Raw genomic sequence first — 280,315 nt, forward strand, 5'->3', positions numbered from 1 at the left:
GTGAGGGCGCCCCTGAGGCAGCGCCCACCGCGATGCAGACGGCGCCAGGGCCCCGCACCATCGCCCTCCGTGCCCCTCAGCGCCTGCACGGAACACCTCCACACCCGTGCCCTGAGATGGGAGACGTGAGGGGGGAAACTGCTGTGTCACCTCTGTGTCCCCTCGTCACCTCTGCGGTGAGGTGGGCTCAGCCCTTCAGACAGAAAGCGGGCAAAGAATCCGCCGAGCGCGGCCGCTGACTTCGATTTCCATTATTTCAATACCCACTTTGTTCGCTATGGGCATCGCTTTCTAAAAGCCGGGACAAAAACATCTCTCCAAGAGGTTGGCGGGTGCTTTTGGCACATCTAGGCAGTGCCAGGGCTCCATTCCAGCCTCTGTACTTCCTACAGACTTCAGTGCACTTAAAATCACCTCAGACCACTTAACTTCACACAGATAAAATCTCCGCGCCACAGTGGCACTATGTGCCGCATTAGACCTTACTGCCGCGAAAGGGAACTTTAACATGAAAACAAACCCCTTCAAGTTATCCTTAAAAAAAAAAAAAAAATTAAAATCTTAAAAGAGCCGAAAGCGCAATTCAAGCATCCAGAGATCACCGCTTGATGGTCACACATGTGCCGCAGCCTGTGATGCTGGGTTGTGTCCTCAGTGACTCGCAGCATCATTTCAAACCCATCCGAATGCCAGGAGCTGCTTTAGAGGAGATGCCAACGATTTTCACCATCGTTCTTTCCTCTTTTCCCTTCCCCACCCTGCCCCAAAGAGCCAGCTTTCACACAAACCCCATTTTTCTTCAGGTCATTCTGAAGAAGACACTGTTTTGACAGCATCGTGCATTTTCCCTCTTGCGAGTCCATGGAAGCCCTGCCAAAGAAAGTGATATATGGCCAGAAAGAGACCCTCAACCTCACCCTAATTAGAAGCCTTCACTATTCAGCAGGGTTTCAAGAGGACAGAAGCCTGAGGCAGCTGGATGGGAATACGAACCATACCATGCTCCAGCAGCTTTCTCATATTCATCCAGTGACCGAGATCCATCTGTTTATCATCAGCTGCAATACAGTCGGAGACAAAGTGCATTGTTAATAGGGTGTGTTTGAGAGAAAAGTCACAAGGAAGTGCCCTAAACTAAGTGATTTCTGAAAGTAATGGCTACGGAGCACATACCACACAGTAGCACTGTGCTAATGGATATTTTTCTTCAGTCATGGCCATTAACTGTGTGGTTTTGCCAGAAAGATCCAAAAATAAAATACAAGGTGTGAATATGTTATCTACATAAGATATTTCAGTTTCTAACTAGTTCTAACTTTGATTCCTTTTTCTTGTAAGGATTTGCCATACATTATCAGTGCAACAGCTCCTTCTGGCCACAAGCTTGTTCCTGACAGTAACCCTGGACAATGCTTCAGAGCATACTGAATGTTCTCCAAGTAACAGTGATTACATTAACCAACTCCAAAGCATTAATTAGCTTGCTTCATCACCCTCACCCAAGTGCCTGTCTCTAAAATAACAAGTCATATATTATCACATATGACTGTTATATGAGCAACTATTATCACACATTGCATGTTGTTGAGAAGCTGAAGATTTTACTTTTAAGGCCATAATCCTGTTCTGTTCAGCACTGTAATGGAAAGGACAAGCAACCAGGAGACACCACCACATTTTCACAAAGGCAGTGTGAAAATGCAGCTGACCTGATGCCACTGAGGGACATCCCACTCAGAGTTTGGATATTGGATCAGTGGAGAGCAAGATTCTCTGCTGCTGAAAAAGCACTCAATGGCCACCAAAAGTAAGTAATTTTATTTTTTTTTTTTTTTTTTTTTATTAATGACAATGTAAGGGGATGTCAGAGCTCTTCCCAGTCCAGGCCTTCATAGAGCTACTTGGACTTGTATTGATTAAGTGTGGACACTATGGAGCAAACAAAATGCAATCAGATCAGCAGAAGCTTTCAGTCCTTGAAGCCTCTAAAATTCGGAAATAGAGATACCTTGCAAGCAACACACCCAGGGTTATTTTAAAATCAAAGGTTAGAGGGTGGATCTCTTTTTTTTTTTTTCCTGTTGCCCTTGCTTCTGCTTTCAGAAATTTAACGACGTTCCGTGCTATCAAAGCATTCATTCATCATCTTGATTTCTTGCCCCTCCCATTGTAAACTTTATTCTACCACCTTTTGCTCGCTCCCATGCAGTCACTGTTCTTAGCAGGCTCACAGGGAAGATTGTCTGGAGGCAAGCAGACACACTGGGGTAACTCGAGCAGATTAGTTCACCTGGTACCAGAGGTTTTATAAGGATGCTTGTTTTATGAATGTTTGTGTGCTTATTTCATGAAAGGTAACTATAGTATAAATCAGCAGTTTTCTAATAAAAAAAAATAAATATGGTTTTGTTTGCTAATAGAAGTTTGAGTGCCTTAGTTTGAGGTCAGGGTAGAAGTAAAAGCTTGAGCTGGATCTTTTCCAACAGGACCTAAAACCGGAAGAACTACAGAAGCCTCATGATCCAGCCAGGAATTATGTAACCCTTGCCAGTGCCATGTGGAGTTATTTCTAAGGATGATTTTTGCTCTTGGCCCTGTCCTGTGAGGTGATTTTCACAGCAGGTCCAGGCTGCCATCTACTAATGGATGGACTGCACTCACAATCCTGTACAAGAGGTCATTTAATCACGGCTGTCTCTCTGCTCATCCCAGCAGCTCATGTTTGGTTTAAGCACTGCTTCCAAGCAGGGCTGCAGCCCTGACCTGAATAAATCAGGAGCTGGGGAATTTATCACTTTCCTCAGTGGTTTATTATAGTGGTTATTAAACATCCCTGCTAAAGATACATGCCTGTGCTCTGAGTTTTCTGGTTTCAAGTTCAGTCTTGTGACTTAGCCAGCTAAATTGCAGAGCCCTTTAGTACATATTTCCTCTCCACAAAGGTGTTTAAAAGTGCTGTAATCAACTTACTCCTCAGCCTTTCTTTGTGATAAGCTAAATACATGGAATTCTTGATCTCTTTCTTGCCATGCAAAACACAAGCCTTTAAACCAGCTCACAAGCTTTCTGCCATCTCCCATCTTTCAGCATCCTCTTAAAAGCACAGGCAGCTAGAGGGAATGCTGTACTCCAGTGCAATAAGTGCACTTGTGTCCCCTCTGAGCTCCAAATCCGTTCCCAGATGTTTTATGGGGTCCCCTTCAGGAGGCATGAATCTGGCTCCAGACTGTCCACCCCTTAAATTTGTGTCTTGTTTTCTAACAACCAAGGAGTCTCCTCCACATCCCTTCCAACAGCACAGCACTGCACATGTGTGGCGTGGCCCAAAAAGGACCTTTGAGCTCTCTGCCATTGCGACAGTCTCGACACTTTTCCCTTCAGCTTCCACCAGAATTGCCACCAAAACCAGCATGTAATGGACACGCACTGCAGATTAAAGGAAATAATCTCCCATTTAGTTTGTGTTGCAGATGACTTGGGGAGGAAAAGCCCATTCTGACAGCTGCTTCCATTTCATTGTGCTTTTTTGTTTTTGAAAGAGAGAAGACCATTTGTTTTCAATTTGTCTATAAATAATAGAGGAAAACACAGCTGAGGGGCCCAGTGTGATTTTTATAGAACATTCATTTTTAGAAATCTGATAAGCTTAACCACATATGTTTGAAATCACAGTCATATAAAATAGAGAAATCTAAAAAAAACCCACCCTACTTGTCATGCAATCTATTATTTATTTTATCTAGTACTTAGCAGCATTTGTCAAATATTTGTGTGTTGGGGGCAACTTTGGACCTAAATTCTGAACACATGGAGAAATATATATCTGACGGAATTAACAGATTAGGACTTAAACTTTTATGAGGTCAAAACTGGGGAGGTTTTCCCTAGATTGAGAGTGACCTCACAAGCCAGCATGACAATTAATGAGCTCCTGTTTTTCCAAGTGAGCCAGGAAGGCAATGGACTACACCTGAATTCCACTCACACTGTGTTGGTGCAGGTCAGATCTCAGAGATTACCGGTGACATTGGTGATATCTGTTCCTCAGCCAGGGCACAACAACAAACCCCTTATTTCTAGTCCCCTTATTTCCTCAGAATGACCATATTTAAAAATAAATAAACAAATAAAATAAATAAATAAAGGAAGTAAATTATGCCACTTGTGTACCAAGAGAAATGCTGACCTGTGGTACAGCAATCTCAGGAGATCGGAGTAAAGGGGAGGGGGACATATCCATAGCTCAAATGTACTATTATGCCTTAGAATGTTAAATTCTCTCTTCCCACTCCCAGCACTATAAAAATTGTTTATGACCCTATTTGTCTTCTGCTTTCCTGAAGTACAATCATGTCATGTCACACCCATGCCATTTAACTGATATATCATGAAGTGTTTGTTATTAATGAGGCATTAAAGAATATTTCTGATCTGACTTGAATTTTTAATGGCAGTGGGTAAAGCCACTGGAAACGGGGTTGTTGGGGAAGGGCTGTTTTCTGCTGGATTGTAGCATGTGAAAGCTGCAGGAAGCCAATAATAAGCAGAAGGGTTTTATTACAGAGGCTCTGGCCACTACCTTGTAAGGTCTCCACAGCATCAGAACCCCAGCCTGTTTGTATCAGCACAGGGCCTGGAAGAGATACAGCAGCCTGGAGAGGCTCCTAAATCTTCACAGGAGATTGCACTTCTAAGTGCAACTTCCTATTTAAGGAAGCAGGCTCTGTGTTAAAGGAAAAAGCGAGGCTTACGGGAAGATTTGAGGATGTGAGAACCCTTCCCATGAGACCAGCTGGCTGGAGCCATCTGTCCCAATGTGAGGCATACTCATAAGAGCCCATAGGAATGACCAGGCAGCAAACAGAAGTTTGCCAAGGGGCTCAGGGCACTACAGCAATCATCCCTGTCCTTTCATCCATGTCAGATCCCTCCTGAAGGAGCGGGGTGGGGTACCAGAGGTGGCTATGAGGGAGTCTGAGGGGAAGAGAAGGTGACTGCATCCATTCCCACTGCTGGCTGTGAAAGGTAACCTCAGCTTTCCAGCCTTTAACAATTCCTTTCTCCTCTTCCACAGAAAGGCCTAAAAAACTAACAGTGATATACAAAGATTCCTGCTTTTTAAAAAAGTGTATTTCCTACAGTTTTAATGAGCTGGTGTTTGCCCAGTACACTCAGCTATGGTGTGTGCTGGCCTGTCTAGCTGATGGCACAAACTGCAGATACATCACATCCAGACTTCCAGAGACAGAAGGGGAATTGCTGTGTCCACAGCCTTCTCAGACTTCCCTCCAGGTGCTGTGCTGGCAGCAGGCCCTGCTGCTCCCTGGAGAGGCAAGCAGCACTCTTGACTCAGAAACTGTTAGTAGACAATAACTAGTCATTTCAAGAATATGTTCTGTTTTCAGATAAACACACACAGAGAACATGATGAAACAAGACTTTTTTCGCAAAGGAAGCTGCCCTGCTCTCACTGGACTCAGTCCTGACTGTGCTTGCTCAGACATCCAGCCATTACTGGAACCTACAGGGAGTGTTCAGCCAAGTGCATTCGGGCTGGAGGTCGCTAAAAGACCTCGGCTTTAGCCCCCAGTGTTTTCAGAGCACTGAGTTTAAAACCACCCACCACAATGTCCGTGTTTGTAATATATTGATTCACATTGCCCACGTACACACCCTGGGAGGACATGACAGATTTGTTCCTGTCATCTTTTACCACTCCTTAAGGAAAATATGTAACCAGCATCCCACCTGTCACATACTGAGTCACCTCCCGGTTAAATACATTTCTTACTTTGTATTTTTTTCTATTCAGCAGATAAACATGCTTCATTTGTCAGTACAGTCACTTCCTCAGGAAAAGCACTGAGATGTATCAGAATGCAGATCAGCCACCAAAACACTTGCTGTAAGACAAATGCTCAGACTTGGGGAATAGTAAAGGTGCTGGGACCGATTTCAACCAGGTGCTGCAGGAAAGGGATGCTCTCAGGCTGGAAGGGGAATAGCTGAGTTGGCGTGGTGGCCGCTTTGGTCACCCAGAGTGACCATCCTGCAGTCACACGGTGACTGCAGCGTGGTGGTTTTACAGTGCACTGTGAGCCTGCATGGAAAGCTGTCTGTGAGTCATGGGAACAGGCAGGCTCCCTGTGGACCTCTCAGCAACCCACCCAGCTCTCCCCCCAGGCCTGGAGGTCCAAACCAGGAGCAGGAGTGAGCTGCATAAGTTCCCAACAGCATTACACAAGCTACTGTTGAATTTTATTTGCAAAGTTAATTTTTTCCCCCTAAGAATCTCCATTCACCAAGCCTCTTCCACACATTACAGGGAATTATTGTCAATTTATAGAGGGCCATAAAGCTTAGGGATTATAAATGGGTTGTTTGCTACAGCTCGTGGGGCAGTCTGGCAGCAGACCTGGGAGCAACTTTGGCATTCCCACTATCTTGGCTTTGTGCCTTAATCAAACTTTATATAAGGTGCAGGAGGCCCAGGAACTCACCATACTATCTCTAATGTCAGGAACTGATTAAGGCACCAGTGCTTCTTGTTTTGCCGGTACAGCTGCAGTCTGATAGAAAATTATTTGACTGAGGGCTGGTTCAGAAAGGAGCCATAAACAGATAATACCCACATGACTACAGGAACCAAGAGCTTAATCTCTGATGGTTATTTCCCAAAGTAAATATTTAAATAAACTAACATCTAAAAAATAATAAAATGTAACTGGAGATAAGCAAGGTTATAAAAGTTATTTTCCTGTAGGCTGCAGGAAATTTTACTTCCAATCCCCTCAGCATACAATGGGATTAAAAAGTCACTGCGATAGAAATAGACATTACAACCCAAGAGGAGATTTCCTCTGAATATCAAAAAGCACTTCCTGTAATGGGAAATTGTCAACAGACCCACGTAGTGGCAAAGCAAGGGTTAGTTTATTGCATGTGGATATCCTGCCAATATATTTGCACCTGCTTACAGCCTCTAGATTGATTTACAACCACAAGGGAAGGCTTCAACTCCCTCATCATGAAAGGTGCATCTCTTATCCACATTATGAACTTCCATACACCTTTATTCTTGCCTTTTTTTTCTTAATGTGAAAAAAAAAAATCTTATTTTTCTGCCCTAAAATTTCCAAATCCCCGTTCCTGTATTTCAAAAGTCATCATTAATCTGTCTGCCGCGTCTTTCCTTTATGGTCTTTAAACCCTTCAAAAACAACATGCCGACAAAGGGAAGAAAAATTAAAAAAAAAAAAAAAAGAAAAAAGAAAAAAACAAATTAAGAAATTGGTAGCGAGGTATTTTGTCCCCATAAGCGGGGAGCAGAGATCGCAGCCAGGCCGAGCATCAGGCGGGCTCTGCGGGCTGCCACCTCCGTCATCGGGGCTCGGGGAGGAAGAGGAGGAGCCGGGGCTGCGGCAGGTGCTGGGCTTGAATTCACAAGCGCAGTGACCCTCCCTAGGAGCATGGCAGGAATTTCAAATGGGATTAGCCGCTCGGACAAGGGAAAGGTCATACTTGACATTTCCACTGGAAATTCTAATGCAAATAGAGCTCTGATACTCGTGACATTTTTTCACACACGCTCTAACAGCCATACATATGTAAAAGGAAAATGATAAAATGTGATGACTAATTTATGTAAATCTCATAAAGGCAATAAGACCGAGGCCTGAGCACATAGAAACATTAGTCAGGCGAAGGAGCACATGATTGTATTCCCCTTTTATTTGCTACCATTTTAAATTGGTTTATTTTGATAGGGTTATTATTTGTTTAGCTTTCAAAAAGTCTTCAGTGCCTGTGCAAGGAGTACAGGACATAGAGCCCTTGCTCATAGTGATCCCTCGGCTTCATTTGGAATGGTTTTGGTTATTGCCATGAGGACGGGAGCTGAGCAAGGCAGAGAGGCTCTCTAGGAAGCCAGGGATTTTTACAGCCTAACTCAGGCTTGAATATTTACACACTGAGAAATCCTGGCTGAAAAACCAATTTTTGGAATTAGATCCCAGTGCAATTCAAGTAGGATACTTACAACATAAAGATGACATGGAAAATAGTTCTACAGAGAAGCTTTTCTCACCTCAAGGAGCCTTAACAACAGCATTGCAACATATTCTCACACTTACAGCTGTTTCCACCGTATATCTTGATAAGCAAATTTCCTTATCTGTTGTGTTCTGAGGTCACCAAATTAGACAAAAATAGAGTGCTTTGGTTAATCTACTCAAAGAAGAAAATTAAAGCTATCAGGCTGAACGACAGCAGAGTGGCTGGAAATGTTGGTTGTCGAGCTTTTGTTGTTTTACACACTCAGCAAACCTGTGGTCAGCAGAGCTCTGAGGTATCTGCAGGTCTCCCAGTACAGGCAGGAAAATAAGTCAAAGCTAAATATAAACTAAGTAGAGAAGACCCAATTCTCTCAGCATCTTATTCAAAGTTTTGCTTTCAACACAACCAGGAGTGGTTTTTACCCCACTTCCCATCGTCGCCCATTTTATTTCAGTATGTCTATTTCTGCATTCTGTATTATTCCAAAGGACAGTGCCTCATTTTCTTCAGCTGGGGGGTTGAGGAAAACATTTATTAAACCCCTCAAAGCTTGTTTATTTTTCTTAAGCCTAATTACCTGCCCGCAATGACTTAATTTTGTTTATTACGGGTTTTAAAATGACAAGTTCATCTGCCACCGGAAAGCAGCGCTGCTTTAGCGACAATGAAAGGCCGCAGTCCTGCAAGCACTTATGCATATGCTTCACGTTTTGCATGTAAATAGTCCCATTGACTAAATCCCCGTTCTTTGAAAGGGAAGAAAAGGCTGAAAGGCAATCATTGTTTTCCCAGGCAAACAGCGCTGGAGAAGAAAGGAACAAGTTAGGAATATAGAAAATTAACTCATTTCCCATCGCCCACCACATGCACGCATATCCTGAAACTCCTGAATTTACTTCAAGTATCTAAAGTCTCTTCTGTATGCAGCCCAGTTTTTCGGTGTCTTAATGCTTTGTTAGTTTTCCAAGGCAATTTCTTTAGGCAAATCTAACACAAGAAAACTTTTAAAAGATAATTCAAGAGAAAACATTATGAGCAAGCAAAGACGAGCTCTGGTATTCAACCTCCTCTCTAAGTATAAAAAAAAAAGAGGGGAGGAATTCAAACAACAGTCTAGGAAGGAAAAATGTATTCAGGCACTGTAGAAATTGAATAATTAAATGCACTCTTCCCCTGAGCTTCCCAGTTAGCTCCATCCCCCTTTCATGCGAGTTGGATAATAGCAGGTGTATTGCTTCAAGTTAAAGTCACCCTAGGCTAGACATGGCAGGACTGATCACAGAATCACAGAATGGCTTGGTTTGGAAAGAATCATGTAATTTCAACCCTCTGCCATGGGCAGGGACACCTTCCACTGTCCCAGGTTGCTCAGAGCCCCATCCAACCCTGCCTTGAACGCTTCCAGGGCTGGGGCATCCACAGCTTCTCTGGGCATCCTGTGCCAGGGCCTCACCACCCTCACAGGGGGGAATTTCTTCCTTGTGTCCAATCTAAACCCACCCTCTTTCAGCTTGCAGCCATTCCCCCTTGTCCTATCATGTGCTGGGAATGGTCTCAGACCTGGTGCCATCTTAGAGGATAAAAAATCTCCTGGGTTCCCTCTCTGACCAAGGAAGAGGAGCAGCTCACAGCCCTGACCCAAAGCCCCCCCAAAAAAACCCACCAGACCCACACAAAAAAAAGAATGGAAAAGATCAAGCATTTGTTTTTTTCCTGTCTGTGCCCTACAGCAGTGCTGAGGTGCATTTGAGACCCTGATGCTGGGGCACAGCCCAGCACAGCGTTCCACCAGGGGCAGTCTGCGGGCAAAGCGGTGTGGGAATCTGAAATCAACATTTCTGAGGGACCGTGGGCAGCTCATTAACAGCAGCACTGACATCAGCAAGTGGAAATAGTCCCGTTACAAACACTCACACACAGAGACACACACACACACAGACACTTGGGTTCCTACGCCAAAAACCAGATCTGCTGCTTTGCCTCAAAATGGCTCATGTTTTTGCCACTTGATAAAGAGTCATGAGTTACTCCGAAGTTTCTTCTGTCACAGACTTCTTTCAAACCTGACTGAGTAGCTATCATACCACCATCACTGAACCTACATGAGAGATTGGGCAAGTGGAAAGAATTAAAATAAATTCGCTAATATAAATTTTCCTATAGCTGTTCTTCATCAATTCTCATTAAGAAGAAAAAAAAAAAAGTATCCTTTCCTGCACAAATTAAAACCTATATAAAAACAAATTAGGCTGGAACTACTGCTTTGAGGTTCCTTCCAACCTAAAATATTCTAAGATGTAAATTCCTTATCACAGCAATAACTTTGGCACAGGGAAGAAGACAGAGCAGCAGTCATTGCTGTGTTTACAACCAACAGATATGGGGACAGATATGGGTTCAATTAACACAGCCTGTGTTAATTGAAGAGTTCTTGTAGCCTGGAGAGCGACAGCTGATACAACCTGTGCCTCTCAGGTGCCCTCAAGCTACCACCTGACAAATGTTCCAAGCAGTGCAACTGAATCTATACAAATATTTCAGTGTTTCTTGCTGCCCAAAGATAACACTTCTTCAGTGGCTAAAATAGGGGCATGAAGGAAAAAAAAGCATGGAATTAATTAGGAATCACAAGCAAACTCTTCCTCACAGAGAAGTCCTGTGACATCTAACAGTGGTGAAACCAACAGGCTTGTGGAACACATTGCTCTGAGAGCCAGGAGAAGCCAGGTGAAGGTACCTGCTGTGGTGGTGGCCACTTGGCTGGACACCATTCCTCACTGGGCCCAGGATTCCAGCAGCTGGAGCCCAGGCAGGCAGGGAACAGAGCTCCCCAGCTGCCTTCCTGACACAGAACGTGTCCCATTCACACCACAGACATTCCTGTGATTTGCCAGATGAAGGGGTGGCCTTGACAGAATTAAAAGCTGCTGATGAATCTGTGAGGCCAAGAGAGCTGATGCATATTTTTTCTTAAAGGTTACTATTCAAGGAAGCAGTGTAGTGCACAGCAGTAACAAAAGGATTGTGGCAACCAGCAAATTATTCCCTGGAGAAACTTCCTCCAAAATTGGGTAGTGACAGAATCCAATCAGGGTAAAAAAAAAAAAAAAACCCAGACAAAAAAACCCACCAGACCCAAACACAAAGAATAAAATCCATGCAGAACAAGGATTTTTCTCCTTTCCTGGACTGGAAACCAGATGTACTTACTTTTTAAAAATTTTTTTTTTTTTTTTATTTTGCCAGACTGCCTAAGACTAAGCTGTCTTGAGCACTGAAAACCTGACTCCAAAAATACCCCAAAAAACACCTTTCTTGATTTTAGCTTACAGATTATTGAATAACCCACAGGCCACCAGCTTCTGTCCTGCTATTTCTAAGTCAGTCCAGATCAAGCTGGATGGGGAGGGGAAAGGCAGGTTTGGGCTTTGTTTGACTTGGTTTTAGGCTAAAGCTCAAGGCCCGTTTATTTAAGAAAGAGACTGCCACTCCCAATGCAATGCATTTTATGTTCAATAGAAAATAATGATAGAAAATAATATAAGAGCATATTATGCCTATGCCAAGTATAATGCACACTCAGTTCTAGGTTTTGGTGTTAAAATTTCTCAAGAGAGAATTTTCTTCTTCTGTTTTACTACATTTTACAGAATTTCCTTTACTGTCCATAAATACCAACTTTTTTGTCTACAGGTAACTAAGATTCCCCTTTCTAAAGGGGAAATATTAGTTACCTGTAGACAAAACCTGAAACTTAGTTACCTGCAGAGCTGCTTTTTGGAAAAGGATCAGTTATTTCCTCCAGGGGGTGAGAGCCTCTCCCTGAAATAACTCCTCCATCCACCCCATGAGTAAAACACTGAGCTCAACGCCAGCTGGAAGCTTTGAGGGCAGGTTTCAGCTCACCTGCCTGAGCAGCCAGGCACAAAAACCCCGTAGGAGAGGGACAAGGAGCAGTTTTGCCCCTTTGCCTCCGCCGGGGATCCAAGGGCTTGGAAAGGAGCGCGCGGCGGTTCGCATCAGTGCGCGAGCTGAATATAAAACCCAAAGCAAAACACGATTTGTTTTTCAGTTTATTAAAGGAAATGTTTTCATATAATTAATCATGGTCCGCAAGGCCGCTTTATCCAACGCCGTCCCTCCCTACCCCCGCCATCCCACATGGAGCCTTAGCCGGACTAAAATTTTGCAAAGCCTTGCATTGTTCTCCCTGACACCGGATCAGCGGACACAAAAAAGCAACTGCCAGCTCAAAAGCAATCCGGCGATAGAGCCTGGTGCTATCTAATCAAGGGCAAAAGGTCACTTCCGAACAACTGGGCAATAAAAGATTATTTCCAGCCGCAGAACAGAAAGGCCCAGTGGTGGATGCTTGAAAGAGGGGGGTGGAAGGAGGGCAAAAGGGCTCCCGTCTGTGGGAGGAAGTGCATTGAATAAAGCCAGCAGACGGGAACCATCTGGCTTTGTGCGTGGTCTGTTCTTCAGAGGAGAGAGAAAGCCCCCTCAGCGGGGCCAGTGACTCCATGCAATGATTCAAACTTTTCTTCTTTTTTTTTTTTCCCCCCTCTTTCTCTCCCCCATCAATTTTAAAGCAGCTTTCCCAGGCACCAAAAAATTGGAAACGGAAACTTTCCTAACGGGTGGATGGACGCGTCTTATCAAGGGCGAGCTGCAGGATGGAGCCCATGTTTTAATTTGGCCATGAGAGATGGCTCTTATCAGGGAGCGAGGACTGTGGATGACCAGACAGGGCTTTTTTGGTTTGTTTTGTTTGTTTTTAAGGATGGCTTAAAGAAGAAGCCTCCCAGGGACCCAGCAGACTCAAATTCCCAACCCATCCAGTACACTGGGTTTTGGTGGCATTTTTGAGCCACAAATGACATTTCCAGCAGCATCACCTTTATTATGTATACTTCATGCATTTCCCCCTTTCCTCTCTCTCGCCACTTGTTATATGGCCTCACTTGAATGAAAGCAAGAAAATAAAAGGGCCAGATTACATTCAGTCCAGTTGCCATGGCCTGTGGGAGGGCAGAACTGCAAACACTTCAGTACAAATGGTACAATCCCTCCTCCCTCCCCTCGGCCCTGCAGTTGTCCTCCATGTCCTCACTTTCCCTCGCTCCGCGGTTCGCACCGGAGGCCTTTGGCACTCGGCGGCGAGGAGCTGAATCTATTCAAGCGCCCAGACACCTCCTCCGCTCACCAGTGAATTAACTTTAAGCATGCAAATCACACTAATCCAGAATTCACAGGAGAGGAAGTCAGGAGGGTTCCCAGTGGTCTGGGAAATATTTTTCCTTTCGGGAAGGGAAGGGGAGGGGGGGGTCATTGCACTCTTGTTTAGAGCTCGCTGCAGGTCACTCTGGCTCATCTCAAAGAAAGTTTAGTTCAGAGGCTCAGCTTGACATTCATTGGTTTCTAAATCGGAACCTCTTGAGCGATTGTCCCAGCAATGGGGCCTGAGCAAATAGCCCCCGACTAATTCTGCTGTAGTAGGGGGAAACGAAGCAGTTAAATGTCCAGTTTATCAACAGAAAACAACAACTGAGCCTTTGTCCTAACAGGGTGCAGGAGGAAACCGTTTTGCAAGGCTCATCTGCATGAGAAACCCGGGCAGCTGGGAAACACCGACAAACGGCCTGGGGGGAGATCCACGCACACACTGGAGGAGAAAAATATTCCATACATCGGCTTTCTGTACTGCCACCTTCAAAAAGGAAGCACAACTCGGGAATTCTGAGTAAGTCAGACACAGCTTCACAATTGAGGGGCTTTGTTTTAAATGGGGGGAAAGAAAACCAACAGCAAAAAAAAAAAAAAACAACCACAAAGCAAAAGTTTAAATTGAGAACCTACACAACAGGTCCTCTGCCACAGCCTATTTGTTAGAGAATGAAAAAAACCCACTACCAACAGCAAGGTGACCAAATGGCCGAGGCAACAGCTCTGGTATTTATTCTCTACAGCTCTGCAAGCTCAGGCAGTGCAAAGATACCAGTGTTTCTACTATAGTCTCACCAGACACAGAAATGCAGGATGCAGTTTGGGAATGCAAAGCCAAAAACTAAAACCACAGAGTTGAAATGGACCTACTATAAAGTGTGTTAAAAAACCCCAATGTCATTCCTCCTGCTCCTCATTTTTTTTTTTTTTTTTTTTTTTTGCCACTCAGTACTGATCTATTCTGTTTTCTTAGCTAAGGGTTTCTTGGCAGACACAGGCATTTTTCTCTAAGGATTTTTAGACACCCTGAAGTGGTTGGAAAAGCACAAGCAAAGGACTTACCCACCACATTCCCTGTCTCTCTGAGAGCTGAGCAAAAAGCCTTGCCCTGTTACTGCCCAGGGTGAGGTCTAGAACCCATACAGCAGACATGGAAACTGCATTCCACTTGCTCATCAAACCCAGTGGGAAAACAGCTTGAAGGTGCAGGGGAAAAAATCCCAAATGTAAAGCAGGTGAGCCCCAGGTTAAGGCAGCTGCTGCTTTAACAGCCACTTTCAACACTTGAGAAAGTGAAACCACTTAGTGGAACAACAAAGCTATGTGCAAGGAGGAGGGGATGGCTGAGAAAATGTGGCCCTGGAACAGACCCTTTAGGGACAGGCCAAGGCAAGATGATGAGGTTATCACCAGGAAGATCACAGCCCCAAACTGCAAGGTCACAACCTGCAGGAACTTTGACAAAGCTTTTAAAGAGAAGCAAATCCAGCCTTTCCTGGAGTGCCCCAAAAGAGAAACCCATCCAAAGGGACACTTCCATGGCCCAGCAGTACAATATTCGCATTCCAGCCACAATGGAGCCAAACAGATTCACTGCAGTGGGGGCAGCTCCTACTCCCACATAGCATTATTAAAAACCTGGAGACTCACAGTTGTTTCAGAGCTCCAGTGGCATTCTTTGAGGCCAGAGCATGCCCTATGCTGAGCAGCCACCCTGCTTTCCACTCCACTTAGCATTAATTACAAGCCTCTTTCTTGGATAGCTTGGCAGCTTTGTGGTTCAAGGGGGAAAGGGGGGGAAAAAATAAATCTCATCCTATTAAATGTAGCCCAGTGACCAAAAGACTCTGAAAGATAGGAAACCCTTCTCAGCATGAACAAGCAGCAGAACTGCACTTTTAGATACAGGTTTTAATTGCAAGTGGCATTTCCAAGCTACCCTGCTCCTGGGGCCACCTCAATGAGGGCCAGGAGTGCTACCAGACAGTTAATACCCTCAAACAGCTTCCCACTCCCAGCCACAAACAGGGCTTTAAACCTAGCCCATTTGTATCACAAAAGGCAGCCAAAGCCCCTGTCCTTGCAGGAGGCTTAGCTCTAGTTAGGCACCCAACAAAGACTAAGTTGGTAAGAACCTCCATTTGGTCTCTCTGGCTGACTCAAACCCAGCATTTTGCTGGGAGCAGATTCTGTAATGCTCATATCAAGCCCTTGTAGCTTGATCACAGATCACAGGCCAATTTTAGTCAATATCCTTAGCACAAACTCACCAAATCCACTGGAGCTCCAGAAGGGATGCAGAAGAACAGCACAGCTCTCCTGTCATAAACCCTTATGGGCTTAAGGCTGCAGGTCTTGGGGCAAGGCTGAAGGAGATCAAGACCAGACTGTGACCTGCCTCAGGAAGAGCAGGCCTGCTTAATACCCCTCTGTATAACCAAAGGCTCTTGTCCTGGGTGTCCCATCAGCTGTGGGGAGTTTGGGCCTTCCAACTCTGTGGAGCATCCCAGGTGCTCTCAAGGGGCAGAAAGGAGTTTGTCACCAGCTGAGTAGCTCAGAGCTTTCCAGGCAGGTTTTTCCATTTAACCCTGAATTTACAAACCCTGGAGCATTGGTCTGCCACGTTCTCAGCATCCTAACTGGCTTAGCCAACAACTCACACTGCCAGTGTCTTGCTGGTGTGGGATCCTTTAGGCTTGTAACCTAAGGGGAATACATGCCAGCAATCTGCTGTGCAGATGAGGCAAGCAATTGCTATTCCTTACATCCAGTTGTAAATCAAAGGGTTTCCTGCCGAAGTCTAGATAAGAATATAACCCCCAGGCTATGGACCACCTGACAGCACCGAATCCTTTTGTTAGGAAAATAATTGCAGATGAGTCAGTACTTTCTCCTGCTCTCCTTTGCCAGGTAGCATCTCCTCTGGATGGCTGGACTGAGCTGAGGCTTTAGCAGAAACTTGAAGCTGAGACTCCTTAAACAAGAAATTTCTTCTGGGGTCTGACTTTACAGGCCATCCCTGCATTTCCAGCACAGGAGGGCAACAGAGACAGAGCCACCTCCATCACATCCTGGTGAGATCTGGCTCCTTCACTTGGGAAAGTGCTTAACTCCAGGTTTTGCTGAACCTGACAGCCTTTAGCCTCCAGCCCTTGCCAAGGCCCATGGCAGTCCTGTTGTGCTTGAACAACTTGACTGCTTTGAACTCAAGCTGACGGCAAAAGAAGGATGTAGGGAATTTTAAAAAGCATTTTCCATTCTGACTCCGACGTATTACTGTACAACCTTTTCCAACTCCTCCATTGCTTTGTGGCTGGTGTCACTCACACTTTTCCTGCCTCGCTGCTGCCCTTTCTGCCCAGCCAGTGGGCTCGCTCTGTGGGACGCTTCCCACCGGCGCCACAGGCACAAATCCGAGAACTCTGATGTCACGTCTCGTAACCCATCAAAAAGTGCCTTGTTTGAAACAGGGAGATGGGATGAGGTCATCAGGAGCTGTAACCATTCTGTTTCTTTGGCACACCACCTCCTTATCTGGGAGGCATTGCAGGGAGTGCATTGTAAAGGTTACATAAAATCAAAACAGAATTGTCAGGCGTTCCTCTCCCCAACATTTGTTTTGGCAAATTTACATCCCCTGAGAAACATGAGGGAGACATCGTTTTCCCCAGCAGAACATCACGTAGGAGCAGGGCTGACACAAAGAACATTCTGCCCAAGGGTGCTGGGGAGGCCTTAGAGGCAGGAGGGGAAAACCTTTGCTGTACACTGAGTGCATGTGCAAATACCCCCACGTGTCCCTCTGCCCACAGAATGCAGGACGAGGAGGAAAGGATTATCCATCATACAGCTCCTGTCATGGGAGACATTCCCATTACTGTTTTACAAGATTATATAACTGCATTGTCCATAAGCACAGGAGAGCCAGAAAAACTCTTTGTGTTGGCATCTCATGGAAGCACTGCTGCAGACTCACAGGTGGCAAGGATAGTGGGCACATACCTTGTTCATTCAGATCTCCTCCATCTTCCTAAATTATCTGCAAGGAACTGGAGAAAGGGGGGAATAACACAATCTCCCAACAAACCTACCAGCGAGGCAGTTTTACAGCTTGGCTCCAAGCCTCTGCTCAGAATCTCTTCCTCCTGTTTTTCAGAGTTCAGTGAGGATGAGCAACAGAGGGCATGGGCATCCTTCCATCTGCTCCTGCTCTGGAGCAGAGATACATCCAGAATGTTGCAACTCTGCAATCTCTCTCTCCTTCTGGGATGGTTTCAATGGTAAGATTTACAGCCTAAAAGATATCACTGAAGTCATGGCAGTAAGAGGGGCAGCTACAACAGGAAGGAGGAGGAACAGGAGTATTTTACTGAGTCCAAGCCTTGCAGATGGTGAAAACAAGAAGCAAAAGCCATGCTCACAGTTAAAGCTAATGAAAATCTGCAATCCCCACAGGAAACTCAGAAACACAGGTATGAAATGCAGAACTGCTTTTTGTGTTCATTTGTTTTTTAATACTTTGGTTACACGTTCAAATGCAATACACGGACAGAGTGCAGGGACTGAATTTCCTGTGCTGCTGGATACAGCCCATTTTTGGTTCACAGCCCTGCATCCACATCTGCAGTTCCAGTAGCCACCTACAGTGATGTGCCTTCAGGCAGGGAGGTAAGGAAGGAGAGCACCTCTAGCACAGAGAGGCACAAGCATCCCAATTCAGACACTGTCCATCTGCCCTAAACCATCTTTTGATAACATTGCAAGAGCATCTCTTTGCATCTTCTTGGTAGGCATCCACAGCCCTCCGTTAGCAAGATAAGATTAAACAACAGCCACTTCTATCTTTATGTGGTAAAACAAGCTTCTGTATTTAAGATAAACTTTACAGGACAGGTGGTATCCTAGAATGGAATATCCCCAAGAAAACATTTAACTATCCTACATAAACGTCAACAAGGTATGAGTAGAGCGCACCCAATAAAGGAGATAGAGGCTACAATAAAAAGGGGCCCTAAATCAAAGGGCAGGTTCACACCAGCAAACACTCACACACACCGGGCCGACTGGAACAGGGCCCTCAGCACTGCTGGCAGCCCAGCAGCTCTTCTGGTGTGGCTTCCCCTGCCTTTGCTTGGAGGTTTGACCCACACCATCACCTTGATGGGGTTGTGGCCGGGACCGCATCCACAAAACTGCCCCCGCGGGTTCTGTATTGGGAGCTCGGTGTGGATTTCTACCTTTATCAGCTCTTAAAAAAAAAAAAAAAAAAAAAAAAAAAAAAAGAAAAAAAAAGGGGGGGGGGGGACGGGGGGACGCAGAGCAAACATTATCTATTGTTAATTACCTGTAAAGTAGGGCTTTTGCCACTTCCCCAGTTTCTAAGAGCTCTGAAGTGAAACCTGAAAGAAGCCACCCATTGTTTCCAATTGTGCAAGAGCCAGGAGCAAATAGGGCTCAAATTGCAGCTCTGAAAGGCAGCAGGAAATTGGCAGCCCGGTAATCTGCTCCCCACCATTCAGGGGAACAAAGGCGACATTCCTCCTCAAGTAGTCACCATTAGAAACCCAAGGCTGATCTATTTAGTAAGGCCCACAGAATAAATCTGTGGAAATAAAGAGTTTTAATTAGAAGGCCATAGGATATGGCTCTAGTTTCCAGCCCCTCAAGTAACATGTATTATTTAGGCCCTTACCTCGTTTCCCACATAACCAAACGCTGACACCCAGACATCAGCACCGCTGCCACTAAAAAAAACACCCCAAGAACTAATAAAGGTGGAAACTTTCATTACAGGTGGATCATACCATACAGTGTGCTGTACCAAGCACATTTCAAATTGGTCCCTGGTTTGGGATTGCATATTTCCCCCCCAGAGTATTAACAATCCTTCTAAGCCGCCGCATCCATGGCATGTTTTAAATGTTCTCCAGAAAGTGCTACAGTTTCCAGCAGGATGGGTTTTTTCCCCTCTCTCCCATCCATCCATCTGCACAGAATGACTCAGTAATTAAACGCTGCTGGTCAAAGGCTCCTGGCTGTGCCAGCGCCTCACAGCGTGGCTCCACACAGCCCTCCAGCCCCAGTTTTCCCAGGAGCCAAAGAACAGTTTCCTTCAGAGCTGTTTTATCGGGCACAGTTAATTTGAAAGAATTTAAGTCCAAGTGCAAAATGCTCTGAGATACTTTGCAATTTTTGCCACCTGAACAGATAAAGTTGTCCCAGCCCCAGTGAGTTAGAACTGTCAGGAGGGAGAGCAGATGAGGTTAAATTTTCTAGGGATGTTATCTGCACCTGGCAGCAGTGATGGATGACTCGGGAACTTCCATGGCAAGTGCTCCTGCTCCAGTAGAAGGCAAGGGATGGAAAGTGGGGATACAAGAGCACAGGCCCTAGAACTCCAGGTTTGAGAGCCCATACAAAAATCTCTGTGGAGACTCCAGAATGGCACCTTCTATCTCTACCACTTGCTCCAGAGAGACCTTTGGCTATTTAACACAGCAGAACTGGTGCATTTTCAACTCCAACAATATTTCCTCACACACTCTTGGCAGATCAGTAAATTCGAGCCCAGGTACAGCCAAAGTTTGGCAAAGTCCATACCTGGAGCTGAATTTCAGAACAAAAACTCATGACATCCAACTATCCTGTATTTCCCACTCTGACTAACCAGGTTTATCCTCACCTTGAATTGGATGAGATACGGGACATGTAAAAGTGTATGAAATCAAAAAGTTTCTCAGTGACAGCACAGGTGCTCCTGTAGTCATAGCACATTCCATCCAGAAGAACTTTGCATGCCATGTACAAAAATGAACAAGTGGACAATTATTCCCTAAAAAGAAGGGGTCAGGTAAATGAGACTGGATTTAGATAAGACTTGGGTATAAAAAGAAGGTACTGTGCAATCTCCAAATATCCGGGTTAGAGGAAAGGTCCAGCACTTGCCCCTTCCTTTCAGGCAATAGTTTATTCATTTTCATCTGGAAGTGTGCTACTCAAAGTGTACAGGTCCAAAAACAACTGATCAGACATCACAGAAGAAATGAAGCTTTGGAGAGAACATTCATCAGGCCAGGTAAATTATCCCTTCCTCCTGACTGGAGTGTGGAAGAGGAATCTTCCTGCAAGAACTCTCAGGTGGTTTGGAAATTGAAGCTTGTGCCAGAAAACAGGAGGTTTCCCTTAAAATAGTCATTAAGAAGTTAATCAGTTATGTAATTTCAGCCTATTTAGGGAGCTCCAGCTACTTCTCACAGTCACTGTATCCCACAAACTAAGAACATCCTAACATTTATGAGCACTGGGCATTCTTAAGGCAGTGCAGGCACTGTCACCCGGCCAGCTCATTCGCTGGTGTAAATCCATCAGCTCCATTGAGAAGAAATATTCCCCGGAATAAACCCGCTCATACTCTGGCAGCGACCCTGCGGGGTCAGGCAGGATGTCCCATTGTGCTCCTTCTTGCACAAACACAATGGGGTTCAGCCCCTGGGGGCAGAGCCTCTGTCAGGCTGTTTGTGCCTCCTGACATCGTGTTCTGCAGGATGTTTGTTTTCAGGTCGGGGCACCCAACCAACGTGGAGACAAAGGTTGACAAAACAGGGCGTGCTTACAAGGCCAGAGCCATGGCCATCAGGCACACCTTTCTCCAAGGACTGACCAAATGGATGCTTCTCTGCTCCAAATTAAAGAGCTACCACACTTACGAGCTAATTTTGGAATATGTACTTGTTCTAGAAGCACACTGTTTCTCTTATAATACTGCCCCATTCCTCTACCAGGAATATTGAAAAATCCAGGTGAATTTCTGGCTCTTTTTTGGTTATTCAGTAAGACTAATGTCTCACCCATACACACTTAAACTAAAAAGCCGAGCCATGTGTGGTTTGCAGGAAGACTTTCCCAAATTTGTATTTATTGGTAAGTAAATGAGGCAGTATCTCAAGACAGCTTCACCAGGAGGAGCAGGACTGGCAGCTCCTGGGAAAACCAACTGTGCTGCACCCCTTTATCACAAATATAAACCAAGCTGTAAATATCACTCTGGAGGTCACAAGGTTTTTGAGCAGATCCTTCCAGTGATCTTTTTGAGCAGCTCCTTACCACAGGCTCCTCATGGCTGGAAGTCATGCCAAGGGAAGAAGCCATGCCTTGGCTGCTCCCACCGACCACAGGAAGGTGAAAGACAACCACAGGGAAAAACTACAAATGATAAGAGCTGCCCCAAAAGCAAACTGCCCTGCAAATGAAGGGTCATCAGAACAAGACCTGTGCAGCCCCATGTGCTGTGTAAGGCTGCTAAATCCAGCTTTATGACAGCAGAACAGAATTTTATTCCAGGGTGGTTTTTTTAAGCACCGCCATGACTGACACAAATGCTCCAGCTGGAAGAAGGCCAACAATTAATCAGGATTCCTTAGAATTTGGAGGCAATTTTAGCAGAACAAGAAATGCAGAAGTATCAGTGAGTCCTGAACATTCCTCCAGGACAAAAATCTATTACTTCATATAAGTCCATTAAAACACTTCATCTAGCCACTTTAATCCCTCTTAACAGATTTGCTTTATCACAGACAGAGGAGCTAATCCTCTCCCACCTGTCTTTATGATATGGAGCCATAAATAAGAGCAAGTACTTTTCATTTGCTAGGCATTATCCCCCCTTGGATAGTGCCCTCACCCACCCCAGCATTGGTGTACTGGAGCCATCTTTATAGAAACACCCCAACTCTGAGGGCAAATTCCCACCCCAGTCATGGATTCCTCCAGCATGGAACACGGAAACTTTATCTACCCATTGTTTTTATTGCTGAATTACTGTTTCCTAAACTCATCTCTCTTATCATGAGTTTTGAGACACTAAGCAAAGCAAGAATTCCAGCTTGCTGGACTTTCCTTTTTCCTTTAGCCCAGACCTTACACGTCCGAGGAGGCCTTTGCTGTCGGAAGCAGATGGCAGCCTGAGCCAAATCCATCACCCATGCAATTAGGTCAGTAGGTCAGCTGAACTTACTGCCTAATTACACCATCATTTTACACAGAGTTCTCTTGGCTTCTCAAAACAGGATCTCAGAAATATCAGGAAAAAAAAAGTAATTGTTATGAGCTACATTGCAATAGGCTCTGACAGTCTGGTGCTCTGCAAACATGGAGGAGTCACCTCAAACAGGCTGCAAGTCACCTCAAACAGGCTGCTGATAAACGTGGAGTTGAAGGACTGAAATGTGCACTTCAGTGCCCTAATTGCTGGAAACCCCCTCAGCAACCCCCCTTCCAACAGGACACAGCATCCTTGGATGGCCATTCCACTGTGGAAAGTGGAACAGACACACCGGCTGTCCACTTGGGGCGTATTTAAAGTAACCTGTGCTGCTTCAGGCTGTGGAGGCTTCACAGCTTCACTTCCTCCAGCCACCAGCTTGCTCCCTTCTCTTTCAGCTGGAAAGACATTCATGTACTCTCACCCAACCCTGCATGGTTCTACACCACAAAACTGCCTGAAGGAATCCCCAGTCACCTCCATGGCACAGTGGCAATGACCTTACATTCCAGAGTAGGCAGGAGCGAGCTCAGATATATTTGTGTCACAGCTGAGACAGCCACACACACGGAGTATCACCACACAATTTCAGAAGCCTTTAAGCATTCACCCATACATTGTAACACCTTACCTCATCAGAAGGCCTCTGGTGTCTGCCCATGCACAGTAAGACCCTGTCTCTTCAGAAGGCTGCAAGGATCTGCTCATCTTGTCCCTCAGCCCAGCCTTTTATCCCCTCCTGCTGATGCCCTGCACCTGTGTGCCCTCTGCTCCCTTTGGTGGTTGGGCAGTGCCCTGGGCTCTCATTACCTTCAATAGCATTCACCTGCTGCTCACAGCAGTGGCCAATTAGGGGTGAGGCTCAGCTGCAGCCCCACTCCCAATCACCACAAACTGTGTGCCCACATATTTATATGTTAAATACAAAGCATACAGCATCTAATCGAAGAGAAAAACACATTATTCTCATTTTTCTAACACTGTCTGCTCTACCTGGCAATGAGTAGACCATGTAAGACCTGCAAGGAACTGTTTTCTTCTCTTTGCTGTGTAGGTCCCAGTAAATTTTTTTTCCAGAGGCACTGCAAACTCAAGTTATTCCCAAAATCTGGTTAGTAAAGGCAGCATTAGCATGACTAACTAGAGCATAGCTGTTGTCTTAAAAAAGAGATCTGAAACAGTGTCACAACCTAGCTCCTGATGGAAGACAAACATTAAAGGATGGAGAACATGTGCATCCTTTGGGATTTCTTCTCTTCTGCTAGGAACCAACCCAAGCCCCCAGATAAATCAGTCACCTGGCTGAAAAAAGAGACAGAGGTGCAGAGGGCAATGTTTTCCTTGAGGAGGCAGGAGCAGCACCCTCGGAGCCCACAGGGGTGCTGGGGAGCTGGCTGTGGTGCAGCAGAGCAGGCAGCTGGCTCCGTGTTCCCGGGTGCCACACACAGTTACCAGTGGGCGCCGCACAAGGCCCCCATTGTGTCCGTGGGGCGTCTGCAGCTGTCGCTCCTCGAGACGCGTGGGGACAGCGAAGGAGAGCGAGTCCCTGCTCCTCAGGAACATTCCTGCCTTCGCTTCCTCCCGGGAAATCTTGGAAAGCAGAATCCACGTGCATCCAGTGCTGCCCCCCAGGCTGTCACTTCTGTCACACAGAGGAGCAGCACCACCGGCACCTTGCAAAGCATTGCTGGGTGTACTCAGGTGATGATGTCTCTTTGTAACTCTCAGGGCTCATCTGTGCTGCTTAATAAAAAATCAGCTTCTCAGTCAGCTCTGTTCCATGACACTGCATCAGCTGGGATGGAATTAACTACAAAAAGCCGAGCTTATTCAAATCATCACCGTGCTGGGAGTCAGAGCAGCTTGAATATGGTAATTCAAAGCAGCAGGACTTCAAAAAAGAGCAAGATATGACACATTTGTCAAGTCACTGCTCTGTTCTGAAGTGGAGTTTCTCTAGAACCACTTACTCTGAACGCCATGTGAAATTGCATCCATTTAAAACTTTTAAAGTTCAGGAGAATAGTGATGTAGCCTTGACCCCCATGAGGAAAAGAATGAGGTCTCCCCATTCACTCTTAATGAAAAGCTTTCTCTGTTGAATGTGTGTTAAATGGCCACAAGTAGCTGTGACACTTAGGTCAACCTTAAGAGCCTTTAATTTAAAGACAGAAGACTCAGTTGACATTGGAAAACGTATGGGAAAAGAACCAAATAAGTCATAGACATAGGCCCAAACACACACACATTCCCAGATGTCAAAGCTACCAAACTACAGCAACACAATCACTATTTTTCATCCTGGCTCCAAGCTTTTTATTTAGAATTGAGGTGGGGAGATTAATTTCTTCCGCTGCTGCACAATTTAACCAGTCAGGAAGTTCTATATAGGAAAATTTAAAATGGCTTTGCATGTTAATGTGGTATTCCTTAAAAAAAACAAAAAAACAAAAAAAACAAAACAAACCAAGCACCAAAAAAGAAACCAACTTGGAAGTTGTGGTTTCCTCCTCCACAAATGTATTTCCAAATGCTTTGGTAAATAAATAGAGCCTCTATTTCTTGGCACTGTTAAGCACAACACAGATTCAATTGTATTAAACATCCCTTATTTGATACATAGTTGGCTTAAACTTAAAATTAGGTAAACTAAACTAGAGCACAGACTAGTGGCTTTGAAGTATCAATAGGAGGTTATTTGTCACCTGACAGACCTGAAGGAGAAGGAAGAGCCCAGCAATACACACAGGTAGCTCACAACCTATCATTGTAACAAAAGAACTCCAGAGGCATTTTCATTAATTAATATATTTTCTGCATTATAGTTAACATATGTACTTTCTTCGTATCATCCTTATTTCGTTAAGTATTGATATTTTGTTATATTCAGACATGAGTACATTTTCGAAGTCTTTTGCAATAAATATCATAAAATAATAGAGATTCACATAATAAATATTCTTTACAATAAAAAAAGTTTTAACAGACTTTTGTCTTAAAAATAGTTGGGATTCAACTTTGTGTTTTATACATAAAATATACAAAAAAGGACCACAATTTGTGGCTAAGGCAATAAAACAGGGACAGAATAAAATTATAAAGTACAGAGCAGAGCTAAACTCACTAAGCCAAAGGATCACAAGAGACTTGAAGGATTCAAGAACATTTAGGTGACTCAATGACACCTGAAGGCTGTTTGGATATATGAACACCACCAACTTTAATATCAACTGATACTGACAGACTATAAAAACTGGATTAGGAGGGTGGAGCAAGCAATATCCTTCAAAGACTGGACAGCAGAAGAAACAAATGAGTATGTTGCAGCCACAATGTCTCCAATGTGAAGATCTACATAGTGTAGCAAAAACTGAAGTTACACTGAAAATGTAAAAAAAAAAAGAAAAAAAAAAAGAAAAAAAAGGCTGGACAATTCTCAGGTCTGAGAATGTTCCAAAAGTTAAGAGAAAAAGAGAGAGGGGGAAAAAAAAGATGCAAAAAGAAGCAGGCTGCTTATAGAAGAGTCAGGCCTTTCATTTGGTGAAGCCTTTATTTTACATCCCTCTCCAGAAAGAACACACACAAAAAGTTATTTCACAATCCAGCTCACTCAGGAAAGTTATTCTTCCTTGGCACCCAGGAGGTTAAGGAGAAAAAAAACCATAACTTGCTGAGAACAAAAAAAAAAAACCATCTTTGGGAAGATATTCACAGAGCAAGAAGCTTCAAGAGCCCAGTGAGCCCTCACTGTCTCTTTCAGGAGTGGTTCAGTTACAAACTCAAAGACCCTGCCCGAAGGAGCGGCAGGTGCAGATCCCAGGTCCACACTTACCAAAGAGCAGCAGTGACTGCGTGAAATGCTCCACACTCAGCCAAGTCAGCAAGAGGAGGAGAGCAAAGATGCAAGGGGAAGAGCTCATATGCCTGGAGTTGGGCAGACAGAAAGGAAAGGAAAGCAACAGTCCTCCCAAAATGGGAGAGGAGGGGGGAAGAAGAAAAGATGGGGAGAGGGAAAAAAATCAGCTACAACCTGAAAAACTGAAGTTGGAGGAAGTAAACCTCCCTCCCAAAATCATGAGGGCTTGCCCTGACCCCGGGAGGGGCAGCTCTCCAGTTTACAATAGACCGTGTTGGAGTTCTTGCACCGGCAGCCCGGACGATTGACGCGGTCGTAGCAGCCCCGGCAGAGTTTTAGGCATCCTTTGGCCGGAGGGTAGCAGAGCAAGCAAGGCAGGAACAAGGACATGGCTCCCATGCACAGGTACCTAGAACAGCAGTGCGCCTGGGAGCAGGAGCAGGGATTATCCGCGTACGAGTCCCCTTCATCGTCGTTGGAACAGTGGTAGAAGATGCCTTTGACCAGGCACATGCAGGTGCCGTACTCCACCATGCTCTCGGCCGAGCACAGGCACTGCCGGTTGCAGGCCAGGCAGGAGGGCAGGGCCCGCGGCGCCGTGCACTCCCCACACTTGCACTTCCCGCACCGCTCGCAGATGAACTTGTGCTGCGTCAAGTCCTCTTTCAGAGGCCCCTTCAGATCGTCCGCGATCAGCGCCGCCTGCTTGGGCTGCGCCCGGATCGTCCGCTCGGGTCTGTGGCCGGAGCCCGGCCGGGAGGGCGGCGAGCGCCCCAGCAGCCCCTGCTCCGAGGAGGCGCTGCTGTTGCTGCCGGAGCTGGCCGCGCTGCCCGTGCTGGTGGAGCGGCTCAGCACGGGAGCCCTGGCGTTCTGCGGGTGGGCCACGTGCCCCGCCTGGCCGGGCCTGTGCTCGTAGTTGTTATTCACATTTATCGGTATAATCTCGTGAGTCCTCTCGTGCTTCTCCTGCCTCGGCGCCGTCCGCGGAGCCGGCTTCTTCGCCACCGACGGCCCCTCGGTGTATTCGTTGCTGCCCCTGATGGCCTTGATCTGGTCCAGTGACAAGATGGTGGCGGGCTGGCCGTCCCTGTCATAGTCCAAGCGCTGCCGGCTGTCCAGGGAGGGCTGCTGAATCACCACCAGGGAGCCGCCGCTGCCGTGCTGACTTTGGGGCTCCATCTGTAGTGATCTCTGCTGCTGGCATTCAGCGGGAACCTGGCATGCATCTGAAATCCTGAAATAAGGAAGGAGACAGAAGGTGTAAATAAACGCTGCGTGTGTACATATACACACTCGAGATCAAGGGCAGCGGAGGGATAAAGCACCGGATACTTTCAGAAAACAGAAATGATCTGGCAAAGCCCAAACTGCCCCAGCCACCTGGTACTGATCACTTTCAGCAGGGGATTACAGCAGTGCTGAGCATCTGGCCAAAGTCCAGCAATGGGGAGAGTCTGGGTATGGCATCATGGATCAGGAATGCAAAGGAGACCCCATGCCTTTAAAAAAAAAAAATTAAAAAATAAAAATCCAGTATTAACTTGTATGCTTTCTTGGCAAGCCATGGGAAGCGCCTCTCCCTTGCTACTGAACTCAGCATCTGTCTCTAGCAACAGCAATTCCGAATGCCCCTGACACTGAGCTGGAAACAGCCAAGAACACCACTACGGTCATGTTCCTGTTCCGTATGGCAGAGTGAGGAACAAGCCCAGTTCTCACTCTTCTCCCTGAATGTGCAGCATCAGAAGGCTCCACAGATTTGCTTCCTAGTGCATTTGGAAAGTCTCCCTCTTAAAGTGACGTATGTGCATTACAGAGTCCTGAACTAAGTGCTGTCAAGTGGCCAAGACATTTTCTGTGAGAAAGTAACTCAGCCTACATATCTAATATGCTCCTTTATAAAATTAAAGCAAGGGTGCAAACAGCCTGTTTTCAAATATTTCCTGACCTCAGGCCAGAGTGTGAAAGAAGAATGGGCTAGAAAAGTCTTAGATGAACTATGTGTCAAACAAAAAGTACCTGAGCGTTCATGAGAACGTTAAGAACAGATAAAAACCCCTCAACAAGAACCTCAAAACACAAACAAAGAACAAACCCATTTTCAAAAGAAAGATTAAAAGCTTCTCAAATAAACAGAACATCTGCTCGTCTATCTTTTAAATAGTAGGAAAATTGTTGAGATGTTACATGTTTCCATCCCTTTCCATCCTGCCTAGTGAGAGACTCGAAGGTTGCAACAACTGCAGTGACAGTTCTGCACCTACACAAAAATGTAGCTGAGTATTTAAGTGCCACATTTATGCAGGGAACCAAGACAACAAACTGCTTTTCTTTACTGCCAGCCAGAGGAAAAGTCCCTTTTGACACGCCCCCCCCCCCGGAAAGTGTTTACCTGAAAGCAGAGAAAGGTGAGTGCTATCACGCATTTCAAAACCTCATCCAATAATGCCACGAGAGTGTCCTGTGTACCCAGACCACAGCCAGCATGGAGCTGTTCCCCACTCCAGACAGTAAAAGGCACCGTGGTGTGGAAGCACAGGAAGAACAAGAGGAAATGTTTCTTCTAGCAGGCAGTCACCATGGGCAGAAAGTGACAGCGTCTGCCGTGACACAACATCTTTGTCCTAATGCAGTAGTCAAAGATTTCATTTTACATCTAACATCACCTGTGTGGGCTTTGTGGTCACCAGATTAAACAGAAAACCAAACACTCTCGCTTCTAATTCACAGAACAGAATCACAGGATGGCTTGGTTGGAAGGGACCTAAAAGACTCTGCAGTCCCAAAGCCCCTGCCACGGGCAGGGACACCTTCCACTAGACCAGGTGGCTCAGAGCTCCATCCGACCTGACCTTGGACACTTCCAGGGATGGGCGCATTCACAGTTTTTTCCTGGGCCAGTGCCTCGCCACTCTCCAGCAAAGAATTTCCTCCTACCCCACACAAGAAGCAGCCTTCCTCACGAGCACTGAATACAAATCCACAACAGACCAAGGGTGAATGAATGCGAAAAGGGAAAGATTTACAGCTGTACCAGCCAGGAGCTGGGCTCCCTAGGGGATGAAAAACAATATCCCAAGAAAATGCGAAAGACATCCAGTGCCATCTTTGGGGGGAAAGCGCAACATCAACGCGGCGCAGACTGACAAACCCAGCTGCAGACCGGGGCGAGAGTTGAACCAGCCACCTCCACCCCCGCGCAGATCGCTCGTAAACTGCTTCCCCCCCCGGACAATGAAATAAAAACGAGTACAACAAAATAATAAAATAACGTACGGCGCAGGCGGCGAGAGCCCTCACGGTTCTGCACCCGGGGCTGCACTCCCTCCCCGCACCTCGGGGGTGGGATCCCGCTTCCCTCCCCTTCTCCACACCCGCTCGGACACGCCGCCAGCCCCCCCGGCCCGCCCTGCTCCCCGCAGCCCCGGGCGGGCGGCGGCGGCGCGGCGCCCTCTGCGCCCCGAGCGGAGCGGAGCGGATCACGGCGCTGACGGAGAGGAAGGAAGAGGAGGGGAAAAGGGGAAGAAAAAAAAGTTATGAATGAAAACATAGGCTTTTTTTTTTTCCCCTTCCTTTCCCTCCTTCTCTCTCTCTTCCTCAGGGGAAGGCAGATCTTAGCCCGTCCCTGCCTCGGGAGGGCAGATTACCTGGCGCTCAAAGCGGCAGCCGAGCGGCCGCTCAGCCCCGGGGTTTCCCCGCGGTGCCGCTCGGCACCCCCGCCTCGGCCCCTCCAGCCCCCACCTGCGAGGAGCGTTTGGGGGTGTTTTTGACGTTCTGAGCGTTCGCAGCCGGCCACGGTCCCTAGCAAGCCTTCCCGCAGCAGCACGGTGCCTCCATTCCGGGAGGGGGACGGCGGGAGGGTGGTCGGGGCCGCCCCTCACCGGGCGGGCGCCGCAGCGCCCCGCGGCACCTGCTGGCTGCGGCAGCGCCGGCCCCGCTGCGAGCGCACGGCGGGTCCCAACTTACTGATGTGCGGGGAGCCGCCGGGAACGGCAAATCCAGCGGGCGGGGGGCGGCGGGGCCTCGGCTCCTCGCTCTCCCGGCCCCCGGGGCGGGGAAGGCCGGCGGGCTGCGCTCCTCGTCCCCGCACAGCCCTCGCTCACCGATCTCCAGGTCCTACTGGGCCAGCGGAGAAAAGCCCCGCTCTCCTGCCCACCGCAGCTCCCCTCTCTCGGGGCTCAGCATGCAGCGGCCCCGGCCGCCCGTGGAAGCGGCGCTCTCCTTCGGCCGCAGCTCTCTCGGTCCGGAGGCGACGGGGAGCAAATCCAGCCCTTCCTGCAAAGCGGAGCGTGTGGAACGAGCCTCAGGCGGCTGCAGGCTGCGGCAGGCAGCGGGGCTTGTTGCGATGCAGGTCTCCGGGAAGAGGCGGCGGGTGCGCGGCTCCCGCTCCGGCTGTTTGTTATTTCCCTTTGCGATCGCAGAGTGCAGCGCTGCGGTCCCGCTCCGGCGCTCGGCTTCACCGCATGGTCCTTGCCGCAAGTCCCGTCTGGCAAAGTGCAACCACAACCTCTGGTGCGAAAGACTGGGTTGGGTTTTTTCTTTTTCGTTTTGATTTTTAATTTTTTTTTAAAGCGATCAAGAAGCGGCTCTGGCTTTCCAGGCAGAGCTCAGCGAACTGCGAACGAAGCCAGAGGCAGCGCAATGCAATGGCCCTGCGAGCTTCCCGCACACAGCCATGTGCTGGCTGTCCCTGCCGGGGGCCGAGTGACAGGCTCGGGGCAGGACGCGGCGGGGAGAGGCGACCCCGCACGCCGCAGTCTGGCACCGAGGTCTCCGCAGGCTCGAGAGGGTCGCGCAAAGCTCCGACGCGCCGGAGACCCCGCGCCGGGCGGGACGGGCGAGTACCGAGCCGGAGCTTCTCTGCGAGCAGCGAATCGCGCCCAGCTCAGCGCTGCCGGCCCGGGGAGCCGAGCCCCGGCTCTCCCGCCCGGTGCCCCGCGGAGCGGCGAGCGCGGCTCGCCCGCACCTCCCGCACGCCTCGCAGCGCGGCCGCCCCCAGCGCGGCGCGGGGAGCCCCGGCCGCCCGCCCGCACCTGACCCGGCGGGAGGTGGGTGCGCGGCGCGGCGAGCGCCGCCCGGGCTTACCTAGGGCCGGGGTGAGCGCCCGCCTCCCGCGGCACATTGGCGGCGCGGATCCAGCCCGGGCAGTGCCGGCAGCCGCTCCGCGCTGCCCCGCCGCCGTTCCGGAGTGACTCGGGCCGCGCCTCGCCGCCTTTCAGCGCGCAGCCCCCGCCCGCCGCCGGCCGCGCCCCCCTGATGTCAGTGCGCCTCCGAAATCCCGGCGTGGATTCCCCGCCCTCCCGCCGGGAGCCGCTCCCGCGCGGGCACCGCCGCTCCCGCGGGCCGCCGGGGAAGGAAGGAAGGCGGGAGGGAATGAAGGAGGGAAGGAGGGAGGACCTGCCTCTCTGCGGCCCCGGGCCCGCGCTGTCCCGCAGCCGCGGCTCCTCCCGGCCCCGAGGCCCCGCCGGCAGAGGGAGCGCCCCGGGGGCTCGGCCGGGCGCAGCTCGGAGCTGCCCGCTCCGCACGCGCTGCCCCCGCCTGCGCTCATGGAGCTGCCGCGGCTCCGCCGGGCACTGGGCTCTGCTCAAGGGCTGAAGTTCTGCCACGCTCCTCTGACAGCGTTACAGAGAGATTCCTGACTGTGTTTTACCGTCAGCGCCCTTCAAGCCAGGTGGAACAGCCCTCCGTTTATATTCACAAGATATTTTCTGCTTCTGACTATTGCAGAGGCAGCTGAGGACCCGAGAAGAGCATTCCCTCTTGTCCTCCTACCATGAGATAGGAAGCGGCTCTTGCCATCGTTCCCAAAGCTCACCACTGCATCTCTGCCATGGTGCCAAACAGATACAGGGATGCTTTCCAAGCCAGTAGTTTTATGGCTAGATATTACCTTTGGCATATGATTTTTGGGGGTTTGGTTTGGTTTTTCTCATTGAGTGGAGTATTTAAACAGGCCACCAAAAGAACATGGGAAAATAATGTAAAGCACATCCAAATTCTGAGAATTATTTCATAACAACATGTAAAGTATTGGAATAGTTGAGGCTTCCAGTACTTGGCTAAACACCACTCAGCCTTAAGTTTATCTGAAACACACCAGCAATCTCTTTCAGAAAAAACCCATTCTCCCACCTTTTGCCCCAAAGAAAAGAAGTATGTGCTAAGGATATGTGGAGCTGCTTAGCAGGAACATACATCCAAAGGCAAACAATCCCTGCAAACAGGATTGTACCACAAAGGGGGCACCCAGCTCACACTTGTGGATGTAGCACAGTTGTTTTCTATTAAACTTTACTAAGTTTGGAAAGAAATCACCTAAACTGCATTTTTAAAATTTCCATCATTATGCACAACCTTTACCTGAATCACCTATCTCTCTATGAAATAAAATTTGCATGCATTAGAGATTCTATACTGAATACTAGAATATAGTACTAGTGACAGTATGACTCTAATACTTCTGAGTTTGTAATTAACAGATTGCTGATACAGACAAACCATAAATACCATTCTCCAATGAGAGAGGCTCAAAGGACAAACAATGGCATAAAAATCCTTGGTGTGGAATGAAAGTACACCAAATCAGTATTAATATTGCTGTGGGATTTAGAAAGCGTGGTTGTTCACCAAAAGCATTCTCAGGCACACCTTGAGCACAAAGTACAAAATCATTTTCAGTGAAATCCATCTGAAAATTTTGGAACCTATAAGAGTTACAAAAACCTATGAAGAGAAAAACAATCCAACTGAAGAACCAAAATGACTAAGAAAATTTAAAAAAAAACACTACTCCTGCAGAGTAGTCTTAGTGGTGTGAGTTCATCTTGGAGCCTTTGGAAGTAGCAGGGCTCTGTTCTCACAAAAGTTCATATACATTTTTCCTAGGATACAACCCTAAAAACAACTCAACACCTCTCCTTTCACATCTCTAAGCCAGGACCACCTTAAAAAAATCTATGCCAAGTGTGAGAGCTTGATTTTAGAAACATAATACCAGGCTTAAATGGGTCAGTCAAATAACCAAGAGTACTGGCAGGTGTTCACTATCACCTGGCACCTGAATTAATACTTCACTGAAAGAAGGAAAAACCCTCCAGCGATATCCAAAGGCTCTCCACAGGCTCAAGCAAACATTCCTGCACCTCACAGAAGTCCATCTCACTAGATTAATCCTGGAAATTATGGCAATGAGAAGTTCTGATTAGAAAAAGGAGAGCTACATTCTGGAGAATGAACTGGCACCTATGGCTACATCCTGGCATGGCCTTAATTTGAGGATTGGTGCTGAGGCAGGAATCTGATACAACCAAGTTATTTTCTATCTCCAAACCATCATCTACAGGTGGCTCAGCTGACACCAAGTCAATAGAGACCAGCCCTGTGTGCCTGAAGCAAATCCTTCAGAAAAACCTGTCTGGAATGGGGTTCAAGAGACTGAATGATGGCCCAGAGCAGTCGTCCAACCCCTGTTTCCACTTTCACTTTGAGGATCAGGTACTGGAGATAATCCCCACCTTCTGCAGTCACATGCTACTTCTCCCTCATGGCAGCCCGAGTGCCAGAAGGTGCACTGGACAGATCAAAACCACAATCCTTGCTTAGCTTTTTGTTTGGTTTTCTTCCTAATCCACACCTAGAAGCAACTTTTATCTCTAGGTGACTTAAGTCACCTAGAATCATCTTTGTAAAGATGCACTGGATAAACTGTGATCCTCCCACCATCAGTAGCGACTATTTCCATGGATCCCGCCTGGAAATATTATTCTTTTGCTCCCTAAGCAGCATCACTTAGCCTTGCTAAGGCACAAATCCCAGAAGGAAGGAAGACACACACTCAGGCCCAGTCACAAAGCCAACATGGCTTTGAGGAGACTCAGCAGGGGAAGTGCTTCCCTTTATGCATGTTACTTGTCACTTCATAACCAATCTTCACAGCTGCAACAACATTTCTAAGGTTACAGAGGAATTCAAAGGCAACTAAACACCCCCCTCCATTAGCATTTATAACAAAATTATGAACCAAATTGTTGTGCCAGTCTTACCTGTAGCACGTGTAGGTCAGTTACTTCCCTCACCAGTGATGATCTTGCAGAGATGGCATCAGGAGAACCAACTGGAACCTGCAGCTCCCCAAAGCTTTGTGTGTCAGCAACTTTGAGTTTGGGTCAGGTGGAACTTTGTAGCAGTCAGTGCTTGAACAGTCTCAGAAACCCTGAATGCTTGTTGGGACAAGAGCAGCATAACTAATTTTTTAACACACCACTAGGCCTATATATATACTACAAGGCAAGAGGAAATGGCCTCAAGTTGCACCAGTGGAGATTTAGATTGGGGAGCAGGAAAAAACTCTTCACTGAAGGCACTGGAACAGGCTGCTCAGGGAGCTGGCTGAGTCACCAGCCCTGGAATGATTTAAAAGTTGTGTAGATGTGGCACTTAGGGACTGGTCTACTGGTGACACTGGGTTGATGGCTGGACTCAATGACCTAAAAGATTTTTTTCCAACCTAAATGATTTCATGATTTAAAAACTCTCCAACAAACCAACAACAGGCTATGGAACACTGCTGTAATAACAAGTGCTGTGGGCAGTTTCTCAGCAGCTGTCATGAAATCTTGCTGGCCCTGGCTTAAGCTGGTGCATGAGATAAACAGAGGTGCTCCCAGGAGCCAAACACCATGAGTGCTGTGGTGAAGGCATACCCTAACACGTCCAGTGAATCACTTCAGCGTAAGGAAGAGAAAGCGAAGGCTGATGTGGCAGCGTTTCCCATCACACTTTCTAGCAGACAGGTTGACCTTTATCTGAGATCAAAGGCGCAGGTGGCTGGGGATTTCTTCAGCTCCTGTGCAGGGGCTGTTCTCAAAGCTCTCTGAAGATGCACAGCCCGTGTGCGCCGCTGCCTCTTGCCGTCACTGCTGGGGCTGGGGAAAGGCACACAGGAAATCCTCAGTTACAAATAGAACCTGTAGTTTTCACTTCGGGAGATAACATCAGTTTTTCTTAGAGGCAGAGGAGACAGTGAAAGGCAGCAGCCAGGCAAACCTCCAAGAACAAAGGGACGAACCTCGACGTGAACCTGCCTCATGAACATTTGAATGTGGAATCAAAGCACCGGGGAAATGCTGCAGAGAGAGGGGTTTAGTCTGTGCCCAAATTAAACAGGAGGAAAATGCCAAAGTCTGTAAAATAGGCTGAGAGTCTGAGAACACATTTGCCCTTCCCCATCTCCTGCACTGTATCAAAGAAACCAGTAATTTTCCTTGGGTAACCACAGGCAAAACTTCACTCTCCTAAGGGTAGGCCACAGCAAGTCTCTTCATTTTCCACCACTCCTTTGACCTACAGGCAACTTGGTACCTCTACACCTCTCCTTCAGGTACCCATAGTTACTGTTTTCTGATCAAGTTTAATCTTCCTTGGAGAACTGCCTCTCTAGCCTTCATGTGTAGCTGCTACACGGGTTGCCTGCATGCGCACAAGATATTCTAAGCTACTGACCATATCTTCCTTACTTTGTATTAATTGTTAACTATTTTAGCTAATATGACTCCATCTTCATCTGTATAAACAGTTTTGTGAAAAAGTAAAATTGTCATTATTACTGAATATCAATAATAATTTACTCTCATCTACCATAAATTATCTACAAGTCTTTATCTCCTGTCCTAGCACTGAGCAAACTGCCTTTTCCTTTGCACTGGGACACAATTCCTTGCACAGACACAAACCTTTCCCATTTCTGCTGGAGAAGTGGCCTCTCCCCAGGAGTGGGCTGCTTTACTGGGGGAAGAGGAGAAGCTCTCTGCTAATTTAAATACATGGCTCTGTGCATGTTTTCATAATCTCAGCACTTGTGGCGACTGGGGTGTTAGCACAGCTCCAGGAATGCCTCCTGTTTATCAGGTTGTGCAATCCGTCACTGTCAGCTGAAGGAGGTCTCGGGAGCAGCGTTTCTAATTTGATTTGAAAATCTACATGGAAACCTGAGCCTGCTTTTAGCAAGAATGATGGGGTTGGCCTAATGAACACAATCTCTCTTGTCGCTCTCGAGAACAGTGTGTCAACAACCAAAGTTTAGGTTCCCTCCGTGGCTGCAGCAGCTTCTGTGGGGAAGCAGTAGCCTCACGTCTGTGTCATGTTCTTGGTTCTGCTTTACCACTAAAAGGCATTTCAGAGAGATTTTAACAGGCAAATGCAAACAGCAAGGAAGTTCTTCCATAGATCTCTTGAAGGGAAGTTTGCAACAGGCAATTTTTTTCATAGCAACTTCTTCCTCTGAGCCTTCATACACTTGTGTGGTACCAAATGGTGCTAAAGAAAATGTGTTTCTAGAGAGCCAGTTCTCAGATAGCTCAGTAGCTGTCACTGCTTTCTCACCAGAAACCGGCTACAAGAAAAGGAACATGTCACAGGATTCACATAGGATTCTGGCCACAGCATCATTCACTTCAATATTTACAGATTTTAACTTCTCAGGGAAAAAAAAACCAAATAAACAGCCCCCCACCTTTCTTTTACTCTTCTATTGCTGAAATCTCTTGCCACAAATCTACAAGACTACAGTGATGTCACTTTCCCACATCCCAACGAGAGAGTGATAAAAATATAATATGCTATTAACCTCTATTTTTTCATCCTTTTCCCATTTTCTGGGTCTTACTTCTCTGACAGGTTCTGCATTTGGCAATTCAAGTATAAAGTGCCAAGACACCCCCTGCATGCTTGATGGGGTTTGTTGTACCCTAGAAGAGCTTGCCAGTCACATCTTGGAATTTTGCTCCGTAGTAACAACGACCTGCCAAAGAATATTCAGTGTCAAGGGCCAGATTCTGTTCCTGGGAAATCAAAGTTAACCTTGGTTCCCTTTGAGATTGAGGAAGTCAGGAGACTTTGGTATTTTGGAGACAGTGTAAAAAATAATATCCATCAAGAGCCTATGGGTTGAAAAGGTCAGATTTCTCCCACCAAAAAGGACTGGGAAAGCCCTTGACAGTGAAGAACAGAAAACACACATGCCCCTGCACATACTGTCACATTGGTGATGAAAACCCCCTCATTTCCGTTGGGGTGGGAGACAGGCTGCTCTAGTTCCACACAAGCCATGGAGAAAGCTTGCACTGCCTCTCCTGCTGGCTCCCACCCAGGAAGACATGTTCAGGCACACACTTAACACAGGGAGGTTGTGACACCAGAAACTCTGTGTTTGTGTGTGTTGGGGGGGGTGGTCCCTCTTTTAGATTCCCTCCATAATTCTCTACTTTGAAACCACTCCTGTGATTCTTGTTTCTTTCCCTGATCAATTAAACACGCTGTCTTTGAGAAGCCAGAGAATTTCCATCTGCCAAGACCACATCTATTACTGACACATACCCTGTTTAAACCATCTCAAAGCCTATCCAGGATCTGTCTCTATTGTCTCCCAAGTTCAGTAGTTTTGAAATTTACACAGAAAATAGAATTTCTTCTGAAATTAGCTTACCCATTAGCCTTCTAAAACACTGCAGTGATGCTGCTGCAAGGTGACATTTCTTGGAGCAGCACTGTAATACCATAGCATTCCCAGGGACTGCACTGTTGCCTACAACAATCTTTCCATAGGTTTTCAGCAGTATAATCTAACCTAAAAGAAGCATCTGAATAAAGATAAGAATGACAAGTGTGTCCAGCTGAAAAACAGAAAACACACATTTTATATTAGCTTAGAACTGTGGACATCACTGCCTGTCTGAACTCAATGTTTGAAGTAATTCCCTGATTATTAAACAAACAAACAAAAAAAAATCCCTGACAATTCCCTAGTGGGTTCTAGTATTTTCTCCATGGAAGGCCAGACAGAGACCTCAGAGTATTCAAGAAAGGTCATCTTCAGCACCAGCAGCTATTGAGGTCAACTGCTCAGCTATTATTTATGTCCATACCTCTCAGAGTAGTGAAATAGCTGTCACCACCTGGCTGGATTGCAGCTCTGCAGAGGGCAGTTATCAAACCCTAAACATCAATCTGTTAGAACTTACACACCACTCTGTTCTCATAGCAAACCAACATGACTTTTCTAATTCTCCTCCAAATGTCCCACTTACAAAAAATTTAAACTTTTATGCACCTAAGATCAGTATTCAATATATTTTACCATATTTTTTGAGTCTTTGCTGCAGGTCTTGTACAGGGGAGAAAACAAACAAACCAACACCACACCTTGCTTTTACTCTTTTATGGTTGAAAAGACATGGAAAAGATCTCTCACCACAAGGCTACAAGAGCACAGCAGCTCAGCAGTAGCACTACTCGAATTTCATCACACGCCAACAGTGTGAAACATGGGAAGAAAATGGAAAACAACATTTTTGGAGCTGGACTGATGTCAAGAATTACCTTTCAAAACCATCTGCTGGTTTTTTTAAAACTTGCCACATGAAAAAACAACAACTTTGAGTCAATTACAAACACTCCTGTAGGTTCATTAGCTTCTGCAGACTTAAATTTTCCAGGGTGCCAATTGCTATAAAGTAAAAGTGCTCAGCACTTCTTAGGAAGACACAGAAAGAATAATTTGCTCAAGAGTTCTTTCTAAGGCAGGAAGGGACAATTCCTACTGTCAGACCTCTGTGGGAAAAGAAAAAAGGGGTTGAAAGGAGGCATCATGTCAGGAAAACCAAGCTGAGATGCTGAGAACGTCCAAGGCATGCATTTTCTAAATCACATCCCTCTTTCCACATGCTGTTAGGTACTAGGATACCCATATATATCCTAGTTTGTGTTTATAAAGACTCAAAGGTAATGTGAGAGATGCAGTAAATGTGGAATTATTCCCTGTCTGCTCCTTGAGGAACAGCTAAACCAGCCCTACTGTTCCTGTTAAAGATAGCTTAGACAGCAGTTGGTCCATCAGCTCTGTTTTAAACTTAGGTTTCAGACTAAAATTTAAAAAGCCTGAAAAAAAAATTTTCTCAGTGTATTTCATGACAGGATAGCTCAGCCAAATGTAACTGAATGTAACTGCATTACTTGTTTGTTTGAGGAAACTTGCAATGTTCCAAATCACCTCCACATCATCAATATTTTCAGTGCCAGCAGCTGCTCTGCTGAATTGTGTAGAGGAAAACAATCCTTCCTGGCAGGGAATGGGAATGAGACAGCACAACAACACCTCTGTTAAGAGAGATGGCTTCCAAAAGTGTCACAAGAAGAGCTGACTAGGACAGGAGTTCCAGGGAAGGAGGAAGGTGGAAAGGACAGAAGCTGGCAAGAGCTCAGCAGTAGATCGATACAGTCGGGCTGATGTTTTGTCAGCAGAGTGTAAAAAGCTTCTTTCACATTTCACAAGGGGATTTATCACTGTAATTCCTCTGTTTTCAGCAGCTTTCCCCCTGTATCCAAACACCCTGCCTGAATGCACTCTGTTCCAAGTTACTCTGCTGGGAGGGAAGTGAACACCATCTATGCTGAGACAGGCAGTGCCCGAGCTCCTGGAGAACAAACAGCCCTGTGGCATAGCCCCTGTCTTATTCTATCCATTACTTATTAGCAGTGATTTCATTAAATGCTGCATCTGTAAGCAACTAAGAGAGGCTGACAGCACCTGTGCTGGGGGGGTGGCTTGGTGGGAAAGGCCCAGGAAGGAGCAAACCCCCCTGTGTCCCCGCTCTTACTGCACCATTGCAGAAAGGCTTTGGCCAGGCTACATTCTGTTCTCACTTTGTATTTCTCTGTTTCCCCACCCAACTTCACACAAATTCTTACAAAGGTTATGTACAGACTTGTACAAAATGGAGACTGACACTGGCTCTTGGAGGGTTTCCCAGAGCAAGTTTAACAGAGATTATATAATACATTACATCTGTGTTGGTTGGTTGGGGTTTTTTTATTTTTAATATAGATGTTATTACACTACCAGTTTGTCCTTCCTAGCTTAACCCTCCAACCACCCTTTCAAAACAGTTCATTATGATCTGCAGAGATTAAAAACCTGAGGTTATGATGTGAGTTTTGTTTCCAGCCCTCACTTAGGACAAGTGTGTTACAACTGGAGGGGCTCAGCAAGTCACAACCACAATTATTTTCCTTCCACCCAGACTCTACTGTCAAAGTCATTGCAGGTAGGGGTCCCTTAATTGATGATACAGTGGAATTTTAGAGCTAACACACAACTTTACTTCTATATCCTATTTTTAAATCAGAAGTCTCAAAGTAGTCTGCACAGCTTGGGCTCAACTTCTGTAGCTGTGACCCTTCCTCCCAAGACAATCCAGCAGGATAAATCCAGCTTAAAATCATAGGGCACTTATTAAGGATATTGAGTATTCTCAAAAAATCAGGCTAAGTCACATCCTAATAGAACTGACTGCAAGATATAAAGCCCACCTTTGTGCAAAGCTGTTTGCAAAGATGCTCTTCCTGTTATTGCTGCTGTGGGTTTTCCTTCTTTTCCATCTCATTGTTTTTCTTGTGGAGTTTAGAAATCCCCACTTCTCCTCAAATTTTTATTCCTTCAACTTTTCCTCTTCTCTTTGAAAAAAGGGGCAGAATTCCCCTCATTTCTCTTGATACCATTACTGGACCCTAAATTTCTGAAAAAAATCACAAGAGGAAGATCTGTGTCTTACCTTTTTTGGTTCTGAAGTAACCTCTGCCCCTTTCTATGCACCTCAAGGGTCTGAAAGAGTCAAGCTCCAGAAACACACCTGCTACTCCAGTGCTGATGGGGTTAATGAGATCAAAGCCAGACTCCACTTTGTGCTTAGCAGTGAGACACTTCCTACCACCGGCTAGGGTGACTGCAGCCCTCCTTCAGCTTACCTAAATCAGCATCAAAATAACACAAATCAGCCCCTACTCTGATTAGAATCAGTATTCCCACTTTCTGTCTCCTTCCAACTCCATCAACCCCCACACATTTCCACAAAAATCAGTCAGTGATGAATTCCAGGGTAACTTTGCTAATTCACATGTTTATTTTCAAGCATTTTCTCCATCCATCCCCTCTCCCACCCTCCCCTTGCTGTCCTTAATCAGTAAGGGCTTCATGTGCTCCAAAGCCAGCTCTTACCTCCTCACCCAGCAGACAAAGTGATCCCAAAATTCAGCTCCCCAACAGCCCAGTAGGTAAAGAACAGCTCTCCCAACATCTTCTCTTAAAGTCTCCCAGCCAGGCAGTGCAGGAAGGGGCCTAACAAAGCTGTATGCAGCCAATTGTGTTATCAGGGCACTTGGCACTACCAGCTGATCCTTGATTACTATTCATCCCTCGGGAAAATAAAACACCCCTTTGTAGTAAAAGTGTAACCGGTTACTATGAGGCATTACACATTAACAAAAGCAGCTTTTTACCAAAATCCCAGATGATGAAAGCCTGGAAGTGGAATCAGACCAAGGTAACTGGTTGTTTCTGAATGTTTCAGATAGAAAGCTGACAGTTTAACCAAGATTTTCACAGTGCTAGGAAGAAAGTGGTGGGCGAGTTGTGTCATGTATTTGTACATAGAGTTGTAGTGGGCTGTGTAAAACAAATTTTAAGGATAAAATTGTAGCAACTTCTGTGGTGCAGCATCCTACATATGCTACTGCCTGCACTGCAGCAACCTCAGTTTTCACAGGGTCTTGAATATTTTTAAGAGCTCTTTTTATCATTTTTGTGCTTTTCCTGAAATCCACACAGACACTTTTGATACACTTTCAGATTTTCCTTTTCTTTTTTTTTAACTGAAGAGTACAAATCATTAAAGAGCACAGCTATCTGAAAGGCAGACTTTTCACTAGGCAGAAGGAATAATCCCTACTTAGGTGGTGAGGAAGCATTCCAGAATATTAAAGGATTTGTTTGTTTGCTAATCTACTTAAGCACCCATAGGCTTTAACACCCACAACTTGTGTGCTTTAGGGATCTCTCATGTCCATGGCCACACTCTCACTGCCACAGCTCTGCAATAAAGCTGCAGATTCAGACTGCAAGCAGCTCATGGGACACCTGGAAACAGCTGCATGGCTTTGGTCCACCCACCCCCAAATCCGGCTCCACATTCCTGTATTTTACGTGCAGTAGCCATGCACAGGTCACTCTGCTTCTCACATCCTGCGCTCCTGCATCCCAGCCACCCAACTCTGGGACAGCACAGCAATCCAAGCACCAGGAGCCCCTCACAGGCCCTGCAAAGGAGGCTGTGTGAGCAAGTTTCACACCCTCAGCTTGGGCAGAACTCGCTGACAGGGAGGCAGGGTAGCTTTAAAGGTATTAAGTAGAGCAGGCTTGGTGTAAGCAGCTGCCCCTGTGTGAAATCCGAAGCTCCTGCCAGCGGTGTGGAGGAAAGACATGACCTCATTATTCCACAGCCCAGATAATCCGTTCCTGGATAAAGTGAGAGCTGACAAGTGTTTCACCTTGAATGTTATCAAAGCCCTTTCCACACTTGGCTGACGGCAGAGCCATTTTACCAAACAGGGATGTGAAAACTCCTCAGTGTTAGCAAAAGAGATTAAAAAATCCCTGGGGTGCATGGTTAATGCCACACACACACAGGTGTGAGAGGAAGAGACCAGCAGCATTTCCATAACCATTTAGGCAAACAGGATATATTTGCACAAGTTGATAAAATATTTTTCTCCATGTATCAAGGGTTGCTGCTTTCAATTTCTTCCATCTACCTCAAGGTAAGTGTTCTCTAGGTAAGTGTTGAGGGCTTCTTCTGACATCAGCTGCCCCATCAGCACCTCCAGAAAGGTACTTCACTTCTCAGCTGGGATAAATCACTGTCTGGATTACCTTCTTGTATCTTCCCAGTGGTTGCCAAGTGTGATTCCACCCCCCTAATCTTTTAGTCAGAGGAACCCAAGCTTTAATGTCATGGATTTTACACAGGCACGCGCAGACAACACTTTTGTTGGAAGGGTATCACAGAATCATTTAGGTTGGAAATGAACCATTAAGATCATCCAGTCCAACTGCTGGACCCACAATCAGTTTGAGCAATGGCTAGTCCAAGGGGAAGGAATGTCATCTGGTTGCCATTGCCTTCTCTCCCAACACCTGCGCTCTCACTGGAGTCCTGCCACGCAAACACAGGGGCTCTCCCCCCTCATCCCTCCTGTCCTTGGCAGGCCAGTTAACAGAGAAAACACACATCTCCTTCTCTGTCAGGGCTCTGGAGCTGTTGGATTTGTCTGTGCAGAAGAATGACGCCATTTAAAATGTTTAACACAGAACGCATAAAGCCCCGGTGAAAACGCTCCGTGAAGTTTCCAGCAGAGGAGATTAATAAATGAACAGGTAGCACTTGCAGAAGGAGCAGACACAAACCCCGAGATCAGGAGGACGTTTCAGCTGCAATGTTTGTCTTCCTGATGCTGGCCTGCCAAATGGGCAAAGCATGCCCAGCCACAGCAGCAATTTTGCACCTACTACATTGGAAAAGCTGCCTATCGAACTGCACACATTAATGTCACCTCTGGTATTGTCTTCCATGTCAAGGGAAAAAAAAACATCAGCGAAAGATTTTGGGGTTCCTAGGAGATAAAAATTATTCCAATTCACTACAACTGTAGCAACAATATTAAATACAAATACAAAGGGGTCCCAATGTAAAAGTGATTTTCCAAATGTAACTCTGCCCCCACTGCAAACCACTTGCCATGCCCCAGGAGTAATCCCATAGCTCAGGAGTGTGAATGGAAGCACAGCTGGTTTCATCCCAACTCTGGGATCACAGCAAGCAAGGCAAGTTCTCTGTGCCTGCTTTTTACTAATTCTTTCAGGGCCTTTTACCAAGGTTGTACCTTCTAGTGGGTGACTCTTCATCTTTGAGGTCCAATTCCTCCCCAGTTCCAGCACTACATACTAGGATACCACAGTCCCTGGACACCAGCATTTCTAGTGCTGGCAATTCTGTTTCATCAGCTGCTTTCTCTGGCAGAGCCAGAAAGAACCAAAACCCTTCAGGGTCAGGCTCCTCACAGCCCTGACTGCAATAAGCAGAGACAGTTCTCCTGCCCACCAACCTGTGCCCATCACTGAACTTCATCTTCCTGGGCACTACAGGACAAAACACCAGATTTGACTTCCACTTTTCCCCTCTTCACACTCTTATCAGCAGAGTCAGACTCCTGCTTCACTAGGAAACATCACTCCCAGCCTTCCATGGATACTCAGTTCCTGGAGCATTGTTTGGCATGTGTCCAGCTTCCAGAGGGGAATCACCACACTTTGACATTCAAAATGAGTAAAGAAGCTGAAAAGAAAGAGCCAGGATACAGAATCCACAAAAATCAGCTTTAAGGATATAATATTTGAAAGGGCTGATTTCAAATCTAAAGTCTAAATTCAATGATTTTGAATAACCACCTTTGAAATAAATGATCTTGATTTTGTCTCTGATGTTGGCCCTTGCACCTGAGCTTGGTAAAAGTTATACTCTGCTCTCATCTAGAGGCTGCAGGAAAATTATCCACAATAAACCTAATTCCTTCTTCTAGGATTAAGAATTGTATATCATGCTTGCAGTGAAAATCTGTTTTATGCAGTAGGTAGAACACAGGACTGAAGTTTTTTTCAAGTTAAGACAATTTTGCATTTTGATCATAAATATTCTCCGGTAATTTCTGGCAAAACTGTCAAAAGACATTTTATACCATTTTGCAAGAGGTTGTTATTGCAGGAAAAAAGGTAGATTTAGATTTTGCATTTAAACAAAGTGTGCCTGAAACGTTGAGAAGTTGATTTAATGTTAACAATTCTGCGACTCAAGCAGTATCTGGGCCAAAATCCAGCTCCAAAAGATAACAGCAGGCAGGAAAAAGACTATTTCTCAAAAACTTAAAGAAGTAAGCCTAGGAATCTAAGCAGTAAAAGAGAGGATGGGACAGACATATTCTTCTCAGATGCCTTCTCTGTTGAAATTCACCAAGCCTCAATCCTTTTATTAAAATTAAATCTCATGGAAACACAACAACAAAATCCAGCAGAAGAGAGAGTGCCTCTATCTTTGAGCTGCTCTGCAGCACAGAGGTGTTCAGGCTTTTATGGGCTCACTCTGGAACAGAACTGAGAGGGTGCCAAGGCACGAGGCGTTCAGCAAAACACGTTGTGAGGAGTCAGCCCTGAATCAAAACTTGCTCCTGTAAATGACAGGAGATGCTCCTGGAGTGCTCTGTCCTACAGTGCCCTCATCAGTAAGTTCCAACGGGAGGCTCAGGGTGCAAGAGCTCTCAGCAAGCTGCATTACCAAAGGGCTACACCGCCCCTGTGTTTTGATCAAAACCAAATTTTTGGTCATTTTCCAGAATTCTCATACCCATGTTTCAATTTGCTCATCCACAGTAGCAGTGATCTTTCTTTAGGAAAGAGACAGGGAATCATCATACCGGCAAAGTTTTCCAAACAGAATTTTCTGGAAGCAACAGACACCTCCTGGGGACTTCACAAATTGGTCATTGCTTATTTTTTTATAATTTCTTACTTTTAAAAAAAAATCAAATGCCACAAACCCAAGAATAAAAAGAGGAGCTTCCTACACTTAAAATCACTTCAAGCATATTGGTGTGTATCCAGAGATTTGGTGCCCTGTGGATAAATATGGCACCATACAGGTACAAGGATAAATGTTTGCAGGGATGGGATTTTTCCCGAGGCACAAACAGCAGACATAGGTCAGCATTCTCTCCTAGTGTGCAAAATTTCCCTCTGATGGCAGCAGGGTTCCACAAAGGGACAGGGCAGCCAGCTCCCACCTGCCTCTCTTGTAGTTTCTCAGTTCACATTCACTCCTTGGTGCATGTTCCCAATAAACTGAGCACTTCCCAAGGAATGGCCAGCTAGTTTTAACACTCATCTGGAGCAGCACGTAGTGTTATTTTTAGGCTACAAAATCACAAACAGAATTCATTATTGGCAGTGAAAACTGCAATCTCTCGTTCCTCCTTTCAAGAGCACACACTGGAGTGAAGTGCCAGGGGATAAAGGTATGGCATTTAATTTCTGGAAACCTCAAAAATTTAATGGTTATGATGAATGGTTCACATCCTGAGCTCCGAGTTGGAGTATGTTGAATTTAGAAAAGAAGGATAAAGTAGTTTCAGATGCAGTCTTGATCCCCAAGGCAACTCTTCCAGTTTATAATTTTCTTAATTCCCTTTGTCTGTTGGAATACTAAAGAGTCAAACAATGAAGAAAAGAAAAAAACCTCATACACATCAGCTGAACTAAGTAAAGGAGCCCCTTTTCCTCATCCTCTAATCCTTTACAGCAATAATAAAATTAAATGCAAATTACAGCAACAATAGGTTAGAATGAGAGTAATAAAAAAAGCTATCATTTAAAAATAGTAGATTTCTGTTTAAAAGCTACAAAATGTGTACAGTGTGGAAGTAAGTAAAGAGAGAAAAACCATAATCAAGGTGAAGAAATTACCTTTCTGTTGAAGTTTGTGTTGGTTTTGGTTTATCTTTCCCTCAACTGTTTATGTCTGGACTAGAAAAGCTCAGCCTTTCTGTTGTGGGGAAAAAACCTGAATATTAGTTTGCTTAACTGCATTTCATCCTGAGAGCAAGAACAGAGAGCCCACAAGGACCTGTCATCGTTTCAACAGACGATATAACAAAGAAACAACCTGAGGAGATTTTATCTGTCCCTGAAGTATTTTGTGGTCATTTATAACAGTTCTTGCAAGGAGGTTTTCTCATCCATTAATTAGGGTTCATTATGGATTTTAAGCAGCCAGCTTTAAATAATCTACTTTATCAACATTCCTATTTATTTTGATGGAAGCAAACATGAACAACAAGAATCTTTTGCTGACACCTGGCAGTGAGTTCAGGCCAGTGAAGGGCTGGACAGTTTTCCAAGGTGCCTACCTGCCAGCATGTCTAAAAAGGAGCTGCTGAAGACTAAAGATAAATGTTTGGCTGTAATCAATCAGGATGCCTTGGCTTTATCTCAGAAAGCCTGTTTGGCAGCTTTGCTGGAGATCATAAGTCAAAAAATTCACAATAATTATAAGCATTTTTTGTAATGAGGCCTCTCACTGGGATCAACTGTGGTTGAGGTAGGAACAAATCAAGACAATAACAGCATTTGTTGCTTCTCTCTTTAGGGCCACAAATCCACCACATTTCAGAATTTGATCTTTGGGGGTTTTTTTGATACATGGATAAACTGACTTAAACCAGAAATCTGACTACCCCTAAAAGGCAGGTTATGGTAACATCTAAAGTTTAGGACAATGCCTATGACACGCAAAACTTCCACAGGAACTTTTATTACAGCAATTCCACACTCAGTTAACTCCAGACACTCCACTCGCTCACAGTACAAAACTCTTTGGCTTCTGACAGCTTCACAAAGGAAATGTGCCATTCACACAGTGAATGGGGAATGTATTAATTTGCCTTTCAGAGCGCGTGCAGTCCACTTTGCTGCTGGTAATCTGCATAAAACTGGATTAACGAGTCGGGAATCCTCGGGCTCACGACCGTCAGTGCGCTCCGGAAGTGCCGGCCAGCGACAGATTTGGCATGGATGTCTTCCTGAAGAGCTAGGAGGGCTGCTTCCCTGCACACTGCTGTTATCTGCAAAGAAACAACAAAAAACCAACCACACAGCATCATCATTATTATTATTATTATTGTTATTATTATTATCATCATCATCATCATTATCATTATCAACATTATTTGAAGAAAGCGAACCCAAGAACATCAAATCACTCCAAATGCCAAATAATCACAAGTAGAGTTTTCCCAACTTTTTAATTTTTTTTTAAATAAATGAAGTTGTGGGCGATTAGGACATCCAAAAAACAGGATGTAGCTCGAACTTTAAAGCACAGTACATTAAATTTCACATTACAGCATGCTGCAAATTAACTTGCTAATCATATTACCTTGTGTTGAACTTCCCACAACACCCGATAAATTCAAATCCCAACCACCGACGATACATTTTTCCATCCCCAAAGTGCAAGAGCAGATATTCCCAGGCTCTGCGGGCACTTTTCTTTCCCAGCCTTGCACTGGGAAAGAAATAAAAACAATTAATTCCAAAAGGAGGCTCGGAGGAGAGGGGTGTGTGGAAGGGGAGGAAGGTTAAGGTCTCATACCCTGCAATGTGTTTTTAAGCTCTCTGGACTTCAGACAGCGGAAACAGACTGATGCCAGTGTCACTCTAAAGACACATTACTGTGGTGAAAGGAGCTTGTGGAATGAAAAGAGATATTGTGATTTCCAGTGCAACAGGGAAAACAGTGATTGATATTGACTGTTCCCTTATATCTGTAAATGAAAGAGCCAACTGAAACACATTTGTCCGGCTATTCAGCATATTTTCTCTGTTTGTTCACTTACTGAAAGGAGTTCCCTCGCTTATGCTCTGCTAATGGTTGCCAAAGCCGTTTAGTAGCTTTTTAGGGGATTTAGCAGCATGTTTAGGAAGCTTTCACAAGAAAACATGCATGGATTTAGATGGCTTTGTCAAGTTACAACAATATTACTATTAGTTCTGTGCTGCTCTAATGAGCACCAAAGCTAAACACTGCTGTTCCGCATTTTAATGCTTTTCAGGACTTCAGAGACAGCTGAAGGTGGAAATGCAGCTGAGATTTAGTGCACCAGCTTCTTGTGGAGATCAGTAATACATCGCCCAGAAAGTTAACAGAGAGGCCCTGGTCTTTCTGTACAAGTTTTTCTCTAAGCAGACATTGTGACTGCGTCCCCATCTCGAACAGGAATATTAAGCTATTTAAAGAAAAAAACCTGCACCAGATCAAACACCCCTTGCACTCCCTGCCTACCACTGACCCCAGAATTCTTTCACAAGGGAGAAGACTGGTGATGGAAAAACAGATCCCAAGCATTCTGGACTCAGAACCCGTGTTGAAAGAGGGGTCCATTTCCCCTTGATGAATACTCCAGTAAGGCCACAAAATGAAGACACTCTCTGGAAGTTTTCACGGGCATTATTAAAAAAATCCCCCAATGCAGTCCAGCAGGATTTGACTGCCCTGTTCTTCTCACAGACACCATCACCTATCCACAGCATGAAATGCTGAAGCAGGGTGACACTGTCAAGGTGTTCACTTGTCAGCAGCTGGTTTAGTGAAGGAGAAGCTAAAGGAGACACTGTCAAGCTGTCACATCCAAAACTGAAGGAACAGCACTGCCCATCCTATTTCTTCCTGTTTCATTTGTACACCGATACACTCAGGAGGAATTCACCCACAGGCTGATAGCTCTGATGAAGCTTTCACCTGTTCTCTGTGCTCTGCCAACACCATCCTCCTTTGGAGGTGAGTGATGGCAACTCACCTCCAAACGATTTTTTTTGTTTTAATTTCATTCTTAAATACTGAACCATAAGTTCTGTGATAACTGAAAATCACTAGACATGAGGAAGCACCAGAAAACTCCTTATTTTTGGCTTCTTAAAAGCATTTCAGCTGCTTTTAAGGGACAAGGGAAGGCATACATTTAAGGCATAAATTATTGTTCTCCCTTTTCCTGGCTGCACTCAGAATTTTTGTGGACTAAATCTTTTCTATATTATTGAATAATAAACAGCAGGTGTTAGAGCACAGTGTTGAAAATGCAGGCCCTCGTGTCTGGTCACAGAGTCACATGGACTTGTTTCCATTCCTTGGCTAACCCAGGGGATCAGGTTTCTGAGGTAAGAGATTCAACACGGCAAGTTTGATTATTTTGCTTTGTTCAGTATGCAAACTTTAAAAAAAAAAAGTCCTCACAAGCATTCTCACTAGCTGATAAAACTCAATCATTCATGGAAAGCAAACACAAGTAGTGGTGTAACCACAGTGAGAGGAGGGTGAATTCATCTGGTGAATTCAGACCTTATTGGCCTAAGGTCACTGGTCTGTCATGGAGACTCCTTGTCACAGCCACATTAGGACATTTCTTACCAGATGGAGCAACAGAAGGGCTTTTAAATGTCATTTCTGTGGATTGAGGAAAAAAGGGAAGGCCACAGAAGAGGCTGTAACTGACAGCAGAGGAAGGAGACCCTTTGCAGCAAGACATGGATTTTTTTCCAGGCTTAGCAGCACTCCAAACCCAGAAGCTGCATCCACACCACCAGCTTTAAAACCCTGCAACAGGTCCATTCCCAATGAACTTCCCCTGTGACTTTCTTAAATCACTTCTTCTTTTGGCCTCTACAAGATCACCCTGTATCAAGTGCCACAGTCCAATCATCCTTATATAATAAAGCACTTTTGTTTGTATTAAACCTGGCAATTTCAGCAAGTCCTCCTATTCCCTGTGTTATGAGAATGGTGATTCATCTGCTCTTCCCTGCACCATCGATGATTTTACAGAGCTTTATCTCCTTCCCTCCCAGTCAAGTTTTTGCAAGCTGAAGAGTCCTCAGTGACTCAGACCTTGCTCCTGCCCAACCTGTCCATTCTTCCTCCCACCTGCCATTGCTGCCTTGGCCAGTTCTGCCCTGAGCTCTCACTGTTGAGTGCCTGAAGCTGCGCAGGGCACAGAGGGGGCTGTACCAGGCCACAGCTCTGTCCCTGGGCTGCTTGCAGTTCCTTTCTCATCATTGTATTTGTGCTGAGAGCATTTTTCTCAGAACATTATCCACGCTGCCTCCAGCATCTCTTCCCAAGTGACAGTACCTAATTTAGGCCAAATTATTTGTGAATTTGAAGCTTGGGTGATATTATTTTTTCTCCATTGCATTTAGTAGGATGAACAGCATCTGCCTACCTCGATAAATGAATGCTAAGAACCAGCATTACCTACCGGCAAGGCAATTCTTAATGAGTTTCAAATAAAAATACTGAGGGATCTTAATTTTTACCTTTTCAGTACACAAAAAAAGGATAAATAAAAGTTCAGTCTTTTGGATCTCTGTGTGCTGTGAGGAACAGGAATAACATCCTAGTCCTGTTCCAAAGGCAAAAATGCATCTCACTGTGTGGAGGGACAAAATAGATATTTTGTAACTGCATCTGAATCCAGAGTGGCTTTCAGCACCCACTGTAGGCAGTAATGAAGGCATCAAGCAATTGTCAAAGACAGCAGTGATTAAATAGCAACACACCAGGTAATCAGGCTGTACCTACCGTAACTGCATGGGTGCTACTGCAGCAGTAAAGAGGCAGCCAGGTGGGGTAAAAAGCTGCTGAATCTAAGAGTACCAGAGTATCCCCTACTTTGGTTATTATTAGTATCATTATCAAAGGAAGTTTATAAAACAGAATTCTCATTTCAAATGGAGTCAAAGCAATTTACTGACCAATGTGTTCATCTGCTGTCTACAGTCATCTCTTACCATGAGAATACTTTTAAATTCATGTATAAAAACCCAGTGCAGTGCTTTCTTGGAGGACTGATTTATTATCTCAGGAATGATCTTTAAGATCAGAAAATAAATTCATTTAGAATCTGCCTCAAAGTGAAAAAGGCACCAGAATCAAGCTTTCCTGGGAGGAAAGGAGAATTAAAATTTGCTGTCTGAGCCACACACACAGAGATCAGTAAGAATCAAAGCCACATACCAGCCCAGAGCTATGCTACAAACAACGATGAGCCCCGCAGCAGAAAAGGATTTACACCTAGTCGTTCTCTCCTGCCCTGTTCCACTCCCAGCAACAATAAAATGCCCGGTGCCAGTTACTGTTCCCTGCATAACCAGCATTGAGCCCGACCCATCCTTCCCCAGAAACCAATGGTTACACTGGCTGCTTCAGCTGGGCCAATTCTCCCCCATTCTGGCATCAAGCACCAACTCTTTCCAGCCGACTCGAAGTCCTTTTCAGCTTCTTTGTATTTAAAGTGCTCTAAATAGCTTTAAAGAACCTTAAAAAAAAAAAAAAAAAAAAAAAAAAAAGCTCTTCTGTGTTAAAGCCGTAGGTATTTTCAAGAAAGTGGTTTTGTTAGGGCCGAGTGTGCTGGGAACACCTGTGAATGTCGGGTTTAATTGGGCTGCAGCTGGTGTCGATTGTGTGCGCCGTAACTGGCAGCCACTGCCTGGCTCTACATTGTGTTTCATTTTCCTTTTTCCTTCCTTTTTAACTCGCTCCTCCACCCCGCCAGTTAAAGTTGTAAGGGATTGTGTGTGAGAGAGGGATTAGGAGCCTGGAAACAAGAATAGTGCCCCGCGGGTTGTGAATAGCACAAATTGGGGCTCTTCCTGGCGGAGCAGTACCTGCGAGGCTGAGCGCCCGCCGGGCACCTCAAAGGGAGCCGGGACCAGGTCTGGGGATTCGCCTTTCCCGCTCAGCCAGGGAGGGATAAAAGCTTCACACACGGCATTTGAAAAAGACATGAATAACCCCCGGGTCCCGACATCTGTGTCTCACTCGGGTGAATTCCTGCCCTACCCCTGTGCCAGGAGCTGCCTTGTGACAGGAAAAGACTTATCCCCACTAAACAGGGATAGCTGGAAAGCTCTCAGGACCCACCTGGGGCTAAGGGAAAAGGTGGGCATGGATGCCTTTCCAAAGCGAGAAGCTGCTCTGTAGGCAGAGAGGAGACGGGAGAGGTTGCTGACTGTACTCTTAAAATCCACATAAATAATTCAACGCGGCTCCAGCAGCGCACAACTTCCCACAAGGGATTTGTGGGGGGCTCAGAGCAGTGCTGGGCAGAGATGTAAAAATACCTCGAGGTTTGTGCCACCCCCAGCAGGTCACCCCTGCTCGGTGTGGGACGCCACGGCCCCGCTTTCCCCCTCTCTTTGTGCAGGCACCACCCGCTGCCGGCTGCGGGCTCCCGCCCCGCTCTTGTGCTGGCTCCGGTGCTAAGCTGGCCCTTTCATTCACCGATTCAATGCAGCAGACCATCAGAAAACTAATCCAGAAATAAAATAAAAAGAGCCTTAGCTTGCTGCTGGGGTATTGAGATGGGCTCAGGGGGGATTCGACAAGTCGGCATGGGAGGAGTGGGGAGCACAGCAAGTGGGATGAGTTATGCTCCAGGAGCTGCCACAGAGATGTGCCCTAGATGAAAATGCTATTTTAAGATGTCACAAGTATAATTTTTTCTTTAAAATGGAATAAACTGAGAGGGTCTTAGCTGCTGAGAGGTGAAGTTTTTGATGTGCTTCAAAAAGGCCTAAATGTAGTACTTCTCTTGTGTTTCACCTTCCCCTGTTTTATGTATAAACCAAGGCAAGACAAGAAAACAGCTTTTTTCTCTTGACTGCTCAGAGAAATTGTTACAGATTGCTAAAAATCTTGTTCTGTATAGAGGAAAAAGTTTCCAATACTATGGAACTAACACCTTGTGATAAATTTTGACCAATGTTTGAAAGACAAAGAATCACCCTGTATGTGCACCTCCTCATTCTGCTCAGTTCTATGATCTGTGTAGATTTAAATGGGATGGATCACAGAATCAAATAATGGTTTGGGTTGAAGGGACCTTAAAGATTTCCTAGTTCTGACCCCTCTGCCATGGGCAGGGAACCTTCCACTAAACCAGGCTGCTCAGAACTTGGCTTTGAACACTTCCATGGATGGGTATTCACAAAATTATACAGTTATACATCTGGGCATTTTGCAAAGGTGAATAATCTGTTCTAACCAGAAAACGATGAAGTGTATTAGCATCATGCTTTTCAGACAGTATCCATTCACTCCTCAGACTCAGGTGCTGAACTATGGGACCTATGGAGTGGATGTGCTTAGGATATATACATGTTGCTCCCTAAAATTTTCCCAGCTGAAGAGTGAAAGGCCCTCCCAGGCTGCACAAGAGCCTCAGTGAGACAGAGGCATCTTTGATCTCTAAGCATCTATGTTGTAAACTGTTATTATCTTTCCTCAACTTAAAGCACTTACATCTCTACAGTTTTGTATTTAGGAACACTGCATTGGAGTGGATGAGTTCCTACCCTCAGCAATGACAGTCTACAATTAGATATTATTTTCCATAAAAATATAGACTTCTTTTTCCCTTGTTTATTAAAGAGACATTCATTATAAGCAGACATTAGACTGCCTACTTTAAAACAGGTCTGTACTGATGAGGCAGCATCTTTGCAATTTTTAAATGTAAAGGACAGCTATTACTTTTTGAGCAACCTGGTCTAGTGGAAAGTGTCCCTGGCCATGGCAAGGGGGTGGAATGAGATTATCTTTAAAGTCCCTTCCATCCCAAACCATAAACCCAGGATTATGTGTATCCTGTGTCTCTGAGAGCAAATGATCTCTGCTATTCCTGATTCCTTTAATGAGAAATTGTTAAGCACATGTAATTGAATAAAACCAGCTCCTTTAATGATGTCTGTAAGTGACCTTAGCTCAGAGCAGTCTGCACAACTTGATGTACCATTTGCTTATTTGTGTAATTTTGTGGCTTAATGTACAGGTGACCACGTGTGTGGGTGTCCACAGCTTACCTGAGGTTGCTGCATGGGGACACAAAGCTGTCCTGCTGCCTGAATACATCTGATTTGACCAGGAGGGGGGTTCCCATGAAAGGTTCACCCTTTCCATGGTGGCCACAGCAAAGACCAAGTCCTCCTGCTCTCTCCTCCTCTCAGCCAGGCTTCAGAATCAGCTGATGGTGAACCAAGAGCTGAGCCAGACAACTGGCCAGCTGCACATGTGAGACAATCATAGCAACAATTAATGAGGCAGAGTGACCCCAAAATGCTGCCTTTAATTGCTCTTCCAGTACCAGAAACTGAGCAGGGGCTGTGCCCGGGCAGCAGACAGCATCACATGTATCAGTAGCTCCTGCTATTCTATAAAGCTCACACACGCCCAGGGAAGGGAAAGATGAGGTATGTAGCCAAAATTAGGTGTATGTATCATAACTCCAGCACATGATGACAGCTAAGGGGAATAAAGCAGAGCTCTCAATGGTACATGCTAAGTGTCATCACACATACCTCTGCTCATCCCAACATGTTCTAACAGAGCAAAGCCTCGGCTCCATCTGCAAGCTTTCTTTTTTTCTTCCTTCCACTCTCTTAAAAAATATTACTAGATGTGGTATCCTTCCAAGCAATGTATAAAACATGTAAATTCCGATTTCAATTTTGTAACTACAAGCCCAAAACGCAGCTATTTTCCAAGAGGCGCTCCGCCGATATGGCTCCCATCACTTTGGCAGAGACATGGCATAGCTACACCTCTCACAAAGGAATTCCGTAACAAAACGAGTTTTTACATGCTGGGACTAAATATTTTTAAACAGCACTCTCTGCCAACTTCAAGTTTCAGCTATATTTGTGCAACTAAAAAAAAAAAAAAACCCAAAAAACCAAGCCCTCCCCCCCAAAAAAAATCACATGTGTGTTTCTATACAAGATTAAGCTGCATTTCTGGTTAACCTCAGAATTATTTCATTTTTATATAAACATTTAATGGCAAAGTTTAACTTCTTCCCTTCAATGAGGAAAAGGAAGCCAAGCCACTAGAAAAACAGAGTCTTTCTCTGTGTGTGTGTGTGTGTGCATGCACTCATTTTAATTAAAAGTAATTAAGAGAATCCTGTGTTCTCACTCACAGTCTGCTGGTGCTGCAGAGGGCCTGGACACAGAGCCAAGGGTATTCTGCCGAACGCCGCCAGCAAGAGAGATTGGATTATGCAACTAAAAATTTAAAACTGGAAGACTTCATCATTAGCTGTGGCTGTCATGAGTTTCTCCCTAGGAAAAAAAAACTGTATAAAACAGATTTGGCAGCTCCCACCTTATGAAACCTATCAGGGTGGAGGTGTTAAGCGGTTGCTGCGTTTGCTTGCTTGCTTTTCAGATTTCGAGGCACTTACAAGGTTGGGTGAAATACTCAGCCTATTCCCTATTTCTTGCACTGGAAGATAATTCTTTCCTTTCTCAAGTTTAACCTGAGCAGAGGCCTCAGACTCCTATCAAAACAAAGCAAACAAAAGCAACTCTGCAAAAAGAACTGGAAGAAGTGCTCTCCCTTCCCTAAAAATATTATTCTTTGGTCAATAGAACACAGCCAGTCTAAAACTGTCTTTCATCTCCTTTCAGCTCCAGCCACATTTCTATTACATTATATCACCATTTAAAGGTTGCTACAACCCCAAACTTTTGAATCCAACTAGCAAAGAAGGAAAGCAAAAAAAATACTTTTTTCATGGTTCATTTAAACTCTGCCTTTCACCCTGTCTTTGGAGCCATGGCAAATATTGTCCTGATTTGGACCTTACACAGCAGGTTAAAAATAGCAATTGTAGTTACCTACATATGAGCTATCATAATACAATACAGTAAAAGCAAACTCACTCATTTAAAAATAATGACAAGTCTCCTAGAAACTTAGTTTTTCTGTCAATTTGGACAGAAAGCACACAAATGCTGCAATAGTAAGGGTTATACTTTCTTGGTGACACGTGCATTCACATCCTGGGTTGAGGTGAGAAAAGACATTCGGGGAGAACACACATAATGCCTTCAATGGAAGCTCTCTAGCCTTTATTTATTGGGTTCTCAGTTCCTGGAAGGTGTGAGATGTTTCCTGTGGAGTATCTATTTCCCCAGCAGAAAGCTAAAGGAATTTCAAGCTGTTTCTAAGTTTACTTCTTGGAGCTTCCCATGGCACCAGCTGCTCATGTTTCCCAGGAAAATAAGGGAGGAGGACTACTGCATGCCTGTATTCCAGGGAGGCAGAGTGTGGCTGGGAGGACAGGCAGACCTAGAAAGCAATACCATTAAGCCCCAGCAAAATGCCTTTGTGTATGGTTATTACTCCTAAAGGAGGAAGCAAAAAATGCTGGAAAAGAACTTACTCAAGTTCTAATGCAGGGTTTGCTTGTGCAAGAAAAGAAATGAAGCAATTGCAGCAAGAAAAGAAACCATGAATGATGCAAATATATGGAACAAGAAAAGTGAGGTACCAACAATTACCTTGAGTTAAGGACTGATGAAGGGTTATATTTTAATGGAACAGAAAGTCAATTAAGGTGTCTGCTTTTGCATTGTTAATGTTACAATTTGAAATTTGGGTTCCCTCCTCCAGTTGAGGAAACTGAATCCACATAATGTCTGAAAGTCATCCAGATCTGCTTACTCCATGGATAACAGATCTAATTTAACAAATTCTTCTCTTTCATAACTGTAAACTCCTTCTACACTTGTGCCATGTTATTGCAAAAACCTCCATTGGTCTCTTGGGTTTTTTCCCCCTTCCTTCCTTGTCTAGGCAAGACAACGTAATGCAAATTTCCAACACTATGAAGATTTAGAAAACAGGTCACTTGAATTTCTCTTCACAAAGATGCTTCACATTCAAAATTTACCCTCAGCATCTCTGCAAATATGCACGGGGGAAGCAGAGGAGTGTCCCTTCCCCTTCCTCCATGTTGTATGCAGCTTTGCTTTTTAATATTAACAGCATTTTAACTTAGAAGTTGCAGTCTAGCATGATACTCAAACAATTTAAGGCCAGAAAAGTAGGAAATTTATGCTTAGTAGTGTTTAAGGAAGTAGAGGATGAAGCCCAAAGGAGGATGTCACAAGAGTGAGCTCAGAAACTGTAACACAACTAAGGACCACAGCAGAAAGATCACAAAAAGGCACTAAGAAACATGCAAGCAGTGGCAGGACAGTCCTGAAATGATCCTGAGGCACACTTTGAGGGACACTCACAAACTGAAGTCACCATCAGGTTTTTTGCCTCCTGCTGTAGGGCTGCTTTGCCTACCAGAGCCCGAGTGAATACACAGGAAAAGACCATCAGCTCCTCTTACCTGCAGTTGTAGGTGCACTCCTCTTGCTAGCTAGAGCCTGCAGCACACATATGCCTTCTCCTGAACTTCCATAAATATTTTACCGTGCTGATTTGTGTGGCCAAGTTATACAATGACACAATAAAGCACAACTGCTCTCCCTGAAGCCATTCCAGCCTATCTAACAGGCTCAGGAATCACCCAGCAGCCCACTTTGCATGGCACAGAGGACCCCAAGGATGACAGCATCCAACAGCTTCTGCCAAATAGACAGGAGTCTGTGAGAGAGAGAAAAAGGACACCTCAATTGTATCATTGACTTTGTCCTTAGGAGATGCTGCTCTTTCTGCCTTGAGTGGGTTTCTACAACTGGTATTGTTTCCAGATCCTTATCAAGAGTGAGCTCTGATTTGCTCAGGAATTGTCTGTGTGCATGAGAAAGTGTGAACTTTCCACTTCCCTGTGTACTGCATTTACTCATTTCACACTAGATGTACAGATAGCAGGACAGACAGAAAGTCTTAATGCCTCTGCAAAAACAATAAAAGGTGACCAAAAGAATGAGGACGCCACATCCAGGATGCTGCCACAGAAGCACAGTTTTCCATACTGAACCAAAAACCAGATGCTATTTTCTCTCAGCTTTGTAATTATTCAGTACTGCAAAGAGCAGATGTTCTTAACATTTCCCACTTGGTATCATATTTATTACTTTTCATGCTATCTGGAAGATTCTTTGATATCAATCATTTGTTTTTTATGGGGTGAGCAAGTTTTAAATGCATGAAATGTCACGGGGAAGCTGGACTTCATTCCTTCCTTTTATTTTGCATCACACCACACAACTGGTACTTCTCAGCAGCCCAGAGTCGTGAAGGTGGTTGTTTTAGCTCAAAGGGCTGTGATTGAGAAAGCCTCTCTTGTGCTGCAATGTGCCCTTCCCATTTATGAAGTGACTTCCAGATCAAATGGATGACTCTGAGACTTGGAAGGGCATAGCACCACAGCAGCACCGAAGCCCTTTCTCCCCTCACATATCCATGTTGGGAACAGCAGCTGTAGCACCAGGGAGCCTGAAACAATGTGGGACTCTCACTCTGCTTCATTAAATGCTATTTTGCTAAATTAAAGGCCACAAGTAAGTCATATTGTATCCATAAGCACATGCATGCCACAGGCCTTTCCCCTTCCCATATTTCCCTCAGCTGTGGATCATGCAAAATCCCATGGAAGGCATATTTCAACTTTTCAGTTGGGGTTGTTTTTTTTTTTTTGGTGAGAGCAGGACTTTCTACCCCTCAGTGGACACAGCACTCAAACCACACTGACAAATATTATATGATGTCCTTTCCAGAGTTAATTTTTAATTTCCTGACTCCACTGCATGAGAAATTTTCAAATTGTCTTGGCGGTCACTTAGAGCCATGCGCAGACCTAATTGCAGGAGTGAATGCAGTGTCAGCCCAAATGCAAACCTCTGGACTCAGTGAGGAATTTCTGCAGAATTAGTTCCTTGGTTGAATTAAGTTCCAGAGAGACCCACACTCCAAGGATCGACTGCAAACGTATCGCAAAGGGCGAGAGCCTTTCTTGCCCCAGCCTGCAGCCAGGGGAGGCAGGTGTTTTCAATGTGTCACTCAAAAACCTGGTGATTTTCTGTTTTCATTTTTTAATGCCCCAATTCATAACCCACAGATGTTGTGCATGGCTATAAATCTTGGCACCCTCTCCTCTGCGAAAGAGTTTCTCCTGGTATTCAATTTTCTTTGCTTTACCTTAAGTCACCCTAATCATGCTGACATCTACTATCGATGATTATATTAGCCCTAAAAGATCCTTAAACAAATGAAAAGGACTGACTTCCACTCCTAAAGTTCTGCTTCCAATTTTCTAAAGGAAATTAAATAATGTATAAATCAAATGCTGGGTGCAGGCCCAGGCAGCTGAACATCGCTTTGTCCTTTCAAAGTGAAGACAAAGTGTCTGCTACGGAAGGGACGAGCCAAGAGAAATAAAGCTTAACCTCAGCTCCATGTGAAAGTGATTTGGGATAATCGGGGGAATCTGCAAAGAGGTTAAAAAGGGGACCACATACTAACAGGGGAACTTCACACAACGATCAAAAATATATCAAGAGCTGACCCTCACCTGGAGGAGCTGCACAGCCCTGACAGCTTTGTTACACCGGAGCAGAGTGCGAAGGGCAGGAGAAAGAAGAGATGAGCAGGAAGTCAAAAATCTATTTATGGCTGCCATTTGTCATGTTTTGGTAATCTTATCAGGGTGAGTTTTTTTCAGTTTTGCAAGATTTATAACTAAGTACTGCCTGACAACCTTGCAGTGAGTGTGCATACTACTTCCCAGTTCTCCTTTAGCTAGTACACACTACTTGGATTATTAAATCAACCACCAAGGGACTTCTGAATTTATGTACTATTGATGGACTGCTGATCCTTCTCTTTAACACAGTGTATGTATCTAGGAGGGGAAAAAAGCAGTAAAATGTGCTAGATTTCTTCCTGGTATTATTTACCAAGCAAGCAATTGCTTTAATTGCCACAAGGCATTTCTTAGAACTATTGGGGAAGATGTACTTTGTAATATGATTTCTCGATTAAAAGGAGATCCTAATCAAGTCTATACTGCTTCAACATGAGTTCACACTGACATTTTTGCACACAGCAGGGTGTGTTTGAAATCTCTGATCAGCAGTAGAGTTCATGGTTAGGGTCAGCTTAACCCTATTCACATAAAGCAAACTTTGGTGGGGAGAAAAAGATGTGACATGCAGCTGTCAGTGCCCCAGGTGAGTACACTCATAGTTACAAAATATTCCTGTTCTCATCTTTACAAAGTCTAGAATATTTCAGATGTGATGCACATGGCCCTTAAGCTTAGATGGTGGAGAAGTCTCATCTTTACACTTTCTTGAGAAACCTGCAAAATTGTTTTCAGCACTGTCACTTAGCAATTGTTTGGTCTGTCACCACATGAAGTGAGCAGCTGGCAAAGCAGGGACAGCCACAGAACACTTACATGTGAATGTGAATTCAACACACATCTTGCTTAGCTGCTGCAAACCTGTCAGGGAATGTTTCGCTGTTTAAAAAAACCCCAAAACATAAACCCACAAACAAAATCCCTATAAATTTATTTCCCTTTTAAAAAGATGAGCCTGTACACACAATCTTTTATTGTAGAGTTGAAGTACATGATGATTGCAACTGCCATTTAATGGGATACAAATTCATCTGAACATCAAGCACCCCTGATTCAGAACCAACAGGTTTACTGGGCTCACAGCCTTGTAATTTAGTGACAAGTACCCAGGTCTTTCACAAAAGCTATAAAATATTAGAACAAGCTTCAGGAATGTTATTACCTTAAAAGAGGCAATTCAACCAACCTGTGAGCTGGGAGATTCTCCCATCCATCTCCCTGTCTTCTGACAGACCCCCTGCAAATGAAGCACCAGCCCAGCTATGGCTGTGTTTGAAAAAGCAAAGCAAGCAGTGGAACTGAGGGGGATTTCATGGCACCACAGGGCTTCACACAGCCACTGCCAGAATAAATTCCTCTGTCAGACCTCCAAGTTTCACATCACTTTGTCTCCACAGGTTCCCAAATATCAATGGCAAGAAGAAAAAAAAAACAAACCATAAAGAAGGATGGGAAGAACTAGGAAGTTTTCGCAGAGTGTGGTTGTTTGCCATCCTTGGATTTAAACAAAACCAGGCGCACAGTGTGTTACTCACACATGAAAAGAGGAGAGCCAAGAAGGGAAGGAGAGGCTCCTCTCTTTTCCTCTCCCCTTGTTTCAAGAAAGCATCCCTGAAAGCACACAGGCATCTGGATTGGGTTCCTCTGATGTCAGCAAACACCACTGAAGTAAAGCACATGCTTAAATATGTTCCAAACCCCTTTTCTGCTTTTAATAATTGGAAGCTACATGGAAACTATAAGTCATTGAGCAGGACAAGTACCATGAACAAACAAGACCTTTTTTGCCTTTAAGGTGATGGTACTTGGTGGCTCTGCAAAACTTTGGATTCAGTAACATCCACTATCAGAAGGAAAGACAGATTTTAATGCAGGATTCAATCAAATTACAAATGCTACAATTGATGCTCTGGTCAGAGAAAGAAGTTGAGATTAATGACAGTGTGTCACATTCCTTTGGGGCTTTATATTTCTACCTATTTTTTATATATTGGTGTCTCCAGTAAAAGGAAAATAGGAAGAAACTCTGGTCTCTGGTACAAGGCTACTCATCCCTGCCAGGTCATTTTGCTGTGGTCAGCTGCTCAGGCAGTGTGTGGCTGGTGCTCTTGGAGAGTTTGGGAAAGGGATGAGAAATGTGGGAGAGGTCTTTTCCACCAGACTATGTGAAACATTACCTGCCAAGGTAGAGTTAGGCAAAAGTCACTCCTAACAGGAGTCAGCCATCTGACAATCCCTGAGATGGACTGAATGTAGGATTACAGTCTTGGCTCTGCCATGAATTTCCTTTGTCACCACCTAGCAAGCTCTGCTGACACCTGGGATGAGCTGCCTTCCTCAGGTCAGCGCTCATTCATGTCCCAAACCTCATGGACCATCAGCAGTGGAGGGGTTACAGCAGCCACTGCAGTGCCTGGCATGGCAGGGACTGATTCCAGGGACTGCCATGGGAGTTACTGCAGTGGGATTCAATTCCTCAGTAACAGGCAGGATCAAGTCCTAAAGTAGTGATTCCCAGATTTCATTAAGTTTATTCATCCTTAAGCCAATTTACCTGCTGGCACAACTCCCCTGGGGATTGTGCCAGCAAAGACTTTGGCCTAGTAATTTCAGATTAATTTCTGTATCATCATCTTCATGTGGCTTTGGGAAGACTATTTGTATATCCTGCTATAGACCTTGTGGAAGCAAACACTAATTATGAAGGAAAATTTTTGACTCCACAACTACTCTTCCAAAATTAAAAAAAAAAGAAAAAAAGAGTAGTCTAGACCATGGACAGGAATTCCAGATGGAAAAATGTTTAACAAATATGGAAAGCTAATGCTTCCTGTACATTGCTTTGTGAGTTATTAGCACCTAAATAGTCTCCATGGTCAAAGGTGTATTAATGAGCTGGAAGACAAAATGATGTAATCAGGAGAGATCAGCAGTAATTTCTCCTGCAGGAGATTTACATGCAGCAGCCATGTGTGTTTGTTTATGATCTCTACATCTGGTAATGAGCTCTCAATGCCATGGAAAGCTGCGGTGGAATAATACACCCTGTTCCTCTCACGCACTAATTAATGCTCTATTTAATCTGGGAAAAGGCATTTTAAAAATAAACACTCATTTCCAGCAGACCATAAAGAATAGGTAACAACTGAAACACACCACACAGGCCTAAAAACTGGTGTGTAGCAACCTCTCAAGCATTAAAAAAGGTGAGTTTTAACTCCCAGAGTACCACAGGAAGAATGTGTGCACACACCGATCTCTCCAGCACTACAAACACACGCTAAGAGACCCTAGATACCCACAGAGACAATCAAAGCCAGAGTGATAATCTGTAGGAATGACAAAAAACAGTAAGAGAAGGCAGAGATAAAATATTCCCCATGACAGCAAGTGTTAAACTATGTTTTGTGCTCACCTATGGTAACACTGCTGGCCATCACCTCATCCACCTCATTCTGACAGTTGATAATATGAGCAATAAATCTGATTTCCACAATGACAGGAAAAGCAGCCATTGCAAAGATGGTTAGATCATGTATTCCTACTGGAAAAGAAAAGGCCTGGGAGATGGTGTCCAGCCCATCCTCTGCCTGCAGGGCTGGCTGCTGAGGGGGGAATGCAGAGGGGGCTCAGCACCCTCAGCTGCCACTGGAGTCATTCCACTGCTTTTAGCCACTTCACCAAGGCCTTGTCTCCACAGGATGTTAGGCTGGAGCAGCTACTGAATTTACATTCACAGCCTATTTCATTCCAGGATAACTTCCTCACACTGACATGCCCTCAGAAGTACAAGAGCATTCGTCTGTGGCTGCATTTAGCCCTAGGCTGGAGTCTCACAAGGTAACAGAGAATAGAGATTTGGCTTTATCTTACAAACTGTGCTAATATATCTCACCACCCTTTGGATAGGAGCCAACTTCTTCTCTCTAATCTCCCAATCATTTCCCACTGAAAACTTGTACTTTCTTTAGTCTGTGAAAGAAGACAAAAATCAGGAAAATCACAGGGATGGCAGGGCATGGAAAGCCTGTGTGAGCTGTATCCAAGAGAAAATTTCCCTGCCTGAGATACCAGAGCTATGAAATGGCCTCTTTCAGTGACAGAGGAATTGCCATGGTGGCTAAAAGATCGCCTGCTTAGGCTACAAGTATGGAGAAACAACAATTCAGAGACTTGGGATGGCTTTAAAGGTAAATCAGGTAAAACAGATAAACACAGAGCAAATATATGAGTAGAGATTGAAACTTCTCATATATATTGAAATGGCAGTGTGAAAACAGTTTTTCTCCTGCCAGGTACAACTCCTACCCTCCCACTCACACATCCAGGGTACAGAGTTTGCAACTCAGGACTTCTTGTGTGCTCTTCAGCTGCAATAAAAAAAAGCATTTTTGCAGTGCTTTCAGACCCTCATCCACCCTCACTGAGACCATCTGACACATCCCTGCCTCCCCTGTTCGGATTTCCCAAAGCAAGCAGAGGGGACCAAGGGGGAATCACATGTCTGACAGGGACAGTCTGACATGAATGGTGAGTTGTCAAAATGGAACCAGCAATCCTCTAAAACTAGTTTTTGGTTTCAGGAAAAGAATTTGCAGGCTGCAGTCTGCAGATGCATGCCAGGCTCTGCCACAGCTGTAAGTGTAGGTGGGCAAATAGCAACTCATTTCTAGAGGTGGCCACTCGACTCTGCACTTCTACCAAGGCTTTTCTGATAAAAAAATTAGGGTTTTTTGTCAAGTGCCTGAATCTCCATGGGTTCCTAGGTCTTCAGAGCATCTTTGTTCTGTTTAGACTTGCTCTTTTTTTTTTTTTTTTTTTTGTTCAGAGACAAAACAAGCTAGGGCTTCAAACCATGCAGGGTTTTAATGCTGCAGAATCCCCACGTACCCACTTCCTCTCTTTCCTCAGCTCTTCTCTGTCGGATTTACTGTTTACTTACAGACCATATGGGAAACATGTTGGGAAAGCACACATCCGGGTTCACATCCACAGTAAATACTTTTTATGACTATTCCCATGACCTGCAGCAACAGACTAGATCAGTCGCCCACAACTATGTATAATCACACAATCATTTAAATACATTTTCCAAACAGAATACGTTCTGAGATACAGATCAACTAAATATTCCTTTTTCTGAAACCTATTTCCTACAACTTCACCATTTCCACCTGAGACAGAAAGTCTTATCTTTCAACTGTGGAGTCAATATAAACAGAAGAACATGAACACCTGGGTCCATGTACAAGTGCAGCCAGCAAATTATCAGTCCAGGCTGCTCAGTTTTCTTAGCAAAAGAATTATAAATTTGCTTTCAGCAAAAGAGGCTGAAAATAGATGTTGATGCTGGAGTATATCTATCAAAATGTGAAAAACCACTCTTTTTTATTCTCTGTTTCATAAAACCAACTCCCTCTAATTTTAAGTGCATCCAAAAGCAGAATTGCAGAAGCATTCTATTCTGCTGAATAGAGTATAGAATATTTCCCAAGCAGAATATATTATTTAATGCAAAGCCAAATAAACAAAGGGTCAAATTCAACCTCACCCATTCCATTTAGCAACAAAATTGAAAGGAAATCTTGAAAAAGTCATTTTGAATTGAAATTTTTAAAATCTTTCCAAGGTGAAACATTCTGAATTCTGTTTCTAATGTAAAAAGTTAAGTCACTGATACAGAACTAAAGAAATAATTGAATTTAGTGTTTCTGAATAATTTTTTATCAGAAGGAATATTTTCCTTCTGAAAATAAATTTATTTTATTTTCAGAAGGAAAATAAAGCAAAGCAAAATTTATAAAAGTAAAATTAATATCTACATTTTTCCCATGTAAGTAATGAGACCATTTAATCTTATTCAGGATTACCACTTAATCTTATTCAGGATTTGAATTTTTTTTTTCATTTCCAATCAACCTGTGGGTTGAAGAAAAATTTGCTGCGTCCCTGTTGCTTTGGGAAATGGTTCTGATAGTGTTTTAACTCACAGCTGGCAGGAGTGAAGAATGCTTGTAGCTCTCCCCCACCTCCTCTCCCTGCGGAAGCTGGCAAGCTCATCTGCTGCAGGATACTTGGAGAACATCTCCTCAGACAAACTGACTTACTGCATCATGTTCCAACACTTAACTAGAACACATGGAAATATTCCTTTTGTTAAATGCATAAAGATTAAAAAAAATAGAGATTTCACAAGGTAACTTGGCTTTTTAAAGCTCTATGATTTTACGAAATGGAGGTTGGGTGTTGTTTCTACAGGCAGATGTTGGGATACTGTTGTAGCTCTCTAAAAATGAAAAGGGGGTTTCCCTGCTTTTTAAGGAAGGCTTTACCCACAGGTTTTTGAGATGAAGTGCAGAGCACGGTACAGTGCTGGCATTCAGCAAGGCACTGAGCAAGGGCTCAGCTGAAGCATCTGAGTGAGCCTCTGCTGTCAGAGAAGGGTCCTGCAGGAGGGCCCTGCTGAAGCACCTGGGAGCACTCTCTGTCAGGCACAGCCAGCCCCGGGCCTGACCCTGCTCTGCAGTCAGGCTGTTCCTGGAACAGCCCGAGATCCATCTCTGCCGGCCTCCTCCGCCAGCTCCGCTCCAGCTCGGAAAACATCGGATCTGGAAAATGCTTTAAAACTGCACATTTCCGTTCAAAGGGCCCTCTTGTTGTTCTGCTTGTTTGGGGGCAGGAGCAGGAAGGGTCATTACATGGTGGAAAAGCAAAAAAACGCATTTTCATGGGCAATTGCTATATTAATATGTATCACTTTACATACACAGTACATCTACATATGGAACCTATTATTATTGAGGAAATGTTTTTTTAATGGTGAAGACTTAACAATACTTAAGAGAGAAAATGTTCAAACCGATGTTAATTTGCAGCAGAAGTAACAAAATATTTTAATAAAAAACAGTAACAAGAACTGGCCTTCCTATCCAGGATCAGCCTGCTCCTATGTTCACACCTTGAGAACAGAATTCTACTTCCACAGCTTTTCCAGCCATTGCAAACCTCCTAAAATTGAAGTCTAACCTCTGACTCAAGGACTTTCAAGAGCAGGACCTGCTTCAGCTCTACACAGAGACAGCTCATTATATTTCTCTTTTCTGGATGCCTGGAAGCATTTTTTCCCCCTCCACCTCCTTTACCGAGCCCGTGCCTGCTTTCCCTTCCTAGCCCCCAAACTCATCCAAAAATAAAGAAAAAGGGATTTTTAGGTAATACAATCACTTCTGTATAAATGTAGCTAAATATATGCTCAATTGCTGAGCACTGTTTCCTTCCCCTCTCCCTGCATGCTGGGATTAATTAAGCTTTCCTTAAATATTGCATATGAATTAAGAAGAAACAAACAGCAAAAAGCCCCCTCACTATTTTCAAAGGAAAAAAATCTGGTGCTAAAAAGTCCTGGCAGGCTAAATATTAGTACAATAAAACTGCTGGATTTCAATTGGTAAAAATAAAGTGACTAAAAGCTCTCTGTTTGAAAAATGAGAGACATACAAGAAAGACTGTTCCTGTAGGAAACAGACGCTTTCTTTCAAGAATGATCTCAAAGCCAAGGATGAATTATTAGTACCAACTATAAACCTCAAAATAGACTCTTCCTGTTATCACAATGCAAATATTAATGTGCATTTGCTATTTCTGCTAAATGTTATCAGCGTTGTTCCAGCTCACAGGGAACAACCTGTTCTGTGCAGATCCTGACTGGGCTAGGACTGGACTTGGTTTATCATTTTAACACCAGGATCATTGTTTTGTTCACCTTGGGAAACCACAGCAGGAGCAATGACCACAAGGGAATCCTGCACGGGTCTCTGCACTGGCTCTGCTGGGAAAGCCTGGAGAGCTCTGGGGATGTCAGATGAGCAGAGCAGCTCCTGGGCTGCAGGGAGTGGTCACTGGTCATGGCTCCCACCACCACATTAACTGATCCCTTTATTTACATTATTTATTTAGCTATAAGCCCTTTTTTAATAGGCAGAATGACTTCTGCTGTACAGTAGAGGTTTGGAATGGCACCGAAACCAGCAGCAGCCATTCCCAAGGGGCTGGATACAAGCTCCAGGGAACAGCCCTCAGGAAACAGGTCCCAGAATAAATGGGTAGCCACAAAACACACCATTTGTAATAAAGGCCTACAGGTATTTTGAGTAGAGCTCCTCATTTTGAATCTGCACAGGGCAAAACCAGTCCTACCCTGTATATGGCAAGCAATAAGATGAATTGTCATTTGTTCTGCCCCTCAGGTTGCACACAGACACCACTGAACACAACACTGAATGTCAAGTCATATGTAACAAGAGGTTTCAAATTATAAATGTCACCCAGGCATCATTTCAGACTTTGAAATACAGTTTACTTATTACCAAATGCTATGTGTCAATTGATTTATCAAATCCATAAGAAAGAAGAAACCAACAAGACAATCCAACAATCCATCCTATCTCCCAGCAAGCCCAGGACTGTCTCCAATGAAATGTATACTGGAATAAGAGATTTATTACCACGGTTTCTCAATGCTATGTTTTATATTTAGCAAGTGTTGCTATCATGCTCCACATGGTACTTTCACCCAGCACCAGAAGCCCACCTGGATTTCCACACCTGCCCAATTCAGTGCGTCACTCACTGCCTGCACATCTTTGATGCTGTGTGTCTGTGGCAAACTTCTAGAGATGAAGCTGCTATTGAAAAAAATTTGACAAAAATCTCTTTTCCTGCTCCAAAAACACATAAGATTGGCAGAGTTGTTCTTAAAGGTGAGGCTGTTCTTTCATGTGCTGACATTAGCATTGAAGATACACTGAGTTTTTCAAAGTGCTGATTAAAAGCAGAGGGATTCCTCTGGCCAGTGCTCCTCACACATGCCTCCCATCAGCAATCTGTAAAAAGCAACACTGAAAAGACCTGGAAATATTTGGAATGGCTTAGTTTGGGACTAAGTGACACTGAAAACACACCTTCACTTTGACACCATTAAAAGGCAAGGGGTTTTCCTGGTCATGGAAAAATCATTTATACTAAAAAAAAAAAAATAAAAAATGTCTGGAATGGTTTGAGTTGGAAGAGATCTTAAAGATTGTCTTGTCCTAATGCCCCTGTCATGGGCAGGGATGCTTTTTACCAGACCAGGTTGCTCAGAGCCCAATCCATTCTTGCCTTGAACACTTCCAGGGACGGGGCATCCACAACTTCTCTGGGCATCCTGTGCCAGGGCCTCACCACCCTCTTCTTCTATATGGCTATTCTAAACCTTACAAGTTATTTATGAAATCCTTTGCACATGCAGAACTGAAGGAAGCTGACTGCTTTAATTAATATCTAGTACCCAGGTAATGAAAATACTTTTGTTTGAAATGCCTACAAAAAGTGGCACATCTCCAGGATGAATTTCTGAAAATACTTACTATTTGAGAAATATTAAATGTATGATGATGTATGATACAAGCTCCTCCCTGCCTGCATAAGTAAGAAAGGAGACACACACACACAGAGATATACACACACATTTGTAAAGAAAGGCTAAAACAAGTAGGACACAAATCATAGATGAGCAGCACCTGAGTGATAATACTACCAATAATTTTTAAGAAGTCTCTAACACCAGTTGAAATCTTTTTCCATCACATGAGAGAGATGTTTTGGCTGTATTTATACATCACCCTGAGTAAACTGGCTGAACTGCAAAACCAGAACACTATGTAAGAATAATGAAAGGAATGAAAAATACTTCTGCCTAGGCCTGACATTTATCAATATAAAATAGCCACTTTTGCCATTGTTTGAAGTAAGGGAAGCAATTAAAAGTGCACAATCCCATTTTGATAACAGCACCCTATTTCCTGCACATGTTGGTAACCCAGGGCTCCCCCTCCCTCCTTTGGTGCTGTTCATTAACTCTCCACAATAAACACCATCCTCCCATAGCACACGTTTGAGAGCACTCCGAAACTGGGAGATTGGGCAACAGCACGGCTCTATGCAAAACCAGCCAAGTCCAGTCAGGAAACAGATTAATTTGAAAGCCTTAATTAATGACTGAACGTTTATACAGCCAAGATTTATGAGTTACAAGGAAGTAAGTCCAAAACATAACACTCCCTCCCGCATGCAAGCTCTCTCTTTAATGGTAAACAACTAGCCTAGGGTAAGATACTGTCTCAGTGCTCCAGTTCCCTTTCTTATTCCAACTTCCAAGCACTGACAGAAGACAAATTAATTTCAAACTTCTTTTTTCCTTTTTCCTGCTCCTCTATAAATATTGTTACTAATAAACATGGTTTAATGATGACAAACTATAGATTATTTTAATAAATAAACCAATTTTTTTTTTAGCTCAGGAGTGCAAAGATAGTACATAACAAAGAAGAGGAAAAAACAGAATCTGTTTTATAAGGGTAAGTTCATGATATTTATGAACATTTTCTTGTGAAGAAAATCATAAACAAGAAGAGAAAGGTCTTTATACAGATAACTATATGCATAAAAATCTCCTAAAATCCCCCAAAACCCCAGGTTTGTCAGCTTACTTCACAAATACTTTTATAAATTTAGTAGTGACAAATGTTAGAAATGAAGAGCAAGTTTTCAGTGTTTAACATTTCAACTATATTCCATAGTCCACTTCTGAGAGCTGACATCTCATTATGATGAGCTCTTGCTATTTGAATATTAAAACAAGACTGCCAGCAACACTTCTTTGGAAGTCCTCAGGCCTTAAACTAGAAAAGTCAAAATCAAGAAAAGTTTTGCTCTCCCTTTTTTACAGAAAACTACTGCGCTCATTTTCTTGCCTTGCAAATTCTGTTACGCTAACAAAGGAGCGCAGTTTGGTTCCCATGGTTCATATAACACAGAAATACCCAGAAATGACCACAGAAATGGCAAGATCCCATGAAATGAGGAGCCTGTGATGAGCCCTTCAGCTCTCCCTGGCAAGAGGACTCCCCAAAGCCCCTCTCCTCAGGTACACAGCCACGACCAGCACTTGGCACAGGTAACCAGAAATACAAGTGGCACGTGGCTTTTGGGTTTGGGGTGGGTGTTTTCTGCTTCCCTGTGGCAATGATGAACACTCAAGCCCCTGTCCTTGCCTGTCATGGGAAAAATCCCCAATAACCCATCCTGCTGCCTCCTGCTCTTTGGTCCCTCATCCCCAGCTGAACAACAAAACCCAGCTGCTGAAGAGACTGAGCAGAAAAAGTTCTCCTTATACAGACTCACAAATACAAACACACAGAGTCTGAGCTATGAGCTGGGTAAAATTTTTTTTACCCCCTCTTCATTGGTTTATCATTGAATGAGAGCTCACTGGGAGCAGTTCTGAAAAAGGCAAAGTTGGTTTATCCCAGTGAAAAGCGGGCAAGAGGACAAAACAGAGGACAAATTGCTGCTCTCCCCTTCCTTTCCCTCCAACAGTGTGTGTCACTGTGCAGTGTTAATGTAATAGTCGTTTTCTGGTTTTATCACAAATTCACTTTGTTTGCTAGGAAATGAAGTAACAAACGCTACGTCTGTAAGACGCCAATTACTTTGAGAAAATAACTCCCATCCCCAACTTCCCAAAATAAGAAAATAAACCATCAAACAAAACCCAAAGCAGCTCTTTTAAACTGGACAAAACACTCTTGGTTCTCCTTTCCTAACAATGGGGATGTCAAGACCAATTAGCACTTGCAGTCATCTTGGGGTTTGCTCTGTTTTCTCCCACTGCAAGTGGTCAGGCCAGATCCGATGGCTCCCTTCTATACATGCAATGCCATGGACAAATTACACAAGACTGGACCTGAAAGGCTTTTTTCCTACCCAGCTATCCTTGACATTTTCATTACTCAAAGACAGGAAACAAAAAGCCTAAGCTGAGAACTAGGTGATAGTCTGAAAAAAGTTTAATTAAAAAGTAAAACAGACCATGGAATTGCTTCTAACATAGCTAATAATTTGCTGCAGAGTTGTTATTGTGCTGCTTCCATCTGCCAATAACCTTTTAAACCTTTTGCCAAAGGCAATCCAAAGCTTTTCCATATGTATGTAAGGGTAACCATAAAAGATAACTTGGAAATAACAACTTGCAACTTCTGCTATGCAAAAATCTGAGCTACAGCAGTGCTTGTGCCCATCAGCTTCCAGCAGGGCTCTGGAAAACAGAAGTTACATGGCAAGAATGAAAACTGCCCCGTTTGACAATGGAGGTTTGGCTGCAAGATTCCCTGTTCCCACATTCAGCATCAGTGACAATTACCAACAACTTCTCAAATGGTTTCAGAATTAACACTGAGAAGCTTAATCTCACCAAAAAGCCACTAGCTCCAACAATGCCATTGCTAGAGTTTGTGGATAAAAAAAGCAAGTGGAACAAAAGCAGACATTTCAACTATTCTACCCCCAAAAAATCTCACTTAGAAAAAAAAAATTACACATAATCAAAACCTCTTTGAAAGGAATATAGAAGAGTGCATTTTTGAACTCAAATAACTAATGCCTATGCCTTACACACATTGTTAGGGACAGGAAGTATCAAAGCAAATCACCTAAGTCAAAAACTTACAGAAGAAACCAAAAAACTCTCCCACTCCAAATGTTTTATCAATAATGATCACCCCTCAGAAAACAAACTCAAAATTCACTTTACACAAGTGAAATATCATTGCTATCATGGGAGAAAGCAATGGAAACTGAATAGTTGGTGCACGTACTACACAATGGTAGTTTGACTAGTGAGAGCATTTAAGCTTGAGATTAGGTACATTTATTGTTCAAGAAATTCACAGCCTATTGTGATTTGATTTTATTAGTTATTATTATTCATTATTAGGTTCCAAATTTTTGCAACAGAAACAATTACTTTTTGCAGATGACTGCCAAAAGCAAACATCCTATTTTCCCCGCACACAAAGATACCAATATATGGTCAAACATTTTAATTCACACACACAGCCCCAGCTCGCCAATCTTTGCAGTTCAGTGAAGTGTAAACAGTCAGTGTTGCCATTAAAATAACATGTTCTTCATTCACAGCAACAATAGCCAGGTAGATTAACAGCCTTTTACACCTGGGCCCTATTATTCCTCTGCCATTCATTAACATTTCTTCTACCATGACAGCAATTGAACTGGCACAGTCCCAGAAACACAAGTAGGTCAGCACAAGGTGTTCCTCTGGATGCTTTCATCTGGTATAAACATCCTGAATTAGCCTTCAGGTACTACATCTAAATATCCCTAGTGCTAATTAAGATCACAATCAGAACCATTTCAGATGTCACTGACCAAGTACAACCTGTGGTTTTGGAGGGCTGATTCTATTAAGGATGGAAAGTAATTTCACTGCAGAAGTGGGGAACTTCCTGCAGCTCTCCTGGCCAAGCAGATGCTGGACATCATGCCTTGAAATGTGCTACCTCCTTGAAATCACAGAATCATGTAACAGCCTGGGCTGGAAGAGATCTTAAAGATCACCTCTTTCCAACCCCCTGCCATGGACACTATCGGAGCAACCTTCCACTATCCCAGATTGCTCAGAGCTCCACCAGGGATGGGGCAGCCACAGCTTCCCTGGGCAAAGCTGTGCCAGGGCCTCACCATCCTCAGAGGGAACAATTTCTTCATAATAATCTAACCCAAACTTGTTTTCATTCAGTTTGAAGCCATTCCCCCTTGTCCTGTCACTACAAGCCCTGCAAACACTCCTCCCTTCTTGCATGGTCCCTCCAAGTACTGGAAGGCCACAATTAAGTAACCCCAAAGCTTTCTCTTCTCCAGGCAGAACAATCCTGATTCCCTCAGCTTTTCCTCACAGGAAAGGTGCTCCATCCCTCCAATCAACTTGGCCCTCCTCTTAATGCAGCATATCCAGGGGGAAAATGAATATACATGTAAAGGAAGAGAAATTGAACAACGAGGATGGACAGTCAGACATTGAATACTACTAAAATTAATCATAACAGGCACTTAAGCAAGTCAGACACTTGCTAATCTTAAGGCCATGAGAAATAGCAATGAATATGTAAGAATATTTACTTTCCCCACCCACCCCACTTTAAGAAAAAAGTGGATACAAATCAATGAAACAAGAAAACCTCAGACATACCTTTTACTACTATACTAAACACTCAGTATTTACAGCAACTTGTGTATGTTGAGTGGATGTGGCCCTGAAGTTGTCATATAAGAGTAGAGGACCAGGAATAAGTTTTCTCTGAACTGCAATAACTTTTTGGTGACTTTCTCCAATTTGTACACCTTGTCTTATACTTTAGGACTAGAGTTGAGACAAACTCCAAGCAGCAAGTTCACTCCTAACCACATACCCCGTGACACATCATAACTTATGAGATCAAGTGCCAGCACTACAGGTTTAAATCAGAAAAACAGGTCAGTGTGAGGAAAAACACACTTTTTCTCTTTTATTTTCCTTTTTTTTTTTAACATAAAAGCCTATTTGTCAACTCTGAGCTGATATAAGCATTTGTATTACACCAATGAAAAGTGCTTCAAAAGGCAGAAATAAGCCAACACTTTCAATTCCTTCCTGATTACTGCAAATGCAATTTGCACTCTGAACTTTCCATACCCCCACTTGTGATCACTGCTATACTAAGAGCATGTGCTTTAAGACAGTGAAGAATAATCCCCACTGTCTGATTAAAAAAAATTAAATTAAAAGTTGCTAGAAATAACTCACAGGCAAAAAATAAAACTCAAAGAAAACAATAGCAGTAGGCTAAAGAGACACATATTTTCCTTCAAGAATGAATTCCCATCTGCTTTTAAAGAGCAACATGTTTTTCCATTGCTGGGAATTGCAGCCAAGCCCAGGACAATAAAGCAGCAAAGCCAGAGGCAAGAGCAGAGGGCAAGTAAAGCTGGCTGACAGAGGCTGGGCCTAGGTCCCTCTTTTATAAGCCTGTGTGACAGTGGCAGCTCAGCAGTGCCCTGCTGTGCTGGCAGCATGCACCCCTCTGCCACCCCGAGCAACTGGGAGCTCCTGCTTACTCTGCCATGGGTGAGGTTGTGGGAAAATGGGAAGGAGAACACAGGGAGAGGAGGCAAACAGCACAGTTGGTGCTGCTGGCAAAGCCAGGCATCTCCCCTGGCCTCAGCTGGTTTAGTGAAAGTACAGCTGGTTTGTGCAAGCTCAAGGGAAGGGAGCTTGCTCCTGACACAGGTGATGCTCCTACTCATGGTCATTCTCCAGACACTGGACACAACACAAAACAACCCTGCAAAAGCAAACACAAGAGTGCTCACTTACCTGGGTGACAATACTTTTAAAGTAGTTAATGAAGAAAAACATGTTGAAATCAGCTGTAAAGTTCCTGCATCCGAACTGTTTTGGCATTTAAAGAATCAAAATATCAGCTTTTTGGGCTTTATGGGGAATAAAAGAAGTCAGGTTTGAGAAGCAAGCAAAATTTCATACCTCAGCACTGGCTGGTGCTCATTCAAATTCCTCCTGGCTTTTTTGCCCAAGTTCCTCTGAGGATCACTGTTCTTTGAGTTCCTTAGGAAGCAGTTTCGACTGTGTCCTCCTGAGCTGTTAATGTGTCTGACCTTTTCAGAAACACTAATGTCCCTTCAGCCAGATGCATTCAATCTCCCCTGCTTGATTCAACTATTAGCAAATCATTATCTCACTGAAGGAGAAAATGTTCTTTCCCAGATGAGCTCGCCACGCATAAATTTCAGCGCCAATACTCCCCTCTACACCAAACCTTATGGTTGGAATAAATGTGCTGATTGCCAGCCATGCTCTACACCCTCACTAGGTCAGAGCACACAGCACTTTATCAGGCCTCAGCTGAGACACAACATGATGAAAATCCGCCCGCTCCGGGCAACACCTCTGACAAACGGGTGACAGGAACCAGATCTTTCTGAAGTGACTGAAAAGAGCAGGGAGAGGCAGAGTAATGCCCCCAAGTCCTGCTTTGAGCACTGCCACGCCAGTGCCATTCCCAGGCATCCCCAGGTGCTCACAGTGCCCTCACTCCCAGTGTGCCCGAGCACATTCCACACGTAGGAGCCTCCTGTGACACCAGCAGCAGGCAAAATCCCATGGGAAGTCCTGGGTAGTGAGTGACTTCCTTTCCGGTGATTCATCTCGTTTATCCCAAACACTAACACTTGGAAAACATTCCCAATGCCAGGTATTTCCTCACCTTCCAGCCACCTGTGCCAAACACATCCTTAGCGCTGATAAATGTGTGGAGGAAGGAGGTGATCCCATGCTACCCATATTGGATAAAGGCTGAGACTTTTCCTCATCCGCCCACACAAAAATGTTCACTTCTCAATGAGTGACATAAATTAACAGATCCTCTGCACCAGTCCAAGAGAAACATCAGAGGTTCATCTGAGGCCTTAATCTTGCTACATTTCAATTTGATGACATTCCTCACCTTGAAAAGTCACATTTCACTATAATACTTCAGGTACTATACAGGATTGAATCCACTGCCCTTTAATACTGTTAAGCAGAAAGCCTTTTCCTTAAGTCTGAAAGATCTTTCCTTCATGTACAGCTAAATGTAAAGAAGGTAACACATCCATATCTTTTGAATGTCCATTTTTTTCCCTACATCTAAACCCTCTCTTCTCCTTTACTGTAGATGTTCTTTACTAAACAGACAAATCCTCCCCAGTCTCTTAAAAGAGAGAGGTTTACCTTCCTGTGAACCTATGGTGGAACACATCCTCATTCCTTTTGAACTTCTATCTTCCTCTGCATGAAACAGAGGACTTTGGAGAAGTCTGGTCGTTTGGGGGTGTTTTTAATTAAAGTTACTAGTTTAAATATGTCAATATCTGGTAAACAAGAACAAGAATGTTTTGGAATACATATTTTAAGAGTCAAATACTTGAGTTGATTTCAGCTAGTTTGCTGCTGCACAAATCTTTTTGGCATCACATCTGCTCTTATTTGAGTCAGAGCAAATCTTCATCAGCTTGCTTTTCTTCCCTTTCATTTTCTGGGCTCCCATTGAGAGTTATTGCAAAGTGAGAAAGATATTTTTTACATTAACTGCTCCACTTCGATTCAGAACCAGTGAAAGATTTACAGGTTCCAAGATTCCTGCTCTACTCTTGTGTCCTGTAAGCATGGAAACTGATAATACTATAGAAACCATGCCAGCCTTGGCTTTCACCATGACCTGCTTTCCACCAATTTAAAAGCAGTCAGTCCCCATTATCTTACTTTTATAAGCACACTCATCTGAAGAATATTGTCATCATACCCAGATTATTTAATTTTTTATTACTTCCAACCAACTTGAAACTGAAAACAACTCAACACTTGATTTCAGTTTCTGCCTAAAACCTCCCTCTCTGCCTTTTAAACTGCAACAAAAACTTAATCTGACTGCAGCTCAGACAATAAAAGAACATCTCTCACTCTGCTGGGTTTATTTTCCTTTTTATCACCTACTTTCTGGAACAAAATATTTCTCCAGTGGGGAAGCACTGTCTTCTTTATCCCTTGCTTGTCTAACCCCAAACTGAAAAATGGAGCACCTAAGTTTGTGGAAAGCCCATCTTTCCTAAGGACAGCTGGCTGTGGCAGCACCATAAAAACAAGCAAATGAAACCCAAAAAACTCACACTGCTCGTACTTTAAAACATTGCTTTTAAATACTTCTGTGGTCAGATCTCTAATTATCCCTACTTCAGTGGGAAATGAAACAGATAAAACTTCTCAGCATGAAGTACAACAGTGAAAATGCTCTAGGAAAAGCTGTGATCAAACTGTGAACAAGCTCAGAGCACAGACATTCTAATTATGTAAAACCATTAAAAAATTATCAGTTTTATAAAAGTTGGACCTCCTGCAATTTGGCCCAAAATAAAATGCAGTATCCCTGAAGAGGAGCCCAAGTACTGCTGCTGAGCACGACTTCAGAAAGGTCTGGAAATGAAGATTGCACTCAAATTCAATTATTTCCAGAAAGCTGAGGATTTCTTCAACCTAAAAGTTAACTGTACAGACATTGCTCATCTAATGCCTTTTTTCTTATTAAACTTCACTGACACACAAGAGAAGGAAACTGTAATTCACCCTCATAAATTATCTTCCACCTTCCCTCACATGAAACAGTGGGAAGTAATCACCCCATTTTGCTATCTTGATGGAGCTTTAAAGGTAGTCATTAAGAGAAACGTACATCCAGCAGGTGAACAGAGATAACTGGTCATAAGCGATGACAGGCAGAAACACACGAGTATCTGATCTGAAAAGGGGCCAAGTTGGAAGCCAGATGCACACTGAACTCTCCACTTTCCTGGCTGTTTCAGCTCATGTCAGGATGATTCAACGCATCTTTACACGCAGCTCCCTATTCATGCAGCATCTTCCAGTCACAAAACCAGGCATTTTCCATTTCTTCCTCTGAACAAAGGCTAGAACAGTGCACTGGGAACTTGCCATTCAGCAGCGGAAACTATTTGTAAAGCTGGGAAGCTGGAGACACTGGGAAGAAAAGGCTTTAATGAAACTGGCCACTGTGTGTGCCAACTATCCACACTTAATATATTCTTCCAAGGAACCCTGACTGAGGCTTTTTCTGTATTTACTCTTTACATCCCAGTTATTATAATACTTTGCACGATGCAAAAGAACAAAATTCGTGAGAAATGCCATATTAGAAACAGGCAGGGTTTTTTTTTTTTCCCCTGAAACCAGTCTGTAGCTGCACTCAACGACCCATTAACTTATTTCTGATTCTGCACAAAGCCAGCACCAAGACATTTGTGACTCATTATCAACCAGGAACTGGAATTCACCACTAGCTTTTCAGCTGATCCAGATCCAAAGGAAATCCCCATATGCTTGGAATTTCTAAAATACAAGCACTGCAGTTGTTGCCTGGTAAGGCAACAGTTGCCATATGCGACAGAGGAGATGTTTATATTTATGTTTTTGGAGGCTTGTAACTCAGCCAGAGGCAGATAGATTTTCCCAAGTTGTGTCACTGTCCCCCAAATATAAACATGACACTGTTACTTCCAAAACATGGAAGCAGTAGAGCTGTGACAGTCTTCCAGACCAACATTTAAGCATGAAATCCTTTTCATTGTTGCCTTTTTTTTTTCATTGTGAGAGCCCACATTCTGGGCAGAGAGATGTGCTGCACAAACCAGCTCTGCTCACTACACAGCTTCCAATCATTCATTCATCCCCAGAGTGCAGTCTGCCCTGTGCTGTGGAGGAGGAAATCTCTCATGGGTTTGGCTTTGGTGTCTGCAGTGACACAGCTTCCCAGAATGACCCCACAGCACACACAGCAGTGCCCACACCAGCCAGAAGTTATGAGTAGGCAGCACAGCATTTTCCAGCCCACCAGCATCTAAGTGACAGCTAAATGAGGGGAAGCCTGGCCTGGGAGCACCACCAGTCCTTTGAGAAGGGCCTCAAAGCAATCACACAAATTCTCCACAATGACCCAAGACAAAAGTTTAGCTTATTTCCCTGCCCTTGTAAACAGCACACAGAGACATGGAGAGCCAAGGCAAGCACAGCACATTTTCCACTCTGCTATGGAAAAAGCAGAAGGTGGCTATGTAATTAGATGGTGTGATAATGCAGACACCAGGGCTGGCTACAGCAAGGTGGAAATTCTGGTATTTCATACCTTTCAAGAGCTCAATTTGGCAACCTTATTAGCATTCTTTGAATTTTTGAATTAATATAATTACTCTCAATTAATTAAAATGAGGAAAGAACGAAATATCCTTTCATGAGACACTGACATGAATAACATTCAGGGAGCAGAATGGTGACCACTAATGTACTGATACTTATTATAACTGCCAGGCAGCAGCATCTGAAAAAGTTTCTCCTTCTACCCAGGACAGGAAATAATTGTCTGACATTCACTGTCAGAAGCTAAATAATAGCAATGAGCTATAACAATAAATGCTGCTGTGAAGTCTTGATTATACAGAATAGGAAAATACAAGCTTCAAAGCAACTCATTTGCAATTCCCCTACATTGTTTCTTACCTCCATCTCTCCTCTCTCCTCCTGAGGCTCTCAGTCATAATCCTGCACTCAAAAGATTCCTTGAGATGTGGGGGAACTGTCTGGGAAGTCTGGGAGAGCTTGCCTCCACCTCCCTCCAGTCCTGGCAGCACATCCTTAATGAGGCTGCCTGCAACTATATGAAGGCTCACCCTGAAAGAGACCCTTCCCCTGGCACCATTCCTCTGATAGGGACCTTGAAGTAAAAAAGCCCCAGATTGCAGAAACACAGGAATATCTGAAATATTCCCTTCCATAATTCCCACCAGCACTCCGAGAAGGCTTCAGGGACGCTTGAGTTCAACTTTAAGCACCCTCTGTGCACCGACTTCAGAAGTTTTACCTCAGCTCCTGAGTATTTCTGCGTGTGCTCCACGAGCTGGGCCAAGCAGACGTCGTCGCCGACTGGCATGGACTGGAAATGGAGCCTGAAGATTTCCCTGCGAGTGGCTGCGTCTGGCAGTGGCACGTAGATAATTCTGTCTATTCGCCCCGGCCTCAGCAGGGCCTGCAATCAAAGTGTCACAGCAAGAGTTACAGCACGCCAAGGGAGTAAAAAACCACAGCCCAAAAACAACGCCACCACCAAATAACCAACAGTTTAAACAAAAGCATGAACCTGCACAAGAAAAGACAGTAAGGCTACTCAGCTTGTGAAATACCAGTTTGTCGCAGACATTTTTTCACAGAAATCTTTTCTTTCAGATTTGTCTATCTTCTGGGGAGCTAGAGCCCCAGAGAGAGAATGTAAACAATGATTATCAGCTGCTGTAGAATGCAATAGGATGCACCTGTGATTAGTTCATGTTCCGTGTGTACAGTTGAGAGCCAATCACAAAGCAAGCTCTCTAGAACACAGGACAGAGAACTCTCTTGTTTTTAAATTCTATTCTATTCTTAGCTTAGCAAGCCTCTGCAACTTTTCTCTTTATTCTTTTTAGTATAGTTATAATGTATTATATATCATATATCAATAAATCCAGCCTTCTGATCATCAAACAAGATTCTCGTCCTTCTCTCTCACTCCCAGCGACCTCCACAAGTTGCTGTAATACCAGTTTATGGAAAAAAGGAATCATAGAGGAACCACAGTCATTTTCCTAAAACAATACTTCTAGACTTGTTGCAAGGTGTGCTGGAATGTTAGGACTTGGCAGAAGAACAGGTGGCAATGGACACATCCCAAGTTCAGATCTTCCAACAAGACAACAATGAGAGAAAAGAAGGGTTTTATTGGAGTGAATCTCACATTGTGGATCCACGTTGCTTTATCCCACGTTATTAGAGCTGCACATGCTTACACACAAGCAGATCACTCTGATAAGGTTTTTTTATGCAAAATAAGGTAACAACAGAGAGAGGCTAGTGATGCACTTGGGCGCTCAGTTTATACTGAGGGTGGGAGGGTGGCAGAGCAAACAGAGACGGAAAATGTAAGATAGGACAATGCCCACAACAGGCAGCATGGAGGCTTCAGACTGGATGGGAGGAAAATATTTCTAGAAGAGAAGCACAGCCTCAGGGCAGGTTACTGGGGAGGCTGTGGAAATTCTGCCTTTGGGGGTTTTATGGCTCAGCAGAAGAAGTCAAGCTCTCTCTGATCTGGTCTGGTGAAAGTCCTGAGCAGGAGAGGGACCACGGGGCCTCTGGAAGCTCCCTTCAAACATCTTTGTGGACAGGGTCAAAAAGTAAACTTTATCTATATATAAAGCAATTATATCCAATATAGAGGAGAAGCCAAACTCTTAAATTTATAGGAAGGGAGGAAGCTTATTTCCCTATGTTTATAAAAAAATCTCCAAGGTTTTTGAAAACCATCTACAGTAAAAAAAGTAAAAATCCTCCGTCCTTTCTTAACATTTGGAAAAAAAGAAAAGCAAAATACAATAATCCCATGCACAGCAAATGCACATAAATAGTATTTAAACTATTTTTTTAGAAACTGAACAATGTTTATAAGATTCAGTGTGTAACCTAAATTGTTTTTATGTTATGGCTCTCCCTTGGGTAGACTAGTTTGAGTTCCAGATGACTAGAGATATTGCATGGCTGTCCCGGGCTGTCAGCCAATAAGTCTTTTCCCAGCCTGATCATGTCAGTGAAAGTCATGCTGAAAAAATAGTAGGAAAGAGCTTTCCTTCCTGCACAGCATTGATCAAGTTAACACCCTTCCTAGAGTTTCTTTAAAAAGACTGTTGTGGTGCTTCAGAGTGGAAAAATGTATCCTGAATGTTAAGAGACACCTCGTTATTTTTAAAACAAACCATGAAAATGCTCAGCAGCAAGCGCAGGGTCCTGTGGTGCTGCATGGAGCTGTGCAAGGACAGAGCACGGCTGGGAAGCCCACAGGTCAATACCAGCCCAGCATCCTGTGTCTGCAGTGGCCAATGCGGCATCCCTACAGAAGAGAGCAAGAAACACGCTGTCCACTGATACCTGCTCAGCAGACTGTGCTGTTTTCCACTCCTGATGAACCCACCCAAGAACTCAGCTCACTGACAATGTCCTGACCAGTGTACAATTCAGCGTCTAAATTGTGTGTGTTCATCAGGAAGTTGCCATTTTTTGCCAACACACTTGAAAGAGAAATTTGCATTTTTCAAGACTAGGCTTGGAGGGAGTGGAATTAAACTGCAATTGTGTTCTGCATGCTCTTAAGAAAATGCCCATAGCTAATTCTATTATTTAGAAGAAACAAGAAATGTTCACAAGAGTATGGTGGTGCCTCTTTCAAACCAAGGCAGGTTTCATCAGGACACCCAGATAATTAGAACATCTACAGCCAGCTTAACTTCCCACTGATGAATGACCAGGGCTGTGGTGCAGGTGGGACAGGGACAATGCTCAGTGCCAATCAGCTGGAAGCAAGCTCTCCAGTGCCTGGCTCTCAGTTCCAAGGCACAAAACACAACTGCAGATCCAACACAGTGAACACACTTTTTTCTGGTCAGTGACTAAAATCTATGTTTCCTCCCGTTTGTCCCCAGTGCTTTGTGTTTTACCTATGGTGGTAGTTGAAGGCCCAAGTTTTAAGCATGCTATCATTACTTTTTTGCTGGAGTCAGGCCCAGGGACCTTATCCAAGGTGACCACATGTGCTGGGAACTGCACAAAAAAAGCACAAGTCAGTTGCAGCAGTCTGGGTCTGCAGCAGTTGCAGCAGTCTGCAGCAGTTGCACGCTGGCTATATCAACACAGACAAAAAGGAGAGAAAATATTCTATAGCCTCAGCATGAGATGAGAGTCAGGCTCCCTCCAGCCCCTGCAGACAAAAGCAGACTGAACTGAGAGCTGGTTTCCACCAGCCCTCCCTATGTGGTGACCCTGGGAGACCCTGGGCACAGCCCGGCTGCTCCTGGCTCTGCTGCCACCACCTTGGCAAGCCACCAGGCTCCCCTTCTCCATGTTCCTGAGGAGCTAAAATCAGCAGGAGAAAGTGAGGAATGGGCCTGCTTTGACCTATCTGGTGTTCCTGGAGGAAAAAGGCCTGGTGAGGGGCTGGGCTGCAGAGCTGTTCTGCTGCTGGATGCTCAGAACACAACAGCAAGTTGAGGCCTCTCTTGTTTGCAGGACATCACGCTGCCCTCCCAGGCTTTTCAACTCTGCACACTTCTCACAGAGATGCTTTTCCTTTCAGGCCAAAATAATTCAGACTTCAGAACCAAACTGCACACAGAGGCTGGCAGTGAGGGAACAAGACAAGCCTCATGATGTCTTTGCTCACTGGAGAGAAGTGAACTCTTCTGGGCTGCTTAGGGACGCCTGCTGGGGCACACGATGTGGGCACCTGCACATCATGCTAACCAGCAGGGCTGATTTGGATGGGTGCTGACACCACCCTTCTCCTCAACACCATTTTCTGTACAGACCTAGAAGCTTCTGCTTTTCTCAGTGGGATGTTGCGTGATCCAGCCCTCACCACAGGTACAGATTTGGAGATGGCTGCTCCAAGCACGCCATGACTTTCACAGGCCATTCCAGAAGATGGAGCTTCAATCTTGCAACGTGCGCTTGGAAAATGGGGAAGAGAGCGATAAGGACAGCCAGGTCACCTCTGGGCCAGCCCCACTGCCCTGGGCGGGGTGCAACGGGATCAGGTGGGGACCACCTGGCAAGGCACGAGGATGGAGCAGGAGGAGGAGGGACTCAGCAGGAGGATGGATCCAAGCTGTGGAGCAGGAGGAGGAGGAGGGACTCAGCAGGAGCAGAGGCAGGAGGGGGAGGGTGAAGAGTTGAAGCAGGGCTGCAGGCCTGGGCAGGTGCAGCTGCCGGGAGCACGAGATGAACTGCTGGCGACTGGGAGATGCAAACCCGACTCGGGGCAAGCAGCACACAGGAGGTGGGAACTTGATGGGGCCAAAATTAATTGATGTGTGCACAGAGCTACATAACTCACTGATGTCGAGATGTGAGGGCTGCATAATTTACTCCAACCAGGAAGGGCACAAAACTAAGTAATTGGGGTTTTGGTAGAAACCAGAATAGCTTGAACCCAGAATACTTCGTACCACTCAGCAATTCTTCTGCAGGTTTATGTGATTTTTTTTTGTTGCTGTTACCACAACAGTTATACAAGTGCCCATGCATTGAAAGGTTATGAGTGGTACACAGATACAATGCTCCTAGAGGGAAGACTAGGAAAGTGGGATAATTCTCATGTAATATAGAGTATCATCGACAGCAAAACCACAGTTTTCTAAGGAGAAAAGCCTGCCCTTTCAAAAAGGAACCTATCATTTTCTTGTAATTAAAATGGAGTATTTCCTCAAAATGTATCATTGGAAAAGATAGATAAGTCAAAAACATGTATTTTGTGTGCAATTATGAAGACAATTATTTCAGGAAAGAAAACATTAATAGGTGAAGCCTGGAAAATATTTGTGGTTCCTGTTAAGAACAGACCAGATTTAACCTTAGGGCTTTGCTAATTTTCCTCCTCCTCTTTCCCTTTTTTTTTTTTTTTGAGCATCTACCTTTAGTTAGCTTTGTCAAAGGTTACTTGGCCATTTTAAAAATCACATTGTCAGAGAATGCAGAACTACAACAATGGCAGAAGCATAACTAGCTGAGCTCTCTATGGGACAGGAAAAAAAATTATTTTCCTACTGATGGGAATCCAGCAGCCATGCTTAATTCATCAAAAGCATTCTTCATCACATCTTATAACAAAAGCTCACACATGAACTGTGTGTGAAAGTAACCTAACTTTAGCAAAAATAAATACAACTTAAAAACTCCTGAGCAGTAAATGGCATATTGAGGTGAGTAAGAGAAAGCAAATCAGTTCAGGAGGTAGAGAAGCTCACCTGGAGAATCAGTGTTACTGCATATTCTCTGCTGCAATTAATCTCCACAAGTAGGAACAAATTTTTCTACTAAATTTGTCTCCTTTCAAGCAAATACATTGCTTTTAATGTGAAACCTAAAAAATGCAACTAAAAGTTTAATTTTGCCTCTGGAGTCTGTTGGGATTAGATCACTGATGAAAATGAGAGGACTGGGAATAGTTCCTTTGTAACTCAATCCTTCCAATTTAGATTAACAATTGCTATTTATGAACTGTGGTCAGGCCTCCTACTTACATGGACTCCTCAATACAAGAGATGCTCTATATCTTGTAACTTCATTGAGCAATGCAATTATTTTTTTTTTTACTTTCACCATTAGAGTATTTGAACATTTCTAAGTAATTTTAAAGAAACAGAATCATAGAATCAAGAGAATGGCCTGGTTGGAAGGAACCTTAAAGATCATCCAGTTCTGCCACAGGCAGGGACACCTTCCACTAGACCAGGTAGCTCCAAGTCCCATCCAGCCTGGCTTAGAACACATCCAGGCATGGGGAATCCACAGCTTCTCTAGGAAGCCTGTGCCAGGCCTCACCACCCCATCACAGCCTTCCTGCAGCCTGTGCAAGCAGTAGCTGTTTGTGAGATGTTTTCCATGGCTTTGCCCACATGTCAGGACAGATGCATTGCAAGTGTGGGAAGTGTTAAGGCCTTCTTGTGCCATCATTTACCTCAGGCAGGAGTGAAGGCAGCTCCCATCAAGGTGCTTCCCCTGTGCTTTTGAGGCTCACCTCAGTGCCTGATGTTTTCGTTCCCACTGTGCCAGAGCAGGTCATGCTCCCAGCCCAACAGATCAGGAAGTGCCAGGCATTTTAGGATCTTTGAAAGTTTCAAGTACAGGAAGCTCATCCATCCTGTCTGAGAGATTACTGGAGGCTTTTTTGCAACCATGGCTTAATTGCCAAAATTAACAGAAGGTGCTGAGGGGAAAAGACACGTGTGAGTATTACCATTAAAGACTTAAAACCATAGTCCAATGGAGACTAAATTTGATTCTCCCATAAGGCTTTTACTCCAGCTCCATCTGGCACGAGCTGCTTCAGGAGGCAACCCCAAATTCCTCTGTTCCAGGTGACAAACTTATTCACTGTGTCACAAGGCTGGAGTCTTGTAATTACAGGCTCCCGAGTCAAGCGATACTGCTTTGTTCCTGCCAAGAGCCCCTTTCCTCACACTCTTCCACTTCCCCACCTTCTTCCTTCTGTGCCAATGTCTGTCACCACCCTCAGCCCATGCCAACATCTCTAACCAGTTCCCCTCTTTGATGACTTTTTTTGCTGATCACTACCCTTGTACATCTCCCAAGATCTGTGCAATTACTCTCTGCTGTCATTACACAACATCTACTACTCCTCTCAGGGTGGAGCACTTTGGTTCCCTAACCTACTGTGTATCCACTACTCCATAAAATGCATTTGCTAACAGAATTTTATCAGACATTATTAAAAACCAGCTCCTAGAGAATGCTGCAGTTCCCTATGTGAAGGCTTTGCTTTGCACACAGATTTATAAAAGCCAGGCTGCACAGCCTTTCTGTGGTGTCAGTCTTGCTCAAGACCTGGAGCGTTGTGCAAGTTGACAAGAAAGGACACGACGGTTTGACAGCAGGTGTTCAGCAGGAGCACGCTACTGAGCAGCAGCAGCCCTCTGCTCAGGCATTCAGCAGCAGCATGGATTAAAGGCACGGAGCAAATGTGTGCTCTGATACCCTGGCAAACAACAAACCAGCTCCAACTGGGAGACAGCTGAGGTGATCCCAGTCCAAAGCAAGATGAAGAGATACAGAGAGTGAACCAATTCCAAAATAAGAACATGATCTGTCCCTCAGATGCCCCTGCCTGTGTAGCAGCTACTCCCTCTGCTTATCCTCCAGGTACACATCTCCAGTTAATCTTTTGCCTTCCACCACCAATTCATACCTGTTTCCAGTTTGTCAGATCAACAGAGGGAAACTTCTTCATATAATTCCATGTGTTCTCAAGATCTGCTCTCTTTGCTGGCTACCCACATGAACTAACGCCTCAAGCCAGCACTACGGATCAGTCTCTTAGCTATTCCAGCAAAAGCTTACATTAGAGTGTGCAGGAAAACAGCAAAATCATCTTTCCTTACAAAATGAAGCCTGGGGAAAGAACTGCCTTGAATCAATTGAAACCACTGTCATCACCTGCTGGAACAACATGCCCTGCTTCTGCATGTTTCACAGCACCCAGTCATTTCCAATAAGGGTGGTGATTTAAAACAGATAGGAGTGTGACTTCAGTAACTACAAATAGGCAGTGCTTTAAGTAAGCAAAAATTTCCAGAGTTGATATGAAAGCATATCAAGCCTCAAAAACCTCTAAGGAAGGCCAGGCTTGGCTTTCCAAACCTGCACAAAGCAGGATGCCACAAAACATTCTCATCTTTTTAATCAGACTAACAGCAGTGCCCTGACCACTGCACATCACCATCCTGCCACTGGCAGAATGTGATTGATACAGCCAATTTACAGGGAGTCGAGGAGAAAGGAGACTTGAGGAGACTTGTTCTGCTGCATTGCAACCGTGCAAACACCACTGTGAGGAACAATGTGCTCCTTGGCCCATGCAGACAATACCAGGGCACGTTTTCATGTAGTTTTGTTCAGATAGGATTAAAATATCTCAAGAAACACAGTTTCAACCATTTCCCTTGGCAGAAACATCTGCAGGCAGATACTCTGCAGCTGCAGAACCAGTATCTCTGAGCTTTTTTTCTCCATCTGATATTGCAAGCAGTTAAATTGGCCAGTTGGCACAAATCACTGCAGCGCCCATTGGGAGCCAAGCTTTGCCCAGGCCTCCATCTATAAAAGTCTAAACCTGTCAGAAACACGGCCCGTTTTCAATGCAGTAAAACCAGAGCAAACCCAAGCAACCATGCCAATACAAATCCAGTTTGGCACCACAGGAATTCAGCTCCAAATTACATGTGTTCAAACCCACTGAGGCACTGCCAGGGAATCAGGCTCTCGATCCCTCCTGCTTTGTCAATATGGCCTCAGAAAAGCAATTTATTCTTCATAATCTGCCCGTACCTTCAGGACACTCAACCACACATTTTAAAACCACCTTTGCAAAGCAGGTGTCAGACACAAGGTTTTGTCCTCTCCCCACGTCCAGTCTGAGCACTTTTACCACAATGGCACAGAGGATGTCCCAATTTCCAGCTGTTTTCCTGCAATTTTAGCAAGGAGCAGGAGTGATCGAGTCCTTTGCCACTTTCTGGGTCTCACAGTGAGGTGGAGAAGACACTGGAAGATGCCCACTCCATGCAGCCTTTTCTCCCTCATTTCTAAGAAATGATTTTTAGCGAAGTTAAAAATTAAGTGAAGGAGAAAAAAAAAAAATCTATCATCAGCTAATAAACAACATAACACACCCTCTTCAGTGTATGTTGTATGTTTACATAAGAGAGTCCTCCATGCTCCTGTCCAAGAGGTGCAAAACCTCAGGAATGTCAGCTCTTTTCTTCCTTTCCCTTTTGTGTTTTTTTTTTTTTTTTTGTGTGTGTGGGGGGGGGGGGGGTGAGTGGGGATTTAATGAAAGAACCCCTTTAGAAAAAGATAACAATTACATGTAATGGAACCTGGAACCAGACTCTTTTGGCAATTAATCACCCAGGAGCCGTTGCAATCCTGCAGGCTGTTTCTGACAGATTTTGAGAGCTTTACAGGAATCACTGGGATAAGATGTGCCTGGGCTGGCTTCTGACAGGGACCAGTCATGTACAAAGTGTATTGTTGGTTTTGAGTTTTGTACTTTTTTTCATTTGTATATTCATACACACACAAATATATACATATATCTATCTACACACAGATGTGTGCACCCATATCTACATTTCCATAGGAATCTTTCTTTACATACATGGAACAACTGCAGAGCTCATTTGTTGGCCCAGAGGCAAAAAAAGAAAGAAAAAAAAAAAGAAAGAAAAAAAGCCTTTTCTTCCTCTCAGCAAAGTAGAGCTATCCATCACTTAACAGAGATACTTCCTGTTTTCAAGCAGTTGGGAAGGCATGACTTCCAACCCAAATACTTGGCTTGGCAAACCATTCCTGTGTTGACAGATGCTTTTATAACCACTTCATTCCACCTGAAGTTTCAGTATAAAAGGAGGTGGTTTTCATTGCTGGGTTTTTTTACCTTTTTTTTTTTTTTTCTGAGGGGGGAGAAAGGGAAAGCAGAAAGGAGAGGAAAGAGAAGGAAAAGGAAGGAAAATACCACAATTATAACAGCTGGATGACAGAGGTTAGCATAGCTCTGACAGATGTTACCATGTAACCTCAAAATGACATGTTAGAGAAAAAACAAACCACCGAACCTGTTCCTTGTAGGAAAGAGAATTTTGAACTCCTGCCAAAATAGCACAATTCTCCTCAGAAGCTTTTGAACACTGCAACAATGATCTACCACATAACACATTATTTTCCACACATAAGCTTTACCTTTATATTACCAGTGCTCTGAGTGATTAAATTACCAGCATGGGATGAGATGTTTTTCTGAGAGACAACTAAGCCTCAAATGACAAAAATCGACTGCAGGTCAGCTCCATCAGGACCTGCCTTGTAACAGCTTTTCATCTCTTACTTTCTGTTTTCCTAGGATTCATCCACAGGACATGCTCTGAACACTTCTTTAGGCAACATACTTCAGTGTATGACAAGGAGAAGTTAAACTGTGCTGCAGACAAGAAGATGTATTTCCAAAAGCTGCATGATCCATTTTATATAACCTTTTGTCATACCAGCTTTTGTATTTCTTACACCTGGTTCCTTCAGTGACAACCCTACCACAAAATTCTTCATGACTTCTCCTGGCTTGTGACCAAACTTTACAGACCTGTCTGACAAACTACAGATAGACATACTACAGATAAACAAAGTGCAAAAGAAATATTCCCGGAACAAACCAGATATGTGAAAGCAGCTGCTTCTAAAGAAAAAAATCAGCAGAGAGGTAGGCAACATCAAGGAAACAATTCAGAAACAGTTTCAAAAGGAAATCAATGACTTTCCGTCATTAGTGCCAGCACTGCGGCTGAAAAAAAAAGTAAATTTCTGGTTTTCATTATTTGAAAGATCTTATTTTACTACTGTGGTTCTGGAAGACCATTTAAAGCAATAAAGTAGATACCAGTCACAATAACTGTAAGCTAAAGGAAAAGCCATTCAACTCAGAGAGAGAGAGAATAAAGCCACTATACAAAAAACATCACTCATCTGTACTTGAACACTAGGGTGATTATGCCTTTTACAAACCCATCTTGAGGCCTATATTCCAAACAATCAGGGAGTGAAAAAAACACATCCTGGTTTAAACCCCTCTCTTTGGGAGACACAGCCCTCCTGCCCTTTCACAGCTAACACATACCGGGTACAATGCAGGTGCCAAACCCATTTGAGACCGACTAAGGGAAACTTGGGAACACCTGGCAGCCTTGGGGAGAGATCCAAGGGGTCTTTCTCCCTGCCAAGGGCACAGCTGGTGGCCAGGCAGGAGCCTGCTGAGCAGAACAAACAGTACAGGATGCCTCTGTCCATAGGATGTCAACGATGCTTTTGATAAAGGAACAACCAGAAGACTCAGTACCTGGTAGTGGAAGAATTGCCGAATGGTTGAGTCGGAAAGGACCTTAAAGATCATCTGTTTCAACTCCTCTGCTATGGATACATGTCTGAACACAAATGAAGCCCTTTCCTTCTTTCAAAAGGTGCATTCTTAACCCATGTTTAAGTTATAAATTGAGGAGAAAAAGAGAAACAGGTGGCTAAGAAGCCTCTAACCAGCATCTGCAAAGTGATGCTCACACAGTGAAGCACTATTTGACACAGAGCATCTAGCATCAGACATGCAGCGTGAGTCTTCAAGCAGTTAAAGAACTTTCTCAGGTTCAGATGAGCAAAAAGACTTTGGGAACAGCCAGATGTGGTCACTGAGGCTGCTGTTGGTGGCACAGAGCAGGTGACATGGTTCCAGTGACAGAGAAAGAGTGGGTAACAGTGAAGAACTGCATGGCTGACTCCAGAATCCCAGATAGCTGCATGCCAGGATATTAATGCAGTCAAGACACGGCTAATTAAGAACAGCAGTGCACTGGCTGGGTCAGAAGCCAAGACACTGCCTGGAGAAAAGGCCCCACAGACATGCCTCCTCTTATTAGTGCAAGCAGACAATCACTGACTTCCTCCACCCGGATGCAGGAAGACAACCTGGTGGTTTTCTCCCTCATACCGGCAGAAACCACTTTGTGTGTTGATCTTGGAGTCTTGTGGGTGGTGCAGGGTTTACATAAATTACAGAGCTCACTGCAGCTGCCAGTTGCAAGTAACAGAGAGAGCTGCAACTCTGGGGTTCAAATACATCCTTTCGGCTCATCAGGACTGCGGTGGTGCTGATAAAAATCCTGAAATCATTCTGCAGGTCTGCCGAGTGTTTACAGCCCCTAGCAGACATGAAATATTAGAGGAAAACATTTGGTGCCACTGAACTCACATTTTTTCCCTACGCTGCCAAGAGTTCCATCAAGCAAATGCAGGACCCTGCTGATTGTTGTCCATCTGGCTTTCTCCTTGACTGTCCCCCACTTTGTGAAGCCACCTGTGATGTTTCTGGCTCTAAGCAGCACCTTGCAATAGAGGGATTACTTTGGTCAGTCCCTTTTACATGTTCTACAGTCAGCCTGAAGGCATTCCTGCCATGGCAGACAGTCTGGCATCAGATCTGGCTTCATTCTTACCACATATCCTAGATATTTCCATCTTCATTTCTGGATAATTTAGGAGATTAAGTCTTGTTCAACTCCCCGACGAATCTCAGTATTTGTTATAAATTCATTCCATTTAATACCTACTATTTCCCCAAGGCATTTAATTTCAAAAGCTTTTAGACGTCTGTCTGTACCTTTGGTGGATTTCCAGCTTTCACATCCAACTGTTAAGGTGGAAACAGAATTTCAATGGAAGATTCCTACATTGGTTTTAAATTGTGGATTATCAACACCTACATCTTCTTCATGCTGGTCAAATACAGCTGCTGCCTCATGATGTACTGCACTATTTCCTTCTGGACATCCTGTCCATCCCCATCTTACTGCCATGCAAAGTGAAGATGCTTGGTTTGTATCTTGCTTATTTTTGCATCACATTATCAGGGCTGAAAATTACTGTGGTTCTCATTAAGTCTATTTGATTTTTAACTCACTTTCTCTTTTTTCTTTTCTTTCCCCCCTTTCTCTTGCCTGTGTCTGCTGGAAAAGAAGCCAGCTGTGGTTTTTGTTAAGTAACATAATGTACTACCCGAGTTACCTTTTTTATCTCCCACTTTTTCCCACTTAAATGAACAGTGGCTCCAAACAGCAAGGGTGAAAGATTGCACCTCTACTTGTCTGCATGAATAAGGATTCATCCAGTCAAGCTGTACTTCAATCAACAAAGCTGCACCTTGACCTAAAGCCTCAATGAACTTGTCTTAACAAACCCTGTCATTTCAAGATGCTACAGTACCAGTCCTGATGGACAGATTCAAATATCTCTAAAGCTCTGAGTACAATCTAGATTTTAAAACACTGGGGGAGGTGTTTCAAATAAGGGTTTAGTTGAGTTATACTTATGATTAAATTTGGTCAGCACATGAATTTCTGTTCTACTGAACTTCAACTCATTCCTGTATCCTGCCTGAAACACCACAGAAGACTTTTCCAGCAACAACAGCAACAAAAATGGACAGAATCATTACTTACTACAGCAGTTCAGGCCATCTTTAATTTCTGCTCTTCTTTTTTTTTTTTTTCCCTCTCCTTAATTACACTTTTCTAATGACTAAAAATTCAGTTACTTTGACCTTCTTTTTTTTTGTCATTTTCAGGATCCATATGCTTTTACAGCTCTCCCTTTTTGTTGCTTTTCCCACTCTGCTGTGAGCTTTATGATGGTCTACCTACAGCCTATTTCTTTGCCAAGATTTAGAGATCATTGCTCTACTCGGCTGTTTAATATTATCATTGCTTATTTCCTTCTCTTCTTGTTGAAAATATTTAGTTTATTTCCTGAGGAAGTCTCCTGAGGTGTAAGCTATGCTGGTAAAGTGCTTTCCTATCACCTTTTTAACACTTGTTCATGCTCCTTTGATACAGTCAGCAACGTATCTCATTTCAGACTGCATTTACTTGTAGTATAACTCACAGAAATTGGGTTTTCCCCCTGAAAAGGTCTGTTTGAACACTTAATTTGCATAATTTCAACAACTTTTACATATATAAACCGACTGTGATTTATGGCTGTCTGGAAAGCTGCATTCATGTGCCAGCTATGAAGCTGTCGGGCAGAAAGGCCCAAAAGAAGCCACGCTGAGTTCCTGAGGTGAATTGTTTCCTTCAGCTAAGCTTGCTTGTCAAGTGTTGAGGGAGGTTTACTCCCCTTCAGTTTACAGGTGTCCAACTAAGTGTGAACTTCCTAAGTGAACAAGACACTTCTCCTTACAGAACGCAGATTTTGGAAACCATAAGCAATTTCAAAGCACAAAAATGATCTTGCCATAACCCGAGCTGTACATTTTGTCAGCTAACAGAGTAAACAGCTTGTTACATTCCCATCCTGTTGCCAGAGTCACAGAATCCCCCTCTTCAGCACCTGGGAACTGCAACGGGTAAGATAAAAGACTCGAGTGCCCCATTATTTGAAAGAAACGTTGTGTTTTTCCTACCGAATTCCAGTGGTTAGTTATTGCAACGTGGAAACAGGAAATATCTTCAGTGTTCATGCTAAGGTCTTCCCGGAATTTAGCAGCGTTTGATCCTGAAAGCTTAAGTGACTTGCCAAGAGTCACTTTGAACCACCAGCTTTATCTTGGGCTCTAATCACTGTTCAGAGGAAGAGTCAAACGTAGTCAATTTAACACAACTATCTGATTACTCCTCCCGACGTACCATTTAAAACAGACAATGGCCCAGTTCAGGATGCAGCTCAGGAATGGTGTGCCCAAAGCCCGATGTTGCCCAAGGGCGATGTGGCTCCTAAGGAGACACCTACCTCGATTTCCTATTGATCTGGAACTTCCCGAAGCATTCCTGCAAATTGTAGGAACCGCACTGAGACATTTAAAATTTAAATGACTCTAACTTCACAGGGCCATCAGTATTCAAAGCCGCCCTCTAACCAAGAGGAAATACAAATTGCCCTTTGAATAGAGACAACTCTTGGGCTCTAGGGTTAGGATTTATCAAAGGAATTTAGGGGAAAAAAAAAATCCTGCTTCACATAGCTACATTTCTAACACAAGAGCTTTACAACTACCGACATTTCCTCCCACATATTATTTAGCTTTCAAAATTATATTAATTCTTCAGGTTTCTGAATTCATAAAGCCATGCTTTGGCTGAAGGCCAGAATATGCAGGAGGAAACAGAGAATCTCATTTTGCTCAAGATGCTCTGATGGAAAAAGCAAGAGTTTTAGGTTCTTTCTGGGGATGCAAAGATATAATCTTTTTGTACCAACAGCACATGCATGCAAAAATTATTCTATGGGAAATCTGTGCCAGGAAACTCAGCTTCTCTCATGATGAGCACCATCAAAATGGTCACAAACGGTGCTGACAATGAATCAAACCCCATTTTAAACACAAAAACGAAGACAATTAAAATGTAAGTGGAAATAACTTGCTCCTTGGACAGAGCTGGGGATTATGACTGTCAGATTTTGACAAAACTACAACTTTTCATCTGCTTAAGGCAAATTAAAATTCAGTTAGTGCACAATTCAAATCCCCCCTTCGCAAACACACTTAACATCTCTTTTTCAAAACCAGCACTTGTATAACAGAGAACACAGTTCAAAAGCTCAAAACCTTCCATGCTTAAACCATAACTTCAGAACTGCCAGCATTCAAAGGTAAGTGAATCAAAAAAAAGCCAGACCACAATAATCTACACAGATGGGTGATGGGATCTGTGCTGGAGACCCCCTCAGCAGCACAGACAGTCTCCAAGAGCAGCTCTCAGAATCTCTGCAGCTTTTCCCCTCACTTCTGGTATACCTGCATACAGCCCAACAGGAGTGTTCCATAACTCACAGGGTTTCAGAACTCCTGGAAGATTTATTGGCTCATGTGACAGTTTTTAGCCCCTTTGAGAATGCAAACATCCAGAGACAAAAACTTCAGGGGGGCTGAGAGGTGGAAATGAATCTCCCAGTTAACATTGCTTTTTCATCTCACTCTGCTCATAGGAAAAATGCTCCCAGTCCTTGCCCATAATGCAGAGTTGCACAGTCCTTGATACTTTATTTCCTTACACCAATGCAGTCCTAGGATGGACAAAAGCCTGCTTGGCCACAGCTGTGCAGAACTGCAGGGCTCTGCCAGGCAAGCATCCCTGGTCCTCTGCCTGCCAAAGATGCAAGCACTGACCAGGAAACATTCTATCTGCAGAAATCCAGGGAGCTCTGAGAGCTCTCTCAAGCACCAGGCTTCACCATCCACAAACTGCTGGGATTTCATCACATAGCGTCCATTTCCCTCCTTTCAGTTCTGTATCCACAAACCAGCTCAGCCAGGCTGACAGAAACAAGCCACATCCCTGCCTTCCCTGTCTGTGACTGGAGGAGAGCAAAGAGAAAAGAAAAAAAATTCCCATCACCTTTGCAATAATCACTGCAAAACTGTACCGAATTTATCAAAAGGAAGGATGATTTCTCACTTATTTTTTAATTACAACTTGGCAAGCCTGGAATAAAATAAAAATGCCTTCTAAATTTCAATTCATTACTGTATGCTAATGGATGCTAAATTATCATAATGCAGCTGATGTTACTATTCATATTGGTGAAACAAACATTGACACATCCAAGTTGTATCAGAGACATTTCCTTTAACTTCCTACTTGTGTCTTCTTCTAAATTAAGTCAGACTTTTTTCAATTGTGTATTTCCTGCTGGTTTTTTCCTCCAAGTTTTCTTTCTTATTAATTTCAGTGAAGCAGCTTTAAGAGGTAACAATTACTGCAAAAATGTTTAATTACCCACCTAGCTTTTAAACAGTACCTGTGGGCATATACACTCCTTACGAGAAGTTACTTAAAAGTAAACCCACAAGAATTATTGTTAAATAATGGCATGATTATCAAAGAAAATTATTCTCTGTGAGTCATTTTACATTAATTACAATGTATTATTTGCAGGGCAATGTACATGCAGTTCATTCTGCAGTGTTCCTAGGGGAGTTTAATGAGGAGCTGGTCCTATCAGGAAGCAGAGTGGCAAGGCCCTCGCACAGAACCTCTGCCTGCAAATCACCAACACCAGAGTCTGCAGCACACTTGGCAGGAATGGACTGGAGCAATAAAACTAATGAAAATCAGCGAGAAGAGGCTACAAGCAGCTGTAAAAGATTTAGAGAAAACCATGGAATTGAAGACCTGATCAGATTTCCAAACCTGGTTTTCTAACACTCTTAAAATACCCACTCCACTTTTGAAAAATCTCTGCAAACGAGTCTGAATTAACAGTGTGCTGCAAAAATCTAACAATTCATTCAGAAAAAAGCTATTCTAATACCATTTATAACTGATGAGAGACTATAATTCAGGTGGCATTTTTAAATGTATATGGTAGAAAAGTAACTGTTAATCTCTACAAATTTCATTCTTCTAATAGGAAACTGCATCATGTGTGGGTTTTGGGTTTTTTTTGGAAGACAAAATCTCCTCTACAGTAGCAACCATTTTAATGAGATTTAATAACACACATAGTTCACATATCACATGTACTGTGTTTTTATGCATCAAGCTCAACTGGAGTGCTCACAGTCAGTTCTATGATAGACTAGAAATAACTTTTTTGAGAGCTTAGATTATTATTTACAGTACCCTTGCATTACCTTTCCAAATTCTTCACTGATGAGTCCAGCAAAGGGAGAATCACTGTAACAATGCACACTTACAATTATTACATTTACAGTCACTGTAACAATGCACAGTTATTTATTAAGACATTAGAGCCCCAGCCTGCTGCTGCAAACCACTGCAGCTCCTCTCTCCTGGCACTCTGTTAATATTTACAGCAGCAGAGGCTGATCCCAGAAATTAAACAGTGGCCAGTGGCTTTCTCATCATATGAATCAGCAAATTTATATAACCTCAAAATCCTAAAACTTGGGTGGTTGACTCTTACTCATTATCCCACCACTGAATCCTCCTGGCCAACAGGGAATTCCAGGCTTTGGAAATTATCTCTAACTCACTGTGATCAACACCCAAGGATTACAGATGGCTCCACCCTGCTCCAGGGAATTAAAGCCCAGGTTAAAGAGCTTCCTTACCAAGGAATTGTAGCTAAAAACTAAACCAGCATTAATTGTTTCTAGCACAGAGGAAAAGCACCTGGAGCTGGAGCCAGACCACAGAGAAAGGGATGAGAGGAAGGTGGGAGAAACATAGGAGGAAGAAGATAATAGAAGTCAGAAAGAAAGAATATTTTCCACTAAGGTAAGTTAAGAGAGTCAAAGATGTCAATAGGATTCACACACAAAAGCAGCTCTTGGATGGATCTGCCCCAATCAGCACTGCAGCTTGACAGTGCATTGGAATGGCACCGGCAGCAATAGCTGCAGAGGTTTTGCAGCCCTTCATTTTCTGGGGAAAAATTTTAGGCTGAAAACTTTTGGGTCAGAAAAGCAAGTTAAAGACTCAGAAAAGGTCATATGGTATCTCCCTGGGGCTCTGCCTGGATGCCATAAACTCTGGTGGAAACGTTCTGCAAGCACAACAAGAGCATTTCCAAACCAAAGTACATCCTCCCATGACCAGATGTCTCTTGTAAAAACCCCAACTGGCTACCAAAGAAAACACCCATTTCTGTTATGTTGCAGACATTTTTTCATAGAAATCCTTTCTTTGGGACTTGTGCATCTTCTGGGAAGCTGAGGCCCCAGAAAGAGAATGTAAACAATGATTATCAGCTGCTGTGCAATGCAATAGGATGCACCTGTGATTGGTTCATGTTGCGTGTGTACAATTAAGGGGCAATCACAGGAGCAAGCTGGGGACAGAGTCCCTGGACACAGAACTTTGTTATAGATTCTTTTCTATGCTATTCTTAGCTTAGCAGCCTCTGCAACTTCTCTCATTATTCTTTTTAGTATAGTTATAATGTATTATAGATCTTATATCAATAAATCCAGCCTTCTGATCATCAAACAAGATTCTCATCCTTCTCTCAACCCTGAAGACCTCATCAGGTCGCTGTAATACTGTTAAAAGAAACCAATCTGAAACATTGATTATTCATAGAAAAAGCTGATTTTTTTTTAACTACAGCAGCACCTTCAAAAAGGTAAATTTTTCTATACAGGCTAGCCATGATCAAACGATTTTAGAAATTATTCTTGTATAATTTTTTGGAGCATGAAAACTACTTGCTAATATTTGACTGAAAATTAATCTGAAGGATTGAACCATCAGTAACAGTACCTATTCTTTAAACTCCACTGCTAAGCACATCCTAGAGCTCCTGCAGGGAATATGCCCAACCTTCCCCACTGGCTGAACATGTCACCCTGGAGTCTCTGCTACCATGCACACCCAGCATCCAGGGACGGCTTAGCCTTGTATGGTTTGACAGAACAGTAGAAGCAGCACGTGGGAGGGCAGCCAAATACCTGAGGCTAAATTCCTGGCACATTAAAAGCATATTTACTATTGCCCATAATGGTATTTCACATATAAAAATACAAAAGGAGATCCATATGGAATTAACTATATTGTTCATTTCTGTGGTTTTCCCTTTGCCTTTTTTTTTTTTCACATGAAAGAACTAGGTCAATATTTTCCAGAATTACCCAGCTTGTTTTATACTATGAGAAAGGAGAACCATTCCTAGTATGAACATTGTTTGGGTGAAAACAACATTATTTATGGGAATTTTTCCCACGTGACATTTTAGAAAAGGAAGCATAGTAGAAAACTCCTTTCACCATATGGAATATTACAGTTTTTATGTGAAATATCAGTAAAGACATCAACCACTGGAACTAATAAAGCAGTAGCAGTCTGTTAGGTGGGCCACTCAGCAGAAGAAAATGAAGATTATACTCTGCCTTTGGGTTTCACAGCTCTGTTTTGATTTCATAAGCGTGCAGAGTAATCTAGATTCTCTGTGACATTTAAAGTGCCCCTTACAAGATCCATCTGCTTGATTTTCCCAGTTTTGACTTCTACATCAGTTGTCTCCAATTTGTTCAGCCACCTGATACCCAGCTACAGGGATGCTGTCACTCTCCACGCTTCCCCTACACCCCACTCTCACCTTTCAGCCCTCTGAGTGATGGGGGTAACAAACCCAAAGTGTCACCATGCCAGAATGGATCACACCCAATGACAGCTGTTTCATTTAGCTGCCAGACTCTGCCATGTGTAGAAAAGAAAGTTTACTCAAAATAAAATCCACTCAAATCTGGATAGAACTTTCCAGAAAGGTAAGAAAAGGTACACACATAACAAGCTTGAAGTCTCTCCTCTACTGTGCAAGGGGTGAGAGAGTTTCTAAACCAAACCACAGTAAAAAAACCCAACAACATCGGTATGGGCAAACCCAACAGCTGTGGTAGGAGATAATCTCCAATTAGCTTTTCTTGAGAAAAACAGAAGTGGTTTTTGTTGACATGCAGAAAGGTTGAAGCAGACAATGGTCCCAATGGTCCAAGAATCATCATTATAAAGATTCCTATGACCAATCCATTTGACAAAGAGTTGCACAACTTTAAGTACAGACAGCACTAACTAAATCACCCAGAATAATTCTAAAAAGCATCTAGGACTTGAGCTTCACCAAGGCAGGCTGCATGGGTATGCCATTCTACCTTGCCAGCAAAGACAATAATTCCAGACATTCAGAAATTCAAAATCAGCTGTGGCTTAATTTAAGGTATATTTTATTTCTTTTCCCAGAAAATTGACATTCCAGCTTAGAGCTCCAGAAGCATGCTCACATTCCACTATCTCTACTTAAAATATTTAAGAGGGGAAAAGTACAGATACAGGTAAGTGTGGTGAGTCACATACTCACCCCAAGGAGAAGTGCTGCTTACCTTTGATGAGGGAGGTAAATAATTAGCTGTACTTAGGGCACTTCTCTTCCAGTCTCAGAAAAACATTACACAGGCAAAAGCTTCTGAAGGCTTTAAAGAAGGCAACACTCAAAATTCATCATCTCCCAGTGAAGGCAAAACATTGTCCCTGCCAAACATCTACAGACTTGATCTTGAAATATTAAACTGATTAATGATGGTAATGATTTACCTTCATAGATTGACTCAGAAATAAAATCAATAATTTTGTCACACCCAAAAAATACTTCTCAGGAATGTACTCTCTTGGATGAAAGATTTCTACAAAACATTTAGGGTCTTTGTCTCTCTGTTGGTGAGAAGCAATGGCATAATCATGTGAGACCAGGGCCTAAAGAAACTTCTCTTTAGAATATCCCAGTGTTTTCTTTTCTTTCTTGTTTAAGAGGAGGGTAAGTCAGACTTGTGTCAGGACCATGAATATTTTAAGTGTCTGACAATGAACCTCAGTGGACTGGGCTTCCACACAGATGCTTCTCTTGAAGTTAATCACTGCACACACCACTGATAGCCAGGGCAGTTCAAGCTCCAATTCTTTTTTTCATTAGAAGAGATACCTAAATAAAATTATTTTTGCCTTTAAAGTACCAAAGACTATAAAGGAAATCACAGAATTGCAGTTTGAGTTGGAAGGGACCTAAAAGACCACGTAGTTCCAACCCCCCTGCCATGGGCAGAGACATTTCCCTCAGCCCAGGTTGCTCCAAGCCCCCTCCAGCCTGGCCTTGAGCACTTCAGGGATGGAACACCCACCAGTTCCCTGGCCAGCCTGTTCCAACCTCACAGCAAATAAAAACCCTCACAGTTTGCTTAGCTGAGATGAATCCTTTTTTTGCTCTTTACTGTTGGAATTTATTTCTACCCTCATCAACACCATTACAAACCCAAGGTAAATATATAAGAAAACCCAGAAGCATTTAGCATGATGTGCTTTTACACCAATAAAATTATCATCTTATTTGTGTATCCCTTAACACTTAGCCTACAAAATTATTGTGGCCTCTGGATATTGAATTATAATATATAATCAACAGCATAACTAAGAACAAACACTAATTAAAAGATCTGACTAGTGGCAAAATGCTATTGTAACAACAGACATTAAACAGGTGCAATGTTTTAAATTATTTAGTATGTTCTACATGAAAATACAGATTACCATACTCCAGAAGTACAATTAATATAATTTTATGTAGTCATAAGATAAATGTATATAATTAAGCTGTCATAAGGGGTTTTTTTCCTAATTTTATTCAAGTTATTACTGTTCAATCCTCTGGAATGACCATTTTCTCTGCTTAAAGTGCTATAGTGGCTTGTTTAGAGAAATTCTACTGAACACAAATACTCCATATAAGGCTACAGAAAGTCTAAAACTCTATGAAAACAAAGCATGCTCCAAGGATGGGGGGAAATCTGCATCAAGAAATACTGAAGGATTCAGAATATACCCAAGTTCCTGAACACAGATATTTGCTGGTAGGGCTTTACAAACCCTACCTGTGCCACCTGTTAACCTTTTGCCTTGGGTGGCTCCTGGCTCTCTAGGAGCTACTGAAAGAACTTTTCAGCTCCTATCAACATTTGGTTGCAACTGCAGACCCTAAAGCTGCTAAAGAATTTGTACTCATACTTTTTCTGTTTGTTACTGACTGAATTTTTATGTAAAACCTTGGCTTTTACATTGTCTCTCTAGTCCTCAAGTAGCATCTCACCAGTCCGCAATATTTTGGTGCAGGCAAAGAAAATTATTTTATTTATACTCAAATACTCATCATTAAATGACTAAAAAAAAAAACCCAAACCCACCCCACCAAACTAATTAACATCAGCCTGATTTAAGACTAAGGGAGAAACATCAAAAGACATTACAGCATTGTTTGATGCTCCTCTCCTGGCAATAATTTCACAAACAGCAGGAAAACAAATGTTTCCAGTTACATGTAGGCTCTCACACTCGTGCCTAAGCGAGGCCACAGCTCTCTCTGCTAACTATGTTGGGGTGCCTTAGTTGCCAACTGGCTCCAAATATTTCTCAGAAATCTGAAGTTCCTCCTGCAGCAGGGCCTGGATAATGAGGGACAATTATGAGATGAAAACATGCTGACTTCGAAAGGAGAATAATTACCATACAATACAGTATGAAGGATTTTATTGCCAAGAAGGCAATCATATAGCATAAAATTAAGGTATTACATAAAATTAAGGGATAGTTGAAAATCCAAGCTTCATTCAGAGGAAGGAAAATTAAAAATTGCCTCCCATCATTCATATAAAGGAAAACTACCAATGCAAGACAGAATTGTCCCACTTGTTGCCGAGAGACAATAACAACTGAGAGAAAAGAAATGGCCTTAAGAGAGAAAAGAAATGGCCAAGGTGGGGAAGGGTGCAGCTGGCTACTCTTACCTTTTCTCTTTGGTTTTCTCTTTGGAAGAGCAGACACCATGAGATTTTGGCCAGGTGGTGAGGGCTCGGCTCCTCTCCCTGTCTCGTTATCCGATGGGAGACAGGCCGCGATCGCTGAGGGGAAATCTGCCACCACTGTGGGGTTCTGTCTCCTGCTGTCCTCCCCTACCTTGAGGGGAGCTTTGCTCATTAGAGCAGCTGCTGAACCTTATTAACACCCAATCTGCCTGGAAAGGCCCCTCACCATCCACTGGGGTGCCTCAGGGGAAAACCCAGGATGCCGACCCCTTTCCTGAGGAGCATGGCTCCCGGCTGTGGGCAGCAGCTGCTACAGAGGAGCCGGCTGCCACTGCCTTGGCCTGCGTGTCCACCTGACCTCCACGGCTCCTGCTAAGGCTGTGGACCTTTCTGTTACATTTGGTTTGTCACCACGGGGAGGTGTCTGCCTTTCCCATGCCAGCCGTGGCTCCGAGGTTCCCGCTGCAGCGGCCGCTCCACAGCCGCCACTGCCGCGTGAGGGAGACGCGGCTGCACCACGGCGCCCCCTGGAGGCGCAGGGGGGTCCTGAGAGCTGCCCCGCCTGGCCGGGAGCCAGCAGCGCCCCTGCTGGCTGTGCCCGGAACTGCACCGCAACGACACCTCCTCACAAATCAAAACAAAATGAAATAAAACAAAATAGAACTAAACAAAACAAAAGATGAAGAAAAAGACATTTCAGAGAAGGCAAGATTGCAGCAGGAAATATCAGAAGAAAAAGGGTCTCCACTGCATCTGAACCAGAGGTGGCGCCATTTGTTTCAATGGGCATGTTTTGCCGCTAATCAAAGTAACAGTTAATTGTTGATAACTTCAGAGCATTAATCAGTCACTTGAAAAAAATGTTCTCCAATTCAAACCAAGTGCAATTGATTCTAGATCTTTCCATGCCCTTCCATGAAGAAAGGAGGAAAAGTATCAGTGGCTTTTTAAGGACCCTGTAGATGTTGGTGCCTTCATTTGCTTTCTGGTTTTAAAAAATTCTGTTGACATATTAAAATAACAACTTGTAAATCATTTATATTCAAATGAATATTGGATGTGACATGCAGGAAATGTTCTACATAGCCTTGTCAAAGAAAACGAACTTCTCACCTGCAGGGAGGCAAAGGCAGGGGGAAAAAATACGACAACCAATAGTATTGTCTGCTATTTTATATCTGTTTTCTCCAAAACATTCCACCAAAAAGCCAGCAGGGATCTTTGGAATAATGACCATAGTTTGCTTAACTAGAATAAATCATAAAACACGAATACTTAAGTCAGCTAGGGAATGTGTGCAATTTCATATTGCATTGCAAGATTTTTCAAGGTACTTTAGAAGCGTAAGTCCCAAATACGTGATTCTCTTGCATTTCCAGTGACAAGTCAGGCCCTCCATTCTGAAAAAAGACTCAGCAAAGTACTTTTGAGAGTTTCACCTAGAGTGAGGTCACATCATACTGAATTAATGATATAGTATTATATAAAATATCTTTATTACCTAGAGAAATTACCACAGCTCAGGCACTTTTCTGAGACACCTTCAGCGCAGTTGCTAATAACATTTCTTCAGCTGGAGGGCAAGGGGGAAGAAACAAAGAGAGGAGTCCTTTCAGGAAAATCCATTTTCAAAAAATTGTTTTGGGAATAACTCACTCTTGAGTGCCTGCAATCCAGGATGTGCCACACATGATCTTGTGCTCAAACTGCAATTGAACTCCAAAGAGGAGATGGACACAGGCTGGAGAGATTTATGTGGCTACAGACTTGCTGATTTTACTGTTGGGTGGTGTGCAACTCTGATTTAAGATGTGCTGAGCAGGCCTTTATAAAAAATAATAAATTAGTGATATAAATGTAGATTTATGTGTCATGAGTCCAAAGTGCAGAATGCACTCTTAATGAGTTTTAGAAATCTGTATAAATAAATATAACGGAAATCACACCATGGATGTCCCTGTCTTGTGTTTCTCAATAGGATCTAAATTAGATACAGGCTGCTTTCAACATGTATATAAATATGCTCACAGAAACACACTAATTATCAGCCTGCAAAATCAGCTTGGGTTTTGAGAGCCAATTAAGATCCCTGTGGGTTCATTTTTTTTGTCAGGAAAGTCAGCAGAGACAACTGAAAACATACACAGGAAGTCTATCTGCTGCCTAAGATGAGATTTGTACAATTGCTTTTCTGACCGTAACTACGCTTACTTCATCTCTTTTTGCTAACTTTACATTTCCCATCTATGATTCATGGTGTTATGCCAAGGTCACCCAGGTCCCTGGTATTAAAAGGTTACAAAAACATATCCCTGGAGGAACTAAAATGAATCAGATATGCAGCAGACAGACTGCAGGCCTGGACTTGGAGAGAGAGGGAGTGTGAAAGCCAGACCCCTGACAAAAAAAACATAACAACTTCACCTTCATTTGCAACTTCCCACAAAACACACAGAAATGCATCGTTACTAGGAAGGAAAATCAGCAGAAAATGTTTCCTCTGGGGGAGGAATAGGAAGGCAAAAAGGTAAAACCCCCAACATCTGCACTTCTAGAAACCACCTGAGGACCTCTCGGTGCTCTGCTTTCTCATGCTGTCCCCAAACCCAGCACCCACACAGATCCATGCCCTCAACTGAGCACTGACAAGGACTCAAAGCTACAGCCTTTCTGAACCTGCTGATTTGCAGCTGACATTCATAGAATCAGAGAAAGGCTCAGGTAAAAGATTACCTGGTTCCAACCCCTGCCATTGGAAGGGATGACATTCACTAGACCAGGTTGCTCCAAGCTCCAGCCTGGCCTGGGACACTTCCAGGGATGGGCCATCCACGGTTTCTCTGATTTTCTGTCAGGCAAGCAGTATCACATGTTAAGGCTAATAATTTATCACTCTCCATCTTCAAAATACTGTAACAGTAACAGCAACAGCTTATATTTGTTACATTTCTGTGAAATAAACATCAGAGTTTTACAGGTGGGGAAATAGGGGAGAACAGACTTGGAGTGGTTTGTCAGAAGTTTCGAAGCAATTTTGTGTTCAAATTAGAACTAGCACATTGTTTTTTACTTCTAGTCTTACATTTGTGCAGCTTTTTAACCCTCATAGGTCTCAAGCAATTCCTGAGTTCTTACAGTCTTGTATGTCACTGCCACAGAGCAATCTATAATAAAAGCAGGTAGGCTGGACTTCAGCAGTAGACTGGGCCAAAGAAATCCCAACAATGATTTCCCCGATTTTGTTGGTTTATGCAATGGCAAGGTTCTGAGTACAACTCCTTGAACTCTATTAACCTGCATTTCTTCTTGCCCCAGTACAGTCCTGCTGAAAATTCTAACAATCTCTCTCCCTCAATCCTGCTTCACTTCGAATGCCTGTTCTTTCTATTACTCATCAACTAAGATTTAAAACATAAATGGAACAAGGTGGCAGAAACTTGCTTCCAGCTCTAAATTCCTGACAGTACAACCCAAAGTCTGTAATTTATAGTTGAAAAAAGAAACAATAAGGCAATGACTTCTTGTTATTGTTACCTTTACTTGAGAGGTTACAGCCAAAAACTGTCCAAATTCCAGACAGTGCAGGAACAGTCACACCTTCTCCTGCCAACTCCCAGCATGTTAGGACAGGAATAACTTTTGTAAGAGGACAACATGGTTGAGGCTTTTTCAGAGAAACAATATTCTAAACAGTAACTTAAGAAACACTATTTATATTCACTAACACAATGATAACCAAACACCTGGCATGAGACCTGCATGTTCCAAATAAACCAACACCCATTTCCTCTGCTCCTGTTCTTGTGCCATGGGTCATCTGGGCTGGAAGGCTCAAGGTCTGGCTGATGCCCTCCATTGCACTGTTAGTTTTGCCACAATCCTAGCTCAGTCAGCTCTATTTCTCCCGCTTAAGTAAGAGGAACTTACAAAATCCTATGTCTGTTTTTCCAACTTTTCATCCACTGCTTCTCCTTGCCTCTACTTCCTTTGCACCTATAACCTGGAAATTTTCTTCCCATAGAAAATATAAAAATAGAATACTTTCAGCTTTCCATTGTCCAACAACATTTATATCTCCAAGCCTTCACTCTTGTATTTCTGTCCCAGCTGCAGTTTTCCCTTTGCTCATCCAGCCTCTTCCTTCTACTTTCAGTCTTCTTCTCATCCTTCTGAACTCATTCAACTCATCTACTCATGTCCTTCAAATCCTCATCCATCTTTCCTTCTATTCTATTCTATTCTATTCTATTCTATTCTATTCTATTCTATTCTATTCTATTCTATTCTATTCTATTCTATTCTATTCTCTGACTTCTTATTCCATGAAGCACATCCCTGGTTTCTACCATCCTAAAAATCTCACTCTTCACTCCCTCCAGCCCAATCACAACCCTCTTCCCATATCTGTGTGACATCTTGATCTCTCTGTCCGCATTGACATTTTCCACCAGTCTCTTTAACACAAATCATCTGAAATTATGTTCCTCACCAGTACTGAAAGAAATTTTCCTCCATTGTCCAATGATGTTATCCAACATCCATATCAGTATGCATATTTGTCTTCCCAAAACATAGATGGAGATTCTTTACCAACTAATACTGGTAAAACAAATTTTATTCTAAAACTGAGTTATTGAGAATAAAATCCATAGTACTGAGAATATTCTCAATGAAGTTAGAGACAAAAAAAAAACTTTCGGTTTTAAGAGCAGGCTTATCACTAAGAATTCAACATCACAAGCATGCTTGTGTTTTTCCATCTACCAGAAAAAAAAATGGACTTTGAGGAAATAACTGTACAGGACCCAAAAAAAGTATGAGGTCTCATTTCATACCAAGGACTCCTAAAGCACGAGGTACTGCATCACTGCATGCAGCCCCAAATCCCAGTCACCTCCAGGGTGGAACCTATGTCAACACCATCTTTTGCACAGACAATATAAATTAATGCTTTCCAGTGAAAGGAGTCACCTCTCAGGACCAGTCCAGGTGAGTCTGGGGTTCACATCACTGGATTTCACACAGCTTTAGGCACAGACCTGTCTCTCAAACCAGCTCAGGAGAGGAGCTCAGCTTCTGCCAGGGACCCACTGGGCACCTTCCTGTGATCTGTGCTGTGCCTTAAAGAAAAGCCTGGATGGAAATCTGTCCCTTGCGAGGCACACAGAGCCAGCCCCAGGCACAGGCACGGCTGCCTCCTGACAGTGCCATCAGGTGAAGCCCTGAATAAACACAGCGGGATGAGGGAGGGAATTCCTGACATTTCCGGGTCTGAGGGGAGATCTCCGGAGCCTCGGCTCCTTTCCAGGTCAGACTGGCTGCCGCCACCAGCACTGATGGCGAGAGGCTGTGCTGCTGTCCTTAGGGTGAGTGAGGGCTCTGTGGAGACAGACAAGAGCAAGGGAAAAATCTTTCCAACATCTCAGTCTTCTGGGTTAGAGAAACCTGTCAGTCCAGCCTCCCCTTTCCTTTTCCTTTTTTTTTGGTTGTTATTTTATTGACAGGATTAAGATTCTTATCTCAGTAAGCTATTTTCTTAAAGCTGAAAAATCAAGAAATGGACTGCAAAGCACATAGTTGTTTGCATGCCCAGGATACCAGTCCAGGGATGCTCTGGTGAGGTGAGGAATCTCCTCTGCAGGCAATTATCAGCTTGGATCAAGTCAGTCAGAAAAACTAATGAATGAATATAAGATCCTATTCTAGCCAAATCCAATTGCTATACCCAAAAAATGCGGGTTTTACAGGGCAGACAGACAGAAATGGAAGAAAATGAAACAGTTCAGGGTTGTGAGGAAACCCCCTCCAATATATCACATAACTTATTTTAATAGTACTTTCAGATTAAGACCATGGTATCCAAAGGTTTTTCAGTGTTCCTGGGAACCTTCAAGCTGTACTGCCTACATTTCTCTGCCTCCAAGCCTTAGCATGAAGTTGGAGAAGAATAATCCCTGGAAAATATTAGCAGTTCTCATATGCAGAGATACATCCCCCTAGTCCTGGAGTCCTAGACTTCCTGTACAACCTGCTCAGGAGATGCAAAGTTTCATCAAGCTATAGAGGATTAAATGGAGATAACTTCACCATTCCAAAGTACCCTTTCCTCTCTGTTTCATGTGTGATGTCTCTCAGACTGCTCCTCACCCTGGGGACCTGAGCACAAACTGTGCTTGGGACGCTAGGCACATCATGCCCTGGGCTCTCTCCCTGCTCATAAAAAATTGGTTAGCAGGAATTTTTGGCCAACATAAGGTCGTTAAGAACCAATTATGACCTCTCATCTTCCAGAGAGAGGTTGCCAAACTCAAAATGCACAAAGCATCATGAAACACTTTCAATATATTGAACTATTGAAGTGTTCAGATGTCATTAAAGGCAGCCTGTTTATTAATAAACAAGTAAGCAGACTCTGCAGAGCTTGCCACAGGCAACAAGGCTGTCCCTGTGCTTAATTAACTCCTGGAACTGCAGTTTCAGCTGAGTACTTTCCTTACATTCAGATTCTGTTTACATCACCCTAATTGTTACAGCTTTAACTAATGGTCAGGATAGAAACTATGTGCACATCTTTTCACAATAGTGACTCTTTTTTTTTGGTTATATTACAGGGCTAGAACCAATTCTTTTGTTTGGTTTTGTGCTGTTTTTAACATACCATCACTCATCTATGGTTTTCCCCTCAGAGCTGTCTTGACTTGACAGCAAAAGTAACACTGCAACTTTTTTCAACAACAACAAAAAAATCCAATCTCCCATACTCTTTCTCTGACCCAGTGAACCCCTTCTGTAACTTTACACCAGAGAACAGCCCTGCTCTGTGTTTCCATCTTATTAAATGCTTTTAAGATTTTAATCATTCATTCATTGGCTGCTAAGTGAATATTATATCCCTTTCCTGTAGGCAATCAGATACCATAATGCTTTAATGTTAAAACTTGTTGCTGCTGCAAACAAAAAGGTAACAAATAATTTCTTATTCAGTGCTGAATCAGTACCCAGAACACCACCTCACTAGCTGCAAAATAGCCTGAGGGCACCTTTATTAATAGAACTGATCCAACAATATTTGAAAATAAAATAGCCAAAGACAGTGTTCATAATGAAAAATCAGGCAGAATTGTAAAACAATAACTCAGGGTTGTGACTTAGCATTTTTATGGGCAAAGCTAGAACTGTATCACTGCTGTCCAATGATATTTTCAGTCTTAGTGGAAAGCTTCCTTTGGGTCTTATTTTGTTTATTTTGCAGTTCTCTCAGTCAAGAAACCATTGGTTGTGTGTATTTTGTCAATTACTCTCATAGACAGGAAAGGAAAAGTAGCAATATTCCTGATAAATGTTCTGGTGCTCTGTCCCTGCGAGGAGCAGCAAATTGGGAATTTAAGTCATTCTGTGTTCTTTCTTAGGCATCTGTTTTTTGGCAGCTACTAGAGTCTGGAAACTGGACTAGATGAATCCTTAGTCTGGCTACTCTGCCACTCCTGAGATTACTTTAAAACAACCTGATAAATTGGTAGAGTATCTGTGCATGACACAAAGTTTTTCACATCACAGCTATCCAGCAAAGCCTTCTTTTATGAAAAATGTCTAAATTATTTCTCTTCACTCAGGACTAAAATGCTCGCCCTGATCTAACCTATAGTTTCACACAGCAATCAAATGACATAAATTCTTTTTCAAGCCTCTGGTTTTTTTCTCCTTTCCTGGATTTTTTTTTCAAACTCCAAGGATCTGACCTGAAGCATAATAAAGGCAACAAAAATCTTTCCAATACCTTCATCAGATTTTGGGTCATGACCAAAGCTGATTTCCTCCCTTTCCCTGTTCCTTCCATAACAGTTACAGGCCAAACAAACAGAATAACAACCTGTTGACAGCTAACACTAATTTACAGTCATGTGAGAGGCAGAAGCATCACACACAGCTCTCCTGTAAACTGAGCTCAGTGCTGTTTGCAACTTCTATAACTTCACGGCTCAGGTTTCTCCACAATCATAACAGCAATTTTTTTCTTTAAAGGCCAAGTATTCCTCCAAATTGATATGTCCTTTACATCACTAGGTATCTCCTAGTCTGTCATCAAATAATAAAAACCACAACAGTTGTATAAGAAGTCAGAAATGGATCCTTTAATGGGCTTTTACCAAGATGGCTCTGTCAGTTTCCCAGCTCAGATCGCTCGCTAAAAGTTACGAGGCAGGTGACAATTTTCTAATGACAATATCTTTAAAAAAATTGTTTGAAAAACTTTTTTGCTACAAAGTCATCCGAATTTAGAAAACATGGAGGCTGGGGAACAGGGAACAATTCTTGCCCTACCAGCAATTCTAGTGAAGGTTTTTCTTTCAACACTTCCCCAAGCCTCTTTAATCCTGCACCATTCAATATTCCATGAAAACAAACAAAATAATGCAGCAGCTGATTGTAAAGTCTCATGTATTTCTTGGCTATACTGCATATCCCCAACTACCATTCCTAATCTTCAGTATGCACTACCAAATTACAAAGGAGCTACTGCTATTTTACCATTTTATACACAAAGATAATGCCTTCATATTAGATGTGCCTTTTTTTTTTTCTGTTAGTGAAACCCCTTTAGCCTTGAACAAGCTGTTAAATTATTACAACCAGAAAGGCAGCCATAACTTATGGGAGGGATCATAGTTTCACTTACAAAATACAAGCAGACACCATCAGGCTTCCTCCTTACACCTCCTTACATAGTGTTTGCCTTTCTGACATCACTGACTGTAATATTTTGAACTTAAACATCCAAATATACAAACATATTTCAGTTAATTAGGAACCATATAAAATCAAAATGAAAATAAATTTGGTGAGACAATAAGATGGAAGCTCTCACCAACAACTACACCCAGCCCACAAGATACACCAGTGCAGAGTTCCAGACAGATTTATTATTTATAACTGAAACTCACCCTGAAACAATGCAAGGGAAAGATGCAAACCTAACCTGAAAAACAGATTTTTTTACTGAAGCACACACTCCATCTCTTCTCTTAGCAAGCTGTATTTGCAAGACATCCTTCTGTAAAAACTGCACCAAACAATTGCAGCAAAAGGGGGCTCAGGAGAACTGTGTGGCTTAATTTTGCTACCTGCAATTGTCATACTGCCAAAGCAATGGGAAAGGTATGAGCAATTCCCGAAACAGTTGTGTTTTAATTCTGATGCCAAGTCTTCTGGTTATGAAGAATTTTTTCTGACTGAGTTGAAAGTCTATCACAAGTACACAGAAAGTCCTAGGGCAAGAACAAAGGTGCAGGGCAGAAGCTAGTTTATTCAGGCTTGTCAAGTTAAATCTTGTAAAATATGTACACATTTAATTGTTTTCATCATTTATATATGTTTCAAGCATGGAGGGGGTCTCCTGAATCTTTTAAGTAGAAGGCAAGCACCAATTCTGGAAGTCCTGTTTGATCAGGGAAGAAGTCACTCATTTCTGAAGCTTTACATGATTGGGTTGGTTTGGGTTTTTTGGTCACACTAAACACAGACAATTTGGAACCATTTCACTTATTTCAAGCAAAAACATCTCAAGAGCAGCCTGACCTTTGTAGCAACCTTAGAGCAGTGGGTTAGACACATTATAAAGGATTAAACAAAGCAATAAAGTAATGAGGAAGAAAATGAGGGGCAATGAGTGTGTTGGAGACCCTGTAATTGAGAAAGCGTTATAAAATGAGGTACCACTTGCAGTAAAACACTTAATGAAAGCACAGCACAAGCCTGGCTTCTCTCTCTTCTTGTCACTTAGTTCTCTGAATAACTGGATGTGCTGCCTCTTCTAAAAAAAAAAAAAAAAAAAAGTGAAATATTACAAAAGAGACACCTGGAAAAACACGGATGTGGTCCTTTTAGCTCCAGCCTGCCTTCCTGACCCCCTCCACACCCACACCCACCACTGGCCAGGCTCCTCCCCACCTCCATTCTTTCCTCAAAAGCAGCTCTCCTCCTGCCAGAATGCCATCCATTCTTTCAGGTAGCTCAGCCCCCTGGTTCTCCTTTCACGTGTCAGGATGTGCCATTCAACAGAGCTTTGTAGGTACATGTTGGGAGGGGTTTTTTCAGGATCACTACCTGGAGTGCTTTCAGAACAAAACAGGGGGATCTCTGTACCAGTTTGCCAGGTCCCCTCAGACCATCTCATCACTTTTACAAGTGTGGACTGATTTTAACACTGTAAAAAGTAGGTGGAGAAAAATTGCACAACACATCCAATATGTCCCTTCCACCTGTCCTTCTACCAATCTTTTCCAATATTGACTGTTTTTTACATAAGCCAAAATTCTGCAGCACCCTCACTGACAACAGAATGCATTTTAGGAGCGACTTCTCCTATTAGGGATAAAAACAGTGGCCTGACTGAAAATAATTCAGGGACAAGAGAAACTTCTGTACAACCTTCTGCTCTAACAAAAAAACCCTCAGATGTTTTGGGGAGGTCTGTTTTGGTGCTGATTGTGAAGCAGCAATTAGGAAAGCATCAAAACATTTCAGGCTATTCTCAGAGTACACTGAAAATCACAACAGCTCACTAAAGATGGTTCTGGGACAGGTGGTTGAAACAAATTGTTCAAAACAATTCTGGCTTTTTTAAAGAATTCCAAGGAGAACTGAAGGTCTTTGAGTCTTTTCCCCAAAAGACAACTCATAGGATTATTATCATGCCATGTTACCCAATAATAAATACCACATGGCAAGCACCAACAGCAGGAGCACTCTCCTGTTAATTGCTCACTTTGCAAAGAAAAAGATGGCTCTGTTTTCCTTTCCAATTTTAACAAAAGAGTACTGAAAGAGGATCTTTGTATCATGTCCCTCTTCCAAAATTCAAAACAATTGCCAGAAATAAAATCTGCATATTGTTAGTGGGGAAAAAGCTTCCTGGGGGAGAAGGGTAGTGGGCATGGAGTTCCCACTATCTACCACATGGAATATTTAGGAAACAAACATTCTTTTCCCTGTAATAGCAAAACAAGTTAGGTGAGCAAAAGATGAAATGATCCACAAGCTTGGGCTTTATTCCAAACCCCCTGTATATGAAACCCAACCATCAGTTGGATCATCCTGCCTGCTTTCTGAAGAATATAATAGATGGAAATCTGCTCCTTAAACTGTTTTTCATACAACAGGAAACCGACAAAACAGCACTGCAACAGCAGCACTCGCAGGGGCTGCAGAAATACCTGAGCCTGGGAGCAGAGCCCTCTCTTGCTCAATCTTTTTCCCTTTAACAAACATTGGAAGTATCTGTAAATTAAAGAGAAAAACTTTTCCTCACAACCTGCTACACAAGGCTATTAAACTGGTCTAAAGACACAGAGACAATGTATACACAGGCACCTATGTGCAGGAGGCACAGACACACACACAAGTTTCAGGATGTTCTAAAATGTGTTTTTATGAAAAGTAGTTGCTACCTTTTATGATGGAGAAATAGAAATAATGCCTGTATGCTCCCCCATTTTCCCCATTACTTAAAACTAATTTAAGAACAGTTAGAACTTTGATATGTAACATTAAAAGTAAAAATGGTTTTCCTCAGAAATTTCATTATAATGCAATCAGGTGATCAAAATATGCCTGTCACTGACAAACACAGATTCACTTGCCCCGAAATAAAAACCATGCAGGGAACAAAGATCAATGAACCTATCAAACAATCTGCTAACTTCTTAGCCTCAACATTTAAGCTACCAACACTATTACCCTCTTGAACAAACACAGCTTTTGGAAAGGTTAAACCTGTGAGGTCCTCATCGGAAAGTCCCTGAGTAAATTATAACATGTGATGATGACATTCCTGTGTCTTTTGGAAGCAGCAAGGGGAAGTAAGGGTAGGTCATTATAAGCCACTTGCCTTTACAACCGGCTGTAAAAGACAATGAGGACAGGAAGCTTCCCACCGAGATCAAGGTGCACAATCCCCAGCTAAAAATAAACAAGCCCCGAGAGTCACATCTGCTGGAAAATATCATTGGAGCCTGAATTCCCAGGTGCCGAAGCAACGGGAAGAGAATGCCTTGGTACAGCAGGCTCCCAAAGGATCACAAAATAATAATTACAAGGATTGGCAGCGATTACTGTTCGTGCTAAAGCCGTAGATAAAAATACCAGAGTGTGCTAACTTATTAAACCATGGGAAAAAAGGAAATTAAAATAAAAATCAGATTTAAATAATTTAAATTTACTTTAAATTTATCCTTGCCATCCTTTAGCTTCCAGACACAAGGCCTGGGGTTATTCTATCACCAAACTTTCCTATCAAAAATAACTGAAGCAGTAGGAAAAAAAAAAATCTACCCTTTCTCAGCAGGCCTCACCCATTAGACATCACCACCTCCTTCACATGTTCCCCACTCCCAAAGACTCCTAGGCCAATCCCAATTGCTCTGGGGATCAACAGCTATGCCTGTGCCAAGGAACATGTACTCTTTGCAGAGGGAATTAGGTTGCTGGAGCTGCTGAGATCTTTTCCCATTAAATCAGCCACAGGCACGTACCCAGGATGGGTGGGCAGTTCTAGCACACCTGATCAGCAGTGGGGAAAAAAATGTACAACCTCATTCCTTAGGGACAGAGAAGCTCTCTGTGCTGGCACAGCCATGGTTTGGTTGAGGAATGGAGGAGAGTTTTCTGCCTTGAATATTTATTTTTTTCTCCCACAGGCAGGCTCCCGTGAACAATGCGACGACAACTTGAGGCATGTAATTCTTTCCTATTCTGATTTTTTGGCAGCTCCGTGTGCACAGAATTGCCTGATGAGAGACCACAGCCTGGAGACTGCAGTGGGAATAACAGAAACCCAGAAAGCTCCGAAACCTAATGCTGATACCATTAATGAGTAAATTTATTGGACCTGAGGCAGTTTCATTTAATCCATAAATAGCCTAGAAAACTTTTAAAAACCGTGGATTGGAAGCCGTTTCTGGCTGTCAGTACTAGGAAAAACTGCACAGGAACATACTCTGCAACCTTACATAAAGATTACCTAAACAAAAACAAGGCCTGGGACTAAAGCACAAAATAAAAAATATTCCAGCTGTGGGAAGGCAGGAGGAACATCTTGTTTTAGGCCTTTATAATGATTCAACTCCTTACATTTCTTAATGTATGAAGCCTCCTGCTCTAAAGAAGAGCTTTTCTTATTCCCAGCGCTTCTTCCATGGTATGCTTGCTGGCTTCACCATTTCTTTTAGTTCTTGAAACAGCTTTTAAAACCACTCTGTTTTTCAGAGCCACCCAAGGACAGCTACAGCTGGTGTAGAAGAACTACATTAATGACTGGTGGTAAGCACACAGTCATTATATAGTAATAGAATTGCATAATTACACAGATAACCTCTTCTTTAAAACAGAGCACCCACATTCCAGAATCAGCAGGAAGGCCTAAAAACTAGAACTGGTGAACAAAAATAATTGGCCTTCTTTTTTTTTTACTCTTTCCAGTCAGTAACTATTTCTGTAGGACTTATTTCTGTAAAGTGTTAATGGGTAATCCATGTTCCTCTCCTGCAGGCTCCGCTGCTCTCTGTAACCCGAGAGCTATCACACACTCATTCTCTTGGACACATTTTCCACATTATTTGAGTATATCCTTCCCTTAAAACTACTTTGGCATGACATTAAGGAAGTTGTGGCTCAGGTGGTAAATCCAGGACCATCTTGAAAGGCAAGTTGGTGAATTAAGCTATATTCAAATTAAACGGGAAACCACGGGTTGTTAAGATTTTATAAAAATACCCCTAAGAACAAAAGGCATTTAAAATTTTTGTTGACTGCCTAATAGAAGGAGTTTTATTCTGGTTCCAAAGCATTCCTATTACAATAGAATGCTGCCCTCACATACTCCCATCTGAGACACAGTTCAAGCTGGTGCAGCTCTAAAGCCGTAACTACCTCAATCCAGTCCACTAAAAATGAAGCATTCCAGATATTGACCCAAAATCAAGTTCACTAGCTGGATCCTTCCAGGGGTTTGCTTTTCCCCCCAGAAACTTTACTCTTGCAGGATTCAAATCTGCTGCATATAAAATGCTCAGAGCATCACTTCATTGCTTCCGCCACAGCACAGATCATCATAGCCTGAACCACAGGTGAGGGAAAAAGAGGGGCAGTTTCATGGCCTCCACAAACCAAGATTACCAACCAAAAAAGAAAAAGTCTGTTGTGTGAAAATGCAAATATGGAAAAAAGGATGAAGTTCTTTTTCTGACACTCTTGATTTTTGCAGCAAAAATCTCTGCTGAATAACTTTATGCATGAAAACTCCCATCCCAGAAGTTTTACAGAAAAACCATCAGAATTTATTACAACAGTAATTCATTCCAGTATTTTCATGCAAATCAGCTTGGTTGTCTTCACAGCCCAGTTATCTTCTCAGCTGCTCTCCCCCCTTCTTTTTTACCCCTAATTTTAAAACAGATTAATATTGATACCTATTAATTAATATTACTGTAGATTAGCACAACACATGGACCAGATGCAGGAAGAAACTTTCCTAAACCAGAATGATTTGGGGATGGGCCCTTGAGTCACACTGCTGCAGTGATGGAGATCGGACATACAGCTTTGGGGGAAACATCTAATTTCACATTTTAAACACCTGCAAGAAAAAAAAAAATCTCACTGTGATCAGAGGAATCAGGGGACTGGGATTTATGACTAAGACTGTCAAGATTGTAAGAAACAGAATACTGTATTTCCAGCTCCCTTGCCAAATATGTATTATGAATTCAGTTCATTTTACATAGATTCAAGCAAGCAACAAAAAAGGGAAAAAAAAAGAGAGAAATAAAAAAAAAAAAAGTTCTTTCAGTCTACAGAAACATCAGGGATTAAATGTCAATAGCAAATCTCTCAGTACTTCCTGCCACCACGCCAAATAAAGCCTGCTTCCAAGCCAAACATCTGCTTTGTCTGTCCCAAACAGGAACTCATGAGAAGGAAATGTAGCACCCTGTACACTGTGGTCAAAAGACAACATTTAAAAAATTCTACTCTATTCAAAGTTTTACCTGTAAAATCTCGGAAAGAGTAGGTATTAAAAAGAACGAAAAAATCTGCTATTTGCACTCTGTTCCTCAAGGGCTTCATGACCAAGGCATCATTCATCAATCACACAAATGTGGCACTGGCAAGAATATTCACCATGCTAATGCCTTTTACAGAAGTTCCAGTCCCACAAACATTAATTCTGAAGGAATAAACCAGACTGACATTTATTATGTGCACATGTATAGAGCACCCTCTCTCTCATTTGCTCTCCAAAATAGGAGATTATACAAAAATCAGGTGTTTCAATGATATTAACACGACTTTGGGAGTACAGTTTTCTCTGTGTCCAATGCTATCAAACCTCCACAAAAGCTACAGAGGTTTTACAGAGCAGTCATATTTTCCCAGTCTTGGCTCCAGCTAACAAATAATATTATTGTAAACTGGAGTATCTACTGAAAATTGAGGTGGAAAATCAAAATATACAAACATTTTTCTAGGCCAGGATTCCCAGCTGACAGCATCTGAGCCTTTGGATGTCTCAGGTAGCAGAGGCCCCTTGGGAACTGCATTCAAAACTCCCTGTTGAAGGCTGATGACACATTTTGCTGATACAGGATAAGGCACCAATCTCTATTTTTACAATTCCAGGTAACAAACTTCACTCCCATCTTTCAGAAAGAAAATCCTAGTTGGACTGGTACCAAAACAGGTGCAGGCAAATTTTAAAGTCTGGTGTGTATATTGAACAGTGAGATACAAGAGAAATTGTTCCTCTGCATTTTACAGTGCTAAAAATATTTCAGATCTATTTCCATCAGATAATTACATATTTCTAGTAACAAAATGCAAGTTTCTGTTTAGTTCAGCTGAACTGTACCAGCTGAAAATCTTGGTGAAACAGCACCCATGCAGCAATTTGTGTCTGCAGTGAATTAACCCTCACCCCAGCCCTGTGAGAACGCCAGGTCAGCTCTCTCCTCCCACAGGCAGCCTGAACTGGAGAGCCAGGAAGGGGTAAAACCCAGATTAGCACTTCTTGTTCCTCAATCCTGGGATGGCTCTTACACATCACAGTGCACTTCAGAGCCTCACAGAGGAAGGACACAGGAACTCTACCACTGCTCAGAAGAGAACTAACATTCAGAACAGTTATTTGGCTAGGAGCTTTAAACAGGATTCCAAATGGCACTGAAAACACTGCCATGGCATGAACATTAATATAAGGGGCAGGGGGGAACAACACAAAATTGAGATAATCCACACGTGCACACAACCACACACATAAACCTCTCTACAATAAATAAATCCAGATAAATACTGGATAAATAATCCAGTATTATCAGCAAGTGAACAAAAAGTTCAGTACATTTGGCATCTGTTATGACTGTGAGATCTCTTTTAAAAGCAGATAGTGAGTTCTCAACCATGGAGGCAAGGGAGCAGAAGCTGACACCACCTTATTAGATATGGATATGTCTGTAATTAATTTCTTTCACTTTGGATAAATCAGCAATGAAAAAAAATCTGAATTTTTAAAAGAGAGATAAAACTCAGATTTTTTTTTTTTTAAATCTCCTAGAAAATAGTACTGGCATTGTTATTCAGATCCTAGAGAAGTAAACAGCAAAACAGACTCTAACAGGAAAAGGGTTTCCAATAAACAATAATATTTATTTAGTGTGCATTACCTAAAGAGACTATTTTGTTAGGACTTGCTGGAGTTTTCAGGTTTTTTATCTTGCAAATCTCTTGTATCAAGAGTTTCAAGCCAAAGTCATGTTTCCACATGAAATCCTGATACTCTCATTTTACACTAGTGGGCATAGTGTATTTCAACAAGCTACAGCTTGCTGTCACATGGAGCTCACATTGTGGGGAAATGTTACATTTTAGGTCAACATTTGAAAGAAAAACAGCCACTGAGCATCTCTGTGCAAAGCAGGACCAGCAGATGGTCACCCTCCCTTAAAACATAGCCCCATATTTGTTAAATCTTTACCCAGATGGAGAATTCAAGGAATACTGGGAGATATTCCTTCTTACTAAAGAATAACTTTCTGTCAATCTGTAGGTTGTTGGTGGAAGTTCTTTGCTCTTTATGTAGATAATAAAGACACAGGTAGGAAAGAGAAGCTGAGATTTGTACAGGAGCTGTTAAACCATGAAACACAGAGAGAAAAAAAATTAAATCCTTCAAGCTGTCAGTCCTGTTTCCTCAAATTTGCTGCTGCCATGGACATTGGAACACGGGGGACTTAGCTCCAAGTCAGACCACCTGGAAGGCTGCTGAAAAGCCAGGAAAGCCTGGGAACTTTTGTATCACAGTGAAATGAAAGCCCTTTTCCCATCCAGCCACCCTTAATTGCTCCATGTATTTCCTGGTGATCGCAAAGGAAATGAGTTGTTGCTCAATTCACTAGAGCCCTGTTCTATAGATGACTTTAAAAAAAATCAACAGGAAGGGGGAAAAAAACCATAAAAGAGTAGTACTTAAGCAAAATTGCTTACTGGACTTGAAGAAACTTGGATGTAATTCTTAGCTCACTCTGAGTTTCCTATACAGTGTAACCTGTGCTGCTGGAGCTGCTCACTGCTTCACCTGCTCCTTAGATGTACAAACACCAGCCATGACTGTATGAATGTCAGCTCCTGGGCTATTTTAATGAAGAGAACCATCTCTATTTTTAGGTATCACTCACAGGCTTTCCACTAATAGTTTGTATCTTTTCAAATAAAATTTATTTCTTCACAAAGGTGTGTTCCAGAATACAGCCCCACAGTTAAGACTGCAAGTATAACAAAAACCACCTGCAGTCTTTTTAAAACCTGCAGGAGAAGTGCACAACACCTACTTGGCACATGCTGGAATTAAATCAGGGGTGTATTTTGTTTTAGAACCCCAATAAAGTTTCCAAGGCTCAAGGGAACAGAAGACCTCAAGAAAAATCAAGCAGTTAATAACTTACTTTCTGATGCGAGACCCATTTTTATCAACTAACCTTGCCACCAATCAGTTCCCATCTTTTATGGGACCTTTTTTATCACAGCTCATTTTTAACCTGGTCTTTGGAATATTTCCCAAGAGTGTCCCTTGTAATTAAAAGAAAAATAAAAAAGGACTTAAAAAAAAGCACCATAAACAAACTTTGACCAAATTGGAAATTAATGAGACACATTTATCAGATCATTGCAAATGAGAACTAAATTTGCAAATGTGAATAACTAGAAAATTTGTACAACTAAAATGAAATTAATTTCTGCGCACCTTTTCCCATGGCATATATTTAAAGACTTCTTTTTAGATGTGCTAAAGTCATGGAGAACGCCACTACTACAAATCAAATAAAGATTTTTAAGCGATACCTGGCTACTCCTCTGAAGTACCTTCACATAATGGCAGGTAGGAAGAGTCTATTATTTTCTAATAAATGTAATTATAGGCTAATTTATTGAATCTGTTCGTAGGAGACAAAAAAACTTCCGAGGAGCACATCTTTCAATAGGCCCTTGGCACCATTCACTTGATAATTCTTCAAGTATTTGAGTAAAGTATCAACCACAAAACTGTTACATCAAAATCAGGCCTGTTGGTGAGGGGAGTAATGAGAGGGAGACAATGGAAGAACATTAGGGAATGAGGAGGAGACATACTGCTAACACAGAAAACATATTAGAGTGAAATATTTATAAAAGGAGGAAAAAAACCCAGAAAATGTGGATGTGTTTAGCTAAAGCTAACATGAACTTAAACCATGTCATCAATTACATCCCATCCTTTTCAGGAACAACAGTAGATTCTGACGTTCACTTTTGAAGGAAGGGCTTTCCCCAACTGCTATAAAAAACCTGCAACAAATTTAATTTGAGGAACACACGATCCTTTTGCAGCTGGAGCATCAAGAATGCCATCCACAAGGAATCTGCCATGGCAGAGCATGGGTAACACTGAAGTGCCATAAATAGTTAAACATTAGGGTTAGATTGCTCCTTCCCCTGGTGAGTGGACTATTTCACCCTCTCAGTTAACCAGCCAGGGCTGAGGGAAAGGGCAGCTTCACATCCTGCACTGTTTAATGACAAGTAATATACATGCAAGCCAGGATCCTGCAGGGAAGAACAGACACCCTTGTGTGGCTGTCTAGAAGTTCTGGATCTGTCTCATTGTCTAAAGGAGAAAGGAAATAGTTTTCCTTTATTTGCATCTGTTATTTTTCAGTTAACTGATCAATGAAATCTAAATTAGACGCTTGAACAATGTCTTTTAATTGGTTGGAAAGACTTCCAGCATAAAACTGATTTCTTTTGGGCTGCCTCTGTGGTCTGTATAGTGCTGTCAGGACCAAAAAAAGAGATTTTCAACCCACTATACAGCTAAGAACAGACCTGTCCTGTGTGATCCTCTAGTTACAGTAATTTCTGAAATACAAAAATAGCTAATCCAGCAAAACCTTCATAGCAGCTTCCCTGCATCCTCTTCTCACACAGAGCTAGGATTACATCAATTAGTTCAAGTATTTTTAGTACCCATAGAATATTTCATATTTACTTTAGTCATCCAATACTGTCTATGATGTAAAGATTCAACCCCTGAGCCAGTTTGCCTATATCATAAATTAAAAGTGCCAACAGAAGGGATGGGCACATGAAGTTATCCACTCTCTCCAACTCCCCTGCTCATATACAGGAGTTCACAGGACAACCAGGAAAAAAGTCAACAAAATTGTGACTAAGGCATGTGGAGCAGAGAAGGAGGAATGGTTATTATACACTTCAACAACCTTCTAGTCTTCAGTTTCTTACAGATAAGTCCACCATGGCTGTGGGCTTCCCTCCCTTAGAACCCCACCAAAGCATCCCTCCCTTAGAAGCACCAAGTGTATGCTATCTGCTACACTTGGCTACCTGCAACATTACCAAAAGGGTAGTCCAAGCTTATCCCACCCATTTATCAGTATTAATTTTGCCATGCCAAAACGAGGATAGCTGACTTCTTGGGGCAAGAAGCTTGCCTATGCTTGTGCTGATAAGAATCTAGCTTAGTTTTAGGCTTTAACAAAACAGAGAAAAAATACAATGACAACACAAAAATACACATTGAAAACTTAAATTCCATTATTTTACAAGAACTGAAGTGTGTTTCATTTTTTTTTTCCTATGGTACCAGACAGACAATAACAAGAAAAAGACATATTTGTAAAGATTTCGTTAGTATTTCAGAATAATTAAGATTAATGGAAAACTTCCAATGTAGCTCACTAATGTATCATGCACAGCCTATTAAGCTTGACACAGCAAGCTTTTTCTCATGGCCTCAACTGCAGTGACTATTTAATGTGTGCTGTCCCCTAGGACCACAAAATGGACTTTATAAACTCTTAGGACAAACACTGACGCGCATCCAAACTTTGTTTATCGCTGAAGCCAGGCCAAACACTGCTAATTGGAGTTCTTCTGCTAAACAATGTTTACGTGCTAATTAGTCCACTTCCTAAACTGAATGTTCCAAGAAAAACTAAGAGAATATTGGCCAGCCGCCCTGGGCTGCAGTCTCATCAAGAACTTACCTCACAAACAAGGACAGGTAATGGTCAATTAGAAAGGTAAATTCAAAGGGATGAACCAACATCTGTGACTAAACGTCATAAAAAAGGACTCCACTGTCTGAGAGGGAAAGTTGTTTATGGCTTTTCAATTCAGATGGAAGCAAAACATTCAAATGTGGAGGAAAATACAATGTTGTACACAACGAGACAGAATGACAGCGGTGAGAGTGGTTCCAAGGAAATAACACGCTGAACTTTTGATTGCAAACACATCTTACTAGTATTACTTATAATTTGGCCTGCTAGCAAAAAATCTGAAGAGGATATGTCAGCCACATGATTCAGAAAGCTGTGTCATTCAGACCTTTGAAACCAGTAAACAATCATTCAAGAGACAACCAAAATCTGGTGGGGTTTTACACACCAACAGCAAGTCCATTTTGCAGGGGAATGGGGAAAAGAGCCTAAAAAAAGAATTGAAACTCCAAGAAGGACACATCTTCATGTCCCTGAGGTAGCTCCCAGGCATGGAAAGGACAGGAGGTGAAGAAGAGAAGCCACTGAGAGGGAGACAAATCTAGAAAAGCACAGTAAAGAGGGAGAAGGAGAAAGGTCTCAAAAGGGAACATCCCCCTTTCCTTTCCAGGATGGCTTTGGTCATGAGACAGGGGGCCCTGGAACATCCAGGATTTTGTTCCCCCTGCATATGATCAAGGATATTTTTATTAGGTATAATACAGTAATTTTAAAAGAATAAAACAATGGAGATAACATGGTTTTCATTACTTTTTTGCTTTAAAATATGCCAGTTTTCTTGCACAAAACCCCAGGGAATACTGTTTTCATGCACCAGTCTCAACCTCAACAAAGATCTTCAGAGCACAGGCAGCCGTGTGAGACCGAGTACAAAAGGATCTGCATCTCTAGAACACTGCGTTATCAGTATCCCTGGTAATCAGAAATGCCTTTTGCTGTGTTTAATAAAAGGAGGAAAAGCTTTTGACCTGGAATTTCAAGCTAACTTAGCAATTTTTCTCTTGTGACCCCATAGTCTCTGACCCGCGTTTCATTTGACTCCGATGCCGGAGGACTTCCTCACGCGGCTGCAGCCCAGTGCCAGACATCCAGGCTGATTTGGGCCGGATCTTTGGAAGCCTTATCTCCAGCCAGCAGCTTCCCCTGCAACTACAAAGGGACCTGGGCCATGGCTGACTCCCTGCTGGAGCTCCAGAAGGGACTGCAAGGAGCAAACCCCACGAGCGTGCCTAACCTGTGCCAGATGGCTCAGGAGTGCTGCAGCTTCCTCCACCTGCGGGGTGGCCTCTTGCCCACACACCTGGGGCTAAAAGGAGCTCCCTCCTGCCACCTGTGACTTCAGAGCCTGTGGCCATGCCCAGGAAACACACACCAGAGTCCCAAGATGGCCCTTGCTCCTTGCTATTCACAACTTCAAAGTGTTTCCCCTTATACTGCCAGGTAACTGTGTGAATTTCTGGTAAGAGCAGCTGGCTCTGAACTGTGCCTCCCCTCAAGAGGGAGATGCAGGGAAGAGGAAAGGGAAAAGGCACATGTCCCCAAGGAGCCACGAGAGAGAAGCACCCATGTAACACCACCATGCAATGAGATGGAACTCCCCTCAGGATATGAAAAAATATCTGAAAATATTTTGATATGGAAAAGCACAGGGTGGCAAAGCATAAAGCACAGTAGACAGGAGTGAGACAGCAATAAGGTCCATTAGCCAACACCTGATTGTTTCTAGGATGCATCTGGGAGCTGTGTTTGGTTTCCCTATTTTAATTTTCATGTGGCTGTATGCCTAACTTGGAAGGAGAATTGGGGTGGCATCTCTGCTTTTTTACTCAAGAAAGACCTCTTGGCTAAGGAGGCTCACAGACAGGGCTGCAAAATATCCCTCCGGTGGTGAATCTTTTTATGCCACTCCAGAGATTGGGTGGTTTCTCCTCCTCACAGCTTGATCTTTTCTAAACCACAGAATCTTCACATGATCTTTCCTAAATCACACATTCCCACTTCTGGAGCTGCCTACTTTTTTACTTCAGTGGTTTCTCAGTTATGAAAAAGTAAGGGCACAGTATTCTTCAGAGGTTATAACCATAAAAAAACCCCAAACAATCACTCCCAACAACTCAGCACTGTCAAAAGAAATCCAACACCTCATCAGCTATTCAAACTGAAAAGACCAGTAATTTAACTTATTTATTAACTGGTTTTTGTATCAACCCACACTTTCCCTTTAATTAAATCCTTAATCTCTGGTCTCATTAAAGGAATAAATTGCCTTTCCAACAATGGGGAAACCCAAGTAGAACCCAAGGCTACTTGGTTAATTCACAAACACATCATGCTGCTTGGGAGAGGAAAACACAGTGTCTGCAGCTTTGTTTATGCTCCTGGGTGCCAGAGGATAGACTCAAAAGGCACATGCAATCAACAACCTGCAGAGTGTAAGAAAGAATAAAAGACAGTGCTCCACACATGGAGTATGGATTACAAACAGAATCAGCTTCAGAAGACTCCTTAAAACAGGAAAACCTGGAAAAAAAATTCATGCCGTCAATATAACTGAATTTGTCACACAGGTTTTCAGAATGCTCCCATGATTGGCAATTGAAGTCTATTCTGCCAATTCTTTATAAAACAGGGATATTGTCTTGCCTGTATGTGAGTTTGGAAAATTAATTTAAATTCAAGCTGTTCCTGTTAAAAATCCAGTATTCCTAAAAAACTAGTACTTGTGCACAAATTAGAATGTCAACTATGAAGCAGAGTGGGGACTACTCCAGAATAATAAATGCTCAAAAAGTGAACAGTAAATTCTCCATTAGCACAATTTTAGGAGTGGAAAAAAAAATAAGTAAGGAAGACTTCCCAGTAAAATACAGCACCTTTTTAACACTCGGGGTATGATTTTCAGAATTCCACTAAATTCCACAGAACTACTTCTGGAAAAGCCACACTGCTCACAGAGAATAACAGCAATTAAAAACCAGTAGTAAAGCTGTCAGCAGCTTCCTTCTTGTTCAGGCCACTGTGATTTTTGTCCTTAAGAACACGTCTGCACTGATGAGCAAAACAAAAAAAGCAAGTTGGGAATGACTGTACATGCTAAGTAACCCCAAGCTCTGGAAGTGAGGCAGCACAGATCTCGTCCTACCCCACCTGAAGCAAACACTCCCCTCTGGCAGGGTCTGTGACTGGGACAGGTGAACAGCCTGCTGCACATTTTGGGTGTGAAACCTCTTGGTGATACCCAAGGGGCAATGGCAGGTACAGAAAAACACTCACAATGAAGCACCCCTCAACTCTGAACTCAGCCTCAGGCATGGCAGGGAGTGTTTTGAACTTTAAAAAGGAAATTAGGAGAATACAGACTGTTTTAACTCTCTATATCCTCTCAGGCTTGTCTATAGGGACATTAATGGCTATGCTAATCCTGTTGAGACACTTGTATTCCAGGATTAATGCTCCCTACCCTCTTCTGCTTGTACTTTGTACACAGAAAAAAGGGGAATTTTCATCCTGGAATACAAGTGTCCTCATAAAGAGTTACACTGGGATAGCCACCACAGGATCAAAGAACTTCCTTGGAGGATAAAGTCTTTATCTCCACACATTTGTTCTTTTCCTGTTAACTGGAAATGAAAAGGAAAGCCAAGACCAACAGTTCTCCTGTCTGCTACTTTGGGAATCATTGGACAGCTCAGGGACTATTCCATCTATCATGAAAGTTTTCTTTCTCATAAGATAACACAACTTCTTATGATCAAATCATGTAGTTTCTGGCCAAATTCACCCAGTTTTCAGTGTAGACCCAGAAAATCCAAAACATCTGGGTGCATAAAACAAAGGCTTGGAATGAACCTTCTGAGTCTGAGAAATATGTTTATCTCCTCATGCTTATGGATCCAAACACTTTATATAAAATTTTGTAACAACCACAACTCATTTTACAAATGCAGATTGTTGTGGGAAATAGTTGATTTCTTTCCCATTAAATTAAAAAAAAAATCACAAAAAGACCCCATCCAATAAAACCAACCAAAAATGCATCTCTAATTTGCAGTGGGAAACAGCTACTGTTTTATTCCACTAAAAGAGATGTTTGATTCTACCATAAACTGACAAGATAGAGATTATTTCTCACCATTGCAGCTTTAATGCTGTAAATGTCATACCCATCAGATTCCTGCTGCAGAATCTGTCAGGAACTAATACATTTACTAACACAGAACAGGATTTGCTTAGCTGGGCCTTAAGCTAATAGAAGTACTGAATTGCAAACAGGAGTGCTTTAGGAGAAAACATGTCAAAAGAGCAGAACTTAAACGATGACATGTAAGGAAAAATGAAAAACCAATCACTTGCAATTAGACTCAAAACGTGTTTAGTCCCCACTGCCCCCCACCATCAGCTACAATAAACATGAAGTCTAAAACCAATTGTAAAAAGTCACATTTAATAGAAGGGGAAGCCTCATTTGATGCAATGGGTACAAGCAAAGTAAGGGACAAAAATGTTCCATGACCTAAATAACAGGTTATTTTCTCAATTGCCAATGGAATTTAAAAGGGTTTAACCATAAGTTATTTCCATAGGAAACTTGCTCATGGTTTCAAGCTGCCTGTGATTTCAAAGGAGCTCAGAGACTTGTTTATGTAGTTGTGGTTGCATGTTTATATGAAAACTCGTATGTTGGTGCTCCCTCATACTCATTGGTGCAGGCTAAGTAACAATTAATAAGCTTTGTCTAAACTCACACTTTCTTCAACCACTCAGCTCAAGTTTTAACTTTTTTATTTCTACAAGAAGCAGTAGCAGTCAGCTGGGATCCAACTTCCTTTGTTGTTTTTCTTTTTCTAATTAAGTACAGCAAATGCTGCACAACCAAGCAGAAAAATATCAGGGCTTTAAATAAAGTAATATTTAAATATTTAATACTTAAATAAATATTTAATACTCTGACTTGCAAGCACAGAAGTAAAAACAAAGAAGTATTCACAAACTGAAAATGCCCATTCCATTCACATTACTTTCTGAGTAGATTAGATTAGAAAAATCAATGCTTCCTTTTTAATGTTATTATGTTATGACAATATCCAGAAATGTTTCCTCTGCTAGCAAAAATAAGGAGTGTAAATAAAAGCAATACAGCTCAATATCTGTAGAAGAAATAGTGCCATGAAGAAAAATCACATCCTGAGAGGATGCACCTTCAAGTACATCTGCAAACAGCATCAAATGTCCACATCAACAAAAAACCACATTTCAGAAGTCACCCTAACAAATTAACAGCCATCATCTCTGCCATGGAAAATATCTGTTTTTAAATAGCTGAATATCTCAAGTATGAAAAATTCTGCAAAAGCTACTGTAGCAGGAAATAAGAAGTAACGCAGTAGGCAAGAAATGGGATGCTTTACAAAGTGATTTTTATTCTGTGGTTTATTTTTGAAGCAAGGATTTAGCTGTCATTTTATTCTTCTCCAAGTATACGTATCCTACAAACCAGGAGAGAATCCATATAACTACTAATATAGTTTTCCTGATATTTCCTTTTTCTTCTATCTTTTTTCTCCTTTCAGTGAGAGTTTGTGCTTACCCTCTGGAGAGGGGTAGCTGTATTTTCCTCTCCTGACAAATACATTAGTTCCATTAACACTGGCAGAGCAAGCACAACAGTCTTCTGTGTACCTTTATAATAGGCATTGTCCCTAAGCACTTGTAGAATTAAACAGTGAACTTTACCCTCGGGGCTGTCTCCGATTGGAAGGCAGCCACTGGATACAGAATGTTTTTGCAAACAGGTCAATCAGGAAGGTTAAGAGAGCAGAGAAAAAAGCCCCAGATAGCTGAGAATAACCCTGCAGCCCTGCTGCCAACTTGCAGGAAACCCACACCATATTTTAATGGATGTCATTACTTAAATCTCTTGATGCTCTCGTGCCAAAATGGGCAACTTCATTGCTATGGCAACCAAAGCAACATTGCTGCCCACTTGTGCCATCACAAGTCCTTTTCCTTGTCTCCTTTTGTTGTAACTTTAATTCACTGGCTATTGCAGGGAGGGGGAAGGAGAAATGGGGTGGCATCACTGCTTTTGTTACTGAAGAAACCACTTGTCCATTTCAGAAAAGGATCTGCATGGTCAAAAGACAGTGATAATGTGAATTCAAACCACGACGGCTTTGTTTTAGTTAGCACTAGAGAGAAATAAGAAGAGTAGAAATTATAAGGAAAAAAACTCACCAGAAGAGTTTCAGAAAAAACCAGAAAGGTTTGCTATATGTAACATAGCAACCATCAGTTCAAAGCAAGAAATACCAGGAAAGGGAAGTCTGGGAAAGAAGTGCAGAGGTGAGGAATGGACAAGAGTGAGGCAAGAAAGAAATACAACTGAAGAAAATGCTGGAAGCGTGTAAAAGAATCAGAGGATAATAAAGCTTAGAAAAACATCTAAAAACTTTTACACTTGAAACAAGATATTAAAAAACAAAACCAAATCAAACAACTACAACAGCAAACAAATACACACCCAACATATATCAGTCTTCAAATTTCTGCATTTTGTTTTGCCACATCTGAGACCAGACACATTTTGGTCTGTTTTCACCAGAAAATCAGGTCTGTGCCAGCACACGGTGTCCAAGGCTAACAGAGCCCATACCATCCCCATGGGAATTATCCAGTGTCCACACTGGCAGTAACTCCAGTTAAGGTTTTAGCCCTTGCTTGCTGGGCATACAATTTCTTTCCTGCAGCAGGTTCTTTGGTATTTAATACACCAAAAGTTCAGCTGCAGCCTCCTAAAATTCAGCAGAAGGCAGACAACAAGCAGAAGTACAAATGTATCAGAAGTTTCATTAGTTTTGCAGCTTTGTGGAAGCTCCTATTTCAGCTCTGGGAGGAAGGGATGCTGATGTGAAAAAGCTGATTCTCTTCTGACTCAGTACATCTTCTTTTAACTGATCAATTTGTAAAACCTGAGGTAGTAAATGACTACTGGAAATGGCACAGAATCAGGAAAACCATTTCCAAAGCAAAGAATTGAAAAGGGAAACACAATATAATTGGGAATTTCCTTACCAAGGTGATTGATTTTGCCCCAAGTGACAAAATGAGAGGTAGCTGACATGAACAGGAAGGGTGGGACACACTAAGATGGAGAAATACAGTGCTGGGGAAAGGACAAGAGAAGAAGAACAAAAAGAGAGGGAGGAAAAGCAGGCAAAATTTGAAAGCATGAAGTCAACAAAATGAGGAAAGGTCAAGCTGGGAGCAATGAGAAATTCAGCCTTGAATAGGCCAGTGTTCACAAAAGGAGCAAGTCAGAAAAAAAAAGCATCATTAGTGGTGGAAAAGGGCAAGTTGTGGTTCAGAGAAAAACAATTGAGAAAGATTTGGAGGCGGAGGGGGGGAAACCCACACAGAGTTTGGTAAAGACTGACTCAAGTGAATGAACTGAATGAGTGAACAGCAGACGCCATCCAGGGAACAGCAAGATGGCTCCAAAAGGGAAAAAAAAAAAAAAAAAAAAAAAAGACAGCTTCCAGAGTCACTGCAATCTAGCTGGTTTTGACCTTGGAAATGGAGAATTTGTTTGGCATATTTGAGAAGAGTCTCAGATAACTTTAGGCATTAGAGTACAACTTGACCTCATTTAATGGGATGTAATGACATAGTCCAATTTCTTTTTCTTTTTTTCAAACTTACAAAAAGACAAAGTGTGAAGAAAGACTGTGAAATTCGTTTTGAAATAAATAAAAATACTTATGAACTTCGTATCATCACCATTATTGTTGGCACCTCTCATGTTTCTAAAATAATTCTGCCACTCCTCTACTTTTAGCTTCGCAACTTTGAGTACGTGGGGAAAAGGTGAGCACAAGGCAATTATACAATGTAACAACATTTATACATACATAAAAATGTAGTCTCTGAATTTCAGCATTCTGAGAAATGAAAGATCATGTCCTTCCACCAGTGCAATGAGCATCTGATGGTTCTGAAAGGAAAACGCAATACCAACACCAATTCTTCACTAACTCAGACTGCTACAGTCATCCAAAATGCAGTTTGTAACTCTCTCTCCAACAGGACACAGGAAAAGCTCTATCTTTGATGAATCAGCTGACAAAGGAAAAAAACACAGGTTCCTGGCAAACACACCACTCTCCAGATCACGGTAACCCGTGCCTGAAACTTCTTCCATTTCTTTCATGTATTTCTCTACAAGCCTGGCCTCTCTTACAGAACCAGACCACAATGACCATGACAGCATGATTACAGCACAGGACACAACTGTAATGAATCTGCTCCCATAAATTTCCCCAGTCTTCTATTCTGCATTTGGTACTATAATAATTCTGCGGATTATCACTGGAAACTGGTATCTTCTGGAAGAAAACAAAATAATAAGACTAGTTCTTGGCAGTCCCTAAACCCTGAGCAATATTTTAGGAAGTGAAACTGCTCTTAAGCACTACTAAGTCTTTTGAGTGTGTCACCTTACCCCTATTTCACAGAAACCTGATGAACTACATAAACAGGCTCTGGAGACAGACAGGAAGACTGAGAAAATGTGTTATTCCCCAGAACAAAATGCTTAGTTAGCTGTAAAAGAGGCAATTGTAGAATTCTAACCCAATTGGTTCAAATATATCTTTTACTCTGCTTCTGAAGCATTTATTGATGTGCATTGAACACACATATTTAAGATAAGCAAAAAGAAAAAAAGCAGATAGAAAAATAACAGATGAGTAAAAGGTAGAGTAGTCGAGAAGATTCTTAAGAAAGAGCTGCAGCAAGAAGTTTGCAGCTAAAATCTAATTAATAATTCTACCTTTCTTTTCACTTGTGAATTCAACATGGCACCAAAGTGTGTTTGAATTACAACCTGCTGCCATTGAGGTGGGCTTTCATCCCAGTGAGCTGCACTGCAGACACAAACCCCTGTGAGGATTTCACTTCACTATGAATTAGTGTCTAACACTGAGAACGCCTTTCATCATCGGCTTGTATTGCCTTCAGGTGCCTATAAATTCCTCTCAGTCTTTATGTAGCACTTGTCTATCAGACCATGTCATCAATTTTACTGCAGGCAAGAGGCAGACACACCTCTTCCTGAGACACAGACAACACAACAATTACCACAGCCACTCTTGCATTATCATTTCATATCAGCTCATTGCCAACTGCTAATCACCCACACTTGCTATGGAATACACGTCTCACTTTCCAGGCTCCCTTCACCTCACTGCTGCTGAAAGCTGCAAGGTTAAGATGGTCTCATCGTTGACTATGCCAAGCCTCTATGAAAAAAACACCAGGCATTGCATGCTGCCTGAATAGAAATGAATAGCCAACAAATACTTATAAAAAACAATAGGCACTTCCAACTTTTTTAACCAAGTCTGTTCTGCACTTGTGTATAACTTATTTTGTTAAAGAAGAGGTGATGTGAAATCATGTCTTCTCTTCTGAACAAAACCAAAAATACCTTAGTATACCTATTCCTCCAGGAACCAGGCAGCTGAATAAGTGGGGTAGGGAGTGCCTAATGTTGAGGGTCAGCAACTTATTTTTACCTGTGGTTAACAAAACTAAAGTTGCAACCTCCCCTCACAGCTGTTTGGTTAAACACGATGGTGCTGAGCTAACATGAGTGGCTGCTCATTCACACCACCCCTGCCACCAACCCACTGTGACATTCCTCACTGAGGCACAACAGTCAAAGGAGAGGAACCAACCAAAGCACTGGTTACCTGAAGGCAAAAATCCTTCACCTAAATTCACATTTCAGGCCTTAGTTCTGACCCCAGGTAAAGTCTGCATGTTGAAACAATGAATAAAATGAGTTCTCAGAGGTAGGAAAGTCACACAACCTGGCAACTCTGCAGCTTGTGATTGCTGACCCACACTTTCACCACACTGCTGTGGCCACGAGATGCAGCTAATTTAAGCTGCCAAACCAATTTTTTAATGGTATCACAAAATGTTTCAAGGAACTGAGTTCAATGCAATCTCTCACATCTCAGTAGTGACTGTGTCCCCTGCAGGGATGGAGCATCCTGCTGCTTTCCCATTTCCTGAAGAGCACACCCCAGCAGATATTCCCCTCTGGGTTCCCACTGCAAGAGGGAACAAATGCACACCATTGAATCATTCTTATGAAACACTTCAAACTGCAGAATCTCACCCAAATGTCTATTTTGCTTGTCACTCCTTTTATTCTGATTTCATAGGAAGGAAGTAATAATAAACAAATTACTGCACAAAAGCATGTGAGCTCTGGCAGGCAGTTTCAAAGCTATTGACAAAAAGCAGTCTATTCACTGCAAGCATCCCACTTTTACAATCTCTCTGATCAGGATGCAGAGGACTAATTCAATGGTTCCTGATGGAAAAATACCTAGTGGGCGTGTTCCATTCCCGGAGACAATGGTTTGCCATGCAGAGCTTTTCTCTTCCTCCATCCCTCTATTCCCCTGCCTTTAGTTTTCTTTTTTTTTTTAAGATCTGAGGATTGTGTTCTGAAATACCATAGTAATACTTCACTTCCACAAAACCTACTTAAAAAAAAAGAAAAAGAAAAAAGGTGTGGGAGGGGAAGAAGCTTTTCAGGAAGGCTAAGTTTTATTTAGTCAGGGCAGGCTGCTTCCCACAGACAAATCCACATTATGTGGACCACATATGGTAGTGAATGTCAGAAAGAATCATGTTAATCAGTTCAAATAGAATCAGGTCTAACATGAGACTAAGAATTTCAGATTTTACTCTGGACTAACAGGCTAAACACAGCAGACTGTGCAGTAAATGCTGCTGATTCCACAGCCATCCACATGCCAAATGCAGGCTGACTCTGGCATTAGCAAGTCCATTTGCTCCCTGCTCTTCCAACTATGACAAGGCCTTTATAGAGGAGCCACCAGGCACATAAAAGGAACATGTGAGAACTCATAGCAGAGACCACATCTTCCAGTGTTTGCATCTCACAATAGCGCTGACCACAATTACAGTTTCAGTACCATTCGCAGGCCTCTGACAAAGCAAAATTTCCACGTTTTATGCAAAGCTATTCCAGTCACGGATTAGAATCTCATTAAAACAACACCCTCATTGTCCTCTCTAACAGCATTGTTTGTAAGGAATGGAAGAACTATCCATTGCAGTTTATTTATCAATATTTCTCTTTGGCTCCCAAAGGCATGCGCCCGCTCTCCCTTTGCAACTGAACTTAACTGACAAAGTAGTCTGAGATTTAAGACATATTCCAGGTCTGGGCCCAAATTAGAAGCCCTCTCTCATATTTCTGAAAGCTGTTTAGTTAATTTCTTTGGTTTGGGGGGGTTTTGTTTTGTTTTTTTTCCTCTCTTCTTCCTCTTCTATGGAACTTTAATGCTCTTCCAATTAAAGCATGTTTCTAGCCATAGTCTGTCCTTTCCTTGGCTGTCCAGGACACGTTCTCTGAAAGGTGTTCCCAAGCCCTTTAGCAGTGGCAGGTGTTCTGCACCTGGTGAGCCTCACCTTTCTGGAGAAATGTTTGCAACCACAGCATCTACATATTCAACCATGGGGATGGGCAGGCAAAAAAGGCAAACATAGCAACAACAGAAAATAAAAAATTCTACCAGTAGAATGGCCATGGCAGTCCCATCATCCTGGCAATCTTCCTAGCATGTCAGAGTTAGAAACACTGAAGACATAAAAAGGCATTTTCTAAACTGTTTGCATAATTTTGAGATAGTCTTCTTTCCCAATATTCTCATAGATCACCAGTGAGAATCTAACAGAGAGGAGTGGTGGTCATGCAGGTATTTCCATAGCATTAATTGTGGGATTTTAGACAATTTTATGTGGGTGGAAACCCATTTTGGCTGTCTGGCCATTTCAGGCAATGGGCCTGAAAAACAGCCCTTATTCAACCACATATGTAGTGATTCTAAAGAGGGGAAAACCTGTCTTTCTATTTACGATTATAGTAATTGGAGCTGGCAAAATTTAACTTATGTTTCTAATGACCTGTGACACAGAAGGAAAAATATCTCACATGGCCAAATAATACCTATCAGTGGAGAGAACAGCATTAGGTGGGATACAGAATAACCTATCTGCCATTTGGAACTTTGTCATTCCCCCAGTTTTGAAACCTGTAGGGACACCCCAACACATCACCATCAACTCTTTACGTTAGCTAAACCAGACCTGTGACTTCATTACCAAAAGAAAAACTAATTTACTTCATGCCACACTATTTTCAGACTGATTTTTGCATCCACTTTACTGGGAAATCCAAAGTTCAGAGCTCTCACAATCACGTCTCTGCCCTCCCAACATGCACATGTATACACACCATCAGAGGACTTCTCCCACTTTTGCAGCTTTTCTTTGTTTCAACATCAATCTGGATGTAGAAATAACAAAGCTCACTCCTCCCTCCTAAAATGATCTGCTTTTAATCACAAGTAACATTTAAAACAGACATTAGAAAGGAGATGCTGTCCCTTTATAATTATGGAGCTCGATAATTACCTGGTGACTTGTAACAGACCCATTCTCAATGCATCTTCCTTCCTCTCTCCCTTGATAATGTAATCTAATCTCTTGGCTATGCTTTCATCTGGCATCCAATGCTGCACATTGTTTATCAAACAACAATCTTTTCTTAGGTAATGACAGAACAAAGGCAAGAAGAACAACTATGGTAACACTACAGCACTTACCACTTCAAAAGTAACTGAATCAGTCTAATTTACACTGTCTCCCTGCTGCTTCTCCTCTTTTCCATCCAGTATTATCTCCTCTGTCAATACCATGACCTGCCTCCACCCATTGCTGGACACTCTCTATATCTACCCCTCACAAAAGCTATTGTGCACAATGTCAACAGTGGAATTCAAAACTAAAAACACACACAGAAAGCTGAGATATTCCATGTATGTCTTCATACTCAAAAGCACAGACATTTTCTATGACAAGAAAATCACGTGTCTCAAGTTCCTTTCCTGTCACTAAGTCTTAGCAATGACATACAGTGACTATTTAAACATAAATTTTAGTCTCTCAAGAGCACATTCAAAAATCCTGATAGGACTCTAAACACAAATTTCTCAGATTTCTTTTATACCTCAACATTGATGAGAGGCCAGGCTGCAAAAGCATTTGCTTTGGATTTTCTGGGGCTAATGATCCTGTTTTCCAAAGATGCTTGTACTTCATACCCCCTGTGTGCCTTACCTTCTGTAATTCCTCACATCCACAAACCAAGTCAGGATGATCCCTGCAACAATCCACCTGTGCGAGGTTCAACACAACAACTGCGATGTGGTGAAGAATGAGGACCCCAAAACCCCAATATTTTGACAGTTCTCAACTGCAAGGACAATCAAGGGCAGCACAGCAGTAAAAAAACCCTGCCAACAGCAATTAGCAGCTTGGAATCAAAATCAGGCAGAAACAGCTGGCTCCAGCTGTATGAATGGTATCTGCATATCTAAAACAGCACTAATCACTGAATCCCAAGCCTGATCACTCTCATCAGGGGTCTTTAACCACAGCAAAATGTAAAATAAGTACAAAATAGATCGACTAAAGGAAGAGATGGATGAATATAAGGTATGCAGATATTTAGTACAATATTAAACTAAGCTTTAAGATTTCTATACCAAAAGAAACTGACTACATGCATTATTATAAAAGAAAGTCCTCAAAAGAAAGTACCACTCTCAGAGTCACACTCTTGTATTTAGAACTCATTATCAAAGCATAATAGCTTTATGGTGGGTTACACTGACCCAAACTAATACTAAGATCATCATAATGCACTTCCCCTGCAACTTGAACAGGCTCAGGGAGAAATTCCACCTTCCCTAAGCATAATTTGAAGCACACAGCTCTGGTGATGCTTTCTGAAGACACAGCACAACCACCTACTTAAATAGGTATGAACCAATGAAAGACTGAGGTTAGCAAGTCAAAAACCACAGAAAATGTGGTTGTGTGGGTGAGAGGATGCTGCCAAGGTGTGATGCTGTTACAGCCTCTGACTGAAAACAATAATCTGTAACAGGCAAATCTGGTCAAGGCCCGAGCTAAAGGAAGGCTGAATGAGGTAACAGCATGCCAAATCAATTGTGGGATTGGTATATTCTTCCATAATACATTAGAAAATTCTCACAACTTTTTCCATGTTTACTTAGTGAAGTGACAAAACAAAGTTGTGAAAAAGTAATTATTATCCTTCATCACAGTATGATTCCAGAGGCCTTTGCAGACACGCACAAGCCAAAAAGACTGAGGTGAAAGCTTTGCTGATAGAACAGGATGTAAGGAAATGAACACCCAAATAAATAACTCCCAGAACTCCCCCCATGTGCAGGGGATGTTGCTGTGACACAGAACAGGTGTGGAGCTTCAGCTCAACAGCCAGGCACGACTTCCCATTAGAGACCCATCACTTCTGGGAGCACTTACTGTGTCCACGAGGGTCAGGCTGGAGGTGAGGGCAGCTGTGCCACATGCCATCAATCCAGCACTCAAAACCTGTCTCTTTACATTTGCTATGGGAAGAGACCCTACATGTGCTGTCCTTGCCATGCTTTCCTGCTCTGGCCTCTTCTGCTTAAGGCAGAGAGGAAAAAAGGGACAAAATGGGTCACTCTGAGGAGCTTTTAAACAAACAGGAATGATCCTAGCCCAAGGATGGCAATCATATGATTTCTTCCCAATCACTTGCATAACAGCAGTGAATACTTAGATGGATTAGGCTGTTCCTAATGGTATTTGTTTTTAAGCAGCTACACTACCCAGTCAGGATAGCAACAGGGCTGTAATTTGGCCTTAGCATCCTTGCACCACCATAGCAATTCCACATAGATCCCCCCTGGCAAAACAGTGGAATCCAGGATGATTCAAACCCAATTAATTAATGTACCAGTTTGATTAATGCAACCCTCAGACTAAATACATGTCTCCACACCCCATGGGGCCCTGCTGGTTTTGCCACTGTACTGTTTATCAAAGAGAAAAATAAAAATTGCTTATAGCAATCACTGCCATACAGTGTCACTGCCTGGTGTGCCTCACTCATGGATTGTCCTGCCTGTCAGCTGGCTCTCCAATTGAACTCTAGCTTCTCACACTACTGCAGATAAAGAAATAGTTTCTACAAGAAGCACTGCCAAACCATCTGTCAATCAAAAATGCCACAGTTCTTACTAAGAACCCATCCCTTGTCCAGTGCACTGCCTGGATCAATAGTAAGCTCAATTTTGGAGCAGTTGCAAGCTTTAAAATAACTCTGCACCTGTTTTTGCATCCAAATCCAAAGTGTTTTAGCAGCTCCAGCTTCAGGTCAGTCTTGGGCAGAGCTAAGTGGGCGGGAAGGCAGCAGACACTCTACAAGGGTTCTGCAGCTGCAGAGGCAAAAGGGGGGGAAGAGAGGTACCCAGAGCACATCTTCAACTCCCTTCCACAATTCCATAATTTAAAAAGTCTCTCAGTGATGAAACAATTTCCACAAACACCTCCTATCCAGCAAATCACCGCTACTCCTTGCGGCCCATGCAGCTGCCAATAATTCCTGGGAAGCACAAAGGTTAAATATGCAATATTACTGGATAGCTCTTGTAAAAAAGACAAACCAGGAGTGAATCAAAACTTTATCAGCCACTGATTACTCCAGTCTAAAAGAAAACTGCATTAATTAAAAAACATTCTCATTGCTGTTTCACACCTTTCTTACCTTCTGTAATGAAATCTTAGCATAATCACTATATCTATTTGATTATAAAAGTCATACTGTGATTTGAGAACAATAATAAATGAGAATAAATGAGAACATTTACCAGTTAAAGCGTGTGGTTTTAAAAAATTCTAATTGTAGTTATTTTCTCAATCGTTTTCTAAGAAAGTACTGTAACAGCTGAATAAGGAAAGGTTATTTTAACCTCCAAAGGCTATTGTTCCCTCTTTTCTCCCAAAAATTGTCTGGAGCCAGACAACACAAGGCTGCTGTGCCCTGGGCTAGAATGGAAGGGGGAGGTATGATAGGAGGGGAGTGCCTGTTTACAATTACTCCATTCCTGTTTTTAATGAATCTTTCTGAATGACCACTAAGTGCTGGTTTTGTTCTTTGGAACAAGGGAGCTATTACTGGAGGACTAAAAAAAGGAAGGAAAAGGGAAAGCAAACGGAAAGCTGCCAAACTCCAGGGTGTTTCAAACACTTCAGCTGCATGTCCCGGACGTAATCTGCTCCACAGGCACAAGGCTGTCCCCACACATTTGCAGCCTCTTTTCTCCCTCTCCCTTGACATGCTAAAATGAGATAACAGCATAACAGCTGAGATAAGGGGGGGCGGGCAGGAGATGGAGCTAAAGTAAGAATCAAGAGGTAGCTACTAAAATATGAAGAATTACATTATTCAAGTTTGAATAATTAGAATTTAATCACTGTCTACATTTGGCTACTACTGGCACTTGGAAGCCAGAATTCCAGAACCACTAAGAACCAGAACCACTAAGGGAATGGCTCACTCCTACACTGCCTGCCCTGCACACCATCTGATAGCTACCCTCCCCAAGAACCTGTCAGTCCAGACAGCCACCACTATGCCAAAAAAAGCAGTTCACCGTGAAATCTGGATTGCTGGGGTTTTTCTCCTTGGCTGGTAAGGTTGCAATGCATCAGGCCTTGTTCTTGAAGAGCAAGCTGGATGGGACTCTGAGCAACCCAGTCCAGTGGATGATGTCCCCACCTTGGAACTAGATGATCTTTAAGGTCCCTTCCAACCCAACCAGGTCACAATTCTATGACTACTTTAGATATTATTAATTATGTATTTTAGATTTACTTCTTACTGTATCTTAACTAAGCACACTCATTTCTTACAAGCACAAGGAGGAGTCAATCTCAAGATTAAACAAAAAGTATCATAAGAACAGTCAACAGATATTCAACAAAGCTTTTTCAAAAAATTATATGGCACAAACATATAAAAATGGCACTACATGGAGGTGTTTTGTGTGGTGTGGTTTAAATACTATATTGACACAGAATTAAAGAAAGCTCCTTACATCCATAGTTTGAGTAATGCAACTACATCAAAATTACACGAGTGAAACCATCACATACCTCAGTAAATTACCAAGTTTTTCTACATGCATTACTGAACCTGACATCAATCCACTTTATTGAAAATGTTTCTTAGAAGAAAATAGTTTTCATCTAATCATCAGGAAAAAAAAGAAGTGCAGCCCTCTCTGACTTGCTAAATGGCAGTCCATTTATAAAGCTAGCTGGGGTGGACAGTTTCAATTAGTTAACTGTTCATCATCTATGACATTTGTTTATTTATAAAAGGCACTGGTCTGCTACTGTGTGTGAAACTAGCCAAGTTGCACAGGGATGTTTGAAATCATGGCTGGGACTCACCTGTCTGTAGTCCTGTTCCTTACTGCACCATTTTTTAACTTTAAAAGCTGTCAAATAGATCTGGGCATGTAAAAATATAACTTGTACATGCCTACACTCTCTAGAGGTATTTGCACCTACCAGTACATGTTAATATTCACCTGCTGTATACAGGGCAAAGAGAGCAACACTTCTGCATTGATTTTCTGCTTGCCTATTCACACTGTACAGAAAGAGTTTTTATTTCTGTTCCAGTTAATTGACAGCATGGTGACGAATCAACCAAAGAAAAATTTCCTATTTATCTTCAGAGTAAAGGGTTGGATTTGTAAAAATGTAACTATAGCATTATTTCTACTTCTGTGATAAGTAGCAGTGCAAGAGGAAGTTTTCCTTGAGCAAAATTAACTGGCATGCACACATGGGATTCCTACCCTATAAAAGTGAAATAATATATATTATTTTGCATTTTGATTAATCCCATGTGGTTTTGCTACAGCTCACCATGAAGGATTTGGCAATATTTCCACAGCCAACACGATAAAACCAATAATAAAAATAAAATAATAATAAAAGAGCTTGCAACAACATAGTCCCTCATAAAGAACTGTATAAAGCAGAAAACTGCTCCAAATCAGCTCCAAATGAGCAACCATTATTAGACAAAGATTACCTATTTTAACATGTCATTTCACACACACCTTTGTCAGAGAAGAAATATTACTTGTGTTCTCTCCATCCTACAAGCTGAGCATGTACTTGCAGACTTAGAACCACCGTGACTCATCTAATAACAAGAAGTTGCATTATTTACACTTTTATATATGGCAATCACATTTGATCTTTCAGGTTCCCTGCCATGGTGGCTGGAACACACATTTTCCTTGAGAGGCAGCATATGACTCAAATCCAGATGGGCAAATTACCACACATTTGCTGCAGCAAATAAAGAATGTGCTGTGCAAAGGAAGAATTACCACAACTTTGATGTTGTTTGTGTGTCAAAATCTTCAGCCTCCACTTGGTGAGGATCCTCCAAACTCCAGGAAGCAGAGTGTGAGTAATATAATCAACTTTAAGGACTTAGAGTCATTTTAAAACACAGACACGATAAAACACATTTATATAATATTTCTTCTTCGAATCTGGTTCATTTCAGTAGCTGAACAAACAGAAAATCCCTTGTGTAATCTGGCTAAGACGCTTACCTCAGTGTCACTGCATGGCAGTGATTGCTGCAAGCCATTTTTCTCTTTGATAGCTTTTTGAAGTCAGTTCTTTCATTAGCCACTTGCCCCCATTAGTCACCAGGTAGCTGCTTATCCACTCAGCATCATCTCCTTCAACTTACAAAGAATACAAATAGATATTTTTATTCCATCTTTGTTCCCCATTCACTTTTGCCTTCTTTCTAATTAACCAAGTTGAAAATTGTAATGATAAAAGCCATGTTCCCTTATCTGAGAGTGTCTGAACTCCCTGAAGGGCTGATGCTGATCTCTGAGCCTCCTCCACAGCTCTGCATGGGCACTGGCCACATTGTTCCTTCCCAGAGCAAAACACCAAAGTATTTTTATGTCGTGCTCATACTGCTCAGCATATATCTTAAAATGCTTTGTTTAGGTTTTGATTGCTGCTGTACTCAGAGCAGATATTTTCACTGGCACTGGGCCATCCATAAGTAATCCCTCAAACAAATACTTTGCGCTTGGGGAATCTCTGGCAGGACCCTGTGACACACACACACATGAGAACAAAATCAAGCTGCAGCTGCCCATACAGGTCTGGTTAACTCCCAGCATCTGCCTTTACAACCTTAAAGTGTCTTCTATCAGATTCTGTGCAGGTTTTGTTTCTGAAGCTTAAAGGAAGCTATCTGGAAGAAGAAGCAGCAAGTCTGTCCTATGGCACACTGCTGACAGAAGGGCAACTTGGGGCCCTCATTTCTTGGGGCTGGCAGGACAGGTTTTTTTCCTGTACAGTGCCCAACATGGTGTTGGTGCATCACCATGGCCTTCCTGAATTTACCAACATAAACAGCCAATGCCCAGCCCAGACACTTCCCATCTGGGTGATGAGAACAATTTGTGGTAGCAGGAGGATGTTATTCTGTGCAGAGCTCAGCCACCCAAACACCCCACCACAGATTTGTAGCCTGTGGATTGCACTGCTATTTGCAAGGCAGCAGAGAAATTATTTCTTTATAAGACTTGGCTTCTTTTTCTGCCCCTAAGGAGGAATGTGGTGCAGTGGTTACCAGCATCACAACCAAACACAGACTTCTCTCAAAGTCTGGGTCACTAAATAGATGCTATTTAAGAGCTCTGGTGCAGCTACAATTAGACCTCTGCTTCTCCACAAGCATCTAATATAACCACAAGCAACATCTCAATCATGTCATTTTGCAAATAGCGTGAGTGCTCCCTGCTTGCCTTCTGTCTGCAGCACTGTGCCATGACAACCATAAAATCCAGCCAGCTAACATCCACTCAAGAAACTATGATTTTTCTGGATCCTTTTGCCCTTTTCTTTGCCACAAAGCACAGTAGGGGCACCTCAGAATTCCCAGCTCTTTCCTTTCCCCAAGCCCAAAGTCCAGCTTCGTGCTTTGCAGACAAGACATCATGGAGGATGGGGCTGCAGCTACTCAGCAGCAGAATGTTGTCCAGACTACCCAAAACACAGAGAACACGCCTGCAGAACTTTGTGATAAGCTTATTAAATTTGCTGAGCAAATATATTTTCCATGGCCAAATCTAGGTGAATCCTTCCAGGGAAAGCAATCCTCCTGTTTGGATCATCACCAATGCTCCAAAGATAAAGAGCCTGGAGTTTTTCAGAGACTTGATTTAATCTAGACAAATTATACCCTTATTTTTCTTTTTTTTTAATTCTCAGAATCATCTGCAACACTGTCATGGAACCTTAAAGAGACAAGTCAGCCCAGAACTAAGAGCAAGCCCAGAATGTTTCAGTCAGAGTGGTTGATGTTGGACATTATTTCTTTAGGGGAATACAGATTCAGTACCACAGCAGCCAAAGAATTGGAAAGAATTGAGGCTTTTTTTTTTTCTTCGCCTTGCTTGGCTCACATCATTCAGGGAAAAGGTAAAGCTACATCAGCAGAAAGGCTCCACCAGAGCCTTCTGCCAACTCAGCCAGAGAAATGCAGCTCTTGGACATTCAGCTACACCAGCACTGTCACAAATGTGCAAACCTTGTCAGCAGAGCAGAGCTTCAGGCAGGCAAATCAAAATTCATGCACAGATGTATTGTCAAGTTACTTAAATTGGCGGGAATTCAGGTTTATGTGTCATTTGATTGAATTTCTTCTCAGTTGAGGGCCTGCACATGCAGCATTGCTGCTGCTAGCAATTGCCAGCTGACACTTCTCTGGGAAGCATATCTTGTGTGGAGATTAAAGAGAAGGCAGGAAACCAGGGTATCTTAAAAGGAAATTCCCCACATTTTTTTCCCCTCTCAGGCTGTGAAACAGGACAAAGATGATTTCAGGATTAAACACACATTATCTTTGCAGTGTCACTTACAGACCAGGTGAAAACTGAAGTGAAACTGAGAGCAAAAAAACACAAGACTGGCTTTTGTTCTACAGTATTTTCATCAAATATGTAAATGTGGCAAATATGTAAAGCTACACCTAGCAGCTTTCATTTGAAGGAGAAAAAAATATCCTCCCATTTCTTACTTCTTCTACACATTTTGGAATGTAAGAAACCACTTCACATATCCCGAGAGCCTACATCACATGGTAAAAACTAATTAAGAGGTAAAGAAAACAGAACCAGTGATTTAGCCCAGAACAGTGTCAATTTTGTGCACCTTTTAAAAAATAAACATTAAATATAAACATTATCAGACAGCTAACAACCGTTTAACAGAGGCTAAATATCTTCTATTAATTTCAACATTCATGTAAAAAAAAGTCACTATTATTGTTATCTCTAATCTTTTTCTCTAGAGACTCAACATAAATTTCAGAACTAACCAGATAGTCAGTAAGCATTAGCAAATGACTTTTGATAATAAAACCTAATTAGTTCTGACCTGATCTCCATCATGCATTATCAGCTTTGACCATCATAAGAACTTTGCAGTCCCACAACCACTACAGACAAAACTTGGACATGAAGTCTGGTGGAAACCTTCACTCCCTGGGCTCCCCATGGCCCCCTGATTTTTTGCAAGTGACTTTAAATGGGACTAAGAGACATATAAGGAAATTTGTACTTGCATTAATAGCTCGTTTGTTATGAAGTTTTCACTTCCTTTTAACATTAACACATTCTGCAGATTTGCTATTCCACGTGACAGTATTTCACCCTTCCTGGCAGAGCACTCCAGGTGCAGAGAAGATTCCTTGCTGAAGCCACAATTTTCCCTTTATGCTTTACTACAGCCAATTCCAGCCAGAATAACATAAAGCAAAGAAACAAAACCATTGCAGAGCTGTCATTTAAAAACACAGATTTTTAAAAGGCTTTAGGGGTATAATTTATGAAACACAAAGAGATTTCCTTCTTTAGCAGTGTTCCAACACATTACTCTTTCGTGCTTACTCCAAGACATGAATACACTTGTCTGAAATGTCAGTGAGGTATTTATACAAAGGCAACTCTTCAGAAACCTATTATTGTGAATACAAAACAGGAAGTACAGTAATTCCACCAGTATATGTTAAATAATGCTCAGTATAAACTGTGCTCTTCAATTAATAGGCAGTGTTAATCCCTCCAGGGAAAAGGGAGATGTGAAGTGTGAAGTGAAAATACTGACTCACGATAAAACCTGTGAGTATTTCTCCCACAAAGTTTTTTGTTTTGTTGGCTTGTTTTCCATTAGGGGGATTTTCTCCCTCTCCCCTCCTAACAGCAGACAGGAGAAAACAGAAAATAGAATTTGCAATGTAAATGACAAAAACCCAAAAAAACTACAGGTCAAAGTTCAATGACATTGTAAAGTGAAAAACATGAAAATATAATGAAGTAATAGTACAATAAATGCATAATGATACCTCAAACCCTAAAACTCCTTTCAGTTCTCATGCTTTCAGTAACTAAGCTGTGGAATAGCTGTGTTACATGGAAGGTGCAGCTCTAGGAAACTACTCCATTGACAACTTAAATACAGCTGTACTGCTTTGCAAGTGTCAAACTATTTAGAATAGGATCTAAATAAAAAGGCCATATAATACTGAACAACCTTCAGCCACTTAGCTGATCTTCCACCAAAAATAATTAAACTACAAGTAGAAAGTCTAAAAAAAAAAAAAATCTTTCTTTTTAAGCATTAACCACCATGAATTAAAGAAACTTATGGTTTTTATGAAAAAAAACAAACAACTAATTAATAACACATACTCCAAAGTGAGACAGACAGTCCAGGTGTAAAATTTAGGCTCTTTCCTTACACATGTAGAATAAGAAAATATTTTAAAATAGACTAATCTCTAGAAGACTAGTGAGACAACCTAATCAGCAGTTTGCTCTTCCTCAAAACATCCACAGATGTTTAAAAAAAAATAAAATTCAAGAGCTTCCCAAGTCCAATGACCTGAAACAGCCTCTGCAAATCTCAGACAGAGAGAAATCAAAGCTTCTCTTTTCTAAGGTCTGACAAACCTGTATCTATTTACAGATGTGTAAGAACATCTCTTCTGACACAACTCTGCCACAGAGTCTGTCTTCCTCCTCACTTTCTCACAGGCACGGGATTTGGAAATCTCTGTGCAAGCTAAGAGATGGAACTTTGGTTTGACTGCCATCTGCTGATCCCAAGTTTTGGGAACCTGGAGAGTAACTTAAAAACATGTGCACAAAACTTTCAAAATGCTCACTGTTTCTTCTCCCAGTTCTTGGTAACAAATAAATTAGATAACTAGAGATAACAGGTGTCTTTGTTTAAAGAAATACAGTTAGACCAAGTGTCCAGATATTTAGCATCCTTTCGCTAATTTTCAGATTAGCAGACACAGAAAATTCAATAATTTCATGTACATGAATAAAATGACTATTGAAACAAAAGCATGTCATGCCCAGGACCATTGTGATAGTAAGAAACAGAATCAGGTTCAACAGTTGCTCCTTACAGAATAAGGAATCACAGTTGAAGCAACTATGAAAAAACCCAAGGAAAATACAGAATAATAACAGACTAGCTTTACATTCTTCCACAAGGGAGAACACCACAACAACCCATTTGACCACAAAAATACTCAAAATTATAAAAAGTCTGTGTTCCATCGTACCCCAATAAAACACGTGCACAAAAGAAAGCAAGTTCACCTTCAGGACCCTGACATTTGTTGTTTTATTTCCTCCAAGATAACAGATACTTGGTCAAGGGCTGAATGATGTGGATACACCAACCACCTCTTTGGAAGAGAACACATTGTGGATGAGGACAGGACTTGAAGTGTGGTTTTTTATAACCCAGAATGTTTTTTATCAGTACAAGCCAACATTTAGATCGCTACGGCTCAAAGCTGAAATTGAAACAGCAAGATTTACTCTCATGTTCCATACAAAAACATTTCTCCTGGCAAACCCAGCTTTATGTGGTGCACCTACAGAAGATGGGTGTGCAGCCTGCCCATGTGCAGGAAGTTATCAGCCCAGGGCATCAGGCTGAGAAATCACTGGGTTCATTCTCACTCTCTCCCTCATCTCTGGTGAGGTGGGAGAACTATATCCCACCATAAGCTTTTTCTCAATATTTTTCCTTCAGCAAAACTTTGTTCTTTCACTCCATTATTATATGAGGAAAAGTAGAAAAAACAAGTGATTCTATTAATAATTTGGGTATAATATATAAATATGTTATATAAACAGACAATGTTAAAGCTCAAGGGGTGCCAAAACAAGGCTTGTTTCAGCCCTGTTTCTATGCATGGTCTATTTCTGCCTAATCAGATATTGACTTTAGTCACCCTTTCCTAGTTTCTGTAATTCCAATTCTGCAGACATTCAAATCCACACTGAGCTTTACAGTAAAGCAGATACATAAATGATTCCAGTGTCAGAAAGAAATGGAATCCTCAGCTCACAGGAAAAGAAAATTGTTTGAGCATGAAGGAGTTCCAGGTTAAGATCTTTTGCATTAGTATTTTTATGAGAGTAAGATCCACATAAATAAAATGTTAACCCATGGAAATCCTACCACAGAAGAAAAACAAAAAAACAAAACAAAACAGGCTGCCATTAGAATAATGAGTTTGCTTTTCTCTGTGAGCCCAAAACGTCAGGTGGCAAGCCAGGTACACAAATTCTGGAGATTCTGAATCAAACCACAACTTTTCTTCTCTTAGTACACTACTAATTAAAATAATTTCTTTCCAAATGTCTTCACTGTCTCAGAAGGTTAATGGTTCCAATTAATGTTTTTCCTTTTCTAAGAGACCACATTATTTATGTTCTGTCACAGCATTGCTGGCAGATGACGTCAAAATATGCCTTTGTTGTGGAAATGTGTCTGCTTAAACAGTTTCTTTATTTGTGATGTGGCATCTCCTGTAAAACATACTCTGTTTTCACATGAAAAACAAAGGCAGGACAGAGTCCTATTATCTACAAAGCCAGTAAATGGTCTTGTACAAATCTTGCACATGATCTAGAGCCTTCACTGGTGGCTTCTCTCCTTTCCCTGCTCTCTTTGCTGGAAAGTAACTCAAAAAAAAAAGTAACCCAAAAAGGAGAAAACACAAGACTTCCCCTTCAGCCATAATTCTGAAATCCTTTCACACGCAGTGGGGTCGCACAGAGGGAAGACTTTTGAGCTCTGTGAATGTTAATCAGCAATTTCTGGAGAACCAGTGACAGAACTGCACCTAATGCCTCAATTACAGTGCCTACAGCAATTACAGCTCTTCCACTTTGTTTCCATCACTCTTGCTCACGATGCACAGAGGAGACAGAGGCCTTCAATAAGAAGGTGTCAGTCTTCTATAGGCAGTACGCTGCCAGAAGTGCAGCCAAGAGCTGAAGCCTATTTCCATGTCAATGATTCAGGCACAGCCTATTTCCATGTCACTAATTTTTTGTGTTCTTCCACCTCTTGACAACACTTTTATCTGGAGAGGAGGCCGACAGTTAAAGCAACATGATAAAATCCTTCCCTGCTGATACACAGAATCAAACCATCACCAAGAGCGACACCCTCTGAAGCCAATCCTTCTGGGTGAAGAATAAGGTTTGTACTGCAGCCCCCCCTGGGAAATGTATTGTTTCTAAGTACAGGTGGGGAAGCTCAGAGGAGCACAAGGAATAGGAATCAACAGGGAAATCTAGGATGAAGTCAAGTTACATTTCCTCACACCCACTCAAATGGAATTGTTTAGTGCATGGAGACAACAGAGAAGCTCAGATATCAGATCAAAGTAGTACTTAAGCACTAAAACAGGCATTTAAAGACTTTAACACACTTCAGCATTAAATGCATGAAAGAACAGTGTTTCGATTTTATATATGTAAAAAAGAGAATTTTGCAAGCTAGCAGAGGGTATTTACATTCCTCAATAAAACCAAAATAAATGGCCATTTTATAGGTGCAGGAACATGTTCCAAGGTGTGTGTTTGCCAATTACACACACCCCACATGCTGACTGATGAACACACACCCTGGCGTGTGTTCTTGCTTACATAGTTCACGTGCCTCCCTGTTAAGTAATGGAATAAGACTTGCCCTGCAAACTGGCTAACGCCACCTCTCCTTGCTCAGTGACTTCTGCAGAAAGCATTCACCACTAAGAAAAACAACTTCTGAAGCACAGCTAAGATCTCTGCAGTCTGAAGAGGACTCACTCTTGTCTGCAAGAACCAATGCTGTGATCCCTCCATTTTCTGTGCCACTCTCAGGAGTGCGTTCCCCCAGAATGGGGGGGCTGGCACTCGGCACTTTTCCTGGGCATTGCTGCCTACTGTAAAGACACAGCCCTCCTTACAGACTGCTTTTTTTCCTACCACCTAGTAAACCTCAAGGACTGCCTGTTTCACTGTTTTCCTCTTTATAAACAGATAGGCAGGTTTAGGCTCTCCACACATGTACATGTTTAGGCTCTCTCCATGTATGCTGTTATACAGAGACAAACTTCTTTCAGAATGATCAATCTCTAAGTTTTTTGTTTTTTTTTTTAATTTTTGCTTTGCTTCTGCTTGTTCATTTTGTACCCAAATGTGCACCAAAACCAGTGCCAGGCTTCCTGTTCTTCTCCCTCTCCTTCTCAGAGCCAATAAACAACAGTGCAAAGGAATACAAATTCCCCCAAGTTCGTTATATTGTGTGATGCTTTATCTCTCATTCCTCTGTTTCTCTGTTTTCAGTAAGAGTCCAACTGTGCTTGTCAGGATCTGTCTGTAGATAATAGCATGCACTGGCAGGGGAGAGGCCTTTCCTGTTACCTCTCCATTGCAACACAGTACAGACCCCTTCATCTCCATCTGTTTTTCCTGTATAAAATTTACACCTCCTTTATGAGGTTTAATACCAGAGAAATTACATCATATAGGAGCCATAATTTCTAATGATAGAGTAATTCAAAGAAACAGGGATGAAGACTGATGGCAAAGAACTGTCCAAGACTCTCAGGAGACAGCAATTGGATAACATTCAATGTAAGTAAAAGCAAAGCACCAAACATGGGAAATTCAATATTCTCTTCATAAATAAACAGATGTGCCATGAGATGAATCATTACCACTTCTCGTCTTAATAGACAGTGATGAAAACTCTAGTTTGGCTCTTGGCAGCAGTCAAAAAAGCAATTCTGGCATTAAAAATTCAGGACTGCTAATAAAAGGGTAAAGATCAGACCAGAAAACATCGTTGTGCACCACACAAACCCATGTTGCACCTCTGTCCCCTTCTCTCCAAAAGGATGTAATAGATCTGGAAGAGGTTCAGAGGAGGGCAGCAAGGATGATCAAAGGCACAAGCCAGTTTCTGTTTAGGAATAGCTGACTCTCCTCTCATTCTGCACGGAACAATATCACATGACCAAAACCCCTCCTAAAAAGGGCAGTTCCCAAAATTATCTTTTCCAGTGCCTGACTGGGAAGAGTACTTCAAGAAGATGCTGTAGACAGCAATCAAAGTATTGCTTTAAAGTGCATTCAAAGCACATATACCTGGTTTATGCTTCTCTGTAGCACAAAACTTCACTTGCCATGGAGCGAATACACATACATTTAAAACAATGGAAGAAGTGACTACACCCTCTTTAACTGAATTCCTCAGCTAGGTAAGAATATATCATATATAACCCCCAAAAGAAGCAGTCACTTCAGGTTTCCAGAACTGCTGAGTCCCACCTGGCACAGCTCAATCAAAATATCCATTAAACTTCCAGACCCTTTGCTCTCAATCACCTTGTCATTTACATGTTTTTCTAGGTTATCCCAAAAAAATATCACAAATTGTCCTGAGTCTGAGCTAACTCTTACAGTTGCCCATACATCGAACCACACAGCCTAAAACACACCCAAAATCTCATTATTATGCATATCCAATCCAACCCTGAGGTACCCAGTGTTCTAGCAGTCATTCACCAAGTTTGCACTGTTTATAGCAGATGTTAACTAACATCTCACATGGACATGGAGAGCCCTAGCTCTGCACTTCAGTTCACATCAATCCTTCCACACTCCTTATGAAATGATACATTATTAATCAGTCACCTCCAAATTGCTCCCTTTCCTCCTGTGCTACATTATTACACTACCACATTCAGCTTCATGTTAAGAATTGAATTAAGTGTCTTTCCTGAACAAACCTATTGTCTTTCAGTGTTACATATACTGCACAGGAATGGTATTTCCATTCATCCCTGAAACTATGTGCAGCACATGTGCAAGACATCCAGCTTTCATCACAGATGGAGCAAATAGAATTTAAAGCTGGATCTCCTCTAACACAATAAAAATTTTCTAAAAATCAGCTCTTGGAAATTCTGATTGTGATCTCCTATTTTTCCTTCTCCCCACAGAAATTTCACAAAGAAATAGTTCTAACCAACTGAAAGGATTAATGATGACATCTAATATCTATGAAGAACATTAAATAAAAGATTACTAAAATTCTTACTGAGAAACAAGTGCATAGCACCTAATCCCTAAATTCAGCTGTTCTTTAGGGTCTTTTACTGATGTAAAGAGCTTGACTGTATTTCAGCTTGCTCATTATAAAGCTCTGAGGTTCAGAGGTTTCCTAAATCTAAAATGAGAAGTGAAAAGTTCACAATCTTTAAGTGTGCAACCAAATAGTGGCACTGTGTGCTGGCCAGCTCATCCTCCCAAGCTGCCCTTGGTTCTGACTGACACCAAAGCAGTGACCTGTACAAAGCCAGGCCTCCTGTTTCACCCTTTTTACTGGAACAGCTCCCTATCCTATTAGGGGAAAGATAACTATCAACAGTTAATATAGAAGTCACTCAACATTTTATATTATAAAATAATTTATTTAGTAGCTTATGCTATTCTGAGCTTTGACCTTCTTGTCCTTTCCAAGCTGGCTGGCTGCCTTAGACTGATTTGTTTTGTAATGCTCCAGTCAAAACATTTCAGCTGTTGCATGAGAAGGAGACCAGGAAAAATGTAGTTTTATTTACAGTTCTTAAAAAATTAATAAAAATAAAACTCTTTCACCCTAACCTTTGGAGAGAGGTCTTGAGACCTGACCACATTACAGAGGACATTTTGTAGATACCTTTTCCAACTTTTGCCTACTCAAAGACTGATCCTACCAAGGCTCAAGGAGTCTGCAGCCCATACTGGATTTAGGCTCCCAAAATGACTGCAGGGAGTGGTTTGAATACAGTCAGGCAAAAGGAGAAAGAAGACACCCAGAACAAAAAGCCTGACATTAAGAGAAAACACATTGAAAACCAAGAGTCTGGATAGTGGGGCGAAAGCACTCCTTTGTTGTCAGAAAATATCCTGGATAACAGGCAAAAGTCCCATTCCTGTACAGCAGACCCCACAAAAAAACCCAAAAAAACCAAAACAGTAAAGCATTAAGCAAAGGAGCTTAATGTTGTCAGTTTATCACATATATCAAATAAACAAGTTTTTTGTGGCAGACCCAGAGGGTCCGGTACTGCTGATAACCACAAAGATCTCAGTATGACACAAAACAATGAAACCTGATAATTCTCCCCCAGAAACTGGTGATGGTTCATCTGATTTTAAACAGTGTTAATCAGAACCTTCAAAAGCAAGGAAATGTGAGTATTAAGGTAATTAAAGTAGAGGCAATCATAATGACTTGCAAAAATAAATTTCTAAATTAATGCAATTTAATTAATCATGCACAATGCACACATCTTTAATTAATGTAAACAGAGCCTGCATTATGATGCACACACTGAATGAATGAAGACTGCAGCCAGTTCTTAACTCATGAGTGCTTGACAAACACACAACATCCTTTATAATGCTATTTTAATACAGCATACACAAAAAGCTGGACAAACACTGTGCATTTTGCATCCACAAAGAGGAAAGCTGGGCAGAAGACCAAGTGCAAAGCAAGCTCTCAATGTGTCTGTGGCTACAGCCCAAACACCCTAACTGCAGCCCTTCCTCAAGCTTCTGCAGCTCTCAGTATTACACTTACATCCCTCCCAGCGTCACTCCTGTAAATATTTAAAACCCAAGGCTGTTTGGAATGTCTCTCCTTTAACTGCTATCACCACCCTAATGAAGCTAATTAAATATAACCAAGACTCACGACATCCAGCACACTGACTATGCAATATAGTGCCATAGTGCCTTGCTGCACTTTGGTTCTCTGCCTTCTCTCTACTTTGCTGTACAGGTACATTACACTTAGTCATAAAATCAGTGTTACTTCTCTAGATGAAGTTTTTTGCTTTGTTACTAAACCTACACGAAGAATAGGCTTGACCTAACCCAACTCTGAGGAATTTACACCTACTCTGTGTGTACTGCTTACATGCCCTTCATTTTTAGAGGTGTTATTCATTTTAACCCCAGATGTTCTCATGCTATCTTAGAAATACAGCATAATTTCCATGTCACTGTTAAAAAAAACATAAACAAAAGTAACAAAACAAAAAAACCACAAGCCTCCAAAACCACACCTGCTACCACAGTTACGGACTCATTGAACCAGGACAGCATTTCCACAGCAGACATGGACCAAGAGCCTTTCCAAGTTCCCACTGTGTACAGAGGCTGGCTAGCACCCTGTGTACCTCAGCTGGACTGTGTGACCTCCAGGCAGGAGGTCTGAGTAAGAACAAACTTTGGCTCATGGCCTTCACCTTTCCATCTCTGGAACGAAATAAATACACATTGATACCTTGAAGTAAATGTTCTGGCATGTGCTGCTGGGAAGTTTATAAAAGTAGAAGTGATGCTAAAACACACCACTGAGCTGATGCAAGGAATGCTCTCCACTGTAAACAACAAGAGAAGCGTGAATTGACTCTTCTGTTCTATTTGAAGCAAAAATTTTTACATATACTGTCTAAATGTATGTTTTCACAGACAAAATAAAGCCAACTTGTCCTGGCCCTATAGTATATCAGCTAAAGGAGAAAATATGCAGACCAACAAGTTTTCCCTCCAACCTTTCTTTTCAGGCAAGTAATAAATCTTGAGTGAAAAAGTCACTGTGCTCTTCAGCTGTCACCACTAAGATTTTGTTTTTAAAACCAGAGCAGCCTTAAGGCTGATTTACTACTCAGCCCTCCACACTCTGACAATCGAATAGTTGGAAACAAAAATCACTTTTGCACACCTGGAAATATTTTATTTGCTGTGCTCATGAGAAAACAAAGTTTTCATCTGTGAGGAAGGAGGTGGGGGGGAAGGGAGGCAGGGAGATTCAGGTGAATCTTAAAACCTGATTCTTGACTTAAAGAGATACAAATACATATATATGAACTCCAAAACTACCTCTGCACATTAAGAGTGGTGGGGATCTTTAGAAACCATGGATTCTCTATGTAAACCAGCCTCAAAATCTGGAGGTCTCAACCCCTTGAAAGCCTCAGCCAGTAAACAACACTGCTCATCAACTGTATCGATTCAGCCATTTCAGTTTAGCAGGTGAAAAAAACGTGTGAAAACTTCTCAATTTCACTTCATTCTTTTGCTCTTTTTTTTTTAAGTAAAGGTAATAAGTTTCTAATCACCCTAAAGTGTAAAGATCTGATATTAATAAAGGGAAAGTTGAACCGCTAAAAAACTTTCCAGAGCACCTCTTTGTCCCAGTCAGATTTGCAAGTTTATGAAAATTAAGAGGAAAAACTCAAACACATACCAGAGAAAACCAATTGATGGAAAATGTGATGGTGCCAAAATTGTGAACGTATTTTAGAATATCTGATCCTCTTTTCAGTGTCACGTAGTTTGATATAATTTTTCCCTAAAGCTTCATTTTCTGAAAATTTATTATATGCTCCAGAACAATCTTGTCTTCAAAAGAAATCCCACATCTTCTGTTATTTCAAAGAGTCATACTTGCACCTGGACAAGATGATGTAAATGCTCTAGGTGCTGGCTGACTGAAAAGGAGACCCACAAAATCTCACTCACTGTTTTTAATCCCAGGGTTTTACAAGAATATGAGGAGTGTCCTTTGACAAGCAGGGAGGCATTTCAGCATTGAAAGTAAAAAAATAATAATTAAAGGTTCAGCAGTGTGGAGAGATGTGGTGATTGCATTCCCATACTTCCGTTCCTATTCCGAAATACTGCATCACAAGAGGTGGGAAAGTTAAATGTTCCTGCACCATTTCCTTCTAAAAAGCACCCAATCTTTGGTCCCCTGTCCTCCAAATCTGGATGAAATCTGTACTGCTGAGAAATGGCAGCAAGAGACTTATCCCCCTTTCCTTACTCTGCTCATTCCCTACCCCTGCAAGACACATGATGGATTATGTGCCTTCTAACTGTACAGTCCTGTACAACACCTGGGAAAACTGAAATCCTACCAAGCCAGAGTTGTAACACAGGGATAACCTTTAGTGAGATGCATCTGGGCAAAACAGAAATCACAAACAGGCAAATATGCAAACAGGAGAATGTGTGACATGGTACTAAAGATTGTGCCACTGCATCACCTGCTTTGTAACGGCACGTACACATTTCCAGACAATAAGGAATAAATGTGCAAGATACTTCCCTATTCCTTTTAACCTGTAAAACTGCAAACTTAAATATCTGCATTTCTTCCATGAGCCTTCAGAATGAGTGAACTTTGATGTTTTTAAAGAGGAAAGATTATTCACTTTTGCTGCAGGCAAGAAATTATAATTTCTTTACTGATTCTGCCAAATGGTTCTATCATGCATTTTTTATTATCATCAAAACAAGCCATTTTAAATTAAGATTGTCCCATAACTACATAGTAATCAACATTTTGAGGGGCAGATCAATTTGATAAATCCCTGCTTGATTTCTCTGCCCAGAAGACTCCTTCAAATCCAACTGAAGCATGAGGGAAGGGAGTTTTACTCCCTTTCCTCATGCTTGGCAGTTTCTAGGAAGAATATCAGCTGCAGTTCTGTTTTACTTTGTTAATGCAACCAGAACAGAAAACTGAGTGTTATTCACATGACTCTTAAATAAGCTAATTTCAAAGACACTGGTTAATAGAATGAAGTCAACAAAGCTTATATAAGGAGCAGCAAAACTTGCAGGTGATGGAAGAGGAAAAAAGTAAGGAGGAAGGCTAGGGAGCAGGAAGCTTTTAAAAAGCAAAATAAACGTGCAAAAGGAGGTAGGAAAAATCCCCTGCACCAGCACAATATTCAAAATACATGTTTTTATAGCAACAAGCAGGATGGTTGGAAATGAGGAGCCAAGCACTGCCCTCCTGTGCTAAGAAAGCATTTGCAAAGGTTCAGCTCTTCAGTATTCTGGTACCAGGACAGCTTCCAGTTTCAACTACACTGAAGCTCATGAATGCAGACAAAATCCAGACCATCATCAATCTGGAGACAATGGGCAATGCTGACGGCACAGCCTCCCATTAATCTTCATTTGTCCTATCACATCCTGTCATTCTTATGCAAATAGCATATTTGAGGATACTCTTTTCTGCACCCCAAGATAAGGAGCAGTGAAGCTGTCAGGAGCACCAGGATGTCACCCTGTAGCATGGGCCATCCCTTCACTCAGTGCCTCACCTCGTGTTTTACATCACAGCTAAAGTGTTTGACATTCAAATGTGAGCCAGCAGGAGGGAAAACCAACGTGCATATTGCTTCCTGTGCTAAAACATTCACCGAGGTCCCTGGGGATCTGACAGTCTCCTTTTTTTCCCTATGTACCCTTGCTAATGGAGTTTGAAAAGCTGTTTAAGAGGAGGGGGAAAAAAGTTATCTGCATGGGTAGGTAATGATACCAATTCACCCTTTTTACACCAGAAGTAAGCCCAGCACTAAAAAAAGAAAAATTCCACAGGCTCCACTGAGAAAAGGAAAAACAGGGCACACAAATCCTGATGAGTTGGTATAGGTTTTCTGCCATGGAAATCTGTCACACCACACCTGAAAACTTGTTCACATGTATGTCTGGACAGAACATTTCACTTCAAGCTGAGCAATTTATACACAGGGTTCAAAAAATTTTATGTGGGGATGAGTGATTTCTCATTAGGACAACTGATGCATAGGAAAATACAAACAGGTTTTGAATCATAAGCAGCTCCGTAAAGTTACTGCTACATATTTTAGGCATGAAAAATCACTCCTGAGTGGGTAAGTCACTAAAACCAAAAGGCAGTTTTTCCAGTTATTGCTCATCAATTCTGCTTATAGAATGAAGAAGAAAAGGAAAGCTTTTACTATTATTACTGACTCAGAGTGTTTTGTTTCTGTATCACTTTCAAAGAATGTTCAGAACATCTTGTTCCAGAATATTTCCCTTCCAAGAGAAATCACTTTCTGTACCATACATGGCTGAAAACAGTACGTGCTGGGTTTGTATTCTTACAGAAAACAGAAACTATTCCAAAGTCTCCCCAGCATCACATGAATGAGATGCAAAGTAGCTGAGACACAAACATGAGACACAACTTTAGGATGCAGTATTATTTCAATACAATCATGACATCTTAGAGAAATAAGTTATTAACAGGCATCTGTGACAAGCCCAAACAAGTTTCCTATTACACATAACTTTGTATAAAGTGTGACTCAAATCTATTCATTCTCCAAAAGCAATGTACTGTAGTGTTTGCAGGGATAATGAAGTCTGTGCTAGGCTCTGGGGAATACCCTTACATTTGATATCCCCACGTGCTGTTTGCAAATTACAAGAGATTAATCATCACATCATTGTCAGTTTAGCAGGAGGCACATAAATTAAAATGCTGGATGGATTGTTACCAATTTTGCAGGCATAGAAGCCTTAGAAACACACATTCCTCAAGGATTTCTTGATTTGAAAACTGAAGAATAGTCACAAAAAAGCATTGCAGACATTTTCCCAGCCTTTGGAAGTAGAGAACAGAAACTGCATTGCACTTTAATACCATATGTAAAAGTCATATCCTCAAAAATTACTATGTAATCACCATACCTACCTATGCAAACAAGACATTCACTTTTTGACATACATAACTATTTCCATATAAAATATTAATTTAACAAATTCTTACCTTCACAAAGGGGTCACCAATTACAGAGTTAACTAAAACCCCTACTGAAAGATTTCCCATTAGTGGAGTACAAATGCTTTCTGATATCATCTTCTTTCTTCCAGGAAAGGCAAAAAGTACAACTCATGCACTGCAAATATTGCATGGACCCAGGAGAAGACAGTGGGATGGTACAGCCTGTCTGGTCTGGATAACAGAACTGTGTTGCTCATTCTTAAAAGTTCACTATTCCCATAAAATTCATAGGTACAGAATACATTACATTTTTATGCAACATGTCAAAATGAAAACTTTCATTCCCAGGCTAAGAGGTCTGTATTTACATCTGGACTGATGCAGGTACAATACATGGTAACTTAAGTTCTACCCTAAAGTCCTCTGTGTTGCAGGGTGGCACCCTTAACTATTGGAATATGAATCCCAATATTACATTTAACTCATGGTAGTTCTGTTCCAATATTGCCAGTATTTCAAATAAAACCCAATATATGAGAAACCAGTGTTCACCATGTGCCCAGGAGAAATCCAGCTAAAGGGAGAATGACATAGAACTCAATTTCCAGATGGTGATAGAGACAACACAGTAGAATGTTGAACTGACACCAAAAGAAATTTCCCTGCTGTTCAACAACCAGAATGTTTTCAAATTCAGCTTAGTCTTACCCCAAAAAACAGTTACAAAAAAACCCTCCAAATCTGTCACAGCATATATCACAGCTGAGATGGCCACAACACACAGAGTGTCACCATAAAGTACCAGAAGGCTTCAGCCCACACAGAGCAACACCACACCACTCCAGAAGGCTGCAGGCATCTGCCCTTCCTGTCCCTCAGCCCAGCCTTTCATCCCCTCCTGTTGATGCCCTGCACCTGTGTGCCCTCTGCTCCCTTTGGTGGTTGGGCAGTGCCCTGGGCACTCCTTACCTTCAATGCTGCTCACAGCTGTAGACAATTAGGGATGAGGTTTGGCCACAGTCCCCACCCCAATTACCACAAACTGTGTGCCTACACAAATCAATTTGACAAAAGTGAAATCTTAAAAGTTTCAATCTTGCACAAGCACACTTTTCACTGATGAGTTTTATAACCTTTTACTGAAAACTCTTTGCTAGCTCTGCTTTGTCATGGCAGGCTCACAGATAAATGTACAAGTAAGCTCTGAGGAAGCCTTTGCCAGGTCTTCATCAGCTGGGTGGCTTCCTTCAGTTCAGAGGGGAAGAGGCTGTGTTCTGCAGCCAAAATGCAAGTTCTTCTCAAGACTTCATGTGCATACAAACCATATCTTAAATATATACATTTCACATGTATTTTATGTCTGAATGCTCCAAGAAAAACAGAAAAGACTATTCCAAAAACAGCTTACAATGGGAGATTTAAGAAACTTATAAGAAACTCTAAAAAAGATAAACTTATTTCACTAACATGTCATCAAATTCAATAATGTTGTGAAGGCAAAAAGCTGTGGAATAAAGAATCTTACCAACACTACTAATCATATCTTAAAGGAAATCACTTCAGACTGATCCATTTATTGCACTTAGCTGTGAGAAGACACCACAGTGGTAAACTGTTCTACAGTGGATTTTCTAGAGGGCTGCTGGGTTGGGTGTGTGCTTGGATGCTTTCTGCAGTAAGTGTTACAACCCTCAAGATTTTACAAACTTGAAATGTTCTTGTCACACCAGCAGAGCTGCCGTGGGATTTGAGGAGAAATTTCCCTGTTTACAGTTGGTCACTGAATTGCTGAGACACTTAATCCTTGAAAGGAAGTAACTAATGAAACCAACCAACTCCAGCAAACTCCTGCATAAACAAACACAACAGAGGCAAAAACCACAGCAGCAGTTTGACAGAAATGTTGCTGCACTAGTTCAATGAGCTTGGCTTAAGGAAAGCTTCTTCTAGGAAACAGATATCTAAGGCTACCATAAAACTTTTTTTTTTCTGTTAAAAAATCTGTAGAGAGGGGAAAAAAGTGAGGAACATGAACCACTGCTCTGCCTTGTCTTCATTTCCAAACTTCTACTCTTCATCATTAAGTTGATCAGACAGCAGTTTGGAGAGTAAGAGGATGGAACTACACCAAAATGTGGTCTTTTCAAGAGGAACAGGATATAAACAGTGCATCTATTTGTACCTTGTCTATCATGTCCGGTCTGTTTGTAGCTGCCAGGATTGTCACGTCCTTCAGCTGTTCTATCCCATCCATTTCCGTCAGCAGCTGAGCCAAGACACGGTCTGCTACATTCCCAGCACCTGAAGAGCTGATTTACAGAAAAAAATAAAAAGTCAAAGCATTATCTTTGCCTTCCTCAAAATAGGAGAAAGGAAAAGATACAATATTTATTTTCGCCTTCACCCTCTGAAATGGCATCAGTGATAAGAAGTGAGTAAAACCAAATCAGAGAATTTGAGTTCCATAGGTTTTCTTGGTATTCAGCAAAGCAACTGAGATTTGGGGGTTTTTTTTCTTATTGCCCTGCTATGGAGGTTGTAAAGAACTTACCACAATGTGGGTATCTGGAATAAACATTTTTAAGAAAACTGAATTCAAGCCACTTCGTTACTAGTCAGACAAACTTTTATTTTTAACACCATCCAAGTAAGGGCTTACACCCCCCTATGCAGTACAAAAAATGAGGCAGTTATGTGTTTTGCAGAGTTGCTCTACATTTTTATATTCTCTCCATCATGTGAGAATAAATTGAGTGTTGACCAACTGCCTCATAATTGCATTGTCAGTCTTTGACTCAGTTTGTTTTCCAGATAGCAGGGAAAAAACCCAACACTAAAAAACTGAAAACTTCAGTTTTAAAATCACCAATATGTGAAAAACCTAAGCAGACAAGCATAAAGTATTCCCTCTGCTGAGAAGGGGCAGGGAAACCGAAGCAGGCTAGGGACAGCAGCTGGAGATTGTACCAAAAATGTGAGTTTTATCCTCCTTTACCAGAAACTGGGAATCCTTCTCTTGGCACACACCAAAACCTCACTGTTTTCCACACAACCTTCCCCTGTGGATGGCAGGCACACACCTCCATCATCTTTCACCAATGGGACTGCTCTTCAAGGGCTATTCCCTCTTCTGCTGAACAGGGGAGGGTTTTACTTCTCTACCCTTAAATCGGCTCTTTTCAATACAATTTTAAAGAAATTGATCTCATCAGTTCTTCTGGATCCCTATAAACCAAGAAGCAAAAAAAAGTCTGATACTTAAAACAAGACCAGGATGGAGATAATTTTTTGATCTCAAATTTTTTGCAAGTCCTTTTCCAAAAGTTCTATTTAAGGCTTATATAGATAAACAGGACCTACACACACACAGAAGTGCCATACGATCATCCTGATGCTTTAATTTTCCAAAAAATAAAAATATTAAATATACTAAAATATAAGTGATCCAATTATTTCCAGAGAGAGAGTGCACAAATACAGTTGTACAGTTATTATACACATATATTGCTGCAGCACTGCCACCACAGTGATGTCCCAGAGCCAAAGCAACAGTAATGGCTCCACCACTGCTGTAAAGCTCCAAATAAATCCCCTAACTTTCCTGTCCTACAACCAGTTCTGCAATTTTCCAGAGCACAACAGTGAACTTATCACACCCAGTCTGGAAAACATCTTAAAGGAGCTATAATAAATGTTGGCTAAGAGAGTAAAATACTTAGGTTGCTAAGAAATATTAGAGAAGGGACTTGGGTTACCTGGTTGTCAGATTCTGGAGTTTCTGCAGCCACACTGGAAATTCCCCAGCCATATTTGAGTATTTCTAACATAGCCATGGGTCAGAGTCCCACTGACTTATAGAGGGCTGAGTGTGATAAAACACTTTAGGTGTTGGACATGGATAGCAAATGCTTTTGGAAAGACACACAGCTTAAAGGAAATTAAAATCAACTTTGTAACATTAGCTAGTCTCAGTAGGGATCCAGGCCTCCCATCTTCCATGAGTTTCAATTTTACTCCACTTTATACCCAATAGACTGAGCAAAAGAAAATGCTGAGCAAAAGTAAAAATAATTGTAAAACTGGGACAAAAATGTTAACGTTATTTGAGACGATCTGAAGCTAGAAGACTTTGGAGGAGATGCTAAACTTTTCTTTGTTTCCTTAAAAAAAAAGAAATAAAAATTTAGGTTTAGAGAGAGGTGGCTAGAATGGATATTACATCTTTCCCCAATATAAACATTTCCCTTACAAGCTTCTGACTAAAAAAACAAAAAAAAACAAAAAAACCCCACAAAAAACAAAACCCACAACACAGTAAAGAAGTGTTTATTCTAAGGAAAATCCCCACAGGGAAATGCACTTTGCAAAGACTTCCATGCAATTAGGGCATCATCAGAAAACTGCAGTTAGACAATCACTCATGGTATAACACAGCTCAAACAATAGCAGGGCTTCTAGGACATTATTAGGGGCTTTATTATTATCGCTTAAAAGTGAATCAAACAATTTTAAAGTCCAATTTTTAAAGTGCAAAAAATATCAATACCAAAATCAGTATGAAGTGAAGAAGTGCCCGGCTCCTACGACACCATGGATTTCTGATGTCAGTGCTTTTATTTACATAGTTCACTAAGCCATCACACCATTTCAGCACAGCCTACAATCAAATAGCTTTTGGCTGAACAGGACACACTATAAAAATCCCAGGCAGGCACAGGGAGAGATCTCTTCCCCAGCTGCTGGGAGCTGCCTCAGAGCCATGGTGAGCTCCGCGAGCTCCGGTGCTGTCCAGGGGTGACAGGCAAGGATGCCATTTTCCATTTTCCCATGCTTTCCCAGCAGGTTCCCAAATGGGCACAGGCAACCTTCATTAAGGCTGCCCGGAGTTTTGACGCAAACAGCAGCCAGAGAAACAAATCGTGATTAACCCTCCAGTCCCACAGAGGCACTGCCAAAACCAACCTCCAGCCAAGGGGCTGCCTTGGCCCCCCTCCCCTGCCTCCAGCTGACCTCCACACGTTGATGTCACCCTCACAACTGCCTGGAAATGGTCCTCCAAAGGCACGTCCTGGTACAAACTCATTTCCTGTCAACATGCTGCCTGCAAATCCAGGCAGCCAGAGCTAAGCCCCTCACATAATCCGTGCAGGGCCATGTGTGTGCACCAGGAGCTGTGCCCCAACCAGAAACACCTCTGAAATAAAAAATGTGTGAGCAAAGAGGAGCCTGCCTGAGAGTTGCTGGTGCTGCCCTAATCAAATACATGAGGCTATGTGTTGTTTTAATTTTTTGCCAACTGCACTTTATTTACAATCCTCAATGAAGTTTTTAAAGGTAGAGAAGGTCATTACAGCAGTTAGAGACAGAAATCCTCCTCTATGTGGTATTCCAGCTAATCTTGCAAGTGTCCCACCAGTCTCAGACACAGCATGTGCACTCCTGCACAGGCACTCAGCTTGACCACCAGAGAAGATTCCTGAAGCCTATCAGGTAAGACTCTCCACACTGAATATGAAAGACAAACTTGTTCTTGGTATTTTACTTTGGCTAAAGGCATTCCCAATACACATTCTGGCAGAATAAACCATGTATTCTGCAGTTTACCAAAGACTCACAATTAATCTGAATTAATTCTGCCTTTGTCCTGATGGATCAGGAGCACCAGCTCCAAAATCAATATAGCAGGAGAGGGCTCTCCACAGCTTTTATTTCTATCTCCTCTGGCTATATCCAATGACCATTCAAGCCAGCTGGATTCATGTATCAGTGGGCACTGAAATTTCCCCCTGGACACCTCAAACTACTCTCATACTGCTTCCAGGGGATATAAAAGCAACCACAGCCTGATCCTATCACTACACCAAGGAGTACATACAGTTCACTAGCTTATACAGATCTTCAGGCCAAGAAGATTTTGTTTCCAGACATAACCAGATGTATGAAATCACATTTAAATCTGTTACCCTTCCTGCTATAGGAATTTTTTTGACAGCAACTTCTTGTTTTGTACATTTTACTTATTTAATTTCCTTTCCCCCTCCCCACCCTTATTCTAACACATTTTTTAATATTTGAAAACTAAAAGCAGTCTGAGAATGCAGTCACTGCAGTTTCACCCCAAGATGAAATTTGGTAAGCATCATCACTGTGAACTAAAGCAAACTTACATTTGCAGCATCTGACCATCTAGAGCACTTCTGAAAAAATACTCCAGATGTCATTTTCACTGAAAAATGTATTTAAATCTGCACCACCACTTAAATCTCATAAAGGAGAAGCAGTGAGTCTCCATCCCACCATTGACTTCAATGGCACTGAAGCCTGTCAAAATACCTTCGCTTCAGAATCAGGACCTTAATTTAATTACACTGCTAAACTGTAGATGTGGAAATGCAGGAAATCTTGACGCAGTAACATTTTGAGAGCTGTTAATATCACAGCAACTGTGAGGCTGCAAAAGCAGGAGGAAGTCTGGGAGGACCCCTCTCCTGCACAGCTGACCCTACCTCAGGCAGAGCTGCAAGGTCAGAGAATGACCTCAGGAGAAGTATTCAGGATAAATTACTGCAGATGGATTAATCCCCACATAGCTGAAATCTATAATGCAGGTTTTGTGACAAGGGAGGCCAGCCCACCTTCTCTTCCAAAGCATCCCATCAGGCAAGATTTACACGTGGATAAAACCTGCCTTTATTATTTTTCCCCCTCAAACAAAAGAATCGCAATCACAATCAAAACTTATAGGTTTTAAAAATACTCGTGGACGTGCTATCATCTCAAATAACCCTTTCACTGAAACCTCTGGAAATAATTTCATATCAAAACAAATGTAAAACTCATTGACATGACAGAACAAAAAAAATGTGAACAGGTTGAAATAGACCCTGCTGGCAGGACTCTCCACCTCTCTGTGAACTACAGAGGTAAAAGGTTCCTGAAATACAGAAAAGGTTCCTGAAATACAGAAGCATCCTGCCAGCAGACTCCCACTTGCACAGCCTGAAGGATTTTTATTGAGTCTGACATTTGTGTGGGGGCTGCTCAGGGGAAACCTGTCAGCAAGGAGCACCTGCCAAGGCCGGCTTTTCCATGGCTGCCGCCATCCTAATGAACTGTCACACGCTTCTACTGCTCTCCCTCCCAGCTCGGCTGGAACACGCCTCTGGCAGGTTAAGGTTTTCCTCAGCACTTGAAAAATAAAAAATTCTCTACTCCAATAGCATTACCAGAAAGACAATAACTGCAGGATGGTCCCTGATATCAAATTTTGTGCAAAAATTCCATCACTGGGGCATTTTGTCCGGCATGCCAGTCAGGAAAAGCAGGCTCGTCCAATATTAAAACACTGGGCCAAACTTATTTCTGTGAACGGTACAACTTCAACAATTATCATTAAGACCACTACAGATACTACAGGCTTGGATGTTGTTAAAAAGCCTAAGAACAATATATGCATGCAAATCTTTAATATTATCACTTAAGGCATCACTATTCATTGGAAAAAAAAAAAAACAACCTCAAAACATTCTAGTACACAAGCCCCTTTAGTGCTCAGACAAGAAATATTCCTCATGGGAGGGAATTTTCCTGCCTGTGTGATCAGGAAAACCCTGCAAGAAGAGGATCCTAAACCCTTCCCTCCATCAGTACCTTACAATTAGATGCTCTTGGATCCTGTACACACCAACTCCATCAACTACTATCCACCATATTGTTTCATATCTTCCCTGTCTTCTCAAGCACAAAATTCAAGTACTACAGAAGGGAAATACCCAGAGGAAACCTAAGTAAAGTCTGGGAAATTCAGTCTGGGTAGAATTTTTATCTTCATTGTCACCTCCATGCCAAAATGATGTTTTGCCAACTGTTGATTCACCAGTTAAATGCAGTTCATGTAATTTGGTTTGCAAGGCATTAGAAGAGCACAGAAAAATAAAAGAATTCCAAGTACTCCTTGAGTGGTCTCCAGCTTGCAAGTAAGCTTTCCTAAAAAGATGATGAGCTTTGTGAAAACAGGAAACAGTGCTCAGCTGTCAGCAGGTGACTTTGAAACAAATGGCCTGCAGGCAGCTGCAGACACATCCTAATTATCCTTCACGGTTGTGTAAGCAGCCTCTTCCACTCACCTGCATTTCTCATTATTGCAGCTTCCAAAAGTTAATGAAGTAGCCCCAGAAAAATGAAACACAGCGAAAAGAGAGAAAAGGAAAAGGAGGCCAGCTTGAGACAGGTTAGGAATCAACAGGCTTTCTTCCAGAGGGCTTTCCCCAAGCACATCTCCAAATGCTTGAGTGCCTAGGTGGTGAGCCATCACCCATTTCCATCTGCTTGGAGCTAATTCCAGATGCACATCCATGGAAGACAGGCATTAGCCCACACCTGCAGCTTGCCCAGACACTGCCTGGCTGACAGGAAGGATGCTAACATCATGAGTTCTCCTATTCTGCTAACACTGATGTTGCTTTAAAAAAAAAGCAATGAAACAAAATAAAAACAACCCCAAACCAAGCACACACCTGATGCACAGTATATTTCCCACTTTCTTTCATTCTGTTTTTCTCAGCATTTCTCCTCTGTGCATTCCTGGAAGTTAATCAAGTTTAAATCTGTAATCAATCACATCTACCAGGCAAGCAAGCACAGTTTAGGCTGTAAGTATTTGAGACCTAGAAGTAACTAACTAGACTGGATTTCATTTCATTACAACAATATTTATGTATAATAGGTTCACTGTTCATAAATTTTAGTTACAATTATGCTCCTCCTGCCTATCATTAAAATGATGACTTCAAGAAAAGGGTTTATGGATCCAGTCCTGCTTTCACTGATGTTAATGAAAGTTTCTATTGACTTCAAATACCCAAATTATAATGTAGGCTGGGAAGTTACAAATTATTGGGGTTGTAAACAAAAAGGAAGAAACACAGATGCAAAATCACATGATAAATGCTTCTTGATAGCCAAAAGCACTAACAAGATTACTTTAAAATTAAAGGGATTGCAGACATTTGCTGTATACACACATGGGCTATGAGCAATTTGTTAGAACTGCTCTTCCAAAACCAATTACAAGCCTTACTGTAAAATAAAATTGTTTCAAAACTTTCTTCTTTCACCAGTCCTTGCTAGGCCTAAAATAAAAAGCTGGCACTAGGCATGCGGCTTTTTTCCCCAGACAATATTTGTTTGGATACCAAATTCCAAAAGTTTAAAGAATCCATACAGCAGTCACCAAAGTTCTGAATGCCACAATTCTCCATCATGTGCAAACATGGCTCAGATGTTGCAGGGAATCTGCTGATGTCCCCCACTTCTGGGACACCAGTGCCAACAGAGGCCAGAAACACAAAGTTCTTTGTCTGAGCTGAACAAGACTGGGTCCCTCATAACAACCATGGCAGGGGGACACTCCATATCTTCCAGGTATACTTTGACAATGTTCTTCTGGCTTTGCATGAGAAATATCAGGGGGACAATACCTCCTCCAGCTTCAGTACTGCTAATTCACCCTGTGCAAGGTGGATTTCTGCCAAGAACCTCTCCCTTCTGCTGCATCCCCACAGAATTCAGCCCGTGGGTTTCATTACTGGATGCAACACACTGAGCTCCTTCAATGGCAGACACTGCCCATTGCATCAGGGAATCTGCACAGGCACTAAAATACAATGACAAGTTCAAGGGTAGAGGATAAATAAATATGGGCTAAAATATCCCAGAATCTTGGTTTAAAAAGAGAAGATTTATCACTATCTCTGTTTAAGGGCAGAGGTGGTACATTACAGAAGAGAAGCTGCTGTTCTTCACAGGTTCTTCTAAAAGCCCAAGAGCCTCAGAACTTGAGACTGCAAAGATTTTAATACCAAAAGTGAAAACAGTGTGTCTTTCAGTGGTTTTGACTATTTTAAAGTGTGGCTTAGGAATCTATCTGTCTGTCCTTCCCCCACCATGCAGGACAACATATTTACCCAAAAAAAGCACCATCATGCTGTGGTTTCAGGGGATTGGTAGCAAAGGCCCTTCACTTTGTCACTTTTATCCTCTAAAAAGGTTAGCAATATTCATCTACCAACTTTTGGCATCCACATGTCAAATGCAAGGTACTGATTTTGTCCCTTGTCTGCCTTTTTTTTCTTCCCCTTGGAAAATAGCATTTATCAGTGCCTTTCTCAGCAGTCTGCAGCATTTCCCATTCTACATTATAGAGACTTGCAGCTAAAGGGGAAATGCTTTGCTTCTGAAAAACAAGAAAAGGATGTCTCTTGCTGAAAAATCCAAAAAATCCTACTTATATAAACAATGTCCCATTTCCAAAGCACGGGGATTTCTGAAGTTCAGCAAACAGACTGTCTGCACTGCATTTACACAGACCCAAGTTCATTCATCACTTTCAAGTCTAATTACCAAGCCATTTCCCTCTTGGCAACCCCTAATGGCCAGAAGAATTAGGTTTTACATGGTCAGGATACTGAGGGTAACAAATACCCATAACTCTCAGCAGCTGTGTAATTTGTAAAGTCTCCCAAGCTTTGTGCAGGCACAGGATCACTTCAAGGCAAACTCTGCTGCTCACACTCTGCTGTATCTGGACCAGTCCTGCCTCAGTGCAATCTGTCCTACAAAAAGTCATAACAGCATCTTTCAAAAGTATGGGGAAAGCAGAGAAAAAGTCATAATCTGCTTGTGCAAGCAGATGCTAATTAGAACCACTAAGCAGAGGAAAAGGCTCCGTGCATCTCAAAGTTCACCTCTCCTGATGCATGACTGAAGAAGTTTTTTTCTTTATCATTTCTCCTCCTCAAACCTTAAACCTCTAACTTTCTACCATCTTTTCTGCTTCAGGTTTATCATTTTTCTTTAGAAACAGTCATGGTGAATGCCTCCCTTCTTCTCTACAGTCAGGCCACTGAGCCACTAATTTTTCATTTTCAGTTCTCTCTAAACTTACTCTAACATCTCTACATAAATCAGAAAGAGATGGAAAAATCCTCCATGAGCATTAGAAGCTCAGAGTAACAGAACAAAATGCAGAAGTGAACACAGCTCAAAGTATCTTTATGTCTTCACTACTACACTGGAAACTCAAGACCATTCAGATTCACACTCTCATCTTTCATAAAGGATAATCAGATTTTTATCTCAAGCAATTGCTCCTTACATTGAACTACTTTTCTTCAGAGCTGCAGGATAATATTTTCATAAACTGTCTTTAAAATTGGTATGCCTCCAGCCTACTTGCTTAATTCCTTGATCAATATGTATTACTGTGTCTACTACATGCAAACTAGGGAGAGTGTGAGCAGACAAGGAAAACATCTTAGTTGATATCGATAAAACATATGGGACTTCTAAGCAGGCTGGATAAGAAATAATCTTTTCCAAATAACACATTTTGACAATGAGCAATGGCAATTACTATAATTTTTGCTGACTTCAAAGTATTGTTAGCTCTAACTAATAAGCACACACAAATAGATTTTGTAAAACAAAACTGCTACACGAGACAGTTACATTAGGTAGCATCTTAGATGTGTAACAATTATGGAATGAATTATGGCTTGGGAGTGTGTCATAAATAAAACACTGTGGCATAACTGAGTGCAGCCACAGTGTTTGCACAATGGCTTGTGCAGTGACAGAATCCACTACCTGATGCAAAGGAGTTATCATGAATGGCCCAAACAAGAAAATTCCTTAGCTTTCTTTGTCTGCCTCTACACTCATTTAATTACAAAATCTATTCGTTCATATGCCCCTGCTGCTGAGAAGGGATTGTTTAGTGACTTCTACAGAAGGTTGGGAGCAAAACAACCACAAGTTTTAGTCAAATCTAAATAAAGGGTTAATGAATGCTTGGCGGGGTGCTTTAAAGAACAAAAACATTAAGTTATTTACTCAATGTTATTTCACATCTATACTTCTGATCAGATTTATACATAAAATTACTCCCACAGTTTAACAGTTTCAGATTCTCTGGATTTCTGGACATACCCTGGTAGGATACGGAGAGGCTGCCTACCCAGGAGATATGGAATGTAGCACATTCTGCACAAAGCCCACAGCATCCTATCAAGGATTTCAACTCTCACAAAGCTATATCACAGAGTGTTCTTCACTGCCAAGGCAAAGAAAACTAATTCAGCCAACAGAGGGAATGGGGAGACAATATAAACAGGTGTTTCCTTGAAAACTTCAGCACAGTCAGTAATAGCACAGGAAATGGATCTCCAGAGGCCTCAAATCGTTAGCATCTCTAGTGCATTTGCAAATTCCTACTGTGCAAAGTCAGCCTGTAAAAAAGGGCCATTTCTAATAAGTGCCTTGTCTGGTTTCCTACACCATTTAATTTCAGATGAATTTTATGAGAACTCTGCTACATATTTTACCTCCCATCTGGTTCAGATTTGACAATGAAATATTTGTGTGTCCCGCCCTGTTCTTTTTAAAGCTCCAAAACCAGATGTCTCCAGCACAACACCACTGCAGCAGGTCACACCACATTCTTCAGCAAGCTGGGCCAGGCCTACTGCCCCCCACAGACAGTCCCAGGTAAGGTAAAGTCAGTTGTTTACTCCCTAAAAAAGCAAACAAACAAACAAACTCACCACCTCCAGGGCACTGTGTGAAAAAACTGTTTAAAATGTACTATGGCTTAACCTTCCAAGAGGTTTGGAGGTTTGATCTTGATGAAGTGCTGGTTCTGGAAGCTAAACATATTAACAATTGCAGCAGGGGATGGTATTTCTTTTCCCCTCCACTGGCTTGATTCAAGCAAACAATTTTGCAATTTCTCTGTTGCTTCAGTGCATAGCACTTCTAGGAAGATCACAAATTTCACAGCTGCACACGTTGCACATGAGAAGGACTTTGAGGAAAACATCTTCAATCAGATTTTGCATTTTCAACAGTAAGAATGTTCATTTCTTAGCAGCTTCACAGGGCAGCTCTATGCTACATGTGATGCCACCTCCTGTGACACAAATAATTTATTTGTGTCACCAAAACATCAAAATGACACCTGTTGTCCTTTCCTGTTATCCTTCTTGCAATACAAAAGAACATGTAGGGATGCTGAGGGAGCTTTTTTCCCAGAAAAATGTTGAAGTTTTGATGTGCCTTTAAACAGGACAAATACTTTCTAATGCACCTATTTGGCAGGTTTTCATGCATAATAAAACAGGACAAAAGTATTTATTGCAACAGCAAGTAGCAGTTACATTTATAATGAGGTATCCCCCAACAAAGTCCACTTACAGAGCCTGTCAAATCTTAAATGCTGTAGTGGCAACTAAAAACTGCAATCATTCTACTTCAGACATGAGCTAAACATCTCTTGGAATGATCACAAAGCAGGATATTAAAAAAATACTATTAGCTGTTTGCACAATAATCCCTTCCTAATGTCACACATGAAAGGACACAAGTGTTCCCAAATCTTTTAATGAAGCTTTTCCCAGTCTGGCAAAACATTTAAACATAGGTGTAAATTTAGTTTTATGAGTATTCTCCTTGAAAATTTGTGTTATGTAGCTTATGATCCTACTGTTTGCTTGATGGAGACACTAAATTAGGCCAGGGCAACAAGCCTGGGAAAAAAAAGGAGTTCAGTTTCTGGAAATAAAAGGTAAAACCACAGAAAAGAGCCAAATAGCATGAGAACTAGTAGATTCACTCCTGCTAATGAGATGAGAAAGGAGGAAGTCCATCAGCTTACCTGTTTATGCCAAGTTAAATAGGCTTGAGTAAGTCACACATTACCCTTCTGTATAAAGAATGAAGATATTTAATAAAATAATTCTAGAAAGGTAAATAAAACTGTGACTGTACAGTGTAAGAATCATTTATCAGGAAATAATGTCTGTTGTTTTTGTAACAGGATTACTTACTTTCCCCTTTCAACTGCCAAGGCATCTATTTCATCAAAGAAGAGAATTGAAGGAGACACTGCTCTGGCTTTCCTGAAGATCTACAAAAAACCAACAATGAAATACCCAGTTTTAAGGGAAGGAAGCATTTACAGTACACTATCACCCCCTGCACACCTCAAGAGTGACAGAGTTTCACACAACAGACATCAGCCTGTCTTGTCTTGGGTTGTTTCTATTTTAAAACAGATTTTTTTTTTTAAAGAGTAGTAAAAGCTGCCACAGGATCCCAAATTCAACATGTACCAATGCAGGAGAAAGCTAAATATCCCTGCTGCTTCATTTTCTTCTTTTCTTTTTTAAGCTTACACCAGAAGGAGTTTTCAGAAAGTTTAATGGTAACCTCATAAGCAGAGAAGAATTTGAAAGCCCAGGAAGCTTTGTATCTAATATTATCCACAGCCTGCCCTTTCTCACCTCTCTCACTGCTCGTTCAGACTCACCAACGTATTTGTTCATCAACTCAGGCCCCTGAAAAACAGAAAATTCAAAAACATTATACATTTGTATACAAAATGACTGAGACAGTCTGCCAGTGCTACAATGGTCTCATTTTCTTACAAAAAATTCTGAGATTTTGTCATTTTTAAGTCTTATGGTTGCATTTTGACCTAGCTTGGTAGAGATAGAGGGTTTCTCCATTTATTTTAGTACCTATGCACGTTGGTTAGTCCTCTCTTCCTGATACTTTGCCAGTACCTTAATGAGAAATGGAATTAGCCACAAAAACAAATGCTGTGAGGGTCTTAAAAGTGCTCAACAACAGCACACCAAGGGGCTGCAAAGGAGCCAGAAGAACAAATCACAGCAAAGCATTTACTTGCACTCTCAACCTGCATCCTGCCAAGCCAAGCACCACAGCAGTGACTTAAACCAACATTTAACAGCACTTCTTTGAACCTGACACTCTGCAGGTGAAGCAAGAAGCTCCACAGCAGCACACCTGAAACCCATCCCTAGCAAGGGAGCTGTTCAGTGTCCGAGCTCATGCACGTTCCTGCTGCTCTGCTGAGCCTGCCAAGCAGGATTAGGAGTGCCAGCTGCTGTGGTGCCTGCTTATCCTCACAGCCCTGTCCACCAGGAACAGGGTCAGCATTCCAGTCTTGAACAAGTACTTACAATTCTAAAAAGTAAAACAATGGCAGATTCTCAGAGTATTTTCTGTTCTGCTGTATCCTGTAGGATAGGCTGCTTAAATAAGGCTTCCTAATGGGCCTCAGCTTCTGCTGGGATTGGTAATGACTCACTGACTTCAGTCTGGTTTGCATCAGCACTGACCTGCAGCCACAAACAAGGATCATTATCTGCTGCCCTGAACGACAAGAGCCAGTGGCTCCAATCTATTTCCCAGGCAACAACAGGTGTCCTTGTAATTCCCCCAGAAGAAACAACATCCTTCACAGTCAGAAAGCTGAACCACCTCCTCCCAGCTGTGGGTGCCTTCAGGTAACTTAGCCCAGAGCACAGGGCAGCTTTAACAGCAGGTATGTCACAATTAAGAATGTGTGGCAGACACACATTTATGCGCTGGCAATGGCAGAGCCTCTGTTACAAGCCCTCTTTGAATGGGACCATCTGGACTTTGTTCCCAGGTTGGTGGAACACAGATTCATCACTCTAAAAATGCAGCACACTGGTTTTTGCAGGCTCCCCTCTCCATTTTCATTCCTGCAGTAACAGTTAATGCACTGACTTTACCTTGACAGTGGAAAACACCTGTGCTCACGTAGGGGTAAAAAATAATATCCTCTGAAAAGCAAAGCACAACTTATCTGATATCAGCAAAGCATCCATTTCTTTCTTTTCCAAGAATTGTCCTTTATCCAAAGGACCAGGTGAGCGCAGCAGCCTGGCCATAGCCACACTGTAAGAGTTGATAGAGCCAGCACTGTGTGCCTGGCCTGCAGGAAAGGTAAATTATACAATTAGCATTGTTTTCTTTCTTAAAGCAACTGCTGTGGCAGCTAAAGTGGCACCTGGAGGCCTCCAATGACTGCAAAATTGGAGTCTGGTGGGTACCTGTGTGGAAACAGAATCATTCACACACAAAACGCAGGAAAGACAGAAGGGAAAAACAAGGTGAGGAGAGAAACACAAAATACAAGGTGAGAGAGAGAAGCACAAAGCCTTTTGCTGCTACTGACATCCCCCACAAGGAGTGTGGAGCAGCCAGTGAGGGCCAGACTGCAGCTCAGAGACAGCCCAGCTGCTCTGGGCCCTCGTCCTTCATCACGTTCAGGGCAGATGAGGAATCCGATAGCACAGCCCTGACAAATCCTTAAGGAATGAGAGCAGAGTCCTCTCTTTCCATCCAGCTCTCTGTCACAATGAGAAACCACTGCAGACTCTACCCACAATTACAGATTTCGCTCACTAACTTTTCCTTGGAGCCTCTGGAGCTTCCCTTTCATGCCCTTATTCCCATAAGTAATCTTCATTCACATCAGTATTCCCATGGAAACCAACATCACACACATCCGTGCCAATGGTCTGCTCCTCTCCTGTGACCCAACATCAAACAGCCTGACATTTTCTTTTGTCTCAGCAAAAATATCCCAAAACTACCCTGTTTGAGCTTTAAGGTACAATATAATTTCAGATGCGTGTAGTTTTTTTTTAATTAAGCATTAAAATATGATGAAGGCAACATCAAAGCAATAAATCCCATTTAAAATGTTTCAAAGAGAATTATTTTGAATGTAACTTTTTGCTGTAAGCTTTGACATTAAGTTTTTCTCCATTTTTCTCTTCACTAAAAAGCAACTCCAGGTGAAAGACTACTACATGTTAATGAGCTGTGCCTCTTTGTGGAGAATTTTCATGAAAATTGGTTTGAAAGTCTCCTAGTTCACCCTTCATACCAGAACTCCATTTGAGTGTCACGTTTTTTACTGTGAGCAGCTCATCCTTACTGTCCATGGCAAGAAAAGAAAAGGCTCCAAAGTAAGACAAAGCACACACAGAAGAGGAGGAATTGCTGTACAATTCAACCATGCAAACACTGAAAACCACAACACAAAAACTAGAAATGTTCAAAGCAGCTGGAGGTAGCTGGGTGAGCTCTGGTCCCACCTGAGCTGAGCCTTTGCCTTACCCTGTGTGCACCTGTGCTGTCCTTTAGCTCAGATTGATGGCAGCTCTTGTTTGAAAAACAAATCTGCAGGACAGGCAGTCTGCAGGCCACCACAAAGTCACCTGCTGGCAGCTGACACAGCTTCTCATTTCACAAAGTTCACCTTTAGCAGACTTTGGAGGCCACTGAAGAAATACCAGGAGAGTTTTTTCATTTTATTTTTCAGTGCTTTTCTAAATGCTTTAAAAAGCAAATGACAAGAGCTTGACTTAGCTGACATTTGTTGAAAGATCATTTCTGGCCAAGGGGTGAGCATATGGATTCTTTTTAAAAGCTTTTTATAGCTGTTGATAGACTGACCAAGAGGTGCTAGTAAAAAATGGGCCAGTTTAATGCTGCACAGATCTGTTCTCATCTGCAACAAGTCATCTTCCATACATGTAGAAATAAAACCTGTTTCTTGTGGACATTTGCACAGGGACTCCAAAACCAGCAAAAGATTTGGAGCAGAAAATTGGCAGAAGTAGTTGTAGGTTAGCCATGCATATAAGCATTTGTGAGCTGGAGTCCAGACTGACAGTAAAATCTGCCAATTCAGGCCCACTGGATACTGCTGAGGTTTCTTTATTCAGCCTCAAAGTAGAGAGAGTTTCCAGGCATGCTCTGCCTAAAGACTATTCCATCCCTACTTATAAGATATATCCCCGTGCATCATGAAACCTTCTACTTGCTTATGGTCTGGATTGGATGAATTTTAATTTCTTTTTTATTTTAATAAAAACCCCAAATTTCTTGCATTTAAAGTATTATCAGAATTAACTCTCTCCAAGATGAACTGCACAGAAGATAAAACCCTTGTATACATGCAGCAACATGAGATAAGCTTGTGCACACATGGCTTTGACAGAGGTTCTCAAAGCGTTTTTAAACTGCAAGAGGGACATCTGCTATCCCTGAAGTTAAAGGGCATCAGTCATTTTTCTGAGCAGGCCTTAAGACCACTTGCAGATTTTCTCCACCACTTGGGTAGGAAATTTAGGCTGTGATTTCTCTTACATGTTTTCTTTTTCACTCTTTTGACAATCAGGCAAGTAATGCACTTAAGCTTTCTGAGTCACACGGGCACAGCTCCAGATGTGTCTCCAGCACACAGCTCAGTCCAGACTCCACAGAAATACCCTGATAACCTCACATACAGGTTCTGGGCTCTTACACAGACACATCAAACTGTGCTAGCCACAGAACACAATTCCTAGGTCCTAAAGATCCAACTAGAAAGTTTGTATCACATCCAATAGATTACTGCTCTAGATTATTACTACAAGATAACGCACAATTCCTTCTTTGGGGTATTCAAAGCAGAAATCATCAGGCGTTAAAGTATCAGTCATAATTAATACCTAATTTCAAATGATGTCTCTAGCAACTGAGCTCTGTACTGTGAATCTCAGAAAAGAACAAAAAGAAAAGGACAGAGGTGCCAAAATTATTTTTCAACCATTCCCACTGTGTTCCTAGGGCAAAGTTCAGTGCCCACAGTCACACAATGGCATCTGAATTAGACATTCACATGAATTGATTTGGGCAGACAGATGTTCACCTCTCAGGTGCCATGTGCTAATTTCTTTTAAGACTGCAGGAGAAGCTTAGACATCCAGCTCAGAGCAGCAAAGTTTGATCCCACCCCAGCAATACACCACTCATAGGGTTAAACCCAGCATCTTTTTTTAATTCTTTCCAGTTTGGACACTGAAGGTGAGATAGAGTCATGGAACCACAGAATGGCCCAGGCTGGAAGAGTCCTTAAAGATCATTTAGTTCCAACCTCCCTGCCATGGGCAGAGACACCTTCCACCAGACCACGTTTGCTCAGAGCCTCATCCAGGGATGGGTAATCCACATCCAATACCCAGGGATGGGTAATCCACAATTTCTTTGGGCAACCTGTGCCACTGCCTCACCACCCTCACAGTAAAGAATTTTTCCTAATCTATCCAATCTAAATCTACTCTGAAACCATTCTCCCTTATCCTCCTCTTGGAAAAAGTCCCTTTCCATCTTTCATGTAGGCTCTAGTTAGGTTCTGGAAGGCACAATTAGGTCACTCCTAAGCCTTCTCTTCTCCAGACTGAACAATCTCAATTCTCTCAGCCTTATGTTCTACTCTAACAACACTGAAGAGACTCAGAAATTAGTTATTGAGTCCTTTGGCACTGTAATCTCCATGGCAAAATGCTATTCCATCCCTCCCACAGTCCAACCAAAGCAGCACATGACTCAGGGTGGCTGCAGGGAAGCAAGTTAATAAGATAAACACTGAAACTTCCTTTAATTTAACAGTAAGGCTCTTTCTAAGGCAGAGGCTGTACATGTGTGATTTGGTAATTGGTGGCACTGCATAGAAAAATATTTGCTCAGAAAACGCATTCTATTTGCTTGTTAGGAATAAAGCCTGCTTCTTCTCTTTCAGGGCTGCTTCAAGATTTCACCTGCATCACTCCCAGCTTCTCAGCACACGGAAACCCCAGGCTGAGCACCATGCACCATTTTAATCACTTCCTTTCCCTCTGCCCTGCATTCCAGAGGACATTAAAAACTTGTTGACACCTGTCTGGGGTTTGAAAAACTTCAATTTCAGCAGGTGCCTGTGGGCTCCAAAGTATGTAAGGGAGCAAACTGGCAAAACCCTGTTATCCCCAGTCCCTGCAGTGGAGTTGTAACAAGCAGCATGGTAAGACTGCAAAGGCAACTATAATATCCAATTTCCTCAGAGGCCACTTGTTTGCCATTTGCCTTGACCAGCAAACTCCAGTGACAATCTTCTTTCTGAGGCTTCTTCACACAAGACAGAAGCCAGGATTTGCACTGCAGAATGAGCTGACTGGAAACATTGAATTACACTCACTGCATGCACCAGTGCCTTTGGAGTGCCTCTGGCATCATCAGGGCAGGATCCATGCAGGATCAAAAATCACACAGCAAAACCACACAAAATGAGCCACCCCTGCTGCAAAACCTATTTGCTGACACTTCACACCTCCAGCAGCACTCCATTCCTCCACTGGTAACTTGAAGAGAGAGAAAGAAACTAAGCACTAATAAAAAATAAATTTGCAAGGTAATTGAGAAGGGACAAAGAGACAGGGATTATATTTAACCATTTTCTGCCTGTATAGTCACTTTTGGTAAGCTTATGGTAAGAATGGATGAATGATTTTTAGTAGAGTACAATATGCAGAAAGCTTCAGGATTAAAAGAGCTCAACAAAGTATCTCAACTTGTTATCCCTTGTAAAAAATGTCCAATTTTTCAAACAGAGTTATTTTTACTATCTGCTAATTAACTAACAAGTTATCATAAATGTGTTACTGTGGATCCTTTTAGAAATTTTATCAAATGTTTGCCAAAATTTCTCATAAAGCCACAATGTCTCTGCATTTTTCATCTTAAATGCCTTGTTTTTAAACTACTTACAGTCACCAAGCTTTTTTAATTCAGGCTTCTGCTCACTGAAATCCCCATCAAAAGGCTAAGCTATCTCCCCAAAACTCAGTGACAGCTCTTCACAAAGCAAAGCAGTCGACCTTTCCAAGCCTCATTAATCTGTGGGAGCTGCCACAGCCAAGAGCTGAAGGGGAAAAGCAGAGGAAACTTGAATTGGAAAATATTTTGACATAATTGACCCAGATGACAAACTAAGCTTAAGCACATGTCAAGCACGGGGAGTGGTACAAAAGCATCGGCTGGGTGACACAGGAAGCTGAACCAAGCCAAGGTGAAGTCAGAGCCCTGGGAACTCTGTATATTTTTGTAATTACTGCTCATTGCAAAAAGAAGAGATTCCTTCAGCCCAAGCTCTTAAGTAACAGCAAATAAAAGGTCAGGAATATTTTCTCTTTTTTAAAAAAAAATCACACTGTAGCTGGATCTCCTAATGAATGTTTCAAATTAAAGTTTAAGAACAGTATAGTTCACATCATCTGTACCAATGGTTTGCTCAGTGCTGACATCCTTAAACACTCCTTAGTGTCACAGGTGGATTTGGTTTTCTTTGCTTTGTGTGGTGGGGATTTTTCAAGTATTGCTTCATCCTGTTTACAAAAATTACTGTGCCTCACTTAGCTGAACTGCAAGGCATTTAACTTTTTAAAATTTAAGCTGTTTTTTGTCACTACCCCTAAGTGAGGCTTGGCCTTACTTTTGATTTTAAACAGACAAATGTTAAAAAGCACTAAGCAGCAAGAGGAAAAATGATGTTTCTGAAACCTGCAAAAGCATATAGAAGTTACATAATTTTTCTTGCTATATATCTTATAAACTCAGGTATAAACTTTCTGCTTGTTAGACAGAAAACAGAACTCCAGTTCCCCATGGATCTGACCATCACAGCTGGGTGATAGAATTTATCTGGATGAGTATCCAGATGGTACCTCCCAGCCTGACATCTTAAGAGCAGACTCCAGTGTTCATTCTGAAATAGGTTAAAACCAGAAAAAGCTCAATGGTTTTTTTATTTGGTAGTAAAGTTAATGACCTAAATAGCCCAATAACAGGAGGGGGGAAAAGATTCCACACAGACTCAGCTAATTCCTTCCCAGAAAAGCCACAGAAAATATGTAAGGAAAAGTAATACTCATTTGATTCTTAGCAAAACACAATGACACAGGATTTCCTAAAAATAAAATAAACTAAAAAATTTAAAATCCAAGAAGGCAGTCCTAATGCATCTAAATAAACTAAGATGCAAGACAAATGCAGAGATAATTATCTATGCTATACAGCAAGCCAGGTGAGTTACTTCCAAAAATATAATATCACCACAAAAATCCTAGTGGTCTCACAAAAAATAAAGCTCAAAAAACCAGCCAGTCAAAACTGACCCTAAGTGCAGGAACTGTCAAAACAGTCCACAGAAATACCTACGACACAAATAGTCCAACGAGGAAATACAGTGACAAAGGGTTTCATTTCCTTCATGCTCAGTTTCAGAAAGCTAGATGACATCTAAAGTAAAAATGTCAGAGAGACAGGTTGTATATGACAGCAACGTGTCATCAGTCTGGCAGAAGCTGAAAATTATATCCCCATCATAGTCATATGGATAGGTCCAGTACCTGGATATAAGGGGTTTTTCTTACTAGCACAAAAAATGCATCAAACACATTTCAGAAGAAAATTACAAACTTTGGTGCAAGCACAAGAGGATTGTGAAAGACAAAGTGCAGAAAAGGCTGACTGAAACAAGCAGTCCGTCAGATCAAAAGCTGTTGATAAGTCAAGACTGGTGTTCAATCCTGCATAACGAAAAAATTATCCTAATCCATTCCTTCACACAGTCTTACACTCACTTGTACCCATGAGTGCAAAACACTGAAAAATCTCCAAGCAGCTGAGAACAATTCAGTTGTTGCCTTTTCTGTAACAGAGATTTGGAGGGGGGAATAATCCAGATGACCACTAAAACCTTGAAAAGCCTCAATGCTACAAGAGATTTAGAAAAAGGGGCTGGCGGGAAGGAGCAGGAAGAGCCATCCCCTGGAAAGTAGCTGACAACCTCCCCCCCAGTAAATTTAGCAGATACATTGTATTAGAAACAAAGAAAGTCAAGAAAAGGAACAAAAATAAACTATTCCCCCTAGGAATGATATGCAAGATTGCTTTGTAAAACAAACCAACCAACAAGCTGCTTTGCTCTGGAAAAGCAAAAGGTCACCAATCTTGGTGCAAATACAGCTATAAAAAGTTTTTGGCCAAGTATCAAAGAGCATGTTTACAAAAGGGCAACATTCATTGTAACACTAACCATTCAAACCTCACAATAGATTTCAGGAGAGAACAGGATGCAACGTCAAACATCTGTTATCACGTTATTTTCTTCAGCTCCTCTGCCCAGAAATGACATGGAGACTCAGCCCATCTCCCAAACATCATGAGAAGCCAGTCAGACGTGGGCCAGAGTCTGCCTTGTGACAGCTCCCTATGCCCAAGACAGATGGAAAGGTCACATTTGACCAGTTTGCTCATAACCCAGCTGAAACGTCTCACTGAACAGAGTCAGCTGTCCAAACTGCACAGACACATCTGGCAAACAAAGCCTGCCTGGAGGCGATACCTGCTGCACTGAAGCAGGACAGCCAGCTCAGACAAGGACAGCACATCCAGCACTGATGGGAGGGAGCTGGGACTTACTGTGCTCGTGGCTCTAAAATGCACTGCGCAGACACAATAGGTCCAGCCGTCCAAAAATCACTGAACCGAGCAAGCACTGCATGGTTTACAGCCAAAGGGAGAGGCAGCATCCAGAGCCGTGCCTCCTGCCTGCCTGCAGCCCCTGCTCCAGGAGGGCCCAAGAACCTCTGCCCTATCCCAAGAGAGTATCCTACAAGCTGTACAGCAGACACTTTTCATCAGAATTACTTACTCCAGAGAGTCTGGAAGGAAAATCCAAGTCTGAAAAGTAAATCATCAAGAATCGCACTTTCGTTTCAAAATGCCTGATGTCGGTTCCAGGGATGGATATCCAAGACATAATGTAGAGAAGGGGAAAATTAATAGGGCTATAGGCAAGGAAAGAAAAATCCTCTCTCAAAAACACCCCAACAAAACAAACCAAAACCCCACAAATTCATCTAGTTTGGATTTATTGCAGGAACACTTGCAGTGGAAATTAATTCATGCCTGTTGTGCTTGAGAAAGTGCTACAGACCATGTTTAACACATTTAGTACACGATGGATGTTGCCTTTTTCTGTCCAAGAAACAAATGTGAAGTTAGAGAAAGTGGGCTATGTTCCCTTCCTGGAATCAACATGTCCAAGGTTGGACATGCTCCAGAGATGTGCTTCTTGAAACATCTGTACATTGAATATGTGACCAGTTCCAGGCCAGGGGATTTAAACCAACTGGGAATCACAGGCAATTTCCTAGAGCCAGACACTTCTGCAGCTTGTCACTGATGGGGAATGTTGCACGTGCAGAACTGCACCATGGCAAAATGCTGCATTACTGTACACTGCAGCTTTGGATACCTCCTGGTCAGCATGAACCACCCTTCACTCTCAGACAATTAACTGCATCAGTAAAACTGTCTGATGGTGCCATGATTGAGGGATACAAGACAGCAACAACATCCATTTTCAACTGATTTTCTTTTTTCCAGACTGCTACCTTCTTTCCCCACCCTCTCAGGCACCAGTGCTTAGGGTGAGACAAAGAGGAATGTTTTCTTTTAAGCAGAGGCAGAGGAAAAGGTTACCTTGTTTACCAGTAACTCTGGAGCACAAAGAACTACTTTGTCTTTATGGAAGAGGCAGTAAAGGTAGCGTTTCTTAAGGGCTGAGGTTTCCAAAGCTGCCCTTGTTGATGTGACTGTGACCCAGAGAGCTGCCTGTAATCCCAGGGAGCCCGGGCAATGAAGGGCTGCTGGCTTCAGGGTCAACACAAGTGCCTCTGCTCCCAGAGAGGATCCACAGCGTGCCTGAAAGCATGGGAGGAGGAGGAAGCTGTGTGCAGACTAACACAGGAGGCTTTGTGAGTCAGGAGATGGTCAAAGAGAAGGGGACGTGATCTTACTGCTGAGGAGGAGATACTTTCAAAACACTTAAACAAATGTTTTTTCTTGCACTTCATTAACAATCTGACACAGCTGCAAGACTACCCCATGTGGAATCACTCTGCTATCTTTTTTTTTTTCTTTCCTATGCAGTGAAGCTCAGTATTATTATTAAATAACTTCCATTCACGTGTTTTCCATACGACCCACAGTGATCAATTACACTGATTCATAGGCAACGAAATCCAAAATTTTTCTATACTAAGTGTTTCTTAATGCTGAGAGAATATCCCATTTTTACAAGAGTATTCAAGATATAACTGATTTTTCAAGCTTTCTGAAAACTGATGAAGCAGAACTATTTCCCCAGGAAAAAAGACAAATAGGACAAGAAAAAATCTGTAATGAAACACAAACAGTGAGATAAAGAAAGTGACCTTCCTGAGGAATGAAAAGGAATGTAAGAGATTAGATGATATTTCCATGCATGCAAGTAATTATTACAGTAACAGCAGCTATCCACTATCCAGAGGCACTTTTCATTTACATTGCTTTAATTGCAGTATAAATATTGTTGCCACTTTTAGAAAGACTTTAAACAATGCCAATATTTAAGACCTCACTCCACATCTTACCTGTCCATCCCAGATCTGTGCTGTGACAATATAATTCTTTTAATAGCATACAAGAAAACACAAATTTACTTGATATTTACAAGGTGTTTGCAGGAGCATATAGGGAACAGAAACACCAAGAGCCACCGGATTTTAACACTGGAAATTGGTAAAACCATCAGTTGTTATGTAGGAGTTAAGAAAATGTGAGTGTGAATGGCCTACCTTCACTGCCAAGAAGTTGAGGCCACTTTCATGAGCCAAAGCTTTGGCTATCATGGTTTTAGAGCACCCAGGAGGTCCATACAGCAGGACACCCTTGGGAGGCTGGATCCCCATCCGGATGAAGGACTCTGGATGTTTGAGAGGCCATTCCACTGCTTGCTTCAACTTCAGCTTGACATCTTCTAGTCCTCCTATGTCTGACCAAGATACCTGCAGAACAGAGCATTTTTGCTGAATTCAGACAATTCAGAGCAGAACTATTAAAGTAAATAAATCAAAAATGCTCTGCAGAATGTGTACTGGTTCTTTAATAAAGTTGTTTTCAATGAGTCACTTCTTCAAAAAGTCTTTATTAAACAAGAAGCACAAGACAGGCCTGTCAGGAATACATAAAGGCATGTGTTATGTCCTACCAAAAAAGCAGACAGATCTAAAACCTGCCACACCTCTTCCTACATGGCTGTCAACAAGCCTGAGAGTTTTTCTCCACATCTTCCCAGCCTGCTCTTCCTCTGGTCACCATCCACTTCAAATATTAAACATGTCAAGGCACACCTAAATCAAATGATCTTCTGCCTTAAAACACTCTTCCAGAAATTTGCTCAACATTAATCATCCTTCAGCTCTGGAAAGGGAGTTACATGTGAAAAGCAAGCAGGGTGTTGCTGAGAGGCAAGGTATTGCCTTTCCCCCAAGCTGAAACCTGGAGTCACCCTTGGTTTGTCCCTATTTTCCCCTGATGCCAGGACAAGGAGTGGAAACTAGAAGTAGACAGTCCCTGAGAAAGGTAATTCAGACTGCTATTTAAGTGATGAAAAAAAGCATTTGGATGTGGTGCAAACACTTTTATTTAAGACCAAGCAAACTTCAAATCAAATAAAATTTCTCTTAGATTGTCAGACTTCAACATAGAAGAAAATTACAAAGAGAGCAGAGAGCAAGCAGCAAACACAACAAAAGTTTGTGTTTATGAGTCAGATATTAAATAGTGTGACTATTCATAGTCACAATAGTGTGACTTTAATTTCATTTAAGAAGATGTATTACCTACCCCCACAGCTCTTGATTCTATGCAGGAGATTTGTAACTGCACAGAACTAAATCTGACACTCTTAGACAACTTTTTCTGAGGGCAGAAGACAACATAAGGAGAGAACATTGCTCTCCTTTTTTCAGTATCAATCCTTACTCATACCTGGCAAAGTATGGACTAGTCATCATGTCTTTCTATCTAGACAAAGATTTTGACAAACATGAACAAGAGCATCTTGAAATTAATTAGGCCATCATGAATTCCCCTTAAGTTTCAGCAATAGAAGGCAAAATCTGTTAGCGGTACTTTACATGCACATAAAAAGCCAGGGAGAAAACACTTAAATGTTACTTTTACTCTCTTAAATATTCAGTCATGTACCCTCTGCAAATATCCAGTCTTCTGAATATCAGTCAGGCATCATTCAAGTGATTTTTCAGACCCACTACATGGCATTTAAGACCAGCACAAGTGACAGAATTGAACAGAAAAGGTGAAGTAAGGTCACTTTACCTGAAGGTTGTTTTCAGCAACCTGGAGACTTATTCTGACTTTGCCTACAATTTAAATTCTGACAGTACAAGGTGAGGAACTGGTGCTGCGATAGTATTAAAAGCAAAAATAGCTAATAAACCACTACCTTCACATTCTGGTGAATTCCAAACAGAACAAACTTGTCCCCATTTCAAAAGGAGAGAGATAAGTGTTGGGGGGGGAGAGGTGAGGGAAGAGAGGTTGGGGAACAGTCTACCAGCAATAGTTCCACTGCTCTCACCTGCACAGGAACTCAAAGGAGAGGTCTTGCAACACCAGCAATGAGGTGTGATGTTCTGTCACTGTGGAAATGGCTTTAAAGATTAGCCTTGGGGCTGGGCTCACACACACAAAACCAGCTCTCTGCTACACCAACATCTCATTACTGCTGCAATCTCTAGCTCCCCCCAGGTCAACAGAGCTCAGAGTGCAACACAGAGCAGCAGCTCCCCAGAGTTATTAAGCACCAGTAATAAAGAAATAAAGCAGACAGGCAAAGGATGTCTTATCCAGAATCTTTTGCCTGCAAAGACACAAATCTGAGTGTTGAATTACACTAAAGGGAGTGAAAGAGGCAAGCAAAACCCACAGCACTCTCTGAAAAAAATTTCATAAAGACCCACAGGAGAAGGAGGAACAGCAATTGCAGTGCAACTCTCCAAAGAACTGCAGTATTAACTTCTTGATTTATAATGTGCATCCTCTCTCCCCTAAATCCTTGCTGCAGAAAAAGCAGCCTTCAAAAAAAGGTTGTAACATACAGCAAAGTTCAAGAAAGGCTCTTTAAAAGGGAAGGCAAGATACACAGAACTAGGCAGCAAGGATTTTACATTTGCCTTGGTCACAGCCAACACAATTCAGACACAAGAGAAAGGAATGGTGGCTTTATTCAGAAGTTACTTTGAACTCCTGTCATTTGATTAGCACATGGCTACTGCAAAGCAATGAAATATGGAAGAGCCCCACCATCTAAAAAATGAAGCTGAAAATCAAAAAAAACCTCATGTATGTCAATGGTTTTACTTGTAAGTAACTACATAGGCCAAAGGCCCATCCACACCAAGGGGGTTGCCAAGTGAGTACTCCATCTGCAATAAATACCTCAAAAGTTGATATTATAAATGTAGTTCAAATTCCTGTCTTCTCTTTGGGGAAAAACAATCTCACATCTTATAATTTATTTAGTGTATCAAGTTATTTTTAGCAAGGACTTTTTAGATTACAGCATTCACAGAATACTTTGAGATGGAATGGACTCTAAAGATCATCTAGTTCTAAACTCCCTTCCTTTGGTGATATGGGAGGACACAAAATCTGTTGCACCCAAATTACTTTAGAATCTACTTTAAACTCACCCCAGACAGCAAGCAGATGGCTTGAAATTTACCCTACACCTTCAGAGAATACGCATTGCTTTGTGGAAACGCAGGTCCTGTCAGCACAAAAACAATCTCCGCTAGGCTGTTAATAAAGGAATGAATTCCAGTGGTACTCCAATAACTCAGCGGATGTTTAACAAATAAAACCAAGTGACAATCAAGGAAAACAATCACTAGGAGGGTGGTTTAGTGGACAAGAGGAAACCTGAGGAGTAGGATGACCAGGACTGAGAACAGATTTCCTGCAGTACCCCAAGACCTTGCTTCTACCTGCCTGTGTTGTGCCATTGGGCAGCATCCCACCTGGCTCCAAAGGGACTGGAGTGCCTGAGAGGCACAGCAAAGGAATAACAACCTGAGCACACGAGCAAGGCAAGAATCAATAACTCTGGCTCTCAGCAGAGCCACTTAGCCTTGAGGATATTGGTGCCATGACACCATTTCCAGGAAAAGCTGTTTGGGGCCAGCCCAAGCAATTCCACCCTGCAGAGCATGGGCTCTTAGCAAGCCAAGTGTGACATCCGAGCTGGCTGCGTGCAGCATCCGGTTCACGGATTTCATTTCCCATTCCTATGAGTTTGGGAATAAGGGTCTACAGTTGTGCAATCTAATTCCCAAATGACTCATTTTCATGCAATGAAACAGAAATGTTTTCTTCCAGGGCTTGGGGAGCCGCTGAGGAACACCAACACAACTGCTCACAGAATCAGGATTTAGTCAGATTAAATAGAAAATTCTTTTGCTCAATCTTCTTAGCACAGATCAGAGCTGCCTTAGACCAGGTCAGTTCCCCAGCCCAATTTATGTTGGGTCTGCTACTGAAATGCTATAATATGTAATTAAGAAAGGGCAGTGAGCATGGTAAAGATGAACCTGGCACCACCAAATGAACTGTTCACATAATGACAGTCACTTGACAGGTGACTGTTTGGCAGTCATAATCAGCCTACAGCATTGAATTCTGCCTTCATTTAAAACCATATAATACCACTGAAGACATTCAGGCCACATTTACATAAAAATCAGAGCAATCAAACTGTTTGCAGTTTGTTTCAACACACTTTGGCTACAAATGCTAACAGTTGGTTTCTGCTTCAGTTTGTGTCTGCTTCCCAAAAGGCTCCAGATTCCATGGCTGTTCCAGACCTCCCTTGAACATGCATCTGAAGGTTTGTACCCCATTAATCCACTCAGCATAAAAAACTAGAGATCAGGAGACACGATCCTGCACTCCCAAACTCTTCCTGGAGCATTAGGAACCATTCTGCAAACGGTTCTTCACAGTTATAAATAAATAACCAAACACCCAAACAGAAAGATGATGCATAACATTCAGTAGTAACCTGAGGCTTCCACTCCATGAAATTCCTCTCTTTTTTGTGGCCCTGACAATGCTGCCACAGCACTGCACAAAACAACTTACTTTTGGCACATCAATTGCCACCTCCCTCATGGCGCTGGGCCTGACATCCTTCATCCCCTGCAGGAAGTCATTGAAGGCAATCACCACTGACCCAGCCACGGCGGTGTCCCCCAGGCCGGGCCTCCTCCCCAGCGCTCTCCGCAGCGCGCACAAACCTGGAGAAACAAGCAAACATGGAAATAGGCAGGCTTCCTCCTGGTTCTCATCAGCACAGTGTTCCACACACAAACACACTGCGGCACTGGGAAGGAAATGATGCTCCAAAGTGTCTCAGTGCTGGGCCTGAACTACGTCAAAAAACATGCTAGACATTTCAGAAAAGAGAGCACAGAAAAGGGGATTTAACAACCACAGACAGAATATAAATTGTATCAGTTCCAACAGACAGAATGAAACAGCCTTGTTCCCCTTTTCCCAGAGACGCAACTCTCCACATGTCCATACATTGATGTGAACACACTTTTAAACCACAGAGGAAGCAGGACAATGAACATTCAAGGAGATGTTAAATCAGCTCACAAGAAATCCACAACCTCACCCACTTCTCTATTATCTGGACAGTATCTTCACAACTTTTTAAAAAAATCTGATGAGATTGCTTTAACTTCCATTGGAACCATATTTTCCTATATAATAAGATGCCAGACACCTGCATTTTTCTTGATATGGAACAAACACTCCCTGTGACACTCAATAGCTCTTTGTTCCCTTCAGCAATTACACTTTTCAAAAGCAGGCAGAGCTTTTACCCACTCTTTTGTTTGGACAAATCACTCACATACAGTATCTATAAATCTTGATACTAATTCCTAGTTCCCTCCTATAAATCAATCCCTCAGAAGCCACACAAGTCCCACCTACTCACACATCAATACATCAGTATTCCTCAGGCAGGGCCGAGAGGTACCATTGGCAGCTCCCAGGCATTCCCAAGAGAGCAACTGAAGCTCCTGTTGTGTAAAATGCCCAAAAGCAGGATTGCTTCCCCTCTATAATTATCCCTTTTAAGGCCTAATATAATTTAGAGTTTTATTGCTTCTGCTTCCAAACCTGTCCAGTGACTGAAAATGTTAAACTTTTTTTTTTTTGGTATATTATTACATGATGAATATAATTTTATGTGCAGGTACACACACATCCAGATATGCAGTATCTGTTGCCATGTGTTCCAAAACAAATGAAGCACTTCATACCACACCAGCTCACCTTGCATGACCATAAAAAGACAAACATTTGTTAAGTCTCTTCTATATTTAACCAAACAAAACATCAATTAGTGCTACATGAAAGGACAATAAAAGGGATAAGCCGTTTCTGAAAATAGACGTGGTTTTAACTTTCAGCAGATTGTTGTCTTTTTTTTTTCTGCAGAGGCACTGGTAGATGCAGACATGCAAAGTTTCTGACAATGACAGGAATTCTGCATTTCCTACAATATATACAACGTGTGAAGAGATCTAATAGGTCCCCTGTGAAGCAGTACAGCTGGTGTCTCTCCATAAAGTGCCAATTACGGCAGAGTGGGAGCACCTGCATCCAATACGCGGGCTCTTAATACAATAACAGAAAGGAAAAAAGTTTGTATTTCAGGTTTCCCCTTGCACAGAACATCCAAAACTAATAAGATAGATAAATAAAAACATTCCATGAGGCCAAGGAGAAAAATGAAAATCTGGTCACCAGAGGACAAGTATAAAATGTAACTGACTCATTTTAACAACTCAACTCAGGCAAATTTCTCACCCGCTTCTTTCTTCCTCCAAAGAAGTTCATTTTAAGCAAAAAAAAAAACAAAAAAACCGAAACAACTTAGATGAGACAACATAGATTCACCCCCCCAGATTTAAAATTTATGTCCAAACAAATAGCAAACTCAATATACTATTCCAGTGTCATTGCAGCTAAGACTTTGTGGGGTGGGAGCGGGCATTGAGGTCCAGTCTTCTACTTTCTTTCAGGGCAGTCAATTCACACAGGAATCTCAGTTTAAAAAATGCAAGTAAATAATATCACACAAAATTAAGGCATAGAGAAAGCAAGTAAAGGATAAAGATATCCACTCATTTCTATACCTACTCCACCAAGTACTCATTTGAGGCATTTTAAATGTCACAGTTATTTTTTTGCCCTGACATGAGTACCTCTTAAAACCAAGCACGTTTATTTTAAAAATTGAGAGAGAACACCAAATAAAAATGCCCAAGGAGACCGCGGCTCTTAAGGTTTGTTACAGCCAGTGCTACGAGGAGTACAAGTGAAATTTCAGTCCTCAGCAGTAGGTTTGAAAGGCAACAGCCTTGATCCAGAACAGGAATAAAGAGGTCACAGCTTTCCAAACAAAGCCGGAATTCATTTCAGCATGTGCACGCACACGCCGCTGCACAGGTCAGCATTTAATTGAAACAATGTTTTACATTAAAACAATAATAAAAAACAGATTGAAAAAGAAAGCATGATTCTTCCTGTTTCCTCCTGTTATCATAATCATTCTTTCCTGCACTTCAGATTGACCTCTAGCAAGAGGGGTGGGGGAGGGAGCCTCAGTAACAGGAGAAGGATACAGCCAGTGGCTTGCCAGAGGCAGGAAAACACATCCTTGTCTCGAGATGCTGAAAGATGGATTTAATGTAAGGAAATTCAGGGTAGGATGCAAACCCTGCTGCCAGAAGCAGTGCAGAGGCAAGAGATGGAATCCTACAGCAAAGCCATGTCCCCCACTACACAAGTTATAATGCAGATACAGACAGGAACACCTCAGGAAACATCAGGCACCCGGGTGTCTTCCACATGGGAATGTTTTGGGTTGACCATAATGTCATTGCTGTGCACTGGCTCTGAGCACAGCACTTGTTTCAGCTCTGCTCGCTGCTTTTCAGATGTTACTCCATTCTTCAGGGTTAATGAGTTCCAATAACCCCTTTGGCAGTGCCTGGGGGGGCTCGGAAGTGGGAGAGTGGGTTTTCCCTGTTTTACTCCAGTCCTGCATGAGGGGAGGAAGGACTGAAGTGCTGAAGGGTCAGTGGCACTTTACACAGGCACAAGATATCTATTTTGAGTAAAGGGATAGTGAACAACACCGATCCTCAGTGAATGGAAAACCCCGGTTTAAACAAAAAAAAATTAAATAAAATAAAAAGGAAAAGGGAAAAAAAAAAAAAAGAGCAGCATAATAAGGCATGCATGATTACAAACAATGGAAAATAAACAGTTTGTTCCAGCCCAGCAACTGTGTGCTCTACCTCACCAACTCATCCTGTCTGTCTAGAACAGAGGAAACCGAGTGGACAGAGGGGAAAAGCCCAGCAGAACGCCCTGTCCTGGTACACATGATCCTTCTTTGGTGCCAGGCTATGCACAAGGTCGACAGCATTGTCTGCCCGTAAGATTTTCTTGCTCATAGCTTGGCTAAGTTTTGGCACATTAGGTCACAATAACAAATATCTGAGCCTAAAAATAGATCCCACGACACTGCTATTATTTGTCAGAGTCTGTGTATAATTACACACCGCTGTAAATAATAGGAAGCAGCCACTCAGAATGGCCAACATATATACTTTAGGTTTCCAAAACAGAATATATACACAGCACTTGAGGAAATAAACTGAGCCCAACAACATGGTTAATCATGCATCTTTTACTGCCCATCAGCTACTCCTTCTGCAAATCCATCCTGTCTGGACTTACTCCACCAGAATCCCAACACCAGAATTTTTAAGCAGCTTCAAAGAAATTGTTATCTTCTTGTAGATTGTTTACAAGAGTAAATGTTTCTTCTTTCTCTGCTGATCTGGCATTTCCCTCCCAAATTCTTCTGGCCAAACCCAGCTGACACACACCATTTCTCCCTGTCAGATCACACGTGATCCTCTACCACATGGCTGGCAGTGGAGTGCTCAAGAGAGGGGCACGGATGGGTAAGACCCCAGCTTTCTTATGGCACTGAAGGGGGCATCCTCCTCTACTTCCAGATCTTTACATACCACACTTCAAAATTTAACAGCTTTATGCATAGAAAAAGCATTTCATATAACTTAAAGTCAGTTTAAATATGTATTTTAAACTTTTTTTTTAGTTTAACTCGTACATAAAACTGCATTAGGGAAAAAAAGTCAGAAAGCAAAAACCTTGACTTTTTGCTCTCAAAACCATATTCTGCAATCTGTCTTTAGCTGCCAGAGCTATATGGGAAAAATCCCTGAAGAACTTTCATGCACTGGTTGCTCAGGAAAGATAATGCCCTTAAATCCCTTGTAACCATAACATTGCAAATTCACTGGGCTAACCTGAGCACTAACCTAGTGCAGGGATTATATCCAGGATTTATAGCCCTTCCTGAAGAGCCCTGACATTTGCTGGAACATGTCTGTGGAGCTGCTGAGAGGTGTGACAGGGGAGGGCAAGGAAGGAAGGAAGGAAGGAAGGAGGAACTGCATTTTCAGAACTTCTTTCGTAGAGGAAACGCTTTAGTCACAGCTCAGGTACACACACACGTCATTTATCCCGACACTGTGACAACAGAGGGAAACAAGGAATACCAGACTGCCTGTTCCTAGCCTGCTCCCACACATAAATGTACCTAAGGGTGGTCACACGTGTGTGAGGAGAAAAATAAGCACTGCCAGGCTACCAGAACAGCAAGGGCAGAAAGACAATAAGCAACAGCTCATGGCTAACTGCCCAGTCTAATTGTAATTAGGAATGTTGGCAAGGGATGCAGCTAAAAATTAAAGTCAGGAGACTCATGAAAACTTTGCCTGAAAATGTTTAAGTGGTATCCCCCAATAGTAACCAATCATTCCACACACAAATGCCTACTAACTGCATTGCCACACATGAATAACATCATTTCTTTCATACCACTCAAGCTGCAGAAGCAAGAACATGGTGACATCTGCCAAGAAGGTTCATTTAAAATATTAGTTACAGCTTTTGATCAACTCTTCTGAAAAAATAATCCCCATTTCCTGCTTATATAAATATCAGGAGGCAGAATGGGATGTGCTTTAAACAGATTATTAAGTACTCAAGCCACAACTGTGTGCATGAAGTCAGCAATCCCATCATCCAATTAGCTGCAGATTTTGGATAAACACACACTTAAAATTAGTTATGATGAAAACCAAAAGTTCACATGCCCTGACTGCAGTGAGTGCAATGTTCCTTGTGCAAAACCAAAAAACAAGTACCATTACAAAACAAACAAAAAAAAAAAAAAGCAAAGATTTTCTTTAAGAAAAAAGATTTTCTTGAAGAAAAAACTCCAAAAACCACCCCAGCGTGCACCGGCATTGCTGTAGATGTAGCCAGTTCTGCAGAAAAGCCATCATTCCAAGCTGCTGCTGGAAGAAACAATCCCAAAATCCACATTACAGAGGCCAAAAAAGCCACATTGTTTTGCCATGTGTGTGTGCAAGCAAGGGCCCATTTGCTCCTAACCTGCTCAGGCAATTGCATTGGTTTAGAAACACCCTCTGCTTCAGGGACCCGAGTTAAACACCACAGAACACAGCACCAACTTCACACTCTTAACACTGAACATGGGCATTGGATTTTCTTGCTTTCCTTACACCATAAAGTAGAGTGATGGAACACAGTGCCAGAAAACTCAGTTGTCCCAGTCCAAAAATTCATTTATATCTTGACTTTTATATTATGTCTGTGCTTTTCAGTGCATTTCAAAATCCAACATGCTGCCCTTTCTGCAAAAAATTTCATAACACTTTTTTCTAATATTGACCATCTGACTAGATATGTTATTAATATTCCCCAAACTCCCACATTTTCTTCATGACCTTTTCACAAAAAGGCAAGCAGCCTTTCCCACCTCATTTTGAATGTCACATGGGAACCAGTACTCAGTTAGACAATGCAATAGCAGATTTTTTGCAACAGCACAGCTTCAATATTTGTCCCTGCTACTAATAAATAAATAACAACACAGACATGGTATTTTCAGTCACTTTCCATAAGGGAATAAAATAATTATAGCATGTCAAACAGATTTGAAAGGGGAAGCACTGCAACTGCAGTCAGTTAATTAGAAAGCAAACCAAAAATCACCCTGCAAAACAAACAATCCCATTGCCTCGGTCATCGACTGCCTCTGTCAAAATCTGCATTTTCAACAGCATCTCAAGCCCACATTCCTACATCTAGCAGCACAATCCAAGGGAAATATCTGATTATTGATTATTAATTCTTACTTTTAACGCAAGTGGTCTGCAGAGAATCTTTTTTTGGGGGGTAGAAGATACAGCGGGAAGTTCCTCAGCTCCAACAAAAAGCTAAGTACAGTATGCTCCTAAATAAATACTAAATCACACCTTTACAGATCTAATATCCACATAAAATCATTATGGATTAAACAGCATAAAGCCTCTCCACGCTGTGTTATTCACCAGAATGCAGGGATAATTAAATGGGCAAATGAACAGCACAGCCAAGATCTCCAAACAACAGGACTCAAAGTTATGAGCACAAGACTCTCAATTGTTGACCAACAATTGACTCTGTTGACCATTATCACATGCCTGTCCAAGTGGCTTCACAGATTCAGCAGAGTAATGCTGATTCATACTGGTCAAACATGCATCTCACCCTCTTATTTCTCTAAGATTATTTTGGAACAGACAGCTCAAGCCAGCAAACCATTCTAATCCTAATGGCTAAGCAGGGTGATACCTTTTTTAGGCAATTAAAAAAACTTCTGATGCAAAACAAAGTCACCAGTGCCTCTTTCACAGAAGTCTCCAAGTCCCAGTGGTTGCAGCATCCTTACTGGAAGTAAATCAATGTTCTTGCCAGAGTGACCACTATTTAAACAGAGCCATTTGTTCTTCCTCTCCTCATGATGCTATCTTATCACAGCCCAAGTGTTTTATATCAGCACACTGAAATGATGTGTAATGAACAAGGATGTTCAAGATAAATTCTGAGAATCACAAAGCAAATACTTCCTTTCTCTGTAAACAATATGACTGAACCCACTCCTTGAAGAAATCAAGCTATATTTATATTCACCCTCTTGAAATGCTACAGGCAGCCATAGAAGGATAAGTTTATAATAAATTGCTATATTTGGAAACCTTTGTTGCTAAGCATCTTCTAACATTCAGTACAGTTTATACCATTCATGTCCCTGCTACATAATTAACATTTCATATGTTTTGTTTTTTTTTTTTAAAAAAAGAAGTACAGTGCTTATCTTCACCAATAAATTAAAACCATTATAGTTTTTTAGGTAATTAATAAAAGAACACGTGGCAAATTAAATAAAGGAAAAGCAACAAGATCTCAAGGTCATACAAACACTGATATTATATGCCAGGATATGGCAGTCTATCTTCTACATACTCCTCTGCTTGAAAACGATTCAGAGGGCAGCTGTCCACACTAAAAACCAGCCTACGAAATAATTTCGGATACAGTAGACCTCTCCCAACCTGAAGAACATGACTTTCTCAGCTACACACATAAATCAGCCCTTTTCTTGTCAAGAATTCTGTGTGTGAATCCCTTGGATGGTACTCAAGTCCTCAGGAGTCTGCCAAGAGGAGCCCAGTACAAGCTGATGTCCCCAGGATGTGGCCCAGTGCCCAGCATGGAATCTGCAGGTTTATCACATTTGGCTGTTATCTTCTATGGAAATCTCAAGGATCTTGCTAGGCAGTAGAGAATCACAGCAAATCTTCATTTCTCCAGTGTAGCCATGACAGATATTGTGTTGAAAGCGAAGGGAGACCACCCATCCTTGTTGATCAGCATCGAACTCCAATTTATTGATCTCACTCACACACTTTTATAGTGGTGTTAATTAAGCTCATGCATATTGCAAAATCCGAGCTCATCATAGGTCACAGATTACACACTAACCCCTCCTTTTATTTTCAATACCTGTGGTTTGTTATTGAATCCAAGATTTATTTTCTCACCCTGTTATGAAAGTTCTCAAGGCCTCCATGTTATTGAAGACAGGCTTCAGAACTTAGCTGTTTACAGAAACAGGCTGTGAGAATTTGCTCCTCACAGCTGCCTTTTAAGCCATTTCTGAGCAAAATTCTCCCACAATATTGTAACCTGGACATGTAGATATCCTATAAAAATCAGCTTTATGGTTTCGTTTTTGTGAGAGGCTAGAACTGTATCTTCAGTTTATCTTCTTTATAAAAATAAAACCACTCTTGGTTGATTATTAGAAGCATCTCCATATAAAGGTGTCATGAGTTTTGGTCACAACAGCCTGTTTGGGAAAGTCCAGATCACACTGCACAGACTCTCCAAGTACATCACACCAGAATTCTGCACACACCATAGTCACAGGGGCCTAGAAACGTTCAACACAAAATGGACATTACAGGCCCCCAAAACTTCTTCAAAATTCCCATGAAAATGCAGAGTTGCTGAACAGAACATGCAACTTGACTGTCTGACCCCAGCAGTACCACTAAGCAAATCTTGCACTGGAGAACAAACAACTTCTGCCAAAAAAACCAGTTGGAATATGTTTAATTCTACAATGCTTATTTACTTTCCATTAACAAATGATCTTCAGAATTATATAGAAGGCAAACATCAAAGCTTTTATAATGAAGTATCTTGGGAAACCTGACTAGAGATGTAAAAGCCCTACAAATACTACATTTACCATGTTACTAATTACTGCTCTCTTGGTTTATATAAGCAGTATATACACAATATATGTGTTAAAAAAACGGAGTTGAAGTAGAAAGATAAGGAAAGATGAGTCCTCTGGAAAATGATCTAACCTTTGTATTAAGAATATAAACATATTTAGCTTGCAACCTTGCAGTCGTTCCAGCCCCAAACCTAAGGATATAAATGGGGTATGCAGGACTCGAGAGTCTCCCTCAGACCACAAGAGAAATACAATCAGCAAGCAACAATAATCCTGTGCCAAAAACTGAGCATGTATTCCTGAGTTCTGAACTCCTTTTTCTAAGCTAGTTTCCACATTTCCCCTGTACTTAGATATACATCAAGTCTGAATGGAGCACAAATAACCTTAACATTTGTGAAAGAATTCTTAACTCGGATGTTGTCTCGATGCTAAGAATTTCAGAAATGTGCATTAGATGTCCTACCTACATGTTTATACCATGTTTTATGATGTAATATACATATATATGAAATGTTATGTTCAATTCTAAGGCCTACATCACCAAAAAAGTTATTGACAAACTGGAGGCAGTTCAGAGAAAAATCAACACAATTTCTCGGAAGGCAGGAAGGACTTATTTATGAGGAAAGATTAAAAGAGCTAAATATTTATAGTTTGGCTCAGTAATGAATGAGGAGGTAGGGGACATGAGAACAGCCTAGAGATATCTGAAGGGTGTAAACACTAAGGAGGGAGAGCAAACGTGTTATACAAGGATGTAAATAGAAATAATGGGATAAAACTAAACAAGGGAAGCTTAGGCTGAATATCAGAGAGCATTCCTGGACAGCAAGCTAGCTTGGCCCACAGCAGAGTTTCTGAAGTGAAGCAATAGGAGCCCATGCATCTTGGAACAACACAAAAAACTAGACAAAACACTGGAAAATTTGCCATTTGAAGGAATCGTCCTCTGCTGAGGAGAAACAGTATATTATAAAAGTATTTGCTAAGCTTAACTCCAGTGAAAGCAGTAATGTTTTACAAGGTGTTGAAAATGTAATATAAAAAACAGATAAAGAGCATACCTGGAAAAAAAAAAAAAGGAAAAAAATTCTCCAACTAAGAACAATCCTTAATGATGAGCAACCTCAATTCAGGTTATGTAACAACTCGACTGACTCATGCTTGTGCAACTTCTTGAGGAGGAAGACTTCACGTGGGCTGCAAGGAGTTAAGGGCGCTGGTCTGTGTTTCCCCAGCAGAGGTCACCCCACCGTAACAAACGCCAGGGCGATCCCACAGCACGGATTCAAACTCGAAGAAAGAAGCGCAACAGGAAGGAGACATCCTCCTCCCCTCGTTCCCACCACTGGCTTTGGATGCAAAGCTCCTGGATAACACCATGTCCTGCAAGCAGTCACAGGTAAGATGCCCGAAGGGTTTTGTCTGTGCAATGCTCGACCTGCACAACATTCCAGATTTATTTTCTAAGAGGTCCTCAAGAAGTGGGTAAATATCATCTATTTGCAGCTGGATTATGAAGCCATCTGCACATGCATAAAGTAAAAGCCTCAGCTGGGTCATGTTTGGAATTGAAACCACAACACTTCTCACTGAGAACTTGAGATTACATTAGTTAAGTGTTTACTAGTTGAGCACTGAGACACAGGCAGACTGACAGGCTTCCAAAAACACAGGGGAAGGAAAATAAAAAGGGAGTTTATCTTTTTAATTAACAAATATAAACAAGCAGGAAAAAATTATGTTTTCTAACTAAAAACAGCGCTTAAAACACAACTGAAGCCAAGAGGAAAGCACTAGAAAATGAATAATGTCGTAGATTTTTTCATAAAAACTCCACAAATTCCTATTTGAGAACTATCCCTTAAAAATTCTGGAAGCTGGCAAGCAAAGCCTTGGCTGTTCCAGGTGCCATCACCCTTAATAAAACATCTGTCATCTTCACAGTCAGTTCCGATGCAGGGATTATCCGCGCTCTGTGCCACTGCCAGAGGAAGCTGTCCCGGTGCCAAAGGAAATAAAAGTAACCAGCACATGCAGCAAACTTATTTGTGAACTACAAGGGAGCAAACGTGTAAGCAGGGCTGGACAGCTGGATTTTGACTCAGCTGTTTTAAAGGGCTGCTCATGGGCAGATTTCAGCTCCAATGCTCAAACTGTGCAGACGCACTCTGGCAAAACCCAGGATCTGATAGAGCGTACCTGCAATGTTTCATCCAGTGAAAACAGAAGTGAAGCATTCCCTGGAACATACTGAACCTTGGCATGGATAATTCTCCAGGGCTATGCCTGTTCCCAAGGCCAAGGGCCACGTTCCACCCCCAGCTCAGGGTGTGCTCTGCACCTCTCCAGCTCTGCTGCACAACCTGAGCCAGGTGCACCCAGCACCCTCGCCCCTGCCAGGAGCTCCTCCTCTGCAGGAAAATGGAACACAGGCACAAAATATGGAGGGGAGACACAGGAAACACCCCTGAGACCCACTGCCTCCACAGCCTGGGAACAAGGACCTGCAGGGCAAGCTGTGCAGCCAGAGTGAGCTAGGGTTTTTGTGTGCAAGGGGCTGTCTAGAAAGTAGAAAAACTCTTAGGGATGTTAGTTAACTCCCAAAACCATTGCTTTACTGAGAGCAAGCTGTCCAAGATCCTAGAAATGGCATGGGCGATTCCCCAGGGTTATTGATCTTAACACTCCATGTTAAAAGTTATTAATATTCAAAGAATTTTTCCCATCTGCCTGGGAAGAGCTTGGCTGTGTTTCCTTTGGCACAAGAATTAATAAACCTTCAGCGTTTCAAAAGCTATTAGCACAGACTGTGGATTGTTTTTGCTTTAATAAAGAGACTAACAGTAAAATAATACCCTAAATAAACCAAGCCTTACCTGCTTCCTTGCACAAGGCTGCCAAGTCTGCACCCACATAACCATGGGCACTGTCAGCCAGATGTGTCAGCTGCTCTGCTGTGAGTGAATGGGGAACCTTCTTGAGGAGCTTCTGGAGTATGTCCAGGCGGTCCTGGGCATTGGGAATTCCAATCTCTATCTCCTTATCGAAGCGCCCCGGGCGGCGCAGCGCTGCATCCAGGGCGTGAGGACGATTGGTGGCCCCAAGGACCAACAGCTGCCCTTCACTGCCTTCCTGAAGGCATCAAACCACACAAAGTATTACTTCTAAAATACAATTCAATGTCAAACAGATAATACAAGAGGCACTCTCACTTTAATCCCCAAGAATCTGCTTTCCTAAATCAGGAAATTAAGAACCAAGAAGAGAAAAAGAAGTGCTTAAGCTAAAATTCAGTGTTGGCACAAGAACAAAAAGGTATCAGCAGACCTTGAATAAACATAGTTGGGAAACAAATCAGCTCAGGTATCAAACCCAAGAGAGACAGGAGGTTATAAAGCTTCCTGTAAGTCCAGCAGGAAAAGCAAGGTCAAAAATCCTAACCAATTTCCTCAAGCTCTGCTTCTTCACTTCTACAGTGAGGCACCATCAGTTAGGAGGTCTCCTGTAATGTCATTCTCTTCTTGTGAATGAAGCATTCTTTCCAGGAGGAATATCCAGAAATATTTCTTTGCCACCAGAAAATATGTTCTGCCTGTGAACAATTCCAGGCTGGGCAACTCAAACTGCCATGCAGGAAAATAATGAGAAACTTGCAGATTACATAAACAGAAGAAATTCATTTTCATACTCTGGACAGAGTTCTTTCATCTTTCCTGCTAATAATAATCATAAAACAATAGATGAGAGATTGCCAGACTTTATGGGCTTAATCCATAATTTACTCAAGTCAATTAAATTTACTGTTTCTTTATTAGGCTTTTGTTTATGTCCTACATACTGTTCTGGCACTCTTGAAATAGCTGCTGTTGCCTTTAATCATGCAGCCTACACATCACCAGAAGTATTCTGATGACTTTGATTTCAGAGCAATTAAAAATACATTTAGTTCAATGATGGGCTATCACTGAAATTTCAGATTGATCTCCAAAACTACAAGAGGGGTAGAAGGCAAAGGAAAGGCAGTGAATGGAAGAAACCTACTTTCTTTTAAACTAAGAGTCTTCAGGAGACATTCCTCTCCTACACCCTCTGCTCAGCATCCAAAAAACCATTAGATTATTCTACAAAGTCTCACCTAAGTCTGTTTCATTTCCCCACAAGTGATACATCTCAAATTGGCTCCACTGTAGAAGCAATATTATTTTGTTCAGTGAGTCCCCATGTACATTAATTGTCCCATTAGATTCAACTTACTGAGCCAATGCCATCCATTAATGTCAGCAGTGAAGCAACAACTCTCTTTTCCACTTCATTCTGAGCCCCTTCTCTCTTTGGACAGAGTGCATCCAGCTCATCTATAAATATAATTGAGGGGTGGCTGAGGGGAAAAAAATAAAGGGAAAAAATGTTAAGGTGCTCAGGAAGATCTAAAACACTAAGGCAGAGGAAAGCTGTTCATGGAAAACTTCCAGTTCTACAAAAACTAACAAGCATCCCACTCAGACAGAAAACTAAAATTAATACCATATTAGACAATTAATACCTTCAGTATGCAATAATCTTTTGCTAATGTACAATGAGCACCAGTCACATGAAGTCTAAAGTCTGCCTTAGCCAGGTCTTACAAATATGGGCAAGACGCCACTCTGCTCCAGAGGAACGCTACATCCAGGACCAACACCAACTCATTTAGAGCTGGCCTCCAAAGATAAAAAACTAGAGGAAAATCTGGATCCTGGTGAAACTCAGGCTCATGCTTCCATCTGTTGAAACAAGCACACGATGCACTAACGACACAGGTTGAGCGATTTGGCACCATCCCTAACATCCCCTAAAAAGGGCAGTGTCCAAAAAGATTTAAGAGGCATCCTAAAATGTGACTGCTTTCCTCCTAGCTAAGCTCAACATAAACAAATTTCTTTTATTTTAAAAAGCACTGGATGAAAAAAGTCACAATTCAAAGCTTCTTGGAAACATTTTTCTTTTAAGAACACTAAGGCTGGAACCGATACCACGAATAAATTTCTCCAAAGGAACATACCAGAGAGAAGCCTCAGCGAATATCTGACGTAACCTTGACTCAGACTCCCCATAAAACCTGTGAGAATTAAAATATTTTAATAAAAATCTTGCAGTTTTTGTCTTTTCCAGGCAACCTGGAGAATTACTGCTTGTGAGTTACAGAAAGCCGTAGCTCACACTTTCAAAGTCCTGAAGTCTGGGCAAATCTACACTTATCTTTATTTCTACAAGAACCAGAAATTAAGGTGAAATTGGGCAAAGGTAAAGTTAGAATTATTACAGATAAAGGGAACTGCTTCTTTTCTGTGTAAGAAACAATTGTACCTATATTTTTTTACCTACAACCTACAAAAAATTTACCTACAAAAAACTACTTATCTGGAGACATAAGTCTGTGGAGTGTCACCTTGATTGAAAACACATTTTAACAAGTTCATCTTCTAATTGCAGAAGTAACCTACAGGCAACTGCAGATGCAGTTTTAATCCCATCTTTTAATTCAGTCCATGCCTTACACAAATTTCCTGGCCAATCCAACAAACATCTTTTAATACAAGAAATGTAAGCCCCACTTGAAAGAACCCTTTCCCACTTGTTTCTGACTCTTTTGGGCAGGTAACCCACAGCAAACACTACATCTCTCCACAATGGATGGAGAGATGCCAGGGTATATTTTGGGCTGCTATATTTACAGAATTAATGCAAACAAAGTGGCTGGACTTACTTGCTTATGATTTCAGGGCCGTTAATGACAGTGACGTGAGCGCCAACCTCGTTAGCGATGGCCTTGGCAATCAGGGTCTTCCCAGTTCCTGGAGGTCCATAGAGCAGCACTCCCCGAGGAGGAGGGATCCCTTGGGACAGGCACATGCAGGCAAACAGAGTGGACAAGTCACTGGTGATAAATGCCAGGCCCAGCCTGCACTTGCACACCTCACTGTCCCTGTTCCTACCAATAATAACTTGACCCCAGCATTAATTCATTTGACAGACATGTCATTGTGATGAATTAGGCTTTCAGGGAAAAGACTGCTCTTAAATGGGACATACATACACATTTTGTATTTTTAAAGTCCAAAAGATTCTGCTTTAAAAGCACCTATTTAAATCATTATTTTTTTCAGCAGATCATTACAATCTTCCCTGTGTTTACTCAGGAAGATTACTCAGCTGAGTACCTAACATCCATGAATACCCTTGAAGTTGTTCATGATTCTTACAGGGTCATATCAAATTTCCCACATCAGAAAACCACTTCTCTTCAACACTCCAAAAAAGTTCTAGAGATACTGTAAGGCTTGATTTAGGAATGTTTGCAAGATGGTGACAAACACACATTAAAAGAATGAATCTGCCTATTTAATGGCACATGTCAAGAGCCAAAGAGACAGAAACATAAAGGACTTTGGAAGAACAAGGTGCTGCTGTGTATAGTTGAAGCTGGACAGAAAATACAGGCAAACTGCATGAAATACAACTGTGATCCCAGGCAGAGCCCATCAAAGAAAGTCTGAGACCAGCAAAGCCAAATTAAATGGGCACAAAAGCCAAAAACAAAAGTTGAAAAATTAGAAAGCAAAAAGCAGAGACAAGCATTTGACAAAGGCCTGACCCCAGCACAAAAGACACTGGTGAAACACAACCAAAGAAACACCAGGTGGGACTGGGAACCAGACAAGGCAGGCCACATGCCCAAATCTTAGAAACTAATACACTGGAAAAGGGAAAAAATTATCTGCCCTCTGACAAAGGATAAAAAATAAAAGCATCCCTACAGACAGGTTCCTTCACACCAGCCCATTAGAGCACGTGCTGCTCCCTCCTGTGGTGTTTCTGGCACTGGCAATACACGGGGCTGTGGAACCACAGGCTCACCTCAGCTCCAGCCTCACTGCCCAGGAGCACACAAGGACTCCCAACGTTTGGATGGGGGCTAAAGGATTGTAACTGCTGAGAAAACATCATGTGATGAGTAGAGAATCTGCTCAAGCTTCAGGGATTAGGTATGAAGAACACTCATGCTGAAGCAAACCCTGTGGTGATGCTGGGGTTGGAGCAAATTGAGCTGGACCACTGATGATGGAGATGCCTCACACCACCCCAGTGACACCTGTGGATCATGGCCAGGAAACAGCCACCTGTGTGCTATGGAAACTGTCCCCAGTGAAATCACCTCCCCTGTGTGTGGGAAAAGAGGTCATAGAGAGAAATAATGGGCCTCCAAGACAAGAGAGTAAATAAGTATTTATAGGTAAAAGAGCCCTGCCTCACAGCAATGCACACCTCAACAAGGTACACAGCCATTTGTGATAAATACACAGCACAGTCACAAAAATGCTCCAAGGTTTCATATATATTACCTACAACTTTATATATGGCAACAGTAAATGTATCTGGTATTCCACCCTGTAATTCCATGCTGAACACATTGGCAGTTTGAGTAAACAGCCTCACAAGACCTCCTTGAAATTTTGCAGGAACGCACAGGAATAAAAAAAGTAGAAGAATTAATCTGAGTTCTCCTCCATTTAAAAGATATGAATAACTGAGTCTACCAACACAAAATCTTACGACAACACAAACAACTGCCCCTTGCAAGTGTCCAAGTACAGAAACCTTTCCTATTTGCTACAAATTCTGCTCATGCACGCCTGAATTTTGGTGCAGACATGCATTTCTTCCCTGTTCAACTGTTTTTCACACAGGCTGACCAGAACATCTCCACAGTATCCACACAATGTAATTATAAAGCAGTTTGACATCATTTGGACACACAAGTTTACCAGATCAGTTACATAAAATTCAGTGCATAATTAGTGCACTGTAATTAGTGTTTAAAAATAAAATAAAGTCACATTAAAGACAAAAGTTAATGAAGAAAGCCAACTCTCAGGCATCATACCATAGCTCTTGAACAGTTCAGGTCGCTTCAAGGGCAGTTCAACAGTTTCTCTAATCGCTCTGAGCTGGCTGCCTAAGCCTCCTACCATGTCATAGGTGACCCGGGACTGACACTCGCCGTCCTCTGCTGCACTGGTCCTTGGCTCAATAAAATTGATTTTAGTTCTTGCAGAAACGAAGTAAAAACAATCTGTATGGCTCACTGCTCCCATTCTGCCAGTGAGTGGGAGTCCCTCAGTGCTGCCTTCCCCAGGCAGCTGCAGATCCTGGGTGAGCTCTGCACCATCTCCCCTGCTGGCTCCGTCTCCGTGCCCCGAGTCCGGAGCGCTGGGAGTGACTGGCGAGCCTGGATCCACGGCTTTGCTCGGGGTGCTCGTGGAGCCAGTCTGGGGACTGTCACCAATGTCCATCCTGCCCAGCTGCAGGGACAAGTCTAAGGCACTGCTCTCCAAGTCAGACCTCTCAAGGTCTGGCTCGTTGCAGTCACTGGGGATGGCGCCGCCCTGGGCGACCAGCTCTGCGCCATCAGTCCCCCTCACTCTCATCACCACCACGTTGCAAAGTTTGCCATAGTAAGTGAAAGCCAAGAGGTTTCCTGGCAGGACTATTTTCCCATCTGTGAGAAGGTTAAAGAAGAAAAAAAGACAAAGATGATGCTATTTCAATCTACTTTGGCAGCAATTAACACTCAAGGTATTCTTGCATCAGAAAAATTCTTTATCAGGAAGCTTAGAAAGTGGTATAAATTAACAAAACAAAAGGCAATTATGAGGTAATTTCAGGTTCTTTGAATGATCCTTTTGTGCACAAGCAGACTCTACATTTGATACTGACAAATGTTTATCCAGTAATCTCCTACACTTAAACTCATGATTAATTTCACCTTTTAAAATTTCATATAAAGAGAGGATTTTGGAATTAGCATTGTAAGAAGCAAAAATTTTGTATTCACTACCTTCAATAACTTACCTTGCTTTTTTGCCTTCCTTATGTACACCTACCACCCAATGAAGAGCAACTTCACTTATTTACCACCAACAAAAAAAAAAAAACAACGGATTCAGAGATTGGAATTTCAAGTTAATGTTGTTATTAATGTGCAGCAGTGCACTCTTTTCCTCACAGTGCAATTAAACTCTGGAGTGCACCCCAGCAGTATCAGCCTGAAGGCTGTCAATGGCAAGTAATACAAGTAATGGACAGGAGAAATGGAACCACAGCTAATGCAAATTAGATATCTGCAGCATGGCACAATCAGTTAGCCCAAGGCAGATCCCTGAACAAAGTGTGAACAAAGTAACTTTCCCCTATTCTGCCACAAGGCCTCGATTGAGAACATAAAAGGAAAATCCTTGCTCTTGTATCCAGAACTACAAAAATTGAACAGTCAAAAGAGAAGCAGTAAAACTCATACCAAGGTTTCTCAGCAGACAAACAGACATTTCCTCAGCATTAACAGTTCCATCTTTGTCCCTGTGGTAGGAAGGGAAAAAATTGGTTTTCCAAGCACTTAAAACCAAAACCACAGTCCACAGCACTTCACAGTCCCCATATCATATGGACTATAACCCTGAAGGTATTAGACACACAGTAACAAAAGAAGTGTGCCTATTTAACCTAGTTTTGCCAAACAAAATGCTGTAATTAACAAAATCCTAAGTTGCACTTATCATTTCTTAGGATCTCCAATAGGCAATGCAGGCATCTTAATCATTGCTACAGGTACTGAATTGAGAAAAATTTAGATCAGGCAGGTCTCTTTCAGCAGATACACATACACAACTCTTACTGACTAAAGCAATGCCTTGAGCACTTGCACACCCACTGCCAAAACACTCCAAGATTTCCCACAAAGCATTTTCTAGTCGTTTCATTAGCTGACTCAGAGCTAAGACTCGCTTCACCCGCATTTTGCAGACGGAACTCCCCAACTCCTGCGAGCACTCACACCCCTGCAGGCTGAAAAGCAGCGGCACCAAGGGCACTGACAGCAGCCGCTGCCGCTGCAACTCCAAGCGCGAACAACGGGGGGAGCCCCAAGCCCGCCTGAAAGCCGCTGCTCGATTCGAGCCAGCAAGAAAGCAGCTTGATGGAAAACAGGTGTATTAAGTTCATTTAGAGGACGCCTCTTAATAGATCAGAGCCTTTCCTGATGAGTAAACACGTAGTTAACTATACGGTGTTGGGGTCTGATTCTTTTAAGTGGAGGAAAAGCTAAATGATGCATATGAGCACTACCCAGAGGTGTTTAATTTGCAAAGAATGAACTACACCTGTAAAGCATCTAGAAACCTAGGAATTACTTAAGCAATGGGACTTCAATGTATTCTTTTAATAATTTATGTTCTTGCTTCTTACATGAAACTATGGCTCTCTGGACATCAGGAGGAATTTCTTCATGGAAAAAAATAAAACTGCAAATGACTGCCTGGGAACTGGGATGTTTATTTACATCACAGTTACACTTTCAAAAGTAACTGTATTTAGGAAATAGCTGTCATCAGACTCTACAACAATCCAAATGCCAGCTCTGTGAAACGATAAGACAATGACAACATTTTCAAGGGATCTGGTTGAATAAAAACCTCAGTAAGTCTATAACAGGTTCCATACCTCAACTTTACATCGACCTCCTCTGCCTGGATGACTGCACCAGTCACAGGCTGCACAGTGAGGGCATCACCTGGATTTACTTTCAGGTTCTTCTGAGTGGTTTCAGCCAGCCCAATTTTCCCCCCTGGGAAGCCCGCAGTGGGCCAAGCAGTACAGACCTGGGAAGAGTTTTCAAAGCAAACACCTGTTAATTGAGGTCTTGCCCTGCTCATTTCCAGCCAAGGTTAATATGAAGGGTTAGGTTAAAACCTGGTTCCAATGAGCAAGACACAAGGGGCACTGAGCTCTTAAGATTTGATCTAAGACACTTTCAAAATTAATAGGGTTATATTTTGCCTACAGATGTGATAAAAAATTCCACATTCTGGAGATGACTCAAAAGCATACACTACGCTGATTAGAAAAAGCCATGCATCCATGAAAAGAAGATGAGCAAATAACTATACACTTTATTTGCAAGTAAAACAGATCTGTGTCTAAAACAGATATAATATATAGCCCATTTACTCATACATGACCTATAAATTTATAGGAAAAAAATCAGCTGCATGGATTTTTTCCAACACAGAGAATACAGATGCAACTACAGTGCAGAAAACATGGAAGAGCACATTCACCATCTTTCTCAACACATGATCCATGCTTGTTCCATTGAGTACAACAGGAACAGGCTAACAGCATGGGAAAAGCACTTATAGGGTCAAGAAAGGGTCTCACCTCCTGCCGCCCGTCAGCGGAGGTGAGCAGGGCCGGCCTCCCTATGCAAAGATCCACAGACTTCATGCTGCTCAGCGACAGCTGCGCCAGCGCTCTGCGCAGCATCTTCGGGACTTTGTCATCTCCTAAAGTTTTCGGGAAGAAAAACCCAGTTTTTTCCGTCCTTCCCCTCAGTAGCCCCGGCGTTTCCCGCGCTCCCCGGGCAGCACAGCCTCGCCAGCCCTCACGGCGGCCGCTCTGAGGGGAGCGCGCGGCCCCCCGTGAGGCGGTGCCGCCGGCGGGGCTGCGAACACGGGCAGCCCCACGCTGCCGCCCCTTCCACCGCGATTTCGCTACCGGCGGCACCCTTCCGCGGGGATAAAGGTAGGTTTCATGGGGGCCTGGCGTGGGAGATCCCCCGCTCCTGCGTTCCTGAGCCGCCGGGAAAGTGGCTGGGCAGGGACTCAGATTCAAACGAGGCGCCCTCAGCGCGCCGGGCTGAGGCAGCGGGGCCGGGGCTGCCCGTGCCCGCCTCCCTCACGCCGTACCTGCCTCCACGGCGTCGGCGACACGCAGCACCAGCGGCCCGCCCGCGGCAGCTCCGAGGTGAGCATCCCGTGGGGAGCAGCTACCAGCGGCCGGGCGCCCCTTGCTCTTCCTTCTGGAAGAGGAGGCGGACATGCTGCCGGCGGCCGGCGCGGAGCGGTTCCGGAGCAGAGGCCGGCACCGCCCCGGGGGCGGCCGCTCCCCGCCCTGCTCAGCGCCATGGCGGGCCCGTGGCGGGGGCTGCGGAGGGCGCGGGGCTGGGCGGCCCTGGCGGGGCTGCGGGCGAGAACGGACAAGTTCGGGGGTGTGAGCGTGGACCTGGGCGAGCTGCGCGGCTCCCCGCGGCTGGAGCGGGCCGCCTTCGGGCGGTGGCTGCGGGGCAAGTGCCGGGCGGGGGTCCCGAGTGCCGGGGCGGGCGGGGGGCGGTGTGTGAGGGGGGCGGGCGGCCCGCCAGGGGGCGCCCTCAGCCGCCGCCTTCCCCTCACGGAGCCTCGGCCGCGGCCGGGGGATGAAGGGCGCTGGCAGGAGGAAAACAGATCGTTCACAGAACCGTAAAATAGGTAGGGTTGGAAGGGACCCCTGGAAATCATCCAGTCCGATCGCCCGGAGCAGGTGACACAGGAGTGACAAACCATAGCAGGTGGGTTTGGGTTTGGAATGTCTCCAGAGGAGGAGACTGCGCGCCCCCACTGGGCAGCGTGTTCCAGTGCTCTGCCACTCTCACTGGTTCTTCCTCGTGAGGAGGTGAAACTTCAGGTGTTTGAGTTTGTGGTCATTGCTCCTTTTCCCGTCACTGGGTACCACTGAAAAGAGTCTGGCATCATTCTCTTGGCACCCACCTTTGAGGTATTTGGATGGATTGATGAAGTCCCAACTGAGACTCATCTTCTCCAGACTGAACAGGTCCAGCTCCCACAGTCTCCCTTCACAGAGAGGGGGTCCACACCCCTCATCCTTTTTGTGGCCTCCACTGGATCCGTTCCAGTAGTTCCTTATCTTCCTTGTACTGAGGAGCCCAGGACTGGACAGAGCACTCCAGAAGAGTAGTTCCCCTGTTTCTCATGACAGACCCTAAATGTAAAAGTCATCATTTGCATGTGAACACCCAGTTGTACCACATAAAATGTCGACCTGGCAGCTTCTCAGACTGCTGGTGAGTTTCTCACACCAACAATAGTTTTACCCTGTGGTAAATTACATGAAAATACAGATTTTTGCACCTTACCAACGGCTATAGTGCAAAGCAACACAGACCAAGGGTGAAGGGGTCCCTGACCCTCCTCACTTGCCTCTCTTGCAGAGTCCGTGTCTCAGTGGCGGGATGAAGGCCGCGTTGCTGTCTGGCTCCATGTCCCCATCCTCCAGAGCAGCCTTGTGGCGGTGGCTGCTTCCCAAGGCTTTGCTTTCCACCACGCTGAGCAGGGCTCGTCCACCCTGACGCTGTGGCTGGGAGAGGGGCCCAGCAGGCTGCCAGGGTTTGCCACACACCAGCTGGGGGTTGCAGGTGAGTTACAGGAGTAGTTACACCCACAGAAAATCTTGAAAGAGCCCTTAGGAGGCTGTTCAGTAGGAATTGTTCCTCTCCACAACCAGCACGTGGAAACCAGCTGGCTGCTGCATTTTGGAATGAAAAAGCAACCACCAATGTAGAGAAAAAAGCACCTCTCTGCTCTGTGTGCTTAACGTGTATATCTGTTTAAACTGTGTTGAAGTTCATGTCTGTAAATGGGGAAAACTTGACCCAACATGGATTGTTCAGAAGCTAAAGCAGCTATTAGCCTGAATGGCAGTGGTCTGAAAGCTGGTCTAAACTGTGCCTAGAAATCTTTAATCCACACATGTATTTTACAAAAAACCCCACAAACACCATACTCTTATCCGTGTAGATCTCCCACAGCTGGAAAATTGTTCCATAACAGAAAATTTCCAAGGAGCTAGACAAGACAGTTTCCCCTTTTTTCTTCTTTATTTTTTCATACAGCACAACACAAGGGACTGATGAGCCAAAAATACAGCCATCTTGAAGTTAGCTTCACAAATTCCAGTGGTTTTGTTCTCCCACTCAGCAGAGTGCCACAGATAAGCCATCACCTATCCCATCACTCAGTTACCTGTGATTGGAGATTGGTCTGGAGCCCTCATGAACTGGATAAGGGTTACATTAACACACAGAAATTAGGAGACTGGGGAGAGCACATCTCTCTCAACAAATTCACAAAAGATGGTTTGTTCTGTGTAGCAGCAGGTCAGGTGAAAAGCCCTTGAATTACAAAGCAGAGCTGCTGCCACCAGCAGTGGGAGAATTCGGTTCCCAGGCCAGCAGAGGGCAGGGTGGGTGCCGAAGGCAGCCTCGGAGTTTGTCAATGGACATGTTGGAGCATGTTTTCCTGAGGTATTTTGGAAACCTCACCGTTAAAATATGTGGCATTAAACTGCAGCAGGACAGTGCATTCTCCTCACAAAAGCACCGGGTTGCTCCTTGTGAGGAAACCTAAGTGACAGAGAGGTTTTCTGCATAGAGCTTGCACAGCTGGAAGTGCTGCTTGAAAGGAAATCCCATAAAAGATGAGTTGTGACCCTGGTGGGCATCAGAAAGAGCTAAAAGAAAAATCATAACTCTGAAAGACTCGCAAATATTGAAAAATACATTTTCAGAGCATAATTTGCAGCTGTGCTTCAAAACTCTTTGCACTCTGCAAGTAGAAAAAAACATTAAAGAGAATTCTGGTAAGTGCAGGTATACAGATTACGTGATTTCTTGTATGGATTTTAAAATTGCACAACATACAATGTATGTGTTCTTTGCTACCATTTTTCAAAGATGTACGCTTTTAGTCATTATTGGGATTTTCTTTAAAGGACATAAATACTTCAAGAAATCATTCTAGGCAGGTAAACAAGTATGAAATAATGACTGCTGTGTGGGGTTTTTTGTTCTTTATCCTGCCCACTCTGAGTGGATCTGGAACACATCCCAAAAATACACTAAGCAGCACGGATACCACCTGGTAGGTTTATTCCATTATCTTTCTACTTTAGGAGGGAGACCCTGAGTAGTGGAAAGGATCCATTCTATTTTTAATTCATTTTCTTGAAATATGAAAGTATTTAAATACGAATATTGGGGAGGGGTTCAAACACAAGGCTTTGTTTATTCCCTAACCAAAAAGTATATTAGAACATGTCTGCAGTAAATAAAAGCAGTTTTCTGTTGAGAGTCTCCATCTCAAAGCTGTGGGCAGCCAGTGAAATGCAGGAGTCAGTGCTGTGAGCACCCTGAAGTGGAAAGCAGAGATGTGGAGAGTGGCTGGCTGGCCAGCAGGGAGCCAGCCCAGGAGCAGGGAGCAGGTAGTGAGTGTCATTGCCAAGTAGACCAGCAGCTGGTTTTCTCCTGTCTGGAGTTTCCCACGCAGCAAAGGCAGCGCAGCCAGGCCTTGTGCCTCAGCACCATGCAGCCAAGTGATGACAAAGGTGTGAATAAGCAGGGTCAGGTCATGTTTTACCAGACTGGATCAGAGTGGCCAAGCAGAGAGTAGCAAATGTTACTCATTGGGCTTGGCCATTATTGTTCAGAAATAGTGGAATGTGTGATGTGTCGTCCAGCTAAGTTACTGCATCCGTTTGTAGGCGGCAGGATTTTCCACATGTGTAAAGATACAGAGGAGTCTCTGGTGTGTGAAGTGATTAACGTGTTTTTAAAGAGCATTTCCAAAATGCTCCACCTCCAAGGAGGATGTGGCCTGTCATCCAGAAAGTGACATGATTGATTGTAAATATGCAACACGTCCAGAAAGTGACATGATTGTAAATATGCAACACGTCCCGAAAGCGACATGATTGTAAATATGACCTGTCTGTAAGTATGCAACAATGGCATGAGAGGACAAGCTGAGGAAGGAAAGTAACAGAAATGTGAAAGGCATTTTCTTCCCCCTCACATGGTCTGCAAACAAGCTTTACAACACAGCTGTTATTTGCATTGCTACCACCTTAATGCACTTGTTAAAACAAAGTCCTTGGAGTTGAAGGACTCCAGGAAGGAGAGCCTACACACACATAGGATGAGCAGCCTTGGCCAGTCCTGGTACTTAAGGAAATCTAAACTGAGCAGCTGCATTGCTGTGAAACTGCACAGGAAGATGGAGGTGGATAGGTTTGATAAGCCACTTATGGAAAGTGACTTAAAAGTAGTTCCCAAGTTGTTTTACAAATACCTGTCCCTGCCTGCTGATGCTTACAGTGCAAGCAGTGGTGTCTGCACTCATTCTGTGGTTGACAGGTGCATCTCAACACTGAGCATCTCTGCATGCATTTTTACATCAGTCATAAATAAAACAAGTAGGATATTTTTCTCCTCCGTTACTCATTATCTGGAGTTATCTAAGGGATTCTTTTATTGTTTAAATGCTTTTCTTGCCTGTTCCCTAAAACATTCAAAACCAAGTGGTATTGTAATAGTGATTACTTGGTTGGGTTTCAGGTACAAACCTTTCCAGAAAGTCATCCTGGCATTAGATGAATTAAAGGTCCTGATACCACATTTGTAGCAGGAGGCAGAGTTTTTAAGAATCACAATCCACGGCAGTCAAACTGCAGTCTCACTGATGCCAACCAGGTGTGGCCCAGCAAGGGAACGTGAGTCCAGGCAGCAAATCCTGTTACTGTGTTTTCATCCTTCTTGCTCTGGATTTAGGTATCCCCTAGCAGAGATTCTGATCACCTCACTGGGAAATTCACTGCCAAAAATGACATTCACAGGCTTCAATTTCAGGGGAACAGAGGAGAGCAAACACACTTTCTGTTTGATTCAAACAACAGTTTCCTGCCTTCACTAGCCCTCCCTGATCTCAGCAAACCCTTTGGCTGAGGCTTTTCTAGAAAACAAATCCTCTTATCACAAACTTCCTCTTGCTTTCCTTTTGTTGCCTCTTTTAATCTTTACAGTAGTTGAACTTGGACACTGCTAAATATTTACAGGAGGAATGAAATCATAAAGTCACAAGCCCCGGGGAGGCAGATATGTGACTAGCCTCTTAAAGCATGTCCTTTGACATATCTTGAAAGAAGACTGGTACTTCATCTTTGAAATATCCTCCTACACATGACTCTGCCATGTATTATTAAAAAACAGGATGTTTTTAGCTGGACATTCACTCCTTAATAATTCCTTCCTGTGGGTATAGTTCCCCATAGCATTTGAAATGCACATGTCATCACAGATGTGCCTGTATCCTCCTCCTCCTGCTTGTAAAATGACATGAGCATTTTGTTACCCTTAGCCTCTAATTTGAAAGCCCTGCATGACTGATGTGGAAAAGATCCTGGTAAGTTGCACCACAGCACTCTTTAAAATCTGAGAAAAATACCTGTTGTAAGGGAAGGACATTTTTAAAGTATGACCAGTGAGTATGACATAATTAAGCACGAAAGCACTTGGGTTCCAGAAAGTAGGAAAACTTGTAATCTGTGGGAGAAAGTCATGGGCTGAGCATGAGGTTATAAGGGAAACCTGCACTTCTCAGTCAGACAGGTTTTTTCATCAAGTGAAAGTGTCACTTTTCCACTTGGAAGCAACACTTTTTGATTAAGAAGTTGACTCAGATTATGGTGCAGTTCCTGTCATGAGTTGTTTGCTGGGTAGTGCGAGTTCAGAGATAGCCACACAGCTGAACATTATCTGCACAGTCAGCCCAGAGCATGTTATTAACCCAAAACCACTCAAATCTCCACTACAGCACGTGGGGGCTTTGTTATGAATTTCACTGAAGAAACATTCATCCCCCCCTTAAGGGTGGCTTCTCAGCCAAAGTCACTGGAAAATTCTCTGTTATTTGAGGAAGATTACAGGCCTGTCTCTGCTGAAACGAGCTTTGCCAGATTGTTTGGGTAACCTCTTGATCTTGCATTCTTTAGTTCTGATATTAACACAAGCAAGTTCTTCTTTTCATTTCTTGTCTAATCCGAAACTTAAAAGCTGCAATTATTTATCTTGGTACTGCCAACTTTGAATTTTTATATGGGATACTTAAGCTCTTTGTGATACTTTATTGTGCATCCATTTTCCACTGACAAACCACTTTGTGATTCATCCATACAAACCTTGCTATCTGTACATTACCAGAACATGTTAAAACATGTTATAATTTTGGTTGTTAGGATTGAATGACTTTGTCCAACACTTTCTCTTTTTCAATATTCTTTCTATACCAGGTGCTGTTCTAGATGAAAGCACTGGAAAGGTGTTAGTTGTACAAGACAGAAATAAGGTAAGTTTGTTGCAGGATTATAAAATAGAGAAGCTCATTTAGATAAGCCTATTCTGTAATATAAAACAAAATATATTTTGTTTTTATTCCAGTCCAAAATTGTGATAGTAAAAAGTTCCTTTTACAAGTGTCTTAAACACATCTAGCAACAGATTGCTGAATTCCATATTAAGGGAGAAAAAACCAACTCTAAAAATGAACAGCTTTGTTAAAACTGCAGATTGATTCAGCAGAAATAAATATCCTTCCTGTTTTGAGTTTTCTGTTTTCCCCTGTAACTGACCCAGGAGTTCCCGATCTTTCTTTGGATCCATGCAGACCTCTGGAAAATCCGCACGGCTTGAAACAGATTTTGAGAGAAGGGTTCTGATTTGGTTCGGTTTCCAAAATTCCAGGCACATCTATGGCTTTAAGGGAGCAGTAGTGTGGTTGGCCATGACCTGGAGACCCCCTTGGTCCAGCAGGTGTAAAGATCTTGAACTCCTCACACACAGGAGCGCCCGCCCTCACTGCAGAGGATGCCAGGGCAGAGCTGCGGTGAGCGTGGCTCCCGTCATGTGGCTTGAGGTCACCGAGCATCCGTCACTGACATGTCTGCCAGCCCCTGCCAGGCTGACCCACCTTCTAACTCAGCTGCTGCAGAAAGCTCTCAGGCTTCGAGAGACATTTAGCCTCCATTATGCTTTCAGTTGCAAGTTAAAGTGTTTCAAGTTAAAACTGCATTAATTAACTCTCTGAGCGAGTGAGATTAATGCCATTTTAACATGAAACAATCAAAGCTTAGCTAGGTGGACTGAAATACACTTGGATGCATATTTTTCATTTTATACCGTTAAGACTCTGCTGAATCTCACTGGGTGCATTCTCCTGTCTTTCCTGAAATAGCTACTAACACTTTTCTCCTCAGGACCCAAGAGATCAGTTCATTAGGACCTACAATACAGTTAATGAACTTCAGTGAAAGAGTGCTTTCATAGGCAGGTTCAATCATACCACATGTTGAGTTTCTAACACAAAAGACAAGGGTACTTCTCTTCCTCTGAACTTGTTTCCTGTAACTGAAGATGTCTATTTTTCATTTTTGTATTTTATATTTTTACTTACAGTAAATTAAAATGTTGAGGACTTGGCTTTAGGAGGACTTTCAGGCTTTCATTGAACAATTACCAATTAAAGCATAAACCTACCTCTCATGCTGTAGACTCCAAAAGTGGTTCCAGCTCCAGGGAACAAAGCACACTGTAAACATTAATACCTATTATTTACCCTTTTATCCACAAAAATATAAATGTGCATGCTCACCTCTTAGTAAATATCTTGAACAGATATGAGAGTAAAAAAAAAATAGTAACAGCTGTTGGAATTTTAAGAGTTGTTTGGGTTTAATTGTGACAGGACAATTCCACAGCACACAAAGATTTCCAGGAACTAAAAGTAAATCTGAAAGCCAATAGAAAAAAGCCAATATATGTTTTCCATCTGCTCTATTTTTAATCTATTACTTTAAATTCCTATCCAAGACCTTTAAGAATGCCCAGGGAAAAAAAATAGTTTTCCAATGTAGTCATTAGGGTTTCAAATCACTGGAAAGCACACGGCTTCCCTGCTATGCTGCATAGACAAAAAAGGCTTTTTTTGGGCCACTGTGCCTTTTTACTGCATTTATTTCTAGGAGAAGGGTAACTTCTTCCTACATAAACTTTTAACAAGGAAAGAAGTAGAAAGTACATAGAAGTAAAGGTAAAGCCTACAAATCTTTGTGCTCTTGCCAGAGGTGCAGGGACTGGGACTCCTTTAGCAGTGTGAGTAACAACACCAAGCCTGCACTTCACGTTTTAATATTGAACTTTATTGTCAATAAATGTTTCTATACATAAATCACACACAAGCCCTCATTTCTTGTATCCATGAAAATGACAAGTTACACTTAATGATCATTACAGACACATCTTAAAGCCAGTGCAGTATAGAACAGTACAATCATAATACCTGTTTGTAAGATTAAATATATATACATTTTAAAAAGCCAAAACAATGGAAGTAGAATACATTAGTGATTAAATATAAGATTATATAGTCTATAGCAGCTTTTAAAAAAATATTCAACTACTCTATCTAGCAGCAACATTGTCTAATGACTGTTAGACAGTTTGTATTTTCAATCAGTAGGTGTTTTGTTCCCATTGTTCTTACAGACTGTAGCTGTCTCTAATCATCCTGTCAGCAGGAACAAACAAGTTCCTACTTAGTGATATTTATAAAATAACAATACTGCAACTTCAACAAAAAAAACCAACTTTGTGTTAATTTTCTCCTTCTTATTAAAGAGTACAACACAGGCTGACTACTTCACTAATGGATTTTTCCTCCAATACAGACTATAAACGCATGGAAATTTCCAGGAGGTCTGTCTAATCCAGGAGAAGACATTGGTAAGTCCTATGAGAACAGGTCAGCCTTCAACAGAAATACAAAGACACGAACACCACTGAAATACAGCATGACCCACATTGCTCCTGTGATGGATCGTTTCCTTGAATTAATGGGGAATAGATGGAGTGACACAATCCTGGGACCCTAATGGTAACAGGGTAGCATGTTCAGGACAAAGAAGTTTTGTGTTTGTAACATTTACTCTTTTCCACACTTTCTTTAAGTGAGTGCTTGAGACCAGCTAAGTTTTTTTAGGCTGGTCAGATATGCTGCAATATGAGCCAGAGGTGCAGAGGATTAAGGTAATCCATATATAGCCCAAATAAAACTGAAACAGGGAGCTCTCAGCTCACACTGCAATTCAGGGCAGTGACTTCAGGGATGGACTGAGCAAAAATTTCCATTCCAATAAATGCACTTGCTTCCTTCCACCCCCTTCACTTGATTAGTTTGGACCAAGAGCTCCTCGGCACAGGGCCAGGGTGAAGTGCAGGGCCTCAGTCTTGTGGGCACCTACTCCCAACAGGGACATGAAGCACTCCTGTGCTAGGAAACAATGCTGGATTGAGGAAACTTCTCATTTCTCTCCAACACAGCACAGCTGATGAACACTGCTGCAGTTTATCCTCACAGGTGAATGAACAGGGGTGTTTATGAAGAGAAAATCTGGGTTTTTTCTCCTTGTATCTCAACCCTTAAAATCATTATCCATAGGCTGGTTACTTCTTAAGCTGGGTGTCAAGCCCAGGGTTCCTGACTGTTCCGTACCTTAAAAATACCTCCTGGTTTAGCAGTCTCCCTACAACAATGTGTGGTGGGGTTGTATTCCAATTATTATTTCAATACACGGAGAAAGTTGCTAGTTGTCAGGATATGGCTGAGTTTGGTTTTTGTTACTCATGAGTCATGTTTTAAGTCTTTCTGTCAAACCTGGTGATGGAAATCCAAAATATTTGCTGGACAGTGTAATGTAACAGGGTGAAATGGATCCATGTTTTCAAAAGAATCCCAAATGCCATGGCTTTATCTAGGCAGGCTCCTTCTCACTTCTAGTGCCAGCAGCAGCAGGACTTTTGTACTCAAGGAAACAACAAATGACCAGTAGTGGCATTCCAGTGGGACTCCCCAGAGTGATACTGCTGCTGAGTACAACAGCAGCCATCCCTCACTGAACAGGTGAGATTATGGCTGGAGCCTGCACTGAAAACCACCCAAGACAAAAGTGTCCTACAGCTTCCCTCCTGCCACTTCTAAACTACGGAATAATAAAAGTTACGATTCTCTGCATCACATATTATATTACAAAAAGATATAAATTAGTCAAGCATAAAATATAATAGAGCCTAATTTTCCTTTTTCATTCTTACATCAAACCTTAAAACACAAGTCACTCATGGGACTAAATTTTAAATTATAATTAAAAATTGCAATTACATTGCTTAAAATCCTTCAGTTACATGAAGTGACAATATGCTTGGCTGCCTACTAAAATGAGTGCAAACTGACTTATGCAAGTGACACCAATTTCATAATGCAGATTAAGCAAAGTGCACACATTTTTGTATCTGAACATTTCTGAAACTCCAGCCCTAGTGTTTCTTCTAGTTTAATTGTCATTAGATATTTATATATATATACACACTCACATTTAAATAAAAGGGAAACAGAAAATGGTACTTCATCTGAAAGCAAAGCTCAACACTTAAATGAAATCCATCATTACTGCAAGTTTCTTAACCACAGCCTGCCTCAGTTCCTCATGATCTCAGTTCATTTCTGTAGCCCCCTGCCCACTAACAAAGCCACCTGCCACAGGGAGTTTCTATTTCCAATATCTGAAACTACCCCTGAATCATCTGCTTTGTTCCCCTTGGACTTGGCAAGATGCAAGCCTCCACAGGATGGTGAATCTCTACAAGTCTTTTAAAATGAATTTGCTTTTGGAAGCAAGCTAGCACACATTCCTTACTGAAAAGGAACTAACAGGAGCAGGTAACATTGCACAACAGTTCTGGACATTGACCACTCAAACCAGAGACAACCAGGAGGTTACATTAATTTGGGAAAAGCCAGTATTTAACCTACCAGTACTTACCCCAGGCAAGTAGGATTTGACTACAATGAAACTGCAGACTTCGAGGAAATCAGCGGAATATTAACAAACTTCTTAGGGACTCTTCAATTCGTTATTGAAGAGAAAAATATCTCTGGAGGAGTCCTGGATGGGTGGGTGGTTCTCTGGCTGTAATTGCAGCACACAGACCCTGTAGACCCTTAAGGTTCCTGCTGTGTTTGTGGTGAGGAATGTTAGCACTGACCTCACTCTGGCTGGGGCACACAGAATGCACACATGCAGCACAGATGCAGCATGTTTACAGCTTGTTTCCTGCAAGAACAGGCTCTGGGCTGCACTGGTGCTGTGGCATATTTGAAATGTCACCTGACTCTTATGGTACATCTTGAAAAGGATCTGGCACCAACTTTCACTTTCTGAAAAGAATTCTACCCATTTTGGTACCCCTTGGGGTGAAGTGCAGTGAAACTGATCTGATCAAGAGGTCTGGCATCAGTACAGGTGCAGCTGCACAGGATCTGAACCCGAGACTGGGCAGGGGCAAAGAGAGGGATGGGGATCCAAAGGACTGCAAAGTGCAGTGCTGTCTTGGATTAACAGATCAGTGGAGCCAGCAGCCATCAGTGTCCCATTACAAACCACACCCTGCACAGCATTACCAAAGCAATTCTGTCAGACATACACAGGAAAGGCACACAGCAATTACTGTTGTTTGGGAATCAAAATATTAGCTTATCCTTGTGTTGGAAAAACATACCTACATTCTGAAAACCTTTTGAAGCAGAATAGAGAACATGCTGAGTAAGAGGCTTTCCACATTTCCAAAAGGTTTAAGGATGCTGAGTACTCTCAGATGTTCTGCAAGGATTGCTCTTTCCACCCAGGAGACACAGCAGTTCGAGAGGTTTTTGAAGAGACTGGCATCAAGTCAGAGTTCAAGTCCATCCTGAGCATCAGGCAGCAGCACAAGCACCCCGGAGCCTTCGGGCAGTCGGACATGTACATCATCTGCCGCATGGAGCCCACCTCCTTCCGCATCAGCTTCTGCCAGCACGAGTGCCTCCGCTGCGAGTGGATGGACCTGGAGCAGCTGGCCAGGACGGAAAACACCACACCCATCACCAGCAACGTGGCCAAGCTCTTACTGTTCGGGTACCGGGAAGGGTTTGATAGGATTGACATAACCATGAGGGAGTTCCCAGCTGTCTACACAGGCCTGTTCTACAAGCTCTACCACAGGGAGCTGCCCGAGCCCTACAGAAACATGACGTGATAGCAATACATTTCACATTTCCCTATAGTAATAATTTAGAATTATTGCAGTGTTGAATATTATAGTTATCTGTGGACTTATTTTTAGGTAATTATTAGAACATAATTATTCTCTAATAAGCTAAGATATAAATTATTTTTAAAGGTAATTATTGCTATGAGTGTGCATCGGGTTTGTTCTCCTCTACTCCATAAAGCAAGCATAAGGTAAATAAAATACATAGGTACCTAGAAGAAAACAAAAGTGTTACTGATCCTGAAAATATATTCTGCGAGTCATTTTACCTCCACGCACACTGGCACAACAGGTTTAAAGAGCAATATAAAGACAGTATGAAACATTCATGGTTTAATCTGGTATCTGCAAAAGTAGTTATAATATCAGCAAATAATTGCTTATATTTGGCTACTTCAGAAAGGAGCAGGAAAGGCGACATCTTTAGTGCTGTCTGGCACTGGTGCTCAGAATCTGCCGTGGAAGTCAGCTTTTAGCAGACATGGGAAGGAAAAGGATAGCTTTCTGTCCAGGTCCAGTTTTTGGTCCAGGTTTGTACTGTCCAGTTCTTTTCAGTGCCACGTACCAATCCGAGTATTTCCGTGAGCGGTAAGTGTTGTAGTTATTGGATTCCAAACGTTCAAAAAAGAAACATTCTTCTGTTGCGTATTTCTAAAAGGGAAAAGAGAAAGCATTACTGGTGTAGCACCACAAATCAATTCTTCACATTCTGGGGACTAACTTAGCAAGAATGTGAGCAGTACCTTTGGTTTTAAGAAATAGAGATTAACTGTTTCACAACTGAAGAAAGATATTTACTGTGAAAATATTGTTAAAAACTTACAATATGAGGTTTTTACCTATGGTTCATTTATTGTCTCTAACACAGATTAAGCAGCTTTTTACTTCCTTTTAATTACTGTGTAATTCTTTGTTCTGATCAGAAAACATATAAAAGAAGCCTTTAAGAACAAAAATTTTAAGCAGAATACAGACAATTCAGTACAATTGCCCAAGCTGGAAATTCAGGCAGAGGCACATCAAAAAAGGGTGAAAAAAGAAAAGTTCTTATTTCTCCCCAAAGCATATGTGACACCAGTGCTTTCCTACAGTCCATTGTCAATGTAAACATTTTGATATAAACCCCATCATTAAGGCATTAAGGTGACAAATGACACAGCTCAGGCTTCATGAACTGTGTATTCCTGAACATCCCCCAGAGGTGACATTTCAGGAGCTGTACTGCTGTCTAGCAAAAGCAGGATGTCAGCCACTGCACCTGGAAATCTCAACACCTGGAAAAATCTCAACACCTGGAAATCTCAACACCTGGAAAAACTCTGGATATCTGTGTTTTTTTCCTTTCAAATACGCTTCAGTCCAGGCTGCATCCAGAGTGCAGATCTGACAGTAGAAGCTTTCTCAGCACCTCATGAAACACCGGAACTCTCCTCAAACTAAATGCAGGTTATTTTCACATTGTTTGTGCACAATTTGAATCCATCAAAAGACAAGAATTTCTCTTAGATCAAGTCCTTCAAGTCTGGCAAAACCTGGCTGATCACAGCAAAGCCATGTAAGCATGACAGAATGAACAGGTCATATCCTTAAATAACAAATTATTTATCATCAAATACAAGTCAGTCAAAATTCCTGCTTTTGTGGGAAGTTTGGGAAATTTCTTCATTAAATTAAATAATCACATTTCACTCCATAAAGTGAAATTATAATTAAACTGGAAAGTCAAAATAAGCTATATCAGATGGGAAATGTTTTTTTCATTTTTTCATCAAAACTCTGCTGGATCAGATGCATTTCTGCACAAATATTTTCAGTTAAAAGAGCATTTCCCAAGGGGAGGTTTTGACTATCTGCATTCACATCCAGCCATTTCCTCCAGCGGCAGAGATGCCCCATGACTGACTCTGTTAGTAAGGAACATGAAAATGCTCCATTAAAAGCTGCATCATCCAGATTTCCACACAAGAACACTGCACCCCCACACAGGTCACCGGGGTGAGCAGCGGTCCACGGGCTGTGCAATAAATGATCCTGCAAAGCCCAGCTCACAACAAACCCTGCAGCATGTCTCAACAGGTAATTACAAAAACATCCAACAAGATGAAAAACAGGCCTGAATAAGAATTTGCAAACATATTTCCAAAAATGTTAATTTATTTGCAAAACAAGGACTCTGCGCAAATTGATCCTGGACACTGAAAAGTAATTAAAAAACCTCAGACATTAAAAAGGACAGAATAGTACTTGAGTGACTAATTAGAGGACTAAATTATATGTTTAGAAATTAAAGTTCCATAATGTTTTGAAAGAAATTTCAGCAGTGTTTCACCATGTGCAATTCACCACAGACATTTCCAGCATACACTCTGCAAGCTCTCGTGAAACACAGCCCTGCTCTAATGAACAAGAACGCTGGCAATTGGAAACAGTTTCATGAATGTGTTTAGAGGCAGAAAATGGTAAAGGCACAGCCAGCCACAGACTGTTGGAAGTCACAGTGCAGGAATCCTCACGGAAAAACACTGCCAGTGCTAAATTGCAGCAGCGTTTGTTAGGCTGGTTGCAGAAGAAAAGTCTTAAAAGAGTAGAGTTTCCACCTTTGAGTAACAACAATGTTGCATGCAGCAAACATGATTCAAGTAATACCCATTTCCAGAAACAATACCAAAGAAAAAAAGTTTTACAAGCTCAAGTGAGAAGCACAAAGTGACCCAACTTTACATACTCTGAGAGAGTAATTCCGAGTGACTGGGCGATACTTCACAAGCGTTTCGCCTTACAGGAACTGAGCAAACAAAAACCGCTGCAAGGGAAACTTATTCTACAAGCAAACCCAGAATGCAACAGCAGGGCAGAAACCCCAAATATAAACACACCCCTGTATTTATGTTTATCATTTCACAAATGGTGCTAAACACCCTATTTTGACCATTCACTCAGGGTACGGAGTGCTATTAGAATGGGAAGCCGAATGCCACCGCACCAGCACCACAGGAAATTCCCAATTATCCTTAACTCAAGAATAGCACAGGACAACTCCTCACATTTTCTTCAACTGAGCTGTCACACAATATCCGAGTAACTTGAAGCAGGTTCTTTAACTGCATTCCCGAGCCCACACAAAACTCCCTGGAGCCAGAACTGAGGAGCGCCCTGGGGAGCCCTGCTCCTGTAAAACTACTTTCAGTCTCATTTCATGGAGGCAGAGGGGAATCAGAAATAATTTCTGCATCCCCTGGCACGGGTCTTTCATTAGCTGCAGTTCAGCCAGGGTTAGGAATGCACATTGTTAGCCCCAGCCACGGAGCGGACTTGCACAGAGGCTGAATGGGGCTGTGTGAATAAACAAAGCACCAGCAGCTATTGCAAACCAAAATTCTGGCAGGCTGGATGCCCTGGTGCTTCACCAGGCACTGAAGGATATAAATGTGGATGAGGATTTACAGTATCTAGGTCTCATAAGCAAAATTAATGTAACTTCAGCTCTTAAAGCAAAATTTATCATTTGGCTCAGAGAGACATTAACCGTCTGAGTCTGCTGCATACACTGGCTTTAAAACACAGTTAAAAATGCAACTGATACCAATAAAATACACAAGAGTTTAAACTAAACTAGTCTCACCAGAGAGCAGCTTAATTTATCCACACTTATATAACTTTTAAAATTTTATCATCACATTTTCAAAAATATTTTTCTTGCCAGTTTTCCAGTTGGGAAGTACAAGTGCCCAAAAAAAACGTGATTCTCTACAAAGAGGAAAATGAGAAAATAATTTATACAGATTAGTACCATGAAAGTAATTTTCTAAAAGAAATTGGTTTTACTTTCCCCTTCAAAGAGGTCTTTTAAAATCACTTCATGTGCAAGTAAGTGAAAGGGGAAAAAATTACTCCTGAGGGTAAAAAGGCAGACACTTTACCCTTCATTTGTTTTTATAATTTCCTGATCACTGTGATTTTTTTCCCTCTCAGACAAGCCGTTCCTGTTAAATTTTGCAGTTCCTAGGAGTAGGGCAGAAATACCCAACTCCTCCTAATTCCTATTTCAAGTAACTGACAGGAGCTGTGCAGAGCTCATTTCTCCTGATAAATCCCACAGCGAGCAGCCGAGTAAGTCCTGCAGGAAGAAAGGCCACCCCACACAGAGCAAGGGCAGGACACAGCAACACAGAGACATCAGGCAAGTGCTGCTTACCAAGGCCAGCAATCTGCCATCCTCCTTCATGGCCAGGAAGCGATTGGCACTGACCCCTTTGATGGACACCACTCCTCGCTCCTCCGCCTGGAGCTGCAGCTTGACTGCAAACAAAACAAAAAAACAAAAGGTTTCACCTCTGTTCACCTTTTTGAGCCATCGTGGCATTGCAGCAGGCAGTGCTTCAAACCCTCCACCACAATAAGCTTCAGCTTGCAATGAAAATAATAAATTTTTAACATTTGGCTTTCTGATCCCGCTTTTAGAAAGTAAGTAGCTACTTTTGAATTTGCAACAGCGAAATTGAGTTATTCCATCTTCATTTCCCATAAAGGCAGCTTAAAATCCATGAAATACCTTGAAAGGCCACTTAGGGCACAGTCAGCTGCTCCCAGAAAATGGAAATTTTTCATGGCAATTTTTCCAGAGGTATGTCTCAATGTTTGCAGAACAGCATTGGACACTGAATGCACACAGCTCTGTACAGGCAGACTGTCAGCGAGCCTAACTGAGACTGTCCAGGTCCATATCACTCCCTAAGGGTTCTGGCAGTTCCCAGCAGAAAATATCCATTAGTTTACCTCATCTATCCAACAAGTGGGTGGAACAAACAAACAGAACTGCAGCAGTAGGTGAAGACAGCAAAGGCACAAGAAACAGTGCTATACAAAGCAGGAACGTGTCTTGCATCAATTAAAAGAAATTAAAGATGTTATAGAAATGAAAACCTGTAAGGTCCTATCACACAGCTTTGAGCTACTACCTGTGAATTAATAACACAACACCTTAACTGATTTCTGTAGCCATAAATCAAACCCAGTAGTTTGGATGAAAGCTTCCCCTTTTGCCTGTCTTTGCCTGTTGTATACAATGTCTCAGATGAGAGCTTCCTTCACCCACCTGCTTTGGTTCAGCAGGTCCTTTATTCCATCTGGAGATGCAGTTCTAAATAGCTTGAGCTTTTCAGCCAGCAGAATAAATGCCTGAAGTGACTGTAAATTTTGGAGATCTCTTGAGATTCAGAGAGAGGTTGTTGCTTATTTGGCTTTTTATTGAAGGGAAAAAAAGACAGCACTGAAGAAACCAACTGAAACTCCAACACCAGGAATACAGGGAACATAAAGCTGTTGGGATTATTGCTGCAAACCCTTTTTCACGGTAAAAGTTAGAAGTCAGGCACAATTTTATCTCAGTATCAAGTATCCAAAATATAGTGCTCCTAAGTGATGAGGCCAAAATCAGACTTGTGAACAGCTCCAAACACTTTGGTGTAACTCCTTAGCCTCTGGGGAAGCAAGAACGTGGAAAAGTGCTCTGGGCAGGGACTGTGGGAAATGGACTTTTGAGATGTGCCAAGCACACAGCTTTCACCACACACTTAACAAGAAACAGCTGTGGAACAGTTGAAAATTAATATTAATTACTACAGTACTGACTTATTATGCTTTATGACTTTCTCTGACTTATTATGCTCTATGACTTTATGACAAAAACGCACATGAAATCCTACAGCATCACACCAGGCCAGAAGTTCAAATTCTGTAAAAATGAGCTTCTGGTAAAGGTTTCTAAGTCCTGTAAAAATTTGTATAGCTTGTGAAAAAAAAAACCCAAACACCCAAGGTATTCCTGCAGAGTTTGAAAAGAGCTGCAATACTGAAAGCTCCAAAAGGAAAATCAGCTTCACTGGGTTTTCCTCTCTAACCCAAAAACATGTGAACAAACAGAGCCAGAACAGTACTGTGAGTTTTTCAGGTTTCAGTGTTATTTTACAGCTTTATTAATGCAGTGAGTATTTACCACAGGGTTACACTGGAGATATCAGGATACAACACAGCCTTACTGATCAAACACATTTTGACTATATGATCATCAGCAGAAGTGACAATTTTAGGTTTAGATTACTGCAACTAAATTGCTTGTAAGAGAAATGTATCACTTGACACCGATGATCTGCATTTTTTACAGTCTTTGGTCACCACCAGCAACAGTGCAGACTCCATTCATCATTTCACATCTACTTGTTTTCAGCACAACTGAACCTCAAGACCCCATCCATGGAAGTCAAATAATTAAGACGTTTGTAGCCCAAAAAAAACCAGCAGATTGTTGTGAAAGAGCTCATTAACCAAGGGCTAAAAAGGCCTGTTTTCCCAGCTATTCTGGCCCCTCTAGCACGGCAGTGAGTTATTTCCCTGTTCCCATTCATGCCCTGCAATCCACAAGGAACACCAAGCACAAGGCTCTGCTCGGTGCCTGCTGGTGTTGTGAGAACACAGAGCTCACCCGCTGAGCAAACATCCCCAGGACTGGGGCTAAGTCATCATTAAGTTATTAAATTAAACAATAAAAGCAACTCAGAGGACCCAGGAAATTTACAGCTCCTATTAAAGACTTTCTTTTCTATCATAACAAGCTTAATAGAATCATTCTGCTGAATAAGAAGGAATGAATTGCAGGATGTGCATTTGCACTTTTCACACCAGCGAAGAAATTCTGAGTGATGTGGCTCAAGTGAACCTACAGTGCCTTCCAGTCATATAAAAATGGATAGAGAAGGAATGTTTTTTCCCAACAATATACAGAGGTCTGTTAGAGATTCATATTCACTGATGCTCTGGCTGAAAAACACCACAAGCTATACAGTCCAACCCACAGAAACCAGTACAATCTGTGGCACTAAAGGAAGCTGGAGCACACTGCAACAGGCACTGAGATGTTCCTTCAGAGGGTATGTACAGGACAGATGCACAAACTGCAGGTTAAACTAAAGAGTGTATTTCAGAGAGTTACAAATGGGCATTTATTCCACAACTTGGAGAGACCTTTCTAAGAGTATGGAAGTTGAAAAGTGGTATTTAATAGCATTGTGGTTGGCAAAGTTTCAGATTTCTCTTTAAAAATGGATCTTCCTTGTTTTCTTAGATACCTCCAAAAAAAAACCAAAATTCCAAGGCACTTTTGCACAGTCCAGTGGAGAAAATAATTTTGAGGACAAGTAGCTAGACAGGAAAGCTATTAGCAAATGCAAAACAATAAAGAAAACAGGAACATTTTCCAAAAGTACTTTTATTGTCCTGAGCACTAGAACTGGAAAATCACACGTACAATGCAAACTCTCAGGTCCTTTTACAGTTCTAATAAAGCAAAGCTTTAGAGTGGCCCAGACCCAGGAACTGCACAGCTGAAATGGTCCCAAAAGGTTTCCATGCTATGCATCATAAATGGTTCTGCCAAAATCTCCTTCAAAATGGGTTCATTTCAAAGACCTGGGCAAAACCTACCAGCTTAATACTTCAGGAAAACAGAGCTGCACATTCTGGAAGTTGCTCACTGCTGAGCTGGTGCTACCTTTTGACTCCCAGTGGGAATCTGCTGGCAAGCCCTTCTCCCGGGGCAATCCCTGTGACCAAAGCCACGTGCTGGTATTTCACTCACAGCAGCTGCACTGGCTAACATGTTCTGGGGCAGGAGAATGCCACAGGATTAGTAAGGAAAGGGAAAATAAAGGTCACAGGGAGGAGAGAAAGGGACCAGAAGCATGTCTGGAATAAAATAAAAGGCAAAAAGAGCAAAGAGCAGTGAAGACATGGCAGGGTAAGGGCACTACAGGAGGGTGCTGTACTGGAGCATGAGGCAAACTCACACATCTGAAGGAGGTGAAATTTGAGGATGTATTAGCCAAAGCGATGAATAAAACCCCCATTTTCCTACTCCACAAAGAAATGGGAACTCTAACCACTATATCAGAAAAACCATGAAGTAAAAAACAACTGTGAGCTTCTGGCTTTGGATGCATTTACACAGCAAATAAAGGTTCAATTACAGCTTCAACTGTATTTTCACTGTAACCCTTCTAGCTAACACCCTACAGACAGCCTTCAGTGCAATCTAGAGCTACAAGTACCATCCCCAGTGTCAGGATCATACAAAACTCAGGTCAGAAGGACTCCCTCTAGTCCAGCCTCCTGCTGAAGAGACTCCATCATTTCACAGTGAGAACCCTGCCTGCCACACTGCAGCAAAGGGAGCAGCTCACAGCCTGGGAAGAGAGGAAAAATTGGATACTATTTCAACCCCCGTTTTCACTAACATACAGCTGCTTTATTGGAACAAAAAGCAAAACAGCTCTCACTCAGTTTACGAGAAGGGAGAGTTTCTGTACCCCCAAAGTCCCAGGCTGCACGTCCCTGGATCAATGACTAGCGTTACTACAGTCTGCTGTGGAAAAGCTCAGCCCCAGCCAAAGGCTCAGGGCCCATCTCCAACATATTTGCAGAGGCCCTGTAAGGAAAATCCTTCCACGAGGCCCCCGAGTGACAGCGCAATGAAGCTGCTGTGCCAGCTCCCACTGCCCATCCTCCCGCACCTCCGTGCCCACAGGAAAGCACAAAGCAGCTATTCTGCAGCCTCACTGCAGAGGTGGCTCAGCTCCAGAGGGAATAAGCATCAGAAATGCAAGGAAGTTCACAAAAAAAGGGAGGAAAGTAAGTTTCGCTAAATGCAACACCCTGCAGCCGAATTCTCACTCCTCCATCCTCTGTGGCTGAAGTTGGCCATTCCTTCACGCTCAGGGGCAACATCTATTCCCAGCCAGGTGTCCAAGCAAAACACAAGGAGTCAGACATGCTTGCTCCACACCTAACACGACAAACCCTCCCAAACCCAGGGGCTGGTTCAAAGCTACACATGCATTTACAAACACACATATATTAACGCTCCCTTCTGGCTTTTCCTGTCTGCTGGATCAGATCCAAACCCCAGCCTGGTGATGCCTACTGTAACTTTCTCTAAGAATTACAAATATCTTTGTGTCCCTCTGCTCACATCAGTCTCTGACAGTTTCTGATATCTCTTTCTCAAAGGCACAATTAGCAGCTTAACATCTCCTGCTATTTGATAAGCGCTGACATACGAGGCATCCTCAAGTCTTCAGAGTGTGAACAAGAGAACAACTCCTTGCTCGCTTTCATACGCTCATGGTAAAAGTGAGCCACTGCCAGAGTCACTGATGCAGACACTGCCTAAAACCTGGAACACATATGAGGCACCAAAAGGAGAAATAGAGAGGAGAAACAACCAGCAAACCTTAGCAGGAGAGGTGGGCTGCTAATAAACCAAACCATCAGAATTGCAACAAAAACAATCAAGCCAATGGAGCGTCAGGATGAGAAACAGTGAGTCACGCTCCCATACAAAGGCACATTTCTTTGCTTTTGCATGACAACATTCTAAGTGTATCTTTTTCCTTTTTGCCAGCCAGAGGCATAAAACCACTCACAGACAGACCCAAGGTGTCCAAAATGTAAACATCTACAACAAAAATACACACTCGTGAAATGCAAACACTTCAGGAAGTTCTGATTACACTTAAGAGTAAACCAAGGCTTAAAGCAGAACAGTAACTTGTGTAACTGTTTAGGCATCCACCCACTATGGTAATCAACCACATTAACATGCACATTCTCAGATTTTAAAAGTTTGCACCTTTTTAAGTAGTACGGATACTGAATACAATGGAAATTATTTCCATCTTCAGGTTCTCCACCTATTCTGATTTTTACCTTGACCTCTGCAAGTACCCAGTTCTACCTAACATGCACCTATGACACTGGGAATCCTCCCCATGGAACACTGATTACCAAACAGACAGCATTCTCTAGTGCTCCCTATAAATTTCATATAAAAGACAGTAAAGCCATCATGCAGAACAGTAATTTCAGAATAGTGTGACATCCAACACTTCTGGCACCAGTGGCTCCTTGCCTGTGTGCCCACATGTAAAACACGCACAGCCACACTTTTCCACTTCTCACAGCTTGCATAATCTGGTTGATGAAAACTAGTCGAGCCCTTTAAAAGTAAAAATGTCATGCAAAAGCAAATCCAAAGTTTGTGAATTCTGCTTACAAAGCACAGCTTGGGCATTTTGTGCTGCTAAGTAAACAGTGATTGCTTCGCATTACGAAAGGATTTCGTACGCCAGAACCTCCAAGTCACCATCATGTAAAACCCTTCTAAATGCTTTCTGCCACACCGTTTGCTGACTCCTTGGCATTGCAGATGATCTGATGCATCTTCAGAAGTCAAGAGGACTAAAGCAAACTGAAAAAATTCCTAACTTTACCAGAGAACTTCATTCTCTTACTGGGTACTGGTAATAAAGCTTAGTCTCCAAATTACCATTCTTTTCACCCCATATTCTTGATTTAGAAAAATGTTTCAGGGTTGCCTTATCAAAAGAATAATGCATGCCTGTTTGCATGTAGTTTTTTTAGGACTGTTCCCAAAGGGCTTTTCTTAGCAAGGGTAAGGTATGCCCCACGTTGTTTCCATCTGCTTTCACCTCGTTCAGTATTGACTGAAGTAAATCTCAGAATAACCACTTTTGGGTGTTGAACTTAGAACAAAGCTGGTGCAACTGTTCAGCCAACAGAGCCGCGTCACAAGGCACGAACAGAACTTGCAGAAGTTTTGCTTTGTGTTTACTGTGCATTCACTCATCTCCTTGTAACTATGACCTGTTTTGCACTTGCAGCAAAACAAACACATAAAACCAGGGACAACCCAGGGCAAACACGGGAACAGCATTTCAGAAGACAGAGAAGGTAAAAAGTGTAATTATTAAAAGTTATTCTGTAGTATACACAGAACTACTCAGAACACACAACTACTCAGTAGTACATGGTGTTTCAGGGCTGTGACTGATGTCGGAGCAGTAACACATGAGATGAAAGGCAGAGGCTGCCAGAGCAGCAGTGAGACATTGTTGCCCCATAGGCTCAATAAGCCTCAGTGGCACAGACAGGAAAAGCTGGATTTTAGAAATGCCAAGAAGAATAAGTAAATGGGATTTCAGAGAGTCTGGAGCACAGTGGTGAAAAAGGAACTCTGTCAGGCACCCAGGATCCAGAGAGATGGCACAGCAGATGAGAGGAAGGAACAGCCCCATACAGAGGAGCTCCTGTGAATTGAGCTGCCTTTTGCAGCTGATTGCTCTTAACCTGGCCAAAAGGTTGAGATGGCAATTATACTGGGTTTGTACTTCCCTTATCTCCAGTACCAGTGAAACTGAGCTGATCATTGAGACTTTAATATTTTTTCAAAAAGTAAACAAATTTTTAAAAATTTAAAGCCGTACACATGCACACACAGTATAGCACTGGTGCCAGCACAGCTCCTTTATTGCAAGGACAGTGCAAATGCCACAATAAGCTCAAAATCTTACTTCATCGTCCTATTTCGTCCCCTTCCATCAAGCTGTGTAACCACCCTGTGCTGACCTTTCAATAAAGCATGCACAGGGGAACAGCACGAGCTGCAGTGAAGGACAAGAGCTGTCAATCACTGCTGACCCAGCACAGTAATGAATCCCAGTCTTCACAAAAGAGCTCTAATTTGCTTTTGAATGCAGCCCTGCTTAAGCAAAGAATTTTCTTTGTAAGAAATCGAATTCCTTAACTGAAAATAAAACACACAGTGCATATTTGGGTAACACTCCTCAATTTTATTCTAAGTACATTTGAACTATGCTAAGAAGGGATTCCTCACAACAAAAGCGAGACCTTGGACCTCCTGCAGCTTGGAAGAACCTACTTGCCTCCCTGCTGCTTCAGCCTGACCACTGCTAGTGCCCATACCCTGTTTAGATCTATGGGATGGTTTCAGTCCCACACTGCTCCAGACAGCTCCTGCAAGAGGGTGCTCCTGCAGTACAGCAGCTACAAGCACTGGCCATCAAACAGTCTCACCTTTCACCACATCAAAGCAGCAGCCAGGCACCCCACTCCTAGTAGCATTTTCTTCTAATAAAATATCACAGTCTTACAATACTGATCCATGAAACTAGAGCCTGATCACTGGAAAACACCTTACACTGGTACTCGCTTTAGCACAGATAAGTGCTCTGAAGGAGGTACTGCTTGAAGCTGTAAAGCAAGCACAAGGTTGGGATTGAAATAAATAACACCTGGCAACATGAGCCAGTTCTGTGCGCCTCCTCAGCTTTGAGGAGTTCCTGCATTTCTACAGACATGAACATTGTACATTTTTTTTCCTCCATCTTCCTGAATGAACAACATTTCTGTCAGCAAAACATCCACAGTGAGTCTGCAAACATCTCTAAAATCACAAAATGAATCCTTCCTATTTGCATACTCCAGTGAACGGCCCGGAGCATGCTCAGCTGTTCATCCCAACTGCTCCACTACAGGTGGACAAACCCAAGGAACTGAATCCACATACTGTCTCCCAGGAACTGCCCAACAGGTCTGTGCAGCAGGATTCCCTATGTGACTTTTCCACAGAGGTGGCAGCCTCTCCATGGCCGTTGGCGGCTGCTTCTCCACACTAACACGTGCTCCTGGTTTTGTACCCACCTCTGTTCCCACAGGTACCAGCAGCTCCCACAGAGTAACTGCACACAGCCACTCCACCCAGGAATGTTGGTCTCTCCATGGGTCTTCCCAGAGTTGTGGGACTGTGTGAACTTTCTTTGTAACACAGTCCCAAAATTTCTATTCTAACCTGAAATGTAACACAGGTGACAACTGCATAGACTCTGCTCATGCTTTTCAAAACATCCATCTGGGAAGAACTTGTCTCCTGTCCTGCCTTTTTACAGAAGAGGACATTGCATCACAGGACAGGCAGTGACAATCAGCTGCCACTGCAGAGGGACACTCCATTCCACACTACCAGCACTCCCTACCACCTCCCTGGCACCACCTCTGCCACTTTTCTTGGCATCTCAGTGACGGATATGTGGTGACAAATAAAGACTTCAGGATTTTTTCCCCAGTACCCAGAAAAGCCAAGAAAAGATACCAAAAAACTGATGCCAGTTGCCAGAGGTGCTGCAGACCTTCCCCCAAGTGCAGATCCCGATGCTGTGATAACGGCACACTTGAGTATGTTAAGGACATCCTTTAACACCAAAAACAACCCCAAAGCTACATCCCCAGAGAATGGCACAGGATATGGGGTAAGTCAGCATCGTGGGTCAGCCTGAGAGCAGGAAGGAAAGAACAAAGAAAGAGACTGCAAATATTTTCAAGCTGTATCACAGCTGACATTTCTCCTTGCTCTTACAAAACACCACCATGCAGGATTCCACAGCCATGGCTACAAGGATTCTGTGACTTGCATATTCCAGGAATCCTAATGATTCTGGTTTTATGAAATCTGCTACAACCCTGTCAGAAGGTCACAGACAAACCCTGAGCTCTGCAGCACACGAGCAGAATTTCACCACACTGGCTCTGCACATGGCCATGGAGTCTGGGCCCTACTTTGCCCTTTCCCGGTGCCTTCAGTCTCCTTGTCCTTTGAATCATCCGGTCAATGTGGTTTCAAGCTCTGCAGGTCAGAGATGAGCGCCAGGCGCAGCCAGGGTCACTCCAGCAGCAGTGCACCACGACAGCTCCTGCAGGACAACCTCCACCCAACTGCTCAGACATCATCTCATTTGTATTCTCCAGTCAAAATCTGGCCCTACCCTGAACAAACAAAAAACTACGTAAGATAATAACCCTAAAATGCCACCAGCACTCCAGAGAGTCGCCCTTTCAATATTTTTATTGACAAGTCTGGAGGCAGCAGAAGAGGCACAGGCAAAACACTTGACCTGCACATTGTTACCAAACATTACTGAAAATGACGAAGGGTGAGAGCGCTGCTTTATTTTGAAACACATAGTCTTAAACAGGTGCCAACAAAAGCAAAGGCTATTAATTCTCCATCAGGATTGAAACAGTATCTCATCACCAACATTAAGGCTTCAAAAACCATGCTGTAAACATTTCAGGTACCACCTGGTACAGATATTCAATTTACAGATGTCGTACACTTACGTATGTTCTTCAGCAACAGTAACTTGAGCATTCTCTGGGCTGCACTGGGTCTGGTTTGGTTATATTAGATAACTGCACTGAACACACTGTCACCAACAGTCAAAAGCACCATTAATCCCAGGGTTGTGCACCAGTTCAGCACTATCCATCACCTCTCAAGTATCCTGGAACAGACGGCCTCTGATCCCAGGGCAATGCTCCCAATAGTGCTAAAAACCATAATGATCAAATAATTATTTATTAGAACTGCCTGCCTTATCTGTAATCCAGGGGAGCTGGGGAAAACTTACAGAGACAAAGTGTCACTGAAAAGACTATGATGTAAAATTCAGGTTGAGTTACTAAAATAATTTACTTTCTGTAAAATGCTTTTAAAAATGACCCCACTACAGATAAACTTTTTCTTAGAATCAGCTGCACAAATTTCAAGCATTTATGAAACAAATGAAAACCAACAGCAGCCACCTGATCTCACATGTTATGTGTATTTGTCTTTTCCAGCTCTGAGAGTGCAGTGGCTAACAGGAGCTGGATTACCATTTCCTGCAAAGCAGACTATGTAAGTACCTAAAAGTGCTCCTGATTTCCTGTCTGAGACAATCTAAGGGCTAAATCCTGCCCTCTAGTGTACCTGTGGGTGGTGGTGCCCTTGGAACCTTCCCCACTTCCAGACTGGGCAGAAAACAGCTGCGAGGGACAGGACAGTTTGCTGCCCACTGGAGACATCTCGTGTTGCCTTGGTTCACCCTGGGAGTGCACCTGCTGCTGGATCACACAGCTCTGGGGTGGGCAAGACTCACCACGAACGGGGATACAGGAGTAGCAGACACAGTGAGAGATGAGAAGGCATCCTCCCCTGAGCAGGAACATACAGGAACATGATGGTATTTCTATGATAAAAGAAGCAAAGGAAGCATATTCCCAACTTTTTCACATGGGATCTCTGCTACTTCATCCCCTAAAGGCAGCTACATCCAGGAGCCAGGAGGAATTTCCATGCTATGCCACAAAGTACTTGGCAAAGCAGTTCAGATCTGTGCAACAGATCAAAAGTAATGCAAAAAGAGTCTGTTTCCAGAAGGACTGAGGTAGAAGCAACGTATTTGAGCATTTAGGGGCAGGCTTTGTTTTTAAACAAGTCACGTCTCACTTAGTGCTAAGATTTGGAAAAGATCTTGCCCTGCCAACAGCTCTGGCCGTGTCTGTGGGACACCAAAATGGGGAAGAAGATAATCAAGTCCCAAACAACTTAGCTATGAAAGCTAAACACCAGGTCCTGAACCTTCATATGAAAACACCGCCTGACATTTGCTCAGCTTGGGGATCACCATGAGTTTTCTCCCATTGCATGATCAGTGATCAGATTTCCATCTTCTTCACTGAGTTGCTCTAAAAGTCAGTCTTTACTTCAGCAGAGTCTTTCTAAAACATTTACAGCATAACCATTTAAATGTTGTGAGAGAGACAAGTCAAAATCTTAATATTAACCACTATTTATGAAAGGAACCTTCTTAAGAAATTTTCCTGGACCAGTATTACCCTATTTTACATTTTCTTCAGATATTTATGGAAGAGGAGAGAGGTACTGAGCAGGAAGGAGGTGTTTCATACATCTGCAGGGTTGACTGAGATCACAGAGCTGAATCCTTTCCAAGTGAGAGGCTGGAGCCTTGTCACCTCATTAAGGAATGGACAAGAATGGCTCAGGATGCCTTGGATACTGTCTTGAGTTATGCTCATCATGAAACAAAGCTGCTTAAGAAATTATGGAAATACATAAATGCCAACCATTCCTCATTTAGGGAAACACTGAAAGGAACAAGCTGTGCTACTAGACATGTTCTAAATGTATGGATAAGTGTTCTCTTTCCATTCTCCAGGCTTTTCCCCCTCACCAGCACTGTAGCCTCTTTGAGGGAAACACCTCTGGAGAATTTCTAAGACTCTTTCCAGAAACACTGGGTCCTTTGTACAATTTCCAGGGCATAAATCAACAGTTGTTGATCAACAACAACAAACCGGCCATGATTTTGTTTTGCTTTAGACAACAAAACTCTCAGAAAGCGCCTTCTGTTTCTGGTTTGTCTGAAAGTACCTCTTCAAGGGAAAACACTCTGGATGGAGTCCCCAGAGTGTGTCCAAAGGGGCACTTCACTGCAGTCACGGCAGCACACGCGTCAGATGTGGCAATAATGGCCATGGCAGGCGCCCTGTCCTGGGTTTCAGCTGGGTGAATCACATGATCCCAATCCTCCAGCATTCTTAATTTCATTAATGACACAGTTATGGGTAAATGAAGGTGAGTGGGGTGAGTATAAAACCATGCCATGACCTAAAGCGGATGTGTATTGTGTATTTCAAATAGAGGCAGGAGAGGGGAGCTAAAAAGGACATAGATCATGGAAACTGTTTATAGTATTAAAACTTCGGTCTGAAACATAAGGAGACAGTAACTTGCCTTCTAAAATAAGAACTTCCTTTAAAAGTAAGAAAGATGATGTGCTACTGAAATGTTATTTTGTATAATTAATTCCTAAGAATAGCAGCAACCACAAGCATCTCTACTAAGGGGCCTTTAATTATTTCTAAACCAAATTGTGCAGACATTGTATTTCTTTTCTCAAAACCACCTTACAAAACCTTTTGCTTAACTAAGAAAATCACCCTGAACTACTCAAGGTGCTTATTTTCATTGCTAATTTCTTTTTTAAAGTCCTCTCACGTTGTCCAAGATTTATTGCCCTCTGCCATGCCAGGAATACCAGGAGATTTCACAGGGACTTGCACAGAGCAGCACTCAGCAGGTCAGAGTTGAGCAGAGTCGTGTGGAATGACGTATTTCCAGCGAGGATGCTAAGGATGCGAACCACGCAATGCCCCAGCAATGACCCTCGCTGATGCTTCAGGCACTGATGATTCTCTGCTTCTCAGAACTAGGGTTCTTCCAGGAAAAAAAAAAAAAAAAAAGAAGAAGGAAGGAAGAAAAAGCAACAAGCCAAGAGCTGTCTGATAATGAAAAAATGAGAGAATTCACTAATAGGAAAGCACAAGATGTCAGTTGAAAATTTTGGTATTGATAAGGTTCAATAGGAAGAGAAAACACACATTCAGTGGACTCAAGAATGAAAAAAATAGTATTAGTTTTCCTGAGAGAATAGTAAAAAAAGGCAGGAAGGAAGAAATTATTATGAGGGAGCTCTATGATGAAAAAGGCAGCAGTGATAAATACCACCTCCACTCAGGGCAGCCTGGCCCAGCCAGGTGAGCACACACCATTACCTGCACTTTTCAAAAGCAAAGACAGGGAATGAGGCAAGATCCCAGCAGCCATGGCAATGTCTTGGACTCAGCTTCAGCCTTGAATATCCTCCACTCAACATCACCTCCCTTTGCAGCACATTTCCATAGCTGCTTCTAGGGTGAGGTGACATGTCTGATGGTCTAATAAGATTTATTTCCTTTAAGGATTCCTGTCACAAGAATTCTTTGGAATTATTGGGTAAAACTAATTGTTTTGCAAAAGATGAATATCTGAAGTGGAATATTAAGAATCTTTGGTCCGTCTCCTCACTTCCTTTTGTTCCTAGTCCCTGAGTTTAGCCCAGTCCCTGCATCCATCAGTCAGAGCACAGGTGCAGAGCAGATGAAGAATGCCAGTAAGGCATTTCACCTGCTCCTCATGCCAAGTGCCTGCAGGCAGGCCCTGCACAGGGAGCACAGTAACAAATTCCCTCCAACCGGGAATCGAACTGGGACAATCTGACCCAGCAGTCCCTGTACCTGCGCTGATGGAAACGCCTCGCAGGCGCATCAAAAACTCACCACTGCATCCACAAAACCTCCGTGCTGAATACTTCCAAATATTCTGAGCTCTGCAAAAGGCAGTTTGTTTGTGGGACAAAAAGCAGCCTGTGTTGGTAACAGCAACCTGCCACACACTCCCTGAAAGCCTATGATCATTCAGTCCATGGGCTGTGTTCCCAGCCCAGGAGCCTTTCCCTCCCTTCAAAAGATCAGGTACTGGAGGGACAACCTCCTGCTGCTGCTGGTATCCATACATTTTATCTGGATCATCATTAAGTTAAAAAAAACCAAGGAAACAATGCAACATGTAACAGTTTAAGCCAGAGAGGTGTTCTAACAGCAGTTTGTTACAAAGCCTGCTTCCTTGGCCAGGTTTACCCCTCAGTTCCTAAGAGTACCTGTGTGCCAAAAGTGCTCCTACTCATGAGCGCCTACCTGCACCCTCCTCCCTACCTCAATGCATCCAACGCATTCACCGCCGCCGCGTAGAGCCGCCAAGTACCATCAGACCCGGATAAGGGCCACGCAAACAAACCAGAGACCCCTTCAAGCCCGTAACAAAAACTGTGCACCTGACAAGCTCTGCACCCAGCAGGTTGAGCGCGGAGCCACCAGCGAGGCTTTGCCCCGGGACACCCCGCGGGTGCCGGTGCGGGACCAGCGGCTGCGGGATGTGGGTATGAATTAACTCGGTATGAATTAACTCGGTGTGAATTAACTCGGTGTGAATTAACCCGCTCTGCGTACTCGCGGTTATTCGCGCAGCAGCATTCGGCACATTGACGGGCGCTTTCCAAGCACGGCTCGCTGCCGAAGCGCCGGCAGGGCGGGACGGCCGAGGCGCGGCCCCTCTCGCAGCCCCGCTGCCCGGGCGAGGAGTCGCCCGCCCGCCCCGGTGCTGCCCGCGGTGCTCCCGGGATAACTCACTGTGCGGGTCGCTCTTCTCGCGGACGCCGTCCACCTTCCCGTCGGGGTTGATGCGCAGGAAGAAGCCGCCGTTCTTGCAGTACAGGCGCTTGGGGTCCTTGAAGTGCCCCGGGGGAAAGGCGCCGCTGGCGCCGTCGTCGGGCAGCGTGGCGATGCCCCCCGCCGCCGCCGCCATGCGCCGGGCCCCGGCAGCCCCGCGCCGCGCCGGGCCCCCGCCGCCCCCCGCCGCCAGCGCCGGGCGGCCTCGGCCCCTGCCCCGGCCGTCCAGCCTCGCCTCGCCTCGCAAGCCCCGAGCCCCGCCGAGCTCCCGACACGTCCCGTCCCGGCCGGTCCGCGGGAGCTGCGCAACGGTGCTGCCGGCTCGGGAGAGCGGCAAGCGAGACAGCGGCAGAGCCCAGCACGCCGGGAACGGGCTCCCCGCCGGCACCGGGCTGCCCCCGCCGCGCCCCGCCCCCGACCGCCCCCGCGCCGCGCTGGGGGCCGCTCCCTGCGCCGGCACCGCCGGGCCGGGCATCCCGGGGGAGCGGCAGGGGCGGCAGCGGGTCCCCGCGCCGAGGGACCCCGGCCTGCAGCGCGGGGCTCCGTCCGGCTGAGCAGCGCTGGAAACGGGATGCTGCGAACATCGGTCGGACATCTTTTCCTCTGGCCTTATAAAAAAAGTAACTGGTGAGTTATTTTAGATCAGAAGAAGCTGTGTGGCCTCTCACCACGCTAAATTGTTTAAATCACAATATGATGACACATGTGTTTAAAATAAATCCGTGGTAACCGTTTTGTTCCATTGCATTCATCAGAGACCGGTTCTCCTCCCATCCAACAGGAGCAAAGTGATAGCAAAAGGCAACAGGTGAAAACTCTGGTACAGGCCTTCCCCCTCTAGTAAAACAAATGTGCAGAGCTTATAAAGTATAGTGACCCATCAAATGCACTTCGTGCCTGAGGCTGATAACAAAACAGGATGAAAAGGTTTGTTTCCCAAAACATGGTTGTGCGTGCCCCTTATCTCCTGTGTAACAGCAGGCTGGCTGTTCACGCCTGGAGCTTGGGAAGCTCTGAGGCTTCAAAGGCAGCACAAGCAGCCCTGGACAGTCCCAGGTGGAACTGCAAACACGGGGCTTTTCACAGAGCCAATATGCAGCAACCCACAGGAACAAACCAACGCTAAGGCAGACATAGCGTCCGGCCCACGCAGTTTGCAGTATTCACTTTGCTAACAAGTACGTCAAGGATATTTTGTTGCTGCTTAACTTCCCTTCCCAGCTCTGACCTCTGGCAAGCCATAAATTTTAGTTCTTTACCAGAATCAGAGACAATTACGCTGCTCCCCACGCCCTCCTGATGAAGGGAGCAGGCAGAGCACGGCCCAGCCCAGGCACAGGTTCACCCCGTGCCAGCTGCTCCCCTCGGTGCCACAGGCACAGCCCGGGACAGGCATCTGCTGCCAAATGGGCATCGCAGCCCTGCTGCTCCGTGAGCATCCCCCTTCCCTAGGTCCCCCAGCCACCCCTCTGCTCCTTCTCAAGGAAATCCCTCATTATCACTGTACCTGAGAGCTCTGGGCGGTCACGGCCAACAGTGAAGACCCTTCTTGTTTCCTCTTGCTCCTCCCCTGCAACAGAAGCTCCATTCAGGGCATTTTGTGTCCTTGCACTATGGAGCCTTCTGAAGTCCTTGTGTCTTTCTTGGAAGGCAGATTAAGAGAAGATGAAGCTGAATTCAAGTAGATGAAGGGAAGGGGTGAAAATGTCATTTAAAGAACTCTAATAAGTTCTTTAAAAACAATCTCAAAACGCTTAAAACCAAAAAAACTTCCCTAAGACTAAACACCCATGGTTGCACTCAGCCACTCCTGGAACTTTACATTCCCTGCACACACGGCAGCCCTGGCAGCTCTCAGCTGGATGCCCTGTCACAGCTGCAGAGCAGACACCACGCTTTACAGGCCACACTCGTGGTATTTCTCAGTCCTTGGAGCTCTGATCTCCATGAGTGGGCCAAACCCAGTGGTGGCAGGGTATGTATGGCAACCAGCCTAAATTCCTTATCAAATGATCCTCTTGAAAATCAGTAAAATCCAGTGCACCAATAAAATTGTGAGGCTTGAGAACTTTTTAAAAGCTTGTCACTGGGAATTGTGTACGTGGGGCCTACAACTAAAAGATAACAGAGCTAAAATGAAAGTCCTATTCCCTAAGCAATCCACACTCACCTCAAGATCTGCCAACCTTCTATATTTTTAAATATATTTTCCTTTCTCTTCTTCAAATGGAAAACACGCCTGTTTTCTTTTCTCCACTCTACTTTCTTCTGCAGTCCAGCCTCTTAATATGGTCATTAATATTGCTCTTGAACATTGACTAAAGCGATTCTGGCAGTAGCATTTTCCTTTCTTGTGGCCTCTTCCACCACCCTTCCTCAACTCAGATCTTCCACACAATCACACCCATATGGCTGCCTCCCCTCCACCCAGACCATCAATTATCCAACCCCTTCAAGTCTTCTCTTGGCCTGTGTAAGGCACTCCATGTCACAGTGCCTTAGAGCCCACCTTCCTGCTGCTTCAAAAGAACCTCCTAGAGACCTCTTCTCTAACCTGTTCCATTTATCTGAACTGCTGCCATTCTCTATTTGTCCTGCCCTGTTCTGTAACCAGCTACAATTTTTAATGGAATCAGAGAACATCTCAAGCAGGAAGGGACCCTTAAGAATCATCTGAGTCCAATTTCCTGTTCCTCACAGGAATGCCTTACCTCTTACAAAGAAAAAGCTGTTTTATTCAGTGCTGCTCTCTAACACAGAGGTCATACTAAACACAAGGTATCATCTGCTCATCCAATCATCTCATTTATTCAATATATAATTCTTCAACTTCTAGAGACTCTCAGCAAGAACATCAGGGAAAAAAACTCCAGAGTAAACACAATTCAAACCTAAATTATATTGTTAGTGTGATTACAGGAAAACCCTGAGAAATCCAAGAGTAATTTTTGAGATAATTTTAAAATAGGAGTAAGAAACTCCATCAGGTCCATCCATGAGTTTTTGGTTTTTAATCCAAGGGGCAACGACTTTCCTGCCTTTCCAGCAGTTACTACTACAAATCCTGCCATATGACGAGCCCAGGAAATGTCAATCCCCTCTCACACAAACTGCTTTTCAAAGGGTTTCGGCCGTATGTCCTTGCTAGTTTATCAGGATGACATCTCCAGTTTGCTCACACTGGAATAATGAAGGTAGTGTTTGAAAAGCACTCACTATAGAATTAAAATCAAACAAACAAACAAACAGTCCCTCACTTTTGAAAAGCAAGTAGAACTCCAGGAAAGCACAGACGCCCAGGAATACTCAGGCTCATCCATCTTGCACCATGAGGACACTCAGGGGTGGTTTGTGTCTCTGTGGCGGCAGGGAACGCGTCCAGCTGCTGGAAATGGAACATCAGCCCAGGCCTCCGCTCCACCACAGAGCTTCTCCACTCCCTGGGGCTCTTGGCTTCCCAGCCCCTCTCTTTGGTGCCTATCCAAGAAGCAATTAGCCAAAAGGAGATGGATGGGCTGTGTCCCTTCTGAAGCTGTTCCTGTGTTGTCTAGCACTCAGCTAACAGTGGAAAAAATCATCCATCTCCTTTCTCCAGCACTGAATATTGACACCAAAGGTCTCCCACAAATTCTCACACTCACTTGTTACAGGAAATGTAGAAACTTAAAGTACAGTAACTGCTTGAGTTTAAATTTGGGAGGAAGATTCCTGCCTTGTATGATGGAAGCAAACAGCCACAAATCTGGCTATAGCTGAATTTCCCTTCTAAATATTAGTTACTATAGAAAGTAGCTTCAGTTTTTGCCCACCTGCTTTTGTAGGTGCAGTTTTGAGGCAAAGTTTCTCTGCTTGAAGTGTATATGGATATTAAGTGCCTGGGAAAATCTACGTGCATGGTCACTCTTTTAAAAACACCTGTAACACAAGTTCAGCTTTTCATTTTCCTTTCTGAAGACTTTAAGACCCTTCATCAATATTTCTTGTAAACAAAAGCTTATTTCTTCCCTCTTTTTTTTTTCTTTTTCTGGTGCAAATAGTAGAAAGACATTACATCAACAATAGAAAAAAAATCTCCTCCCTATTACAAACCTCTTACAGTCTCCAATCCAGTTCAAAGGAGTACTTTATTCCTGTAAAGCACCAGTGGACACTTGTTTATGTCTTTCTAAATAAAATTTTTTCCATGTATGCTTAATCTGATAATGCCACAGATGGCCAAAACTTTGTTTTGGGTTGTCTTTACGAATGTTGGAAACACAGCAGCCCAGCATGGCTGAAGACAAGAGAACAAACAATCCAGTGAGGTCTAAATTGGAAGTAAATCAAATTTTCTCTAGTCCAGAATAATTGCACTTGGAAAAAGATCTGAACTGTCTAGAAGCACTGGCAACTGTTGCAGATCTAAGAGATGGAGCAGTGACCTCAGCTCATGAGAAATGAGAAATAATGTCTCAAGTACAAATATTTATGGGGGTTAGAGTTCAGAATTAGCAAAATCACCCCTCTCCTTCTCTCTAATGTACACACAAACACATATACACACCCTATCTCTCTGTATCCACATCACATAGAGCAATCCATCTAAATTAGCAAAATTACTCCAGGCTAAGAAAAGAAACAATGTCAGTATAAAGATTGATGATGTACATTTAAAAAAAATTTCAAAAATACTCTGCAATCAAACATCATGAACTCAAACAATTTCAGTTAATACTGGATTTCAAAGAAATCCAGACTTGTTGAGAGATTCCTTAATGGGAAGAAGCATAAAATCACATCTCTTTCTCATAGCATTGCATTGTAACCATAAGATCATGGTTTAATTATTTATCTCTCCTGATCCCATGGCACTGGAAGGGTGGCAAAAAATGTCCCAAAGTAACTTGGCCCCTGCTCAGGACTCAAGACACATTTTGTTGTATTGCTACAGGGTAAAGCAACTGCTTTTGTACTGGAAGTGCTTGAACACATGCTCAGAGATTAGAGGGAGATCTTTTTCCCTGTGTTGGGGGGAAATCAGTGTTTGTGAGGCAGATACAGCCTGTGTGGTTGTTGTAATTTCAGAAACCCATTATCCCATTTGATCAGAGCGCACACAAATTGTTAGGAAGCAGATCTTCACACAAGCACAAAATAGTTAAGGTTGGAAAGCTCAAGCACAGCTGCTTGCAACAAGTCTGCCTGCAATAATTTTAGCTCTAAATATTTCCACATCAACTACAAACCCCTTGCAAGTCAAAAATGTCTCTTTCACTGTCTCTCCTAGCAAGTGATCATGAAATAGTGGAAGTTTTGTTATAGATTTGTCTTTATCCTCTTTTAAATGAGATTCTTATACAGGTCATAGAATTACTTCCACATAGAATAACTTCCACATGGGGAATGTTACATTATTCACAGGACTGTAGCTGGAAATAGAAATATAGGTGGAAGTGAGGAAAATACTCTTTCCATTCCCTGGTATGTTATAGCACAAAGCCAAAGTAACCTCATGGAGGAATACAGCAAAGACAGACTATTCCCAAGGAACAGCAGTTACCACATCATGCAGCTTTCATCATGTCACACTGAAGGGCAAGGAGAGATGAGATCAGCGGGACATTACAAAGAAAAAAAATCATTTTACTACATCATGAATTTAATTTCTACCACTTGCACAACCAAAATCTTGCTCTGCGTCATTTCTGTAGGATGTATTAGCTGGCAGGTAGAAAACAGCAAGAATAAAGAGACAACCCCAAACCTCTCTCTCTTGGTAACAGCCTGTGCTGATAGTATTCCAGAAGGAATGTCACAACTCTCCCGTTTGTTTTCTCTTTGTTTCAGGACTGTTTCCATGGATCCCCAAACCTAGGCCCCACTGAAGGGTTCCCCAGAGCATAACACCCTGCAGCAGCAGGTCACAGAGCAAGCATCACATGCAGAACACAAGGAGAGTTCCAGTGGCACAGTGAACTCATTAAGCCCTTGCAAAGACAGCTCCCTGTACAGGGTATCAGCACAGCAGCATCTGAGAAAGGAGAGATGAGCCCTGGAATGCCTTTGGAAGTGCAAAGAAATGATGTGGTCCCTTGTGCTGCGTTAGCTTTTATTTCTAGGGAGGGAGAACTCTCCCAAATGAGCCTGAGGCAGCGTTCAGAGCTGGGGTGGATGCAGTTATTGCTCCACCACACCCCAATGCATCCATCCATGCAGCGACCAGCTTGGGACAAACACGTTCTGCAATCCCCCCTTTCTCAGCTAGGGAACCATCCCTGTATGTCTTTAAGTTCACCATGACTGCATCTCCCACGATATCTGAAGTTACAAGTGCTGTAAGTGCAACTGAAGCCAGCTGGCTCTTGTGAAATCTTGTTTGTTTCTTGGAGAGACCAGAGTTTAGCGCAGCTCTTCATGGTGGTTAAAGGACTGTAATCCACTGTCCACATGCCAAAATGGAATCTGTTATCTGCCAGAAAATGACTTTCCCAACACTGCCCAGGCTATTATCTCAAAGCTGACCTGCAATCATTAACTTCCAAGCATCTGGGAGGTTAAATTGCTCAGTTTTTTGTGTCCTTTTATGCAAAAGCAATAGTCATTACATAAGAATGACAATTGATATCCTTTTCCTCCTCAGGAAAAAATAGAGGGTGAATGCCTGTGTAAGCCGCGTTGTTGTACCCTCATTACTTTTTTCAAGTGCAGTCGTGATTGTTTTTTTCTGTAAAAGCTGCATTACCTGCTCCAAGCGCCCCCAGTAAATGCTAAAGAGGAAGCTCACTCTGACATGAATGTGGCCAGCTACTGACCTCTGCCTTGTTTGACAGAACTCATACTGCCACGAATTCCAGCCATCACATACTTCACATGGCATTTGGGAAGACTTTGCTAGGGAAAAACCAGCTGTACCTTAAAAAGAATGCTGAAGGTGAAAACTCCAAGCAACGGGGACTTAAGAGTGAAAGGCAAGAGTTACAGGTGTCATTAGGAGTCTGAATGTTTGCTCTGAAACCTTTGTGGGCTGTTCATGTTGTTGATGTAACACTCACAGATTCCCTACCCATCCCCTGTGAGGGCTGTCCACTGACACCGGAGATAAAGCTGGGCCCACTGGCTTTGCCACAGACCACAGTGACTCTGTGTCCCAAACAGTGAAGGGTTGTCCCCTGTGGCAGCTTGTCTGCTGTGTAGGAGTCCATGTGTGCATGTTATCAGGGGATGACAGTGTCTCCTGACAGCAGATGAAGGGAAAGGCTGTGTAATGCCAGACCCAGGAGTGAGAACCAGGAGGACACTGAAATAGGCACAGACTCATCTTCCTTTCTCTTGGCTGCCCCACCCTCCACCCCCAGCCTGTCTCGTCTCCTCTCCTTTGTCCCCACCCTGTTCTTTTCCCTTCCCCTGCTGTCAGGCACAGGTTCCTGGCCTGTTTCTAAATCTTTCCCCAGCTCCTCATGCCAAGCTCTGTCCTCTGGACTACTTTTTCTTTGTATCTCACTATGGCTCCTAGCCATGTGCTCCAGAGCTGTGTTTCCTTTCCTCAACGCTTCTTAATCCCTGCCTCCTTTCTTGAAATTAAAAGCCCATGTTCTCCTTCCTCAGCCAATCCTCATAACCCTATAGCTCAATTTTCCATGGGCTCCTTCATTTTCCTTTCCCCTACCTAGGACTTCCCCATCTCACAGTAGTTCTCAGGTCCCCATTTCACTCCCTGGCAGGGTGGCAGTCTCCCTGAGTCCCATCAGACTGCCCATCACCTGCCTACCACAAAACTCAAGTTACAAACCTCTTCAGTCTCCTTCAAAGAAGGTACCATGGCATCCATTACCTCAGCAAGTGCAACCAATCCTAAACCCATACCTTGTCTAAGAGTGCTTCACTGCAGGGAAAAATAACAAAAATATACGTGCCAAACTTTATTGCCATAAGTATTGAGGGCTCATTCTGAGTAATCGCATGCCTTGAGTCACTGCACCACAGCCAACAACTACCTCAACAAAACAACAAAAATCTCAGCAAGCAAACAGTGATAGAAGCCTTCCCCTCAAACACCAGAAAGCCAAAGTCATTGCAATTAATGATATTAATGAATTAACTGAAATCCAGGTGGCCAGACAGCATACACATATTATACACACAAGGATGGATAGAACTCTGAAGTGTACTCTGAAGTTTATTTTATAAAATTCATCCTGGCCAAGATGAATGCTGGATTTTAGCTGTTATTTCCATTCACAATTGAACTGCAATTTTTCAGACAGATTAATCTCAGAGTTTTCATATTCAGATGACAGCTGTTTATGAATCAATTTATGAGCTTTGTCATCTAATGATTCATTTGTTTTAAAATGAGCGAGCTAATATCGATGATTCCTTTCACTGGAAATAGGAGTTACACATCCCATTTTACATCAGTTGCTCCTAGTCTGAAGTTGGGTTTTCCTTTGATTGCTTCCTTGCCCATTGTTGGGTTTGCCACTGTTGTGGCTGACGTGCACACAGAGACGAGGAGAGTCACTCTGAGCTATTGGCCGCTCTCCTGACATCAGTGTGTGGGTGCACAGCCAGGGTTAGTCACTCAGCCCAGCTGTGCAGGGAGCACCGTGCCCCTGTCACATCTGGGAGCGCACAGCCCAGGGGCTGGGATCCCAGGGCAGCTGCAGCCTGCCAGGGCTGCCAGAGCTCCTGCAGCAGCTCCCTGGGTGTCCTCACACAGCCAGCAGGGTGCTGCCAAGGCAGGCCACGGAGCAGGCACTGCTGGCCAAGCCCTGCTTGTAGTAAGTAGCACTTGTACAGTTCAGAGCCAACATCCTTCCTTGTTTTTACTGATGTAAAAAAAATTGCTCTGGGATGATTTAAAGACTGGCAAGAAGAGAGTGATGTTAAGGTTAACATTCCTTTAAGGTTTTTACTTCCCAATGTCTTCCCTGGCCTCCCTGAAGCTACCATGATGCTGTTGCTGCTGTACCTGAAGCTGCTGTCCCTCAAAGCAGGAGAGGTGGGGACGCCATGCCAAGGAAAAGGGTGGATGCACAGTTAGCAGGGATATCAATCCCCGTGCAGGGTATGGAAGGAAGAACAGGATGTGCACAGGATATATCCCCAGGCTACCTCACCGACTTGGTTGGAAGTTACGGTAACATTACTTTTTACTCACGCCCTTCAAATAGCAGCTCTTACTGACTTCTTTGGCAACCACCTCCAGATTATATTTTTAGTGCACACAGATATCATATGAAGGTATTGAAATCTTTTTACCTACAGCACTTGTGCATTCCCAAGAAAAGTGTACAAGAGCCTTTATGGCCCTGCATAAATGACTTACCTCGTGCTGAACAATTCCTGTAATCTTCACTAACAGATCTCTTGTCACAACCCCACCACCACAGGCAATGTAAAGTGACACCAGTGCCATCCAACTACTTCATTGTTATCGATGGTATTTGTAGAGGTGATTTCAAGGACAATTATTTGTTCCAAGTTCCTTCTTACAATGGCACCAAGTAGCCCATAAGGCATCATTAGTTCATTAGTTGCTGAAGTATGGCTCTCTTCCTTACAAACTGCTTGCTGCTTTTTTGGACCTTTTTTTTTTTTTACTATTTAGCTATTTATTTTCAGATTAAGAATATGACCTCATGCACAAATTTATTATTGAGCAGAGTTATTTTTATGGAACACTGGGTTTTTTCCTAGTGGCCAGTTTCATCACACAGACATGGATGAGAATAAATACCTTTCCCAGCTGTGGCTGTGGAATGGAGAACAGAACGAAGCAGCAGAGAACTGTGATCTTTAGAAAACCAAAGTTTCAGAAATTCAGAAGGGGAAGAGGCTGAGTACAACCTGAGTACAGCCCAAAGAATGTACTTAGGGAAGTAAAAAAACCCCATTTCTTATGTTTGTTTGGGGTTTTTTCTGTACACACTAGAGCTAATCCCTTTCCTGCTTTTCTCCATCTATATTGTGTGCTCTTCTGTGGTTTCTAGAAGATTCCATGTTCTATAAAGGCAAATAGATGAGACAGTTATAAATATCATAGCAAAATTCAGGAGCTCAGGGCAGGAGAGCAGGAAGAAGTGGCAAGTGCAATATAAGGAATGAGTTACTGCCAATGCATTTTTTCTCCAGAGCCTATAACAAATAAAAAGTGAAGTTAATCATCTAATAAACCTGTGATTTTATTAAGTAATTAGTTCAGAATCAACTATTCTGAACCAACCTGATTCCACATTTAGTGCAGCTTGGCCAGTGCCACTTGACTGCCAGGCACACACAATTAGTGTCTCCGGAGTCAGCTGCACCCATTTGGGAGCTCTGTTTGAAACTTTTTTCAAGCTTAGGGAATGACTACAATTAAATTCCTGTCACTGGAGTTGTTAGCTTGATGACAAACCTTTTCTGTCACTCTTCATTACTCTCTCACCTTCAATGCCCCAAGCGTAAGCTTCTAGAGAAATGAAGCTTTAGGGTATCCCTGTGTTGCCTGCCATTTCCAGCAGTTGATTCCCAGAAGTCTCCCATGCTGCCCAAATGAAGCACCAATAAAGCATCTCAGCACTCTGGAGTCAGTTCAGGCCTCGATCCAAATCCCTTACAAAGCCATTGCCTCTTTGAGGTGATGATGGCAGCCATTGTTTCTAAGACATTTGAGTTCCCAGCCAGCTCTCACTAGAGGTCCTGGCTCCATGCACCACATGTGTGAAACTGCCTGGCTCTAGGACGTGCAGTAAGGACAGCAGAGTAAAGATGTGACAGGAATAATGATGAAGTGATTTGCGTAAAAAAAAGCAAAAAGCATAATTTTTAATTTTATCCAACTTTTTTCTTTTTTAAACAACTGTACTTAGCAGATGGAAGTAATTTTTCTGAAAAGAGGAAGGAAAAGAGGCCCCTGAAAATTATGAGGGGGTAAACAAATGCTTTTTGGCTGCCACATGCCCAAGACACAACACCAAATCCCGAGGGGAAAAGCTGCAGCTTGTGTGTTGCTATATCCTGTGTTAGGAGCCAACAGAGGTGAGCAGGTTTGGTTGTTAGGAGGAGGGAAGTGGGGTACCTTTGTTCTTCCACTCACATACAAAATAGACCAGCACTGAATAGCCTTTATTCTTATTTCAGTTTCTTTACAGGAGCTCTGTGTACCATCTTCAAAAAAATAAATTAGTTTATATGATGATGTTTGGATTACTCCCACAGAGGATAATTGAAAACACAATTACATTACCTCTCAGACACGAGTCTTTTTTCCAGGATGGTTACATGCAAGAAAGACAAATTGTAAGCATTGTAAGCAAAGGGATGAAGGAACAGGAACAAACTGTATTATCACAGGAGACTGGATGGAACTGGCCAGAATCCAGATGTGGTACAAGTGAGTGTGAACAAAAGAGTTGCTTTGCTTACCTCCTGTCTGAATCCAGATTGATTTTAGCATATTAAAAGCAGTGGTACTGGGAGGAATTCAGCTGTAATTCCTGCTCTGTTGTATGGAGCTGAACTCTCGTTCATGTCAACCTGCAAAAGATCAAGAACAGAATGTTTAAGAAATTGAAAGCAGAACATTACAAAGAAGAGACAGGGAGTAGAGGTCTGATCCCAACCACTTTTGAAAGAAAACACAAATATTACTTTGCTTACACAAATTTATCTTTGCTATGAAACTTGAGTGGAATCAGGATTAAGGTTCTAGGCCACAAGAGAAAAATCCCATGTATTAAAGTAACACTGCACTGTTCCAAAGGGGTATAAGAAAAATGTACTGGAGTGTGCTTCTGGTGTTGAAAGACAGGCCAACCAAAACTTGTAGGATGAAATCCTCACAAATCTGCAGGAATATGAAGCTGCATTCAGAATGAGCACAGCTCAGAGGAGGGTTACACATGGCAAACAAATGATGTTCCTGGTGAAATGCACTTTCACTGGAGTGTGTTTTATGATTTTCATATCAATTTATTCAAAGTATGAATGACCCCAACTTCTCTGACCATAAAGTGTAACCTCACAACATTACTTTTTGTCACTTTTCAAGGGAAATTATTTGTCAGAAATGTTTGTAGACACAGCACATGCTGCTAGCCCTTTCTTAGGAAGCAGCGGCCAGTAGGGTGAAGGTACAACCCTAACAGCTCATTTTTATCTCCCTTTGCTGCACGATTGCCCTTGTTGATCTTCAACTCCCAGCTGTTAGAGAAAGGAGAGATTTTTGACTCCAGGGACTGCAGCCACAGCCCATGGAAAGCAGAAGTGAGCAAAAGTCAATTTTGGTACACCCAACTCCCTCCCCACGACAGACAGACCTCATTTTTTCAGATGAGACACATCCCCGTCACGCCACTAAACAAAAAATAATTTTTTTAAGTGCATGACACAATGGAGGAAAGAGGTTAGTGCTGAGGGTAAATTCCACGTGGTTGGGATGTTTTCCTAGACTGTCTCTTACGTAACCCCCAAAATTCAGCCTCCCAGCAGCCTGCTGGGAGCAGAGGGGAGTGGGCAGGGAGCTCATTGACAATACCAGGCACATGTGCACATACACATAGAGCCACCACACACGAGGCAATGAGAATTAGCTAGTCCACTCCAAATGTCAGCCAATTTATGTAATATCCTTTTACTCAGCATTTCTTATTCACTGGAGGGGAAAAGAATCTCAATAATTTTGTCAGCAGTCTCTGGAGATTTGAAAATGGAGGAAGTCAGCTGGATTTATAGCATCTCTCCAGTCAGTGCTGTTGTTGTCTGCTTGACAGTCTGTACATCAATTAAATAGTCAGTGAGCAAGCAGGCATTCACTTCATACAAACCACCAGTGGACTTGGTTTTAATGAGTTCTAATTGTTATTAACAGCTGCTGTCATTGAGTTGACTGAGCACAAGAGCTCTGAGCTGCTGCTGCTCATCTTTATCCCAGAAGGCACAGAGGGCTAATTGCAGAAGGCACTCTGTCCAAAGAATGGTTTCTCAGAAGGTGGAAAGCCAGGAAGCACAGCTCAGGTGACAGCAGGGCTGAGGCTTCCTGATTTAACACACCTAGGACATGAGGGGAGAGCTGAGAAGTGGAAGTATGGAGATGAACAGACTGGATAAAAAGAATGGCAATTATTTCCCCAGATAACCTCTCTGTTAAAGAAATACACTGGTGGTAATTGCAATCAGAAACAGGAGCTTTTGTGACCAAAGCAAAGCTTACAATGCACATCAAACAGAATTCTGAAATTAAATCATCTCCCTTCAGAGGTATTGAAAAATCTAAAAAAAATCTAAGATTGAAGTTCCAGAACTAAGTAAAGAAATTCACAATTAAATACATGGCTGCTATTTCTCCAACAGTGTCACAAGGGAAAAACAAAACATTGGATCAGCAAGCAAAGAAGCTTGAATTTTTACATTTATTGCAGTACTCATGTTGACCAAGGACATCTTCATTGGTTTCAGATGTCCAAAGGAAACTCTGATGGGCCTTCCCTCAAAAGCCGTTGGTTTATGCTCCTCTTCAAAGCAGAAAATTCAGTTTTTCCTATTCCAAACATGTTAATAACTGATTATTTATTTAGAATTACATACATGAGGTAGAGGATTTTTCTTTTGGTTTAAATTAGGAAGGTTCCAAAAACTGTGTTGTGTTTGGTGTTCTATTTTGTGCCTTTGCAGGTCAAACCATTTTCTTGCAGCTACTTTCAGCTTTCCTGAGAAACACATTTGTTTATTCAGTCTCGGGATTAATCTGATCTTCATGGAGAAATTGTATTCTGGAGACTTTGTTTCATTACAGTCATCTTCAGTTGTTAGGAATACTTCTGGTTTCGATGGAGAAGACAGATTATTTAACAGACAGAACTAACCTCTAAAACTGAGGGTAACACTTTTCTGTGAAAGGCAGGCTATGCCTAGAAAAAAGAGTCTTGTTTAAATGACAAAATTGTTCAGCAATAATTTTAAATATTGTGTCATCATCAATTTCATTTATTTACAGAATTTGTGTACTGGCTTTTCTTTTTCAAGGACTAAAGTTTCCATTTGTTCCTCTTGCAAATACAGCAGTAAATGATCACATAAGCTGTCATTACAAATACTTAGATGATTTAGCTGAAAGAACTTTTACCTCAAGCATGCCCCAAGAGCCATCAGATCCAGTCTGGCTTAAACCAGAAAAATGTTCCTTTAGACAAAAGCAAGAAATGAGAATATATTGAAGATTGTGTTCTAGTTAAGTGTAAAATGATTATGTCTTAACATAATGGACAATAGCCCTTTATTTCAATGAACCCAGTTGACAGGAGCTGAATGAGCCATCTCCTGGAACAAGAGGCACATTTCTGTAAGCCATGAATAGAGAATTACCTGCCATTATGTCAGAGCTCTAAAAAACACAGCAAGCTCCACACTTGCTCTAAATCCTCCTGAACTCAGTGCCTTGACTGAAACATGGACTTGAGCAATGCCCCATGAGGCATCCCCTCCAAAAATCCCACCTGTGGAGGGCATGCAGACCCCCGGACCCTGCAGTTTGCAGGAGGATAGGTGGTAATTTCTAGAACTGAGATTAATATGATCCTCCACCACAAAGAAAGAAGCAGAACTCATTTTTATTTTCAATGTGGAATTTGTTTTAGAGATGTTTAATTTATAATTATATCATGCTGGCTGAATGCTTTATTGTGTTGTGGCACTCTTCCCAGAGATCCTCGTGGATGCAGCTTTTAACAATTTCTTTCTATTTCACAGATGGTCTGCATTTGCCTTTTGCTTTATTTATTATTTTTTAAGAACACTAATTGCAAGATTTAAAAATGAAAACAAAGAGCAATAATGACAATGGAACAGTTTTAGGCTTCAAGTGGTTACTTGTCTCCAAAATTTCTTGTGGAACAGAGCTGCTTCAGATTACTGCAAAGGCTGCAACATAACACTGATCTCTGTTTACGGTTTGAAATGTCAGCAAGATGTAATTAATGCCCTCAGAATTACATCTGAGCAGGTCACACAATTCTCACAGGCATCCCTGTTATCAACTGCATCCAACCTCTGCTAACCAACTCACTAAAAAAAAGCAAACAAAACAACAGCAACAAAAATGGATGCATGATATTCTCCAGCCTGGCTTTTGCACACTCCAGATAACAGCGGGAAGGGGTCCCAGCCCAGCTGGGGCTGTTCCCCAGGCAAGCCCCCAGGGTGGCTCTCCCTTCATGCACTTCCTTCCCAGTGACATCTCTTTGATGGGACTGCAAAGTCCTGACTGATTGATTGCAGCAAATCACAGGCAGCCCTAGTTCTCCTCAGAAGCAAACACTGGGCTCTTGGTCCCAAATATTCTGTATCTGAGGACGTTGTGGAGCTTGGCTTTAAGCCCCTCACTTTCCTGCCAATTTCAAATGTGATTCAAATCTCAGTTAATTTTCTCATCTGTTGCAGTCATTCTCACAGGACTTTGTTAGAAGCAGAATACAGAAGGGATTGTAAGAAAATTAATTGCGGGAATTTCTAGACCTGGCACTTCCAGAAGGATTTAAGAGGCCAAATCAGATGATGAGGCCATCATCCTAATATTAATCCCTTCCTTCCACACACATTTTTTACCCCTATGAAGAATCCTCTCTTGCCCAGACTTAAAATACAAAAAGCTACTCATGCAGGGACAACCTCCACTGCAGAGGATGTGCTGTTTGACTGCTTTGTCACTGATGAACAGGAAATTACCAGCTAATAAAAGATGGTGACACAGCAAAACAATCCAAGAATAAATCCTAGACCACTTGTGGCTCCTTCCCAGTAAGTCAAATTTCAGTGGAATTTTCACTGCTGTTCTCATCTGACCACAAAGAGAAAGTCAGACCGTAATCAGCAGTGATTTTAAGACAAATAAAAAGAAGTAAATAAATGCAACAAGGAATCCTTCTCAGGCTGCTGGCAACAGCACAGCTACAAAATTATCCTCTGCTTGGGACACTCAAACAGATGGGTGTCACCCAGGTGGAACAGATGACACACTAAACAACAGACAGTCTCTCACTCCATCATATTTGACCCCAAAATGACAAAGCTCATATTTAAGGAACAAATTACCCTGATCTGTTAGCCATATTATTCTAAGTCATCCCATGTGCATTTAGGGGCCCAGGTAGAGAACAGATGGTGTGATGTAAGGGCTTTATCTTCACTGATTTAGCCTAGAGGCATTACAGAAAGGTTAAGTCTGTAGCTGAGCTTCCTACACAAAACAAAACCTTTTTGCCCTATCTTGCAAAGCAGATATTTTGTTGTAAAAATACCAAGAGGAGGGAAGATCACAGTTAGTTCCATTCCAAACCAAAACACAAATCTGTACACTGCACTTTATTTCTCCACTGTCAGATTTCCTGTACAGCACAGATAGGCCCCAGAAGATAAGGGACATTTTAAACAGAGCTGGATCAGGTCAGGTAGAAGTGAATGTGAGCCCTGTGGAATTCCTGAGACGTGGAGCCAGGTAACCCTCAAGAGCTGGAGATGATTGGTGGTTTTAAAGGTTGAACATTTCAAAGAGAATGTTTTCCATCAGTATCACAAGAGGGAAACAACCACGACCAAAATAATGTCTCACATCTTTTATTTTGTGTATGAATCAATTGGTCTAAAGGAAATACTACCTTCTTTGACTGGGAGTGTGGAAGAGTTCAGGGATACAGTATGTATTTTTAAAGGAAAACCTAATACACATGTTTGGAAAGGAAAAGGACAAGACTTAAGCTGCTGGCAGTGTTTGCAGACATCCCCAGACTTTTTGAATGGAGGTATTCTTCTGGGGGCTTTCACCTTGTCTGAAGGTTTTGTACTTGTTCCAGGTCTTGCACTGTTTATTACATTTTAGAAAGTCAAGTTATTCTTTCCTACTGCACTGCAAACTAGAACATTACTCTTGCTAATTTTGGGGACTCGAGAGCAAACAGAGCAGGGGAAGAGGCAGACAGATGAAAGCACAATTCTAAAAGGCATTTTAAGTTTCCACTTAAAAAAATAAACCACAACCAAAACAACCTCAACTAAACCAAAGAGGAGAAGGAAGGATTTTCCTCTAACTTGCAGCAATAAAATCTGTTCATTTTTTGCTTGCAATATTAAAAGCATTGCTACAAATCTGCCTGACCCAGCAGTGCATCAGCAATACAGGAAATGTGACAAGGGGCAACTTCCAACACTTTTGTCAGACCAAGACAAACAGACAGAGACTCAGTCCTGGAGATTAGTATGAAAGCCATAAATAAAGAGATGGCTTGCAAAGGAAACGATGGCAGATTATGGGGAATTATTTCAAAGAGATGTTAAAAAGAATTAGTGAAACTCCAACCCTTCACACATATACTGTGGCCTCACTTCATTTCCCAGGCATTTGAAAAGACAACATTCCTTCCATCCTGCCAGCTCGGATGTGGAGGAACTGTTCTGCTCCTCTGAGTTTGCTCTGTGTGTTGTAGCACTACTCAGAGCTCTGCTTGGCACTTTATAACTGCTGTGGTTTAATCTTCACCCCACATTCCAAAATAGAGCTACTGTGTTCATTGTCAAAGTTTACTATTACTCTCCAAGAGCTACTCTGATATTATCCCTGTGGAGTTCAGACTTGTGGGAATGGTGTATGGCCAAGTGAGAAGGCTTTTAGAGAAATTCCATCAGCTTCATTGTCGCAGACATTTTTCCACAGAAATCCTTTCTTTCAGATTTCTGCATTTTCTGGGAAGCTGAGGGCCCCCAGAAAGAGAATGTAAACAATTATTATCAGCTGCTGTGGAATGCAATAGGATGCACCTATTTTGATTGGTGATTGGTTCATGTTCCCATGTTTATAATTAAAGGCCAATCACAGGAGCGAGCTGGGGACAGAGTCCCTGGACACAACTTTGTTATAGATTCTTTCTTTTCTATTCTTAGCTTAGCAAGCATCTGTAAACTTCTCTCTTTATTCTATTTAGTATAGTAATAATGTATTATATATCATATATCAATAAATCCAGCCTTCTGATCAAGAAACAAGATTCACCGTCTCTCTCTCACCAGCAGCAACCCACTCAGGATGCTGTAATACTTCATCAGCTTTGCAAATCAAGGAAATTTCCTTTGAGGTGAAGAAACTGTATCTTTGATGACATCAAACATTCATTCATTCCTACAACAGTTCTGACTCCCGATCCAAGGCCTCCTTTTGTTACATACCACATGAACAGAGTACAGAGTTTCTTCTCTACAGAGTTTGCAGTTTCAAGATAAGAAACAGATTGACAGAGCTGGATATGCCTGTTTCCAAAGCTCACTGCCCTTCCTATGTGACATTCCCTGCAGGAGGCATCCCTTAACCCAGGGATGGGCTGGGCTTCTAAACCTCATCGAATTCTTCAGTGGACAGCACGGCTCAAGCAACGGCATCTCTGAGGGAAACGTGCTCATGCCATCGCTCAGCAATGGTTATTGCTACCAGAGCTTCATCTGAGAGAGAGTGCCTTTGAATGAAGGTTGCACTCCTTATCATTTGCAGCCTTCGGTTTTGCATTTCTTGTCACTAAGAAATATCCAAAAGCCACCCTTTGCCAGTATTTAGAAGGAGGACAATCATGGTTTTGCAAAATTCAGTTCCTCAGGGACCAATCCCCAAAACCAAGGGAAGTTCACTGATGTTTTTAATGAGAAAGGGATTGGTCCCTGTATTAATCCAGGACCCAAATGTGATTTCCACTTCCCCTCCAGTCTCCTGAGAATAACTTATCTGGGAAATTACATCTTGTCACACACACACATCAGCAAAAGCATCTGGGAATTCCCATTCAAGGTGAGCAAACACAGTTAATTCAAACACAATTAATTCAAGCAGGACCTCTTGGAACAGAAAAAATTCTTTTAAATTAGCTCCTGTATTTTTGGAAGGCCTTTCTTCAGCACTATAATAATAATAATGATGATGATGATGATGATGATGATGATGATGATGATGATGATGATGATGATGATGATGTCTGTTTAGTAGTGAGATGTGAACAAACAAGAGACACTGGATTTCCTCCAGCTTCTCCTGGCCTTGACACTTCTCTCTCCTTGCACAGTTTCACTGGCCTTATGAATGGCTGTGAGAGGAATTTGGGAAGCTGGAGGCCCTCCTCAAGCTCTGCTGGGAATCTGTCCCAAGTATCCAGCACTGGAGCTGAGATGTGAGAGCAGTTCCCAAATTAGCCACAGTGACTCTGTGCATAGCAATTACTGCTCTGACATTTGGCAACTCTCAGTGCTTTTTCACAGCACTGCTCTTGTGTTTGAGATGTCAATTACAAGCCTCAATAGTTGCACAGCCAGGGTCACAATAAATGGCCATTTTTCAAGTTAACTGCCTGGTACTTCAGATAAACAAAGAGAGATTTGGGCTTCAGCTCCAGTAAAGCTCTCTTACTGCCAATGACATCCAAGTTTCCTGGATGTCCCAGGAAAATGTTTCCATCAGCAACACTGTCCCAGCTGAAGAGCTCCAGAAAGCACCAGAGTTTGGGTGGGATGGTTGGGGTGGTTATTGAAACAGTGCTCACATAAACCAAGAGATGAAGGCAGTGAGAGGTACTGAGCAATGACTGCCCCTTACCTTGAGCAAGGAATACTCAGGGAGCTGGAATAATCTCACATTAGCAGGGCTTTGCCAGTTAATTAATCTGATCTAATCAGCATATCTGTATTGCTGCAGGTGTACCAGTTAATTTTCATCAGTGCAGGGGATCACAGACATCACACTGATATGGAATTACACACGTGGAATTGTGCTCACTCCCCCTAAAACTGGTACAGGCTTATCTAGGAGCTGTGACTCACAGGCAGAACTGCAAATGCAGGGAGCAGCAGATGGGATAGAGGAATTAATACCCCAAACAATTCCTTTCAGTTTACTGGAGGGATCCTTTTTCTACAAGGCTCTTTCGAAAAAAAAAAAAACCAAAAACCAACTGATAATAGGTAGCTATTCTATAAAAGGAGGTATTTGGATGGTTTTCTTTGAAATAAACAGAGGGTGAATCAGTTTAGAGTTGTATGACTACACTGTAAATTAATGTTGCTGATTGAGAAACTGTTCTGCTCCAGAATGTGTGAATATATGTACAAATACAATATATATAAACAAAATTTATTTTATACAACTCCTGTGGGGTGATTCTGGCTCTCCAGTCCTGACAAATAAAAAGTTTTTGTTGATTGTTTTTGTTTTGTTTTTAAGTGTAGTCAGTGAAAGCAGTGACTCAAATTATACCTTGGAAATAAGTAAGTTCACCAACTGTGTTATTTTCAGTCATCTCTCCAAATCTGCTATGCTGGTTAAATATTTGGTCTCACAACACAGTGGACAACAGTTGTGAATAGCACTAAACCCCATTCTACTGATTTCAGCTGGAATAAAACACAGTTGAGGCGAATCTTCCAATTACTTCTAAATCAAAACTGCATGCTATCTTTGCTACTCCTGCAATAATGAAAAAATAATCCTATTGTTTGGAGTAGCACTTGGTCCCCAAGGAAAGAATTCCTTTTGAACTAAACAGTTTTTTGTTTTGAATCTCTGCTAGGCAGGGAAACCAAATACAGCCCTTGGTTTCTCTCCTTTCTGATGAGCTCTTTCACCATCTGTGGATCATGGCCCAGCCTTTCTTTCCACTCTCTGAGAAAGACTCCTCCCAAACACTTCTCCCCATGGGAACACATGGCTGCTGGGAACTCGGGGTTTGATTACATGTGACATGCAGCCACTCCCCAGGGGTCATCCAGGGCCTGATGTGCAAGGAGAAATTGGGGAATTGCTCTCTCCTTCCATTCTGCATCTCTGCCCCAAAGTGCCCTTGGCCCTTCAGAGTTTTCAGGGACACAGTGCAAGAAGCTGAATCCCAGTACTCACAGCAAACCAGCATCGAAATCAGCAGAAGCACGACTGTGAGTGCTCTTCAAAAATGTACAGAAATGGGTATTATGAGCAGAATAAACAGGTAGGAAGCCAGAACAGAGGGCTGTGTTCTTTTTTCCCTCCCACTATTCAGTATCAGCCCCAGTTCCTGGTTTGTGCATGCACCTGAGCTGCTCTCCCTCTTCTCTCACCTGGGCTGGAATCATCCCTGTGGACATCAGTTCTTGGAGCAACATTGTCTGTAAAGAAAAAGCCCTTTAAGACTGCAAATCTATTCATGCTTGGTTAGAAAAAAAAAGGCTTGGTCCTGCAGCTTTGCAATAAATGGTTAATTAATACAATGATGCTGGTGGCAGGTGGAGGAATTAAATTTGTAATTTTTAGATTTTTCAAATTATGTCATACAAACTATGCTCTGACTGTGCTGGTGTGGAGTTATCTCAGAAGGACTGCTGATCTACACAGAGAGAGAGAGATAAAAGTGGGTAAAACAAATCTTCAGGCTTGTAATGGGCCTCTGGTACTGCCAGAAGTGCCTGTTGTTCACAGCAGTCCTGGCAATTCAGCTGGTTCCACAACAGCAAGTCCACTCTTGAAGCAGCAGCTCAGCCCCATTTGAGTTTGGCACTTTCATGTAACAGGGAATTTACACAGGAGTTTTATAGAGATCACACACAAACAAAAAGATACAAAAAACCCCAAACAGTTACAAGACATTTCATTCACTTGATACCTGGTGATGTTGGTTCAGCTCCTGTAGATGTTGGTTATGGGAAGCCAAGCTGCTTTGCATGGAAGAAAGTCACTTCTTCCCATTCTTCAGAAGGACTTTTTGCTGGCAGTGTGACTGATGGGATGACTCAGGCCTGCAGTCACCTCATCCTTGTGAGCAGAGCTGAAAATCTCTTGTCACTCCATAACTTTTCTCCTAGATTCAATGGCCCTCTCCAACTCCCTCCTCTAAGAAAAAGGAAAATGTTCTCCCAGCCTCTCCATCACCCCTGGCCTAGGGTATCTAAAGGAGTTCAGTGCAAACAAACAGTCTTAACAGTTTCTCCTCACCCTCCCAGAGTCACTCCTCTCCTGCCTGGGGAGCACTGTAGGGATACACAGTCTCCCACACTTCCCAGCTCCCATTTTCAGCACACCTGGCAGCAGGCAAACTCTCAGGTGCCTCCTGACAGCCACTGATCACTGGTCCATGTCCCTTACATGGACAGAATTGGCAGGGGGCTGTGCCCTCCAGGCTGGCTCAGCTTGGGACAAGGGTCTGGTTGCTATGAATTACGAGACCTCTATTACATTTCAGGACATCCTCAAGGTACAGAGGCATAAAATTTTGTTTTATACACAGAAATATGAAATACAATGCCATCAGCCCCCAACAGAAGGTGGAGTGAGATGGCAATGATGACACTGGGATGCAAGGGAGAAACAAGGCACCTGACTGAGACTTGGTTCCAGCGGGGAGCAAGATGTGCCAACTCCTGAATCTCAGCCATCTCCCAATTTCCCAAGCACATCACATGTGAAAGCTTGGCTCTGCCATCACACCATGCTCTACACAAACAGCCTTTGTGTCCAGAGGAGGAGCCTCTGCCTGGCAGGAGCTGAAACTGCCTGTGGCAGATGTTGAAATAATTTCTGTGCCGAGACAGGCGCGGGATCTCCGCTCCATGGTGCAGAGAGCTTCAGCAGGCCTGGGGCTGAGGGAGCCCCAGCAGAATGTTGTATCCCAAATTTCAGGAGAGGATGCCTTGAGGAGAGCTTGCATGGCAATCTTCTGTGCACATCAGACAGAATTTTAAGTCACCCAGGATACAGGATGTACCCAGTTTATAAATGGTTCCATTTCATTGGCCTGTACAAAAACAGGCATTAATTAATCCAAATGTAACATCTGACAGCTTTTTTGAAAACCTCTTGTCCTGGTTTGGCATCACAACATTTAAATATATCACGATGTGCTTTTCAAAAGCCTGATTGGAAAAATTACATCATTTTGGACTTTCTCAACATTTGGTGCGTCAGCTCCCAGTGTCTGAGAGTCCCATAAATAGATGTTGGAGCACCTCAACACAATTCCTGTCTGCAGATTTTCCATAACACACTTCACTCTATTATTCAAATAAAGTCCAAGTGGAGCTTTCCCTGGGAACAGGGGTTATGCAATGCTCAGTGCAGGAGGCTCGAGAAAAACAGTGTAAAGCCCAACATGAGCTGCAAACACTTGCAGAGCAGCAGAGTCTGTTTGTATTTATTTATGTGCTGTGTTTCCATTTCATTCTCACTTAACAGCCCCAGCTCCTTTTGTCTCTTTTGATCTACCAGACTCTTTCTCACAGCTTGCTACATCAAGAATGTGGCCCAGAAGCTACATAATAAATTGCCAACCTTCTAATAATGAAAATAAAAATTGCAGGATGATCAAAACTGTACTCTAACGAGATCCTTATGCTGCTAGGAACTACTGTTTCAAATTAAAATTGTAAGCCCCTACAGTATTTTGCCAAAATCCACCAAATTCTGGGATCTGACAGAAAACCAGGATATTTAGTTTCAGGTCAAAGACGTAACATGACTTTACTACAGATACCCCCAATAAGCATCTAAGCCTTATTTGTGGATGAATTTTATTATCTGTGCTGCCAGCCATGAGCATTTTCATGAGAGAGCTCTTGAATGCAAGGATTCTCTCTAGCATCACCATTTCCATTCGTTTTCCATTCTATTTTCACCAGACTGGTGAGACATTTCACTTTCAGTGTGACTCAGAATGCCAAGTTCAGAAAGAAAATATCTCCATAGTTACACACCTCTCTGTTGCAATGAAGTGCCAGCTCTCCATGCCCAGCTTTCAAACTGTCAGTGCCTCAGTCACCAGGAGAGATTTAGTTGTTAGCCAGCACTGAAAACTAACAGCAACATTTTCCTCTCTGCAAGGACAGCTGAAAGACCCCATGGAAATGATCTAAAAACCCAGTTGGGAAGGTAAAGGAAAATTTTGTGTAGAGATGCATCCAGTCTGTAATACCAAAAGGAAGGATTCAGCCTGAATTGGTCAAAACCAGGGAAATTCCAGAGGGTCTACATTAGGAAATCAGAGATGTATGGACCATATAAATATGCAAAAATAGAATCTATAAATACAAACTCTCAGTATAAAATGTAACACTCACATTATTTCAAGTTTAACTCTTATGTTTGCAATGTACAGAAATTAAGAAAAAGGTATTAATTAAGAAGTAATTACAAATATTCTTTCATTTAACACAAGTACAGCAATATAATGTAAGAGATCTCCACCTTTCTTCAGAAGACATTAGGGGACATCAATACAGGCAACACCATTAGCTAGAAATGCATGGCCTGGGTTAGAGATAAACCCACAAGTGGTTTTTTGTTTGTTATTTAATTCTCATTTCTAGAAATAAGAAATCACTTTGTGACTGTCTCTCATTCTGACTTGTGCTGTTACATTCTAAAGTCACAATCACATCTCACTGTTTGCTTTATAAAGACAAGCAGGTTGCACCCAGCCTTCTCCCACGGACTTATAAATCCTCAAAATCCTATAAAAACATAAATTCGCTTGACACAGGCGAGTTCAGGATCTGATGCCCTCTGGGGCCTGTGATAATTTCGGCATCGGTCTGAAGCACCAGCAGCACCAGGTCCAGAGCTCTCCTCCACGCCTCCGTCTTGGCCGCAACGTTATCACAAACCCCTAAACCTGTGACCTGCTCAGGGAAGGGTTCAGAGCCACTCCCGAGCACTCCCCCTCTCCTAAACTCTTCCAAAATGTAAGCCGAGGGAGAGCCACAGGCCGCTGCTTTCTGGAGGTGATGATCCACGGCGGCACCTGCTTCCAGCTCCGAGCCGGCCCTCGCGGTGTTCCGCAGGAGCACGGCCAGGTACCGCCTCCAGCCGCTCGCCAGTGCCTGGAGCACGATGGGTTTATACTCTGCCAGCCAGGGCCTGCGGAGCTCTCTCACAGCTCCGTCGCCTCCCGGCCGCCCGGGCCGCTCTGCCAGCGCCTGGATGTGACTGAGGCACAAGAGCTCCACCGCACCGCCCCCAGGGAAAACCGTGCCGTCCTTCAGAGCGTGATGGAGCCGATACAGCGAAGTCCAGAACTGGTCCTCGAGGAGCTGCGCCTTGCAGGGCAGGGCAGTGGTGAGCACGGCCGTGAGCAGCGCGATGCCTCCCGCGCCGATCCGCGCCGGCAGCAGCTCGCCCAGATCCACCGCACGCCCATCGCTGCTCTTCCACAGCTCCGCCCAGGCCCCGCTCCCGACGGAGGCAGCGTTCAGCTGGCTCGGGTACGTCACTGCCCGGGCACCGGTGGCCGCCCCGAAGGCACGCAGCACATGCCGGGCCACGCAGCCAACTACCAGTATCCTGCTGGCCGTGCACCTCTCCATGAGGTTCTTGCACACGTTTCCTTTGACCAAAACCAGGTTTACTTCAAAGCTCATCAGAATATCCAACGTTCTGCTCAGCCACGCATCTCCTGCCCGTCCCTGTGGATTGGGATGCTCCAAGATGGTGCTTACATTAGGTGGTCTGTTAAACCCTAAGTGTCGGTACCCCTCCGTGAGGTCACCGTCCATCAGCAGAACGCGGAGGGGCTTGTCTGCAAAGTGTTTGATGACCGAGGCTTGCTCTGGTGACACCAAGGTGACAAAGCCTGGGGAGACACAGGAATAGCTCTCGGGCAGGCCCAGCACACAGCACGTCACAATCTCTGCTATGTTAATCTGGGAATTGCCGCTGCCCTCTGCTCTCTCTCGCTGATAGGCAGCAATGCTTTGTAGCAGCTTCACGCTGCTCTGGTTTCCGTGGCTCAGAGCCACTGCCAGGTGTCCTAAACCACAACACCCACACACATCTGCCAGTGGTCCTGAAAGGTGTCCTTGAAAATGTCCCTGCTGACTTGCAGAAGGGCCTTTCCCTAGAGTGCTGAAGTGTCTGCTGTGGGTTAACTTCCGTGTGATACAGCTGGAAGCAGTAACAGCACTTCCAGACAGCGCGGGTGAACTTTTGTCACCCGCTGCCTTGACAAATGAAGCCACTGAACCGAAGCCAGCCAAGGGTGAAACCAGGAGCTTGTTAAAATTACAATCGTCTCCTTGATGGGAACAAGAATTTATTTGGATTACTTCTTCTGTTGCAGAAATATCTCTCTGAAAACACAGCAAATCCCAAGGATTTGTAAGAGCATCACGTCCAGCTTGGCCAGTTTTGCTTTCAGAAGCCTTTGGCCTAACTCTGCTAGAACACAGCTCTTTCTTTACATTGTGTGTTGGTATCTGAAGACACTGGACTCTCTCACAGCAGGAGTTCAAGCCCTCAGACATCACAGACACTATAGCTGGAACAGGAACGTTCTGCTGGAGGCACTCCACCACAGCACTGCTCCACGCTCCAACCAGGAACAACAGGGTGCTCATCCCCGTCCTAAACTCCTCCTTCTGGGCCTGAATGCTCTCGTTGAGAAGCTGCCCAACAGCACTTGTCAAATCCAAACTTTCCAGCAGCCTAACAGCAGAACAAATCAATGTGCTCTGCTTGGTGATTTCATCCACAATGAATTTATGTGATTTCACTGGCCCCAGGAATGTTCTCCCAGTGGATGCTAAGGCTGAGAGCTGCTGGAGTCCAATGTGTCTCCTGGCATTCACATCCCTGAAAGCCATGGGCAGTGGGCAGCATCTGTGAACAGATGACAAATTACTGCCCCATCCTCACAGCACACCAGAGCACAAATCACCAAAAATTAATTAAACAGTGTACCCCTGAACATGGCTTTCTTCCATATAAACCTTTCTTCCTGTGTGCTTGTTTTGAGAAATCAGTGGGCAGAGTTGCTGAAATGGGGCACTGTTAAAATACCATGGAATTGTTTCTGGCTGGCTGATAGTAAAGAGCTGTTAATTCCCACGATTTCTTACACTTCTGGCATGCAGGCTGTGTGGAACTACCACCTCCTCCTGCCCTAATGTCCGGAATTTCAGTTATTTGCCTGACTTAGGGCAAAAGTTCATTAGAGCAGAATGGACAAATTACATGCCAAACTCAAGAGCTCTGTGTGGATCCTTCTTGGTAACAACAGTCATGCCATGCTGACTTTAACCTTCAAGTCTGGGAAAACATATTTTATTCCAAATTCTGTTTAGTCCAACTAACATGCATGAATACTTCATTAAGCAAAATGAAAGCAATGCCACTTCTTCGTAACTTACAAACTGCTGAGACTTTAAAGTTTTGACCAACTATTCATTCTTAGCACATCAAAAAGAAATCTCTCACTCAAAATCTCTTCCACACCATGGTCCTGCGGCAGATGCAGATTAAAATAAAGCTCCCTTTTTGAATAACAAAGTATACACAGCAAGAATTGAGAACCCTGAGTCCTGTAACTCTTATGCTCAGATTCACATCACAGAATCACAGAATGGTCTGGGTGGGAATCGACCTTTAGGTTCACCCAGTTTCAACGCCCTGCCATGGGCAGGATCATCTTCCACCAGACCAGGTTGCTCAGAGCCACATCTGACCTGGCATTCACCACTTCCAGGGATGGGGCATCCACAACTTCTCTGGGCAGCCTGTTCCCGTCCGTCACCCCCCTCACAATAAAGATTTCTTCCTAATATCCAATCTAAATCGACTGTCTGTCAGTTTGAACCCATCCTCCCCTGTCCCATCACTATATTCCCTTGTAAATAGTCCTGCCCCATCTTTCCTGTAAGTTCCCTTCAGGTACTGGAATTTATTCCCATCATTTATTCCAGCTCCCTAAAGGCCCCTTTGCGTAGCTATTCCCAATCCAAAAAGCTTTTTTTTTTTTTTTCTCCCCATCCCACACAGCAAAAGTCCGCTTGAATATTGTGTCCTACTATCGCTAGGGAGAGGAAGCGCGTCCCGGCCCGCCCGCTCCACACGGCCGGGGGGAAGCCGCCCGGAGCGGACACACCGGAACTGCACTGGCGGCGGCCTGGCCGCTTCCTGCGGCCCGGAGGATGCCCGGCGAGCCGGTGCGGGTGTCTCACCGGAGGGGCCGCGCTCCCGCCGCTTCCCTGGACACGGAGTTGCCTGGACACGGCCGCCGCTCCCTTAGGCTCCCCGCGGGCGGGCCCGCCCTCGCGCTCCCTCAGCTGTCCCTCACGGGCACGCCGCGCTCTCATTGGCCGGCGCCGTGAGGGGGGGCGGCTTCCCGCGCTCGTTCCGCCCGCTCATTGGCCGGCTGGGCGGCGCGTGCCGGCTGCGCGCGGCCGTGCGGAGCTCCCGTCTCGTCCCGCCCGGTGCCAGCCCGGAGCGGCGTTCCCGGCCGGATGGTGAGCGCGCCCTCCCCGCCGCGGGCTCCCTTCCCACCGCCGCCTCCCCCGAGCCCCTCCGCCCCCTCCCGCCGCAAACCCCCTTCGGGTTCCACCCCTGCCCAGGCCGTCGCTGCTGCCCGGTTACCTCGCACAGCGCGCCCCGGAAAGGCCCCCTACTCCAACGGGAAAAACGCGCCCGGAAAAACACCGGGATTCGCAAAACGCGTCACCGGCTCTCGGCGTGCCTGGTTCTTCTTGGCACAGCTCACAGACCGCAGCTCAGCGTTCGGCCCCGGCAGCGTTGTCGGAATGGCACCGGCCAGGCCCGGAGGTGGAACCTGAAAGGGATTTATTTGCACGAGTCAGATGTGAAATAAATGGAACAGTAAGACTCCGGAGCCAGGAAAAGGTCTCGTGTGGCTTCTTCCCAGTGCAGCATATAAAAGTAAAAGTCTCATTCGTGTGTTAATAGCAGCACAGGGAAGTCAGGGGTGAGCCAGACAAATGGCTTTGCAGTCCGGCCTGGGAGAGGCAAATCACGTTGGAAAACGAAATTTCATTAACAAATAGAAGAAAATGGAATCTTCTTAGTTAAAAGAGAGATCCCAACCCTAAACACGTTAACAATTCAGCGGAGGCAAGCCACTGGTCAGCAGTAACTAGGTAACAAATCCCTTGCCTTGTGCTTGTTTTATTTACTTCTATAAAGCCTAGCCACTTGGAGCTGGGGATGGGAGGGACTGCCTTTCCTTCCACAATCCTGTGCAGATTGGACTGCAGGACGAAAATCTGTCTGCTGTTGCTTTAAGACCAAAACTATACTTGAGGAAGGGGTTTTTCCCTGCTGTATGGGTGGGTGGGACGCTCTGTCCTGCACTGGCTTACACCAGAGGCAGAAAAAGTCTCGGAAGTGTCCTGGATAATGATGCACCAGCTCAGCACAAGCAGATTAGTTCTCCTTATGGGACAGATCGTCTGTTATCTCACTTTCCCACTGGATGTTGCTGCCTGATCCCACATCTACTCGATGGACAGGCAGCCTGGAGCCACACAGCTCCCTTTACGCTTGTTTCCCACAGGAGTGGCTGATTTTGAGTCTTATTTACAGCCAAGACCCTAAGCAGCCACCCTCCTTAGCTGTGAGGATGCTGTACTCATGTTTCACATAAACCTGCAGGAAAGGCAACTGGCAGGAGGTGCAGAGGGTCATGGTCACCTCAGTGAGTCTCCATTTTCAGGCTGTCCACCTGGTTTTTTGGCATTATTCCTTGAATTGATAATACTTCAGTTTAAAACAGAAAACAGGAAGGCCAAATCCACATTCCCCAAAAACAAAATCTCTTTTTTTCTTTCTACAGCAACCTAAGGAAATTGACCTAGAGACTCAATGTCTGTCATTGGCAGCAAGGAAATGTCTCTCACCTCTACTGTATTACTGTTCTCGTTTATAATTAAGTGTATTTGAAATTCTCCCAGGAAGGTGCTGTTTCTTACCTGTTCTCTCCCTTCACTTTCTGAAGGCATCCAACTATAGAAAACCTGGCTTAGGTACAGCCCAGAGGAAGAAAAGTGGCTTGAAACCTGAACTTACAGAAGAGCAAAAGCAGGAGATCAGAGAAGCTTTTGATTTGTTTGACACTGATGGATCTGGAAGCATTGACATTAAAGAACTGAAGGTTTTCAAACTTTTTTTTCTTTTTCCTCTGAGATGAAAATATCTTTGATCTCGAAATTGTAGCTGCATTTTCTGTTTGTCCAACCCTATTTTAAAGCAGTTTTTGGAGTACAAGGAAGAGTAATGGCTTGCTGTCATGACTGAATTTGGGGTGCACTCTGCATGTAATGCATGAAGCAGACAGGCTTCTGTGTGGCTGTTTAAATCTGACAGCTTTGAGCTTTAGAGAAACTAAACAGTTTCAGGTTTCATGACTAAGGTGCTTGTTCCTGGGAAGTAGACTTTTGTTGTTCTGGGATGAGTATCAGAGTATCAAATATTTACTTCACCTGAGAACTAAACACAGATTTTGTATGCATTCAGGAAAGTTACAACCATATTTGCATATATGTAATCCAAAAAATACCTGGTTTTTAATTTTAAAAAGAACAAAAAAGAGATCTGAGTTGTGTTTCAGTTACAACTCAGGCAGTGTGTGTGCACTTGCACACATACAGTAGTACAAGGGGAAGATGAATATCAGTTGTCTCCCTGTGATTTTATGTGTTTGATTTTTTTGTAAGCATGAACACTTTAAATTTACTTACCTCCTTTACCTTGATTTCTTACATACACTCTGCTCAATTTCTGCATGTGAAACCTCAATTTCTGTAAACCTCAATTTCTGAAATCTCAATTTCTGTAACCTGAAAATTACCTCTGCCTGATATAAACAATGGATTTCCACTACTATATAGGAAAAACAACACCATAAAAAAATCAAACCAACACTATTATTGTTCAGCAAGATGAAAGAAGATGGTAGAGGACACCAAGGTTTTTCCATGGTTGTGACTAGAGTTCTGGACAAGGAAATGAAACAGGTTTTAGCTCAGCTCTTACACCAAAACTCCTAACAGAATTGGTTTTGCTGTTTTGGCACAGGTTGCAATGCGTGCCTTAGGCTTTGAGCCAAAGAAGGAAGAGATTAAGAAGATGATAGCAGATATTGACAAGGAAGGAAGTGGCACCATCAACTTTGAAGACTTTTTAGCTATGATGACACAAAAAATGGTAGGAACTCTTAGCAGAAGTTCTTGTGGCAGCATAAGAGAAAGGAACATCTCAGTGTCAGGGGTTTTCTGATTAACATATGCTTTACTCTTGGTTTAGAGCGAAAAGGATTCAAAAGAAGAAATCCTGAAAGCTTTCAGATTATTTGATGATGATGGCACAGGAAAAATTTCATTCAAAAACTTGAAAAGGGTTGCCAAGGAGCTGGGAGAAAATTTAACAGATGAAGAACTTCAGGTAAATTCTGATTTGCCAGAGCTTTTCTAACAGGCACAGACCATTCCTGTAGCTCCCAGGGATTGGGTGGGAATTTACTCCTATTTCAGAAGGGCTGAGAGATCAGAAGTATGAAAAGCAGTCAAATCCATTGTTGTTTTCACATGATATGCCTCTGATTTATTGTTGTTTTAATGAGTGGATTGTGTTGTGTTGTTCATCAGTGCCTGATGAAATGTACACTGTGTTTTGTAGGAAATGATTGATGAAGCTGATCGAGATGGAGATGGGGAAGTAAGCGAGCAAGAATTTTTGAGAATCATGAAGAAAACTAGCTTATACTAATATTTGTTGCCTTGCTATACAGCTGGGCCAAAAGATAACCTGGAAAAGGTTTAAAAACTGGGCTTGTGCCTTCTGCATGTTTTCTGCCACGTGAACAAAGTCTGAAAGGGCAGATTTTTTGGTTTATTTCTCTTTTTCAACAAAGATAATTGGGGAAGGAGGGCTGCAGTACCCAATACTGCCAAAATGAGATACTGCAGAAGTCAAGGAAGATACTGCAAGGCAGGGTCGCTTCCCCTCTACCATAACAACTTCCCTGATTGCCATTTTGGATAAAAACTGCTGTGTTTTACTATTTAACTAAAAGATACTTCACTTCAGATGTGAAGATGCCCACTGCTGCTGGGAAAGGCTACTTTGCCTTTTCTAAGGTTACTGATTGAAGGGACAAGCACAGTATTTTTTATTCCTTTGAAGGTTTTTTAGGTTATCTTTTGGTATTTGTCTCCTGTTGTTTATTTCCATGAAAGACTCTAAAATTAATTGTATATTTGTCTGTATTTCTGTATGAAACACTGTTTTCCTATGGCAAGTTGTTTCTGGATTTAATGGAAAGCAAATGTAGATTTGGCTCTTCCTTTGGAGCTCTGTGCTATCCATAGATGTTCTTGTGTTTAGCTGATCACCTGAAACCAGACTGAAACTTGAATGTAACCTGCTTGGGTGACCAAAGTTTATTGTTTATAACCAGGCAACACCTTATGCCATTGTTCTTACTCCCCAGACATCCCCAGAGCTTCTGTTATTGCAGGATTTCAGGTACCTAAAAAGTTCACTTCCATGGTGCAGGAGAGTAAATGTTGTCTTGCTGACAGTTGCACTGCAGAGAGGATTTGCATCTGAAGTGAAAAAGTAGCTCACCATGGACATCTGTGGAGCACTGAATATTTTAAATCCATGCAGTCCTAATCCAGATTTTGCACATCACAGGTTCTGGGGTGGTTTTTTTTAGTAGTACCTTAATTTTCTTCAGTATTTCTTTCATATACTGTCAATCCAGGACTAATTGGAGAGTCACATTTCCTTCTGAATTCTAGAGCAGTGACACACAGCCTGCTATGTGATTATGTTGCTCTGCAGGAGGGTTTATCCTGTATAGACAATCAGCTTCAGAACTTTCAAATCCTGTAAAACTTCAGAGGCCTGAGAAGTCCCCTGTTAACATGGTGGCTGTAGATGTAATCTGTAGTACTGCAAGTGTTTTAAAATGTCTTACCTTTGTATAAGCGTGAAATAAAACTGTTTTGCAAGTTAAGAAGTTTTTGTGTTTATTCTCTTTTTTCCTTAATTATTTTAAAGTCTTAAATGGTTCAACAAGCCCATTTTCACTTTCATTTATCTCTTCTTTCTAAGAGAGGAATTCTTAGGTGCAGCAGTCTGTCACGTAATTCCTCTTCCACTCTGCTGACTAAAAGTTTCTAGCACTAACCACATATATTCAGAAAGGGAAATTTGAAGTTCTAGTTGATTATGGGGAATCCCAGAGCCTATTAAGAGTGACTGTACTTTTTTTATGCTGCCACAGGAAGAGATTGATGACTGTGGTTTACCTATGATGCATGTCACTTCTCTCTTCCTGTTCTAATCCCATTATCTACCCTGAAGGTAGGAAAAAGCCACACAATCATCCCTGCCATGTGTGCTACAATGGTGAAATGTTATTTCTGGCTTGCCCATTAATCTCTGAAGTCTGGAATGTCAAGCAGTGTCTGAATGAGCACAAAACTTGCAAGTGTTACCAAGCATCTCATGGTGCTCTATTTTGCAGGATAGTGAGGGAAATCATCCCCTCTTCAGCCTGGCAGGTGGCTGTAAACCCATCCTTTGCATCCCTTTTCTCCTTATGCTGACACGAGAGTGGGTCCTTACCTGGCACCTGCAGATTCCCCTCGGGTGGCTGCAATCCAGACATTCATTGTGTGCACCCAGCTGAGATCTGAGATCCTCCCTCTGCACCATCAGCACAGCCTGGTTTTCACTCTGAGTGTTCACTCTAGGCAGACACTGCACAGAAAGGAAAGTGGAACTGCAGTTTGTGTCTGGCAAACACTTAAATTTCAAAGCGCTGGTAAAGGCAAACAGCTGTTTGGGAGATAATATTGCAAATGTCTTCTAATGAGATATGTTTTGAACTGGAAAAGTACCAGGCTTTTAATAAAATACAAAATAGTTCAAGAGGAAAAAAATTGCTTCCAAGTTATATTCCAAAATATGACAATTGCATGGCAATTTTAATCTCCCACATGCAGCTTCTAACTTCTGCATCATCTCTCAGGCCCACAGTACAGTCCCACAGTCCTGCCAGTCCCACACCACGGCAAATCTTCAGCTGGCTTTAGGGAAAAAAGACCCAAGGAACTGCCAAGGAGTGCTTGCTCTCACTTCATTAGGTGTGAGGTTGTTTTCAGAGCAATGAGCACAGCATCAGCTTCTAACACTGCAGAAGAAAAAAGGTTCCTTTTCAGGTGCACCTAATCTTGGCATTTAAAAGAGGATGGGGGGAAGCATTTACACAGGAAACATTTGTGTAATTCATATGCCAGGAGTCTTACTAACAGAGCCCAAATAGTTCCATAAACTGATGAGGCATTTAATATTAAGATATTTAAATTGGTCATTTACAGTTTTGAAGACTCTCACATCCTGCAAACAGGATGCCTGGTGAAGTCACACGAAGCATTTGAAATGTTCAATGTTAACTCCTTGGAAACCAAACATTGCAACTCTCCAGCTGCTTTTAAATGCCCCTGGATGGCATAAGTGGATTTTCAGCAGGGCACAGGGCAGCAAAGTGCTCCGTCTAGAGGCTGAGATGAGCCTTGGCCACTTGAGGCAAGGCAGCCTCAGGGGATAACGCTGCAAAGCCAGCTTCCTTTGTGCCACACGTTCCAGTACAGCGAGGGCCGGTGGATCTGAGAGCGTGGCAGCCTCGCTAGAGGGCATCCAGTTACTGACGTGTGAGCTGCGTGAGGCTTTGATGCTGCTTTGCCTCCGCAGGGGCTTTCAGTGAGGAGGGAAAGCAGGCACACAAACATCATCCAGACTGGCCTTGAAATACGTGGTTGGATACAGAATTATTTTCTGTGAAAGGAAGAACGCAAGGCTTCTCTCACAAGCCATGTGCAAAACGATGTAATTATTAGTCAGTTGCTCAAAGCTAAACCCCCAAACCACACTTTCTGAAACTCCCACTCTGTATCAATAATTGCAGGCACTCTCTCAGGAAAGCAGAGAACTCAACTTGCCTTTCACACAGTCCCCCCGAGTGCTCTGACCACTCTGTAGAGTTCTTTTGTCCCTTTGGGAATACTGCTATCAAATGGAACCACTTCCAGCTGAGAGCCAGAGCCAGGCTTGCTGCAGGATGCTTGTGGCCCTCCCTTGGGATGTGGGAAAGCTGGAATCGTGACCTTGCTTCAACAGGAACGAGGATCTGACACCTAGACTCTTGTCCCCAAGGTGAGTGTGTTGACCTTTAGGGATGTGGCATAACTCCAATGGCCTTGTGGGGACCTAAACCTACAGCTCTTGAACTCTTTGCAGTCCTGGCTGCCACTAATTGCTGAACTTGAAGTTGCTCAAGGATTTTTTTTTTTTTTTTTGCTTGTCTGAATTAGATTAAACACAAAGAATATTAACAAAACAAACTGTAAAGCCTGGCCTGCAAAGGTGTAAAATTCCCTTGCTCTCAAGGCCACTTTATTTCCTCTGAAAGCTTCTGACTGGTTCTAGCAGTGACAGAAGTTTCACTATGAAATGAACCTCCCCCCCCCCACATTAAATAAAGCCATAAAAACAGGTTTCCATAGGAAGCAAATGGAACACCTAACTGAGCCTATCTCCAACATTATTTTGGACCCAAAAACATAGCTTAGTGCAAAGGAGCAAAACCAACATAATTCACACATCCATGCTATTGTCTGAAATTGCTTCCTAGTATGGTTCCTTCTCCATTTCAATATAGAGAAAACAGATAAACATACTTTCCTCCAAATTTTTTCAGACATCCAAATAAGAAGTACTATAAAAGCTATAAACATCAAGGAAAAAGTGACCACCAACATTGTAGATTAAAGGTATTTCAGTTTAAAAAAGCAACATTTAAGCAGCTTCTAAAAACAGGGTATTAGATCATCTCAGTGTAAGTTTTAAGTCTGTGCTCCCCATATTTCCTCTTTAAAGAGCTCAGGACATAATTGACCAAGAAATCAACAGAAGTGTGGTTTCCACAAATCTTTTGAATGTTTTGTTTAAATCACTCCATAATATACTCATAAGATTGAACAAAATTGCTGCAGAATTGCTCCTTTTGGAAAGGACATAATTTTAACAAAGTTTTTAGGGTTTGTTTTGGTTTTCTCCCCTATCAGATTAACTAAATTATTAATGAAGTTGTTGATATTAGTTGTGGAATTACAGGTACCTTTTGGAGAAGTAAAAAGAGATTTTTGCCTAGATGAAAAAAATCCATGCTAGTGAAGGTACAGTCCATCTAGAGCAGATATCAGGCAAACAGGTGCTAAAACTACTACTAATTATTTTCTCTAAGCAGATTCTTACCACAGTTGAGACTAATGTTCAGTAAATATATCCCTTGACATGGCTCTTTCTCATCCTCCTCCTTAACATTAAGAACCAATAAAGTACTCATCAAAATGGCCAAGAGGTTTGAATTATATTTCTGCTTGTGCTGTGAAATATATATAAATATGTTTTGTTGAACCCTGATAAACTGGGTCACTGTCTGGCTGGGCTAAATGCTTCAGCTCATTCTGCAGAAAACTCTATTATTGCCAATGAAATTAAAAATAGCAATATTACAAATCCAAGAGAAAATTTTGAAAATCTTATATATCACAATTAAAGGAGGTTTTCCAGGAAATGAAAGACCTTTTTGAAGGTGGAAGAAACAGGTACTTTTATTCTTCCTACTATCAACCCAAGATGCAATAGATGAATTAACAGGATATTATTTATTGTGTGGGGATTTTTGCGCCGAGATTCAGAATTCTCCCGACTCTCAAACGCCTGCAATGCTGTGACTCACCGAGTCAAGGTCTAGGATGGTGCAACCCTGACCCCCTCCTGCCAAGGGCTCAGCATCATCTATTCCCATTGCCTGCAGCAGGACTAAGCCATGCTTAAGCACTTCTGCAAAACTGGGCCTTAGACAATGGAGGCTTTAGGTATAGGCTTCCTATTTCCTGCAGTGGATTTGTGTAGGTGGCCTCGTTACCAGAAATCCATACTCCTACACAGCAACTTCTGACTGTGTTTCTGCAGAAATGACTATGATGAAAGGAATGAAATATTTTGAAAATAAAAATCATCTGTTTGTTTCTCCAAACCAGTTGGGGTGTCTCCTTCTGGTGAGATCAATTTCTTCTCTTGTGTGGCAAAATCAGGAGTGGGGTGGAAAACAAAAGGATTAAGGTTTGCAAGGGCACCGTGGCTTGGGCTGCTGCACACATGGAGAAGGGAGAGCCCATCTGAAATGTCCTCTGCCCATTGCTGGCAGCTGAGTCACTGGCCCAGCCTGCAGAGCTTCTTGCTGCTGCATTTTGCAGCCAGGAAAATCCCACATCCTCCCAGTGGGTGTAGGAAACGCAGCTACAGCCTCTGGATGCACGGGCACCAGAAACAAAGGGGGGACTGTGGCGCGGGCGGCGGCTGCGGGCTCAGGGCCAGCGTGCCAGGGCCTCGCCGACAGCATCCCAGGGAGCCAGCCCTGCCTGCCCACAGCCCTGCTGCTTTGCCAAGCCCAACACTGCAAGGTGTGTAACCCATGGGGACGTGCCAGGGCCACCAGCAAACGGCCTCTGCTGTCCCACCTCATCCTGTCTCCTCGCGTTTTGGCGAGGAGCACGTCACACCTTCCCTTCCTGGTCTTGCTCAGCCAAGGCTGTTTGCCTTCAAGCACGGGGGATTATGAAGTTTTGGCTCTTGCCGTGCTGTTGTGGCCAGCACAGCCCTCGTGGCTCCAATGAAGGTCTCACCTCCCACCCATCTCTGTCCCAGCCTTATTCCATGATTGCAAAGCTGGGTGGATTCAGTCAGGGCAGCTTCAAACTCTGAATTTTCCAGTAATGGCTGAATACTGCCAACGCTGCTTCAGATGACGGCTCTGCAAGCATCCTGCTGGGAAAGCAACCCAAGACATTGCTCACAGATCCATCTTGTTTCCTGCCCTGTGTTCCCTGTGGCACTTGCCAAGCTCATGTTGAGGGTGGTGTTATTCTGAGAAGACCACAAGCATCCTGGGTCAGGCAGCCAATGCCTGGCTCTCCAGCCTAGGGTTGGGTATTGCTCTTGGGAAAGGAAACACAGGAACAGACCAGCATGGGTTTGCCCAGCTGTCTGGGCAGTTACTCCAGACAAAAGCTCTTTTGAGAAGCTGCTCCTGTAAAGGGGACAAGAAGAGACCTGACATCCCTAAGTGCGCACTTCCACGCTGAGGTGGCAACCAGAGAGCTCTGCTGGCACTGGGAAAGGTTGCCTTAGGAAAGCAATCAAACAGCCTCAGTCAGCCCTGGGCAGTACAATCTCTCCAAAGGCTTATAGGCCACTTGGCTCAGAACTGGCATCAGAGCCCCAGCCAATCCCACAACCCTAATGCAATCCATTTAGGCCAGTGCCATGCTTCCTTGGAGGCTTCTTGTCCTCCTCCTTGTGCCTCCTTAGCAAAGCTGCTGCCCCTGTGCTTTCTGTTTAGCCACCTGAAACTTCTCCTGGGAAGCTGAAGCAGCAAGGCCGTGCAGAAAATAAAGGAGAGGAAACTTCTTCTGACATCCATTCCCTGTCACATTTGTTCCATGCCCATATTGACCAAAACACAGGAAAGGACAGACAGGAGAAAATAGCTACATGTCAAGGGAGAAACAAACCAGCCTTTCCTAGCTCTGTCTAGCCATGCATCCACTTACCAAGTGCTTTCAGCCCAGCCTGATGGGCAGGCCAGAGCCTGCCTCTGTAATCTATGCCAACAAGGGAAGAACAAGACCCCACAATTCCTTTACCATGACTGGGTCACCACTTGGATGTTTTAACACTGGTGATCAACACCAAGTTTTTATTCTAAGGAGGTGTCACAGGTTGGCTCCGTCATGAACCTGTTACACCACAGGTGCTCCCTTTACTGGGTTCAGCATTTCCCTTTTCACCCAAACTACTTTATAGTGATAATTCACAGATCTATCATGGCCATTTGGGACATTCCTAAATATCTACAGCTGCATTCTTGGACTGAATTTCCTTCTACATGTTGGAGTCAGAATGAATTTACCTCAATGAATTGCACGTGAGCTTCTGGCTCATTGTCCTGGAGTTCAAAAGTTTAAGGTGGATTTTGAATAGCACCTGCAAATGTCAAGGTGGCAGATTAATTGCTTTTAAGACACAAAATGATTTGTTTTTAAGAGTGAAGCACTGATTCAAACTGAATCTAGGTATTTAATGGAAAATGGAGTCTAGAACAGTAATTATTTGTGGCATTGTTGCCATCCTGAAACTTTCGCAGTTCAAAAGGTGGCATAAGCCTTAGACAAAAAGAAATCATTTCACACTTATTTCAGCAGTTTCCATTGAGAGACTGGCTTATTCAAGGCCCCATCTCTTTAAAAACATTACATCAACCTCAGTAGATGTTACTTGATAATGCTCACTGAGTTCCTAGCAATTACCACTCTTTTTTATTTGCATATGAGTTGTTTTAGGGACTATCCAGGCAGAACTGTAATAGCCCCATGCCCTAGAAAGCTTTTAGCTTCAGCAGAAGACCGATAACACCTAAGACAGTATTGCCCAGAAATCCAGGGAATGTTAACAACTTTCCAATAACCATTTCTTAGAAAAGCAGCCTGAAGATGACTAAAATTGGGATGCTTTGGAACCACCCAAAAATGTGCACTCTGAAATATGTAGCAGGAGGGTGGCAGAGCCTTGGAGCACAGGACAGTGGGAGGAGGAAGGGAATGTACCAACAGCAAGTGAGAGACGATCACGAGGCTGAGAGTACATCAGAGCTGGCCTTGGAGGAACAGGCATTTTACTTGCACCTAATCTGGCACAGACATCACAGAAATTATTTAAGCAGAGAGGTAGGCTTGGAAAATTAGCTTTGGTAGCAGGCAAGGATTACATGAAAGCCAAGGGGAATCCTGCAGTTAGAGATACAAGAGGAATTTTTAACCTTGTGAATAAAATCTTCACATTACTGAGTACACACATCCAGATTTAAGCATCACCTGGATACAGAACAGTCCTAGACTGATGATGCTCTGTCCTCAGTCTAACTCCTAATAGTAAACATCAGTGCCATTTTTCCAGATTTCCTTTTTAAAGATTAAAAACTGAATTCCAAAGGAGATTTGGATGCATTTTCACCTTTTACTGAAGAATAACACAAGAGAACCATTTCAAGACACAAACGAGAGAACAATGGAGGAAGTTCTCCAAGGCTTACAATGAAAGTGCAAGTTCTGTATCCCAATCCCTCCTAATGGGCAGATTGGCACAAAAGTATGAACACCTTTAAACACAGGGATGTGTTGCCCAGTGTGATCAGAGGTGGCTGCTTGTTTTACATGGCTATGGGAGGGAATAGCTATGAGAGAGATTTTTGGCAGATACAATGTACTGTGACCAGCTTGAATATCATCTTTCCTCCTCCCTGCTTTGTGTAAAGATGATCCCCTCCAGCAGGGCCTCTCCAGTGTAATTGCCAATATCTACCCTGCCAATGGAGCTGTGATTCATTGAGGTATGCACAATCCAGAGCCCAGGGAAACATGGTGCTGTTCTGAAACAGCTGCCATGCAACTTCAGGGACTGGCTTTTGATCTGAGAGCAAGCAGAGGGGTGGTACAGTTCAGCTCACCGCTTGAACATCTCCAATGACATGTTCTCTTCCTTCTTTATTCACTTATAACAAGCTGACAGCTCCTTCCACCTGCAGTAAAGAGTTTGCCTTCAGTTTTTAAAGGAAAGGGACAGGGAGCAGGCTTTAACAGTGTGTTAAAGACTAAGCACAAAAATGCACACTTGTGTGATAAATTTATCAGTTGTCAAGCTTTCCATTTGAGTTTTTAAACACCAGAACACAGCTGGGTCCAAAGTCTGTGCAGAGAATTTAGCAGCCCAGAGTCTGATGTTAATAACTCAGCAGCTTATTGGATACTCAGTAAAG

At 42.8% G+C, this 280,315-nt stretch overlaps 6 protein-coding genes across 8 annotated transcripts; 2 read left to right on the forward strand and 4 right to left on the reverse strand.

The window, feature by feature from the left end:
* Positions 1-24,566: 24,566 nt before the first annotated feature.
* Positions 24,567-31,348, reverse strand: SPRY1 (sprouty RTK signaling antagonist 1). Of its 3 annotated transcripts, none has more exons than XM_054283786.1 (2): positions 31,263-31,348; positions 24,567-27,411 (listed from the first exon to the last, which is right to left on the reverse strand). In XM_054283786.1, exon 2 carries the CDS (start codon positions 27,354-27,356, stop codon positions 26,394-26,396), a length of 963 nt encoding a protein of 320 aa, XP_054139761.1. In that variant the 5' UTR covers positions 27,357-27,411; positions 31,263-31,348; the 3' UTR covers positions 24,567-26,393. The 3 variants fall into 3 exon arrangements, with proteins under 3 accessions (XP_054139761.1, XP_054139760.1, XP_054139759.1); XM_054283785.1 differs by lacking the exon at positions 31,263-31,348 and adding an exon at positions 30,144-30,331; XM_054283784.1 differs by lacking the exon at positions 31,263-31,348 and adding an exon at positions 29,454-29,485.
* Positions 31,349-47,414: 16,066 nt separating this feature from the next.
* SPATA5 (spermatogenesis associated 5) lies at positions 47,415-208,980 on the reverse strand. The gene is given in 17 exon segments (XM_054283792.1): positions 47,415-47,732; positions 80,408-80,572; positions 160,769-160,895; positions 172,470-172,549; positions 172,926-172,979; positions 183,972-184,181; positions 188,341-188,495; positions 199,858-200,113; positions 201,236-201,359; positions 202,023-202,079; positions 202,728-202,857; positions 204,906-205,520; positions 206,319-206,377; positions 207,518-207,675; positions 208,235-208,359; positions 208,762-208,902; positions 208,905-208,980. Coding segments are annotated over 17 exon segments (2,709 nt in total). The 3' UTR covers positions 47,415-47,555.
* Positions 208,979-220,831, forward strand: NUDT6 (nudix hydrolase 6). The gene is made up of 5 exons (XM_054283793.1): positions 208,979-209,138; positions 210,060-210,263; positions 214,970-215,025; positions 217,403-217,457; positions 220,417-220,831. Exons 1-5 carry the CDS (start codon positions 208,979-208,981, stop codon positions 220,803-220,805), a joined length of 864 nt encoding a protein of 287 aa, XP_054139768.1. The 3' UTR covers positions 220,806-220,831.
* A 451-nt stretch (positions 220,832-221,282) lies between these two features.
* Positions 221,283-239,772, reverse strand: FGF2 (fibroblast growth factor 2). Its single transcript, XM_054283765.1, has 3 exons — positions 239,598-239,772; positions 225,016-225,119; positions 221,283-221,471 (listed from the first exon to the last, which is right to left on the reverse strand). The coding sequence occupies exons 1-3, from the start codon at positions 239,770-239,772 to the stop codon at positions 221,286-221,288; spliced, it is 465 nt and encodes a 154-aa protein (XP_054139740.1). The 3' UTR covers positions 221,283-221,285.
* Positions 239,773-263,395: 23,623 nt separating this feature from the next.
* BBS12 (Bardet-Biedl syndrome 12) lies at positions 263,396-267,629 on the reverse strand. The gene is made up of 2 exons (XM_054283809.1): positions 267,576-267,629; positions 263,396-266,235 (listed from the first exon to the last, which is right to left on the reverse strand). The coding sequence occupies exon 2, from the start codon at positions 266,217-266,219 to the stop codon at positions 264,093-264,095; it is 2,127 nt and encodes a 708-aa protein (XP_054139784.1). The 5' UTR covers positions 266,220-266,235; positions 267,576-267,629; the 3' UTR covers positions 263,396-264,092.
* Positions 267,630-267,777: 148 nt separating this feature from the next.
* On the forward strand, positions 267,778-272,377 carry LOC128941824 (uncharacterized). The gene is made up of 5 exons (XM_054283794.1): positions 267,778-267,860; positions 269,363-269,518; positions 270,442-270,570; positions 270,670-270,807; positions 271,042-272,377. The coding sequence occupies exons 1-5, from the start codon at positions 267,858-267,860 to the stop codon at positions 271,129-271,131; spliced, it is 516 nt and encodes a 171-aa protein (XP_054139769.1). The 5' UTR covers positions 267,778-267,857; the 3' UTR covers positions 271,132-272,377.
* The last annotated feature ends 7,938 nt before the right edge of the window (positions 272,378-280,315 follow it).

This window comes from Melozone crissalis, unplaced genomic scaffold (genome assembly GCF_028551555.1).
Source record: "Melozone crissalis strain CALT ecotype California unplaced genomic scaffold, PUWL_Pcris_2 ptg000039l_1, whole genome shotgun sequence".
Classification (NCBI taxonomy): Eukaryota; Metazoa; Chordata; class Aves; order Passeriformes; family Passerellidae; genus Melozone; species Melozone crissalis.

Excerpts from the sequence above, each read along its gene's own strand:
- SPRY1 (XM_054283786.1), bottom strand. The coding sequence starts at position 27,356 with ATGGAGCCCCAAAGTCAGCACGGCAGCGGCGGCTCCCTGGTGGTGATT.
- NUDT6 (XM_054283793.1), top strand. The coding sequence starts at position 208,979 with ATGGCGGGCCCGTGGCGGGGGCTGCGGAGGGCGCGGGGCTGGGCGGCC. Across the intron at positions 209,139-210,059 it reads CTTCGGGCGGTGGCTGCGGG|AGTCCGTGTCTCAGTGGCGG; the intron begins GCAAGTGCCGGG and ends CCTCTCTTGCAG. Across the intron at positions 217,458-220,416 it reads TAATCCAGGAGAAGACATTG|GAGACACAGCAGTTCGAGAG; the intron begins GTAAGTCCTATG and ends CTTTCCACCCAG.
- FGF2 (XM_054283765.1), bottom strand. The coding sequence starts at position 239,772 with ATGGCGGCGGCGGCGGGGGGCATCGCCACGCTGCCCGACGACGGCGCC. Across the intron at positions 225,120-239,597 it reads CGAGAAGAGCGACCCGCACA|TCAAGCTGCAGCTCCAGGCG; the intron begins GTGAGTTATCCC and ends TTTTGTTTGCAG. Across the intron at positions 221,472-225,015 it reads ATGGCAGATTGCTGGCCTTG|AAATACGCAACAGAAGAATG; the intron begins GTAAGCAGCACT and ends TTTCCCTTTTAG.
- BBS12 (XM_054283809.1), bottom strand. The coding sequence starts at position 266,219 with ATGGCTTTCAGGGATGTGAATGCCAGGAGACACATTGGACTCCAGCAG.
- LOC128941824 (XM_054283794.1), top strand. Across the intron at positions 269,519-270,441 it reads TTGACATTAAAGAACTGAAG|GTTGCAATGCGTGCCTTAGG; the intron begins GTTTTCAAACTT and ends GTTTTGGCACAG. Across the intron at positions 270,808-271,041 it reads TAACAGATGAAGAACTTCAG|GAAATGATTGATGAAGCTGA; the intron begins GTAAATTCTGAT and ends TGTGTTTTGTAG.